Source organism: Equus caballus, chromosome 8, assembly GCF_041296265.1.
Source record: "Equus caballus isolate H_3958 breed thoroughbred chromosome 8, TB-T2T, whole genome shotgun sequence".
Taxonomy (NCBI): Eukaryota; Metazoa; Chordata; class Mammalia; order Perissodactyla; family Equidae; genus Equus; species Equus caballus.
Genome location: NC_091691.1, coordinates 25,303,039 through 25,512,287, shown reverse-complemented (window position 1 = coordinate 25,512,287; position 209,249 = coordinate 25,303,039). Strand labels below are relative to the sequence as shown.

Here is a 209,249-nt window from a genome sequence, read left to right as displayed (position 1 = left end):
TTGTTTTAAGTTTCACCCAATACCTCTTGGTCTCTTTATTTTCCAATTGGAGAGTCAAGATGAAGCTATTTCTCATCCTCTTCCAGTTCCTTCTTGAGGTCAAGGACTAGAACTTCACGCACACCCTCTGGCTACTGTGACTCCTACTACTTCTGATGGCCAGCGAGCATTTTCATTTTTCTTGGCCCAGGTCATATTTGGTGCCTTGGAAAACTCCTTGATGCCTATTTCCTACAAATGTGGTCTGTAACCGATATAGGTACCCGCATCTAAGTTTGGGCTTCAGTTAACTACCTTTGGCTTGTCCACAACATTCCAAAGGCCTTATGAAGCCCGACGCCCGTTGTTCCCCTAGATTTCACTTTACCCCCGAGGAACTTCGTTTTTTACAGCTATTTGAGCGACAATTCCCACGAGTCCACTCGCTCCCTCCCGCGGTGCCCCTGGCTCCGCTGGCACTGTAGCAAAGCCCCCCGGCAGACAAGCCCGGGGGCGTGAGGAGCCGAGGGGGCCTCCCCGCCGAGAGCGCGCCCAGGCCTGTGGGGCTCGGGCTGCGGGCGGGGGCGCAGCAGGCCGGCGGGCCGCCAGCGCGGGAGCCCCGAGTTCGCCAGGTTCTTCCGGCCGAGGCCCCGCGGGCGGCGGGCGGCGGGCTGTGGCGGGCGGGGGCGGCCCCTAACCGGGCCTCGCGCCGCTCCCCGCGTGGCCTGACGGAGGCGCAGGCCGCCGCCGAGTGGGGGAATGCGCGGCGGGCCCGGCGCGCGCGGGCAGCAGCGGCCGCTGGGGCGCGCGGGGCACGGCGGCGCCGCGCCGTAGGGCTGTCAAGCGGGTCGGCGCGCCCCGCGCCCCGGCCGCCGCCTCCCCCGCCCGCGGCCCGCGCTCCAGCGCGCAGAGCGCGGCGGCAGCACGTGCGCCCGCCCGCCCGCCGACGGCCGGGGAGCATGCCCGCGGGGGCCCGGCCGCTCGCCCGGGGCCAGCTGGCGGCGGCGGCGGCGCGCGGAGCCGCGGGGCGCAGGCGGCCGGGCCGGGGCCGCCGGGCGGGCGCCTCCCGGGCGGCGTGAGGCGGCGGCGGCCCAGCGCGGCGGAGAGAACGGAGCCGCGGCCGCGCCGAGCGGGTGAGTGTCTCCGCGGCCCGGGCCGGAAGGCGGCGCGGCCGGCCCCCTCCCCAGGCCCGCGGCGAGCCCCGGCGTGCCGGGCGCGGGCGGGCGGGCGGCCCCGAGAGGCCCGGCGGGAGGGCGGGGGGACCCGGGCCCCGCGCCGGGAGAGGGTGTGGCGCGCGGGGCCCCCAGTCTCAGGAAATCGCCCGAGTCCGGCCGCGGGAGTCGCCAGCCCTCCGGCTTCGGGCCCCAAATGCTCATTTCCGAATTTCCGTCGGTTGCGGCCGGGCGTGGAAGACTCCCCTCCCCCAGTGACAAGTGTCCCCGCGGTCAAGGGGCAGGTGTGCGGTGCTGGGCCTGGCGGTCCCACCCCGCGCTTGAGGATAAAGCGGGGAAGGGGCCGGGAGGAAGCGGTGGGCACAGCCCTAGGTCCAGCCTGCTGCCGCTTCCCACCGCCAGCTGGACGTCCCTCCAGCCCCGGCCGTGGCTGGGTGGGTGTTCGGGGCCCTAGCATGGGGTGCGGCCCTCAGAGAGGGGTCCGGGACTTAGGAAACGGTGCTCCCGGTGTCCTCCGTGGCTGGAGGAAACTCTGGCCCATCCGCATCCCGAGTCTCCCTTTTCTGTTGTAATCTAAGGTGCCAGCCGTGTCTTAGCGCCTGCGGCTTCCTCATCCACCCACCCCTCATCCGTTCTTCTCAGGGGCAGGGCTGATGGGTGACGGGGAGAGGGAAACTTTAGCGTCCGCCTCCCCCATAATGTGCGCTAACTCCCCCCTAAGAAACCCCACATGCACATTCTAAGTAAACACCGTGTGCTGGCTACGCAAATGTCATTTCAAAACAAGTCCTCTGGCTCTGTACCCTTTCAACAGACTTGCTGCCCCTATACAGAAATTCTAGATTCCTCCTCCCACCTTGCTCTCCCTACCTCTGAGATGTGGGCTGGGTCAGTTCTGGAAGCACTGGGGCCTGCCCATCTCCTCCCCTCCAGACTCGGGATTCTTCAAAGGAGACCTCATTTGAGCATCTTTCGGGGTCTACTACCAGCTCTCTTGCCAGCACCCACCGGGAGTCAGAGGAGCTGATAGGATAGACGCCCCCCTTTCTGTGGGGAAGGTTGTTAATGCTCCCCTTCCTTTGAATCCCGTCCACCACCCAGGCCCCCACCTGGACTATCCCTGCTCTGAACTCACCCTGCGCTTTATCTGTCTTTTGTGTGACTCTTATCACCGCCTGCCTGATTTTATAGTGACTTTTGTGCCTGGCTTATCTCCCCTGCTGGAGGACAGGGCTGGAGTTTGATTCATCCCTGATCTACCCCCCCCACCCCCCCCACCCCCCCCCCCCCACCCCCGCGTCAGCTCCCTTTGTGCAGCCAGCGTCTGGGTGGAGTAGGAGCCTCCTCCCTGGCTTGCCTCCGGGACCCTAGCTTGTCTGACTCCTGGACCGTTGCTGTTAAGTTATTTTTCTTCTGTTAAGAGACTGTACGCTGTGATCAGAAGAGATTCCTAGCCCTCACCCTTTGCAGAGAGAAACACAAGGAGTTAAGAAGGGCTATTTTTCTTGTAGGGAGTGACTTGCCAAATGACTAGGACAGTACATGCTCTGCTGTGATGGCCGGGCACAGAGTCTGGGTTCCCTGGGCAGGGAGCGTGGAATGGCCCTTCTCTCTTTGGCCTCCCACAGCTCACTGTGCAAGGGAGGCAGTAGGGTAGAGAATTGGAGGATGGGAGTCAGGGTTCCATGCCCGGCTGTCCCAGAACATCTGTATGAGCTTAACTAAGTCGCTTGGTTTCTCTTGGTCTTGGTTGGTGCTTATGGAATCTGAAAGAAAACTCCTTTGCATATAGGAGGCCCTTCAGGATCTGGGCCCTGCCTCCTCTCCCTTATCAACTCTCCATTGTGGAGACCCAGGCTGGTCTTCACTGGCCTTCCCGGGTAGTCTATCATCTCCACCTTTGGGCCACCCTAATCCGATTTGCCACATGGAATGGCAGTTAAATGTTTACAGGTGCCTCCCCGCTAGACTGAGCTCATGGGAGGTCAGTGCTGAACTGCTTTTCTCTATACCCTCAGTGCCTGGCCCATGGTCGGGTCTCAGGACAGTGTTGGATAAATGGGGAGAAGGTCAGTCTAGATGACTGCTGAGAGCCCTCTCCTCCCAAGGTGACTGCTTGTACACTCTTACAGGAAGCCGACTTTGCCTTCCTCCCTAGCCTATTTTCAAACCAGGCAGATATTCTCCGAACCATCCCATCCGTTTGAGTCTTTCCAGCTTGGTCTCGGAGAAGAGCTAGTCATGGAGAATGTGCTGTCATTTGTGGAGATTAGAAGAGGAAACTTCTGGTGCTTCAAGATCACAGCGCTGCTGCTTTCGGAACAGATGCCGGGGGGCCGTATGCTCTCAGTGGAGGGACAGCGATCTCACTCTTGCCACTTTAGCCGTGGACAGGAGAGGCAGTCAACCTAATACCACGTCTACCAAAGTGAGCGGTCACCTGCTTGCATTCCACTTCTCAGCCTTGCTCACACGAGACCAACGCCTCTGCAGACAGGCATCCTGACGTCTGCTTAACAGAATCCCCTGCCACCGGACACGGATGCAGCCAAGTGGTCTCTACACAGCTTCCCACAGGTCATTCCATTGATGCTTATTAATCTTTTACTGAGTACCTGGTATGTTATTACATAGAGCCGACAAATCCTCCATGCAGTTTGCTCTAAAACCATAATCTGGGGCATTGGCCCTCCTGCTCAAGGCATCTTACCAGGTCTCGTATGAAAATTTTTAGAATTTAGGGCCAGCAAAATTTACCTCCCCCAGGAGAAACTAAAAGCTTCCTCCCTTGATAATGAAAAGGAAGTTGGGGAAGGAAAACATGTATTGTTTGTGTATTCTGTGCACATAGTGTGTGCACGGGGCTTCCCCACCCATCCTGCAGGTGTTACCAAACAGGTTCGTTTTGCCCACCACACGATTATGCCAATCATCAAGATGAGGAGTTTGCCAAGAGGAAGAGTTTAATCACAAGGCAGCCAAGTGAGGAGGTGGGAGAACCAATCTCCTGGAAATGGGGACTTAGGGATATTTGTGAGATAAAGGGGTGGGGTGGTCTGAGTGTGGGAATAGATGATTGCAGGTGCAAGCATTGTCAAGCTCCAAGGCTCTTCCCCGGACGCATGTGCACAAAATGGTGGCGTCACCATGGTCTGAGGTGAACTTCTTAGCTGCCTGACATCAGGGGGGTCATCTACTCAGGCCCAGTTGATGAGTTGGTGGTCACAACTGGCCTGAACTGGACAAGGAGTTGACTCTCGGTTCTTGAAAAACTTAAGCACCCTGTCTGTAACCATGGTGACCCAAGTGTCAGAGATGTTATCTCTAGGGTGGCTTTAGTAATACATTATCTAACTACTTTTGCAAATAGACAACTAGCTGAGTATAGTTAAAGCCAGTTGGCCCCCGGTTGCACAGGTTAGGTGGTCTTCTCCTGTTTTCCCAGAGAAAGAAGTTGAGACACAGGGAAGTCAACTGATTGGCCCAAAGGCTCTCTGGGTTTGTACCTAGTTCTGCCTGAGTCTTGCATGCCACCCACACTGTCTTTCCACTGATTATGGTCACCTCCTCTCCCTGGCATCCAGGATGCTCAGCGCACAACCCCATATTCCATCCGGCAACTGTATTCCGTTATCCTCATAGTCAGCACGCTTATTTCTACTTTGCTTTACTGTCCGTCTACATGTGTGTGTATGTTTATGCGTAAACCTACCTATATTCTTTAGAAGTCATCACAGAAGGTTTCTAGAAAACAGTGGACAGATATGTGAATTGAGTACAATAATAATATTGCACCGAAAACTCAGGCCAACTCCCAGTGTGTTTAGGGAGACGAGCACCACTCGTAACACAGGGTGTGTATGATAAGTGTTGCTTCAACAGCAGGCAGAGTTCAGAGGAGGAGACGCCCTTTCTGGGAAGGCAGTCAGGGTTGACTTCCTGGAAGAGGTGGGATTTGAAAGAAGCTTTGAAGAATGGGTGGAGTTTTGATAGCCATAGCACCTGTAAAGGTGTGTAGGACTTAAGAGTCTAAAAAATGTGGTTAGCACAAAGGCTCCACCAGAACAGGTCTTCTAGTACGAAAGGAGAGGATTGGTCCAGAGGGGAAAGTGAGGAGCCTGGTGATGCCTTTTCAGATCCTCTCTGGCCTTGGTGGAAGGCACGGGGACACTGGAGCTGGGAGGGCTGCAACTCCTTAAGGAAGAGGAGCCGAGGCTGGCAGAAGAGAGGTGACATGCAGGAGCCCCATCCATTAGCCTGGAACCCAGATGACTGATTACCAGTTCAGTGCTGCTCTTTATACCGGCGAGGCTCCCGATGGGCAGCAGCCCTGTGTGTTGGCCCTTTTTTCCTGTAAAATGGGTTCAGCGATGCCTTCCTCATGCCCAGCCTGGCAACCGCCATGACAAACCCCTGCTAAGCCTTTATGGCCAAAGCCGTAAAGATGCCGTTGCAGAGGAGAGCTGGCATTCGCTTAAATTACTCATGTTAACAACTGTCCTTGCCAGAGGACCAAAAGAAAATTAACCAACAGGGAGGATTCCGGTAATAGACAAATCAAAACCCCAAGCAAGAGCCTTGGGGAAAAGCATCTAAAAGGCAGTTTCACACCCTCCTCACTGAAGTCCCGCATCCTTCACAAAGCTTTTCCTCAGTGCCCTGGCCCCCACAGCCCCGGGTCACTATTGTGGGACCGGGGTCAGGAGTCGGTCGTTCAGGGGAAGGGCAGAGAGCTATCAAAGCGGCCACAGGACGCGGGGAACCCTGAGGCTGATTCCCCTGTCAGAGCCATGCGGATAGGTGGGGTGTGGACACGTCAGCCTGCAGCCCTAGGAGCGATGGCCCTGCAGAGCAGAGGACCTCCAAGTGTAACACGTCACCTAACACAGTCAGGCTCGTTATTCGAGGTAGTTCTGTTCTGTAAAGTGACTTGACGCTGAATGAGCGAATATGGAACCACTGCTCCTAGGGGATGTACAGGGTTAGGTTCCTGCCAGCCTCTCGGCACAATGTGTTTGTCCACCCATCAATATATAGCCTTGTTTTATGTGTTTCCGTTTAAAGATGCCTTATTTAATATATATTGTTGATTCGTTACCACTGAACTCAGCCAGCAGCACTGTCACTTGTGCCTGAACCAAGCTCATCTAATGCATATTTTCCCCGTAAGACACATCACAGCATTCCCACGCCCAGGAACCCTAGACAGCGTTCAGCCCTCCGCCCGGGGCCATTTCAGACAGCGGAGTCACCAACAAAAAGCACAAAAGTGTGAATACCATGCTACTAAACAAGCCACAGAAAGGATGCTTGTTTACTCTATGAGCTGAAACGAGAGGCAGAGCGCCTTGTTCCACCTCAGCTGGGAACATGCGCGTTGGGTGACTCAGAGTTTTTCGCCACTCTGCGTCTGTCCACAAATGACCACGAAAGCACCCTGAGCCTTGATTTTGGGGCTACAAATAAATTTTAGCAAGTGGGCGAATTCACGAATACAGAATCTGTAAGTAATGAGGATTGACTGGATATGCAAAGTCCTTCCACGGCTGCGGCGTTTCACTTAGCACCGCAGCGTTCCTGAGGGATGAGGAGGGACCGTTGCCTGCATTTCACAGCAGAGAGGTGTAATAACTTGCTCGAGCTTGCACAGGCAGCTGGGGCAGAGCCAAGACTTGCACTCGCCCATGGTTGACCCCAGGTGCAGCTCTTTCTCCTCAGTTCTCGCCACCCTCACAATCAGATTCCTCCCTCCTCCTGGCGCCCCCAGGATGGGGAGCCCATCTGCCGTCTTTGCCATCCTGTCTGCCCCCTCGGTATCTCCAGCATATAGAACAGGGCATCTTGTTGGTGCTCAGTAAGTACTGGATGAATGCAGGCTGGGGCTGCAGATTCTGCGTTTGTTCCGTCCTAGATGCCAGAGGAAGGAGAGCTATCTGGGCATGGTTTCCCTCCCTCGGCCCTGCTGTGACCCATCTCCCCTTTCCACAAGCCTGCGGGCAGGAGGTCCCAGTGTCGTTGCACGTGGTGGGGGTGGGGTGGCATGGCCTGCTTGTCAACCCCACGCAGGCCCCCCTAGCAGAACTGGTCTTGGCTAGAGGAGCTGAGGGCAGTCCTTTGCCCAAAGGAATGATCCTCTTAAGGAGGCGTTACGGGCCACGTGGGGCTTCCTGGGGCCTCAGCTCCTGGCCTTCTTATTCCTGGGAAGCTTTCCAAAAACGTTTCGCCCTGTGTGCCCCGTGACGTGTTGAGACTAGGTAATGCAGATTGTTGCTCTTTCTTCTCTCTGAGGCTCGCGCTCCCTTTGCAGAGGTGATTCCCAGGGAAGGACGGGATTTTCTCTTTTGGCAGCTGGGGGGCCTTCCCCCCAGGTCTCCTTGGGGTCTGGCTGACTCATCGGCTGGGCTGTGAGCAGGGCGAGCTCTTCCTCCTTGCTGCCCCGCGGGACTGAGTCAGGCCCTGCAGCCTCCTGGCCTCACCTGGCCTTGTTCCATGAAGAAGTCAGGCCCCAGGTAGGGCCCACCAGGCACCAGTTGCCTGCGTGAGGCAGGGGAGGAAGGGCTGACTCAGTGGGTACTTCCAGCTGTCCCCCTGCTGTCTCTTTACTGCCCCTTGAAAAGCCATCTTGAAGGGCTGGGCAGAGGGACAGGGGTGTGTCAGAGTAGAAATAGGTGACCATCCCCGTTTTCAGCAGGGACCAGCTTCCGTCGGCATGAGGTTGACCGGGAACAGGCCTTCCCTGCAGGTCTGGAGGCCGGGTCAAGGCCGGTTTAGCACTGGCATGTCCATGCCCCTCCTCTGTCCTGCCAGAGGGCCCTTTAATTGCTTTTCTTGGCACTTTGTAAGAATTGACATTTCACTTGCTTTTTTTTTTTTTTTTTATAAGAGGAAGAAAAACCAAACATTTTATGCAATTAGAATTTTCCCCTCTTGGGTAATCACAAGGGAAAAAAGCATTTAAGTCCTTTGAAAACCACACATAAGTGAGTCTTACCGAGTGGGAGAACATTCGGTCAGCAGGGACGGCCAGACATGGAGGCCGTTCGGCGTGCTCTCGTGTCAGGAAACAACGATTTCACATTTATTTTGGGTCTGCTTGTTGCGGCATATTTCAATTAGTTTGTCAGTGTTGTGCATCTGACAGGCCACACGTTTATTGTGGTTGAACCATCTGGGAGGTGGGAGGCCTGCAGCCTTCCCCACGGCAGCCAGTCAGTAACTACCAGTTTAAAGAAAATTTGTTTCATGTGTTTAAGAACCCAGCACTAAAACACCATTAATAAGAAAAGCCTCGAGAGTTCTGAAAGCATGCTCACTTGTTTAGCCATCAATCGGCCATGCGTAACCCAAGACCTCATTTTTCCCCCATGTGTATGACACTTTCCAATGCAGTGAGGCGAAGTTCTGAAGTGGCATCTTTAATTGGTCCAGAGCACGATTTGTATTAACCCGGCTCGGAAAGGAGCTCGTTAATTTACACTTGGGTGCAGCGCAGCCTGTGCGTTTGCTGCTGGGAGCAGCGGGGGGGTGGTTAACAGATCCTGGCATTAGTATGCAGCCGAGCTCCTGTCCTGTACTGTGATGGAGAACCCTAGTTTTACTTCAGCTCCTAGCCCTGGGTGACTCACCGTAGCGTCGTGAGTTCACGGTACTGACTGCTGACCAGTGCTATCTGTCCTGCACTCCTTTTACAGCACCCGATTACGCCCATTTTTCTTTTTACCTCTGTTATTTCCCCCCTGGGTAAAAGTTCTCTTTCCTGAGCAATGTTCTGTCTGACTTTCCGGCAGCGGGGAGAAAGGAATCCAGAATCTTACGAATAGGTGAGCTGGAAGGAGCTTTGGCAAAAAGCAAGTCTAATGGTTTGACCTTCCCACGAAAAGAAGTGACTTTCCGTTTCCCTGAAACCTTCTGATCCCAGGGCTGGGCGTGGAGCGGGGTTGAGACTCAAGGACACGGTAGTGCACTGGAGGCCGGCTCATAAATCCGGGGCGTCCAGTTCACTCAAGTTTGTCTTGGTGTCCTGGTAGCTGCAGGACTGGTGTTGGGAGGGTTTAGGCTAATAATAGCATCCATCTGTACCCAACCAGGTGACCCTTGATTATGGACTTTTCTGGGGACTGAGATTCCTGCTCAAGGAGAAGGCAGCTCTTCCCTCTCCACACCACGGGGGTCCCTGGTCTAGCCCAGCTGCTCCACAGGCCGAGGGACCTTGCCTTATTTGTCTCTGAGTCTCTGGTGCCTGGCACAGTGGCCTTCTGGTGATTCGGGGTCTGATGACCATTTCGGGGGAGGCAGTGGCTGCAGGTTCAGAGGTGAAGGGGCCTCTCGTTGATACATCTTTTGTGAAACGCCCTCCAGGGCACAAGGTGCTTTTGCCCGTTCTGCTTCATTTGATGCACGTAAACGCTGCGGTGCCCATTGTACAGGTGAGGGGACGGGCTGGAGAGGTCGTGATTTGGCCCCCAGGACTTTCACCTGTCGCCGTTCACACCTGGGGACACTACAGCTCAGAGACGGCATGGTTTGGGCTGACCACCCGGAAAATGAACTGCTGGTTGGGACTCAACCTAACCCAGGTCCTTAGTTCCTCATGTTCATGTTCACGTTCAGTCATGTCTGTGACACGGCCTGTGCTGCGTTGTCATGTTGTTTTTTAAATCCATCAGTATTTCCTGGTCTGGCTCAGTCTGAACAGTGCACAGTACTTTTCAGTTTGGGTTTGCGTGGGCTTTTGTTTCTTTTCTTTTTTTCAGCGGGGAGAACAGAATTCTTCTTCTGTTTTCTGTAACTTTTGCTTTTCAAAGAGGCCAAAGGGCTCCATGGACTTAGAGCAGACTCCCTAAGACAGGGTTGCATCCTCTGGCTCATGGCTGTCGACATGATTTTTGAGATCCTGTTGTCAAGTCCTCCAGCCACACCCCTGGAGGCTCGTGGTCAAGAGCCGGCACCAGGCTGGGGCTGCTGGGTGTGTGTATCTGAATCTTAGAGGGTGACGTACTTGGGAGGTGGTACCTTTTCCTTCCCTCAGGTATGAGCTGGCCTTTCAGATAAACCTCCTTATGGCTAGTCAAGCAGATCCCCCTACATGGGTGTGGGGCTGGTGGACACCCCCCGCCCCCGTGAGGAAGACTGGCCCTGAGCTAACATCTGTTGCCAATCTTCCTCTTCTTGCTTGAGGAAGATTGTCACTGAGCTAACATCTGTGCCAGTCTTCCTCTACTTTGTATGTGGGATGCCGCTGCAGCCTGGCTTGATGAGCAGTGTAGATCCGCACCCGGGATCTGAACCTGGGAACTGCGGGCCACTGAAGCAAAGCACATGAACTTAGCTCCTACGCTGCTCGGCTGGTCCCATGATCTTTTAATAAGAACACAGTTCAGGGTAAGCCAGGCTTGTCTGCCTGGGCTCTTCCCTTGGGCTGCTCAGCTTGGCCTGTGTCTTTTCCCTCTCCCTGCCCCACTTCTGCCCTTGCCTCCTCTCCAGCTCCTTAGAGAAAGAGCAGGGACCCAGTGGCCTTGGTAGGAGTGCAGCAGGAAGCCAGGTAGGGGAGGAGGAGGCTAACGCACTTTGTCTCCCACCAGCACCACAGTTGTCTGCCACACTTTTTCTCCTGGCTCTTCTGAGCTGGGAAAGCTGAAGGGGCCATGGCTGCTGGGCTGAGAGGTGACAAAGGTCAGGGTCCCTTCACAAGAGTTTTAGGATCTTCTTTTCTCAGGAGGCCTGCAAGGATGTGTCCAGAACAGCTGATTGGGTCCTTGCCCCAGATGGAGACACATCCCTGGAGCTCCTCACACTCTATCAACCACGCCCTGGACGGTGACAGTCTTGGTGTGGCTCCCAGGGTCTGGGAGTCCTGGCCAGCCTGTGGGCCATCAAGGAGTGCCTCACCTGGTTCTGAACTGGGAAGAGGGGTTTAGCAAAATCTCTGAGTAAAAGGGGCTTGGGGAAGGTGGTCTGGCCCACCTGCCCTCTCAGGTGGCTGCTTGCCGGTGTTTTCCTGCTTTCCCTGGAATCCTAACCAGTGCTTGGAATAACCTGGAAGAAGTCCACGCCCCTGGCTGTGCTCAGGCCTCGGCCACGGAGGGAGAATGGAGGTTCCAGCGTGTGCAGCGCGTGGGAATGGCCAGGAAGGGCCTCTGGCTACCCAGCGGAAAAAGGGGGCATCAGGCGAGGCTCTGGATGCAGGAGAGAGGGCTAGAGAATGTGAGATTTTCTTTTCTTTCCTTTTTTTTGAATCGAAGTGAAATTCGCATAACACAAAATTAACCATTTTTAAAGTGTCCAATTCAGTGTCATTTAGCACATTCACAATGCTGTGCAACGCCACCTCTATCTAATTCCAGAACATTCTCACCATCCCAAAGGGAAATCTCACAGCCATTAAGAGTCACTCCCATGTCCCCCTCCCCCCAGCCCTTGGCAACCACCATTCTACTCTCTGTCTCTATAGATTTACCTATTCTGGATGTTTCATATAAGTGGAATGGCACAATGTATGACCTTTTGTGTCTGTCTTCTTTCACATAATGTAATGCTTTCGAGGTTTATCAGTATTGTAGCATGTGACAGTATTCATTCCTTGTGTGCATGGTAAAATACACATAACGTAAAATTTACCATATTTAGCTGTACACTCAGTGGCATTAGGCACATTCATGTTGTTGTGCTGCCGTCATCACCATCCACCTGTAGCACCTTTTCGTCACCCCAGACAGAAACTCTGTACCAATTAAACAACCCCCCATTTCCCCCTGCCCCAGCCCCTGGCACCCACCATTCTACTTTCTGTCTCTATGAATTTGACTCTAGGTCCCTCATATAAGTGGAATCATATAATATTTGTCCCTTTGTGACTGCCTTCTTTCACTTAGCATAATGTCCTCCGGGTTCACCCGTGTTGTAGCCTGTATCAGGATTCCCATCCTTTTTGTGCTGAATGATATCCCATTGTACGTACACACCAAATGTTTATCCACGCATCCATCGATGGACGTTTGGGCTATTTCTGGGCCAGTGCGATTTTGACTTTGCCTTGCCTCTGGATGGGGAACAATGAAAGACAACTGGGCTAGGAGGACCTCAGATTGAGTCGCACCCTGCCAACATGATTGGGCTTTGACGAAAGCACCATTCTGTGCCTTGGTTTCTATGTCCATCCAGTGGGGGTAGTGATGCTCCCTCTCAGGAGTGCTGTGTGGATGCAGCGAGAGACTGGGTGGGAGGGTGGTTTTGTGAACTGGCCGTTGCCCTGCACATGTGGGCCACTGTCTCCCTGGTCAGGGACAGTCCAGGTCTTCATCGGCCATAAGTATGAGGGTTGGTGGCACCAGGCCTTCCACCCACCTGGGACTCACCTGGGACTCCCACTTCCTGGAAGGTTTCCTCCCTCACAGAGCTTCCAGAGCCAGCTCCAGGAGAAGGTTGTGGGCATGTGTCCTGTGCTGCCTCTCGGTGGCCTGAGTGCTCGCTGTTTCTCAGCCATAGCAGTAGGGGAGGCTGGAGACACAGGGCCTCCTGAAGCAGTGTCCCCTGGACCCCTCCCTTGGTGCTTCAGGAAATCGAAGCCAGGAGGATGACATTGGCAGCCTCCCGGGTGGCTGAGTCAGAGCAGAAAGTCGATCTGGAATTCACTAAGTCACACTTGCCTTCATTAGGCTAATTAACTTTTGATGTGAATTAGCCCTGTGAGCTGACTTAGGAAATCCATTATCAGGCCAGGACCAGTGTCGTGTGCAGTGGTGCCTAGGAAGCTGTGCCGTATTTTCCATATCCACCAATTAAGGGTGCTTAATTATTAACTTCGGACTGGGTGACTAATGAGGAGCTGCATTCATCATGCTTTATTTGAAAATTTTAAGGCCGTTTAAAATTAGCCGTAATATTGTTAATACTCGTACGAGGAATCATAAATCGTGATGCATGTTATGGACTACTTGGAAGGTAAGCTGAGGCGAGGATTGATTTGTGGAAGGTCACGTGTGAGCGGGAGGGCGTTCAGTGTGTGTAAAGTGCTGGCTGATGTGGGGAGTTTCCAGCTGACACACTGCTGGCACCACAAAGGCTGCTTCCCATTGGAGTGTCCATTCACTGGTTAGGTTCTCAGGCTGGCCCGCCAACAAAAACACGACCCACCAGGCAGCTGAATGGCTGAGTTCTTGGGGCACTTACTCTGTGCCAGGTCCTCAACAGCCCTCTGCAGTTAACGCCATCGTACAGAGGAGAAATCTGAGGGCTAGAGGGGAAAAGTGACTTCCCCAAGGTCACACGCTGATAGATTCAAAGTCTGGTCTGAAGCTCTCGGGTAAATTGCTACTTTAGACAGTTTACTGTACAACGGGCCCATTTTGAGAGCCCACTAGGAAGCTAAGCCTTCTGTGAAACTTTTGTTTTCTCAAGTGGGAAAATGTGATCCATGGTGCACCTTGGAGAAGAAGGAACACATCTTACTTTCGGGACGTAAGAGGGAGCACCTGCGTGTGCGGGAACAGCTGCGCCCACGGGGCAGGTGCCTTTGCTTGCTGGCACTCGCCCACGTGGAGCCCATTTGTCCATGACCCCATGGGTGTCGACCTTCACTCTCTTCCCAGGGAGCGTGGATGGTGGTTGATTCTGCGTCCTGGGTGTGTTGTCACCTGTTTTCATGGCTTGAGGGCCTTTCTTTGCTGTTTAGGTGTTGGTCACTGAGCGTCACTGAGCTTCGCTGAGCCCCCCTGGCAGCTGGAGTGGAACAGACGGGGGTTCCAGGAGGTAGAGGTTTTATTTTTAGCCCCACAGCCTCTGTGATTCTGTCACTATGGAGATATCAGGCTGGTAGCCCACGAGGCTGCACGCTTTTCCAGCCAGCAAGGAAGTGGGGTCCTGCTTCTCTCCTGGGATGTGGTTCCCCAGGCAGCCTGGGCTTCTCATGAGAGACCTCAGTCAGGGTCTGTCTGTGTGTGTGTGTGAGAGAGAGAGAGAAAGAGAGATGCTGCTGCTGCTGATGATGATTAAGAACTAGCTGCGGGGCTTGGCCCTGTGTGGAGACTGGTGTCCCCAGCCATCTTGTGCTCTGGCTGGCCTGTACTAGGAGTCCAGAGGCCCCATTTAAGCTGTGCTGTGTGACCTTGAGCAGGGTTGCTTCACCTCCCTGGGCCTTCGTTTCCTCACCTGACAAGTTGGGATGATAATTCCTGCCCTGTTGCTTCTCTAGATCTGGCGACAGCTTCGATTTGGGCAAACTTTGAGTCCACACTGAGGTTTGAATGCTGTGCGTGTGCACGTGCACATGTTTCCTGTGCATCTAGTAATTTTTCCATTGCCAAGATTGACCTCAGTAGATCCTCTAGAATTTTTGCCCACTCCTTCTTTGTCTTTTTACTTTCTCCTGTATTTTGGCTTCTTCATTTGAAGGCAGAGAAAGAGGAGGTTGGAGGGAAAACTATTCCAGTCCTTTCCATATATTATCATAGAAGATATATCAAGGAAGGTTGAAGCTGTCCTCCCTTTCCACCACCTGTGTGTCAGCCCATGGAGTTTATGAAGAGACTCTCTTCCATTCCTGTTGTCAGTTCACAGCCCTGCCTCCAGCAGGAGGTGACGCTTGGCACATTAGCTGCATTCCTACAGTGGACATAACTGAGGCCGAGTGGTTTAAGTATCTGTCCAGAGTCGCACAGCCGTAAGCACCAGAGCTGGAACGAAAAGTGAATTCTCTTGACTCTACAACAAGCGTTCTTTCTGTAGCTCTGTACAGAAAGCAGCGTAAGGTGCACAGATGCCAAGGGTTTGCCATGGGGCCTTACCTGGGGTTCCCGTGGCACGTGCCTCTTCCTTCTCTTTAAAATCTCAGGCTTGGCTATTATCCCAAAAAATGGAAAATAATAAGTGTTGATGAGGATGTGGAGAAATGGGAACCCGTGTGCACTGCTGGTGGGAAGGTAAAATGGTACAGATGCTGTGGAAGACAGTCTGTGGTTCCTCAAATAGTTAAACACACTTGCCAGCTGATGAATGGAGAAACAGAAGGTGGACTATCCATACAATGGAATATTACCACCGATTCCACCCCTGGCTTGTTATTCCCCAAAGCATTGAAAGCAGGGACTCAGACAGGTATTTGTACACCTGTGTTCATAGCAGCGTTATTCACAATAGCAGAAAGGTAGACCCAACCCGTGTCCGTCCGCTGATGAATGGATAAATGGAATGTGGTACAGTCACGCTTCGCTTAACGATGGGAATACATTCTGAAGAAATGCGTCGGTAGGCGATTTTGTCATTGTGCGCATATCATAGCGTGTAGTGAAGGGGAACAAAATTTGCCACCCCAAAATGTGTCTCTTTAACATGAGGATTATTTTAGGTTTTTGTTTTTTTTTTTTTTTTTTGAGGAGGAGGATTAGCCCTGAGCTAACGGCTGCCAATGCTCCTCTTTTCACTGAGGAAGACTGGCCCTGAGCTAACATCTGTGCTCATCTTCCTCTACTTTATATGTGGGACACCCACCACAGCATGGTGTGCCAAGCAGTGCCATGTCCGCACCGGGGATCCGAACTGGGGAACCCCGGGCCACCGAAGCAGAACGTGTGCACTTAACTGCTGCACCACCAGGCCAGCCCCTAGGTTGATTATTTTTAAGAAACAAAAGACTCAAGAAGGTTTTCTTATTGCCTCCCCCTTAACTACCTAAAAGAATTCAGATGAAAAAAACCTGTCTCAGGAAGCAAGCTGTCACCTTAGCATCACATGAACTGGGTGGTGGACAGGGAGGAACCTAGAAAAGCCTGTTTGTTGGGCTCCCCTCTGTGTTCTTCTGTTTCTGTGTGGCCACACACTTGTTTTCCAAATGTTTGCCCCTTTTCTCCTACCTGTGAACCTCCTTCCTTTCCTTTGAAGTCGCTGACTCTCCCCACCCCCAACACCTTCTTCGGTCTTTAGCTGGGGTGGTATGTAAGGTGAGAGCTTTGGCCGTCTTGGTGAGTTACTTGGTTTTCTGGGTTTCTCCCATGTGTACACGTATTAAACTTTTGTTTGTTTTTCCCCGTTAATCTGCCTCATGTCGATGTAATTCTTGGGCTAGCCAGAAGAACCTAGAGAGTAGAGGAAGATTTCTTCTTCCTCTATGGTACTTACACAACCCTAGATGGTATAGCCTACTAAATACCTAGGTTCTGTGGTGCTAATTTTATGGGACTGCCATGATATGCGCGCTCTGTCATTGACCAAGACATCCTTATGTGGCACATGACCGTATATCCATGTGGTGGAGTGTTATCTGGCCGTAAAAAGGAGGGACATTCTGACACATGCTATGTGGTTGAACCTCAAGAACATTACGCTGAGTGAAAGAAATCAGACATAAAAGGATGGTATTGTGTGATTCTACTTGTGTGAGGTGCCTAAAATAGGCAAATTCGTAGAGACGGAAAGAAGAATGGTGTTTACCAGGGGCTGGGGGAGGAGGGATGGGGAGTTGCTGTTTAGTGGGTACAGAGCTTCTATTTGGGATGATGAAAATGTTCTGAAAATAGCAATTGTGGTTGCACAGCATTGGGAATATCCTTAATGCCACTGAATTATACACCTAAAAGTGATTAAAATGGTACCAAACCCCCTCAAGCTTATCTTACAACCTCAAATGGGTCTTGAGCCGGTCACTCCGTGCTTCTGCATCTGTGGAGCACGCAGCCTCCCCTGGGCACTGGGAGGGGCGCTCTCACCTCAGCAGGGAGTGTGCACACCAGTCCTTGTGCTCCTGGGGGGGGGCGTTCCTGGCAGTCAGTGGTCCTGCCTGGTTGCTGTGTGTGAACGACACCTGTCTCTATGGAGCACTCATGCACCTGACGTCGGGCATGTCCTTTTATGGCTCTTGCTTGCTCTCGGTGAGTGGAAAGATAAATACCTTTTCAAAGGGCAGATGCCAGCTGCCTGGGGTCCCTGGCGTCCACAGCTGCGAAGCGAGTGGGAGACGGCTCTGCCGAGGGGCAGGTGCTGCAGCCCCGGGTGTGCAAAATCACCCCCCACGCTGCGTGGTCGGGGCCCTGTGAGGACAGCCTGGGCATGGGGCAGGCTCTGCCACGCACCTGCTGTGGGAACTGAGTAGGGCACGTGCTTGTGTGCTCTCTCTCTCTCTCTCTGTCTCTCTCTGAGCTCCTGGTTGCTCACCTACCCCTTGGCTGGTCCTGAGGTTTAAAGGAGAATGTGTGTAAAAGCACCCAGCACGGTACCTGGTGCCCCACCGGGCTTAGGAAGTGCTTGGATTCATCCTCGTGTCTGGCCCGAGGGAAGTGCTGGGGTCCTTGATCCCTTCCAGCGAGAGGTCCCAGGCTGTGAAGTGGTCTGGAAGTGCAGTGGAGACCTGGGTGGCTGGCAGGGCGAGGCCCATTGATTGGCACAGGGGGACGGGCTGATGTGGTTTGAGGGGTTCCAGACCAAACCCAACTTCCCCTCCTCCAGGAGCTCCTGCTCCATGGGCAAGCCCTGGCCGCCTTCTCGAACTTTCTTTGCATCCGTCTCCTGGGACTGCGTAACAGAGCACTATGCACTGGGGAGCTTAAAACGACTGAAATTATCCTCTTACAGTTCGGGAGCCTGGGAGGCCTCATTTAGGGTGTGGGCAGGGCTGTTCCTCCCCGAGGTGCTGGAGAATCTGTTCCATCCCTCTTTCCTGGCTTCTGGTGCTGGCTGGTGATCCTTGGCATTCCTGGACTTGTAGACGCATTACTCCCATCTCTGCCTCTCTCTTCACATGGTTATCTTCCCTCTGTGTGTGTCTGTGTCTCTTCTCCTCTTCTTAGAAGGACACTGGTATTGGATTTGGGGCCCACCCCACTCCAGCATGACCTCACCTTAACTCATTACATCTGCAAAGATCCTATTTCCAAATAAGGTCACATTTTAAGGTTCTAAGAAGGATATGAATTTGGAGGGCATACCCTTTAACCCAGTACAGTCTCCATACTTGTTGAATGAATGAGTGAGTGAAAGGATGGCTATGAAAAGCCATCCTTGTGCGTCTGCTCAGGTGTGTTGATGCAGAAGACCTGGGTGTGCTGCAGTGGCGGCTTCAGGATCTTCCCCTCTTCCCCTCTCACTGCTGGCCTCTAACCCTGAGCCCAGCACTCTGGCTGCCTCCTGGCTCAGCCAACTTTGGAGGTAGAAATGGTAACATTTATTACAGGGAGAGTCACCACACGCAGGGTGTTCTCTGCTTCCTTTCTGCCCAGGATCTCAAAGCTCTCTTTGTTTCTCTCTTCCTCTCCTTGGAGCCAAGAAAGACAGGCGGGATGGCTTGGTGACCTTGGGCAAATCAGCTGCTCTCTTTGAACCTCAGCCTCCGTTGCAAATGAAGACGGCTGAACAGGATGCCTCTGAAGCTTTCTTTCGGTCTATGATTATTTCTGTTTTACTACTGAGAAAATTATGGGCCAGGAAAGTGTGCCCGTGGGCCACATGAGAGGCAGGACTTAAATCCAGGTGCCCTCATTCCCAGCCTATCCCTCAATCCTCTCTGTAGGTGAAGTCCCTCCAGCTCTTGTAGGCAGCCCTCCGTGATTAACCTGACACAGTTATGTGCGTGTGTTGTTTTCGCCCTGTACCTTCCCCCTCCGTTTCTGAATAGGCAGGAGTAGTTGGTTGGTGTCTGTCTCTGTGCTCCCCCAGTACAGCACCCAGCACAGGGCTCATTACACTGGATTGTGGACCAGCCTCAGAAACATAAGCAGATGATTAAATACTAGGAGATCTACTAAAAGTAAAAAAGCGGGGGGGGGGGGAAGCTGAGATGCTTTCACTAGATGCTAGAAAAGCATTTGATAAAGCTCGACATCCATTACTCTTAAACATAGAGACCGAGGGATAGGTGCAGATTTCAACATGATAAAGAACATCTTCAATCAGGAGCGACTTCATCCTTAATAGTGGAACACTCTAGTGGCATTTTCCAAAGGATGTTTGAGGAACACAGAGTGCTACTGGGGATTGTGTCGTAAAGGGATTACGGGGCCAAACAGCATCTCAAGGACACTCCTCTAAGAGACATTCCTTTTAATGGCAGTTGCAAGACAAGCATAACCTCTTTATCACTATTAATCATCGCTCTAAACTGAAGCCAGTGCAATGGGCTAGGAAAGAAGTGGAACAGGACTCTTAGGAAGGAGGTTGCAAAGCTAATGTTTTGAAATGGGTGCAGTGTTCTTAGGTTTGCAAAGCAGACACACTGAGAAATAATTAGAAGTAATGAGATAGTATGGTGGCCAGGTTGCACAATAAATCCAGAACCCCCATCACTTTCCTGTGTGTGTCAGGGGTCACCCGTGGTAAGTGTAACGGGAAGGGGTGGCACCTCTGGCACCTTTTGGCTTGGGTGCCAACAAACCAGGGTCCTTATTTCTGGATAGAAACAAGAGTGACACCTAGGCAGTTTCAGGTGGCTGCCAACATCTCCTTTGCCTCCCTGGAGCCCAGAACCCCGGGAAATGTAGGGACAAGGGTGTAATGCAGAGCATTCCGGATCTCTCCTGGGATTAGGTCAAAGCTGTTTCTTGGGGCTAAGCGTCCCCCTTAGTGTTCCAGTTAAGGAGCTGTGACATGGAGTCAGGAGACCTGTCCTGAGTGTGGGGGTACCACTGTCTGGCTGTGGGGTTTAGCATGAGTTACTTAACCTCCCTGAACCGGAGTTTCCTCATCTGTGAAAGAAGGGCCACAGTGCCTTCCTCGCAGGGTTCTTCTGAGGAATCTCTGAGAATGTTTTGAATCCATTTGTGCACCATTAAGCTCTTGTTACAAAGGCTGGAAATCCATTATTTTAAGCTCAGCACCAATCCTGGATGGTGGATGCAACTAGAGGGGAGATGGCCCTCAGCGCAGTCTCCGAGACGGGCTCTCAGAATCTCCCCTCAGCCTTGTCACAGGTCCCTGCCCTGGCATCCCCAAGGCTGCCATGTTGAGTGGGCACGAGACGCTGGTGAGAAGAGTCTGGGTGTTGGAAGTAAATTGTGAACTCCTGCTGGAGACCAGAGCACGCACAAGTGCGGCCACGTCATTGTCCTACGAGGACACCTCATTAGCCAGCTTCACTGGGACTGAGGTGTTACTTCACATTTCCCCAGTAATGATCCTCATCTTTCTGGAAGGCACTTCTTGCCTCTCTTTCGATAAGCAATGAATGCTAGACATAATTCAGTCTTTTAGGGATCGCTGAGTCATTCAGCTGGCTGGGGCCACCAAGATGAAGTTCCCATGTCACGAACCAGGCTGTCCCTGGAGGCCTTGAAGGGGTGGATGGGGGTGTGTCTGCCAGTCCCTCAGGCTGAACCCACGGGCTCCCCATAATTCCTTTTTAGGTAATCTTCCCTCTTCTCTATTTCTTTTCCGTTTCTCTCCTCGGTGTGGTTTTGCTGCTGTTAATTTTTGGCCTTATTTTTAACCACAGTTGTTTGAATGACCACCCAAGGGGGCTGGGACAACCTTCTGAGGACTGAAGTCCTTGGGCTTTGCGACCGCTTTTCCTTGAAGCCTGGCAGCCTTGCTCTGTTGCCCGGCCCACCTCACCATGGTCAAGTTTGCTGCCAGCTTGCAGGCTGGGTCTGGGGATAACAGGGCAAGAGTTAGAGGTTTAATAGGAAGAGTCCCCAAGCTGGGTATGCACCGATGCCTGGAGAGCTGTTAAAAATTGTAATCAACTCACTGGAGAGTGATGGGGTTTTAGGTCTGCTTTCTGATTCCTTATGAATATGTGTTTCACAGAATTAAAAGGTAAACTGTAATGTGGTTTTAGAAAAAGTATTTTAAAATTATTAATATCCCCCCATTATATTCTTTGCATTCTACTATTTCAAAAGAAACATGAAATTTTGGCTTTTTTTTTTTTTTTTACATAAAATAGTTATTAATATTAAAATTTTAGAAACTCTTGTTCGATTAAACTTTTAGCATCAACTCAACTGCGCTGTCAGCGGTGTGCGTCTTCCTTTGATGTTACCGAGTCTGCTTTTTCTCCCTAGTTGTCAATTATCGGTTTCTGCTTCTACTCAACCTCTTCCTTCCTTAACAACTCAAGGCTCCCAATTTTCTAGTATTCCAAGAATGTTAATTATTTTTCAGATGCTTTTCTTCACTATTCATTCCCTTAATCATTCACTCACTCGTTCTTTCATTTATTCAAAAAGATTACAAAACACCCAAAAAGTTGTGACATTATACCAGACCTTGGTAAAGTTTGAAAGATAAATTAGATACATTCCTTGATTTATGGAACTTATAAGCTCAAAGATTACAATAAAGTAATGCAATAAAATCAATAGTAAAGATCATTTTGATAACATCATTTGGATAAGTCATGCATTGCACTGGGTACCAAATTGCAAAGCGTTGACAGACAAGCATGAGACTTCTTTGCATGCTTGTCTGCAGTCTCCCGGTTCACCCTAGAGGCAGCTACAGTGGCTAGTTTGTGTGTGTGGGGGGGGTCTGTGTACTGTTTCAGAGAGATTCTCTGCATGTATGAATGTGTATTACTTTAAAAAACCCATGCAAATGGCTGCCTGCTGTTGTACACCTGCTTTTTTGGCTTGACAGTTCGTAAATGCTGGAGGTGTCCTCTCTTGCTTTGTTCAGCTTGCCCGGATCTTTTTAATGATGGGCTTAGTGTTCAGCTGATGGGTGTACCATCGTTTGTCAGACCCGTTCCCTGTTCCTGGGGTTCTGGATGATGGCAGCGGAAGACTGGAAGCGACAGTGCTGCACTGAGTCTCCCGGTGCATAGGTTTCATCTCAATATGCCCTCCTGCCTGTGGAATAAATTTCCAGAAGTAGAATTGCTGGGTCAGGGGTGTTTTCCTTTTATTTTCGATAGCTGTGGCTAAATTGCTCTCTGTAAAGGTAGTACCAATTTACACTCCCACTTACAACGTACGAGTGCGAGGCAGCGGTTTTTAACCTCAAAACCTCAGGCAAGGAAGAGCTTTTAAGTAAAATGAAAATCCGGAGAAAACCGTGTGAGAGCTTCTACCGCAAAGGGCAGCTCCAGCAGAGTTCCTGGCACGGCCGGTTGTGAACGAACCCTGGTCCCCATTAAGTGCCTCCTTGCAAACAATGCAGGAGGGGCCTCGATTCCCCAGGCAGGTTGTGGCCTGGAAGATTCCTTCCTGGTGGGGTTGGTGCAGGGCTGCCCTGCTTTTCCTCTGTCAGTTTGTCCTTCATCAAGTATCTGAGAAGCCCCAGGCACTTTCTGGACCCCTGTAGGTCTGATCTGACCAGAGTTCTCAAGTTTGGGGACTTACGTTGGGGCGAAACCCATGTGTTTCCAGGAGGAACCTCAGCAGGCCTGTGGCTTAGATTTCACAGACGTGTAAAATTATAAAACAGTTTTGCCATTAAGAACATAATTTTTAAAGAGCTGCCAATCGTAGATGTTACCAAGTGCTGTGGGGAGGGTGGATGGGGAGTTAGTATTTAAGGGGTACAGAGTTTCTGTCAGGGGTGATGAAAAAGTTCTGGAGATGGATGGTGATGATGGTGGCACAACAGTGTGAATGTCCTTAATGCCACTGAACTGTACGCTTAAAAATGGTTAAAATGGTAAAATACATGTTATGTATATTTAACCATGTGCACAGAAAAGCTACAATTCACTGTAGCCATCCTCTCGAACAAAAGGACACTAAGAAATAGGAAAATTCAAAACTAAGAATAAAAAGAGAATAGATGGGGCTTTTTGAACAGTTTGCCCCGTTAACCATGAGGTTCTCCATTCACCTTAGACTGGCGAGGGCTGGGTAGGGCCTGGTGCTGACCTGCTCACTGGGGTGCAGGAGACCGAGACGGAGACACCCCCTGTCCCCACCCCAGAAGGAACTCGGGCTGGGCCGGCAGGGGGTCTGTGGTCCGGGAAAAGATCCCATCTCTGACCTGGGAGACCCAGGGCTAACCTGCTCCCCATCTGAGGCACTGGGCCCACCCTTGGCTGTCTTGTTTCTTTGTGTTTAAACAAGAGGCCTGTCTCTGGGCTGCTGCTGGGTGCTCTCTGAGCCTGGTGTGAGTGAAACAAACAGTGACTGGGTACCACCTTTGTCATGAATACTCCTGTGTCCCCAGCAGCTCAGAGAATTTTTGCAAAAAGAGCATTTGCTCTGTCTAGAAGCGGGCGAGCAGAGCAGATGTCTGAAACTACTTGGTGGCTCAGAGCAGATGCTCAGAGCGGACATCTCTCCCGGGGCTTGAGGGATCTGACCGGCAAGGAAGAGCTTCCCAGATATGTCACGTGGGCCTCTGCACGGCCACCTGGCCTCCCTGAGGTGCCAGGAGTGTTCCCAGCGAAAATCATCATTCCAAACTGGAACTATTGGCAGAAAACCTGTGTCGCTGATCTCCGCTTGTAGAGGGTGTGGATGTCGACGTGCTCACTCTCTGTCACGCGGGGTTGCCTCTGACAGTGAGGGAGCCTCATGCCGTGTCTGGCCATGAGCTCTGGCTTTCTTCACAGTCCTCTCTCCATGTGTAGGGTCTGTGGTCCTCACCCTACTCGCAGAGAGAGAAGTGCTATCCTAAGAAAGACCAGCGACCCTGGGTTGGTTCTAAGGCCACAGAGAGACCCCTGACCTGCGCCCCAGTGGCCCAGCCACTCTGTGACTAAAGAACCAGCTCGGACTGTGAGGGAAACTGCTTCAAGCCACATGTGTCACCCCTCATTTCACATCCAAAACACAGATTCCAGGAGGTGAGGTGGCCAGGTAGCACTTGCACCCAATCCGTGTGCTACCCAGGCCCTGGACGTGCTGTCTGGGGCATTTTACGTCTTAGAGGGTGTTAGTTATGAGAAGATCTTAAAGCTGTGGGTTCACGGTTGACGGAAACACTGCCCGACCTTCCCTACAGGTGCACCCCTCTGAAAGCCGCTGTCAGGGCGCGAAGCCACCCTGGCGGGCCACGCAGGCACCTGTGACAAGTTTCCATTTGACTCACAGTTGTCAAGAAGGTGACGTGACTTACCAAATTCTCAGGGCGCTATGATTGCTGAGCTGACACAGCTCCTCACGTGGGTGGCAAGCGTGTGCTTCCCATTAAGAAAATTGCTACTTTTGAACAGGCTCCGAATGGAACTTTTTTACCTTTACTAAAATTAAGAAAATAATAATAAAACAACCCGCCCAATACCCCAAATTAAAAAAAAAAAGGAAAAGGAAAAGTTTTAACATCAATGCAAAAAGAAACCCTGTATTCAGCCTGGTAGCAGAACGCGGTGGAGCCAGACGGACAGAAGGAAGAAGAAATTCTCATTTAGGCGAGATTAAAGTCACGGTCCTCCATCCTTCTGGAGCTGTGATACTTAATCCTTGTCCCCGCCTCCCGAGCAAGCGACAAAGCTTAGGTAGAAGCAACTTCGAATGCAAATGGACTGTGCTGAATTTGCCTCTGTGAGTTCCCTGTGGTCCCACGAGATCACTGGAGAACCCCCAGGCGGCTGCGGAACTGGAGCGGCCTTGCCGAGTGACGTGGAACGCTCGAGCCCTGGAGGGGTCCTCGGTGAAGCGAAGTTAGTCTGTTATTGCCGATGCTCAGCCCAGATGGAGCAGAGGGTGGGAGATTGAGAGCTCTGCTCCCAACCTGCAGGGGCCTGAGGCCGTCCGTGGGCACAGTCCGGCAGACACGGGCTGCAGGTGGCCTCTCGGGGTCCCCATGGTGGAGAATATGACGGGGATGGGGCCGGGGGACGCTGCCTGAATCCCCGAGCCTGGCCTCCATCGGTACTAAGGCACAGCGTTTGTGGACCGGCCATGTGTTAGACAATACTTACCGCATCCAGTAGCCAGATGGTCTAAACAACCCGTCAGTGGTACGGTATGTAAATATTTTCCATCATTATCATGGTGCTGCCGTGTTGACAGTAATGAGGCTGAAGAATTAGTCTGAGGAGCTTGCCGTCAAGAGCCAGTCAGGCCATGGGTGGGGCTGCGAAGCTGGCCCTGCACTGTGGAGGGGAGAGCTTTCAGGGCAAGCTTGGCCTCCTCTTTCTGCCTCCTGCCCAGATGCCGATTCCTCTCACACGGCAACCCCAGGGAGCATTCCCTTCTAGCTCTTAGCAAGGACAAGGTTTGTTTCTCATCATGAACCAGTATGTTTTTCACTGTTGATGAGAGCTCTGTGGCCCAGCATATTTCTCTCTTTGCTTTGCCTGCCAGGAAGCACATAGCTAAGATTTTTACTTATTTGCCTCCAGATTGTCCTCAGTTAGGTGTCTCAGTATAGGTTTTCTCCTTTGTGGTTTCTTTCTTTCTTTACTTATCTAGTTTTTTGGGAGGTGAGCCTATGTTGTAAGGTTTTTGGAAGCAGGTAGTATGGGTGGAGCTTGGATAACATGAAGCAGCCCCCATCATGTGTTTAGTGTATGATTGCAGGGTGCAGAGCTGGTCTTGGTCTGATCTCCCTGATTTATCAGCTAGACTGGTGGTGCCAAGAGGGCCAAGATCAGGCCTAGGCCTCATTCTCTTATGTGTCCTTCACACATCTGGCACGTAGTAACAGTTTGGTGAATGTATTAGTTAGAATAAGTAATGGTAGCTGCTGTAACAAACAATCCCGCAGTCTCAGTGGCTTAATACCATAAAGGCTTGTTCTTACTCTTGTCCTGTTTGAATTGGATGCTCTGGGGGTGGCTTCCATGCAGTGAGTTGGGGATCCAGGAACCTTTCCTGTTGTATTTCTGCCATCCCCTGGGGCTCCCTGGGGGTCCTCCAGTGGATCTGGGCAATCAGTTGGCTTATGAGCAAAGAGAGAGAGAGGGCATAGAAGATCACATGGGGCATGTTAGGGGCCAGGCCTGGAAGGGGTCTACTCACAGAACTAGTCACACAGTCCCACCTTGAATCAAGGGGGCTAAAAATGTTATTTAGGAAGAGGAAACTGGACCAAGCCAGACTGCCACAGGGAAACGTGGAATGAGCAAACAAATTCGTGAAAGATGTAGAGTTCCAGGTGCACAGTGGTGAGAATGCCACTGCCTGCCTTGTAAATCTACATGAAGTCACTGAGACTGTTTGGCGTTTCAGGTCGGTTTCAGTGTTCCCTTCTGCCGAAACTGGAGGACTGCATGGAGAGGCCTTTTCGGAGATCAACCTCCTCACTGTACAGATGGGGAAAGAGGGGCCCAGAGAGGGAAACTGACTTAGCCAGTCAGCCAGCTAGAGCTCTGGTCTCAACCCACACGCCTGGGATCACTTCACTGCACACAGGGACTCCCATCGATAGCTCTGTCCACACCGTACAAATCCCTGCTCTGGACAGGACAATTGAAAGTTGAGTAATTAAGTGACAGCTTGAGTCAATGAACCGATGACCTGGTTACTCCGTTGGATCATTGGAGAAATCCCCCAGCCTTGACAGCAGCTGTTTGAAACTCAGCACAAGGCTTGATTTCAGCGTTTATTCCATTGGGATTTGGGGAGTGGAAAATTAGTCTCTTCCTCAGAGTCATTCGAGCACTCACTTCTCTTAGTGACTCAGATGTGAGATGTGAAAGATCTTCATAAGCCTCTCATTAGGAGGAGAAATTTCCCCAAACCCATTAGAGAGCCTGACCACTGTGTCAATTATCTATTGCCGCAACAAAGTACTCCCAAACTCAGTGGCTTAAAACATCAACCATTTTATTTATTTGCTCACCGTGTGGCAATTCGGGCATGGCTTGGTAGGGACAGCTCATCTCTGCTCCACTGGTGTCAACTGGAAAAGCTGGACTGGGGGTGGGAGATCCATTTCCAAGATAGCCCCACTCTCCTGGCTGGCAAGTCCCGGCTGGCACTTGGCTGTATCACCTGGGGCTGTTGGCTGGGGCATTGGTTCCCCTCCACATAACCTTTCCCCATGGCTGGGTTGGGCTTCTCACAGCTCAATGATCTTCAGGTAATTGGACTTCTCACGTGGCGGCTGCTTCCCTCAGAGCACAAACACAGAAGCATCCAGGCCTCCTCCTCCTCTTTTTATCTTAATTAATTTTGATGAGGAAGATTGGCCCTGAGCTAACATCTGTTGCCAATCTTCCTCTTTTTGCTTGAGGAAGATTGTCCCTAAGCTAACATCTGTGCCAGTCTTCCTCTGTCTTATGTGTGGGACACTGCCACAGCATGGCTTTATGAGTGATGTAGGTTCAGTGCCAGGGATCCAAGCCCATGAACCCTGGGCTGCCAAAGTGGAGCGTGCAAACTTAACCACTGTGCCACCAAGTCAGCCCCAGTTTAATTTTTTATCGTAGTAAAATACACATAAGATTTACCACTTTAACCATTTTTAAGTGTACATTTTAGTCACATTGTTGTGCAGACATCACCACCATCCATCTCCAGAACTCTCCTCATCTTGCAAGACAGAAACCCTGTCCGCATTAAACACTAACTCCCTGTTTCCCAACCCCAGCCCCGGGCCCACACTGTTTTACTTTCTGTCTCTCTGAGTTTGACTACAGATGGCCCCTGACTTACGATGGTTCAACTTGTGATTTTTTTACTTTATGATGGTGTGAAAGCAATACGCATTCAGTAGAAACTGTGCTTTGAATTTTGATCATTTCCCGGGCTAGTGACATTTGGAACAATCCTCTTGTGACGCTGGACGGCAGCCGCGAGCCACAGCTCCCAGTCAGCCCCATGATCACAGGGTGAACGTCCAATATATGTACAGTCATTCTGTACCCATCCAACCATTCTATTGTTCACTGTCAATACTCAGTCAATTACATGAGATAGTCAACGCTTTATTATAAAATGGGCTTTGTGTTAGGTGATTTTGCCCAACTGTAGGCTAATGTAAGGGTTCTGAGCAGGTTTACGGTAGGCTAGGCTAAACTATGATGTTTGGTAGGTTAGGAATATTAAATGCATTTTCAACTTATGATATTTTCAATTTATGACGGATTTATTGAAACATAACCCCATCATCGTAAGTCAAGGAAGATCTGTATTCTGAGTACATCATGTGAGTGGAATCATGCAGTATTTATCCTTTGTCACTGGCTTATTTCACTCAACATAATGCCTTCAAGATTCAGCCACGTGACGGAATTTTCTTTCTTTTTAAGGCTGCCTAATATTCCTTTGTATACATACGCCACATTTTGTTTATCCATTCATCCACTGATGGGCACTTGAATTGTTTCCACTTTTTCCTGTTGTGAATAATGCTGCTGTGAACATGGGCGTGCAAATATCTGTTTGCATCTCTGCCTTCAATTCTCAGTCAGGCCTTCCTAAGACTTGGGCCCAAACCTGGCCCAGAGTTCCTTCCACCTCATTCTGTCGGTTAAAATAGGTTACAGACTAGACTCAAAGGGAGGGGACTCCGCAAGGCCGTGGCTCATTGAGGCCACCAGAGTTACTATCTGGGGAAAGATCTTTGCGTAAGAGGCCAGGTGGACCTGCTCACCCAACCCATGCACGCATGGCTCCCCTTTCCGATGCCCCGGGAACGCCTGCATTCCTGGGGCCCAGGCTTCCAGAGGCCAATGTTCCGTGGAGAAGCTCAAGCCAGACCCCACCGGCCCGGAGGAGGCTGCAGCCCTTGCTGTATGTTTTGTGTCGCTGGTGGTTGTGCCTCTTATTACATAATCTGTTATTCTGTGCTGCACCAGGCCCTGGTTACTGTCAAAAGTTTCTAAAAGCCAGCTGTATCAGCTCCAGGCAACTGGGGGTGCTGCCTCTCCCTCATAGTATTAGTCACTCTGTACTTAGCTAAATTTAACTTTTTATCATCCAAATGATATTTTTGTGGGCTTGAAATTTTACATAATGCTACCAACTGCTGCAGGCTAAGAATTTCTCTTTTTTGTTGTGTGTGTGTGTGTGTATGTGTGTGTTGGGTTTTTCCTCCATGAACTTTTGCATACCCAAGGAAGCGTTGTTCAGTTTCTTTTTGTTGTTCTGCCCTCCCAGGCCTGGGTCTGTGCTCCAGGCTCTGCTTTGCCTTTACTGCAGAAAAATCGCTCCTAACATCATTCTAATGGGCCTTGTAATGCTTCCTTTCTCACTTGAGGTCTCTCCACTTTGAAGGTCTCTGAGGGTTTCCCTGCTGCCTCTGATAGTCTGACTACCAAGGTGTGGGGTCCAGGATGCAGACTCTTCCTCTTTGCTTGTGGGAGGGCGGGTGCCGAGACCTCAGCTGTTCCCTCACTGCTGGGAGAACTTGGGGCTGCGGGGGGGCTGGGGGGAGCTGGCATCTCCTTGGGGAGGGGCCTGGAGTGGGAGGTGGGATACGGGGTTGCAGCATAGCCATCCTGACTCTCCTGGAGCACCCGCTGCTCAGAAATGGTGGCACGCGGGCCCTTACCCAGGAGTCCTGTGTGTTCCACACCGTAGCTGTGCGTGGGAGGTGCCCACCTCCGTCTTCCGGTTGGAGAAACAGGGTCAGGTCGGAGGGGTGAAGCCGTGGTAGTAATTACGGCAGCAGCGAATCCTGAGCACTCCCTGTGTGCGGGGCGTGGCTAAGCACTGGCTCTTCGCAATGGTTCTGCGAAGCAGGTATTGGTGTCGGCACTCCTTTGCGAAAAGGAAACTGAGTCCCAGAGAGATTAAGCAGGATAAGTTGCTCGAGGCCAGAGCCAGATGTCAAAACCTGCCTACCTTCCGACCTTCTCCTGTCAGTCACTCAGTCATGTCACCTCTCCTCCCCTAAGCAGCTTCCCAGGGGCATGCCACTGAAGGACGCACAGATGGGACTCGAACTGGGCCCTGTGCTCTTTCCAGAGCCTTGCTAGGTGAGTTCCAGCCTCACCTGGCTGCCAGTTTCCTCGCTGCAAGCTGTTTTTAAAAATGCAGCAGGGGGCGCCAGCCCAGTGGCGCAGGGGTTAGCTTAACACGCTCCCGCTTCCGCAGCCTGGGGTTCGCTGCTTCCCATCCCAGGTGCAGACATGGCACCACTTGTCAAGCCATCCTGTGGCAGGCATCCCACATATAAAGTAGAGGAAGATGGGCATGGATGTTAGCTGAGGGCCAGTCTTCCTCAGCAAGAAAGAGGAGGATTGGTGGCAGATGTTAGCTCAGGACTAATCTTCCTCAAAAAAAACAAAACAAACACATCTGTCACCACAACTAGGATATACAACTATGTGCTGGGGCTTTGGGGAGAGAAAAATAAAACATTTTTAAAAATTGCAGCAGGGCGTGTGTATTTAGGCTATCTCTAGGGGAGTTAACCCAAAACTTGTGTTTCCCCCTGGGGAGAGGAACTGGGTGCCCAGGAACAGGAGCAAGAGAGAAACTCACTCTCACCCTGCACCCTCTTTATCTTTGCAGAAATACAGGTCTATTACTTGTTTTAAATTATTTTATTTTATTAGAAAATTAGGAACTCCTAGGTATATACCCAGAAGAATTAAAAACATACGTCCACACAAAAACTTGTACATTAATGTTCATAGCAGCTCTATTCACAATCCCAAAAAGTGGAAACAGCTCAAATATCCATCGACAGACGAATGGATAAACAAAATGTGTATCCATACAGTGGAACATTATTCAGTCATGTAAAGGAATGAAGTGTTAATCCATGTGACGATGTGGATGAACCTTGAAAACATGATGCTAAGTGAAAGAAGCCAGACACAAAAGGCCACATATTGTACGTTCCCATCTATATGCAATGCCCAGAATAGGCAAATCCATAGAAACATCGGTGTTTACCAGTGACTGGGGGGAGAGGGTATGGAGAATGACTGCTAATGCGTATGAGATTTCTTTTTGGGGACAATGGAAATGTTCTGGAACCAGATAGCAGTGGTGGTTGCACAACTTTGTGAATGTACTAAATGCCACTGAATTGCACACTTTAAAAGGGTGTGCTTTATGGCATGTGGATTCTATCTCAATGAAACAAGACTGAGGAGCATGCCTTCTTTCAGATGGAATCAAAGACCGGCCTGTTGCCAGCAACCTGGACAGTTTGCTTCAGTGCCACTACCGTTTGCGTCTGTCCCTCTCTATCCATTCTTTAGCCACCTGCCTCACGTCTCCATGTCAGCGGGGGCTGCAAACCACAGTGTTTAACTTCAGCCGCACTACCCACTCGTTTGGAACTCATACTTTCAACCAGGGCCAGCTCGAGACATGCGGATGTCTGGGCAAGCTTATAATTTGGCACCCCGTCAAACCAGTATTCTTTAAGTGTTTGTTTGACATTTATTTAGTGGGGATGAGGAGAGACTGATATTCTATTAATAGATATTATATAGAGAAACAGATTCTCTTACTAATTCATGTCCACTGACTGAAACAGTCGGATCCAAAATTTTTCAAGAAAGCAATTTTGTTCATGTCTCCAAAGGTTGGTTTTCTTTTCTTTTTTTTTTCTTTTTTCTTTTCCCCACAATTTCCCAAGTCATTTGAGAGGCATATTAAAGATGTAGATTTAAAACTTAGGGGCTGGCCCCATGGCGGAATGGTTAAGTTCACGCGTTCCGCTTCGGTGGCCCAGGGTTTCGCTTGTTTGGATCCTGGGCGCCGACATGGCACCGCTCATCAGGCCATGCTGAGGCAGCATCCCACATGCCACAAGTAGAAGGACCCACAACTAAAAATATGCAACTATGTACTGGGGGAGGTGGTTGGGGAGAAAAAAGCAGGAAAAAAAAAGATTGGCAACAGTTGTTAGCTCAGGTGCCAATCTTTAAAATAAATAAATAAATAAAACTGAAAGGAGAGGATCCAGTGTTTAACACGATGACTATGGTTGATGACACTGTACTGTATAATTGAAATTCGCTAAGAGTGGAACTTAATGTTCTCACCCTCCCCCCAAAAAAGGTAAACATGTGAGGTGATGGATGTGTTAATTGACTCCGTGGTGGGAATCCTTTCACAAAGTATCAAACCACCACATTGTACACTTTAATATATTATAATTTTATTTGTCAATAAAATACTGAGATATCTCAATAAAACTGGGGAGAGAAACGTAAAGGGATAAAATGTTTTCTTTTGGTCCTGATGTACAGCGGCACGCCCTGTATTGCTCAGTCTCAGGCCCCTGCCCCCAGGACCGCAGCCCGGTGTGCACGGAACACAGTGCAGCAGCCCTCAGCGAGGACTCGTGTCCTGTTGGATTCTCTCTTTCCCTTAGGGCAGTGGGCTGGCCTGCGTCGCGCCTTTGTGTGAGGGTCACAGGAGGAAACTTGAGGTGTCTGGCAGCATCTTCCCACTTCACTCCTGCCATGTTTTGCACCCCTGCCCCTAGAGGCCTGTTCCCAAGTTGTTGCCTCGCTCCTTAAGCTGACCTGGCATTCACTTTTTGGACTTTAAGGGCTGTTTTGTCAGAAAAGTCACCTCCCCGCAGTGCCCCTCCCTGAGGAGCGTGCGTGTTCCCTGGCGGCCCCTGTGGATCTCATTCTGCTGGGTGTGAGTCATAGCTGACCTTCTCTCCCACGGAGGGGCTCGCCACGGAGCAGCCGGGGGCCAGCCTGCAAGATCCGGCTCGCCACAGGCTGCTGTGTTACCATGGCAAACCCCTCACCCTCTCAGCAGTTTCCTTGCCTCTGAAATGGGGGGACTCACATGGCCCTCACAGAGGGGTTGGATGTGTTGCAATGAAAGCTCAGAAACAGAACGGAAAAACCGTGCAGAGGCAGGGCTGGTGTGGAATTCCTTGGAAGGCAGGGAGGGAAGCTGGAGGGGCCGGCATGCCCGGTGGGGTGCTGGGATCTGGGACAGTCTGTCCGATGGGGGTTGAGCATGTGTATTGGGGTGTGGGTGCAGCGTGGAGAGGAGGGGCAGGTGTGAAGCAGAGATGGAGCCCCATCCCCTGCAGGCCCGTCCCGAAGAGGAGTTTGCAGAATTGGCCGTGGCTTCCCTGGGTGTGTGGGACTGCGCTGGGGCAGGTGGCGTGTGAGAAGCCAGTCTCTGTGGCTCGCAGCCACACCTCCCACTGCTGTGCGCGTAGTTATCGCCTTACCTCCCCGGTTAGCATCTCTCCCTCCCCTGAGCGCTTACTGTCTCTGCCCTCATGTGGCAGTTTCTCACTTTTGTTGCCCCGAGCCACCATGGAATACCCCTCGTATTTTGCCTCTGTCAAGACTGCTAGCCCCTTGCAGGCATAGGCAGGGGTCCCCGGAGCCCCCGGTGCCTCAGCTTGGAGTAGGGTTGCTCCACAATTGGGAATCCAATGTTGCCTGCTTCCTGGGCACAGGTACAGGGGCTCACAAGTGTGTCAGACAAACAAGAATGTGTGTGAGCCACAAAATGTTTGCCCTGGGGGCATCTCAGCCCCATGGGAGTCCCTGGTTGGGTGGCGGCCGTAGCGATGCCTCTGAATTTTCTGTCATCTCGTAGGCTGGTTGCACCTGAGACTCCCTGGAAACCCATTTCTCCACCTATTTCATTTTGGCATGAGTGCCCATATCTGGTCTTTGGGTATCTGGTGGAGGTGGGCCTCCAGTCACACACTGCCCACCTGCAGGGACCTGGTGGGAAGAGGAGAGTCATCTGCATCACCCCACGATGCTGACTGGGGCCCTGGGCAGGACATCAGGCTGCTGACCAGAACTATGGGCTGCTGTTTCCCCCACTCTTCCTCCTGCCTCCCCTCTGCAGCCTGAGGTCCTTCCTGCAGTCTTAAAGGTCAATAGGTGAAAAGCCTTAGGTTTGAGGCTGAGAGCTCTGAGCTGGGCTTCTGAGATAAGGAAGCTTCCGGTGCGGGGGATGTGGGTTCTCTTCCTGAGCAGTCTTCCCAAGCAGAGGGAGCCCTGGGCAGTGTCGGTGCCTCAGCCTCATGAAGGCATCCTGGACTGAGTCCCTTTGTCAAAGGGCAACTCCTTCAGCCAGGCGTCCCCTGTCCTGTCCTCTAGGCACATCTGGATTCCCAGTCTCTGGCATTGCCTGGGATGAGGCCTGGCTTGGTCGATTTCCCAGTCAGGTTGGCGTTGAGTGATCAGAGCGGCCAGGTGTCTCACCTCCTCACCCGCTGGACTTCTCCCTGCAGGATGCTGGCACGTGTGTTCTGGTCCCCGACAACCTTCTGTGGACTAGTGAGCCGTCCCTCCTCCCGCCGCAGGACACCCACGGAGCTTTCTCATGCCGATCTGCAGGTAAGGACCGCCCACCGGCGTTGGAGGTTGGAGTTCAGGGGCTCTGTTGCTGCCTCCTTCTTCCTTGAACATCTGACTTTATCTGCTTAGTGCTGGCTGGGTGGTGTTAATCCATCCTGCTTCTTGCACATGTTGACTGCGGTTCACTATGTAGGAAGGACTGGTGTGCCGTCCCTGGCAGCTTTAGATTCCAGATCCCACCAAGCCTCCTCGGCAGCCCTTGCACCTCTGCTCTGTCTGGAACGCCCTGGGCTGCCTCTCCTCTTGTGGCTCCCCTGGCTCAGCCTGGCCCTCCGCACAGGTTGTAATGGCGCCACAGAAACACCTGTGCGTGTGTCTCCACGTAACCATCTCCCTGGATGAGAAACTGAGGTCGGGTTGTGGCGTGCCTGGGGTCCCATGCGAGGTCAGTGGTGGCCTCAGGACCAGGTGCTTAGCTCTTTCTCCCCTTCTGCCCGAGTTAGGAGCAGAGCCCTGGATCCTCCTGGGCTTCTTGTTATCTTGCTCCATTTCGTGTCCCTACGTCTCAGGCACAGGCCTCGTCTTGGCCCCTCTTTGTCACACCAAGGCCTCTGGTGGTAGAGCAGGTCCAGTGATGCTGCCTCTTCCTTTCCTAAACTCTGCTGAACACTTCTCCCTGTGTACTGATTGGCTAGTTTGAGCTTTGAGGGCACGGAGGATAGATTTTCCATTGAGGGAAACTAACCTAGCGGGTGAAGAGGTCGAGAGTGGGGGAGCACCAGTCTGCCTGGTTTCTCTGTGTCTGTCTGGGCTGTGGGCTCTAGATGCACTGGCTCTGCTAAGTGCACAGTAACCTGCACGGGAGCCATTAGGATCCCATTTTACATGAGGAAGCTGAGGCTCAGAGATGGCAAGTATCTGGCTCAAGGTCACACAGCTAGTCAGTGGTGGGCCTGGGACTGCCCCCCATGTCTGGACCCGAAAGCACATGGCATGGTTTCCCAAATATGGCCAGACTTCCCCATGGGATGGGATCCAGGCTCAGCCCTTTCTCATGGCCTGGTGCCAAGTGAGTCCCTTCCTTCCTCTGGGTCTTGTCTTTCCTCAAGAAGAACAGGGCATGACAGACACGGCCTCAGCTGAGTGCCCCCCTCGCTCCTGCATTTCCACATTGGCACCGTGGGCTGCTTTCTTCTCTAATTGCTCATTCTTTTTCAGTGCCATGAAAAGGCCTCCAAGTGCTAGGAAGGGAGGGAGCTATGTTGTATTTTCTGTTTCATTTTAATTCACTCTCCAAGGTGTCTCTGCTGCCGGGGTGGGTGTGGGGAGGGCTGGCATGGAAATCAGCCCTGACTCTCGGCCTGTCTGGGGTTGCTCACTGTCCTGCTGGCGGGCAGGGCCTGGTGAGTGCGTCTCCACCAGGGCCTGAGCTCTGACAGGGGTCACGTTGCTCCGAGGGGCCCTGCTCCCACACACCTTCATTTCCTGTGCCCTTTGCTGCAGGCAGGGGGTTCTTTTCCTTCCTGACAACAGCATCCCCGAGTTCCACGGGGTTAGAATGGTGACTTGCAGCCCACCTTATCTGCAGTCCTCACTTAGAATTCCTCAGCTTCACTGCTTTACCCAGTGAGTATTTACTCAGTACTTGGTATGGGCCAGGTACGATTCCAGGTGCTTGGGACGCAGCTGTGAACAAAACAGATCAAAGCCCCCACCCGCCCGGAGTTATACCCTGGTGTTGGCCCAGCATGCACGCCGCACTCACACCTCTGCACTTTGCATATGCTGTTCCAGCGTGCTGAGGTTCCCTCTGCTTATCTCTACCCTAGACCTGGAAAACGGCCCCGAATGGGGAAGCTCAGGGTCGCCCCCACATGCCTCTGAGCTCCTCCTGGGAGTTTGTGGCCATGAGAGGCGTGGAGACCCCTGGGCCCTGGATGGCAGGAGTTGGGGAAGGAGAGAGGCAGCCCTCCCGGGGCAGGGGGCGGGGTGGCTGAGGATGTGAACCTCCTAGTGCCCTGCGCAGTGGGCTGAGGGAGGAGAGGACTTAAGGAGCAGGGTTTATTTTTAGAGGAGCTCCTTGCTCCAAAGGACCAGAGCCCTTCCTTCCCGAAGGTGGGTGCAGGGCAGGGGGCAGCTGGAGCTGTCATCTCAGCCCAGCCTGGCCGTGGTCTGGAGCTGTCTGTTTGACTCGAGGCGGGGGCCACCCGCAGAAAGGGTCTGCCTCAAAGACGGGTCCCAGCGGGGAGAGCATCTGCCCACAGGCTGCCCTCCCCAGAGTCGAGGATGTTGGCCACTCTGAGCCGGTGAGCAGAGCGTCTAGCATTTGCTGTTACCGTCGGTGTCCTTGGGGTGGGGGCTCAGCAGGGAGGTTCCCGCAGCCAGGCTCAGAGTCCGTCACTTCCTTCCTGACTCCCCAGCTCTCATAGGGAGGGGTGCTTCCTGCCATTGTCTCCGCCGAGGCCTCAGCAAGGTCACTGTCTCCTGGGGAGGAAGAGAGCTGATGACTTGGACAGGACCTCAGACCACAGCGGCAACTGACACACACTTTCCACCCCCTCTGGCCTGTGCTGGCCTCCCTGCCTCCCCTGGGGCCCCTGGATGGAGGCCGAAGGCGGGCCTAGGGGCTTCTCTCCTCCACCTGCGGAAGCTTAACCTTCCTCCCAGGCACTGCAGATGGAAAGTGGCCGCCATTCCCACGCGGTTTAGGTCTGGATAACAGCATGTTGGAACCTGCAGCCTGTGGGGCCGTGCCAGCGAGGGGTGGGAGCCCGCGGCGCGCAGGGAGCTCAGCGGTGCCTTTGCTGTCCCCCACAGCGCCCGGGAGAGGGCTGGGCGGGACCTGACGTGCCCCTCATGCCTGCCCCCCCCCCCCCCCGACTTCTCCCATCGACATTTTATTTCCTAACGAGGTGCCTTGACAGGGAAGACAGCAGAGGGGTTTCCGCTGGAGATCAGAGACCCTCCCCCGCTCTTTGTACGCTCTTGGGCCGCCCTCCTGCCCTGTGCAAACGCCCTGCTGAATTCTGGCCCATCGTTTCTCTGTTCTTCCTCTTCTCAAGAGCCTGAGGTACCCACTTGCTGGGTTTGCCCTGTTGGCTTAGGGGACTCACATCTTCCCGAGAGTGTCCGGGTTTGTGTTCAGCCAGGCGGCAGAAGCTGCCTTTCTCTGGCTTCATTTCTGGCCCCGCACCCAGTCCCTTGTCGGGTTCGCACAGGCTGCGTGGCTTTCACAGAGCCGGGCTCCAAGGCATCCGGCTGGCGCCCACCAGGATTGGCAGGGCCCGGGAGAAGCTGGCCCAGCCTGCGAGGCCATGCGGGCAGCACTGGCAGCCCCCCTCTGGCTGCCTTCTGCTCCCTCCTCCCTTGTCTCTGACTTCCCTTGGTTCTGATGAAGAGCTTGCTGCTTGAGGTTTTGTCCTGTGCTTTCCCCATGACGGTGGCCGTGTTTGTAACTTCCTCTCGCCTGGCAAGGAGGCACCTGGGAGCATTTGCTCATGAATTGACCCTCACACCTCCTGGGACCAGGTCCAGTCAGTGATCTCTGGGTCATTTCCTTGCTTTGTTCCCCTACACACTTCCTGAGCCACGAACCTGCCTAAAACAATCACTTTGATTCCTGGAGACAGTGTCCAGAGCTTGGGATTCTCAGAGGGACTCCTGAGACGATGCTGTTCAGGCTGGAGGGTTGTATGGCCCGAGACTGTTCCTTTTAGCAGCATGAGGGAAACCTACAAATGATGAAAATGTATTCACTCAGCACATATTTAGTGAGTCCCCACTACTCAGGGAGCTGGATATGAAGGAGTGTTGAAACATTTAAAGTTCTGGCCCTCCTGAGGCTTATATTCTAGCGGGGGTGGACATACAAAAACAAATACGCGGATGGCAATCAAAGCTAAATAAACGGGAAAGAGAAGGCCTCTCAAAACGGGGACATTTAAGCAAAGGCCTAAAGGAGGCAAGGGTGAGAGCCAGGAACTTACCTCAGGGAGGACATCCAGGCGGAGGAGACAACCTGTGCAAAGGCTCTGAGGCAGGAGCTTGTCTGGGGTGTTGAAGAAACTGGGGTGAGTGAGTGAGGGGAAGAGTAGTGAGGAGGAGGCTGAGGAGTAATGCCAGCCCACCTCCAGCAGAGCCCTGAAGGTCTTGTGGGGACTTTGACCTTGACTCTGAGTGAGATGTGGAGGTGCTGAAGTGTTTGAGCAGAGGAGGGCTGGGATTCGACTGGTGCTTTAGAAGGATGGCTTCCGGCTCCTGTGTGGAGAACAGACTGGAAGGGTGAAAGGAGGAAGCAAGGAGACCAGTGGGGAGACCATTGCGATGGTGAGAGGCGGTGGGCGCTGGACCAGGGTGGCAGCAGTGGAGGTGGTGAGGGAGTTGGGCTCTGGGTGTGTTTTAGCAGTCCATAGCCTTAATCACTTGGCCACCTTGTCCCCTACCAGCTGTGTTTTAAAGGTAGAGCCTAAAGGAATTGCTGAGGCGATCCCTGTTGTGTGGTCTTTTAAAAGGATGGCTCTTGCAAACTTGGAGGGACCCAAGAGATCATCTGGCCCAGCCTTTTCTCTTAACCTGCAGGGAAACTGAGGCCCAGTAAGGGAAGTTACTTGTCCCATGTCACATGGCAAGCTGGGTAGTGGCAGAGCCAAGACTCGGGCTTCTGACTCCAAGTGCGGTGTTTTTGCAGCAGAACTGATGGACAGCTCTGGGGAGGAGAGCTGCAGAGGTTTGCAGACCTGAGGGAGGAAGGGCTGGCCCCGGACACTACAGCTGAGCGTGGGGTCCCTGCAGACTCCACTGCTGGGCAGGAACCTGCGGCTTTGTAAGCTGCCAATTCTGGTTCTCCCTGGGCCAGTGTTTTAACCTCAGTTGGGCAGGGGTCTTGATGGCCGTGTCTGAGCTCTTGGGCAGATCAGAGTCAGTGCTTATTTCATTTAACGTACATGTTATTGAAGTGCCAGGCCAGAGACAAGATGTTCTTGCTCTCAAGGAGCTCACAGTTCAGGGGAAGCAGACAAGGGAACAAGGATGCCCCTGTGGTGGGGGTAATAAGGCCCAGTTTTAAGGCAGGTAGGGGGAGCTGTCCGTGCTCAGATCTCTCTCCAAGGACGAGCACTGCACGGCTTCTGCAGTCGCCAGGTGCCCCTGTGAACACACGCCCCTGTACCCCAAGGTGGTCTGTTGAAACCCGTAGTTAATCTTTTGTAATAAGGGAGCCAAGTGGGGTCGGAGGGCCCGGGTCTCACTGCCCGGCAGCTGTGTTACCGAGAACAGGTTTCACTTAACCTGTGAGCACCAGCTGCACCCTGACTAGCTCCCACTCACTGGGGGCCCCCTTGCATTTCATTCCTGGGTGCGCCTTTGTGAAGGTGGAATGGGCTGGTAACTTTGTGTTTAGTGTGCAAAGCTGCTCTAATTACCGGCATTAAGGTGACTTGTGGCCTGCGGAATATAGAACGAGGCCTGTGAAGTTCCCAGCTCGGCGTGGAAAGGTCTGGGCATCGTCTTTAGACTCCTTGGCACGAGGATTGCCTGGGAAGGTGAAGAGATTTTGCTTTCGTTGTCTTTGGAGAAGTTGAATCTGTAGGCCAAAGCAGGGAAAATCCAGTGTGAGTTTTCTCTCAACCTTTTAACTTGATCTGTCTCCATCACAATAAATGTCCAGTTGGAGAATGACAACTTGGAAATTGCTTCCATTGAGTGAGTCACGGGCTGTCTCCTGAAACCGTTCTCAGAGCCCTTTGCCCTGGTTAGCACCCATGTGACCACAGGTGATCAGGGACAGGGATAAACAGAATGTGGTGCCCAGAGGTGGGAGATCCGGACGGACCACTGAAGTCAGGCCTGCAGCCTGGCAGGCTGGGTGTCGGCCAGCCCCTTCCTTTAGTTGGCGTCTTCCTCTGAGGCTAGAGGAGGTGGGGGGACATGAGGCCATATCTTTGCTCCAGGGCACAAGCCGCCCAGTCCCCTCTTTCCCCACTGTGGGCTCCAGCCCCCCTTGCTCGCTCCGACATGCCTTGCCGGGGACTTCCTAGCACTCCTGTGTGGCTCTCAGGTGTAGACCCATTCTCTAGGACTACTGAGGTCAGGTGCTATGCCCAGATTGTGTCCACAGATTGGTGGCAAGTTTCAAGATTCACACATCTGCTCCTGGCATCAGGCTCCCTGAGAAAAGGGAGGTAGTTGACTTGTCCCCGGGGAGTGGGCTTTCTCGGAGGCGAGTTCCCAGGTGGGAAGATGATCACCTTACTAACATGTTAAGCACCTTCTATGTGCCTGAGCTGTGCTGTGCGCTGGAGGTAGAAAGAAGCCAGAGCTGTGCTTTGAGGGGCTCGGAAGGAGAGCCGTCCCTCCACTGTCCCTCCCTCAGTCACTCCTTCCTCTAGTCAAGCAGTGCCCTTTTTCTAGTTCTCATTCAAGTTATAAATACTCTTGGGAAATTTGTCACACGCACTCTCTGGCACTTTGCCATGAATAAGTTCATTCAATGGGACCAAGAAGCGGCCACGTCGGCGAGGATGAGACTTGATGGCAGTGGGGAGGTGGCATTGCAGCAGGAGGGACTGCTCCTACATCACGGATTGCCCCAGCACCAGCCCCATCCCCGTGACATGTGCTTTACTCCCACTGCAAGGGACATCTGAGGTCATGGGCGTGTTTTCTTGAACCATTAAAGCCTCTCGCAAAGATGGCCTGGATTTGAAAAGCCGGTGACCAACGGAAAGAGAGCAAATGAGAAGACCAGTTGGAGCAGCTCGCATGGTGTCTGGCGCTTAGGAGGAGCTCAATAAATAAACGTTCTTCCCTAACACAAACCAACCAACTGGTCAGTGCTGGCTGTGGCTCCCAGGGCTGGCAGCTGCCTGGGGACGGTAGCTGTGCCCCCAGCTGAGAGGGCTCTCTGAATGACATCTGTGTGGGGTGCCAGGCACGCGAGCGAATGGTTCCTTCCATCTGTGAAGTCAGGAGAGCTTCTGGAGCTGGGGACCTTGGAGCTGTGGCAGCACAGTGTGAAGGCAGCTGTTTGAGGATGTGCTTGCCCCAGGTGAGGCGGCCTGGGCCCCAGTCTTCTCCCGCACAGAAGAATTGCCAGTGCTGCGCCAGCTCCTCAGTCCTGTGTCTGACACAGGAAGCAGGGGACAGGCCAGAAGTGGAAAGCTAGGGGAATGCCACAGTGTGGTGACCATGTCTGCTCGGTCTGCCCCTCCCTCGGGCAGAAGGGACTCCCCTGCAGTGTGTCCCCGGCACAGGGGACTGGCACGCCTTTGCTTTTGTAGAGTTGTTGTTTTTTTCTAACGGCTTGGTGGAGAGGTAATTCCCATAGCATATTCTTCCATTTAAAGTGTACAATTTAATAGTGTTTCATATAGTCACAGACTTGTGCAACCAGTACCACAGTCAATTTTAGAACATTCTCATCCTTCCCAAAAGAAACCCTGCACCTCTTAGCTATCACTTCCCTCCCCCAGCCTCTGGCAACCAGCAATCTGCTTTCTGTCTCTATGGACATTTCATATAAATGGAATCATACAATATGAGGCCTTTAGTGACTGACTTCTTTCAGTCATCATAATGTTTTCAGGGTGCATCTTTGTAGTAGCCTGAATCAGCATTTTGTTCATTTTTATAGCTGAGTTAACATCCATCGTAGGGATGGACCTGTATTCATTTATCATTCGTCAGTCGATGGACGTTGCATTTTTTTCACCTTTTGATTATTGTGAATAATGGTGCTGTGAACATTTGTGTTTGAGTTTTTGTGTGGACCTATGTTTCATTTCTCTTGAGTGTGTACCTAGAAGTGAAATTTCTGGGTCATGTGGTAACTCTATGTTTAAATTTTGAGGAACCGCCAACTTTCCCAAAGCCGCTGTCCCATTTTCAGTGCACATTGTTTTATAACGATCAGCGTGGAAGATTGTATAGTGTGGCGGTTAATGCAGGCTCCAGAACCAAGCTGCCTGGGTTGAGATCCTGACTGGGGGCCTTGGGCAGGTCTCTTCACCTCTCTGAGTCTCAGTTTCCTCATCTTTGAAATGGCACCAATATTAGTGCTTGCTGCGTGTTGTCATGAGGATTAAGCGAGTGAATATCGGTGAAGCGCTTGGTAAGGGCTGTGTCTGTTAGTGGTTGTGAGTGTTTCCCTGTAGGCCACAGGTGCTGGGCACACAGTAGGGGCTCTCCCCATGATGTTTTAAAGGGTGCAGCGTTTGCTTTCTGGGGCACCCCCTTTTTCAGTGCTTTTGATTCTTCCGCTCACCCCTGGGAAAAGCCGCTGAGGCTGTCGGTGTCTTGCACCCTAAGAATCTCTTTCCTCACTTGGAGGGGCTGCCCAAGGGCACCTCACAGCTATAGGGCTCTGCTAGGTTGGGCATGGGCCCTGGAATGGCTCCAGCTCTGAGAATGAGGCATTAAACCTTAAACCCAGGGACACAGGGAGCACCCGGAGCCAGGCCTCTGGATTCGGGAGCGGTTCGGGTAATTCAAAAGCTGCAGCACTGGGGAGGCAAGACCCAACTCCACGACAGTGGCCCCGTCCCTCCCTGCACCCCGGCTCCTGCTCTGTGATCGGCTGCTGGGAAGGAGACTGCGTCCCTGCCAGGAGTCCCGCAGACAGGCAGCCAGCCATTGGAAAGCTTCTTCGGATGCCCAACACTGCAGATGTGGCCCACAGCCCTGGGGCCTTGCCACCCCCTTGCACAAAGACGAGCCTGCTCCCTCACTAGGGGTGGTCCTGCCTCGGAGCCCTGGCAGGGTCGCGGCTGCCCAAGCTGGCAGCATGGGGTGTTCTCCCTGGACGAGGAGAGCCTGGCAGCCTGCATGCCGCCCAGATGGGGAGAGATTCAGACAGCACCCGGACTTGTCTCTGGCCCTGACTGCTGAAGGGAGTCCTGGTGTGGGGTTCCATTCTTTAAAAAAATTTCTTGTAGTGGGCAAAAATGATGGCTCTAGGTGGGCGTGAAGGAGGGAATCAGTTCACTCTCATCTGGCAGATGTTTACTGTGCCTACTAGGCAGTGGGACACAGTGAGGAAAAGGAACTCGCCATCTAGGATCAAACACATATTAGAGCACATAGTATGTTAATAGAGTGAGGCACAGAGTTCAGCTGGAGCAGAGAGAAGGCAACAGCTGACTGTCTGATGGGGAAGATTTCACAGAAAAAGAGGCCTTTCGGTTGGGCTTTGAAGGATGCACAGGAGTTTACCAGGACAGTAGGAGGAAAGACAAAGGGAACAGCACGAGCCAATGCCTTTAGTACTCAGAGTACATGGTATATTTGGGGAATGACAGGAAGTCCAGCTCCCTTCCCAGCCTGATCACCCTCTCACCACCCTTGATCCTGCACTTCAGCCACCTGGGACTTCTGCCATTCCCCTAACATACCATGCACTCTGAGTACTAAAGGCGTTGGCTCGTGCTATTCCCTCTGCCTTTCTCCCTACTGTCCTGGTAAACTCCTGTGCATCCTTCAAAACCCAACTGAAGTGCCCCCTTTTCTGTGAAATCTTCCCCATCAGGCAGTCAGCTGCTCCAGCTGCACTCTCTCTGCTCCAGCCACGCCCTGTGCCTTCCTCTATTAACGTACTATGTGCTCTAATTTGTGTCTGTCCACCATCCCAGATGGTGAGTTTTTCCAGGATGCCGAAGCTGAGGAGCAGGAGCAGGGCCCCTGGTTCCCCTAAGATCCCTGCTGCTTCTTCCCTGACCAGCAGGTCGTCTCTGACCTTTCAGGAGTGGGGAAGAGGCTGGGGAAGCAGGAGACAGTGTGCACGCTTCCAAGGTGAGCCTTGTGCTTGCAGCCAGGTGCAAGGGACGAGCCAGTAGGGTGGCTCCCTGCAACCCTGGGGCCCAGGTGACCTGCTTTTTGTGAGCGTGTACCCAGGAATCGGCAAGCTCTCGTGCCTGCTGCCTCTGAGTCTCCCTTTTGAGCTGGACAGTCTGCTCTGATTAGCATGCTGCCATCCATCAGGAGCCCGAGTCACCTTTGGTCTCCCTGCAGCCCGGCGGCTATGATGTATCCTTTTGGATTTGTCTGCGCATCACTACAGAGGACCACGGCCAGCGAGGAAAGAGGGATTATGTTGTTCCCATCTGGCTTCAGCCGCCTTCCCGGCCCCATCCAGCTGATCCCTGATCCTCACTGCCAGGCGGCAGATGTGGGGGGCAAGGTCAGCCCAGGAGCTGGGGACCCACCCCTCATCTTCACGTGAATGTCTTCAAGGCTATTTCTGGCCTCGCCATTATCCCAGCGGCTTGGGGGGATAAATATAGACCCGGATTGAGAAGCCCCGGTGGCAGGCAGGCAGGCAGCGCTGGAGAGTGTGTGGACGGGCTGCTTGGCTATAAATAAGTCTGCTAGAACACCTCCCCAGCCACACTGCGCTGAGCCGTGTGCGGAGAGACAGATTTCCTCGCGAACTCCCTCCCAAAGCCCACTCGTGCCCAGGGCTGGGCAGTAGAGGCTGCGGGGAGAGGGAGAGTCTGCGAAGAGGAGGGAAGCAGGATGCTGGCCTGTGGGGACCTTGCACGGAGGACGGGCTGTGGGAGTAGTTCTCTCTTAGTGCTGTTAGTAGCTTACAGAGAACGGCAGGTGGACCCAGCGGGGGTCCTGGGGCAGCTACGTGAAGGGACAGTATGTTGTGCTAAGAGCGGTGGGGCTGGGCCAGCATCCTTGGTCCCAGCTCCCCCAGGCCTGGGCGCTGTTGCAGAGCAGCCAGCAGACAAGGACTGGGTTGAGGTGGTTCTGGGGCCTGGGGCCAGCGGGTCTGTGGGGTGGCTCTGAGTCTTTCTCGAGCCACGTGTCTGTCTCCTTTTTCTGCGTCCTCCCTGCCCGGATGCACCCTTCTGACAGAGCAGAGCTTCATTGTCTTCTGGTCTCCAGTCCTCACTGCTCAGCTGAGGCCGGCCCTTAGTGACCCTTGTTCAGGCTGGAGTCGCAGGGCGGGGCATCCAGAGGCTCTGTGGCCCTTGACCCTCCTCACGCCTGCCTTCCTCCACCTTCCTTCCTGCGATCCTTCGATGTCCCTCCCCCAGGTCCCACCCCTCATTTCTGGCTGCCTCCTCCTAGGCAGGAGCCGATACCTGGGGCTGGCATTGAGCGAGGAGCAGGACACGTGCCCAAGAGACACTTTCCATGGAAGAGGATAGCAGTCGGTAAGCTGGCAAGAATGCTGTGAACTCCTTGTGAATACAATATTGTTGCTGTGCACTCACCAGTCATGGGAAGTGACTTCTTGCGAGCCCGTTCCCCATCTGCGGCCTCATTGAACAAAGACGGTGAGCTGGAGTGTGCAAGTGGGGCCTGGTGCACAGAGAAGTGACATGTATTAATATTGCTACATGAACGCCGCCCCGGGCGTGCTTGCTGTCTGCAGATGGGGAGTGGGCGGCTGTGGCGTGGGTGCCCTGCTGGTCCGCGGAGGTGGGCCTGGTCCTCTGCCCCATGGTTGTTCCTAGTGCTTTAGGGCTGTGAGGACTAAAGGAAGCCCAGGGCCACCTTGGCTCCTGGAGCAGGCTGTATATGTGCAGATCCGCGTTTCAGCCCCTAGTGTGGGCGTGGAGCAGAGGGCCCAGAGGTGAGTTGGGCCTGGCTCCGCTCTCAGGAGCTGTTCAGCCATCAGAGGGGACAGAGTCAGTAGGCAGTTGTGGTGCCTGTGAGATGTGCCCGTGGGCATGGGGGTGTCAGGGGTGTCTACTCTTGGGGTGAAGAGCCCATGGAGGAAGTTCTCAGGCCCTGACACTTGAGCTGGATCCCGTAGAATGCCAAGTTTACCCAGCATGAGAGGTGGGGTTGGCATTAGGCAGAGGAGAGCCTTGCAGGCAGAGTGAACAGCCTGCGCAAAGGCACAGAGGCAAGAGGAGGCACTGTGGGTTCCCGTCTGCAAGTCTGGTTGGGGGATGTGCTGGGAGGACAAGCTGAGTTGAGGAGCCAGAGGGGTGGGGTGGCATGCGCTCTGGTTAAGGAGTGTAGATGTCGTTTTGAAAGCCGAGGGGGAGCATAGAGGGGCTGTAATCAGAGAATGTCACACTCTGATGTGTGTATTAGAAAAGGCTTCATCTGACTTCATGTGCATGACACGTCGGAGGCGGTGGGGAGTCGGGGGCAGGCTGGTGGCAGCATCACGATGTCTTGCTTTGTTGAGTACCTGAAAGATTTTTTTGTTTTCAGCTGAGCCTGTAAAATCGGGATCTACGCATGTGGGTACATGCCTGAAAACTAGGATTTCTAAAGATGGCAGCGCTCAGCCGTTGCAACTTGCTCAGTTCCCCTTGTCACCAGAGGAGTGACTCTGTCCGGCAAGCTTGGCCACTGCCTATAGCCCAGGTCTGGAGTGAGATAGCTGACTCTCAAAGGACTTAGCCTGTGGCCTGGTTCCATCTCCAAGCTCGCACCCCAAATCAGCTGGCTGTGAAAGGATGTTGGTGTGTGGCTCTCAGCATCCCCACCCCCAGCCTGCTCCTTTTCCCTCCTCCCTTCCGGGCTGATGCTGTGCTGTGAGTTCCAGCACCCCAAAAAAGAAGTGACTTAGAAAGTGTTGTGTGACGGAAAGATAAACATGTTTGCTTAAGTGAACCATGGAACCCAGAAGTTAATCTGGTCATGTAAATATTTCCATGTGTTTATGATTCTGCGGGTGTATATTGATAAATAGAGAGAAGAAAGGAGAGATTGTGTGGCCTTGATCTTGCCTCCAGGGAAAGTGTGATATTTGGTAAGAACTGTGTGAGTCAGAAGTCCACCGCTGCTCTGATGTCCCCACACCTGCATAGACCGAGAAGGTCAGGGCTGGGAGCCTCCAAAAGGCCATTCAAGTCCAAGTCCTTCGTTTCTTGGGTGGAGAGTAAAGGAAAACTGTTTCTTGACTCAACACTTCTGACACCTAATGTGTAGGTTTCCACTCCAAGCAATTCTCCAGTTCTCTGCGGACACCAACTGGGTGTCCCAAAGTCAATTCAATTCTGACACTAATTCCTGGAGTTGGCGCAGACCCCACAGGTGAAGAGCTCAGTCCCACAAGACTGCCCCCCACCCACTTCAGATGCCAGTTGCAAGTAGTGGGTCCAGGGTTACCCACACTTCTGTTTGATTTGGCTACAAATCGGGGGTTCCCACATTCCTCCAACCCTAGCCTCAGGTTCGATAATTTGCTAGAATGGTTCACAGAACTCAGAAACCTTTACTTCATTATAAAGGATGTGATAAAGGATGCAGATGAACAGCCAGATGAAGACATACGAAGGATACGTAGGGCTCTGGAAGGGTCCTGAGCACGGGAGCTCCTGACCCCGTGGGGTCGAGGTGCGCCACCCTCCCAGATGGAGTCATCAACTTGGAAGCTCTCCGAAGCCCATCGTTGAGGGTTTTTATGGAGACTTCATAGGCACAGATGATGAAATCATTGGCTGCTTGCTGGTGATTAACTCCATCTCCAGCCCCTCTCCCCTCCTGGAGGTTTGGGCAGGAGGGGTGAGGCTGAAAGTTCTGACCCTCTAATCATGCCTCGTCTCGCCTCACCTCATATTTCTGGCCGCCAGCCCCCATCCTGAAGTTATCTGGGGAGCTCAGCCTCTAGTCACCTCATTAGCATACAAAAAGATGCTCTTATCACTCAGGAAATTACAAGGGTTTTAGGAGCTCTGTGCCAGGAACCAGGAGATGAAGACCAAATATATATTGCTTCTTATATGACAAGATCATAGGGAAACTGATCCCCGTGGAGGCTGGGTGAGGGGACACGTGTCCAGGGGCACATAAGGGACTCAGGGGCAGATCCTGGTCTTACCCCAGGGCTGTGCCTGGCTTCCCCTCGGCCCCCTTGAGGTCTGTCCTGGCACCCAAGGAAGTTACTTCCCTGCCCAGGCAGGTGGACAGCTGACTGTGGGGACCCCCAGAGGCCCTGCACCCAGAGGGGACCCGCTGTATCCTCTCTGTCCTGCCTTGTCCCTTCCCCACTGGTGGACACACCTTGCTAGCCTTGGTTCCTCACCCACTGCTTCCACTCATGCCTCTTGAGTGGAGTGGGACAGGTGGTCTGTGCCCCAGTGAGCATGTGACCTGGAAGGCAGGTTCACATCCTGAGCCTTCAGAGTCAATGGATTTGGGCTCTGCCAGGTGTGCCAGGTACCAGGTCTGAGGCCTCAGACGAGTGCCGTCACCCCTCCGAGCCTCATCAGTCACACTCTGCAACATGGGAATGCTAAAGTGTCGGCCTCGTGGGCTTGGTGTGAGGAGGAAATAAAGCAAGCGCAGCAGGCAGGTTCCCCGAGTTGTCTTACTTGCCCATCTCGGCTGCCCGCTGAAGGAGGAAGGCTGTGACGGGTGAGGGTCACAGACTGTGACTTCCGTTGTTCTTTAAGAGCAGTGGTGCCTCTCTCCTGCCCTGCGGGGGGGGCGGGGGGGGGGTGCTGCTGCAGGCACTGAAGGTGATGGAGGGGTCTCTGGTCAGAGGTCAGGTTCTAGCCCGATGACCTTGAGCAAGCCACCCTGGGCCCCAGTGTCTTTGTCTGCCCAAACCCTTGAGCACGCAGTCCAGGACAGCATTTACCGGGTGTCTAATGGCTGGTGTTGTGTTGGCACCAGGAGGTTTGGGGAGATTTTTAGGAGCCTTCCATTTCTTCATCATGTCTTTCCTGTGGTCCACAGGCCCCTAGCCCAGGCTTACGAAAGACCCCTCCGCCTCTCTGGAGTGGAAGGAGGAGGCGCCTGCCACTCTGGGTGCTCACCCAGGTTTGGATGAATGTGTGGCCACCTCCCCTGCAAACTGGCTGTCCTGTCACCCCACCCCCACTCCCTCCACCCTGTCTGGAAGGGCCTTTGGAAGCTAGCCCGATGATCCCACACCACCAACTGAGTGTGGTTTTGGAGAGCAAGCATCCAGCCTTTGATGTGTCTGTGCAGAGGGCAGCCAGTGATTTATGGTCCTGTGGGGGAGGGGAGAGCTCCAATTACCAGTTTCCCAAATTCGTTGTTTTATGGCTGGAGTTGGAGGTAGTGGCTTGGATATAACGTCCCCAGAGGGCTCTGCTAGCTTTCCAGGCGCAGAGCAGATAGCAGAGGCCTCAGTGCCGTTGCCTGTGAGCCAGATGCAACAGAGAACAAGCTCGGGGTTGAAGCGAGCCTCATGAGGGCACGGGGGCTTTTCTGGGGTCAGCCAGTGTCACTGTCCCTGGGAAGCTGCCTCTGAGTTCTCAGAGGAGGCAGACCAGCTTCTCTGTGCTCCTGGCCCCCATGTGCCCCGTCAGCTCCATTCCCCTGACTGGTCACCTCAGTCAGGATTGCCCCTTTGAAATGTATGGTCAGCCCTGGGTTGGTGAGGCTCAAATAAGACAAGTACTTCTGAAATAACCACCTGGCTCAGTAGAAAGCTTGTGATCCATAATGTGGGCAGAAGCAGCTGCCCCATGTGGCCTGGTGAAATCTGGCCTGTATGACAATGCTTTGCTGTCCACTTGGCCCCTGATCGGGCCTTTCATGTAGTCTTCACTGTGCCAGCTGCAGCCTCAGACCCTGGCCCACCACAGTGGTCTCTTGCTTGTGTCCTGGGCTTCGTCCCTGAGACGACAGGGATGCCTCTGCCCAGAGGGTGCTCGTCCCTCACCGCTGACCCTGGTCTTCTCTGACCCCCGTCGCTGAGCCCATGGGAGTCTCTGCTGCCCGGTGCTGCAGGGGGGAGGGTTGGCTAGGATGCAGCTGGGACCTGCCCAGGAATAATAAACACTGTTGGCTCCTCTCTGCCCCAGTGTTATTGTTGTTTGTTTGTTCCTCTCTGCTGTTGTTTCAGCAGAGATGCAATGGCACTGCCATTTGTGGTTCCTGTTTTTCCGCAAACCAGCTGGAGGTTTCCGCCTCAGGGTTGGAGGGTTGAAAGATGTGGAGCAGCAGTTTCTGCCCAGGCTGTCACCTGTCTTCTGGGTCCTCTGGCTGCATAGCTCTGGTTCAGGAGGGGGCTGAGTTGGGGCTCCGGGGATCAGCTGTGCCAGCGTCTGGGAGGGGAAGGGAGGCGGGACGGGGCAGCAGAGGGAGACTCCGCTGCAGAACCTTCTTCAGCGGCCTTAGTTGTTTACAAATGGTTGTTTGAGTTTTTTTTTATTTTGCATTTTTTTTACAAAGCTTTTTTGAGATATAATTCACTCATTTAAAATGTACAGTTCAATAGCTTTTACTATATTCATAGAGTTGGGCAATCACCACCACAGTCAGTTTTAGAATGTTTTCGTCACTCCAAAAAGGAACCCCAGACATCACCCCGCATTGCTTGCTGAACCCCCTGCCCCTGGCCACCACTGTCTGTTTCCTGACTCTCTGGATCTGCCTGTTTGGGGTTTGTTGTATAAATGGAGCCATGCAGTATGTGGCCTTTTGTGTCAGCTTCTTTCACTTAGCGTGACATTTTCAAGTTCATTCATGTTGTAGCGTGGATCGGAACTCCGTTCCTTTGTATGGCTGAATCATATGTCGTTGTATGGATAGGCTATATTTTTTTTCCCCGTTCATTGGTTGATGGCGAGTGTGTTTTTAAAGAGTGATTTTATGGGGGCCGGTCTGGTGGCGCAGCGGTTAAATTCTCACGTTCGCTTTGGTGGCTCAGGGTTCGCCTGTTCAAATCCCAGGTGCGGACACGGCACCGCTTGGCAAGCCATGCTGTGGTAGGCGTCCCATGTATAAAGTAGAGGAAGATGGGCACGGATGTTAGCTCAGGGCCAGTCTTGCTCAGCAAAAAGAGGAGGATTGGCAAGAGTTGGCTCAGGGCTAATCTTCCTCAAAAAAAAAAAAACAAAAAAACGAATGATTTTACAGTTTCTGAGGTGGTGACGGGATCAGGGAACAATTCCATAGAGAATGAAAACAGTGTCAACAGTAGCTTCCAAGAGAGGCTCCCGGGGTGGAGCAAGGATGTCCTTTCTCTGAGCAGCCAAGCGAGAGGGGGAAGGAAGAGTTGAAGAGCCCAGAAAGGGGAAGGTCTGTTTCAGGGGTCCTGGTAATTTTTCTTTTCTCTTTCCATGAGCTGGGGAGATACTGAGCTGGCAGATGAGAGTGCCAAGCATCAACGATGGCTGAGGTCTCTCTGAAGGAGGCCCGGGTCCAACAGCTGGCGCGGTGGAGAGTGTGTGTCCCGAGGCCCTGCTTTGAGGTGACATCTAAGGCCTCAAGGAGCCTTGCAGGCAAATGCAGAATGAACTCAGACTGGAGCCTGCCTGACTGATCACCACTCGGGGATTAGGGCCCGGCAGTTAAGCCTTTGTTTAATCTTGTTCTAATTGTCTCAGTCTTTTCAAACAGAGTGACTAGTAATCCTGTTTAAGGCTGCTGTGGGGCAGTGCCTTCTGGAGAACAGAGTCTGTCACTGAGAGGCAACGTGCCTCTCAGCTCTCCGCAGGCCACACCTGAGCCGCGGTTGGTTCTTAGGTCGGGGGCCGCAGCCAGGGGTCGCAGGAAAGATTCTGCAGCATCCAGACGAGGCCGGTGTCACCCACCCCAAAGTGTAAGTGCAGAACCGTGGTTGGGGGATTTCTCTGCTGAGCCACCTTACTGCAGGGACCCCTCGGGTTCCAGAACTAAGCGAGAGGATGAGGAGGCAGGGAGAAGCGGCTCCTGCCTCGACTCCCTGGAGGCAGGCGCCTGCTGGAGGCTCCATGCACTTTATTTAATTTCGCCCCGCATCAGCCCCGCGTAGTGGGTGTGAGACGGGACACAGCGGTTCCCAGAGGTCTCAGCTTGTGAGTAGATCGGGCAGCTCTAACCCTCCACGGCCGCCGTCTTCCCTCCGTGAGGGGGTGGCCCAGAGAGGAGGGCCAATCTCCGTAGAAACTTCAGGCTGGTGGAGATGGGGTCTCCAGGACAGTGTGGGGATACGCCTCTCTGGGTTTGACACCCACGCTCCTGGAGGCTCTGGATGAGGACAGGAAAGTGTCTGAATCGGTGTAGCCTGCCTGGGGATTGTCATGTCACTGCCTTTTAAAATCTATCAGCGAAGTGGACCCCTGTGCTTGTTTTGCAGGGGGCACTGCTTGCATCTGGGCCTCAGGCTGTATGGCTTCTGCTCCTCTGCCCCCAACCACCTGTCGAGGCCTGTGCAGGGGAGGAGTAGCCGTCAACCTTATGTGGAGAAGTGAGATTTATGGACTTAATAACATTTTCCCCTGTCTGTGGTGGTGAGAATGAAGTGGGGAAAATTGATAAGCCTCTGTTGTTTTACCGTAAGATGGAAGGTGGCTCTTGAAGCTGGAGGGACTGCTGCGTTTATCACCTGTGTCCTCCTGCCTCTGAGCAGCTGTAAATCGCATGGCCACACGTCACTTGGGTGCCTCTCGAAGTCGGCCTCCTGATGAAGCGGCTGCAGGACAGCAATCCTGCTGTGAGTCAGGCACCTCAGAGAGGGCGAGGTGGCAGGAACGAGAGGGGAGACACTCCTTGCCGTTTCTGCAAGGCCACTGGTGGCTGGTGGCCTGGCCCTGCCATCGAGGGCGTGCCCGTGTGAGTGGCCATGCTGCTTCTCCAAGCCCACCTTTCCTGGACATCCACGGCCACCTCCTCCCTTCATAGCTGCCAGCGTGTCCTCCCTGCAAGGAGGCAGGGCCAGCCGGCCAGCGCCTCGCCCGCTGACACACCGGTTTCATGAAACGTTTGGACAGCTGCCGATGTTTACCGAGTGTCCGCTCTGCACCGGGCCTGTGCTGGATGCTTCTCTTACGTTCTCTCCTTTCATCTTTGCGACACTCCCGTGAAGTCAGTGCTGTTGTTAACCGTATTTTATGAGTGAGGAAATGTGGAGAGATTAGGTAACTTGGCTGGGCCGTGCCAGCCTGGCTTTTGACTCCTTGCAGCGGCCTGAGGAGCCAAGATAGTGGTCATTGCGAGCTGGACAGGCAGGACAGCGTGCTGACCTGTCCGTAACGACTGGCGGGACTTGCAGCAATGACCCTCCCAGAGCTTCACTGTCTCCTTCTGTAAGATGAGGATAGAAGGCCCTGCCTCTGAGGACTGTCATGAGGATAAAAGGAGCGGGTTGAGGGTTAGGACCTTTCAAGATGCCCCAGCGCTCCTGCCTCCTGCTAGTCGCGGCCCCGTGCTGTCCCTGCCCACCCTGGACAGGGCCGACCCACGTAACCCATGGATGTTGTGGAAATGACGGAGTGTGACTGCCAAGGCCTGGTTATAAAAGGCAGTGTGGCTTTTGCTGTCCTCTCTCTTGGATCACTCGCTCTGGGAAGCCAGCCGTCATGTCATGAGGATACTCAAGCAGCTTTCTGGAGAGATCTGAAGACGTGATGAGGAACTGAGACTTCTTGCCTACAACCAGCACTAACTCATCAGTCACGTAAGTTACCTCAGAAGCAGCCGTTCCAGACCTGGTCAGGCTTCTGATGACCGCAGGCCTGGTCCACATCTTGACTGTGACCCCATGAGAGACCTGGAGCCAGAACCACCCGGCTGAGCCACTGTCTGATCTTGAGGCACAGAAACAGCATAAAATTAGAAACATTTATTGCCTTAAGCCACAAAGTTTTGGGGTAATTTGTTACGCAGTCATAGGTAACTAATATGAGAGCCATAAATGTTCATTTTCTTTCTGCTGCTCGCGAGTCATCTCTGTTCATGGGGCAAGTCCCATTGTCTCTCCCCTGGTGTTGGCTGTCCCTCGTAATTGCAGGTCTTGATGGCTCAGGCCTTTACGCAGAGACTGTGGTTTCTCAAATCCAGAACTCAGAAGGTCACGTCTGCTTTGTGCTCCTGGAACCTTCCATGAGGCGGGTGGACCCACAGCTTGTCGTGTGCAACTACAGCCAATCTAGGGTTTCCCTGGCTTTGTCTGCATGAGTGGTTTCCGTTGGAGGTGAGGCATGGATGTTTGGGAACTTCTCTGCCTGAGGTTAGGAGAAAACTTTGTGTTCTCTTTCTCCTCTGCTCTCTTCGTCTCTCTCTTCCTTTGGCTCAGCTTTACAGACCACTGGAGACTTTAGAACTGGTTTCCTTTTCTGGATGAGTCTGCAGAGAGCAAGTTCTGGGACCCATAAAAGAACCAAGGTTAGGAGGGCTGGCCTCGGCAGCCTAGTGGTTAAGTTCAGCGTGCTCTGCTTCGGTGGCCCAGGCATGGACCTACACCGCTCTGTTAGTAGCCATACTGTGCAGGCAGCCTACATACTAGAAAATAGAGAAAGATTGGCACGGATGTTAGCTCAGGGCAAATCTTCCTCAACAACAACAAAAAAAACCAAAAAACCCTAAGGTCAGCTGGCTGGTCTTCACAGGAGAGGGCTTTGGGCCTGTGGTGAGGGTGGTAGGGTTCCCTTTGGATCCAGGCCACACATGCAGAAGGCAGTAGGAGGAAGGCAGGGAAGGTGTGGGCCAAGCAGCCAGGCCTGGGCACAGTCGGTCTCCCTTGAGGGAGCCGGACTGGCTGGTCAGAAGAGCTGACCAGTCAGAACTGTCCTGGCCTGACAGCAGCGTGTGGTTACAGCCTCTGCCAGTGATGCCCCTGCTGCTGACACAAACTCGCACACTGACGTCGTTGGCCAGTCTCAAGAAAGCACTTTCAGACCAATGGCTTAATCTCTGATGCCCACGGTGGGGGCGGGGTTTACAAGCTCAAGCTCCTCCAAGTTTGCACAAAGGGCCCTAGATGCTCCCTGTGAGATGCCTCACTGAAGTCCTTGTGACTACCGTGTGCCAAGGGACCTGTCCCTTGACTTCTCATTCCTCCCTGGAAAGTACGCTGGCTTTGTGTGGTACGTGGAGAGAGGGCACTGTGTTAATTTAGTTCCGTCTGCTCTGCTGGTACGAGGGGTCTTGTTAAATCTGTACACCCTTTTAAAAAACTTTGTTGTACATCTTTCATTGTCTAGTTATCTGTCAGTCATTCTACCTACCTTTTTAAATTTTTAAACTCTTTATTAACTGTAACAAACGTGCAGAAATGTATAAATATTAAGTATACTGCTGATGACTTTGTGCAAACTGACCATCCAGATCAATTAACAGGACATCACCAGTCCTCAGAAGCTGCCCCGCTTCCAGTCACTCTTCCACCAACCATCCACTCTTCTAAAGCGATCAACAGAGTTTTTGAACACTACTCATGCGCCAGGCAGTGTGTTAAGCACTGGGGATACAGCAGTGAACCAGATGAAGTCCCTTCCTACGATATACTGTTTGGTGGTGCTAAATGCCAGGAAGGAAAATGAGCAAAGGAATAGAATAAGAGAGTGAAGGGGTAGGGAGTTTTAGATGGCATGGTCAGAGAGGACCTCTCTGTAGAAACCTGAATAAACTTAGGAAGCAAGTCATGTAATATCTGGGGAAGTGAGAACAGCAGGTGCAAAGGCCCTGAAGTAGAAGCATGCTTGGCAAGTTGGAGGAACAGCGGGGAGGCCGGTGTGGCCAGGACTGAATGAGAAAGGAAAGATGGTGAGAGACGGTAGAGTCAGGGGCTCCATCTTGGAGGACTTGTAAGTCGTGGTAAAGACTTTGACCTTGGTCCTAGTGTGAAGGGAGTCCCTGGAGAGTTTTGAGGTAGAGGAGTGCATATCCTTCTTTGCGTTTACATTTTCAAATGCTCACTTTGGCCGCCCTGTGGAGCCTGGAGTGGAAGCAGGGAGACCAGTAAGAAATTCTGTATCGCGGTAGCCTAAGAGAGTTGTTAATTAAGAGGTTTGTAGATATTTTCTAGAAAGTCGCATAGAGGGAAGTAATTGCCTTTGGGAACGAGTTAGAAGCAGCTTGCCCTTTAGCCGTGTGCAGAATCCCCAGCACTGTGCAGGGCCCCTGTGTCTGGCCCCTGGAAGGGCGTGGGCCTGCAGGTGTCCCCTGGGTTGCTGGGAAGGCATCGTGAGGCGGAGCCAGGACGCACCCTGGGCCGTGCTCTGAGGGAGGTAATTGCACTTGGGTGCCGGCCAACATAGCTCGGCCGAGATGAACCGAGTGTGATGAGCTTGGAGACCTTCAAGAGGGACCGGCCAGGCCAACCATGCTGTGGGCCTCCCCAAACGACCTGCTCTGAGACCTTTCCCTCCAGCTTCCAGAGGTTCATGTAGCCCGGATGTCAGAGCTGCGGAAGCTGGCCAGGGATCTGCCTCAGGCCCGGGAGCCACATGACCAGGGTTTGAATCCAGGTTCTACCACTTCCAGGCTATGTGGCCTGGGGCAAATCACAAACCAGTCTGTGCTTCAGTTTCTTCATGTGCAAAATGGGAACAGAAAAGATTAAATCAGTTAATTCCTGTTCAGCACAGGTTAAGCCTCCAGGCCCCATCCTCTGCCCCCAGGGTCACTGACCTCCTGGGCAGCCTCGACAGCAGTCAGCCTTGTGTGTCGTTTGAGCTTTCTGGAGCCGTTGCCCTGGGCCCTCTCTGAAGGAGTGTGCCTGCGAGTTGGGAGGTTATAATTACAATCGTTGCATTTATCAACCTTTGGCGGCGTCCCAGCCATATGCTAACACTGTGCACACATCCTCTCACACAGTCCTCGGAGGAGCCTGTTTTCATCTCCACTTTGTAGAAGAGAAAACTGAGGCTTAGAAGGATGAAGGGCCTTGCCAAGGCCCTCTAGCTGGTAATGATGGAGCCAGGATCTGACTGCCTTCCCACCAGCTGCTTCTCTCCAGCCAGGAACAGCACGAAGGTGCTGGCTCGCTATGGATGCACAGGGCCATTGGTTTTCTGTTCTTGCTCAGGGCCACCCTACCTGGCCCTGTTGACCTTCCATGCATCTTTCTGACTATAGGATGGTCAGAGAGAACCTCTCTGTAGAAACTTAAATAACTTAGGATGTGAGTCATGTAATACTTGGGGAAACGCTTTCCAGGCAGAGAGCACAGCAGTGCAAAGGCCCTGAGGTACCTTCTGGGGAGAGCATCCCGTGGGCCTTCTTCTTGGCCGCTGCCTGTTCTTTGGCATCTGGTGGGCCATCAGGGACACAGGGAATCCTGACTCAGTGACACTGGCTAACATGAGGAGCCTTTCTCTGAATGTCCCTGGCGTTCCTACGTGACTGGAGGCGCCTGTGAGCTCCAGAGCTGTACCTTAGGAATTGAAGTCTGGCTAGGGGCAGACCACAGACGGTGCTGCCGGAGTCACTACACAGTTGTTAGCCCCTCCTGTATCTTTAGATAGCATTTTGGAAAGTTAACATTTTTTTTTTATTGTGGTAAAATACACATACAATTTGCCACTTTAGCCATTTTTAAGTGTACAGTTTGGTGGCATTAAGTACAATCAAGTTGTTGTGCAGCCGTCCCCACCATGCATCTCCAGAACTCTTCTTTCCCCATATAGAAACTCTGTCCCCACTGAACACTAACTCCCCCTCCTCCCTCCCCCCTCCCCCAGCCCTGGTAACCTCTGTTCTATTTTCTGTCTCTGAATTTGCCTATTTTAGGCACCTCATCTAAGTGGAATCATACGGCAGTTGTCCTTTTGTGCTGCCTTCCTTCACTTAGCATAGTGCTTTCACGGTTCGTCCGTGCTGGTGGGGGTGGGCTTTTTAGAAACAAACAGGATGTTAGCACTGTGTGCCTGCCCCGTCCTGGGAGCTGCGAAGGCACCACAGAGGCTGAAGTCACGCACATCGTCCCTGCGCCTGAAGGCTTGGGCTCCTCCACCGCTGGCTTCACTGGTTTGCGTTTCTCCAGGCAGGCACCCTCGAAACCAAGGCCCCCATCCCACATCACGTCTTCTGCCACGGGGCATGTCACAACTCTAGGTTCATCCTGGGTCCTGGGCCATGTGGTTATGCCCTTCCAACCTCAGCCTCGTTTTTCTCATCTTTGAAGTGGATCCTGTGCACTGACTGTCAGGTTATCTCTGGCCACATGAAGCTGGCCTCCCACAGCCAGCCTGGAGCTGACCCTTGTGTGCCGGACAGACTGGGGGCAGGTGGAGGGGGGGGAGTGCCTCTTAGACTACGACTTTTTTATTTATTAAAAATTAATTAAGGGGCGTTGATGTATCAGGACCTAAGAGGAGTTGACAGGTCACATGGTCTCTGAAAGCACAGGGCTGGTAATCCATTTAAAAAAACATTTTCTTCTTCTTCTTTTTAATTTAATGGAGGAAATCATTAGTGGGGAAATTGGTAGAACTGATTTATTCCTGTTTTGGGGAGGGGGAGTGGAAGAGAAAAATCTGCTCTAATTGCTGCTTGTTCTAGAAATATGTCAGCAAAATATTCCCATTAGCCGGGCCTGGCATGGGCGGAGACAGCGCATCGAGCGTTCTTCCCTCAGATCTTGCTCTGGGCGGGGCAGGGGGGCTCCTTCTGGACACAGGTGGGTGGCTGGTGATGTCAGCAGCGGCACGTCTTCTTAAACATCCCAGCAGTCTGCCTCGGCTCCCTGCTGGGGGACCCTGTTGCCCAAGAGCCCCTGGGACTTCAGACTCAAGCCCTCATTCCCAGGACACAGGACCAGGACCCCCATCTGGGAAAAAGGACTACGTGCCTCTTGGGCTTCATCCGGTTCCAAGGGGAGGCAACCGGGTTCACCCTAAAAATAACCAAATATGCAAACAACTTCGACATGCAAACGTTTTTCTTATCTGTGGGCCAAATAATTTAAAGGTACAGCTGTTTTCCACGGTCCCTATCTGTTTATTTTCCTGGAGCGGGGAGGAGCTCTGGGGTGATCTGGGCTGTTCTGAGGTCACCATCTTCCTGCACCCCTGCTGGAGGTCTGGCTGGGCGCTGAGGCCTGGCCGTGGGTGCTCAGCTGCTGCCCTGTCCTCGGGTGCCTCCTGCCCTGGGGCACCCTGAGTCTGGCAAGGGGTGAGTCACCTGAGAGTCAGGAGGCCCCGAGTGCCCCCGACTTGGGCAGGGTGGCGCTGGCTGGAGCGCTGTCGCCCCTTCAGGCTCACTGCATCTGCAGAGGGAGGGGTCCATCTTACTTTGATTTTCCAAGTGCGTCTGGCCCAGAAACACGGGTAAATGAGTTCTCGGAGCCAAGGCGGCTATAAATAGCCAGGTAGGATGTAGAGGAGGTGAAAGGTGAGGGGCTGCCAAGTTTGGAAGGCCCACTACTTCCCGAGCAGTGGCTGCGTCCTGGCTCGATCCGGCCCTGCAGAGCCTGTGGGATCCAGGCCCTGCATCACCTCGTGTCCTCACTGCCACACGCTGCACGGGGCCACTGTGAGGCTCCAGGACACATTGTCATGTCCACAGCTGGGGACTCTATCTGTGTAATAATCTTCCCATAGACGTACCACGTCTGAGGGGAAAGCCCACCATCAAGTGGGGGGTCCTGTGGCACTGAGTGTGAGGGGTAGGGGTCTAAAGCTGTGGGGCGGGGCCACCATCCCCACTGTCACAGGGAGTTCATCCACAGTGCGGGGAGGGGCAGGCCCAGACTGGTGGGCTGCTAACCTCTACAAAGTCTTTGTTCATTTATTCAGTCATCCACAAGTTCATTCATTCCTTCATTCAAAAGATTCATTCAGCGCCTGCTGCGTGCCGGGTACTCTTCAGGCCCTGGGGATAGAGAGATGAGTACAACCAACCAAAATCCCAGCCCTCATGGAACCTGCATTCCAGCAGAAGAGACAACAAAAAAAGAACGTGCTATGCCACGCACGAACGTGGAGGGCTTTTTTTCTTTTTTTTAGTGCTGTTGAGTAGATTCCAACTCCTAGCGCCCCTGTGTGAGCAGAGTGGAACCCTGCCCAGTCCTTTTGCACCATCCCCTCCCCTTCCAGTCCTATATCAGACGATGCTCCACTGCCATTCACAGGGTTTTCATGGCCAGTTTCTTGAGAAGTCAGTGGCCAGGTCCTTCTTCCTAGTCTGTCTGAGTCTGGAAGCTCTGCTGAAACCTGTCCACTGTGGGTGACCTGCTAGTGTTTGACATACTCGTGGCATAGCTTTCAGCATCACAGCGACACACAGCTGCCACAGTATGACAACCCACAGATGGGTGGTAGGGCTCTTTGACCAGGAAACAAACCTGGGCCGTGGTGATGAGAGCACCGAATCTTAACTGCTAGCCCACCAGGGCTGGCCTTGAGGATGTTATGCTAAGTGAAATAAGCCAGACACAAAAGGACAAATTCTGTATGAATCTACTTAAATGAGGTACCTAAAGTAGTCAAATTCATAGAGACAGAAAGGAGAATGGTGGGTGCCAGGGGCTGGGGGAGGAGATAGGGTTAGTGTTTAATGGGGACAGAGTCTCAGTTTCACAGATGAAAAGAGCTCTAGAGATAGATAGTGGTGATAGTTGCACGACAACGTGAATGTACTTAATTCCCCTGAACTGTACACTTAAAAAGGGTTAAAATGGTAAATTTTATGTTATGTGTTTTACACCATAATTTTAAAACTAAAAAAAGAAGAGAGAAAAGTACACAGTAAATAAGATGAGGATCAAGACCATGAAGAAAATGAGAAAGAGACAGGAGAGTGCTGGGTTTGAGGTAAGATTTAAATAAGGCAGCCTTAGTGAGCAGGTTCCAGACAGAGGCTGCAGGTGGAGTGGCACTGGGCAGAGGGGAGCAGGTGCAGAGGCCCCAGGGCAGGCAGGGAGGGCCTGCAGGCCTCCACCCTGAGTGGGGTGAGACCAGGCCACTTCGGGGCATAGTTTGAAGGGGACCCCCCTGGCTGTTCTGTTAAGGAAGGAGGGGCACTTGGGAAGCTAAGAGAAGGTTTATGGGGTGGGGGGACAGGCTGGGGCTCCCCGTCCTCTGTAGCAGGTCCCAGCCCTAGGTGACCAGTGCCTGATCTTGGGCTCAGAGCACAACAGGAGTTAGGGTTCTTTGTGGTTGTGTTTAAAGTTTTCCTATTTTACTGGAGTCCACCGCTGCCCCTCTCCAGATGTCGCTTCTCCCTCTCCCGCTTGGGCGGGTTAGAGTAGGTGAGGACAGGGGCGTGATGGCATGGCCAGGTTTCAGTTCCTGCCTTTCAGGCTTTGAAGCCACACAGCTCCTTAGAAGTACACAGCCATCCCCTGGCCCTTGGCCTGCCCTGGTGTGGGGGTTGAGTGCTGGTGGCGCCCCTCTTACCCAAGCCTGTCCCACAGTTGCCTCTCGGGAGGCCTGTGCAGGAGCAGACCAGAAGTTGGGGGCCTGGGCTTCAGCCCCACCTCTGCTTTGCTTTGCCATGTGTTCCTCCAGCTGAGTCTGGGTTTCTGCATCTGCAAAGTGAGAATGTCAGACTAGAATCTGGTCTGGATTCTGGTCCACTCGCTGTGCCAGGGGAGCGAGCTTGTGAGAGCAGCTTTGTGCACGTGGGGAGGTCTTCCTGAGCACCCAGCTCCACGGCCCAGTCTAGAACCAAGGATGCCCTGCACACCCCACCCCCGCCGGGTCTCTGCTGCACTCTAAGAAGGGGGGAGGGTCTGTTCCAGTCCTATAGCTCCCACCCAGACATTCCAGGGATGACCTCAGGAGTTGCTGAGGGAAACAGCCGGACACGGGGTTCTAGAACGGGGGTCTGAGACCAATAGAGGCAGGAGGAGAGGTCAGCCGGTTCAGGAACGCATGTCATTATGGAGTCCGCCGAGCATGCTCCCCAGCTGGTACCCGTTTTGTTCCCTGAGAGCCAGACCACCCACCCTCTGTCCTTTTGGAGGGGGACCTCGGGGGCCAGGCTGCAGACGGAAGCCTGCTTCATCTCCCAGACACTGTGGGGTAAGTAGGGAGAAGAAGGGATGAAGGAAGTGGACCGAGGAGCTAGGTGCTTGGCCTGGGCCGGGCGTCCTGCGTTCCCATCTCATCGAGTCCTCAGAGCTGCTCTTTCCAGGGCAATCACCACTAGCCCCATGCGACTATTTAGTTTTAATTTTAAAATAAAGCAAAATGAAATTAAAAACTTTGTTTCCCAGGCACACTAGTCACATTTCAGGAGCTCAGTGGCTGCGAGGGCTGGCGGCAGCCGTATCGGACAGGGCAGACATAGAGCGTGACCATCACCACAGAAAGTTCTATCAGGCGGTGCTGGTCTTGTCTCTACAGCAACCCCAAGACGCAGAGACTACCGCCCCCACTTCACAGATGAGGAAGCTGAGGCTCAGAGAGGAGAAATGACCTGCTGGTCAGGCAGCCAGCCAGTGCCAGAGAGTTCTATAACCCAGGTCTGTGAGGTCTCAAAGTGTGGACGTGGGGTTGGTGTGCACATGTGTCCTTCTGCTCAGAGAGCTACTTCTTGGGGGACAGAAGACAAAGGCTCACATGTCAGCCACACACACACACATGCACACCCTGGGACCTCCGCTTCCAGCCCCGGGGCCAGGCAAGGCCTCCTGTTCTTGCTCCTCCAGTGGAGAGGGATGCCTTAATGAAAAGGCAAAGCAGGGATTCACAAGCAGTTTGGGGCCTCCGGGGCCTGCACCTTTGAGACCCAGTTCCTTAGGAGGGGCTCCGGGAAACTTCACTGGGCTCCGCGAAACTCATCTTAAAAGGGAGAGAACAACAGGCAAAAGGTGGAAACAATCCACTCCTGCATAGATAGATGAATGCGTGTGGCATATCCATCCAGTGGAATGTGATTCAGCCATAAAAAGGAACAGAGCACTGACACCAGCTACAAAGTGGATGAACCTTGAAAACATGATACCGAGTGAGAGAAGCCAGATACAGTAGGCCACATCCTGTATGCTCCCATCTATGTGAAATGTCCAGAATCGGCAAATGCGTAGAGACAGAAAGCAGACTGGTGGTTGGAGGGGCTGGGGGGAGGGGGAGTGGGGAGTGAGTGCCTATCAGGTTTTGGGGTGATGAACATGTTCTGGAACTAGATAGAAGTGACAGTTGCACAGCATTGTAAATGTACTAAATGCTGCTGAATTGTATACTTTAAAATGGTATTTTTTATGTTATGTGTATTTTACCACACTTAAAAAAAAGCAAGAGGAAATGGTAGCGTCTAGGTGGGGCCTGTGTGGATGTTCATTATAAAGTGTCTCGATTTTGCCGTACGTTTGAACATTTTCATAGTAAAGTGTGGAGGGGAAGTGAGAGGAGGACTGAAGGGACGATGTCTCCAGGGCCGCCCCTAGGTCTTGTGCTTCAGAGCAGCAAGACCTCAGCCTCTGTCCTGGTGTGTGGGGCAAGGAGAGGTGGGACGTTGGGTGGTGCTGCTCGCTGTACTTCTGTCCCGCTAAGGAGACACCAGTTCCTGAGGTGTCCACACCCCTTAGTCATCCCCAGATGTTTCAGTGTCACCGTACCTGCAAGTGCAGACAGCAGGTTGTCCTCGCTTGTGCTGAGGATGCCAGTGGGCCAGTGGCAAAGTCCTGGAGCTGGGGTCAGGGACAGAAGCAGCAGCAAGCTGGCAGCAGGTGCGGGGAGACCCACAGGGAGCCATGCTGGATGGTAACTTGGGTGGCCTGGTGCACCCAGGAGATCGCACTCCATCCTTCTCTTTCTGCGTAGGTGGCTCTGGGCATCGCAGCCCTCTCATGGGTGGGCATCCTCTTGTTCTCGAGGGTGGGAAATGTGCCTGACATTCCTGGGGAAATGTGACTCGAGGTTTGGCAACTCTAATTTCTAGAAATGAGGAGGCAGGTGGGGATCAGAAGTGCTTCCCCAAACCCCAGGCCCCTTGTGTGCCCCGGCCATCGGGTGGGGCTCTGGTCTCATTAGTCCCCCGTGGGTCTGGCCTGAGATGAGGGGCACAGCTCTTGCTGAGGGTGACAGAGCTCAGTGAGCCAGATGAGAAAGCCCTGAGGTCCTTTCCTGCCCCTCACCTCCCTTCTCGCCCCAGTGGCAGAGAGCTGCTATTGGCCCCACTGGGTCAGGCCAGTTCCCCTCCCAGCCTGGCCGCCGTGGGCCCAGAAGGCCTGGTTTAGGGGAGGCTGCGCCAGGAGAAGGGTGGGGATTGGTTCTCCGCGGATGCCTTTCCTCTGGCATATGGCTCCTCCACCCGCCTCGGGCTCTGCCAGCGGCTCCCCTTTCTCCATGGCAACTTAGCTCAGTGGTCCCAGTGGAGGAGAGAGAATCAATTCTCCCTCTTCCCTCCCTCCCTCTCCTCTCCCCACCCCTTCCTCTCAGCCTCCCTTCCTCCTTGGTCCGTGCTAGGGCTCTCAGCTCCTCCATCCGTCCTCTATCCGTCCATCCCGAGGACCTCCGTGCTTCGAGGCCAGCTCCTGTCTCCAGTCATGGGTTGCTTGCAGAGCTGCGTGCTGGGGGCGGCTCCCTGAGGCTGGCATCATGGGGAGCACGGGAGACCTCCGCAGACACGGGGGCGCTGCTGGATGCACCCAGGCCTGGCTCCGCGGTGTGTGGCTCCCTGCTCTAACACTTGGTCCCCTCTCTTCCCCCTCCTTACATTTTCTTCCTGAAAGGTAATTTCCTGCTAAAACTGTCACAGCCTTAGGACGGGTTTGTTAGCAAGGAAGGTTCTGTCCTGGTCACGTGGGCTGCTTGTTTTCTCTCAGTAGCTGGGATGGAGGGAGAGAGGGAGGGAGAGGCTTGGCCTGACTCGGAGCTCAGAGGGGACAGGGTGGCTTTGGGCGTGTGGGGTCTCATCCAGGGCTTCCGTGAGTAGCCCGGCTCCTGCCTCCTGATGCTTGGATCCACTGCTGTCTGTTGCACTTCCATTTTCCAATGTAATTGCTACACAGCATGGACAATCTGCTTTCCTGGGCCATGGTCTGACCAGGGGGACAAGGAGGAAATTTAGAGGCATCCACATGTACCCCATGTGGGGCAGGGCTCTGGATTGGGGGACACTGGGGACAGGTCTCTCTGTCTAATCCTTTCTCACCTGAAAATGGAGGTCAATAGGGGAATGTTTTGTCCCCGTAACCAAGAATTTCCAAGAAGATGGTGTAACGAGAGTCATCTGCTGACTGGTTCCAGGCAGAGCGGTCCTGGCAGCATGGCTGTCCTGGGCACTACTGCCATCTGTTTGGGACAGTCCCTCAGCAGAGTTTGGTTCAGATGGGATTTTAAGACCGCTGCCGGGTGGGTCGACATTCTCCATCGCATCTTCCCCATCTGCCGCCCTGGCGTTGAGGATGGCTTCTGAATGGCTTTCCTGGAGGCAACTGATGAGGTTAATCTGTCGGCTGCCCATCCCAGGGGTGTTCTCTGCATCTGGGCCCAGTGGCAGGCAGCCCACTCTCCCATACCTCTGCCTCCCGTGCAGCGGACAACGGAAAAATGAACCCCTCATTGCCAACCAGACATCTCCTCTGTTGATGGAAAGTGAGGCCCAGAGCGAACGGATTTAGCACCCAGTTCTTAGAAGCCACGGGTTTGCATGGTGTCTGAGAGGAAGCCCTGTGTGATCTTTAAATAGAAAGCGAACACCAAGTGGCCCCGTCTGACTCACAGGGAAGTTTGGTGCAGGTATCAGGGAAACAAGTCAATTTTGAACGTGGTGCCCATCATGAGGGCTGAGACGGCAGGGGCGTCTGGACGTTCAGGTATGTGTAGGGTCGGGCTCAGGGCGTCGGATTGGATTATCTGCTTTGTTTGAGCGTTATCTCTGACAGATCGCTTTAATAACAGAATCCTCCGTGAAGGCGGCCCCAGGCAGGGCTCCCGTCTGTTTCTATGCTCCAGCCTCTTTAAACTGCATTTGCTCATCTCCCAAACCCCTGTCTCTCTAAAGCTGCCTTCAACCCTGAATTCTTGGAGCTTCCTTTTGATAATCAGATGGGTTCCTGTTGGGCAGGATGAGAAGAATGCTTTTGTGTCTCCAGATGTCTGTGCGATGTCTTGCTTTTCGTTTGCTTTGAGGCTGGAGTCTGTCACTGAGACCTTCCTGGCATCTGGACTCTGTGCAGGCTTCTTAATGACATTACCCGCGTCTGGATTCTGGTTGGTTTGCTGTAAATTCTGATGGGTTTACAAGTTGTGTGAGGGGTGGGGAGGCTGTGTGCTGGTTTGGTCTGGTTTGGTTTTGGTTTGCTGGTGAACGGAAACTCTGATGTGACACGTGAAAGGTCAGCCCTGAGAGTGGCAGTGCTGTGTTCTCATCTGAGTGCTCAGCCCCAATGGGAGGCTGGCCCAGCGCTGCTGCTGCTGGGGTGACTCTGCCCTGGGGTCTTCCGTGTGTGCCCAGGGTGAGGGTTGCTTTGGTGATGCAAGTGTGTGTTCACTCAGCAAGCCCAGAGTCAGAAGGACAGCGGAGCAGGGCTGGTGTTGGAGGAGGGGAGGCACGGCTCCGCCAACCCGCCTGCTTTCATCCGGAGTGAATCCTGAGTGCTCCGTGCCAGCCTCCCCCTCCCTCTCACATCCTCCGGCACAAGGAGCCTGCCTCCTTTCTTAGTGTAATTTCACGTAGTGGTGTCTTACTTGAAAGCATCCTAAGGAGCTGCTGCGGGTGTGAGAGCAGGTCGGAGAGGTGGGAGCCCTGGCTGCTGATGGCTCCTGCCAGTGGAACCATGGAAAGCTCATTCCAGGAAAAGTGGAATGAACACTGCGTTGGCTGGCTTTCAGGCGGTGAGTGGTTCTCTCTTCTTTAAGTCCACGGGAGTGCTGGGATTCAGGGAAAGGCTCGGTGGGAAGCCCGGCTGTTCAGATAGCCCTCACAAAGCCCACGAAGCTCCGAGGGGAAAGTTTGACTTATTTTCCTCTGGCCTGGCTTGCAGTATGCTGGTCCACCACCCAGGCTGTGCCGGGCAGGACAGGCAGTGCTGGCTCGGCGTCAGGGATTCTAGGACTCAGGACCGAGTCTGCCCGGGAGGCCAAGCTTGTGTCCCAGCCCAGCCTCATACCCAGCTTTGAGAAAATCTGTTGGTAGTGACTCTTCATCTTCGTTACACAAATGCCTTAACAAACTGCAGGAGAAAAGAAGCTCATGAACATTGAATTCTCCCCCATCTGTCTTGTGATGTCCCCAAACACACATATACACGCACTTACACAAACATGCTCACAGGCATGCACATACCCACATGCTTGCACACACGTGCACACTCACATCCCACATGCACACAGGCATGCAGGTACACGCCTGTGCACTCTCACACACGCACACACAGATTCGTTTTCTCTTCTGCCATCGGGGGTACATGTACCAATTGGCATTCTGCTCTTGATAACACGATCTCCTATAAATTTACAGTTCCCGGGATTGATAAGATCATATGGCTATCCTTTTTATGTGGTGCTTTTCTGCTCAGTGTCTCACCTGAGTGAGACTGACCATTCCTGTCTAATTCCAGAAAGAGCTGCCTCCCTCTTGTACTGTTCCTCCTTACCATGCCCCCCGGGCTCTGCTGTGTTGTCAGGTGTGGGACAGAGATTGGCACGTTCATGTCTACAGGGGAGGCCCCTGGCTGCCACCTTTCCATCCTAGGCTTCTGAGCCTCTCAAGTCCAAAGGAACAGGAGTTGTCAGAGAAAGACCCCTTAGCTCAAGATGTGCTGAGCTGTGAGGCCCTGCATGTGTGTGCATGCAGGTATGTGTGTGTGCTCTCTCCACATTGTTCATATTTTGGCATCTTTAGCTTTCCTTCCCATTTCTCCCCATTTTCTGGTTCATTTCCCAGAGCACAGCTCAGCAAACTCTCAACTGGGATCTTAATACCCATCTCAGAGGTACCTTTACAAATCTCATCTAATTTAACAATTTGCAACCACCCTAGAAGTACTTGGTGTTGTCCCATTTTACATGTGAGCAAACTGAGTCTCAGAGCAGTTGACCAGCCTACTCTGGGAGGGCAGAGCCAGAGCTCAGATTGCTGGCTCATTCATTCATTCATTCATTTACTCATTCATTCTTTCATTGATCAGTTACACATGGAACCTGCTCTGCATTGAGCTCCATGCCACTGGGCTTTGGGACAAAGAGAAGACTCAGCCCTTGCCCTTCAGGGAGGAGTCAATCCATCCCAGTTGTCTGAGGAGAGAAAAGGAAAGAAGCAGAGAGCGGGCCCGGAAGGAGGAGGCAGCTGGGACCTGAGTGGGGAGCCCCTCACTGCCCACCCAGCCCACTGCTCCTGCCTGGAGTGGGGTAGTCCATGCTGCGCTGTGGAGAATCTTGGTGCTCTGGGTCCTGATCTGCTCTTTATTCTGCTACAGGGCAGCCTGGCTCTTTCTTTTAAGAAGAGTTACAACGTCAGCAGGAAGGCAGTCTGCAGAGCGGGGGCCTGTCTGTTTTATGCAGAGCACTCAGGTGTGGGTGGTTGGTGTAGTAGGAGGGGCACTGTGCACCAGGAGACCGTGCCTCGGTTTCTTCATCTGTAACCTGGAGGTAGCACCACCTCGTTCACACACCTCAGCAAGGAGGCAGGTGTGAGGGTGCTTGGCATTGCACCCCATGAATTGGGTGGTAGGATTGTTATCATGGATCAGACATTCTGGTACTTACTCTCCGACGGTTCAGAAGAAACTGTATGCGTGTTGATTGTATAAATAGGTTCTGTGCATGTAGATATCCACAGAGAGAGGGAGAATACAAATGGTAAAGCAAATGATTTAAACAGGGATTCTAGGTAGGGTGTACCTGAGAGTTCTTCTGTTATTTCTGCAACTTTTCTGTGAGTTAGAGATTATGTGAAAAAGAAAAACAGACTTAGGCTTGTGAGGGCTTTTCCCCAAAGGTGGACAGGATAGTAACACAATTTAAGGGCCTCGCAAGAAGCCACATGGATAAACCCTGGAGGGAAAGGGAGTCGCAGAGGTGGGATCTTTTAGGCCATTGGCCAGACACTCTCAAGGAGGACTCTCCCTCGACACGAGGGCCTCTGAGGCCAAGCTCCTTCCCAGCTCCCTCCCTGGGCTCAGTGACAGGGGACCAGGCTGGGATGCCTTCCCCAGGGCCCCTGCCTGGTAGCCTGCGACTCTTCTTCTGGAGAACAGAGCCTGCCGCCTGCACCGGGCCCAGAGAAAGTTGTTTGTATCTCGTGATGGTTTCTTATTTCTTCTTAATTTTATGAGGAAGATTGGCCCTGAGCTAACATCTGTGCCAACCTTCCTCTACTTTGTATATGGGACGCTGCCACAGGATGGCTTGGTGAGCAGTGTGTAAGTCCGCATCTGGGATCTGAACCGGTGAACCCTGGGCCACCGAAGTGGAGCACGTGAACTTAACCACTATGCTACTGGGCTGGCCCCACATGATGGTTTCTTGACCGAGCGCTGGTTTTGCTTTGGTCCAACTGCAGTTGCGTGTCCTCCCGTTACATCAGCCTTGAGGCCCACTGCTGTTGCGCGGGCTCCTGGAGCCCCTTTCGGTAGATGGTCACCCTCCAAACCGTGAGCAGCTGTTGAGAGGGAATGCCAGACCTAGAGTCCAGCTCTGCTCCCGGTGGACCTCCCCGAGCCTCCATTGTCTCCTTGACCAAGCCAGGCTTGGTGGGAATGAGTGAACCAGGCACCTGAACATGCTCTGTCTGATCTGTCCGACCTTGCGGGAGCTGCCTGCTCTGTGCCTCTGTTCCCTCACTTTGTTGCCATAGCGAGAACTTTCCTCAACAGGTCCCCATCGCCTCTCCGAAAGCAGGGCGGTGCTCAGAGGCTAGTGGGGAGGCAGCAGAGTGTTAGGAGCGTTCAGGGCTGTCTCTAGCTGTCTCACAGCCTTGGGTACTCCCCAGCTCGCCAGGGGAGAGCAGAGGGCAAAGCAGGTCAGAAGAGGTTGTCCTAATGCCTGCTCTGCCATTAGCCTGGTATGAGACCATGAGGAAGTCCCTGATCTCTCTGAGCCTCAGTTTCCTAGTCAGCACGACAGGGTTACTGATGGGAGCCCTCGGGAGACTGGGAAGGACAAAAGGGACATGTGCAGAGCGCTGTGTCCCATGCCCGTGCCCTCACTCTGCCTGTCGCCCATGCCCTTGTAAAGCACTTCACAGCTTTCTAGGCGTGGGCACAGCATTATCACAGCCTGTGGCTGTGAACGGGCTTTGTCAGGGCTGCAGCAGGCTGCGCAGATAGGGGACCGGGACCAGTTAATTTTAAAACACTTGCTGCCTGATTTCATTTGCCTGCTGGGCCCCTGCTAATTCACAGCTGAAGGCCTTTCTCCAGGACTTTGGTCTCTTGGGATGGAGAGATTGGGAGGTAGGGCTCCTCTGGGGTGGCAGGAGAGCAAGGCTTGGTAGCCACGTGGTCCTGGGTTTGAGCCCTGTCTGTGCAGCCTGTAGAAATCACTTAATCCCCTGAGCCTCTGTTTCCTTCTGCACAGAACAAGGGCCAACCTCCCGCTGCAGGGCTTTGGGTGAGAATGCAGGACTGCCTCCTTGCCTGGCCCGTAGAAGAAGCAAGATGAAGGAGGTGATGTTTTATAGGGCTCTCCTCCAGTGTAGGACTTTAAAAAAAGGATTGGTTTCAAACGGCCACTCTCTACCAAAGGTCACCCTAGGATGGGACCAGGCCGGCTGCTGCTTTTCATGCTCCCAAATGTTTGGTGAGCCCATGCCATGTCTTGGCCAACAGGACCTTCTGTCAGGAGATGTGGTCACTAAACTGCCTGTGACCTGGAATATGAAAAGCTGTGCTCCGCCATCCACCTGAGGACATGTGACACAGCAGCTGTGCTGATGGAGAAACGAAGGCACAGGGGTGTGTCTCACTGCTGGAGCTGGGTGTGGCCACAGTGCCAAGGAGGGGCCTCTCCTGAACCCTAACAGAGAGGAAGGGCCAGAATTTATGCCTGAATCACCACCCAGCAGCTTTGGCCTGGAGGAGAGGAGCTGGCACGATTGTTGCCTAGAGCCCTCTGCCCTCCCCACGGGAGAGTTGAGCCCGCTCATGCCTGTCGCTCCCGGGCAGCAGTCGACGTGCTAGACTTCCAGGTCAGGCCTGGCAGATGGGGAAACCGACGCAGAGACCCAGAGGAACTTTCCTGTTTCACCCAGAGCCACACTGGGCGGGGCTGGCGGGGCTGGCGGGGCTGGCTCATGGAGGCAGCACGGAGTCCAGCTTCCTCTGCTCTACTATGCCCCCCATTTGCAGCTGTGGAGGGGCCTTGCTAGTGATGTGGTGATGTCCCTTCCGTACAGCGCTGGCATGAATCACAGCATTCTTGGGGCTGGCTCTTGCCCCATAAATGATCTGGGTTGGGCCGATGCAGGAAGGGGCATGTCAATGCTGGGCCCTTAGGGGTGTCCCCCCCTCAACTAGCCTGGGCTGAAGAACTGGTTGGTCCCTGTGAGGTAATTTAGAAGGGAGGGTTCTGAGTGGAAGCCTGTGTATAGCTTGAGGAAGAGGCATTGTCCAGCACTCCTTGGAGAAGAGCATTCCATCCTATGGGCAGCTCTGCTCCTCTCTGCCTACTTGGCAATCTGCATGAACTTGCATATAGCAGCCAGCTCCTGCCTTGGCCTAAACAAGTGTCACATTCCTCTGAGCTGCCCAGCCTGGGCACTCTAGGAGACCGGGGTGGGGAGGGACACCAGTGAGTGCCTTACCCCCACACACACCCTCACCCCCGGGTACACAGAGCCATTGCCAGTCCCTAACTCAAACCCCTCCACTATAGCTGGGAAATTGAGGCCCACGGAGGGCCAGGGACCGACCTACTCTAGCTCCCAGGGCCTTGGTAGCACTACATAACATGACCTGCTATCTGCACGCCTGATAGCTGTCAGGGCCTGGGCCCATCCCCATGAGGGTGGGGACTAGGGCAGGATTTATGCCCCTGAGAGCAGTGAGCTGTGCCGGGGAGGAGGCGGGCAGAGCCTCTGGAATCCACCTGCCTCCTGGACCCTCTTCTGTTGCCCCAATCTACCAGCAGAGTCTCTGGCTGCATCTCATGCCCTGGACTCAGCTCATTTCCAGTCAATTAGTGCAAACTTGATGGTTGTGTTAACAGCAGTGTGCAGAGCTCATGCTTGGATGCAGCTTTGCAGTTTCCAAAGCACGTTGCATCGGGTTTATCAGTTGATTCTCACTGTGGCCTTGTGAAATGGTCAAGGCAGGCGACCAAGACCTTTTCTATGCAGGGGCAGAGAAGCCGAGTGAACTGCCCAAGGTCAGACAGCTGCTCTGGGATAGAGTTTGGACTTCAAATCAATTAGCTAATAAATATTTGCCAGGCACCTGCCTTTATTTTGCAACTGCTCTGGCCAGGCCCTGGGGAAGCAGCTGTGAACCAGACGCAGGGCCTGAGCTGGAAGGCACACATGCAGTGACATTACATTCTAAGAAAGGCCAGGAGAGAAGTCAGTGTCAGGTGCCCAGGGAGCTGACCAGGCCCTCAGGGAAGCCTTACCTGGGAACTCAGGGGGCTCAGTCACCTGATTCCAGGACCAGAGGGGCACTGCTCCCCCTCAGCACCCCCCCCCCTCCCCGCCCCAGCCAGGCCCAGGAGACATAGATTCTAGTCCCAGCTCTGCTATGTGACCTGACAAGCCCTGTCCTGTCTGCTCTCTCCACCTGCACGAGGAGGTTGAACCAGGCCACTTGTTCTCATCTCTGGTGGGCCCCCCAGTCTCCTTGGGGAATGTGTTTAAAATACAGGGTCCTGGGCCTCTCACACAGAGGTTCTGTCTCAGTAGCTCTGGGAGGGAGTGCCAGGAATCTGCATGTTGAACAGGCTCACTGGATGCTTCTAAAGCAGCTCATCCCCGTCCCTCAGTTTGAGAAATGCTGGACCAGCCACCTGGGAGCCCTTTGAACTCCTGACGTCATCAGCCATATGGTGGTCCTAAGCCTGTCCCTTGGTATGGCAGTGCCTGTGGAGCTGGGATGGTGGAGTGCCAGGGGTTTGCAGATGCTGAACTCTCTGAGCTCCCAGACGTTGTAGGAACCCAGGGAAACCCTAATCTTAGTCCTGAAGCTTCCAGAAGCCTTGGCCAGCTCCCCACCCCCTGTGAGAGGTCTTCCAAAAATGGAGACAGGTAGGGGATGCTGAGGCAAAGGTTTCTCATCACAGAAACCTGCAGTCCCTGGTTAGGACTTCACCCAAGGAGTGCTTCAGGCCACTTGCTTAGGGCTGGTGTGCCCAAGGACTCTGGCCGGGCTGGGCTGGCCTGACTAGGCATGGGTGCCCAGGAGAGGCTGTCCAGGGCTGGTGTGGGGAACAGGGAGAGTGGGGAGGCTGGGCAGCTCCATGTTTGGGAACCACTTCCCCTCTAGCGTCTTCAGAGTGGACAAAAAATGGCTTCTCACTGGCTCCTCAAGTGCCCTGAGCTAATTGGACTGCAGCCCTGGTGACAGCCTTGCTCAGTCCTGCCAGGGCACCAGTGTCACCCTCCCAACCAGGACGCCATTGGCTCTTCTGCTGAAGGCGCCCAGAGCAGGGGGACACTGGCTAATGTCCATGTGGTCAGCTCAGGCTATGGCCTGCTTTCTAGTGCTGCAAACCCAGTGCACTAGTTTCCTGGGGCTCCCGGAACAAGTGACCACAAACTGGGTGACTTAGAGCAAGAGCACCTTATTGTCTGACAGTTCTGGGGGACAGAAATCTGAAATCAAGGTCTCTCCAGGTCCTTGCTCCCCATGAAGACTCTAGGGGTGAATCCTTCCTTGCCTCTTACAGCTCCTGGTGGCGCCAGGAGTCCCTTGGCTCATGGCTGCATCACTCTGATTTCTCCCTCCGTCTCCACATGGCTGTCCCTCTGTGTGTGTCTCTCTGTGTCCTCTCTTCTTCTTGTAAGGATTCCTGTCACTGGATTTTGGGCCCATCCTAAATTCAAGATGATTTCATCTTGAGATCCTTAATAATTACCTCTGCGAGACCCTGTTTCCAAATAAGTCACGTTCTGAGGTTCCAGGTGGACGTGAATTTTGGGGACACCATTCCACCCACTACCCCCAGCAGGCAGAATGTTGCAGGTAAACGGCAGGTCTGCTGCAATGGCTGGGGGAGCAGTTGGCTGGCGGCTGGTCCCAGGAAATGGATCTGGGACTTTGAGTAGCCTGAGGCTCTTGTCAGCGAGGGCAGCTTTGCCTCTATTAGTAGAATCAGAGAGCCTAGAGCAAGGAGGTGGTGGTTGAGGGGGCAGCTACCCTGGAGAGGGTGTGCCATTTGGACACCTAAATTAAGGTGCCCTGGACAAGAAAAGCTGAACGTGGCTCTGAAGAGCCAACCAAGACCCTAGGTTGAGTCCCAGGGAGGCAAAATGCTCCCTGGGACTTTGCCCCTTAAGAACTTTGCAGCAGTGCCTTATAGGTGGTGAGCATCCCATCCTGGGAGGAAGTCTAGTGGCCCTCACAGGGTAGGGATTGCAGAGAGCATTCCCATCCCCCAGAACTCTAAGTCTATGCTTGTCTCAGTTAAGGACAGCCCCATCCAAGAGCCGTGCGTGAGCTCAGGGGCTCCCCCAAGGGCAGCCAAGGAGATGTGGCAGAGCCAGCCCCAGACCCCTAGCCTCTCCCTCTAGATGGCCCCTGGGTTTGCAAGCCAAGGGAGAGTGGTCCCAGTGCCCCAGGCTGCCAACTCCTCTGCAAAGCCTGACCCCCTCCCTCTCCCACCCCCACCCCATCTGCTTCCACAGCTGGGTCTCCCCTACTTCGCTCCATCTTATAGCTCAGCATCCTGTCTGCCTCACCCAGGAACCTTGTCCAGGGGCCAGCTGAGCACTCCACACAAGCTCTGCCCTGCCTCTCTCTGAGCGCGTAGCCCTCACTGGACACTTCACCCCGGGGCACATTGTGGAGTTCTCATCTCGATGCTTGGCACCTGCAAGAGCCTTCATTTCTGTGTGTCCAGGGCCCATCCCAGACGAGACACACTGAACACATCTCAGCAGCGAGGGTGACGTTGAACTCCACACAATTACACGCACACCAGGCTGGAGGATATCGGAGGGCACACGGCTCAGCCCCACCATGACCTGCTGCAGACCTTGGGCAAGTCCCTGCCCCTCAAAGGGCCCTGTGTCCCCATCAGCTAAGGAAAGACGGGCCCTACTGCTCTGTGAAAACCTTCCTGTGTCTGACTTCTAGAAGCCCCTGATGTCCAGGGGTGGTGGAGGGTGACTCTGACACAGTGCCCGAGGTCTATGCACTCCCCATTGCCAGGACCAGAAGCCCCGTGGCTGCTGGCACCTCGGCCATCTGTCTCTGTCCCTTCCCATGCCCATAACTGTCCCTTAGACCCTCCTGCTTGGAGAGAACTAATAGGCTCCTCCTGGTGATGGAGTCCCCTCTGGTTCCCAGGCCCACCCAGGATGCCTGTTGGCTGGAGCTGCCTACTTCACGCCCAGGGGCTTTAAATTTTTTTTATTGAGGTGAAATTCACATAACATAAAATTAACCATTTTAAAGTAAACAGTTCAGTGGCGTTTATGACATTCTCAACATTGTGCAATCATCACCTCTGTCTAGTTCCAAAACATTTTCATTACCCCAAAAGGGGACCACACGCCCAGCTCTGGGGCTTTTTTCTTTTCTGTCTTTTTTTAATTGTGGTAAAATACACATAACAGAATTTATCATTTTAACCATTCCTAAGTGTACAGTTCAATAAAATTAAGTCCATACACATTGTTGTTCAACCATCACCATGATCCATCTCCAGAACTCTTTTCTTTCCCCAAACTGAGACTCTGTCCCCATTAAACACTAACGCCCTGTCCCCCTTGCCCCCAGCCCCTGGAACCCACCATTCTACTTTGTGTCTCTATCAGTGTGACTCCTCTGGGTGCCTTGTATAAGTGGAATCATACAGTATGTGATCTTTTGTAGCTGGCTTCCTTCACTTAGCGTGATATCTTTAAGGTTCATCCACGTTGTAGCCTTTGTCAGAATTTCCTTCCTTTTTAAGGCTGAATAATATTCCATTGTATGGACAGACCATATTTGTTTATCAGTTCCTCCATCAGTGGACACTTGGGCTGCTTCCGTCTTTTGGCTATTGTGAATCCAACCCTGGGACTTTCAGAGAGTCTGGTGAAAAAAGTACAGGGTCAGGAGTCAGCTGGGCTCATCAGATTCCCACTACATGCTCTGGCCCCCCTTAATCTGTAATTAGCTCCAGGCCCCAGTGGGAAGATGATCATTCCAGAACGCCCTACCTCACACGTACCCTCCTCTCCGAGCCACGCTGCCTTAGCTGCTCATGGGCCCCCATTTTCTCCTCCAGGAAGACAAGGACACACCATGCTGAGAAGCTCAGCCCTCACTGGAGCCTACTGGCCCCCTGCGAGGTCTGACTTGTGAATGACCTTGGGCATGTGGCTTCCCTTCTCTGAGCCTCTCATCTGTCAGAAAGACATAATGATCTGAGACGAACCACTCCTGTGGTGGTCTGTGTCAGCTTCTCACCTGGTGCCTGGCTCCTCGGAAATGCCCCTAGATGGCTATTCTCCTGCCAGCCCTGTTCCCCGGTCCGTTCCATCCACAGGTGTTTGCTGAGTACCTGCTCTTAGAGGGCACGAGGCACCTGCAGGACAGGGCTGTAGGGGGCTGCTGGCAGAGGTGGCTTCGTGCAGCGTCTGCGGGATGACTGGACGCATCAGGCAAAGGGAGAGAGTTTGCTTTGGGAAGGGGAGCAGGGGTCACCCTTCCTGTACGTGCCCGGTGCCTCAGTGTTGGCTCATTTAATCCCACCCATCCCTGTGAGGTGGACGGTCGGGTGCAAGGAGGTCTGGAGTGGTTAACTGACTTGCTTGAAGACCAGGCTTGAACCTGAACTGAGGTCCGTCTGGTTCCACAGCTAGTCTTTCCCTCTGCGTCCTGCCGCCTCCAACTAGTTTTGCTTGTTTGTTTCCGGCCGCCTTGTTTTGCAGGGTGGGGGGATTGTGCTTGCTCCCGCCGCCCCGACTTCCCCGTTCCTGCTGTTCAGTCCGGGGCTGTTCAGCGCCTCCCCACTTCCCACCCTGTTGACACGGGCTGTTGCTGGGCTGGTTTTGTTTTTGACCCAGTCAGCCTGGCAGGGAAGTGGCGGGCTGTGTGCAGAGCTTCCCAAAATAGCCCCAGGCTCCCTGCCAAAGATAGAAGAGCCAGACTGTGTGCGATGGGCTTGGACCAGTTGAAGATGACTCAGTTCCCTGCGCCCCAGCCACCCCCTCTTTTTGCCCTCCCCTCAAGCTCTCCTGCCCTGCCCACCCCCCACCCCTCCAGCCCAGGCCACTGGATGCCCCTTCACACACCTGTGCCCCCTCAGGTGGCCTTACTCCTGGGAATGCTGAGAGGCTGCACAGGCCGCCAGCCTCGGGGCGTGGCTGCGAGGGGTTTGGTGGAGTCCCAGGCTCAGAATCGGGGGTACTTTTTCCCTCCCCCGACTGACTTGCCCAATGGCCTTGACCAAGTCCCTGTTGCTCTCTTGGCTTCAGTTTTCCAATTGGAAGTGGGGAGAATGAGTCTGTCGACCTGTCTTGTGTTATTGTGGGGCAGAGGTCTCAACAGGCGGCGGGAAGGTTGCTAATAATCCTATCAGTGAGTTATTTCTCCTGATCCTGACTGTTCTAGGTGTGAGGATACAGTTCACAGAGAGGCCCTGCATCGGCAGCGCTGTCCCCGTGTCGTTGTCATCGCTGTTCTAACAGTGCAGCCGCTGCCATTTCTCAGGCATTGTGTGCTGGGCACTTCACGTTCATTGTCTTTATTTATCCCCCCGACTACCCTATGGAGTGTATGTGGGTTGGACCTACTTTCGTAAGTGTGAACTGAGGCTCAGAGAGTCTGAGCAACTTGCCAAGACCAAGTGAAGGGTGGAGCCGCCATGGGAACCCTGTTCTAGCTTCAAAGCTGCGTGCCTTCTTTGAAGTCCTACCCCTCCTCCAGGGTCAGCCTGTCCCTGCTCGAGGCTTATCCCTCCAGACCCCTATCCTAGTCTCTGGTGGGCTGCCTGTGGTAGCCAGAGCAGCCAGGAGGTTCTGTCTACGTTTACATGGGACCCTGGTGTAGGACACACCGACGAAGTGCTTACCTCAACAGAGAGCCTTGGGGGCGGGAAGGGCACTTCTGGAGCTGAAGGGGCCGCCTCTTTATACCGTACACTGAGGCAACTTCGCAGAACAGTCAGCAAGCTTCTCAAGCACCAGGCCCCAGGGCGCCTTCACGCTCCTCGCAAAACCCCGTGAGGCCCAATTATTCAGACTTCGCAGGTGAAGAGATACAGCTCAGTGAGGAGGTCAGGCCACCTGTCCAAGGCTGCCCGCTGCTAAGTGGCAGTGCCAGGACTAGATCCCAGTCTGCCCGGCGCTCTTCCTGCCCCTCAGGGTCCAGGGATCAGGAAGTCCTTGGCCGCCAAGCTCCAGCGCAGTCCTCATTCTTGCCCCCTCCTCCCCTCATCCAGACAGGGCCTCGAGACGCGCAGGGCTCCTCAGGGTGGGCAGGCGTTGGCTTGGGCAGGGTATCTGTGGCCACTGGGGACTGCCCAGGGCTAGGTTCCATCCGCAGAGCTGGGCTTCTGACGTTGTTTGCCTCTGTGCCTGCGGCTGGTGCAATTAATATATTTATACGAATTGCTGTGTGCGTGTGTGTATGTGTGTGAGTGTGTTTGCTTTGTGATTGATCTCCTTGCGCTGTGTCCGTCAGGTCAGAGCCTGGCGAGTCTTTGGGGCAGGACGCACGTGACCCTCATCTGGACTGCATCGGCTGTGGGATGAACAGGACTGACGCATGTTTGTGTCCCTGGTATGTGGTGAAAAGCATTGAAGTGCAGAGCCACAGTTCCTTATCTTCAATTCCCAAATCCGGCAAGCTCTGAAAACCAAACGCTTTTTCATAACTCGTTTGGCAGCAAAATCCTGCCTGAACTGAGGTGAGGCTATTTATAGTCCGAGTAAGGCTATTTATAGCCTTTATGCATTTTGCATTCACGTATTTCCTGCAGAAATGTCAACTTATTTGATTACTGGATGCTGCTGAAATACGCAGCATTACCATCTAAAGTCCAGGGAGTTCTGAATTCTTAAATACATCTGGCCCAAGGGTAAGACCTCTACTTTTGTACCAGCTACAAATAGCCTCTGCCCCCAGCCCCCTACAGTATCCCTCCCCTGGGATTCCTGGAGCTACAGGGGATGATGCCATCTGTGGGGTCTCCAGGACCTCACCCAATCCCACAGCCAACGCCGCTGATAGTACCTAGAGGTTAGATATTTTTAATATCACCATGGGTGATAGAACACATCCTTATCACTAGGCATGGTGTGGGGTGCTCTCCACACTTATGTCTGATCCCTCATTGGATGTATTACCACCCCCCTTTGCAGATGAGTAAACTGAGGCTCAGAGTTTTAAGTACCATATCTAAGGACAGGTGAGAAGGGCAGGTGCTGGGCTCCAACTTGTCTTCCGTCTTGCCGCCTCTCTAGGAGGGAATGTGAGGCCCCAGCAATGTGCCTCCCTGGATTTACAGCCAAAGCATGTTGAAATTGGGAGGGAGCAAGCCTGTGGGGACCCAGGTGCACATGGAGGGGAGCAGACAGATGCGAGCCAGGCCCCTCCCTCAGCAGGGAGGAGAGGAGGCAGCAGGAGCCCTCTGCAGCCACAGGGCCTCCCTTGGGACCCCTCGCCCACCTCCCGCCACCACAGCTCCTGCTTCTCAGATGTCCCTTTTGTACGAGCACCTGTGCCACTCCCCCGCCTTGTCTTTTCCCAGCGGCTGGTGGCAATAGTGGTCGTAGCGGCTTGGCCCTTGGATCTTTTCTACAGTACCCTCCGAAGCCACAGGCACACTGCATGGCTTTGCCCAAAGCCCATCTGTCTGCTGTTCTTGGGGACCACCTCCCCCACTACCTTCAGGAGCTCCCTTGTGTCCAGGTGCTTCGGCAGGCTCTAAAATCCTCGAGCGTCCATGCTCCCCAGTGTGCAAGCTCTTTTCCATCATCTCCCATCATCCTGTGACAGCCCAAGGACCCCGCACCTCCTGGCATGGCAGTCCTGCCTCGGAGCATTCGCTCAGCTTCTTGCCCACTGGGAACCCTCCTGCCCCCGACATGAGCCACACCTGCCCTGCCATGCCATAGTGCAGAGAGAGAGCGTGCTCTTGGCCATCAGAGGGATCCTGTGATGGCTGCAGTTTCCTCATCTGCAGAGTGGGCTCGGGGACGGCTGCCCTGACAGAGCTGTCAGTGAACTGGCTTTAGGGCAGGTGCCTGATGTAGTACATACCTTGGCATGATCCCCCTAGCTGGACTTTCTTCTTGCCTACCCTTACAGGGTCAGAAAGTTTCTCAGGGCTGCCATGGGCTTAAAGAAGTTAACTGTGGCCCATGGTGGAGAGCTTGGAGTTGAGAGGCTGGGCTCTGGGCTCCAGTTCCAGCACTGCCCTGGCTCCCTAGATGGAGGGGAGGGAGAGGTAGATGCATGGATGGATGCATGCGTGCATCTGTGCATGCACAATTGATGGATACATGGGTGTATGTGTGGATAGATGGATGGATGAATGGATGCATTGATGGATAGATGAACAGATCAACTCTCTGGGCCTTAATTTCCCATCTATGTAGTGGTGGGGTTAGGTGACAAGTTCCCCTTCAGTTTCTGAGTTCTGTGATCCCATCTGTGTCAACCTAACACCCTTAAGGACCCCTGCCCCACCCTAGGCACCAGAGTACCACACCTGTGTCCAGGGGCTCTGGAACCTTCTCTTGGCTCCACTTTCCACCCCCCATTGGGCATTCCCTCTGCTGGCCTTGCAACCCTAGCCTTGCCCCTCTGCCCATGGGTGCGCTGTCCTGAGTCTGTGTCCACTCATCCCTTCCCACGGGAGGCTCAGTTGTTTCTTTTGACTTTTTTTGATAGAACCATTTGTCTGTGGTAGAGCGATTGTATGTCCCTTCAGGATGAACCACTGAGTGAGCAGCGGGTGGGAGCATTGTTATGTGGAAGGGAATGGCGCCCTCTGGAGTTGGGCAGCCCTGCAGTGGTATCGGGCCCTGGGGATCCAGAGGAGATGACGCATGGCCCCTGGTCCTTGGAGAACTCACAGTTTTGTGAAGGAAATAAGATCCCAAAGCAGTGCAGGTGTGAAGAAGCATTCTCCGCAGTAACAGACCCCCTTCGTGCACTGGGAGCTCAGCGGAGGGAAGGCAGGTATGGCTGAGGAGGCTATGGGCCAGGCACAGGGCTGTGGGCAACTTTAACCACAAGGCAGGTCTTGGCGGGGCTCAGCTCAGTAGGCAGGGTGTCCCTGGGGAGGTGGGGACCCAGATGATGGCACGAAGTACAAGCAGCCAGCACGGCTGGGGATCTCCACGCATGAGGTTGTCCCGTCACCAGCTCATGAATGACCTTGAGTGCCAGGATAAGGAGCCTAGGTGTTCTTTGTTGAATAAAGGTGAATTCTTGAAGGTTTTTAAGCAGAAGAGTGACCCAGTCAATTCCCCTTTCTTACAGTATGTTGGGGGTTGACTTGGAAAACTCACCCATGATTGGTGCTCTGAGCCTTCGAGGCCTAATGGTTGATGTGAGGAGCTGGGATGCTGGCTCACCAAGAAAGGGGCAGCTGCCAGGACTTGTTGGATAAAGAAAGGAAACTGACACCTGGAGTTTTGCCTGACCTTTTTTTCCCTGGAAAAAAATCTTTTTGGAATTGAAATTCACATAATATAAAACTCACCACGTTAAGGTGAACAATTCAGGTTCATCTCACATCAGTGGAATCACACGTACATCAGGTGCTTGGGGCCTTTCGGCCTGACTTCGGTTCTGCCTTGCCCGCTGTGCCCTAAGCTCACCCCGTACCTGCTGCTTTGGGGCCCTCAGGCCAGCCCTGTGTCCAGCCTGCTGTAGCTCCCAGTCTCCCACTGGTCCAAGAGAGAAGTTCAGATAGATTCTATGAAGGATGAGCCAGTAAGCATCAAGCTGGACCTGTGGGAGGGGCATTACTTGCATGTGTGGCTGTGAGACTGGGACAGTGCCCCCGACACAGGGGAGCACAGACCCAGCCCAGGAGTCACAGTGCCACAGGTCACGTCTGGGGCCTAGGCAGGTTCCTTCTTGGCCTTCACTGGGCCCACTGCTCCATCTTGTAGACCCTTTACCAGGACTCAGGCCAAGTGGCCAGTGCCACCATGTATGGGGATAGGGGCTGACCCAGTGGGAGGTGGTCCCTCGAGTCGCCCCCCTCCAGACTGTGCTCTGGAAGACCCCTGGAAATGGCCCAAAGCCTCTGAGTGCTTTCTCTCTGACTGGTGGGAACCCAGGAAACCCAAGGGCTCTTTGTGCCCTGCCATGTGCCTCAGGTGGTCTTCTCCCCTCCCCAATTTGCCCACCCCCAGCGCCCCTGCAGCTGAGGATTCCTGAATGTTTGTGGAGGTCTGCAGAGCACCTCGCGGTGTGCTCCCCACTGAAGACACAGAGATGAACCAGACACAGGCACTGCCCTTGAGCCTCACAGTTTAGGGACAGATAGTGGGAAGGGTGAGAATGTGGTAAGAGCCGGAGGCAAGGTGCTTTCAGGGGCCCCTGGCACCCAGCTTCGCCTGGAGTGGTCTGGGAGGGCTCAAGCAGCAAGTGCTGGTTAAGCTGTCTTAAAGGACACTTTGGAAGTTTGCCAGGTAGACCAGGTGGGGAAGGGCTTTTTCCAACAGAAGGAACAGCAAGTGTGAATCTCAGCAAACACTCAGGCAACAGTGAGGGAGCCCCTGCCGCGCGCCAACACTGGGGACTGTGTAGACGTGAGCGCTGCCCTTGAGGCTTCAAAGCTGGGGCCCAGGGTGCACAGCTGCCTGCAGCCTGGCTTCAGCCAGCAGTGAGAAGGGTGGGTAGAGCGGGAGAATCTAAATGGCCTCGGTGGGAGGACCCAAGGGGTCGTGGAGCTGAGCATGAGGGCCTTGAGTGACGTCTGGGAGCGGGCCTCTGATCCTGGAGGGAGCTGCCCAACGCAGTCAGATGCACTCTGACAGCTTCTAGAAGGAGGATTTGGGGGGGACCCAAACTAGAAGCATGGGAGTCAATTAGGAAGCTGTTTTGCCCCCCACAGGGAGAGCTGACAGGGCCCGGATGGAGGCCAGGTGGAATAGGGACAACAGGTGGGGCAAATTAGAGAGAGATTTCCACTTCTGCCTAGGGGATGTGGGAACCACAAGGAGGGACTTGGGATGGTGCTTCGGGACCTGGCAGCCATGAGACTTTGGGTGAACTGCGTGATCTCTCCCAGCCTGAGTTTACTCTTCTGCAAAATGCACAGAAGGGAGGAACGAGGAGCGTTGGTTCATCCCTACGTTGAAGAGTGAAGCTCAGGGAGTGAGGTGTGGTTTGTTTTTGCTGGGCTCAGGGCCCTGCTGCTGTCGAAGGTCACACTTGAACCTCTGGATTCCTTGGGTCTGTGCAGCCAAGGGGTCCTAGTCCCCCTCCCTGCCTCCAGGGGCAGCCGCACCTGATCGCCTCCTTGGCTGACCCTGACTGCACCTCCTCCTCCATGGTTAATAATTCAGGACCAGCCAGATGGCACTGCTTTCTCCCCCTCCTGCTCTTCCCTAGCCTCCTGGGGTTTGTTCTGCAGCTTGGGGTAGGCATGGGGAGTGGGGAGCCCGAGAGGCTCGCTGCAATTAGCCAGGTGTCCAGGTGTCTGAGCTTTCACCCCAGCGCCCTTGGCCTCCGTGGGCCCTGGGGAGCCCCAGCTTCAGAGTCTGTAGGCCCATTGCCTGTGGTAGTGGAGAGAATCCTCAGAAACCGCTGCTCCTGTCTTCTGCCCATCCCTGATTTCACAGGGGGTCTATCTAGGGCACTTCGTAAATATTTATAAGATGAAGAGACCGATGGTGCCATTTGCACTCTTAGGAACATTCCTTCCTTTGCTCTTCCCAACGTTCCTGTTAGGAAGAGAGTCACACGCACACACACATTCACATCTCCCGCATTCAGGATCTGAAGCTTCACAGTGCCCTGACTTGCCCAAAGTTGAGCAGTGACTTGAGTCCACACCTGCTTGGTCCCCGTTCAAGGCCAAGGGCTGGACCTCAGTGAACCGTGAACTCCTGGGACTGCGAAGCCCTGTAGGGAAAACTTTAAGGCATGTTACACTCTCTAGTTGTTGGCCTCATTCTTAATGTAATTCTGTGGGGCAGCCAAATGCCGTGACCCCCTACTTTTGCTGAATGTGGAGAGAGCACATGCTGAGGCTCAGGTTGTGGGCAGTTACCCCAGCTCCTGGCCCAGTGCCGGGAGGACAGGGACAGTGTCCAGTGTCATACAGGGCTGGGAGAGAACAAAAGACTATAAGCCTTTCTCCATTAACTTAGGAAGACTTGTTGGAAGAGGAGGGCAGGGCAGTTCTATTCTTTCATGCTTCAGGCCCTGATCCTGGGCCTCCTGGCTTTGGTAAGAGCTGCTGACAGAGAAACCTACCCAGGCCCGTGAAGGTGCCCTCCAGGGTGAGCAGCCCAGGTGCACTGTCCCCATGTCTGTCTGCTCATGTGAAGCCTTCACGGTGAGAAGCTGGCACAGAACACTCTGGGGCAGCTCTAAATAGGTGTGTGTTTCCCAGGCAACGTGAATGTGTGCTATCAGCCTACACTCCGCTTGGGTGCCTAGCGCTGCCTAAGAGCTCTGGCAAAGTTCACGCGATAGTTTTCCTTCCCAGACAAGTAAACTGTGGCCCAGGTTATGTTTCCAGTGACCTTCCACCACTTCCCTGACCTCAGGGCCAGGGTCTGGGACCCAGGGACTCTCAGGGCTAACTCAAGGAAGCTTGAACTGCCTTGGGACCGGGCAGTGTTCCAGTAGCCAGGTGGACCTGGGGGGAGAGGTGGAGAGAGGTTGACAGCACAGAGAATAACCCCAGAGGGAGGCGGGGCCCCTTGACGATGGCTGGTGGGGGTGTGAACACATAACAAAAAGGTGCCACTCTCTTAACTACCTTCTCTCCATTTCTTTTAATCTTGCTTTCACACAGCTTCCACTAACATCTTACAAGCATGTGTCTGTCTGTCTGTCTGTCTGTCTTAAAATCATCATATTAGTGTATTGGAAACACTTTTGTAGATGAGGCTCATGGGGAGCCCCTGGCATGGGTTCCCCCTGCCCTGGACGTCTCGTATGTTTCTGCAGGGGAGGGGAGCAAGTGGGTGGCCTAGGAGTCTGGCAAGGAGGATCCCCATCTAGGATCTGTTGTAAGGATGGGCCTGGTTTTGAAGTTGATCAGAGGATCCCGTGGCCCAAGCTGCCCTCAGAGTGGTCCAGAAACATGTGAATGTAAGCAAAGTCTACTGATGTGTGATTAATTTACAAATAGGCGTGCAGAGCGGGACAGTGTGTACATGGGAGCCTGCTGTTCCTGCAAAGCTGCGTCAAGATGTCACCGAGCTGGGTTTTATTTTAGTCCCAAGCATTGTGTCTGTTTAGCACCAAGCCCGCATGGTGCTGTGTGCACACTGGGTGGGCAGAGCTGGTGGTGTTACCACCTCCTGGCGGGGAGAAGCCTTTGTGGTAGTTCCAGGCCCCGTGCAGGTGGGCCTAGACTTGTTAGAAGCCCAGGGCAACTCTCCAGATTCACAGAAAGTGCCCATATTTTACGGATAAAGTCTTTGCATAATGAAAGAGTGGTGAATGTCGGAACACCAGACTGCAGGTCACCTGGCATCTGCCCTCTACCCCCAACCAGCTGTGTCCTTCCCCCTACCAGATCAACTCCCCACGACTTACGTGGACTCAGAAGGCAGACTGTGAGATTTCAGAATGATTACACAGAGAAAAAACAACTTAGCTGATTTTGAATTTTCAATCATTTTTTGACCTTGGCGTAGAGTGAAATGTATCTTTATGCCCTTTAGGAGGAAAAAGTTTTCTGAGCAAGTGGATAACATGCAGAAGGTCAGCAGAAGAGCATCATCCTACTATTAGTCAGGACTTTTCTGGTTGTGAAAAACAGAAGTCCAATTTGAGGTAGCTCTGGTGGAAAAGGGACCTGCCACTACAGGATGAAGGCCGGGGGCAGCCAGCCTCAGCAGCGGCTGGAGTCACAGATCCGAATGTCACCAAGACTTTGCTTGTATTCAGCTCTATTGAGGCCCATTCCATTGTGGGCGCTGGTTCCATTGTCCCAGACAGGCTACGTGGAGGGACACGGCTGCTGACAGCCTCCCTGCATTTGCTACCAGCAAAAGACCAACTCATGTTCTCTTTGATCTCATGTTTTGAAAAAAATCCCTGGAAGTTTAAGCAGGGGCAAGATTACAGTTTCCAGATGGAGGGCAGACCACAGCCACCTTCGTGCTCCAAATCCCTCAATATGATAGAACAAATATTATTAAATATCCATGTGGGCAAAGAGATGCCTTTAGTGGTAAGAAACCATGAGGAATTTCCAAAAGATGGAGTGAAAATGGGTTTATACTGAAAATAGAAACAGTGGCCAAAAGTGTACCCAGGAGGTAGAGAGGTTCCTAGGTGTGCTCCAAGCCTAGATGCGACATGAGGAGGCAGGATGGGGTTCTGGAGTGAGCTACACAGTTTTGGAGGATAAATGAGGAAGTGGAATGAACTGTTAAGTTTCTTTCATTGGGGAAGGAAAGATAGATCCTTGTTAAATCTGGGCACTGTAGAGAATTATACATTTAATTGTGTGTGTTTAAATATTTAAAGATTATCACTGTAACAAGAGTCAGCAAACCATGGCCTTTAGGTCAGATCTGGCCCAACATCTGTTTGTGTAAATAAAGTTTTATTAGAACACTGCCACAACCATTAGTTCATGTATTTTCTGTGGCTGCTTTCATGCTGTAGTGGCACAGCTGAGTAGTTGCAACCGAGACTGCATGGCCCACATAGCCTGAAAGTTTTACTATGTGGCCTTTACGGAAAAAATTTTCTGACCCCTGCTCTAGAAAAAATGAAAATAAAACATAGCGTCCAATCTATTATAGAAAAAAAGGTGTATCTAACAAAGCAAAATGAATCCAATAAAGGGCAAAGAAGGTGAAAGAAAATAAATATGGTAAATAGAAAATGACAGGAATTGGTCTAAACATCAGTAAGCACAAAAAAAAATGCAAACAAGTTAAATTCACTAATTAAAGATAGTCTCTCAAAATAAGTTAAAAAAATTTTTAATGAGACTGAAAAAAAATACAACAGCTTAAGAAGTATGAAAATAAAAGGATGAGGAATGAAATCCCTAACAAACACAGCAAAGAAAGCAAATATAGCAATATTAATATCAGAGAAAAGAGAACTAAAAGTAAAAAATATTTTAGGTGTAAAGGAATTGTTCAAACTGATAAAAGGAATATTCTACTTTTCAAAAGGTAAAAGGTAAAAGTCATGGACTTTCTGTACTTAACAGTGTAGCTTCAAATACATTAAATAAAAATTGATGATATTGTGAGTGAAAAAATGGCAAACATAGAGTGACAATAGAGGGCCTTTAAAATCTCCAAAGTTACTCTTGTGGTGTATACATAGATGTGTACAAGTGATCAAATTGTATAGAACTTAAGACATACACACACCACACACACAAATAAGGACAAGTGAAAGTGGGGAAATCTGATTAAAATCTGTGGATTACATCACTATCAATGTCCTGGTTGTGATATTCCAGTTTTGTAAAATGTTACCGTTGGGGAAACTGGATAGTGTGCAAGAGATCTCTCTGTTATTTCTTACACCTGCATGTGATTTACAATGATCTCAATAAAATTTTCAATAGAAAAATCTCGAAGAACAATGCATTATATACAAAAGCTAAATAACTCTTAGGTTAAATGAGGAAGTCAAAGTGAACATTTTAAACAACAGTATTTGAAATGAATGGCAGCAAAGCACTGAATGTAAAAACCTATGGGATGAAGCCAAATCCATATTCAAAGGAAAATTCATAGCCCTAAGTTCATTTATGAAGTGATACATAAGACTAAAAGTTATTGAACTTAGCTTTCAATTCAAGAAGCTAGAAAAATACGCTCAAAGAAGGTAAAAAGAAATAATTAAAAATGAAGTCAGAAAGTGGAGTAGAATTCATCAGTAATTCCAAAAACATCTTCTTTGAAAAGGCTAATAAAAGAGAAAAATCTTTGGCAAGTCTGATTAGAAAAAAAAAAAGAAGACACAAACAAAAAAGAGAATACAACTACAGAGAGATTTTAAAAAGAAAAGAATATTATATGCAACTTTTGGCCAATTAATTAGAAAATCTAAGTGAAGTATATGATTTTCTAAGTAAATAAAAACTACCAAAATTGGCTCATCAAGAAAATAAATTTGTCCCTAAAATAAGGATAAAAATCTCCCAATTGTTCAAGGAATAGATAATTCTTGTATTACGTTAACTATTTCAGAGCATGCAAAAAGATATTACAGGTCATTTTACAAGGAACCCTGGTGTCAAAATCAGAGGGTAACTCAGCACAACTACAGGCCACTCTCACTTTTGAATGACACCTAAATTCTTTTAGAAAAAAAACCTAAATAAAATATTAGCAAATTCAATTCAGCCAAGTAGTAAAAGAATAATACAGCGTGACCAAGTAGGATTTATCCCAAGAATGGAAAGAAGATTCACTATTAGAAAAAAATTTAATGTAATTTAGTATATTAACTGTTTGCTTTTTTTTTTAGTAGTAGTTGTTCAAAATTAAGATTGTTCTCATCGTAGAACAGACAAATGGATGCCATTTGCCTGCAGCCGAGGGAGAACTTTGTCATGCTGTCCTTCTACATAACATCCCTGAGTGTATTTCACAGGTGAGGCTGCAGTGGGCCAGGTCCCCGTTATTGGGGTGATAGAAGGAAGACCCTGTGCTGGGGTGACAGAAGGAAGGCAGTGTGCTGTGGTGGGTAGAGCAAAATTTTTAAAGCCAGGCCAGACTGAAAGAAAACATAGAGATTGTAAGGTCCAAGCTGCCCAGAGAGGGTACAACTTGATGGAAAGAGTGTGGTTTGAATTGTGTCCTCCTAAAAGATATGTCAAAGTCCTGACCCCTGGGACCTGTAAGTATGACCTTATCTGGAAATAGTCTTTGCAGACGTGATCACGTTAAGATATGGTCTTGCTGGAGTAGGCAGGCCCTTAGTCCAGTGACTGGTGTCCTTATAAGAGCGCCATGTGAAGACACAGAGACCCAGCGCCACACAGGGAGACGACCACGTGACAACAGAGGCAGAGATTAGAATGATGCAGCTGCAAGCCAAGGAGCACTGAGGATGGCCAGCAACTTCCAGAAGCTGAGAGAGAGGCAAGGAACAAGGAACCAGCCCTCCTGACACCTGAATTTCAGACTTCTGGCCTCCAGAACTGTGAGGGCATAGACTTTTGTTGTTTAAAGCCACCAGTTTGTGGCTTTGGGACAGCACCCCAGGAAACAAACACCCTTTCTGTCTGTCCTGGAGTAGGAAGAGAGCAGAAGCATGTGAAGGGTGAACCCAAACTTCCTGGCAGATCAGAATGACCTCCAGCTGGAAGTTCCAGGTGAGCTCGGGTGGGTAAGAACCCAGGCATTTGGTGAAGCAAATGTAAATCCTCTGAGGAAAATCAGACCCTTGTCCTAAGTCTCAAAGGATTTCTACAGGGGCCGGCCTGGTGGTGCAGCGGTTAAGTTTGCACGTTCTGCTTCTTGGGGGCCTGGGGTTTGCCAGTTTGGATCCTGGGTGTGGACATGGCACCACTTGGCAAAAAGCCATGCTGTGGTAGGCATCCCACATATAAAGTAGAGGAAGATGGGCATGGATGTTAGCTTAGGGCCAGGCTTCCTCAGCAAAAAGAGGAGGATTGGCAGTAGTTAGCTCAGGGCTGATCTTCCTCAAAAAAAAAAAAAACCGAAGCAAAACAAAAAAGATTTCTACAGATAACCTCCACAGAAAATGAGCAGCTCATAGTCAAAAATAACCAAGCACGATAGTGAGGAGCCACTGTGAGCCAGCCAGAGCCAGCACCACTAATTTACAGCAGAGACAGACCCTCAGGACTTCAGATACAGCAGTGTTTACACACAGTGGATGAAATAACTATGCATTCAAATAAATAAAAGACATCATTGAACATGTGTGCAGAAAATAGAAAAGTGTAAAAAATGATCAAGCAGATTGGAAAAAGAACCAAACAGAACTTGAATAAGAGAGTAGTCATAAGTGAAGAAAAGGATTAGCACCTGGAAGCCAGATGTGAAGAAATCACCCAAATGCAACATTGGAAAGAAGAGGAAGCTGAAGGGAAGATGAAGCACATGCAGAAGGAGAAGGCCTAACACTCATCTAATCAGAGGTTAGAAAGAGAAGAGAAAAATAAGCCAGGGGCCACGTTTGAAGAGAGAATCGCTGAGAGTTTTCCAGAATTGATGAAAGAGGCGGAAATGGAGACTAGTTTGGAGAGAAGGTTGAGAATGCTGGAGAAATAAATGAAATTCAGCTCATAAACGATGGCTAGTTCTTCTCTCAAGTCCTGAGCTTAGAGCTAGATTCCAGCCCAGCCCCCAGAATGACTCAGAGACACCAAACCCTTCACCTTGACTCCCTTTCAACCTTGGTCAGTTCCTCCTACCCACAGGTTACGGATGGGCAGTTCCTGAGAACTGAGGGGTCTTCATTCTAGGACAAGGTGGAGAGCACCTTGAGACTATTGAGAACATTGCCCCAAATCAAGCAGAACCCTTTCCCTACACTACTCATCTCAAGGCAGTGCCGATCTTATTGTAGTCCATGAGAATGTTACTGCTTGGTGTTGGGCAGTGCACAGACTGTGCAGCTAAACTGGGCAACCCAGCGACCTCTGATGCCTTCTATTCCCAAGTTATGGGCCCATGGAGCTTTCCAAATTTGACCAGTGGTGTTTTTCCTTTGTGTTTTCCTTCCTCCCTCTCTCCCTCCCCAGAGAGGGATGGCATCCATCATTGGCGGGAGGATTTTATGGGGTGATAAAGGGAAGCTAATAACTCTGTAAAGTAGGACCAGTTACCTGGGAAACTTTCCAAGCATGTCATGTTCCCTGACAGCCTTGGGAGGCCTGGCTGTAAGGCCACACCACTCAGTGAGATGGAGCTAGGCCTGGGCAAAATTGTACAGACATGTGAATTCATGTGTGCACACCTACCCCTGGGGACACTGGCTGGGCCTCTGGGTCCAGGATCCAGCCCGGCCTGCTCACTCCCTTCTGAGTTGAGCATTTAGACCCAGTTGCTGGTGGCCTGAGGCACCTGAGCCTTGCTTACCTGGGGGCGCAGTAGACCAAGCCCCGATCCATCGCAGGCAGGACATGTGGATCCCGGTGCCCTTCTGCCCTTGACTCACTGTGGGGCCTCTCCAAATGGCTCAGCCCCCCTGGGTTTTTGTCTTCCTGCCTTGCCCTGGCTGCTTCTGAGCATTGACTTTGAGTGTGGTAAACTGTGAGGCACTGTGCACATCTGAGAGCAGGTGGCAGCCACTCTTGGGTCATTTGGGCCACCTGGCACTGGTGTATCTCATTCAGGGCCACACTCATCTCCCAAACCTAACCCACAGGAAGGGCCTGAGAAGGCCAGACGCCCCCCACACCCTGCCATGGCTAACAGCATCCGACCTTCTGTCTGCCTGCCTGTCTGAGCTTTGTGCCCCTGCACGCACTCCTGGGGGGAGGCAAGTCTGGCTCCATGAACAGTCTGAGTCATAGACGCTGTCAAGAAACCGGGTTTGTTACTCCAGGGACGTGGCAGGGAGAGTGCGCTATTCTTGGAGAATCTTGTGGATGCTCTGAGGAGCAGCTAACAGAGCAGTTTGTAATTAGCACTTTGGCTGCTTAGTGGCATTATCTGCCTGTAGAGGGGTTTCAGGAACATGTGCCAAGCAAGCCTTTCTGAATACCTACTCAGTGCCAGGCCCCTGCCCCCTAGCACGTGCTGAGAATGCAAAGACGAATCAGACACGTTTGCTCTCATTTCCTCTGCCCGGGCCCTCTTCTTGCCACAAGCAAGACAGGCGAGGTGTCTGGCCTGGGGTTACCCACGCTGTGGGGAAGGGAGGCAGTATGAGTAAATCGGATCACTCCAGAGCGTGGTGAGCCAGAGGCTCGAGCAGGGCAGGAGGGGGCTCCTCCTCCACAGGGTCGGGCAGCAGCCCAGAATCGGGAACTAGCCTGGCAGATTCCAAGCAGAGGAGGCAGCCCGGGTGGCTGGAGCACTGCAAGACAGGCAGGCTGGCAGGGGCCGGGGGTCAGAATTTCCTTCCTTTTGAAGGCTGAGTAATATTCCTCGTCAGGTCTTTCATGACTCACGTCTTCCCCAGTAGCCAGGAGAGTCCCTAAGGGCTCTATCTTGGTCCCCTCGACTCCCAGCAGCCAGCACAGTCTGACTTCTGGCTTAGTCAACACTGCTGGATGCTTGAAGTTCAGAGGGGCCCCAGCATAAGATTTCTTGCTGAGAGGGGAGGATGGAGGGGTTTGTTGAGACTAGAGTTTAAGGATCTTATTTGCTAGGTTACAGAGTGGAGATTTTAACTTCCAGGCAAACTTTCCTATTCTTATAAGCCACCACGGGAATTTGTTAAAAATACGTATTCCCAGGTCCCTCCCTTGGCAATGCAGCAGATTTGAGCTGGAACCAAGAAGTCTATATTTTGAAAGAAATATTGACCTTTATTTCCCAGATGAGTCAAAAACATTAAAATAGGGGGCCGGCCCAGCAGTGCAGCAGTTAAATTTGCACGTTCTGCTTTGGCAGCCCGGGGTCCACCGGTTCAGATCCTGGGTATGGACATGGCACTGCTTGTCAAGCCATGCTGTGGTAGGTGTCCCACATATAAAGTAGAGGAAGATGGGCACGGATGTTAGCTCAGGGCCAGTCTTCCTCAGCAAAAAGAGGAGGATTGGCAGCAGATGTTAGCTCAGGGCTAATCTTCCTCAAAAAAATAAATAAAACCTTAAAATAAAATCAAGTGATTGTTCTTAGATGGAGTTTATGGGGTACTGTCCCTCAGCTCCACCAAGGTTTGCAGTCACTATAATCCGAAGGAAAAAACCAAAAATTATTTCTCTAAATCACACGTCTTTGTAAAAAAATTAAAACTGTCCTGTTCTCTCCCATTATATCCAGATTCGGATTCAGCCACCATTAATCCATCAATAAATGTCTCTAGCCTTGAATATACCACTTAAAGTTTTGATTCCTTCCAAAAATGGGGCACACTTGCCTTTTCCACCTGGGAGGATTGACCTGAGAAAGCAAGCATGCAAAGCTAAGAACACTTGTAAGCCATAAGATGCTATTGTTCATGCTAGGGGTATGTATTTCTATAAACTGATATAAATTTAGACAACAGTTGTTCGATTCTTAAGCTATTTCTATCCTGGCTGCACAGAAGGATAACCCTGAGTCCACCACTGACTGAGTGACAAGGGGACGAGGTACCTTATAATGACACTGAGCCATGGCATCCTACCTGTAAAAATGGGTGTGCTAGCCATGCAGTCGAATATTATTCAGCCGCAAAAAGGAAGCAGGTACTGACACATGCTACAGCATGGACAAACCTTGAATACATGATGCTGAGTGAAAGAAACCAGATACAAAAGGCCACACATTGCTTGATTCCATTTAAATAAAATATCAAGAATAGGCAAATCCATAGAGACAGGTGGAAGATTAATGCATGCCGGGGGTGGGGGTAGGGGGATGGAGATTGAGTGCTAATGGGTACGGCGTTTCCTTTTGGAGTGAGGAAATGTTCCTGGAATTAGATAGTGGTGATGGTTGCACAACTCTGTAAATCTACTAAAAACCACTGAATTGTATACTTTAAGAGGGTGAATTGTATGGTATGTGAATTATATTTCAATAAAACAAGTAGATAAATGGGGGTAATAGATCTAACTCATGGCCGTCGTGAGGATTAAGTAACTCATAACTTGTTCGTGTAGCCTGAGAGTATAAAATGACTGAAGGGCTTTCTAAGCCAGGGAACCAAGAGAAAGTCTGGTGATGCTCATGGCTAGGTGTAGGGCGTGACGAGCCCCTGGTAGGGCCTTCAGGAGAGTCAGAACTGGGCGCACTGTATGTTTTCTCTTGCATCCACATGGTGTGTACGAAGAACTGGGTGCGGGGAGAGGGTGGGGCTAAGGCTCTGAGCCTTCAGTTGCTCCAGAATCTGGATCTTTAAAGAGCACTGCAGTTGGCTACTGGATCCATCAAGCTTGGGAAACACGGTTTTAGGCACTATGGGGACCTGTGGGCAGTTTCTTGGAGCTAAAGGGCTTTGTTGCTTCCCTGGGCCTGCACCCCATTGAGCTGTAGCTATTGCAGAAGGAGCAGTGAGGGCTCAGAGCTGCGGGGCACCACGAGTAGGGTAGGCTGAAGGGGCAGGGACACCGGCTCCTAAAACGCCAACGTGGGGTTTGGTTTGGGCCCCTCTGGACTGGGTCAGCCCCTCAGGGCTACTTGCAGCCTGCACAACACCAGCTGCTTTTTTGGAACAAGGAAAAAAATCATAATTTGCAGCTGATGGCTGTTAGGCTCGGAACAAACTGGAATCCGCACGTAGTGGGCTCCGAGCAGACGTTTGTGTGAGTGTATTGGCCCAGGAGAACCTTGTCCAGCCAGGAATCTGTTCAAGGGCTGTGCTGCCTGCCTACAGTCCATACACACTCCGTCACTGTGTGTTAAATGCAGGAACTAACCAAGGGCTGGAGACGCTGAGGGCTGAGAATTGGCCACTGGCTTAGCCCTGCGGGCGTCACTGATGGCCTTGACCAGTGCAGTTTCAGTGGAGTGGTGGGGTAAAGTGGTTTGAAAAGAGATTGGGAGGTGAGAAAGTGGACCACAAATATACCTAACTCTTACAAGGATTTTTACAATAAAGAGAGAAGGAAGTGGAGTTAAGAGAGCTGTGGGGTTCTTGTAAATGTGGGAGCTATTACTTGCATGTTTCCATGCTGATGGGGTGGGGGCTCCAATAGAGAGGCGAAAACTGATGGGGGGCAGTTAACTGCGAGAGAAGGTTCTCCAGTGACAAGAGTGGGACCCAGTGCACAAGAGGCAGCAGGTCGGCCTCCAGTGGGAACCAGAGACGTTCCTCCGTTGTCCCAGGAGCTGCAGGTGCAGGCAGGTTAGTGGATTTGATGGTGGGAATTTGAGGAAATAAGAAAGATCAGGAGAAGATGTGTAACAGCCAATGGAAAGTGCAGGAATGGAGTCTGTGTGGCAGGATCGCTGGGGGCTGGGACCCCGAGGTGTCCAGGCAAAACCTGGAGCCTGGGCTGGCCTGAGAAGTGAGCACTCAGCACTGTTGGCTGCAATTGTCACCATATTTACATTATCATTATCACATCCTCGTTATCATAACAAGGGGTCATCAGCTTTGGTGAAAATCCCAGCCCTGCCTCTTATTCACTGGGGTGCCCTAAAGCTTCAGTTTCTCTATGGGGTAACAAGCAGAGGTGCTTTGGGGCCCGGCCTGCGGCAGAGCCAACACTGCCAACGAGCCCAGCCCCATGCTGGATGGAGCTTAAACAGAGCCCTTCTGCCTGGAGGTGCTCCTGCCTCCAAGCATCTGGCGGGGGGGGGGGGGGGGGGGGGGGGGGGGGGGTTCTCCCTCCCTCTGCCCCGGTAGCTGGGGGGCATTCTCCCCTAAAGGCGTGCTTGTTTCTAAGGCCAGCATGCTCCTGGAATGCCCAGACGCAGGACCTTAGGTGAGCGGACTCGTGCACTACTGACAGGAGAAGGATCTGGGTACTGCTGCTGCTGAAGTAGCAGTGCCACGGGGAGGTGACCAGGAACGGGAAACGGGGGCCCCTGAGCAAACCCTTGCAACCACTGCGTGAGCCTCAGCTGGGAACCAGATTGTCTGTGGAGGTCTCTCTGGGTTTGCGTTTCCATTGTCATATCTGAGCATCCAGTGGCATTCTGCTTGAACGAGCCAGCTTTATTTGAGCTATACTCAGTGCTAGCTGTGGGGAGCACCTCTCAGAGGCCATCATGGCGATGTTCCCTGGGGCAGAGACCAGCAGGGTCCCCAAATGGACCTGGCCCCTCGTGCTCATCTTGCAAGATCTGGGTCTCAGTTTTCATTTCCTCCCATACAGATCTCCTCTCCCCTTTTCCGTACAAGTGAGGTTGCAGCTGGCAGGCCCAGCAAGGAAGTAGGAGATGTAAAATCGGGGTACAAATTGCCCTTGGCTTGCGGCTGTCCTTGAGCAGGGTGCCAGCCCTCTCTGGGCCTGCCCTGCTGTCTGCACCATGGCGATAAAAAGCCCTCCCCGCTGAGCCCCTTGGCTGCTGCTTGGGTTGGGGTGTTACAGATGAAATGTTCCAAAATCCTCAAGCATTTTTCAAGGTCCCCCCCAACCCCCACCACACATCCCCAGCCCTGCAGAGCACTGCACACTCTGTGGTGCCCCCACGTGGCCACTGTCTCGTGGGGTCTGATGACAGAGTCCCGCAGTGACTTGGCAGTCATCCCCAGCTTGGCACCCTGGGCATACAACGATGAGATTTATGGCCTTCCCTGGGATGTCGGTGACTGCAGAGGTGCCCCGGGCTTTGGTGCTCCATGGGGCCCCCTTCAATGCTCAGGCCAGGGGCATGGAGAGAGGCTTGGTCCTCTCTCAAAGGGGTCTGCGACAGTGGGGGAAGGCTGTGTCCTCCAGCTCTTGACACCTGTGAGATCCAAGCGTCAGTCTCCTCATTTATAAAGTGATGGTTGGACTGGAGTAGAGGTCCTCTACTGTTTCTTCCAAAGAAATCTGGTGAAAGTCCAGTGTCTAACAGATAGAGATGAAACTACTCCAGCAGCTAGGATTGGACGCCCCAGCCAGCTCCTTCCAGCTCAGACTTTTCTGGGGGATGTGCTGGTTCCTGCTTTTACCCCCAGGGGACAGAGAGGCAGCTGATTGGTGGTCACTTCATCTACAAGCTCCCTCACCCTACCCTAGGCCAGAGCTGGTCCCTGGGGCACAAAGAACTGCCCCCTTCCTCTCCACCCCCTCCCGTGGCCCTGTCGCCCCCTCCCATTCATCTGGAGCCTGCCTTCCCTAGATAGAGATGGTAGGGGGAGAGTATGGGGGAGAGCTGCCCGCATGGGGGCAGGTGATGTTCTTTTAACGTTACCTACTTTGGCCCCTACTGGGGGTCCCCAGGTTTGGGAAGCAGAGAGTAGGAGAGGAAGCTTTCCTAGAGACAGACCCAAGGGAGCCAGAAGGGATGTTCCAGACACACCAGAGTCCTTGAGTCCCAGGGCCCCAGAAACTGCTCGCAGCACCCCTGTCCCCGCCAGCCACCCTCCCCACTGTTGCAAACGTCTAAGCCGGCTCTGCTGGCCTGGCTTGGAGTAGCTTCCAGACCTAATGGCCAGAATGCAGCTGAATTGCCGCTGGACAGATTCCATCCTCTGTAGTCTCTGCACAGCCTCACTCCTAAATTCCATCTGTGACGTCAACCCCCAGCTAATCGTGGAAAAACAGATTAGGTTCTGTAAACTCAATTCTCTTGCTTCCCCTCCCGGTCAGGGTGTCTCGCCAGGGCCTCTGCTAGAGGAGTTGTCTTGCATTCCTACCTGCTCTGTCCGCCCACCCTTCTGAGCCAAACCCTAATAACCCACCAGTCTTCACCACAGGCTGTCGAGCCTGGCCCCTCTGCCCTTGGAGCCGAAGCTGTTTCTGTCGCTTGGCAACGGCTTTCTACTCCTAGAAGGTCCCTGAGATCTCTAGGCCCCCAGCCGCGGAGGCCCCAACAGGCACCCTACCCTCGATTTCTCGGTGGACTCAGGTGTTCACTGTCACCCTCAAGCCCTCTTCTGTCTTCCCCATGTGGGTTCTGGAGGGACAGGCTGCCTGAAGCAGAGTAGGGTGACATCCCTTCGCCATCTGCTGTGGCCAGAGCCTTGGTCTGCACCTTATCCAAGGCAGGTCTCATCCCCCCACCCCCCGCCGCGGTGGCCTCCCTGATGTCCATGCCAAGTGGCCCCCACTCTGACATCGTCTGGCCCTGCTTTTTCCTCAAAGGCACTGTGACATGGGGACTGGGGGTCCTTTGTAGGGTCGTGAATACAGGGGTTCTGAAAACCCATGGCTTTTCTAGAGACCAGGGGCCAAGTGCCATGTTTGAGGCCCACTGCAGGGTCCGTCCTGTCCTCCCGGGTGGGGGCCTGGGTGGATGTGCATGTGGGTGGGTTTCATGCGCGGTGGTTGCCCAGGCTCCTAGCCTGGCTTCCCTCGCTGAAGGGCCTCTCGAGACTTGTGTTTTTCTTTCTTCCCTCTCGCTGTGCCAGGCCCTGAAAGCTGCCCTGTGGAAAGCAGTAAAATATAATTCTGTCTAACCCATCATGACTCCAGCGGGACCAGAGATGAAATGTGTGTCTGACCAGGCAGCCAGTGTGGGTGTAATGAGATTGTCTGAGGGTTCAGCTGCTGGGGGAGGGGGGCTCAGGGGACAGGCAGAAGCACAAGTCATACTGCCTTCTCTCATTGTGGGACTGGAGTCTGCTGTCCCCCTTGCCTCGGGCTCATCCAGAATAAAGCAAGGGGGACCCTGTCATGCCCCCACAGGTCCACATTCTGGCTGCAGAGCCAGCCAGGACCTGCCAAGGGGCCATTTGTCCTTTGGACACCGTGCTCTGGGCACTGGGCTGTCTTTCTTTCCCCCATGGCAGTGGGTTTCGTGTCTGCACCTGGGGTAGGCAGCCCAGCCAGGAAGCCCACAGGCCCCATTCCCCAGGCACCTGCCTTCCAGACCCCGCGCAGTGCAGTGGCACCTCCTAATTGCTAGCTGAGTGCTGGATGGAACTGGACTAAGCATTTTATGTGAATTATCTCATTTAATCCACAAGACAGCCCAACGTTGTCGGTGCTGTTCTCACCCCTATTTTGTAGAAGATAAAATGGAAGATCAAAGAGATTAAGCTATTTGCCCACGGTCACAGCTGGGAGGTATTGGAAGGTCTGGCTGACTCAAAGCCTGTAATTTTAACAACTACACTGCTGGTCCTTCTCTAGCTGGTTATACACATACTGTTCAAACTCTGCTGCTGCTGCCTTGTGAAAAGTTGAGTAACATAGAAAAGGGCAAGTAAAAGTTGCCCCAAATTCCATCAATCTGAGATAACCCTCACCAGCAGCATCCAGTGAACGTTATTGCAGACTCTTTATACAAACAGACAGGTACAATCAGAGTAGTAATAACTTTTTAAAAAAATGAATCATACTTTACATGCATTTTTAAAATATCAAATTTAATTTTACTTGAATTTAACCGAAGATGTCACCTATTTGCATGTATTTAAAATGAAACAGAAGGGAATTGCTAAATTTCAAAAAAACATTTCTTTAACTTAAGTGACAATAGTTCTTAAAGTTAAGGGGGGAAAAGAAAAACTTTTTTAACAGCTTTATGGAGATGTAATTCCTATACCATACAATTCACTCATTTAAAGTGTACAATTCAATGGGTTTTGGTATGTTACATTAATTTTTTAAAGTTGTGGTAAATATATATGATATAAAATTTGCCATTTTAACCATTTTTAAGTGTACAATTCCATGGCATTAGTTCCTTTACAATGTTGTGCACCTGTCAGCACTACAATTTCCAAAATATTTTCATCTTCCGAATAGAAACTCTGTACCCACTAAACAGTGACTCCCCATTCCCCTGTCTCTCTAGCCCCTCATAACCTCTAATCTGCTTTCCAAGAGAAAAACTTTTAAAAGTTTGGAGTGATTAATTTTTTTAATTAATAAGCTTTATTTTTTAGAGCAGTTTTAAGTTCACAGTAAGATCAAGAGAATGGTACAGAGATTTTCCATGTACTCCCTGCCCCCACACATGCACAGCCTCCCCCATTATCAACATCCCCCCCAGATGGTACTTTAGTTACAACTGACGAACCTCCATGGACACATCCTTATCACCCAAGGTCTGTAGTGTGCATTAGGGTTCACTCTTGGTCTTGTACACTCTATGGGCTTTGATAAACCTGTAATGACATGTATCCACCATTGTAGTATCATACAGAATAGTTTCACTGCCCTGAAAATTCCTGTGCTCTTACTATTCATTCCTCATTAATTTTTTAACCTACATAATGAACCAAAGAAATTATCATCCACCTCTGTTCTTCCACTCACAATTTTTGTTAGTTACGTTATTTGTGTACGTTGTCAAGGTTTTCTGTATTCTATTCAATAACCATAATTGCCCCAATTTCAAAAATATTAATTCAGTATTCACCAGGATTTCTCCGTTGATGAACTTATTTTGATTTATCTTTTGGTTGGTTGGATTTCAGCATCAGGTAATTTTTTTAAAGACATTATGAATGTCTAAACCCTTAAATTCATGTTTCAGAAGGTCTATTAACTTTACACTCAAAGGATAGTTTTGCTAGGTATAAAATCCTGGTTCATAATTTCTTTCTCTTAGAACTCTGTAGACATTGCTCCACTTTCTGAAATTGTGTTGCTGTGGGGGATCCTGATTCTCCTCAACCCTTTGCCCTGTGCCCCTTAGTTATGTGATTCTTTTTTTGTCCTTTAAGCTCTGTAACTTTTTTAGGATGTCTCAGTGTTCATTACATCATCAAGTTTTCCTGGGCCACAGAATGACAGTTAATCTGCAGGGTCAAGTCTTCTTTATTTCAGAGGATTTTTCTATTACAATCATGCACCCCATAGCAACCTTTAGGTCAATGATGGACTGCATATACAATGTCAGTCCCATAAGATTAGTACTGTATGGCCTAGGTTGTAGTAGGCTATACCATCTAGGTTTGTGTAAGTAAATCTATGATGTTCACACAACGATGAATTTGCCTAATGACCCATTTCTCAGAATGTATCCCTGTCATTAAGCAACACATGACTGTATATGTTTGAATATTCTTTCCCCCTGTTCTATTATTCTGTTTTCAAGAATCACAGCAATTATGTATAGGTTGGATTTCGTTTTGCCTTCTGTATCTATCATTCTGTCTTATTAGTCTTTTCCGTTTAATCTTGTGTGGTTTCCTCAAGGCCGCCCACCATGTCTAGTTGTTCACACTGTGCTTTGTCTATTTTTTCATTGCTTATAATATGGCTTTTAAAAAAGATCTATGATGTATTTATTTTTCTTTCTCATTTTTCCCCTGAGCTCTGCTAACTCACCTCTCAGCTTTTATCTCTTTTTGTTGTCAAATAATTCTTTTTTAACGTCTGTGTCTCCTTTCTTCCACCTCTCTGCCCCCACCAGTTTTTAAGAGATTACATCTGTAGCTCCTCTGAGTCTGTGGAGAACTCCTTTTCTAAAGTCTTCCTCTGTTTCTCCAGATGATTCCTCTTGTGATCTCTCTTCTTCATTTGCCCCCCACTCTTAATGTGTAGGACCCACGTGGGTTCCTTTCTAATTATTCTTCTTTACCTGCTTTCTCAATAGCAGTGTGTGAAAAATGTGGGGAGTGATCTGGTGCAGTCTGAAGCTGCCTTTTGGGCTGATTTATTGTCTGGAAGATTCTCTTCCGAGAGCTGTTACGTATCCTGCGCCCAGGGATTCCATCTCCCTCGGGTTTCAGGGTTCCTGCGGTCATCGTGGCTCACAGCAAAGCTCTTGAGCTCTTTGACTCTCTGTATTAGCACCAGGGCCTCACTGCCCCTTCTCCTTCCCGAGCCCCACTTCACTCCTGGCATCTCCCTTCCCTGGAAAACTAGGTTCTGTCATAGAAATGGCATGTTGGCGTGAGTTTCCCATCAGCTCTCACTCTTCTTCCATTCCACAATGTAAAATGACATCTCTGCATGTACTCAGTTGTTCACAGCCCCAAACTGGAAATTACCCAAATGCCCATCAACAGTGGAAAGGCTAAGTCGATCATGGTACATTCACCCAGTGAAATACTAGACAGCGATGAGAATGAGCAGTCCTCAACTATGTGCCGCACCCTGGACAGATCAACAACTGTGAGCATGATGTTGGTCAAGAGGAGCCAGGATCGCAAGAGCATGTGCCCTGTGATTCCACGTGAGAGGCTCATTCTGTAGCTCACGGATAGTGGATATTGGCAGTTCATGGGCTTCAAGTACAGAAGAGGCAAAAGGCAGGGCAGCGCTTGTCCATGGCTGGGGACTTGTGACTAGAAGGGGGCACAAGGGGGGCTTCTGGAGTTGTTAATTTTCTGTTTCTGGATCTGGATGCTGGTCCAATGGGTGTGGTCAGTTTGTGAAAATATATCTAGACTTATGATATGTGCACTTTTTTGTATGTTTGTAATACTTCAATAAAAAGTGGGGGGGGAAAACCAGAAAGATGCCTGTCCTCTCCTGGGGGCATCCACCGCCCGAGATCTCACCATGCTAGTGGGAAGACTGTGGCCTGCCTCACCTTCCAGGAGGTGATACTTATTTGGGGTCCAAGGTGGCTCATGTTAGCTCTCAACGGGCTCCCTCCTCCCAGCTCAGACTTCGTGGCCTCTGGCTAGTGTCCCTCATGGATGAAGGTTTGAAGATATAGCCACTCCCTCATATCATCAGCGGTGGTGAATTCTCCCCCTTTAGTAGTTTCAAGTTGTTTTGGAGGGAGGAAGGTAGAATGGAAATGCTCCGACTCCACTATCTTCAACAGGAAGTCAGGGCAGATTTCTGAACCGACTACTGTAGGGGTCACTAGAAAGAAACAGGCCTGACTTTCTTTCTTAACTAAATAAAATGCTAGTACTTGACAGACGAGAGGCTGTCGGCCTTGAAGGACAGCACCCAAAGTGGCCAGCGCTCAGCGATCACCCTTGTCCGTCCCCAAGTTCTGCAGGACTGGCCTGAGGGGAGCAGAGCTCTGAAGGCTTCCCAGAGGGGTGCCCTGGCGGCGGGGGTGGCCGCATGCCTTCCATGGGGGCTGCTTAGATGATGACATTTGCTTCTGTGTGGAAGTGCTGGTTGTGAAACTTATGCTTTATAGTCACGCCTTGTCTGGGGAGTGCGTCTTTTCTCCCCCGAGAGACAAAACCCTCCTGGAAGCAAGTGACCATCTCTTGTCAGCCTGCTCCTGTCCCACCCCTAACACCGAACTCCATGGGCATGTGGGTGGGCTGTCACGCTGGGCTGCAGGGAATGGCCTCATCTCAGCCTTGAGCATGTCTTGCCCTGTGGCCAGTGGCTGCAGGGTGACCTCAGTGTTTCCACCCCAGCCCCAGCCCCTCAGGGCATAGCATCGTGATGCTGGGGGCATACCAGTGGGAGGTCACTCCAATGGCTCTGGACATTCCTGCCTCAGGGCCTTTGCTCATGCTATTCATTCTCCTGGAGCATGTCCTTCTAATTAGTGAGCAGGATCTCACTAATCCTGAAACAGCCTGCTCACGTCATTTGAAAGTTCCACCTTCCATGAAGCATTTCTCCAGTCCCCTCTGGCCTGAGTGATGGACACCACTCCTGGCAGGTGCACTTTTGTCATCTCTGTGATACTCATGGTAACTCTGGACAGCAGGTGGTGGTATCCCCATTTTATACATGGAGAGACTGAGGCTCAGCAGGCACAGAAACTTGTCCTGAGGGGGTCACATGGCTAGTAAAGGCCTTGTCAGGCTTTCAACTCGCATCCCGAAGAGAGGCTGCACCTGTGACCTCCTCTCCCGTTTGTGTCGCTCTTAGAGCCCTGATTCCTCTCTCCTATTTAATTAGCCACCTGTGCACTTACCGGTAACTATACAGAACGCTTTATTTTGTTCTTCTAGTTGTGGAAGGAAGTTCTGTCCTAGTTGTGTACCTACCTCTGTACCTCTCTAGCTCCTCATGGGCAGAAGCGCAGCCGCCTTCCTCTAACTCAGCCGCAGATGCAACTTCAGCCGAAGCATTCACGCCGTCTGGCAGTCTCCAGACCTTGGTCGGCTCTGAGCCTTGCCTGCCAGCCCAGCTCTCCTGGTGCTGGAGCTGCCGAAGGGCCTCTGGAACCTCTGGGGTTGTGTCCCCCCTCTGTCTCTGTGCCCTCTGCCTGCACATGGAGATGTGGACACCGCCTGCGTGATGACAGCTCACCGGGCAGCTGGTCTTTGGGAGGAGAAAGCCGAGACCTAAGGCGGAGGTGATGGTCACTGTGTACCTGTTCCAGACGTGTTCACAGAGCTCCGAAATCCCAGGATCAAGCCAGCGTCTGGGTGCTAGCTCCTGCTTTGGGAGCTCATCCCTGGCTTTAAAATGGGGGGAAGCTGGGGGTTGTCAGGAGGAGATGGGGCTTCTGAGGAATGTATGTAGCCCAGCCCCATCCTGCCCCCTCCCCTGAGTGCCTGGCAACAGCGCCTGGTGGGCTGGAAGAAGCCCCTGGATGGACTTGGTTGGGCTTGTGTTTGGGGAGAGCGGGCAGGTCATTTACCATGAGCTGTTGAGACCCCAAAAGGGCAGATTGCTCAGACTTCTAGAGTTTCTCAAGAACGTTTAGAGATTGTGGCTAACCTCTGTTACTTAGATGAGGAAATGAGACTTGCCCAAGGGGTCTCTGGGTCATTGAATTTGTTCCCCCCAGCAGAAGGAGCACACAAAACGATGTGGAAAAGCTTCAGAAACACGACCTTCATTGAATCTTGGTTTTCCCTTCCCTGTCTCCAGTCCTCATTTCATCCAGCTTCTCCCAAGCATGTGGTTCTCTCTCCTTTGAGTCCAGAGGTTCCCAAATCGAGCGCCTCCCCTACCCTCTGGCCAGTTGGAAGTCCATCCAGGTGTCAGCTTGGATGCCTTGCTGCCTCGGCTGAGCACAGGCTCTTGTTTCCTACCCTCTCCTGGAAGGAGGTGATGCTGTGGGGGCTCAAGGGCCATCACTCCTCTCTCCTGTGGCCTCAGCTTCCAGCCAGACTTGAGCATAGACCTGTGGGCCTTGGGGCAGGCAGGTCTCAGAGCCAAGTAGGGGCAGCCTACACCTTTGCTTTCTCCTCCTCCTGGACAATTTCAGCTCGGGCCCTGAATCCGCATGACCTCTCAGCTGTGGGCTGGACCCACCTACCTTGGAGGAAGGTTAGCAGTGATCTGTTTGCACTTGAGCATCGCCTTGGAGAGTTCAACCCCTCCCCTCTGTGGTAATCTCCTGGGTTCGGGGTTGATGGGGAAGAGCCAGGACCAGGAGGGGCAGTAATGACGAGCTTTACTAGGTGGTGCTCAGACAGGTTGCTCCAGTGGGAGAGTCCCTCCTAGCAAGAGGCCTTCCAGATGCAGCGATGTGGGCCCACCACCCAGAGGGGACAGGGGCGTGGGACTAGGGGCTCACCTATCTAGGTGACGTCGTTCAGAAACATGATGGGGGGCCTCTGGGTCGCAGACCTCCCTCATTTTGAGTCTTTATGGCCCCGGGGTTAATGTTATCTGTGGCTAGCAGATGTTGGGTATATAAAGGAGATACTCTCTGACTGGCTAAAAAGATGTTTATCTGGACTGTATTTAAAGCAATTGGATGTGTGAGGATTTGAGTGTGGTGCTGGGGCTTTGAGCTAACAGTTCTTCCTGCTATAAAGAAGTAAATAACATGGGGGTCATTTTAGGCTGATAACACAGGGACCATCTCTGGCCCATTTATATAATACCCCCAACCCTCTGTCTCTCTCCCTCCGTGGTTTATTAAAGAATTTCTTTCAGCCCTGTGTACTGATTGTCCTGAGAGTTCTGGTATATACACTTTGCCCAGTCTCATTAGAGATCCAGTAATGCGTTAGTGCCTGGAGATGCTCAGGCCTCATTCAGATGGTGCCCCAGGGAAGCTGCCTGCCTGGTCAGGCCGTCGCTCTTATCACTCAGCTGGTGCCCTGCCACCAGTCACTGTGAATCTTCACCGACTGCTGTCCCTGGTGTGGTCCTTCCAAAATGCTATCCTGATTCTGCCACTATCTATATTGGAAACGTTCACTCAGCTTCCAGTTAATAGCATGTAATCTAAGGGTAACCAGATGCATTGACAGCAAAGCCCCCACCATCTAGGGCATGAATTATGATGGGTGACTTCATTTTCCAGATAACTGAGAGAATGCTTCCTTCAAGCATTAAGGTTTTTTAAAAATTTGATTGTTTTAGGTGCAAGTCTTCATCAAATATATTGTCATCTTAAATAGAACCTACTATGAGTGCTTTGCTTATTTTTTTAAATAGCTTTATTGAGATATAATTCACATGCTATACTAGCCACCCATTTATCGTATTTATCTCTTCTACCTCCAAGACCTAGCCCAAGGTTAGCGATAGAATAGGTGTCAATAAATAGTTGCATTGGGGGCCAGCCTGGTGACGCAACGGTTAAGTTTGCACATTCCGCTTCGGTGGCCCGGGGTTCACCGGTTCGGATTCCGGGTGCAGACATGGCACCACTTGGCAAGCCACACTGTGGTAGGCGTCCCACATATAAAGTAGAGGAAGATGGGCACAGATGTTAGCTCAGGGCCAGTCTGTCTCAGCAAAAAAGAAGAAGATTGGCAGCAGATGTTAGCTCAGGGCTAATCTGCCTCAAAAAAATAGCTAACTAAATAAATAAATAAATAGTTGTGTTGGACTGAAGTGAAACCACGCTTAAGATCACCCCTTTTGGGTAACTCAGGACCTTCTGCCAGGAAGCAGCAATGCCATCTGTGTCTGGTGACACAAACAGAGCTGATGGCCCCGACACTGAAGGGTCCCAGACCACTGGTTTTTTAATTTCTCGCATCCGTTTTTCGCATAGTTTTGTTCATTCTGCCGTCTTTCCAACAGCCAGCCATCGTCAGTTGCTGCCGTCCCAGCGCCTGGCTCCGGCTCCTCCAGAGGCCTGGGGACTGAAGCTGCAGCTTGTTAGAACTGCACGTAAAACAGGAGTGTGGTGCTCTCTGCTCTTCGGGATGCGGCACCCTCCCACTGCCCGGCCCCCACCTGTAGGATGGCAACCCTTTATTTTCCCGTGGTTGGTCAGAGCATACACATCTTCTACAAGATTGTTTAGCAAACAAGGAGAATGGAGGCTAGGGAGGTGAGAGAACTTGCACAAGGTCACACGGTGGGCTCATGGTGAAGTCGAGACAGAACTGTAGCCTCGGGTCTAGACCAGGCCTGAGCTGTGCTGTTATGGCCACCAGCCTCTACAGAAAGTGACTCTTCTGTCCCTTCTTTCCCTTTCAGGGGTCCTTGGTGAATTTTGTCATGGTTATTTAAGGACCCTGGCCTAGAAGTCCCAACGCGCAGTTCCCCATCGACGGGAAGGCTTGGACTCCAAGATGATCATAAAGGAATACCGGATTCCTCTGCCAATGACTGTGGAGGAGTACCGCATCGCCCAGCTGTACATGATACAGGTGGGTCATGGGGCCGGGGTGGCGGCACTGGGCGCACAGCAGCTCTCAACACCCACGTGTTGAGACACACACTGTGAGAGACAACACCCACGTGATAGACACAGCACCGTGTCTCCAGGTGGGCTCCTGGTAAACATCTGAGTTGCATGGAGTCCTGGCTTCCAAGCACGATGCCAGGCACACAGTGGCACGCTGTGGGTGTTAGCAGCTGGATTGTCTCGCCAGCACTGATGATACTAACGCTCCTTGCATTTAACACCTGTCATCGCACTGGTCCAGAAATGGTCCTCCTGTTCAGTCAGCTCGGGCCACCTTAACAGAATACCACAGACTTGGCGGTGTAACCAAAAGACCTTTGCTTATCACAGTTCTGGAGCCTGGAAGTCCGAGATCAAGGGGCTGGCTGATTTAGCTCCCCCATGAGGACCCTCTTTCTGGCTTGCACACGGCCACCTTCTCACTGTGTCTACAACATGGTGGAAGGGGTGCAGGAGCTCAGTGGCGTCTTTTCCTAAAAAAGCACTGATCCTGTCCTGAAGCCCCACTCTCATGATGTGATCACCTCCCAAAGGCCCCACCTCCAACACCATCACATAGCGGGTTAGGGCTTCAATGTGTGAATTTGGAGGGAAGCAAACATCCTGTCCATAACACCCCACTTGACAGACGGGAAGGTGCGAGGCCCAGAGAAGTTAAATGACTTGCCCAAGAGCATCGCGTCTCTCCCGACTCTCAGGTCCACACTTTCCTCACTACCCTAGGCTGCCTGGGAAACGGCAGCGTCAGCTTTGGGGCTGATTTACAGAGTCACGAATGAGTTTGAGGATGACAGATTCCTGTGACAAGCCTCCCTACTCAGTGCCTGACGAACCTGGAACACGGGATCAGGAGCCCTAGGATCTGGCTGTTTGTGGCCCAGACATGACCACAGCCCCCACTCACTGGGGTCCTGCTCTGTGGAAGTCCCCCTCCCAGCTTCCCTGCCAGCCTCTGGCTCATCCTTGGTGCCCCAGCCCTGTGCCCGGCCCGCAGCTTTCCTCTCAGTTGAGGGGCTGATTAGGAACCTGCTCTTGGCCTGGTTCTGGCTCCTCTGGGCATATGGATGCCTCAGTCCAGCCTCTGGCCGTGCAGCCCCCTGACGACAGCAGCGTCACACGCAGCCCTCAGGGCAGGGAGAGCCCAGCCAGCAGGGCCTCCACCTGCATCCCTGGGTTTGCTTGGTGCGCCCTTCAACCTGGGTCCGGGAAGTTAGGTATGAGCTCCCCACAGAGCCCGGGCCCCCAGCTCTCTTCTGGGTGGAGCTCGATGAAGCTTACTAGAGTTTAACCAGGCCCCAGCATGGGAAGCTTGACTGAGAAGATAACAGAGGCAAACGCAGCCTCTCTGGGGGGCTGTTGGCTCCAAGCTGCTTCAGAAGCAGCACTCAATTCCCTCTTGAACCACTTATCCCTTAATTATTCCTAGAGAGCAGGGAGAGAGGAGAGACTTGCATCAGCCCCCCAGTCTGAGCACTCTGGAAATTGCTCAGCCTGCTCAGGGACCAGGCTGATCTGCCAAAGCTGCTGTTTGTCCTGCAGCTTCTTAATTCCCACCCAAGCCAGGGAGCCCAGACCGTAGCAGGCTGCCTCTCAGCTTCGCCTCGCCTGCTAGGCTGGGTGGTGTTGAGATCCTGGGGGACTGACTTTCAGCTTTAGGATATTCATAGCTTTTTTGAACATTTAATCTCCTCTGACTCTGGGCTCCTCAAAAACACCTGCCATCTTCACACCTTTTTTTTTTTTTTTTTTTACTGTGGTAACATTGGTTTTATAGTACTATATAAATTTCAGGTGTGTGTCATTATATTTCGATTTCTGTGTAGATTACATCATGTTCACCACCCAAAGACTAATTTCAATCCATCACCTCACACAGGTGCCTAATCACCCCTTTCACCCTCCTCCCTTCCCCCCTTCTCTGGTAACCACCAATCCAATCTCTGTCTCTATGTATTTGTTTGTTGTTGCTGTTATCTTCTATTTATGAGTGAGATCATATGGTATTTGACTTTCTCCCTCTGACTTACTTCACTTACCATAATACCCTCAAGATCCATCGATGTTGTCACAAATGGCCAGATGTCATCGTTTCTTATGGCTGAGTAGTATTCCATTGTGTAAATATACCACATCTTCCTTATCTATTCGTCCCTTGATGGACACCTAGGTTGCTTCCAAGTCTTGGCTATTGTGTATAATGCTGCATTGAACATAGGGGTGCATATATCTTTACGCATTCGTGTTTTCATGTTCTTTGGATAAGTACCCAGTAGTCGGGTAGCTCAATAGTATGGTAGTTCTAGTCTTAATTTTTGAGTAGTCTCCATAGTGTTTTCCACAATGGCTGCACCAGTTTGCACTCCCACCAGCAGTGTACAAGGATTCCCTTCTCTCCACATCCTCTCCAAAACTTGTTGTTTCCTGTCTTGTTAATTATAGCCATTCTGACGGGTATGAAGTGCTATCTCATTGTAGTTTTGATTTGCATTTCCCTGATAATTAGGGATGTTGATGTTGAACGTCTTTTCATGTGCCTGTTGGCCATCTGTATATCTTCTTTGGAGAAATGTCTGTTCAGATCTTTGGCCCATTTTGTATTTGGGTTGTTAGTTTTTTGGTTGTTGAGATGTATGAGTTCTTTATATATTTTGGATATTAACCCCTTCTCAGATATATGGTTTGGTATGGGAGAAGAATATCTTCTCCCAATTGTTAGGTTGCCTTGTCGTTTTGTTGATGATTTCCTTTGCTGTGCAGAAGCTTTTTAGTTTGATGTAGTCCCATTTGTTTATTTTTTCTATTGTTTCCCTTGCCCGGTCAGACATGGTACTTGAAAATGTGCTGCTAAGACTGATGTTGAAGAGCATACTGCCTGTGTTTTGTCCTAGAAGCTTCATGGTTTCAGGTCTTACATTCAAGTCTTTAATCCATTTCGAGTTAATTTTTGTGTATGGTGTAAGATAATGGTCTACTCTCATTCCTTTGCATGTGGCTCTCCAGTTTTCCCAACACCATTTGTTGAAGAGACTTTCCTTTCTCCATTGTATGTTCTTGGCTCCCTTGTCGAAAATTGGCTGTCCATAGATGGGTGGGTTTATTTCTGGGCTCTCGATTCTGTTCCTTTGATCTGTGTGTCTGTTTTTGTGCCAGTACCATGCTGTTTGGATTATTATAGCTTTGTAATATATTTTGAAGTCAGGGAGCGTGATACCTCCAGCTTTGTTCTTTTTTCTCAGGATGCCTTTGGCTATTTGGGGTCTTTTGTTTCTCCATATAAAGTTTAGGATTCTTTGTTCTATTTCTGTGGACGCTGTATTTGGAGCTTTGGTCAGGATTGCATTGAATCTGTAGATTGCTTTAGGAAGTATGGACATCTTAACTATGTTAGTTCTTCCAATCCAGGAGCATGGAATATCTTTCCATTTCTTTATATCTTCTATTTCTTTCAACAGTGTTTTATAGTTTTCAGTGTACAGGTCTTTCACCTATTCACCCCCCTTTTTGAGATTTTTTATTTTTAACATCTATCCTTATGCCTCCAATTAATGCAAAACACCTCATGGGCTTGTACATAATGCCTCCTGCAGGCCCAGGGCTGCTGGGCATGCTGGCTCCTCCGAGCCCCACCGGCATCTGCCTGCCCCTTGGGGCCAACCTCTCTGCTCCCACTGTGGCATTTGTCTTCCCTGCCTCTGGCCCCAGGTTTCTGGGGGCTCCATCCACCATGGGGGTGATGACAAGCGCATTATCTCCATTGTGTGACGTCTCACAGAGGTGAACATAGGTCAAAGCTCGCCAGCTGTACCTTCACATAAACACGGTTTGTCGCATGTCAGTCAGACCTCAATAAGGCTGTTAAAAAACTGAGTTATATTCACCAGACTTTTCTGTGCCTGCTCTGGGCTGAGGACTAGGTACAGAGATGAATGAAAAATGGTTGCTGCTCTCCAGGGGTGCCTCGGGAAGATGGATGCCTACACAGCCCACTGAATGGAGCCTGGAGCAGCGATCCGGCAGCCAGGGAGCCAGATGTTCGCAGGGCTTTGGGCTAATGCTCCAGGAGTGCATCGCTCTGAACTGGGCTGTACGAGATGGATAGGCCTTTAAGGAAGCAGCTGCGTTTTTAGGGGGGAGAAGAGCAAGACCTTAGTTAATTTCCCACTAGTCCTGCTTACCAGCAGAGGTGGCAGCTCAGAAAGGGCCTGCCTCCTGAACTAGCTGCCTCCTCCCGAGGCTGTGAACAAGATGGGAATAGCTCACATGTCCAAGCGCCTCGCCAAAAAAACAAAGCTGGCCTGGTCAGGAGAGAGCCTTCTAACCCAGGAGGGGCCCAGCAAATGCTTGCCCCGGAGTGAGCCATCAGAGGTGGCTTGGCCAGGACCCTGGACAGCTCTGAAAACTGCTGCTTTCAGGGGTTTCTTGGTCTTTGCCTCCTCTTCCCCTTCCCCTTCATCTGCCCCAGGGCTGCGGCAGAGCTGCTCCTCCACACACCCACCCCAGGAGCCTCCTGTTTCTGAAGGGTCCTGGCGTCATTGGGTCTGAGCTTTCTCTGCACCAGGCCCGTGGTGACTCAGGCCCCTCCTCTGCAGTCCCCAGGCCCCAGGGAGGGGGAGGAAGAGAGGGAGAAGGGAAGATTCCCTACCCAGCCTGTGTGGGCAAAGTAGGCTGAGTCACCAGTCAGGCCTCGCCCTGGGCATGTGTGGCCCTGGGGAGCTGGGCGTGTCTCTGCTGCCCGTCCACCATCTCCACGGGAGGCACCACAGCGCTGCTTACAGGAATGGTTGGCAGGGAGAGGGTGGCTCCTGGTGTGGGCAGAGAAGGTCAGCGCAATTCAGGAAGAGCTTTCTCCTAAGTGGCATGACTGAGTGCCAGTCTGTGCCGGGGAGGCTCGCCCCATTTGGATCCATCACTGGAAGGGAGCCAGGCGTCCACCCTTTGGGATGCCAACTCCAAAGCTGAGGGAGAGGCCCAGACTTGGAACTAGCGACAGTTGGGAGCAGAATCCATTTATTCATTTGACCAATCTATATTGAGCCCTACTGCGCAGACGTACTCAAGTGCTGTGTGAGGAGGACAGGCTGAGCCAGTCTGGGTCCCGGTGGCTCTGCCACTGCTAACTGGGGCCCTTGCAACCCTGAGCAGACTACTGTATCCATCTCCTGTGAGTGACTGTAGCCATTGCCCCCCAAGCGATGATGGCGGCCTGGGTGCCAAGAGGCTGACATAACATCACCTGCTTTAATCCTCACCGCACCTGTAGAGGTGGTGATATTTGTACCCATCTTACAGATGAGAGGTTGAGGCTCAGAGATGTCAAGGAACTTGCCCAAGGATACATAGCTGGCCCAGTGCAGCCAGGCTTTGTCTGCAGGCAGGGTTGGCCATCTCTTCCATGGTGTGTGGAGATGTCCTCATCCACCCAGCTCTTACCTTCTCTGATGTTGCAGCTGTTGAGGGTTGGAGTAGAGATGCCCCTGCCCCGTCTGCCTCTAAAGCCTATGCCCTTCCCTAGCACAGCTCTACCCCCATGCTCGCCTCACATGCACACATCTGCACCTGGGGGACGGCCAGGCCGGGGTCGGTGTGGTCAGCCTTAGGAGTCAGCCACACACTGGGGAATGTGCTGGTTCCAGAAGGCTTCTGTGGCCAAGGGCTTGGCTTCATGGGGGGGCACTGGGTGGGAGGCAGCGAGGGGCTCACCTGTCAGGCACGTCTGGGACAGCATGAGGGTGCTGTCTCTGTTTTCCCACAAGCAGGCTGAAGCTCACTCACCAGAGGTGATGGTGGGCGCTCGCCCAGCTGGTTGACTAGTGTCCCCCCAAAATTCGTGTCCACCCAGAACCTCAGATTGTGACCTTATTTGGAAATAGGGTCTTTGCAGATGTAATCAGTTCAGAATCTTAGGATGAGATCATCCTGGATTTAGAGGCCCAAGTTGAATGACTATTGTCCCAGTAAGAAGAGGAGAGGACAGAGAGAGACAGAGGGAAGGTCATGTGATGCTGGAGGCAGAGATTGGAGTGGTACAGCCACAGACCAAGGAATGCCTGGGGCCAGTGGAAGCTGGAGGAGGCAGGAAGGATCCTCCCCTGGAACCTCCAGAGGGAGCTTCTGGGATGGGCACATTGCTCTCCCAGAGTGGGGCATCTGAGGCTGACTCAGGCCCCGCTCACCTGAGTGGGCATGGGACTTCTATGCAGCTCACTGAGGCCAGGTGGGAGGGACCCTCCCCACCCTAGCTCCCTCTCCAGACTTCCCTGTCCCTTCTCCACCCTTGGCTCCCTGGCTGGCTGGGCACCCCACCTCACCCTCAGAGACTGCACAGCCCTGGCCCCTCTGACCTGCTCATCCTCTTCTTGCCGAGCTGCCTGGCACCCCAGATGTATTAGTTTTCTGGGGCTGCCGTGACAAAGTCACAGAAATATCTTCTTTCACAGTTCTGGAGGCCAGCAGTCTGAAATCCAGGTGTCGGCAGGACCGTGCTCCCTCTGAGCGCTCTAGGGAGGATCCTGCCTTGCCTCTTCGACCTTCTAGTGGAGACTGGCTTCCTTGGCATCCTTGGCATGTGGCTGCATCGCTGCAATCACTGCCTCCATCTTCACCTGGCCTTCTCTTCTGTGCATGTCTGTCTCTCTGTTTTCTCTTCTTATAAGGACCCAGGGCCCACTCTAATCCAGTATGATGTCTCCTTAACTAATTACATCAGCAAAGACCCTATTTCTAAATAAGGTCACATTCTGAGGTTCTAGGTGGATGTGAATTTTGGGGGGCCCTTCAACCCACTACACCAGGGCTTGGGCAGATATCTAGCCCCATGTCCACTTATAGTTTTAGAAACTGAGACGAGGGAGAAGTGACTTCTCCAGAAAGAGAGGGAGCTGGTCACAGAGTTGGGACTAGAATCCGCTGATTTGTTCAACATGTATCTATCAAGCCCTACCTTGTGCCACAGTGTTTTCCTGAAGGGGCTCCTGCTGTGGGCGAGCAGCCCCAGAATCCAGCAGGTCTCAGTTCCGGTCCCAGCTCGGCCATTTGGTAACCAAGTAACCTTGGACAAGTCCTTCCACCTCTCTTATCCTCCACCTTTCCATCTGCAGATTGGGAATAGCAGCAGTGCTGCACCTGTCCCAGGGGTAGTGGCAGTAACTAAAGGAGAAAGAACGTGCAGAGCACATAGCACAACCGCCCATAAATGGAGCTCCTGTCAGAGGTGGGAGCTGAGAAAGCATCCAGGAGGAAGTGGTCGCTGTTTTCATCACGGAATTGCAGCCATGTTCCAGCAGCTCCTTTAAAGAGCGAGGGATGGTGCACCCCTACTCTGACCCCATCTTTGACCGCAATCAGGGTCTTTTCTTTTTTTCTGAAGACTAGTCACTTTGGGCCATGGAGATATAGCACATCTTTATACCCCAGAGTGGGTCATGCCCCAGGGGTGAGGCAGTGCCATTGGGAGTACTTGTGTGCCTGTCTGTGTGTGTGTGCACGTGCACACCTGCTGTTCAGGAAGCTAACTGAAGATGGCCTTGGCAATGCCATCATGTTACCATGGAAACAGGTGCTGGGCTTAAAGTCATGAGCACTTCGACCACAAGCTTTCTGCATAAGCAGAAACCTGAGCTTTTGGACACTGGGAAGGACAGTCATAGCAGAGACACTTAGAGGTGACCCAGGCGTCATATCTCACAGGCGCTGCCACCGGGGCCTGTTCCCACTTCCCACATCTGAGCTCTCTGAAGTCTTAGTGAGTACAGGAGGCAGCACTGGGTTTTGTTCATTTGGGGTTTTTTTGCAGGTACTATCTATTTATTTAAGTCTGATTTACATATAGCAAAATGCGCAAAACAGAAAATCATGTAAACCACACCCGTCAAGACAATGGAACATTTCCGTGACCCCAGAAAGTTCCCTCTGCCCGTTCCCATCAATCCCCCATCATCCACCCCAACCACTGTTTCCGTTTGTCACCAGGAATTCGTTTTGCCAGTTCTAAAGCTTCAGATAAATAGAGGAGCACGACATACACCCTTCTGTGCAAGGCATCTTTCACCCAGGAGGATGTGTTTGAAATTCATCCATGTCGTGTGTGTCCGTACTTCATTCCTTTGTTATTGCTGAGATGCATTTCATTGTGTGACTGTGCCACAATTTGTTTATCCGTTCACCTGTTGTTGAACCTTTTGGTTGTTTCCCATGTCTGGCTATTATAAATAAAGCTGCTATGAATGTTTTACTTAGAAGTCTTTGTGTGGGCATGTTTTCAGTTCATTTGTGTAAATATCTAGGAGTATAATTGCTGGCTCATAGAGTAGATATGTGTTTAACTTTATAAGCAACTGGAAGCACTTTACCCAAGTAGATACAACTATTTTATACTCCCACCAGCAATGTGTGAGAGTTCTGTATCTTTGCTAACATTTGTTATTGTCCACCTTTTGAAGTTTAGCCATCCTATGTGATGTGTAGTGATATTTCATTGTGGTTTTAATTTTTGTTTCCCTAACTGTTGATATCAAACATCGTTTCATGTGTTTATTTGCCATTTCTATATCTTTCTTTTAACTGTCTGTTCAAATCTTTTGCCTTTTTTTAATTTAAAAAATTGGCTTTTTTATCATCTTACTGAATTCTAGAAATTCTTTATATATTCTAGATATAAGTCCTCATATATATATATAAAATAAGTATTTGCTCTCAGTCTATGGTTTGTCTTTTCATTTTCTTTTCTTTTTTTTTTTTGAGAAAGAGTAGCCCTGAGCTAACATCTGCTGCCAATCCTCCTTCTTTTTTTTTATTTTTCTGAGGAAGACTGGCCCTGACCTAACATCTGTGTCCATCTTCCTCTATTTTATATGTGGGACGCCGGCCACAGCATGGCTTGACAAGCGATGCATAGGTCTGCACCTGGGATCTGAACTGGTGAACCCCAGGCTGCCGAAGCAGACCGTGCAAACTTAACCACTGTGCCACCCAGCCGGCCCCCTGTCTTTTCATTTTCTGAATGGTGTTGTTCAAAGAGCAGAAGTTTTAAATTTTGATGAAGTCCAGTGTATCAATATTTTCTTTTATGATTAGTGCCTTCTGTGTCTATTTTTTTAAAAATCTTTTCCTACCCCAAGGTCATGAAGATAGTCTCCTTGTCATTCCAGAAACTTTATTGTTTTAGTTTTTACATTTAGGTCTCTCATCTACATCAAATTAATTCTTGTATATGGTATGAGGTAGGGGTTGAGGTTCGTTATTTCCCATTTAGATGTCCACTTGTTTAGCACTATTTGTTGAAAATAAAATTTGATCAAAATTTCCTTTCCCTATTGAATTGCTTTGCTGTCATGTTAGATTAACTGACCGTATGTGTGTGGTTCTATTTCTGGACTCTTCTGTGTTGTTGGTTTCTCTTTATGTCGGTTCACACTGTCTTGATGCTGCAGCTTTACAATAACTCCTCCGTCTCTGGACTTCTCTTTCAGTGTCGCTTTGGCCGTTAGAGGTCCTTTGCATTTCTGCATATGTCTGAGAACAAGCTTGTCAATTTCTAAGAAAAATCCTGCTGGGGTTTTGATTGGGTTTGAGTTAATCTATAAATCATAAATCAACTGGGGAGAATTGATATCTTAACAATATTGGGTCTTTGATCCGTGAATGTGGCATCTCTTTCCATTTATTTAGATTTTCTTTAATCGTTCTGAACATGTTTTATAGTTTTCAATGTGGAGGGCTTAAAAATCCTTTATTAACTGTATCTCTAAGTACTTTATATTTTTTATGCTGTTGTAAACGGCATTCTTTAAATGTTTAATTTCTAGTCATTTGTGGCAAGTATGTAGAAATACAAGACTTTTTATGTATTGATTTTGTATCATGTGACTTTATTGGTTTTTTTGGAGATTCCTTAGGCTCTGTTATGTATACAATTGTGTTGTCTATGAGTCACGACAGTTTTCTTTCTTCCTTTCCAGTGTTTGTTCCTTTTTCTTGGTACATTGCAGTGGCTAGGACTTGAGCTCAATTTTAAATAGAAGTGGTCAGAATTGACATCTTTGCCTTGTTCTTGATCTCAAGGGAAAAGCATTCAATCTGTCACCATTAGGTATGATGTTAGGTGTAGGTTTTGGTAGATACCTTTTATCAGGTTGAGGAAGCTTCCTTCTATTCCTAGTTTGCTGAGAGTTTTTATCAGGAATGGGATTGAATTTTGTCAAATACTTTTTCTGCATCTATGGTTGTTTGTTTGTTTTGTTTTGTACCAGCTTTATTGAGATGTAAGTCACACACCACACAATTCATACTTTTAAAGTGTATAGTTTGTCGTTTTTATGCATTCACAGGGTTATGGAACCATCACCACAATCAATTTTAGAACATTTTCATCTCCTCAAAAAGAAGTCATTCTCCATTTTCCCCACATCCCTAGACAACCAGTAATCTACTTTCTGACCCTACGCATTTCCCTGTTCTGGACATCTCATACCAGTGGAATCATACAGTATGTGGCCTGTTGTGTCTGGCTGCTTTCACTTAGCACAGTCCTTGCGAGGTTCATCCAGGTTGTAGCAGGTGTCAGTGCTTCATCCCTTTTTATGGCTGAATCATACTCCACTGTGTGGATGTCATTTGTTTATCCATTTCTCAGTTCATGGACATTTAGGTTGTTTCCACCTTTTGGCTATTGTGAATAATGCTGCTATGAACATTCATGTACAAGTTTCTGTGTTTACATATGTTTTCATTTTCTTGGATCTGTACCTAGGAGTAGAATTGCTGAGTCATATGGTAACTCTATGTTCCACTTTTTGAAGAACTGCCAAACTGTTTTCCACAGCGACTGCACCATTTTACATTCCCACCAGCAATGTATGAGGGTTCTAATTTCTCCGCATCCTCGCCAACACTTGTTATTGTCCATCTCTTTGCCATCCTAGTGGGTGTAAAGTGGTATCTCATTATAGTTTTGATTTTCATTTCCCTAATAACTAGGGATGTTGAGCATCTTTCCATATGCTAATTTGCCATTTGTATATCTTCTTTGGAGAAATGTCTATTCAAGTCCTTTGCCCGTTTTTCAATTGGGTTGTTTCTTTGTTGTTGAGTTGTAAGAGTTGTTTATATATTCTGGATACAAGCCCCTTATCAGATATATTATTTACAAGAATTTTCTCCCATTCAGTGGGTTGTCCTTTGATGCACTAAAGTTTTTAAATTTTTATTAAGTCCAATTTATTAGTTTTTTCTTTGTTTGCTTGTGCTTTTGGTACTGTATTTAAGAAACCGTTCTCCTGGGGCCAGCCCCGTGGCTGAGTAGTTAAGTTTGCGCCTGCACTTTATCGGCCCATGGCTTTACTTCTTCAGATCCCGGGTGCGGACATGACACTGCTCATCAGGCCACGCTGAGGCGGCATCCCACATGCCACAACTAGAAGGACCCACAATTAAAATATACAACTATGTACTGGGGGGCTTTGGGGAGAAAAAGGAGAAGGAAAAGAAAAAAAATATTGTGAAATTCAAGATCATGAAGATTTACCCCTATGTTTTCTTCTAAGAGTTTTATAGTTTAAGCTCTTACATTTAGGTCTTTGATCCATTTTGAGTTAATCTTTGTATATGGTGTGAGGTGGGGGTCCAACCTCTTTCTTTTGCACGTGGATATCTAGTTGTCCCAGCAGCATTTGTTGAAAAGACTACTCTTTCCCCCATTCATGGTGTTGGCCCCCTTGTTGAAAATCAGTATATGCAATATATTGATCTATTGGTTTAGTTCTAGACTCTCGAGTCTGTTGCGTAGATCTTTCTATCCTAGGCTAGTACTACACTCTTTTGATTATTGTAGTTTTATAGTAAGTTTTTATATGGGAAAGTGCGGGTACTCCAACTTTGTTTTGTTTTGAAGATTGTTTTGGCTATTTGAGGTCTCTCATAATTCCATATGAATTTTAGGATTGGTTTTTCCATTTCTACCAAAAAGTCCATTGGGATTTTGCTAGGATTGCATTGGATCTGAAGACTGGGGGAACGTTGACACCCTAACAATATTAAGTCTCCCACTGCATGAACATGGATGTCTTTCCATTTATTTAGGTCTTTGATTTCTTCCCACATTGTTTTGTAGTTTCAACATACAAGTCTTTCACCACCTTGGTTAAATTTATCCCTAAGTATTTTATCCTTTTGGATGCTATTTTAAATGGAAATAATTTCCTAGTTTCCTTTCTGCATTGTTTGTTTTCATGTGTTGATTTTGTATCCCGCACTTTTCTGAATTCATTTATTTTGTCTAACAGGTTTTAGGGGAATTCTTTAAGATGTTCTGTATATAAGATTATGTCATCAGCAAATTGAGAGAGTTTTACTTCTTCCTTTCTAATTTGGATGCCTCTTATAATTTCTTTTTCTTGCCTAGTTTCTTCAGCTAGAACCTCCAGTGCAATGTGGAATAGAAGCAAGAAAGCAGGCATCCTCATCTTGTTCCTGCCTTTGGGGATGCTTTTAGTCCTGGGACAGACGGGAATCAGAGTGGAGGAGTTCACACATGCAGTGCTGGGGCTTGGAGGGAACTTGTGGCCTGTTCGGTCTCCTGTAGGAGCTCTGGGGCACGTGGAGCCTGGGTCTGGATTAGAGGTTCTGAGTGACACAGGAGGAACCAGCCTGGTTGGCTAAGGCCTCTCCTCCTTTCAGCAGCCCCAGGCCTGGTCTTCCCTTCTGCAGAGTGCTCCGGCCCCCACACATCACGGGTGCTTTTGTCCCCACAGAAGAAGAGCCGTAACGAGACGTATGGCGAAGGCAGTGGCGTGGAGATCCTGGAGAACCGGCCCTACACGGACGGCCCCGGCGGCTCCGGGCAGTACACACACAAGGTGTACCACGTGGGCATGCATATCCCCGGCTGGTTCCGCTCCATCTTGCCCAAGGCGGCCCTACGGGTGGTGGAGGAGTCCTGGAATGCCTACCCCTACACCCGAACCAGGTGAGCCTGTCCCCACACCTCTGCCATCTTGGGGGAAGCAGCCCTGCGGCATAGATCCCAGGGTGGCCCTTCAGGTAGACTCAACCCGTGCACACCAAGGAGCCCAGTCTCCGGGGGGACTGAGCCTCTGTTCTGGATGGCCTGCATTCCAAGAGCCTTCGTCCTCAGGAAACAGGCAGGAGAGGGATGGATGCACCCCTGGATGCCTCCCAGCCTGCCCAGGACAGGAGGCCAGGAAGGCATGAGTCAATCAAGGGCTGTCTGAGACCCCTTTGCCACCTGGGAAGGCTTAGGGAGTACAAACTCACTTTAATGTTTGCCTGAGAATGCAGGACCGTCACCCACTGGGAAGAAACGCAAACTGAGGGTAGACCAGATGGCCCAGAGATTCCCTCCAACCCTGAGACCTTCAGCTACTATGACGATGTGTCATTACATCGCATGTTGAGCAGGGCTTTCCTTTGTGTCCCCCCTGGTAGGCGGTTCTTTACTCTGTGCCCGCCCCCCCAACCCACCCTGTGTAGCTGAGCACTGCTAGGTTAGAACAGATGGGGGGCCACCCCCAGCTGGCTGCCCACTTGCTGCACAGGTGAGGTCCCCAGAAGTCTCTTGGGGCTTCCTTCCCCACACTTGGTGAGGGCCTGGAGCTTGGCAGAGGATCCCCTGAGGTTATTCTTCTTCCAAACAGTGCTTTCCTCCTCTGAGCTCCTCTCCAGCCGAGAGAGGGGCTGATCCCCTGTTGCCAGACCTGGCTCCTTGGAGAATGACGGGGGTGAGCGATGGCATGTCACACAGAGTGCTGGTCCAGATTCAGCCTGCTTAGCAGTACACCAACATAGCTGTGCTTGTGGCGCATCTGTGTGTGCCTGAGTCTGCACGGTGCCTTGCACATGTGGACCATGGACACAGGGCTTCCAGCAGCTTCCTGCAACATCTCCCTCTTCTGCCCAAACCCATTCCTACCCCTAGCCTGGCCTTGACTATCCTTGGGACAAGCTGCAGGTCCAGGAGGTGGATGGGACAGACAAGTCTCAGCCCCCGCTCCAGCTCTCCTTCTCCTCCCCCCTGGGCCCCACGTGGGTCCCTTCTCTCCTGCCCAGCAGGGTCCAGCAGGCCCTGGCCCAGACACCCCATGCCCACCCCCTCCAACCGCGGGGCCTGATGGATGCTTTCCTTCCCCACAGGTTCACTTGCCCTTTTGTGGAGAAATTCTCCATCGACATCGAAACCTTTTATAAAACTGATGCTGGAGAAAACCCCAACGTGTTCAGCCTGTCTCCTGTGGAAAAGAACCAGCTGACAATCGGTAACCACCCACCACGAGGCTGCCCCCCAAGGAAGGGCAGGAGCCCTACAGAGCCGTGTTCTGGCTTTCCCTGCCCATGGGCCCCTGGTTCTGCCCTTGGTTTCCTGGCCTGGCAGGCTCCGGACTGGCTCCTGTCCTAGGCGAGGAGGCCAGAGTCCCAACAAGCCTGAGGGGGTATCTGGGAAGGCTGCACTGGCCTCCTAGGCCCCATTTTCCTGAGATTCACATCCAGGCTAAGTGCTTTTCCCACCCCAGGCGCTTCCCTCCATCCTGCCAAGGGGTCCCCATCCCCAGAAGAACACGTGTGTGCTCAGGGGCCATCTCAGGCTGAGAGCCATGCGTGAGTGCAGTGGGCCCAGCGGGACCTGTGTACCCTTGACGGCGGGTGGCCTCGGCTCCACTCCCCTCCAGCTGACTCTGCCATGCAGGAGATGGGCCCCATTTGTTAAATCTTTTTTAAGAGAGGCCAGAAATAATGATTTTCATGTGAAATCTCCCAATTCCTGAGTGTTGGAAACTAATTAAAAATCGTTGCAAATAAACTTACACTGGCCACATGAAACACATCTGTGGGCCAACTGCAGCTCAACAGCCACCAGCCTGCAGCCTCTCGGTTCCAGGCCCAAAGGAGCGAGCCACTATGGAGGTGCCTGAGGCAGGGGCACAGCTGGTGCTGGAGAGGTGGCCCAGGAGCCTATGCCCAGGAGCCTCTGATGGGCGTGGAGGGCTTTTCCCTGTGACGCCCCAGCTCCCTCCCTCTGGCTGGAGTTTTCAGGCCCCGCTGGAGTTTGGGAGCTGTATTAGCTTGCTTGGGCTGCCCGAACAAAGTACCACAGACCTGGGGGCTTAAACACAGAAGTGGATCATCTCAGTTCTGGAGGCCAGAAGTCTGAGATCAAGGTGTTGCTGGGTGGCTCCTTCTGGGGTCACTGAGGGAGAATCTGTTCCGTGCCCCTCTCTAGCTTCTGGTGGCTGCTGGCCATCCTTGGCGTTCCTTGGCTCGTAAACATCACCCCAACCTTGGCCTCCATCTTCACATTGCATTCTCCCTGTGTGTGTGTCTGTGTCCAAATGTCCTCGTTTATAAGCACACTAGTCATATTGGATTAGGGCCCACCCTAATGACCTCATTTTAATTTGATTGCTTCTTTAAAGACCCTCTCTCCAAATATGGTCACCTTCCGAGGTTCTGGGGATCAGGACTCCAACACGTGAATTTAAGGGAGACGCATTCTACCCATAACAGGATGGGAGGACTCAGCATGAACCAGGCCCTCTGGCAGCTCTGTCTGTCCAGGCTCAGACACTACCTGAGCTCCCCCCAGAGGCCACCTGTCACAGTTCCTAAGTCCTAGCCTTCCCCTTGGTGGCCCTTGCTTGCCCCAGCAGGGTGGGCATGTGGTCAGCTCCAGACAGGATGTCCATCCCTCACCAAGTGCCACTGCCCTGCGGTGACTTCTGACCCCTCACTGGTTTCAGTGGAGCTGATGACTGTGTCTGCAAACCACAGACCAGACTTGGTGCTGGCTGGCAAACCAGGATGATGAGACAGCTAGGGCCTGGCTGGGACAGAACTCCCCAAGTGTCATTGTCTCCACACATCCGAAAGAAGAGCTCTCTGAGCCACAAACGCTGTCCTAGGTGCCTTCTCACTGAGTGTGTCCCCAGCCCTGTCTAACACACCCATGCCTCGGGAGTGAGCATAGCAGGGTGGTTTTGACTTTAGGGAGGAGGCATGTGACAAGAGGTGGCATTCCTCTTGTCACCCCCGCCAGGTCCTACCAGCCCCCCGTCCTGTTTCCTGTATGCCCAACTCTGTGACATCTGCTGCCCGCTCTCATCCTGGACCAACTCAGGCCCAATACCCCACACCAGGCCCCTTCAACCTTCTCTTCCTATCTCGTCCCTTCTGATCTGTCTAGAAGGGGCTTGCTAGCAGGCCAGCCTGCCTCGACCCGTTTATAGTGCCACTTCCCTCTCAGGGCACTGGAAAGACACAGGCCCTGTGGTCAGGGGAGCTCGGGGTCAGCATGACCCAGAGCAGCATCTTCAACCCCATATCGGGGTCTGTGGCCCCTCAAGGCCCAGACTCTGTGAGGATTTGGGGTGGCAGGGACATGGGGAGGAGATGGACAGGGAGGGGTGGGGTGGAGACAGGGCAGAGGTGGCCACTCACAAGGTCTCCCCACAGACTTCATCGACATCGTCAAGGACCCCGTGCCCCCCAGTGAGTATCGGACTGAGGAGGACCCCAAGCTGTTCCACTCAATGAAGACCCAGCGGGGGCCCCTGACCGACAACTGGATCGAGGAGTACAAGCAGCGGGTCTTCCCCATCATGTGCGCCTACAAGCTGTGCAAGGTGGAGTTCCGCTACTGGGGCATGCAGTCCAAGATCGAGAGGTTCATCCACGACACGGGTGAGCACGTGGGGCGCCCAGTCCGTCTGCGCCCCTTGCTGCCCACCCCCTCGCACCGCAGCTGCCTGTGATTCTGTGTTTCTGTCTCACTCCTGAAAGGCATCCCCAAGGCCCACGTGCAGTTTCCCACCTGGTTATCTTGAGCACCCATAATGCTTGCTGAGCCCCCACAGGCGACAGACAGCATATGTTGTCCCTTTCCGCAGCCCCAGGCCCTGCCCGCAGATGCTGCTGGCTGGTTTGTGTTTATAACACGTGGTGCTCACCCCCCAGGGGGAACAGCCCCAGAGGACAGCTTCTTTGCTGCTTACCTACACCTCTCAGAGTCGCCCGGGGCCCCAGACCCCAGGTGCTGCCTCCCTCATTGGGCTGGAAGTTCCGGGGGCAGAGGGTCTTGGACATCATAGTGTCCTTGCACCACGCCATCCTGGCCTAGAGCAGGTGCCCAGGGAACAGGTGGACTAACAGATGACCTGGGGTTCCTGGCCCAGGTGGTGCTGACCAGGCTCCTCCCTCCCCTATAGCTGTCAGTGCCAAGGGCTTGGTCCCAGCCCTGAGGCTCCTGATCCAGGAGCAGCCTCTGGGCAGTCACCTTTTGACTCCAGGAGCGCAGGGACTTTGTTTAGACATGTCTAACGAGCCACACAATTGACAGCATACCACACACTTGTCATATCAGCTCACAATGGCCTGTGAGGGTTGCCACTGTCACCCCCATTTGTAGAGGAAGAAGCAGAGACCCAGCGCTAGAGCTGAACCCAGACCTCCCGTCCCAGCCGCCCTTGATCTGAACTAACATTCTCGTGCCTGTGGTGGGGGGCACATCCCATCGGACAGTCTGTTCAGTGTGGGTGCTGGCTGACCCCAGGGGTGGCGTGTCTGAGACCATGGCCCAGGGCCGGGGGGATGCAGACGGTCCTGGCTGAAGGAGGGCACCCTCCCAGGAGCAGGGCCAAGAAGGTTTCCTCCAGGCGGACCTTTAGGAATGCAGGGATTTAGAAAGGACGGCGTGAGGCAGAGTGGCCTGAGCGAGGCTGGGAGTGGGAAACAGGAGGTGAGCAGGGAGGAGGGGTCACCACTGACCAGCCTGGGAACGTGAAACGACTGACCACTTGGAAAGCTGCTCAGCTTTCCCTAGGAAAGCGGAAGGTATGTGTCAGGAGACCCAGTGACGTCCCTCCCTGGTTTGCATCCTGGAGAAACTCCGGCACGTTCCGGAATGTTCAGAGCAGCAGGTTTGTCAAAGCAAAACGGACAAACAGTGAAAGTGAGCCAAAAGCCCATTGGCAGGAGAAGGAATAAATAAAATGTGGTATTTCAAACAAATAAATACCATACAGCAGCAAACCTGAAAGTCACCCAAAAAAGCAAGTGGCAGAGAAATGCATGCAGTGTGACACATACATGTAAATGTCAACAGCATGCAAACCAACCCAGCATATTGTGGAGAAAAACACATCCGGGTGCTAAAACCAGAAAGAAAAGCAAACAATAAACAGAGAAATCGTGTGTTATTTTTCTGGGGCAAGAGGAAGATGAGCCCCACGTCACTGGTCATGTCTGCTCCCATGCTGGGTGGGGTGCATGGGAATCTTTATTTCTTCTTAATGTTTTCTTAACCAGCTTTATTGAGGCCTAATTTTACATACCATCCGCTTCACCTGTTTTAAGAGGACAGTTCCATAAGTTTTGGTATATTCAGAGTCATGCACACAGTTCTAGAACATTCCGTCACCCCAGTCTTTTGTTCACGGTCACTCCCACCCCAACCCAAGGCAATCCTCATCTGATTTCTATCCCTGTAGTTCTCGTATTAGGCTTTGTACCTTAAAAGCTGTCATATCTTATTTTGTATTTATGATATATTCTTATATATCTTACTTTGTTTTATTTTTATATATATTCTACTAAAAAATGAGAAGGACTAGCCCACTTTGAACTTTAACTTGATTTTCCATGGGAAATTCAACAGGAAAAGTATACTAGACATTGAGACAGGAGACTCAGGAAGTCCTCCAGCCTCCTCCAGGGCAGGAATTCCTCCCAAAATTCAGCGTGGCTTCTGAGCAGACTCATTACCTTGGGAGACCCCTCTACTCTAGTTATAGAACCACTGTGAGCTTCTGAGGCCATCTGTGAGCCAGACCCTTCATTTACAGATGGGGAAACTGGGGCACGGGCAAGCAGTGATTTACCCAAGGCCACACAGTGAGTGCGGGTCAGAGCCTGGCCTGCAATGTCGGGGTACACTCCAGCCCCACGCCCGGCCACAGGAGCCTCTGGGGCCGCTCTCATGCTGCCTCTCTCTTTCCCTTCCCCGGGCCCGTGCAGGCCTACGAAAGGTGATGGTCAGGGCCCACCGGCAGGCCTGGTGCTGGCAGGACGAGTGGTACGGGCTGAACATGGAGAACATCCGGGAGCTGGAGAAGGAGGCTCAGCTCATGCTTTCCCGCAAGATGGCCCAGTTCAGCGAGGATGAGGAGGAGGCCTCAGAGCTCTCCAAGGACGAAGCCACCCAGGACCAGACCTCTAGGGAGCCCCCTGAGCCCAGCAGCAGCGGCGGGGAGCCCCTGGCAGGCCGGGGCCTGAAGAAGCAGTGGTCCACGTCCTCCAAGTCATCGCGGTCATCCAAGCGCGGAGGTGGGTTGCAGTTCTGCCTCTCTCCACTTGGGGTCCTTGCCCTCTCCTCGTCCACCCCAGTGACAGCCTTCACCCTCTCCCGAGGCACCCTGTGTCACTGCCAGATCATTCTAACTTTGAAAACGGACTCTTGCTTTCAGACACCATGAGCCACCTCCTCCTTGTAGCCGTCCACCTCTGAGAGAAGCCCAGGGTGCCCCCACCCCCAGCAGGTTGCCCCAGACTCACCTGCACAGCCCACGGGAGATGGACAGGCTGGCCGTGTGGGAATCCTGCTCCCAACCTCTCCCAGGACCCAGCTGGCTGCAGCTCTGACAAGCCAGGGTTCCCAGGAGGAGGGGCGTCTGGGTGGGCTCCACCCAGCACACCCAGGAGGGGCCTCTGCTCCTGAGGCGGGAGCCAGGCTCAGGGAGCCGGAAAGCCCTCAGATCCTGAGAAAGGCCTCTCTTTGGAACTTTTGTGGACATGCTGTGGCTGTTGGGGAAAAAACAGGATATCCCCTGTAAGGCCAGGAGTCCCCTCTGCAAATCGAGTCCCCTCTGCAAATCCGGCTTTTCCCATACCAGGCTTGTCTGTCCTGTGCTGAAGGGACCCGTGGAAATATGTGCATCAGTACCTTCTATCTCACTCACGGCCCCGCACTGCCCTGCATCCCCATCTGTCGGCAGCAGAGCGTAAGGGGCTCACTCCTGGGCAGACCCAGGTCAAAGGCACGGGAGTGGACCCAGGACTGCACGTCCTGACCTTCTCCAGATACCCTCCCACCTCCACATCCTCCCCAGGACACGACTGCACTGTGCCAGGTGGGCTGGGAGGGGACCATCTTGAAAGTTTCAGGAGCTGCCACAGAGATGAGCCAGGGCCCCTCTGCCCCTCATTTCTCCACTTCATTCTCTTCTAAGCCCTCCTGGCCCTTGCTTTGGCCACGTCCACCAAGGGGGCTGCGTCTGGTTCCCATGGCAGCGTGGACAGTGCCCCTTTGGGGCCTACAGGTCTTCTTCACATCTCCCTGCCTTCTGCCCACTCAGCTCTGCCGCTCAGCCCAGTCCAGCTGGGTGGTCGGTCAGTCTGGGGTTTTGCCTTCCAGCGAGTCCTTCCCGCCACAGCATCTCGGAGTGGAGGATGCAGAGCATCGCTCGGGACTCTGATGAGAGCTCAGACGACGAGTTCTTCGATGCTCACGGTAGGCGGGCTCCTGGAGCGCCCTGAGGGCCTTCCTGGGAGAGGTAGTGGCGGGGTCAGGGAGAGTCAGGGGCAGGGGTGTGGGCTGAGGTGGGAATTAGCTGTGGGAAGTCCTGGTGAACAGCATGGCACGGGGCAGAGGATGAAATGAAGTCACCCAGAGTTCTGGGGTCTCAGGCTCGCCCTAACCACATGTGCAGTGGGCCTGGTGGGTGGGGACCATTCTCTCAAACGCCCCCAAAATGGATTTACAATCAGATGGCAACTTTTTTCCATATATGAATTTATTTCCATAAGAAACTTTACAAAAGCATTTTAAGTTCTTATAATTTTCCAATTTTTTATAATTACCTGATTTTTTCTTGATTAAATTAATGTAAATCTAATGTAGAGACTTTAGAAAATGCAAACAAGCAGAAAATATATGAAGTGCCCATTTTCCCACTCATCCTACCAGACTCAGCCTGATGAACCACCACCTGTGCCAGGAAGACGCGAGTACAAAACGCTCGCTTCCTGCCTTGCCCGTTCCTCCCAGGGGAGTCAGAGGGCTGCAGGCAGGTGCGGGAGACACGTTTCCGGTTTGGAGTTTATAGGAAAGGACACAGGCTCAGAAAGGGACAGGGACATGCCCATAGACACACAGCAGGGCACAGGCAGAGCCAGAGCCATCTCCTGCTGCCTCCGTGGCTTGGAACAGGCAGAGGAGTCACCTCATTGTAGCATCTTAGGTGACTGGCTGGCCCTCAAGGGAGAGAACTTGGACAGTCAGTGTCCAGGCAAATGGGAGGTGCCTGGTTTGGCCCTGGGGCGGGGCCTGGAACAGGTGGTATGGTTCCTGAGCCACCCTCTGCGCCTGGGACCTCCCTGAGGGTAGGGAAGGGTATTTTGAGCCTCCCATCCCCCCACAAGCCAAGAAGCTAAGCCCCTCCTGGCTCTGTGTCTCTGACATGAGGAAAATACAGAGCTAATGTAGAAACTTTAGAAAACTAGAAGAGAAGAGACAGCATAGCAGGAGATGTCAGAGCTGCAGTGTCCTCAGGAAACTGGCCCTGTGACCCATTGCGTGGCTGGAGGAAGGACCAGCACATGCTAGAGCCCAGACAGCTGCCTCTGAGCCAGTGGTGACAGGTAGCAGTTCTCAGAAAGCAGAAACAAGAGTCATGAATGGACTTGTTCCCAGCAGCCTTGTCTCTAAACTGTTCTTTTGTGGCCATTGAAAATGGTCAGGAACATCAGCTGATGAGTGGAGAAACAGAATGTGGTCCCTCCATACCATGGAATGTGGTTCAGGCATAAAGAGGAAGGAAGGAGTGACACATGGGTGAACCTCAGAACACCCTGCTGAGTGGAAGGCGCCAGGCACAAAAGACCACATATCGGATGATCCCATTTATAGAAAATGTCCAGAAGAGGCAAATCCACAGGGACAGAAGGCGTATGGGTGGTTCCCTAGGGGCTGGGGAGTGACTGCTGATAGGGACGGGGTTTCCCTTTGGAGATGGAAATGTTCTGGAACTAGATAGAAGTGGTGCTTTCAGAGCATTGTGAATGTAATAAATGTTACTTTAAAATGGATAAAATGGTGAATTTTATGTTATGTGAATGTGACTACCGTTTTTTAAAAAGGTCAGGCAGAAGCCCCGTGGCTTTGTGGCCCCATGTCCGTCTTGTTAAGGAAGGGAGAGCAGAACTGAGCATGGAGGGGCACGCAGGCCAGAGAAGCATGGGAGCCCCCAGAACAGCCATCCTGGGCCCTCCGCCTCTGGATGCCAGGCCTCTCAGCGCTGCCCCCAGTCCCTGCCCTACACTGGGGTGCTGAAGCTCCTCTCTCTCCTCTCCAGAGGACCTGTCTGATTCAGAGGAAATGTTCGCCAAGGACATCACCAAGTGGAACTCCAACGACCTCATGGACAAAATCGAAAGCCCTGAGCCAGAGGACACACAGGGTAACCAGCCCGGAGGCTGCAGGGCCCCGGGGAGTCGGGGTGGCTGGTGGGCCCAAGCCCCTCCTCTCTAACCCAGCTCCTGCTCAGTGCTGAGCGTGGAGAGGGCGTAACACACCAGGGAGGGGGAGGGCCCCACTTGTCACAGTCACAGCCTCTGCCCTTTGGGCCCAGGGCTGCCTGCTGGTCCTCTGCTCATAGCGCCCACCACTTCTGTGTTACAGACAGTCTGTACCGCCAGAGTGCCCCCGAGTTCCGAGTAGCCTCCAGTGTGGAGCAACTGAACATCATGGAGGTGGGTGCCCAGGTGGCAGAGGGCCAGGGGCTGTGCTGCTGAGGCCCCAGGGCTGCCCGGGGAGGGGGCAGGTCCTGTGGGGGCTGTGGAGGCAGCACCTCACACCCAGAGCCTCACATCCACACTGGCCTGGGCACCATCAAAAAAGCCTGGGGCCCACCCCCTCGGGTGTCCCTGAGAACCAGCAGGGCCTGCAGCCAGCCCCCGAGGCAGGCCTTGGCCCAGCGCCACCCGTGGAAAGTAAAACGAGAAACTTGTAAATTCCAGATCAAAAGTAAGATCTTCACCTTGTGCCCAGCCTGCCTGCAGTCCCTGAAGAAAAAAGGATGGAAGGGGAGGAAGCGAAAGCCATCTAGGCAGAAGTGATGTGGCCGGCGGTGGCCGCCCCGCTGGGGCAGGCAGAGCTCTCAGTGTCCAATAAAGCTGTCGTGGTGGAGTGCCTGTATCCGCTTCGGGGGTTCTTTGCACAGAGCTCACGCCCCTTCTCCTCCTCCACCTGTGGGCGGTCAGAGCTGTTTGCACTGGGGGCAGGAGCTAGGGCTGAGCGGGGCTGTCAAACGATGTGGTCACTGCTCTGGCCTCAAGCTGCCCAAGGTGGAGATGGCACCCCTGGGGACTCGGGGCCCTTGGGGAGTTTGGACTGGGTTGGGGAGCATCCACACCACCCTCCCCCTCTTGGGGTTTTCTTTAAGGTCTGAGGTCCAAACGGGCTTCTCTAGAACGGTAGCTAGGATGAGGGGAGTTCATTTCCAATTGCCGGTTAATGGTGATAAAGCAAATGGAGCCCCCTCCCCACCTATGGCGCACACAGCTCTGACGGCCCCCCGGGGAGGGGCAGAAGGGGCCTCGGGCTCTAGATCTGCCTCAGGATGTGCCTTCGGACCCAGCACGGATTCTGGGGCGCTGCCATCCAGAGCCAGATCCCTTTGCTTGTAACAGCCCCCAAACCGGAGCCTCCTCTCCTAGCCTTGGAAGGAGGGCAGCTTTATGGAGACACTGACGGGAGCCCCCGGCTCTCCAGAACCCGCTCCCTGGCCTGCCGAGTCGCCTTGCCTCCCATGGCTCTGTTCCCATGGAGGTCTGAGTCTCAGGCAGGGTGTGCCCCTGTAGAAAGCAGGCTGAATGGGAGGAAAGTCATGTCTTAGACTGGCCTCCAGGGTCCCTGAACGGTCTGCAGCCTCCAGTGCTGGGTCCCACAGTCAGGATTCTCTCAGCCCCCAGGCCCAGCCCTGCCTGTCCCCATGACTAAGGGCTGCTGGACTCCGCCTCCCTGTCCACGTGATGGAGAGGCTCTGTAAGACATTTCTTTCATGAGCCCCTCAGCCCTCAGGGCCATTTGGCAGTCTGTCCTGGCCTGTGGTCTGGGCAGCTGGTAGCCCCAGCCTGCCCTGGGCCATGAGTTCATTTCTGCCCAGGCCGCCTGGCGATGGGCAATCCTCATAGGAGGACGGGAGTCGGTCCCCAGCTTTGCTGGGCGTGCATTCCAGCCCGTGCCCTGTGGTCCACGACTGGCCAATGACCAGCCCCATCTCGGGGAAGAGGCAGCCCAGCCTTGCCTCTGCTCCATGCCCAGTGTGGACGACCAGCCTTCCTCCCTTCTGTGCTCACCCAAAGCCCTCTGCTGGAGCCCTCAGTGGCTCCCAGCCCGGCCCATTCCTGGTGGCCTCACCAGCCCCTGGGTCCAGTGCTCAGACTGCTCACCCTTCTCCTAGACTCTGCATTGACACTTGGGTCCTGCTGCTGCCCCACTTCCCGTCATCCAGTGGCTCAGTTCAGGGCCAGTTGCCCCCACACAGGTCCCCCCCAGTGGCTTTAGCCCTTTGGTCTGCCCTCCCGGTTCCTTGGGGACAGACCCCTCTCTTCAGCTCCCTTCCCCACCCCTACACCCCCTGGCGTAATATGGACACAGCAAGTACTCACCAGTGGTCCCTCTTGGGCCCTCGCCTCCCCCAGTTACCCACCAGAAGCTTGGGGTGGGGAGAAGCCCCTGGGGATGGGGCCATAGCCTGGGTTGGCAGGAGAGCACTGAGCTGGTGGCAAGAGCTCTGGGTTCCAGTCCAGCTTGGCATTGATGTACTGTGTGACGTTAGACAAGTCCCTTGACCTCTCTGGGCCACCACCACCTTGTCTCTAAACAGGACAGTTCCATACCCCGTGGGATGTGTACAAGTCTCACGTCCCGCTTGGACCTCACAAGCAGGCCTGAGCAGCAGGAGGTGGGGTCGTTACCCCTCACAAGTGAGGGGCTTCAGATAGACACACCTGCGCTGCCCTCCCTGCTCTGAGATGCTGGGGCTCTGCCACCGCTGTGACATCTCTGCTCCTGGTCTAAGAGTCCAGGAATGGCAGGGCCTGGGGACAGGCGACAGGGGAGGAGACCCTGTGCAGATGGAGGGAGCGCTCAGAGCTGCAGGCGGAACGGCCAGGCCTAGGCCCTGACCTCAGCCCCTCTTAAGTGACCCCGTGACCTTGAGCCAGCTGTGGCCCTGCCTGCTCGGGCTGAGACAGACCTATGCCTGGACACAGACACAGGGAGGCAGCTAGGCCCCCAAGGCCTGGACAGGGCTGAGCCCCTGCCTCCTCCCCAAGGCCCGAAGTCCCAGAAGCCCCCGCAGGGAAGTGGAATTTGTGCTTTTGTCCGTGTCCTCTGTGCTCTGGCCAGGCTGGCAGACAAGAGCAGGGCTGCATGGAGAGGAGGAAAAGGACCAGGTCAGCCTCCCGGGGAAGGGGTTGCGGCAGCCGACACCAGGCCCTATAGCTGAGGAACTGAAATCAGGGGAGCAACTGGGCCTTGACAGGCTCCCTCCAGGGTGACAGGGGCCTCAGCAAGGAGCTGAGTTCCCAGGAAGTTGACGCCCGCCCTCCGCCCGCATAGGACGAGGTCAGCCCGCCACTGGCTGCACCACCCTCCAAGATCCACGTGCTACTGCTGGTGCTGCATGGGGGCACCATCCTGGATACGGGCGCCGGGGACCCCAGCTCCAAGCAGGGTGACACGAACACTATCGCCAACGTGTTTGACACTGTCATGCGCGTGCACTACCCCAGCGCCCTGGGCCACCTTGCCATCCGCCTGGTGCCCTGCCCACCCGTCTGCTCCGATGCCTTCGCCCTCGTCTCCAAGTGAGTGTACCAGTCTGCTGCCACCCCGACTCCCACCCCCAGCCCTGAGGGTCAGGCGACTCTCCCAGTGTCTGGACCCCCCTGTCCAGACATCAAGACCTGCCATCCAGCCTGTTTGGCCCGGAGGCGGCAAAACCTATGCAGATGGCTGAGCTTAGAGTCGGGAGGGGCCGGCGCCCAAAGCTGAGCCTCAGTTTCTGCCTCTGTGATGTGGGGATGCTGGCTCGCCTCCGAGATGCAGGGCCTTACTCCCAGACTCTGTTCCTCAAGCCTGCCCAGGCCTGGCCCAGAGGTGTCCCCACGGGGTTTGCTGAGGCTGTCAGGGTAGCAGGAGGCTCCTGCCCTGCTGCTCAGGTCAGGGGAGACAGGGCCCTTGGGCTGAGCTAAGGCCGCCTACTCTCTCCTGACCGGGCCCCCTCCCACAGCCTCAGCCCCTACAGCCACGACGAAGGCTGTCTGTCCAGCAGCCAGGACCACATCCCCCTGGCTGCCCTGCCCCTGCTGGCCACCTCCTCACCCCACTACCAGGAGGCAGTTGCCACAGTGATTCAGCGGGCCAACCTCGCCTATGGGGACTTCATCAAGTCCCAGGAGGGCATGACCTTCAATGGGCAGGTGAGTCATGGGGTGGGAGAAGGGAAGATAGAAGGCCCTGCAGGGTGGGCTGGCCTGGACTTCCAGCCCTCCCCGGGGCAGGGGGTGATGGGGTTTTCCCCAGCCCGCGGCCCAGCAAGCAGGGCAGGCACTCAGGCCTCTGGGCCTATCCCCGTCCAGGTCTGCCTGATTGGGGACTGTGTCGGGGGCCTCCTGGCATTCGACGCCTTATGCTCCAGCAGCCAGCCGGTGTCTGAGAGTCAGAGCAGCAGCCGCAGGGGCAGCGTGGTCAGTGTGCAGGTACAAGTTTCCCACGGCCCCTGGACCAGGGGACCTCCAGGATGGGGCCTGCATTGCACTTTGGCCCCAACATCCCCAAGGCCTGCCATAAAAGCAAGGGAAGAACAGAGGTTGGCAGCACAGGTGCCCGGAGGCAGCGGGGCCAGTGCACAGGGCGGGTGGACAGCTGTAGCGAGGCCGAGCCAGGAGCACATGTGGCTTCAGCAGGCAACGAAGCAGGGTCTGCACAGTGGGGAGTGGGCGCTGGTCCTGGGAGGTGCGGTGGGTGGACTCTCGGAGCTGCCCAGCAGGAGAAAGGATCCGAGGTCCCTCTCGTGCAGAGCGGCAAGTTGCCTGGGTGGGCTGGGCAAGGTAGTGAGATCAGCAGAGATCACCAAGGTTCAGGTGGCTGGACCAGGAATGAAAGCTGTGAGGACTTGGCCAGTGGGCTGGGCGGGGGGGGGGGAAGGGGGGGGCAGTGGGGGCACAGAGGGACAGGGCTTTCCTTCTGGCTTGGCTGAGAGGCTGGTTGGGCAGTGGCCACAGAGCCTCGAGTCAGGAGGAAGGACGCCACTTCCAGGACACTGAAGAGGGGCCAGGCCAGCAGCCACCTGGCAGTGAGCCTGCATGGGGCCATTCCAGGACACTGATATGCTGTCCCCTGGCATCCCGGTGAATGTGGCACATGGCGGTGGTGGCGGCAGCAACCTGGAGAGCAGTCGGCACCTGAGCCGCAGCAACATCGACATCCCCCGCAGCAACGGCACTGAGGACCCCAAAAAGCAGCTACCCCGCAAGAGAAGTGACTCATCCACCTACGAGCTGGACACCATCCAGCAGCACCAGGCCTTCCTGTCCAGGTGGGCGGGGCTGGGGGGCCAGGGGAGCAGACCGTGAGGCCCACTCCATGGTCTGACAGGGAAGCCCAGACTGGGCCCACGGCTCTTCAGTCAGGAGTAAGTGGCTTGTTGGGTGAGGTAGTTGTCTTATACACGCCGAAGGCCATCTTGAGCCAGAAGGAGCAGGTTGTCTAGAAGTGGAGTGCGGTGGGGAGTTACAGCAGGGTGGCCCTGGTCAGGGCTGTCCTGAAGGTGGTGGGCTCCCTAGAGAGGTCATCAGAGGTGTCCCTGCAGGCGCTGGGCAGCTGTACTGGCAGGACAGCACAGGGGACAAACCTCATTTGGGCCTGATGAGCCCCAAGGGGTCTCCTTTGGGAGGCTGAGGGGAGGCCAGCCCTAAGAAGAGCTGTGGTGTCACCTCGAGCATCCCCTGTCTACAGCCTCCATGCCAGCGTGCTGAGGAACGAGCCCAGCTCCCGCCGCTCAAGCAGCTCCACCATGCTGGACGGTGCAGGGGCCCTGGGCAAGTTCGACTTTGAGATCGCTGACCTCTTCCTCTTTGGGTGCCCACTGGGGCTGGTCCTGGCCTTGAGGAAGACCGTCATCCCTGCCCTGGATGGTGAGCACCCTGCAGGGGTGGGGCAGGGGGTACCTGAGCTGGGTAGAGGGTCTCAATGGACCAGTCACAAGTCCATGGCTGCATCCCAGCCCCCTTCCTATGTTGGTCTCATTTCTGCCCTCTCCACCAAGGACCCATGGCTCTCCCATGCTCCTGCATCAGCCGCTCAGTCTCTGGCCCCCATTCCCCAACACCTGCTGTTTCATGTCGTCTACAAGGCACCCCGGGAGCTGAAGTCCAGAGAAGGAAGGGGCTACCCCAGGATCAGATGGGGACTGACCCAGTCTCCTGTGCCCAGGGTCTTCCCATAAGGAAGAGATGCAAAGCCAGACCCCCCTGAAGTCTCCTAGGTGCTATGGCCTCCCAGACCCAGAGGGGCCACGGCCACACTGCTCCAGGGGTAGTCCTCTCAGCTTCGCAGACAGGGAGGCGGGACGTGTGAGCTGAGCAGCCCATCAGAGCAGTCATCTCTGCCTGGTGCCCCTGGATCAGCCAGTGTGGCCCAGGGAGCCCTGGCATCCTCACTGTGCAGGCCCCATGTTATGTCCCCAGGTTACAAAGGGAGAAAATGAGGCTCAGAGAGGTACAGACACTTGCCCAAGAGCAAGTGAGTGGTGGCTTACATACAAGTGCACAAGAACTTAGGGACTGATATTATGGCAACGGCATCTGTACTCGTGAAAAAACCAGAACCAACGTTAACATCCATCTATGGGAAGGGGGGCTGGTTAAATAAAGTCTGACACAGCCATACAGTGGAATACCCCACCACAGGTAAAAAGAATGAGGCCCAACTAAGAGTGCTGACATGAAAGACTCCAACATTCTTTGTGTTAAATGGGAAAAAAAGCAAAATTCAAAAAGTATAGCATATGTTCCTATTTGTGTGGTTTTTAAAGTGAGATGTATACTACTGATGGTTTATACTTGCCTCCACGTGATCTGCCTAACAACTGCGAAGGGGCTGGGACAGCAGCCGCATCCCACAGCCTAGTGCACAGTTCAGGTCCTGGCGGGCGCCACTCTGCTCAGTCTGCGCATGCCCGAGCTCCCAAAAGAAGCCCCCAGGGGCCTCCAGCCTTATGAGTCTGGGGTGGAAGGGAGCCTTTCACGTCTTTTATCATATACTCTTCTGTACTTAAAAAAAATTTTTTTTACCACAGTCATAACTGTCTCAATTTAAAAAAATTGTTTAATAAAGGGACAGTGGCCCAAGCAGACCGCAAATTGATAGACACACTTTCGGGTTTTTCCGTGGTCCCCACTGGCCCGCCCTAGGCCCCGCCTCCTTGGGCCGGAGCTAGCTCCGGGCTCTGCGACCCCCACCCCTGTCTCCCGCAGTGTTCCAGCTGCGGCCCGCCTGCCAGCAGGTCTACAACCTCTTCCACCCCGCTGACCCGTCGGCGTCGCGCCTGGAGCCGCTGCTGGAGCGGCGATTCCACGCCCTGCCGCCCTTCAGCATCCCCCGCTACCAGCGCTACCCGCTGGGGGACGGCTGCTCCACGCTGCTGGGTGAGCGCCGCCCGCCGGCCCGGGGAGGGGGCAGTGGGCGGCGCCGCGGGGTGCCCCGGGCCCGGGTGGGTGGCCGGGCTGCGCGGGGAGGGCGGCCTGCACTGAGCACTTCGAGAAGCTGGACACCTGGTGTAGGTGCGGTGACGACACAGCCTCACAGGTCCGGGCCTCACCCCAGGTGTGAGGGGGCAAACTGGGACCAGGATCCCTGCCCTCTGCTAGGCCCAGGCAGAGCTGAGACCCCCAGAACACTAGCTGATTCCGGGGCATTATCCCACCCGGTGCTGAAGCCCCTGGGTCACCTGGTCTGGAGATGGGGTGCAGGATGGGGGTCAGGGAGCACGTTTGAGGGCTGCTTGTCATCTGCTCACGGCCCTCACCCACTGGCCTGTCCCACCTGCCCCGGTGTGTCCCCCAGCGTCTTGTCACGTCCTAGTCCTCGTGGAACCGCGCGTGTCTGTGTCAGAGCGTGTCTGTGTCCACACAGCCCACACGAGTGTCTGTTCTTGTCCTCTCTGTTCTCTCCTTTTCTACTTCCAGTGGAGACCATGCAGAGAAACCCTGAGCTGGTCCTGGAGGGCGGCCCCCTGGCCCCTCTCCCGCCCGGGGACAGCTTCCTGGAAACCAGTATCCCTGTGCCCGCGCTCACCTGGCAAGATGGGCCCCGCCTGAGCCCGGGCTCGGCTGAGTGTGTGTAACCCCGCCTGCTCGTGGTGGTGTCCGCTTCACTGGCTGACCGCTGGTCCTCAGGGACCCCCATGCCCTCCTTGGCCACTTGGAGTTTGTGGGACTGTGGTGGCGAGTAACAGAGACTGGGCAGGATAGGTCCTGGGGAGCTGACCTTCTCACCTGCTCTCTGCACACTGGGGCAGAGCTGGGAGGGGACCCAAAGCAAAGGGGGTCTAAGAGTGGCTGTCTCAGGGTCACCTAGCATGGGTGCCAGGTCAAGGGCTCTGTCCCTCCTTTGTGAGGCTGGCAGGGGCAGCCAGGAGATGAGATGAGGCCTTGAGCCCACCGGGACCCACCTGCTCCCCCAGGAGAAGGCTTTTGTCCTGGCCAGGGGTTGGATTCTCAGGGTCCCTCCCACCCCTTCCCTCTCTGAGGAGGTCCGGACACCTCCTGCACCCCGTCCAGAGGGAGTCCTCTAGCTCAGCCCCATTCCCCCTGTTCTGCCCTGCCCTGCCCTCAGCCTGGGCCCAGGTGAGCCTGGCTCAAGGCCCTGGCCCCTGCCTTTGTCAGTGTGGCCCGTGTGTAAGGGCCGCCCAGGGTGTTGCCTCGTCCTCAGGCTTCAGCGTAGGGCATCTCCAGAGGCTGCCCCAGGCCCCTGTGGCTGGCATGCCTCAAACCCAGCTGCTGTGGGTCAGGCCGGGTTAGGCTGGGCCCCGGAGGCTGAGAAGGCCAGACTAGCTCGGGAGACCAGATCAGGAGCCATGTAGGGGAAGAAGGGTGGCCAGGGGGAGTGTGAGCCTGGCCACCTTGCCTCCCTGCCCACTGTGTCTGTGTCAGTCCGTCTGTCCACCCCTGCCCCAGCCCTCCCTCTCTCCTGCCTTGGCCCTGCCCTGCCCGTTCACCCTGAGCAGACAGGCCCTGGCACGTTTGGGCCCATCCTCACTGCCAGCTGTGCTCAGATGCCACCGCTCATTTGCAGCTGGAGGTGTCAGCCTTGCCTGGCACAGCCACCACTCTGGCCTGCCCCAGCCCAGGAGCACACTGAGCCCTCTCTCCCACTGCTCGGGGCCAGGGAGCCAGGCTGGGCAGGGCCTCTCTTACCCCTGGGTCTCTGGTCTCCTTCATCTGCAGCAGACGCCCTCCAGACCCATAACACGGTCTTCCAAGAGCACGCGGCCCCCTCCTCGCCCGGTGCGGCCCCCACCACCCGAGGCTTCCGCCGAGCCAGCGAGATCAGCATCGCCAGCCAGGTGTCCGGCATGGCTGAGAGCTACACGGCATCCAGCATTGCCCAGAGTGAGTGCAGCAGTGTCCAGGCTGGCCCTCCCTGCACCCTCCCTGTCATGGCAGGGGCCATTGTGGCCCTGGGGATAGTTGCTAGTGTCTGGAGACAACTGGGGAGGGGCACTACTGGCATCTGGTGGGCAGAGACCAGGGATGCCACTCAACACCCCACAGTGCACAGGACGGCCCCCCAGCGAAGAGTGATCAGGCCCCACATGTCCATTGAGGACTCTGGAGGAAGGAGCCTTGGAAGGCGGGACCAGGTCCAGGTGTACAAGATGGCAGCATCGTCTCCCAGACAGCTGGAGGCGATAGGCCTGGGAGGAGGGGTCCTAGTCCCAGGGGCCAGTGCTCCCTGAGGGAGAAAGCCGTGTGTCTGTTTCTGGACAAGCTGGAGGGGTGGCTGAAGGGAGACAAGAAGGTGAGGTCTCACTGAGGCCACCGGCTGTGACCAGCCCTCCTGCTGCCTCATGGGGCAGAGGACCCCATGGCCTTCTTCACTCCTTGGCTCTTGCCCACTTCAGAAGCTGCTCAGCAGCTGGAAGTGGAGACTGGGTCACCCCCCTCACTCCCCTGGGGCCAGCTGCCCCCTCCCACCCTCCCTGCCGGCCTGGCAGGTTCTCAGGCTGCCTGTGAGAGCAGGTGATGCTGGGGCCAAGGCTGGCATGGGTGTCTTTCTGTGAGGAGGACTGAGGGGGCCTGGCACTCTTCCCAGAGTGCTTCCTGGCCTATAGTGGCAGCATGGTGGTAGTGGTGGCAGCATAGTGGCAGTGTGGTTGCAGCTGTGGCCCCAGTGTGGCTGAGCCTTCCCCGTTGTTCTTGCTTCTCAGAGGCCCCAGTGGCACTCAGCCACACCCCCAGCGTCAGGCGCCTGTCCCTGCTCGCCCTGCCCCCCCCTCCCCCTACACCCCCAGGCCCCCGCCTGCAGGCCAAGCGGGTGAGCCCCAGCCTGGAGAGGGTCCCCCGCCTCCCTGACTTGGACATCAGAGAAGGTACTGGGTGTCATGTGCCCCCCACCCACACACGCCCTTCTCGTCTAACTGCGGTTACTCACTGTTCCCAGGCCCATCTCACCACCAGGCCCTGTCTACCATGCCCCACTGAAGCCTAACCAGGGAGCTGGAGGCTTGGGCTGGCAGCACTCACACATCCAGGGAGGAGGCAGGAGCAGTTGGAGTGGGCTGAGGGCAGGGGGACTCCAGGAGCTAGAATGGGACCAAGTGAGGCCCAAGGTTGCCTGTCAGGTAGGCTGTGGGCAGAGGATGGAAGAGCCCCGGCCCATGGTCAGGCACCATTTACTGAGCACCTCCGCCGCGCAACCACCAGGGAGGCGCCTTAAAAGCCGTATCTGGAGCTCGGGTGGGAGCTGGGATTCACACCCAGACCTGTCTGACCTGAAGGCCCAGACTTCACACTCGGCCTGCTGAGCCCCAGGCTCCCAGGTACTAGGAGGACAGAAAGCCTTGCCTTGGGGTTCAGGAGTTATAACTCCACCTCTGCAAAGTCCTTCATGGTCTTGAGGCCTGGGGGCCAGACAGGGGGTCCAGGAGAGGCCCGGAGAGGGCAGTGATAGAGCCCAAGGCAGGGGGTCACCAGGATCAGTGACAGGACCAGGGACAGCGACTCCTGCCTCCAAACTGGGCTTGTCCGCCTCCCCCCTAACTCCACATCCTCACCGCTGAGTACCTCCCACCTTGGGGTGTCCTGGCTGCTTGCATGCTGTCCTGGTGTTCTGTCCCTTCTCTCCTGCTCCCCTCTGTCACCCAGTCTGGGAGGTGGAAACTGGCCTTGCCCGTGGCCCTTTTTCCCTAGTCGGAGGAGGGTCTAGTCTTTGGGTTGAGCCAGGTGACCCCCTGGAGTCCCAGCACAGTCACCACCCTTCCTCCTGGCAGTTGCTGCAAAGTGGTGGGGCCAGAAGCGGATTGACTATGCCCTGTACTGCCCCGATGCCCTGACGGCCTTCCCCACCGTGGCCCTGCCCCACCTCTTCCACGCCAGCTACTGGGAGTCAACGGATGTGGTCTCCTTCCTACTGAGACAGGTACCTGGTCCCACTGCCAGGCACACCTGCGCCTCACCGGAGGGCCCTAAGTGACAATACCACTGACACGGCCTCATTCCATAGAGGAGGATGGTGGGGGACCCCACCCTCTGACCCCCATCAGGCCATACAGCAAGCAGGATGGAGGAGCCCTTGGGGATGCTGAGATGGGGTGAATGTATTTGCACATTCATGGGACAGATGTGAATTTTGAGTGGCCAGAGTGTGGGCTGTAGTGGGTTGAATAATGTCTCCCTAAATCCTCACAGGTTCCTATTTCTGGCTCCTAGGGCCGCTGGCCTCTCCCTCCTGAACAGGAAACCCCAGGCTTCAATCTGCCCCATAGCCTGCCTCTGTTCCCCTCCCAGGTCATGAGGCACGACAATTCCAGCATCTTGGAGCTGGATGGCAAGGAGGTGTCAGTGTTTACCCCGTCAAAGCCAAGAGAGAAGTGGCAGCGCAGGAGGACCCATGTGAAGCTGCGGGTGAGGGGTCCTATGGGTGCCCAAACCCCACAGCTATCATCCTGTTGAATCCACAGGAAGACCCCTCTCAGGGATGAGGAGACTGAGCTGCTATTAAGAAGCATGCTATTTAATTCTCACAGTCTGCAAGGTTGGAGTTATTACCCCATTTACAGATGGGGAAGTGCACCAAGGCCATGTAGCTCAGTGGTCAAGCTGGACTTGAACCTGGGCCATCTGGCCTTAAGCCCATGCTCACCCCCAGGGCCCACAGGAGGCTTGGGCTGAGCCCAAGAGACCCAAGCTGCCCCTCCATCCCCAACCCTGACCCAGCCTTGCTCTTCCTCTCCCCAGAATGTGACAGCTAACCACCGGATCAATGATGCAGTCGCCAATGAGGATGGCCCACAGGTTCTGTCGGGCCGGTTCATGTATGGGCCCCTGGACATGGTCACCCTGACCGGGGAGAAGGTAAGGACACAGCGAGTTAGCTGGAGCCCCCTGCCTCACCTCCCTCTGGCTAGTGTATGGGAAGTGGGCAGGCCAGGGGCACAGCCCCCTCGTGACCAGCCTGCGCGGGCTCCCAGGTGGACGTGCACATCATGATGCAGCCGCCCTCAGGCGAGTGGCTGTACCTGGACACGCTGGTGACCAACAGCAGCGGGCGTGTCTCCTATACTATTCCCGAGACTCACCGCTTGGGCGTGGGCGTCTACCCTGTCAAGATGGTGGTCAGGTACGTGCCTCCGGGGTGCGAGCAGGCCAGGCCGGCCTCCTCTGGGGCAGGAGGAAGGGGCTCTGGTGGGTTCTGATCTACTGCCCCCACTCCCAGGGGAGATCACACGTTTGCTGACAGCTACATCAGCGTGCTGCCCAAGGGCACGGAGTTTGTGGTCTTCAGCATCGACGGCTCCTTTGCTGCCAGCGTGTCCATCATGGGCAGCGACCCCAAAGTGCGGGCCGGAGCCGTGGACGTGGTGCGGTGAGTGGCCCAGAGGGGCACGGTGTGCGGGCTCAGAGGCAGAAGCTCCTGGAGGCCAGAGCAGGGGACATTTGGCAGGGAACCTGGGACTTGAGGAGCCGGCACCACCACTTACTAGCTGTGACCTCTTGACACTGATGCCTCAGTTCCCTCATATGGGAAGTGGGGCTACGAACCTAACAAGCAGGTACACCTGCTGCAGGAGCATCTGTGGGCATCGTATGACCTATGCCATGTGTGTCATACAAGGGCTGTCGCCATTGTGGTTGCTACTGTTATTGTTGGAGCCTCATCAGAGATGCGCTCTTCAATGGCCCAAGTGGGGACTGGCTGGGCAAGGAGACAGGGCGGCCCAGGAGGGAGGAGGGGGTGGCTGTGGGACACCCAGGCCTGCCCCTCGCCCCCAGACACTGGCAGGACCTGGGCTACCTCATCATCTATGTGACGGGCCGGCCCGACATGCAGAAGCAGCGGGTGGTGGCATGGCTGGCCCAGCACAACTTCCCCCATGGTGTGGTGTCCTTCTGTGACGGCCTCGTGCACGACCCGCTGCGGCACAAGGCCAACTTCCTGAAGCTGCTCATCTCCGAGGTGGGTCCCGGGGGGGAAGGGATCAGGGCAGAGGGTGGGGTGGAAGGGCCATACCTGTGCCCACACTGGTCTTGCCTGCAGCTGCATCTGCGAGTGCACGCAGCCTACGGCTCCACCAAGGACGTGGCAGTCTACAGCTCCATCAGCCTGTCGCCCATGCAGATCTACATTGTGGGCCGGCCCACCAAGAAGCTTCAGCAGCAGTGCCAGGTGAGTGGGCAGATGGTGGTGGGTGGCACAGGTGGGCAGCCCCGGGAGCCTGGCCCCTGGACAGCCGTCCTCCTCACTGCCCCTCCCCTGCAGTTCATCACAGACGGCTACGCGGCCCACCTGGCACAACTCAAGTACAGTCACCGGGCACGGCCAGCCCGCAACACAGCCACGCGCATGGCACTGCGGAAGGGCAGCTTCGGCCTGCCTGGCCAGGGCGACTTCCTGCGCTCCCGGAACCACCTGCTCCGCACCATCTCAGCCCAGCCCAGCGGGCCCGGCCACCGGCATGAGCGGACACAGAGCCAGGCGGACGGCGAGCAGCGGGGCCAGCGCAGCATGAGCATGGCAGCCGGCTGCTGGGGCCGCACCATGGCTGGTCGGCTGGAGCCAGGACCAGCCGCAGGCCCCAAGTAGGGCACCATCAGTGAGGCGCTGTGGTCTCCATGGTGCTAGGCCAGGGTGGCCAGCCCCACCAGGAGGCCTAGCCAGGGCACACACACTTGGCTGGGGACCAGCTTGTCCCAGGGCCTGGCAGAGGACATGGGCCGTGCCACACACAGCCCTCCCAGCCCTGCCTCATTATCCTAGGGTCTGAGGAGTTCCAGCTTGTTGTGGAAGGTGGCAGGATGACCAGTCCCAGGATGATGGAAGGACCAGGACCCCCCATGTGGACCGGCCTGGAAGGCACTCCTGGACGTTTGCCCTGCCTTGACCTCCCAGCATCCTGACACCTGCTCACTCTGCCCCCAAAGTCCCCTCCCACTTGGTAGCAGCTCCAATGGGGGACAGCCTGCTTCTTGTTAACTCGAGTTACTCAACTGTTCAACCTCACTGGTTTTGCACTGATTCTTGAGAGCGGAGACCCATTACCATCTTCTCTGGCTACAGACTCGTTGACATGCATGAACATTCAGTGTATGCTGATCCAGGACCTGTTGCTACACAGAAGGCTCCAGGGCAGCAAATCCTTGTGCAAGCAGGAAAGAAAGGCCATATCTTAATTTCTGCAGCTCCTCCTGGCCCGCCAGCACCCTGGCAGCCCCGGACCCCTACCCATCTGTCCTGCCCCTCCTGGAGCCCAGTCTGGATGGGCCTGGCATCATCTCCAGCCCTGGACATAGCCCAGGCAGCGAGGCAGTGAAGCCCAGAGCCAGCTCCCACCTGAGAAGTCCGGCCTTGGGCTGCGGGGCCTGGACAGGCGACAGGCCTGGCCTCCTCTTCTGCTCACCTGCCATCAGTCAAGGCCCCATGCCTCAGCCCCTCCCGCGTTTCTACACCTTTCTACTTCTTCGATCTGATTTCTATGAGGTTTTTTTAAATGAGCGATCCTTGGCTGCTTCCTTTTCTTAACTCTTTCAGTACCAAGCGCAGCCCCTCGACATGAAAACACCCAGCACTGTGACGGAGTCCAGCCTGGTTCTGGGTCCCGGGGCCCTGCCTCCTGCCCATGCAGGGGGCGCATGGGCTCCCTGCCTCACCTGACCCGTTAATTCCACTGAATTTCTACTCTGGGGTGGGTGGGGCACACACTTAGGTTTTTTTAATGCCAATTCCGTTTTGATGCCGAATCTAAGAAGCCACAACTTGCTTCGTTAGCTTAGGGGCAGGCAGCCACGACTTCATTTCCCACCTGATAAGGACCATGCTGTCCTGCACGCTGGGTCTGAGCATCAGCCCTCCCTCCCCAGAACCGACCACAGTCTGAGCTCTGGCACTCGGTCCACGTGGCCCTCTGCTGCTCCTGCACCTTCTCTGAGGCGGGGGAGCCTGCCTGGCCTCAGCCAGCCGTGCAGCAACCAGGCTCCTTCTGTGAGAAGCTGCTGCCAACCTGGATACGGCCTCAGGGCCTCGTGGGCCGGGACAGGGAGGCGCACAGATCGATGTTAACGTTTTCCCATGTGTAGATATGTACAGCCAAAGGGTTGTGTAAATGGTCTGCCAAAGTGGGTCTATACAGAGTGAAAGCTATTTATTTTGTGCAGAGAAAAATATCTGGAAGGACAGGACCTTCAGGGTTTATTCATATTTAAGACGTAGCTGTTTGTTGTTTCAGGCATTATGTATAAAGCGAAGATTACTTTATGGACCAAGTTTTCCTGTAACTGTTGCAGTGGAAGTGCAATATCTGACCCCCTGCTCCCCAGCGGGAAATCACTCGGCCCGACAATCACGGCCCCAGCAAGGGGCCCCTGTGGCCAGTGCCTCCTCCTCTCTCGGTCCCACCTGACCTTGTCTTGCCTACTACCTGGGTGACCAGCCATCCGGAGAAGCACCTGGAAGAGTCTCGGGCCCGCCTGCAATAAAGACCAGGAGGCCTCCTGGCCTGGGGAGGCCGTGTGGGCAGTGGGCTCAGCCTCTCTCAGCGGGCAGCTCCCCCATGGCTCCACGCTGCCCGCCCGCCTGCCCAGCCGCCAGCCATGCCAAGGACAACAGCAATAGTCCCCCGGGCCTCTCCCAGCGGCCCTTAGCCATAGATGGTGAGATGGGCAGCCCACCCTTCCCGCTGACGTCTCTCTTCTATATCCAGGTCTGCTTCCTGCCTCCCTTAGATTCCTTTCAGCACACTCTCCTCTTGAGGAAGCACTAGTTTCTCAGAAACTGAGAGAGGAAGGGCAGAGTCCTTTAAAAATACCAAAAATGTTTACAGCGTTGGGTGCTGAGCTGCAGGGCTCAGGCCTGACCAGTCGCAACCAAAGGGTGAGGCAGGCCTTGCTGACTGCCACCCCCACCCCAGGCCTGTTGGAATAGAAGCCTTAGTCCCACCCCACCCCACCCCAGGACTGAGCCTCAGCCCACCACCCCCAGATCCGACCACCTGCCTTCTCTTTGATTTCTAAAGAGGGATTCAGCAGAGACCCCCCCCCCCACCTTTCCCAGCCCGGTCTGAGCTGCCTGCCTGCCCACCACGTCACAGTCTTCACGTCTCGGCCCCCTCCTGTCCGTCTGTCTGGGCCATGTGTGAGCAGTGTTCTGACGCGCCCGGCCCACCCTTGCTGTCCCTGCACCACCAGGCCTGAGTGTGCTCTGTATGCAGTGTCGTCGTCTGTACACCAATTAAAGCAGCAGGAAGGCTTCCTTCTGGGTCTCGTTACTGCACTGGCGACCAGAGCAGCGGCCGGGGGTGGGGTCTGGCGTGGGGGCACAGCCTGTTCTGCGGTGGGAGAGGCCATCCTTCCCAGGACACAAGGCCCGCTGCACCCACTGCCGGACCAATACATTCACGTGGACCTTACCCTGTGCCAAGCCCCCTTCCAGCCCCTTCCCGGCATGAACTCGGTTTGTCCTCACAGCAGCTCATTGAGGTGGGTACTCTTAGCCTCTCTGCTTCACAGAGGACACAGCTAGTAAGCTGGGCCAAGATTCCCCCACGGCCCCAGCGCCGAGACTCTCAACTGTTGTCACCTGCAGGATAAACACAGCAAGGGCAGCAGCCTCCCTCCCAGCCTGAGGGAATCAGATCTAAGAGCCAAGTCCCTGGGTTTGGGATTCAACTAGGGCTGGGGGTTGGGTCCAGTCCAGGCAGGCTGATCTGAGGATGCACAGGGCACAGGTGGCCAGTGTGGCCTGTGTGCACAACCGCCGGGGTACACCCCAGCTTTCCCCAGTCCTGTTTTTCCAGAGAGTCAAGTAGCAGCCTTCCCTCCCCCTCTGCACAAAAACCAACAGAACAGAGGAATTCTCCAAGCAGGGGACATTTAATATTTGGGGAGCTGTGCTCTTCCAGGAGAGGGGAGAACTGATTAGGCCAGTGACCCCGTCCTCCACCCCTGCCTCTGAGAGGAGGCTGGACCGGAGGCTGGTCCCCAGGAGAAAAAGCAAACAGCACCCATTGGGCTTGCTGCTCTCCACCCTGAGGCCAGCCTCCAGACCAAGCCACCAGCACGTCCACAGGCCTTGGCCAACAGGGCCCTCAAGGCAGCAGCCCCGCTCGCAACTGGAAGGCCAGGCCATCCCCTCGGGTGGCTTGCTGGGGAAGAAAGCACAGGAGGGGGAACATAAGAAACAGAGCTGAGGGTGGGCCCTGGGCAAAGGGGGGACACCCACCTTGTTGATCTCTCTGTGTCGTTCCTTGGTTACGATTTCCTCTAAAACCTCACCGTCTCCCTTAATGAGCCTGGGGGAGGAGGCGGGGCAGGCTGAGCCTCTAATGCCAGAGCAATGGGAACCGGAACTGCCCGGTGCCAGTAGAGGGTGTCAGGCCTCAGGCTCCCGGTCCCTCCCTCTCTCCCACCCTTGGGACAAGGATAAAGGCGGCCAGCAGCAGCTCCTACAATTGCTTACTCTAGGCAATGGGGAGGAACGGCCTAAGAAGTCCCAGCAACAAGAGACTACTTTCTACCCCGTCACCGGCCCCTCCTCCTGAGAGTGTCCATCTGAGGCCAGCACTCCCAGATGCAGCAGTATGGGGCCAGGCTTTGCCAAGCGCTCCCCACCTGGTGCGTCCTGTCTCTGGGTCCACCACCTTGCGGATGACACTCTGCCGGGCATCCCACTCCTCCTTGGTCATGGGCTTCATGGCCTGGATGCGGGTCTTCTGCTCATCCGTCAGGACTGGAAGGGGAAATGGTAGGCAGGTGGTGGTCGGGCCACGAGGAGAGGACCCTCCCCCTCCTGCACACAAGGTGGCATGGTACCTGGGCCATGTTCTTCCTCCTCGGCTGCTCTGTGCCACTGGTCCAGGGAGGGTCCCGGCAGAGCCTCAGCCTGCTGCACCTTGGCCTTCTCTTTGCCTTTCTTTTTCAGCCTCTTCTTCCTTTTCTTTTTCTTCTTCCTCTTTTTGTCCTTGTGCTTCCCCCGCTTCTTCCGGCCATCGCTGGAGGAAGAGGAGGAGGAGGAGGAAGAGGAGCTGGAAGAACTGGAAGAAGAGGAGGAGGAGCTGGATCGTGGTCTCCTCCGGGCCTTGTGCTTGCTTCTCTCAGTGATGCAGGGAGAAGGTGAGGCTGGAAGGCCAGGAGGGGAAGAAGTAAACCTTCGTCCCCTTGCTCTGGCCTGTGGCAGGCTCAAGCGGACTCAGAGGGGTGAGACCTCCTGACAGGGCTTGCCAGAGCAGGGGTCAGCACTCTCTGGGCTCCACGCAGTCACTGTGTGCCCGGGAGCAGGGCGGCCAACCCCGACATCCCAGGCCCAGCTGCACAGAAAGCATAAGTGCTCCTTTCAATCCATACTCAGTGAGTCCGCCCAGCCCCTGGATTCTGAGGGTCTTTCAATCCAGATATCCAGGTTCTATGCTCTGCACCCTTGACCGTTTATTGCTCACTGCGACTTCCCCACAGCCAGTCCTGGGAAGCCGGCGTGCAGCTCCCTCCATGAAGCTCCCTCATCCCTTTTCCCAAATCCTTGGTCCTCACCCTCCGCCCCAGGGGAGACGGTGCTGGCCTTGCGGCCTTGGGATCTAGAAGCCGAGCAGCTCCTCGGGGCGTCCTTACTGCTCTTCTTCCTTCTCTTTTCCGACCCTCGCTCCCGGGTCCCGCTGCGACTCCTCGAGCCCTTGCGAGAGCCGACATGAGCCATAGCGCCAAGGGCTGCAGAAGGGAAGACGCGCCGAAACGGAGGCTCTCAGGGCGGCTCTACTCTGGGCCTGGTCCTCGGGGGCCCAGGGCCCATCCCCGCCCCAGGCAGTGGTGTGAGGGGGTCCGGGCAACCGCACGGTCCTCACCCACCCCAACCCTTGGGGACTCCGCCCACAGCTTCTCGGCCGACCCCCGGAACCTCCGCCGCGGTCCCTTTAAGGGCCCGCCCCCCGCCCGGAGCTCCACGCCTGCGCACACGGCTCAGGCGCCCTTAAGAACGGCCGCAATCCTCAGCTTGCCCCGTGCGTCCTGAATCCCATCCCGCGCGCTCCTACCCTCCACCCCCGCGCCCTCCGCGGCCTCGCCGCTTTAACGAAAGTCCCTGGAGCTGCTCCGCTCCCTCTTCAGCCGCCCATCGGGCCGGACAGGGCGCCCTGCACCACGCCTTCGCGTGAGGAAGCGGCGGCAAGGTGACTTCCGGCTCGGGTGGTGCTGAGTCCGGCCGTCCGGCTGCGAAGCGAGACGCTGCTGCCTTCAGTTCCGAAGCCCCAGGTTCCGTCTCTGAGGCAGCCCAAGAAACGGAGCGTGCAGCACCCACCTCCCGCGGAGGCGAGCTGGGCATCCGGGCTTCCGCCTCCAGGCTGGTGCGAGGCCTTGCCTGCGCCCGCAGCTCCCGGCCGAGGGACGTGCTTCCCAGCCTGGCGCCAGTCCCCGCTCGCAGGCCCTTCGCCGCAGCTCTGCCCTCCTCCAGGGCTGCCTTCCCGGCGGGCCCCTGCAGTCCGGCCTCCCCGAGGCCCCGGGGGGAAGGCGGCCCTGCTGCGCGCCGCTCCCCGCCCTGCGTTGTCCGCGGACTTGTCCACTCCACCAGGCCGTGAGCTCCGGGGCTGAGACACCCTGGTCTTTCCTACGTCCCCACCCAGTAATGCAGAGGTCGCAAGCTCAAATGTCCATAAGCGGCCGGAGAGATCGTGGCAGTGACCGAGGGAGGGGCCCGTGAGACGGAGCGGGCAGCTGAGGCTCTGCTCCGGCTGATTTCTGCGATGTGGAGTAGGGCCTGCTGTTTCCAGATCTTCCCGCCTTCCCAGGGAAGCCAAAACTCAAGATTTCAACATGGAAATCTCTGGTTTTCAGATGTCAACCCACAAACAGCACAGCTGCACGCCTTATCCAATTTTGGGGCCATCAAGTTGCAAACTCTTCAACAACAATAGCAGCAAACACAGGGCTCTTATAAAGCACTTTATAAACGTTAAGTCATTTGGTTCTCACAACAGCTCTAGGAGACAGGCACCTCTAGAGAGGGAACTAAGGCACAGAGACGTCAGTGGCTTACCCACGGGGAGAATCAGAGTTCAAAGTTAGGCAGTCTGGGTCCAGAGTCCCCGCTCTTCACCCCTCCTCAGTAAGCCCTCAACACTGTCTAGAAGATGCTATTGGTGGCCCACCCAAATCCCCTTCATAGGCAGGTGCACTCACCCCCAGCTGTGATGTCCACTGCTCACAGCTCCCCGGAAGATTCCCTTGGCCCCTGGGAGCCATCTTGCCTTGGAGATCCATGTCTGGGAAGTTACTCACCCCTCCCCGCCCCGGGCCGACACACCTATAACTGATGCTGGGGGCAAATTGTACAACTGATGCTCCAGAGCTCCCCGTGGGGTCCACTGAGACTGGATTCCACTTGACACCACATCATGGCCCAGCTCCTTCCTGCCCCATCCTTCTTCCCTCACTTTCCCCTGAGGGTGTTTCCTCAACAAACCACTTGCACAGGAATCCCCACCGCAGGCTCTGCTTCTAACAAAGCCAACCTGAGCCAGCCTGTCTGCTGAAAGAATGACCCAGAAGCCTGCATGTCCTCTTGAGCCCAGAAGTACTGAGGGATGCACAAAGTTTATTTCTGCCTTGCCCAGCCCAAGGTGGCAGAGCCCTCTGCACGGTGCCACCCCCCCTCCCCCGACTGGGCCCTACCAGGCTCAAGTCAGTGCACACACATCCACTGTGGTGGGCTCCTCTCGGGTGAAGCCGTCGCCGAAGCCCTCGTCGTCCACCAGGTCAGGCTTGCGGCAGCACATGGGGCAGAGGCGGTTTCGCACAGCAGAGGCCCGGAGCCAGACAACGAGGTTCCAGCGCTCTCCAGTGCCCAGGGGCCGGGCCCCGTGCAGCTGGCTGCCCCGGTGCAGAACGCCCTGGCCCACCATGTGCTCCACCTCCAGGGGCTCGGCCAGGGCTGAAGGCGCCTGCAGACAGTGGGGCTCAGGCCTGGGCACTCCCGGCTGCCCCAGGCCCTTTCCCACAGGTCACACACTAACCTGGAAGAGGCCCCCGAAGTACAGGGCGCCCCCCGTGAAGGTCTTGCCCAGGGCCACATTGAGGGTGAGCTCAGCGTTATCGTAGTGGCAGCCCAGCTCACGGTCCTGGCCCAGTGCGTATTTCACCACAAAGGCGCGGTGGCTGTCAAGCCAGCCTCCACCACAGTCTGGGTACAGCAGGGCCGTTAGCGGCTGCAGGAAGCGCTCCCGCAGTGGCGTCACCAGCGGCTCATCCAGGCCTAGCTCGTGCAGCAGCACCTGGGAGGGAGATCCGGGGTTGGTGGGGAGACTGGTGGGCCTCACCCTGGTGCCCTGGGGGAGTTCCTTCCTAAGGACAGTGCTATGTGCTTTGCAAACATCAATTCGTCTAACTTCATAATAATCCTACCGTGATCCCATTTTACAGACAGGGAGACCGAGGCCCAGAGAGGGTCACACAGCTCGTCTGCAGCACTGCAGCTACGTCTCCCCAGACCCCAGATGTCTCTGCCTCCTCGGGCCCACCAGGCGGAGCCTCACCCACCCCATAGTTGTTCATGGTGTTGGGTCTTCCCTTGGGCATGTCCGACTGCTCGAAGTGCTCCAGCTCCTCCAGCAGGGCCTGGCAGAACGGTGCTGTGAACACCGGCAGCCGGTAGATGCGCTTCTCCTCTGCAGAGGGCGGGACAGTCTGTCGGCCAGGCGCTCCAGTGTGGGGTTGCACAGGCCTGAGTTCAATCTCCCCAAGAGCAGTGTAAGCCTGGGCATGTCTTTTCACTTCCCCCAGCCTCAGTTTCCTCATCTGTGCAATGGGGATGATGAGGGTACACCCCTCCCCCCCGCCAGGGCTGTGTGATGAGTAAATGATGTAACGTGTGTACAGCAAGGGGAGCTCTATTCTCAGGCCCCCCCACTGCTCCCTGGAGCCTCTCATCCTGCCTCCAGAGTGCCCTCAGTTCTAGCCTCCAGACTCAGATGCGGGTCCTGATGAGGCCCAGAGACAGGAAGGGACAAGCCCAAGGACACCCAGCAGGCCAGCGATGGAGCCAGTCCAGGACCACAGAGCCAGCCTCAGCTTCTTTTCACCCCCAACCCCTCATGAGCCACCAAAGTCTGCACCTCAACTCAAGAATCTCTTGGAGCCTCTGTCCCCCAGAGGCCAAGAGGGGCTGCTCTTTCTTGCGGGGCCCTGGTGGGGAAAGGCCAGGCTCAGAACAAAAATGTAAAGTCTTGGCAGATGCACCAGCACCCAAGAGGTATAGGGCTTGTGTGCCCTACCACACACACCACCTCTGACCAACTCACAGCCCAGCCCCAGCCCCACCGAACCAGCCTCCACAATCTCCACTGCTGGGGAGTGGATGGCAAGGAGGGGTCCCCCTGAGCCTGGGAAGGGGGCCTTCATTGCACATTCCACCCTCTGCCCCCCAACAGAGCACAGGCTTCATGAGGGGAGCAACTTTACATCTGTCTCCCCACAGGACCCCGCAGACCTAGGATGACAGTAATTCTAAGTCTAGGAACCACCTTCCAAAACTTATCCGTGCTGAGCCTTTTATGCACATTCCCTCACTTAGTTATCACAACACCTCCAGATGGGTATTACTGCTCCCATTTCACAGATGAGGAAACCAAGGCAGAGAAATTAAGGAACTTGCAAGGGCTCCCTGGCCTGGAACTTCCTGCTAGGTTTAGCCAATGGGAGTCCCGGGCAGGAGAATGGGCCATTTCTGAGTTGGCGCAGCTGTGTGCCTCTGCTCAGGGCCACAGTGGCTGTCCGGCAGCCCCTCTCCCATGGCTCCAGGTCGTGGCAGGTTCACTCTTGCCCACTCCTTCAGGTATAGGGGTGGACCTGCTCCTCCTGCACCGCCCGCATTGCTAGCCCTGGAGAGTCCTTCACCATCCCTTGCTGATCCCTTAACCCAGCCCACACCTGTCTCAGTTGTTCCTGTGTTAAGCTCTTCATCTGAATGTGCCAGCTGGCTCAGGCCTGATACGAGGCTCTGAAGAACTTTGCTGGGTGAGTGAGTGAGTGAATGAATACAGACACCCTGTTCCTGGCAGGTTGGTTCCACCAGCTCTTCCAGCTCCTGCTGGTTTGGTTTTTGGAGGCACACACGGTGGGTGGGGGGAGCCAGTCTCCCACCCCCCAGTCTGCCAGATCACAGGGCCGAGACCTCACCCGACACTGTCTCCAGACGCTGGAGGAGGCCCTCGAGGCCCGCGCCCGGTGACGTGCTGTACTCAGTCGCAGCCAGAAACTCGGGAGCCAGAGCCGCATCCTAGGGGCAGAACACACCAGCCGTGGGGCAGGCAGCCCCAGGCCCGGATGCCTCCACCTCCTTCCAGTAACCTGCCCCCTGCCAGGTACCTGCAGTGACTTGTAGAGCTCGGGTCGCGCCGGGTGGTAGGAGCTTGCGATGAGGGCTTTCCTGGCAGCTGACTCCGGCCCCAGCAGCCGCCGCCTCTCCACCTCCTGTTCAAGCTGGGGTGGCAAAGGGCCCCGTTACCAGGATGGGGCCTCCCATCCCTTCTGAGGCCATTGTACGGATAAGGAAACTGAGGCTCAAGAGGGCCAGAGCAGGGCCCAGGCTGGAAGCCAAGTCTCCCTAAACTCCTGACTCTGCCAGAGTCGACTGCAGATGCCAAGCTATTAGCTGAAGGGGACTCCTTCTAGAAGGGGGCCCATCTAACTCTGGGCTGCACCAGCATGAGCGTGGCTGGGATGAGAGCCCCTTGATGCACCTCAACCAGCTGGACCCACACAGGGAGGGAAACAGAGTCCCGGCCAAGCCTTTTGTTCCACGGGCTGCAAAGGGCTCTCCTGGGAAGCTTCCACCACTAACCCCCCGTGAGGGAGGAGGTGGGACAGAGCAGCAGCAGCGGTCTTGGAACCAGCCCAAGGGGAGTCGGGGAAGGGATGAAGACCAGGAGCCTGGTGGCCCTGGGAGAGATCTCAGCTCCACCCGCTGTGAAGTCCTGGGCAAGAACTCCCCTCTCTGAGGCCAAGTTTCTCATGTCAAAATGGCATGAGGTAGACAACCTGGCATTCCCTGCGTTCTCTTTTTCTGGTGACAGGACCCAAGTGCTGTGGTAAGTAGGGACAGGGAGCAGGAAACGTAAGGTCTAAGGAGCCCTGCAGACATCTGGGACTGGCAGGCCTTAGGATGGAAGACCCTTCAAACTACTGATCTAAAAAGCAGGGGCCAGGCTGGATGTGTAGGGGAAGGGGGCGGGGGGGAAGGGCGTGTTACCTCTCCTAACAGCTGCTGGAAGTCCTTGGGGCTGATACAGCCTCGGCTGCGCAGGATCTGGGAGCAGAAAGGCCAGTGAGCACGACTGTGTGACCTTGGGCAAGTCACTGAACATCTCTGAGCCTCAGTTTCCCCTCCTAAAATGGAGACGAGAGCCCCGACCTCCCAGGATCGCTGTGAGGCTGAAATGCGATAAGACAAGGGAGGGTTCTCCGCTGCTCTCACAACCACACCGACGGCGCGCTGAGCCGGGCCCTGCCCGGAGCACGTCACGGATGTGTTTGTTCATTCGTCTTTCACGACCACCTCACTAACGAGACACTGTTATCCCCATTTAAAGTGAGAAAAGGAAGGCACCGAGAGGTTGTCATTTCTGTTGTCACATCTGAGCACGCGCTGCGCGCCGCGGGCACAGCCGCAGACCTCGGGGACAAAGGTCCTCCCCGCCCACATCCCCGCGGAGCCAACAGAGGCCACTCACCGGGCCGTAGTCCTGGCGCAGCTGCTGCTCGTCCCGGAAGCGCACGTGCAGCCCGTAGCGCGCCACGTACAAGTTCTCGGAGCAGAAGCAGGCGCAGCGGCAGAAGCGCCGCGGGGCGCCCGCCGTCGCCATGGTGAAGAGCGGCGCGCGGCCCCGCCGGCTTCCGTACGAGCACTTCCGGGCACGCCCCCAGCCGGGAGGGTGTGGAACCAGAGGCCCAGGGACCGTTCTAAATTCCCAAGCGCAGAAAAGAACGAAGACGCCCCGTCCCAGGAAACGGTGCGCGACGGAGAAAGATGCTCCCGGGCCGCGGTGGGGTCGGCGGCCTCGGCTGAGAGCACGCGGCCTTGCCGTCCCGCCTCACATTTTCCCCATCCACGAGGCAGGGATTAATCGCCCCACTTTACAAATAAGTGAACTGAGTCGCATCCTCACAGGACATGGAGAGGTAGGGACTCGAAATCCCAAGACGTTTTGTTTAAACGCCGCCTCCCTTTTCTGCTCGGAGCTTTGAAGAACCAGCCAAGCCCACGAGGACAGTTAGAGGAGCTCTGGGGTCCGATCTCTTTCCTTCCAACCGCTATGACCCATCCAGTTCTGTGCGTGTGAGCTTGGGTTTAGCATTTACCCCGAGTCCCTGCCTGGCACTAGGGCGCCTCCGCCGCAGTATTTTAGGATTCCAAGCAGTTTGCCCCTGTGAGTGTCTCGCGCAAACGCTCCGGCCGGCGTGACTTCCGGTGGCGCTCCGGGTGGATTCAGATGTGGGCGGGCGACAGGGCGTGGTCCGCCGGCGGCCACACCCCGCACAGCCAGGGTCAAGTTCTGCCCAGCCGCTGCGTGAGATGAGTATGTTTCCTATACGGCGTGCGCCCCACCCTCGGGGGGACCCATCACAGCGCACATACCCTGCCTGGGGACCCTATCATTGTCTGCCGTGCACCCCGCAGGCTCAGGCTGCAAAGCCGCGTGAAGACGCTTGGATGGCAAAGCCATTGCTCAGATGAGAGAACTAAGGCGCCAAGCAGGGAGAAGTCGTGTCCCCTGGAACTGACCCCTGACCCCTGCCCTATAGTTCCTTCCCTCAGCGTAGTGCGCGGATGGGGGTAGGGTGGACTCTGGGGCTTCAAAACTCCAGCCCTTATCCCAGATAAACAAGTGACTACAAGTGACGATTCCTGTTGGCGGAGCCAGCCTCTCTACCGGGACCTGCACTAAGGGCTCTACCGCCCACCTTGTCCCCTTTCATTCCTACAGCAAACCTTTGAGCTAGGTGCCATTATATCATCATGTGACAGATGGGGAAACTGAGGCTCAGGGAGGTGCAGTGACCTGCCCCAGGTCACTCACCAGTAGGGGACAAATACAGAGTTTGAACCCGACTGAGTTCCCTGTTCACCAGGACGGGGTTCTCTGAGTGATGGGAATATGAGGCATTTTGAATTTTCTCTCCGTGCTTGTTGGCATTTCCTTGATGACTCTGCTTTCCTTTCCTCCTTGTGTGTACACAGCTTCACACTCACACATTCGCATACACTGACACTCAGTGGTGCATACACACGCTCACACATGCTAACATACATTCACCCACAAGCACACATGCGCTCACATCCTCACACAGACCATCAACATATGAGTGTTCATATTCACACACCCAAATCACATGCTCACACTCATGCACACCCTCACACACATACTCACCCACACTCACAGGCACACCCCACACAGTCACACATACACTCAGCACGAACACTCACACACTCAGGCAGCACAGCCCTGGTTCCTTTCTTCTCTATGGCAAGTTGAGCTCCAAGGCCCACAGGTTGCTCCTCCAGAAGCCCAGGGCCCCAGAAGGAGAGGGGAGACCCTCACATCCTTTGATTCAGTGCCAAGCCGTCCTCCCAAGCCATCTCCCTCAGCACATTTGGGGGTCAAGACTCCCACCTACAAAGTCTCCCCGCCTCGCCCCAGTACCACGCGGGACCAGGAGAGGGTCCCCACTCTCCGGGCAAAGCCCACACCAACAGCCTGATTGGTTTTCACACTGTCTGGGTTGGGGCAGCAAGACCCTCCTGAGTGTGTGTCTGTGAGTATGGGAGGTGTGTGTATGAGCATGTGGAAGTGTGTTTTGAGTGACACAGGTCCCTGCCCTTCTGAAGCTCTCAGTCAAGTGGGGGAGACAGGAGTAAGCAAGGAAACAGTTACGTGACCAAGTTATTCTCATTCAGTGTGAGAGAAAGGGAGACACAGTGTGGGGTGTGATGACAGTGCCTGGAGGTGGCTGCTTTAGATGCGGTGGCCAGGGGACACCTCCTGAAGAGGGACATTTCAGCCGAGCTCTAACTGCTGCAGCAAGATCAGGCAGGAAAGGGTTCTAGGCAGGGGAATGGAAAGTGCAAGGGCCCAGTGGAGGGATGAACTTGGTGTGCTGGAAGGCCAGCGAGAAGCACAAGGGCCCGTCCTAGGGAGCGAGGCCAGGGTGGTATTGGGCGCCAAATCTTTGGGCAGAGGAGGCCACGGTTAACATTCTGCAAAGGGAAGCTGTTTAATCCCCACAACAAATGCAAAAGATAGGCACTATCCCCATTTTACAGATGTGGGAAATGAGAATCAGAGAGGTTGAATGACCCACCCAAGGTCACACAGCTCGTAAGTGCTGGAGTTCGGAGTGGAACCCAAGTCTGACTGTGCTGGGTTGTTCCTAAAGGTGCAGCCAGGTCTCCATCGGTGCCCGCTCTCCTCCTCAGGTATGAAATCTAGGTCACTGGGCCATGGGAACCCTGGCACCCAGCCCAAGTCTCCTGAAGCTACCAGGCTTCCCCAAGGAGAAGAATGGCCTTTGGGGGCCTGCTTCCCCCACTCAGGACCCAGCTCCCCAGCCCAGAGCTCTGTGACCTGAGAAGGTGTTTAAAGTTTTAGAGGTGTCTTGATAGCCCAGCGATAGGGAAGGGACCTACTATCCAGGAAAGGATCCATTTCCCCAGCTTGATGGTCACTACCCGCCTTGAACTGTCTTCCTCCACCGGGGAGGCCCAGGGCAGCTGGCTCTGCAGCCAGCCACCACACAGGCCTGGCACCTACAGCCTCCCCCCAGCTCACCCGGGTGGAGTTCTCCCTTTGCAGTGGTTTACAAGGTGAGCATGGTCTGCTTTCAGCTTACGCTGGCTCTCCCCGTGGCCCCATCCTCCTTGGAAACAGTGTCCCTGTCCCCACCCTGCCCCAGCCTGGGCTCAGTCACCGCAGCAAACAGCAGCAAGAAGAATATTAATAGTAAGCACCAAATTAATGTGTGCTCCCAGCCAGCCATGACATGTGTGAGGTGTTATCATCTCCATTCTACAGACGAGGAAACTGAGGCTCAGTGAAGTGCAGGGGCCTGTCTAGGGTCGTAAACCTAGTGAGTGGCAGAGCCAGAATTAGAACACCCATCCTCCTATCTGATTCCAGAGGGGCGTGTGTGCGTGTATATTATCTGTAATATGCATGTATATATGTATATATACATATGTGTAGATGTGTCTATATACATTCTTTTCAATTAACATGGAGCACATATCCAGAAAAGGGCACAAAAGTGTACAGTTTGGCAAATTTTCACAAGCTAGACACACCCATGTAACCAGCACCAGATCCCAAACAGCACTCCCGCAATGTTCCCGCTCAGTCACTACCCATCTCCCAAGGGTCTTAAGAGCAAAGATCCCTCTTGCCTGTTCTTGAATTGGATACAAATAAAATCGTATAGTATCACTATTTTGCATACTGCTCCTTTCACTCAGCAGTATGTTCTTGGGATTCATCTGTGTGGTTGTGTGTGTGGCAGCAGTTCGTTTTTTCCTGGCTGCCCAGTATTCCACTGGGTGCCCATCCACCAGGCATTGAGCCATTCTTCAGCTGACGGACATGAGCATTGTTTCCAGTTTGGAGATGTCATGAATGAAGCTTCTATGAACATTCTTCTTTTTTTTAAGAATTGCAGTAAAATATACATAACATAAAATTTAACATTAAAACCATTTCAATAGACTTCATTTTTTAGAGCAGTTTTAGATTCACAGCAATATTGAGTCGAAAATACAGAAATTTCTCATACATTCCCTGCCCCCCCCAACACACAGAGCCTCCCCCACTATCAAAATTACATTAGGGTTGGGAGTTGTATATTCTATGGGTTTTGACGATGTTTAATGACGAGTATCTATCATGACAGTATCATATAGAACAGTTTCTCTGCCCTGAAAATCCTCTGTGCTCCGCATCTTCATCCCTCTCTCCTCCCTAACCCCTTGAAGCCACTGATCTTTTTACTGTCTCTGTAGTATGTAGCCTTTTCAGATTGGCTTTTTTCATTTACTAATATGCATTTAAGTTTCCTCCGTATCTTTTCATGGCTTGATAGCTCATTTCTTTTTAGTGCTGTATAATATTCCATTGTCTGGATGGACCACAGTTTATTCATCCATTCCCCGACTGAAGGACATCTTGGTTGCTTCCAAGTTTTCGCAATTATGAATAAAGCTGCTATAAACATCCACGTGGAGGTTTTTGTGTGGACAGAAGTTTTCAGCTCATTTAGGTCAATGCCAAAGAGCACGATTCCTGGATTGCATGGTAAGAATATGTTTAGTTTCCTAAGAAACTGCCAAACTGTCTTCCAAAATAACTGTCCCATTTTGCATTCCCAGCGGCAATGGATGAGAGTTCCTGCTGCTCCACCTCCTCGCCAGCATTTGGTGTTGTCAGTATTTTGGATTTTAGTGCGTCTATTAGGTATGTAATGGCATCTCATTGCTGTTTTAATTTGCAGTTTCCTAATGACATATGATATTGAGCATCTTTTCATATGTTTATTTGCCATCTGTATATCTTGTTTGGTGAAGTGTTTGTTCAGGTCTTTTGCCTCTTTTTTAATCGGGTTATTTGTTTTCTTATGAGTTTTAAGAGTTCTTTGTATATTTTGGATAAGTCCTTTATCGGATATATCTTTTGCGAGTTTTTTTCCCCAGTCTGTGGCTTGTCTTCTCATTCTCTGGACACTGTCTTTCACAGAGCAGAAGTTTGTAGTGAAGTCCACCTTATCAGTTCTTTCTTTCATGGGTCTGCCTTTGGTGTTGTATCTAAAAATCATCTCCATACCCAAGAAAATCTAGATTTTCTCCTATGTTATCTTCTAGGAGTTTTATAGTTTTGCATTTTACATTTAGGTCTATGATCTATTTTGAGTCAGTTTTTGTCTAGATTCCTTTTTTTTTTTTTTTTTGCATGTGGATGTCCAGTTGTTCCAGCACCATTTGTTGGAAAGACTGTCTTTGCTCCATTGTACTGCCGTTGCTCCTTTGTCAGAGATCAGTCGACTATATTTACATGGGTCTATTTTTGGGCTCTCTATTCTGTTCCCCTGATCTATGTGTCTGTTCTTTAATCAGTACCACACTGTCTTGATTACTGTAGCTTTAGACTAAGTCTTGAAGTCAGCGAATGTCAGACCTCTGACTTTGTTTTTCTGCTTCAATGTTGTGTTGGCTATTTTCACACAGCAAACATGATAGAGCCTGGATGTGGACTCAGCTCTGAGTCAGTCTAACTTTTGGATACATCCAAGATATTCTCTGCAAGTACAATCATATGTGTGTGTACATAGTTTTTATTTATTTATTTATTTATTTATTTTTGGTGAGGAAGATTGGCCCTCAGCTAACATCTGTTGCCAATCTTCCTCTATTTTGTATGTGGACTGCCGCCACAGCATGGCTTGATGAGCAGTATGTATGTCCGCACCCAGAATCTGAACCCTCGAACCCTGGGCTGCTGAAGCAGAGCACGAACTTAACCGCTATGCCACCAGGCCGGCCCCTGCAAGTACAATCATGTATTTGCTTTTGTTTTTGCACAGACAGTAGCACACTTCAAACTTCTTCTGTCCCATGTTTTTACTCAATGCATTTAGGAGGTCATTCCATACCTTTATATAACTTTTGTATATACACAGATACATAGATTTTTTTTCCCTGCTACAGGGTATTCTGTTGAGCAATGTTCTGTAATTATTTGGCCAGTTCCCTATGGAAGGGTATTTAGGTTATTTCCAGACTTGTACTTCAGTAACTATCTGCAGACTATTATCTTTGCTTCTCTCCACAAGTCTATGTATAGAAGAAACTCATACTGGGTCAAAAAAAAAGGTGCGTTTTAAATTCTGAACTCTGCTCATGTAAGCAGCAGAGGCTGTCTTAAATTCAGAGAGCGCTTGAAGCTTCTGACTGAAGGAGGGGATGGGGGATGTTTTGCCCCACCGGCTGCCCCCCTGGGCCTTGACCTGCTCTCCCCAGTGTGGTTCAGGCCACACTGGTCCCTTTCTGTCCCTCCAATGGCCAGGTGAGTTGCCACCTCAGAGCCTTTCAGCTTGCAGTCCCCTCCCCTAGAATGCTCTTCCCCCAGACCTCTCCGTGGCCCTGTCCTTCTCACCGTTCGCCTTTGACCGTTCTCAGAGAGCCCTTCCCAGATGAAGTAGCCCCATGGCACCTTCCGTTGCCTCAACCGGTTCTATTTCCATACAGCACTTAGCACTGCCTGAGATTATCTTATGTCTTTACCTGTTGATTTTCTGTCTTCCCCACGCCAGGCTTCCCCACGCCGGGGGAGGAGGAGAATTTTCTCTTTTTTTCACATACAGCTGTGTGCTGAGCACCTAGCACCTAGCACCCACTCAGTACATATCGCTGCCTCCCCTCTCCCAGTGCCCACTATCCTGCTCTCTTGTTCTGTATAAAATGTGCTCCCTTCCAACAGATACAATTTCCTTAGTCACTCTCTGTATTGCCTGACTCCCTCACTGGAATGTCAGCTCCAGAAGTTCGCAAGCTTGTCTTGTTCACCGCTGCCTCTCGGACGCTTAGAATGGTGCGCGGCACATAGTGGGTGCTGGACAAATATTTGTTGAGAGAATGACAGAGTGAATGAGGATCATAAGCCCCGCCCTGCAGGGCGGGCAGGCTGTCCCTCCAGAGGAAAAGGCCAGCGAAGGAGTAGGCACCCCCAGCAGGTGAGGCCACGTCCCTCTGCTCAGGACCGGCCGCCTGCCTCCAGGGCAGCAGCGCAGAGCTGGAGGGCACCGCGGGGCAGATGGGGGTGGGGGCTGGCCGCAGGTGGGCGGGGCTGGCTCTGGCCCCGCCCCGGAGGCCCCGCCCCCCGGAGGCCCCGCCCCGCCCGTCAGCTGGCCTGGGCGCCGGCCCCGCTCCGCTCCGACCTTGCCGCGGCGCAGCCCCGGCGGAGGGCTGGGAGGAGGAAGCGGCGGGAGGAGCGGAGCGAGCGCGGCGCCGGGCGCGGTCTCCAGGGAGCGTCTCCAGTGAAGACCCGAGCCCGCTGCGCCCCCTCCCCACGGCTCACCTGGGGCCAGGTAAGGTGACAGGTAAGAGCGCTGCGCCCGGGACCCCCGCCTCAGGTCCTTCCCACGCAAGGGTACCAAGCCGGGCACAGGCGGGGGCGTCTGTGTCCCCCTGTCCCGAGGGTGGAGTAGGCATCTCGTTGAAGGTGGGAGCCTTCCTGGCCCTCGCCCCTGTACATCGGCGCCCGCAGCGGCAGGTCCCAGCCCCCCATCCCTGCAGCATCCTTTCCACACCCGCAGGGCGAATGTTGCATTTATTTTAACTCCTCAGGCGCCGCTGCCTCTTGGAAAATGGTGGGGGTGCCTTTTAGGGAGGATCCTGGGACGGCGGTCCTTTCCCCAGGATCAGACTGGCGCGTCTTCCCACGGCGGGGCCTGCCCTCAGATCCTGAGCGCCTAGCTGTGGCAGAAGACTGGGGGCCTGCCGAGCCTGGCAAACCCCTTCCCCTCAGTCTGCCCAGCTGGCCCATGGGCTGGTGCTGTTCACACATCCACCCTGGCAGTTAGGCCTGTAGGTTCCCAGGGTCCCCTCCCTTATTTCTGGGACTCTGTTAAAACAGGGTGCTCCTTCCCCAGGCCTGACATTAACTAAAACAGCTTTAAGCTGGTCTGACAGGATTCCCGGCCGTCTGCACACTGTCCTACCCCCCACAGATAGGCTGGCCTCCATTCCCCTCCTTGCGATGGGGCAGGTGCCAGGTGACAAGAGGAGGGTGTGAGAAGGCCGCCGAGCTCTCCAGTTTGCCTGCCCAGAGTCACAGTTACCTGAGACAACTTTCCCGAGTGCCAGAGTGCGGGCCAGACCCAGTGTGGGATGTGGTGGGCTCAGCAAGGTGGGAGTCAGGATCCAACAGCGTGGACCCAGCCCAGTCCTGGCCCTGTCTCCGGAGACCCCATGGTGACACCATCCCACAGAACCAGCCTAAGTCAGCCAGGGTTTGCTGAGCAATGAATGGGCCTTTCCCTGCTGGGTGATGACCACTGTGGGATGAAAAGTCCATCAAGTCAGGGGTTGAATTGAAACCGAGCTGCTTGGGCTGCCCAGGTTCCTCAGGACCCTTTTCTCGCCGTCCCCAGATGGCCTGGGCAAGGGCACCCCAGACAGTGTAGTGTTGGGTTTCAGTCCTGCCTTCCCGTATCCTCTGCATGTGCTTAACTTCCCCAAGCCTCCGTTTCTCCATCTGTGAGAAGGAATGAGAGCTGCGAGGACCTCCCAGGGTGGCCGTGAGGACCCACAGAGATGGGAGGCGCCAGGTCCTTAGCACCTTGTCCAGGACTTAGTAACACTTTGTAAACGGTGGCTGTTGTGGTTGTAGTGATGATTGTTATTTATCATCTCCTGGCTGTTCCAGCCTTTCCTTTTGTGCAGCTGACAGCTGGAGATGCCCCAACCATCATTTTTTCTACTGGGAAGAAAAGCCTTTGACAGGATCCCTCGTAGGGATGGGGCCACTTGCTAATCCTGTGCCATTCCTTAGCATTTGGGGTCAAGGAGAGTTGCCTCTGCCCTCCTGGGCCGTATCAGGCCCCAGGCAGTGTCTGCTCTGGCCTCTGGCCACAACCTTGTCCCTGTCCCTCAAGCCACACACGTCACCCATGTGCCCACAATTTGCCCTCCAGCTCCACCTGGCCAAGCCCGGCTGCATCCTCCAGGTGAGTCAGAGGGAGGGCAGGGACATTCCTCTAAGCAGCCCTGTGGTCCCCATTCTCTCCTCCTCACAGTCTTGGCTGGTGGTCTTGTCTTCTTCATCCTCCTACTCAGTAACTTTAAAAATAACAGAGGAGCCTGTCCCCACCAAGGGCTGTAACCCGACCCGAGTTGCATTCTGCTCCATCAGACCTGGAGTAGGAGGACTCAGCACTGGGGAGCTGGGGGACCCTGGTGCTATTGCTGCTCAGCCCCCAGCTCACTAGGTGACCCTAGACAAGCCTTGCCCCCTCCCTTTCTGGAACTCAGTTTCCCCTTCTGTAAAACATGGTTCAGACAGACTGTCATGCTGGTATGCGAAATTTTGTTTATTCCAGTAAAGATAAACATCTGGGGCCCCAGGAGGGGGGGTGCGGGGAGTGGCTGTCAAATGGGGTTGACATTACCCGAGCGGAGCAGAGGGGAGTCAGGAAGGAGCTCCCTCAGTGACTGGAGGGTGGGTGGGGGACGGGAGAGGCAGCCAAGCCCCTGGGCTGGTCTCTGGCAGATCTGCCTTCTGTCCCATTTCTGAACGCCAGCTCCTTTCTGGGGACTGAGGAACTCCTCGTGCTCACCAAGAGGTGAGCAGCAGCCAAGGTGGCTGGCAGGGCCTGGGCAGCCAGCAGTCACTTGGCCAGGAGGCCTGGTGTGGCACCAGGCCAAGAGCATCCCTCTCTGGGCTCCGACTCGCGCTCACCCACTCGCTGGCTCCTCGAGGCTTCTGCATTGCAGCAGACAGGAGCCCTGCGCTGGCAGCCCTGCCGAGGCTGGGAATGCAGCAAGGGCTTGGGCAAGGGGTGTCTGTCCTCCCATCCCGGCCCCGCTCCCTCCCCTGCCCTTGATCCCACTCACGGGAGGGGCAGCTGCTGACAAGGCAGCCGTCTTCTCTGGGACAGACTTGAGTCTGCCTGGAAGTGCTGGGGTGAGGGCAAAGCCCAGGCTTGGGGACCGTCATACCTCTCAGTCCTCTCTGCATATCAGACCCCTTCTGAGTGTCATTAGGGGGCTTGGCTACCCCTGGAGAGGCTGGTTTTGAAGGATTAGGACTTTGGAGTTAAGAGCATAGACTTTGGAACCCGACAGCCTGGGTTCACATCCCAGCTCTGCCACTTCGTAGCTGTGTGACCTGGGGCAGGCCACTTAACCTCTCTGTGCCTCAACTTTCTCAACTGTAAAATGGGTATAATAATAGAACCTACCTCATAGGACTCTTGAGTATGAATGCATGTAAATCACCTAGAACAGTGTCAGGCACACCTTAACATCAATAAGTGTCAGCTGGTTTTACTGTTGTTGCTGTCAGTGTCACTGTGATCATGGTCATCTGCTCTGCTTCTTGGCTTCTGGGGGCTTAAGCATCATGCATCGCTTACAAAGAGCTGAGTTCTCAGAAATGCGTCACTAGGCGATGTTGTCGTTATGCAAACATCATCGCGTGTGCTTACACACACCTAGATGGCACAGCCTACCACACATCTAGGCTCTATGGCACTGGTCTTCTGGGACCACCGTGGTACATGCTCTGTCCTTGACCACAGCGTCCTTGTATGGCACATGACTGTAGACTCTCTTTTCCTTAGCTGAACGCTCCCTGTTGGCTCTTGTTGTATTGACAGGCGTCTTAGCTTAGCAGTTGGAGCCTAGATTCTGGAGCCAGACAGCTCTGAGTTCAAATCTCAGCTCTGCTGCTCACGAGCTTCAGGATTTGGGGCAAGTTATTAACTTCTCTGAGCCTCAGTTTCTCCATCTGCTAAATGGGGATGAAGATAGTGCAAATCTCACAAAGTTGTTGTGAGGATTAAATAAGTGAACACATATAAAGCTCACGGGCATGTAACGGGCGGGCTCAGAGGAAGGGCTGTGCTGTGTAACTTGTAGCTTGTAGTTCTTGGGCACCTGGCGTGTGTACATACAGGCATGCGGTTCAGAGGGTGAGAGGCAGGTGCTGGGATCCCTCACATACTGGCTCGAGTCCTGGCTTGGGCCTTTGTTAGCGGGGTGATATGGCATGTGCTTTTCCCCCTCTGTGCCTCAGTTTCCCCGAATGTAGATAGGAATGTGGAACCAGCCTCATGGGGTTGTGTGGGGTTTCTGTCACTCCAGAACATGAGGTCCATCACCTTGGTTTTGGCACCAGAGCTGTGCGGGAGAGGGTGTCTCGGGCTGGCCCCCCTTCCTGCACTACTCAGAGTCACCCCTCCTGTTGTTCCATGCCTCCACCCTCCGCTTGGGGACTCCAGAGCTTTGCCCATTTTCCAGGTGGGACAAAAAAGACCCCAAGAGAGAAAGGGACAGAATGAAGTCAAGAGGTAGCACTTGGAGGCATGCCCTAGCTCGGTCCCACTTCTGCCCTGGACAAGCCCCACTCCCAAACTCAGGCCACCAGGCCCACATCCCACGGTGGCCCTGCAGCTCCTGGGGTCTCCCAGGCCCCGGCTGAGTCCCGAGGAGCCCCATGTGGGGGACGCTTTGGACAAAGCAGACATTAGGCTCCAGAAAACCAAAAGGTCCTAGGGCTGGGGGTGAGGGCCAACCTGGGCTACAGGAAAAGATTCTGGAAACTTCCAGGCAGATGTGAAAGTCCCTGAATCACTCTAGAGCCTGCAGTCCCCTCTTTATCTAAGAGTACAAAGGTTTACTTGGGGAGAGAGAAGTGAACAAACATTTATTAAGCACCCACTGTATATGGGGGTAACAATCAGCAGTAATTATTATGTACGAGGCACTGTGCCAGAACTGATGTTCACGCGCTAAACCTCACGCTGACGTTTTACAAGTGAGGAAACAGGTTCAGAGAAATTAGTAGTAATTGTAGCAGCAGTAGCAGTAAAAACAGCGACCATTTATTGCACACTTTGCTTATCTCAGCTTCACCGACAAAGTCCTCCAGACCCCTGCCCCCTGCCGACCTCTTGGGGCCTCCTTGCCTCCCTCAAGCACGTCGGCACACTCCTACCTCAGGTCTCTGGCACTGTCTCTTCCACTCGTCCAAAATGCTTTTCCCCCAGATATCCACATGGCAGACTCCCTCACCTCTTTCAGTCTGGCCCAAGTGTGGCCTTCACTGCAAGGTCTTCCGTGGCCCCCCTATTTAAAATTGCCCTTAGACTGACTCGTAGCTACAGAGAACAAATTAGTGGTTGTCAGAAGGGAGGGGTGTAGGGGGAAGGGTAAAACAGGTGGAGGAGATAAGAGGTGCAAACATCCAGTCATAAGTAAGTCGTGGGGCTGTCACGTACCGCATAGGGAAGATAGTCGACAATATCGTAGTAACTTTGTGTGATGGCAGACGGCAACTAGTCTTATCAGAGTGATCATTCTGTAATGTAAATAAATGTCAAATCACTATTTTGTCCACCTGAAACTAATGCAATATCCTATGTCAACTCTACTTCCGTAAAAATAAATAAATACAAATTAAAAAATAAAATTGCCCTCACCCCCCCATTGCCCCCATCCTCTACACCGCACTCTTTTTTCCCCCACCCCTTACCTCCTAACATACTATATCATTTACTTATGTTTATCATCTGTTTCTGACACGAGTGTGTCAGCTTCGCAAGAGCAGGGGTCTTTGTTCCTTTTGCTCATTGTTAAATCCCCAACACAAAGAACAGTCTGGCCCCCAGCAGGCGCTCAGTGGAGATTCCTTGGATGAATGGAGTCTTCACAGCACCCCTATGAAATCAGTACTCTTGGCGGTGCCATTTTACAGATGAGGAAACTGACGCTCACGGCTGTCAGGTGACTTGCTTGAGGTTCCACAGCCAGCAAGTAGCAAACCTGAACCCCTTGCCCTGTCGCCCCCACAGGTCTGACCTCACCCTGCAAACAATGGCCTTGCCCCCGTGAGCCAGAGCCTGCCCATTGGCGCCTGCCCACTGCCAGCCAGCAGGATGCAGCTGTGGAAGGCGGTGGTGGTGACCCTGGCCTTCATGAGCTTGGACATTGGCATGACCACAGCCATCTACGTTCTCAGCCACGTGGACCGCAGCCTGCTGGAGGACATCCGCCACTTCAACATCTTTGACTCGGTGCTGGACCTCTGGGCGGCCTGCCTGTACCGCAGCTGCCTGCTGCTGGGGGCCACCATCGGCGTGGCCAAGAACAGTGCCCTGGGGCCCCGGCGGCTGCGGGCTTCCTGGACGGTCATTGCCCTCGTGTGCCTCTTCGCGGGCATCTACACCATGGTGAAGCTGCTGCTCTTCTCCGAGGTGCGCAAGCCCGTCCGGGACCCGTGGTTCTGGGCCCTCTTCGTGTGGACTTACATCTCACTCGCTGCCTCCTTCCTGCTCTGGTGGCTGCTGTCCACAGTGCAACCAGACGCCAAGGCCCTGGAGCCAGGGACAGGTGCTGAGGCCGAGGCCGAGGGCTTCCCTGCGGAGGACCAGTCGCCACCTGAGCAGGCATCGGGGGCCACGCTGCAGAAGCTGCTGTCCTACACCAAGCCCGACGTGGCCTTCCTCATGGCAGCTTCCTTCTTCCTCATCGTGGCAGCTCTGGGTAAGTGAGGACCCACAGGACCTGGTGGGCACCCAGGAAATCAGTGTAGCAGATATAACCCCCTGTTCTTTCCTCTGAAATTTTTAACATTTTACCTACATGGTTCAAACATCAAGTTGCTATGAAAAGGTAAACATTGAGAGTTTCACTTTTAATTCTGCCCCTGGCTACCCTGATCCCCCTGCCCAGAGCCAACTACAGGAAAAGGTTCCAGAAACTTCCAAGCGGGCAGGAAACCACGTTTATTCATTTCTTGTATGTGTTTCCAGTGTTTCCTGGTAACAGCTACATGCACATATGAACACGTTACTCTCCCCACCTCATACACTTTGTTTAGGGTCCTGCTTTTTTCACTTAACTATATATTCTGGAATTTTCCCATGCGGTACCTCATTCTTTTCTTGGGCTGCATGATATTCCATAGATTGATTGTGTGTGTACTAACTGTGCAGTACTTTATTTATTTATTGGTTTTTTATTGCGGTAACATTGGCTTATAAGATTACATAAATTTTGGGTGTATATCATTATATTTCGATTTCTACGTAGATTACATCATGTTCACCACCCAAAGACTAATTCCAATCCATCACCACACACAGGTGCCTAATGACCCCTTTCACCCTCCCCCCTCCCCCCTTCCCCTCTGGTAACCACCAGTCCAATCTCTGTCTCTGTGATGGCTCTTCTCCTTATGAGTGAGATCAGACGGTATTTGACTTTCTCCCTCTGACTTATTTCACTCAGCATAATACCCTCAAGGTCCATCCATGTTGTCACAAATGGCTGGATGTCATCATTTCTTATGGCTGAGTAGTATTCCATTGTGTATATATACCACATCTTCTTAATCCATTTGTCCCTTGATGGGCACCTAGGTTGCTTCTAAGTCTTGGCTATTGTGAATAATGCTGTGAAGAACATAGGGGTGCATGTATGTTTATGCATTTGTGTTTTCAAGTTCTTTGGATAAATACCCAGCAGTGGAATAGCTGGATCATATAGTAGTTCTATTCTTAATTTTTTGGGGAGTCTCCATACTGCTTTCCACAGTGGCTGCGCCAGTTTCCACTCCCCCCAGCAGTGTACGAGGGTTCCCTTCTCGCCACATCCTCTCCAAAACTTGTTGTTTCCTGTCTTGTTAATTATAGCCATTGTGACTGGAGTGAGATGATATCTCATTATAGTTTTGATTTGCATTTCCCTAATACTTAGTGATGTTGAGCATCTTTTCATGTGCCTGTTGGCCATCTGTATATCTTCTTTGGAGAAATGTCTGTTCAGATCTTTGGCCCATTTTGTAGTTAGGTTGTAGTTTTTTTGGTTGTTGAGATGTATGAGTTCTTTATATATTTTGGATATTAACCCCTTCTCAGATATATGGTTTGCAAATATCTTCTCCCATTTGTTAGGTTGTCTTTTCGTTTTGTTGATGGTTTCTTTTGTTGTGCAGAAGCTTTTTAGTTTGATGTAGTCCCATTTGTTTATTTTTTCTACTGTTTCCCTTGCCTGGTCAGACATGGTACCTGAAAATATGCTGCTAAGACCGATGTTGAAGAGCATACTGCCTATGTTTTCTTCTAGACGTTTCATGGTTTCAGGTCTTACGTTCAAGCCTTTAATCCATTTTGTGTTAATTTTTGTGTAATGGTGTAGGATAATGGTCTACTCTCATTGTTTTGCATGTGGCTGTCCAGTTTTCCCAAAACCATTTGTTGAAGAGACTTTCCTTTCTCCATTGTTCTTGGCTCCCTTGTCGAATATTAGCTGTCCGTAGATGTGTGGGTTTATTTCTGGGCTCTCAGTTCTGTTCCATTGATCTGTGTGTCTGTTTTTGTGCCAGTACCATGCTGTTTTGATTACTATAGCTTTGTAGTATGTTTTGAAATCAGGGAGCGTGATACCTCCAGCTTTGTTCTTTTTTCTCAGGATTCCTTTGGCTATTTGGGGTCTTTTATTGTTCCATATAAATTTTAGGATTCTGTGTTCTATATCTGTGAAAAATGTTGTTGGAAGTTTGAAAGGGATTGCATTGAATCCATAGATTGCTTTAGAAAATAGGGATATCTTAGCTATGTTAATTCTTCTAATCCATGAGCGTGGAATATCTTTCCATTTCTTTGTGTCTTTTTTAATTTAGTCCAACTGACAGTTTTCAGTGTACAGATCTTTCACCTCTTTGGTTAAGTTTATTCCTAGGTATTTTATTCTTTTTGTTGCAATTGTAAATGGGATTGTATTCTTAATTTCTCTTTCTGCTGCTTCATTGTTAGTGTATAGAAATGCGGCTGATTTTTGTATGTTGATTTTGTATCCTGCAATTTTACTGTATTCATTTATTATTTCTAAAAGTTTTTTAGTGGATTCTTTAGGGTTTTCTATATATAAAATCATGTCAACTGCAAATAGCGACAGTTTCTCTTTTTCCTTTCCAATTTAGATCACTTTTATTTCTTTTTCTTGCCTGATTGCTCTGGCTACGACCTCTGATACAATGTTAGATAAGAGTGGGAAAGTGAGCATCCTCGTCTGGTTCCATAGATTATTTAGTCAGTCTTCTGTTGTTGGACTCGTGGGTTATTTTGAGTCTTTTTCTTACAATAAATACATTTCATATGCATGTGGGTATATCTGTAGGATAATTCCCGGAAGTGGGATTGCTGGGTCAAAGCATTTTTTGTAATGAAGCAGAAGAAATTAGAGACCATCAGAGTACATTGTCTGTGGAAAGATGAAGTATAGTTTTGTGAAACTTTGAGTTACATGCGCCTGTGTGTTAAGTGTGACCTGGTTTGTGATGTAAAATGTATTTGTCACTATGGGTCTGGTCCAGGTGGGTTGAAAGCACCACTCCAGCACCGAGGGTAGGATGGCAGCATTGCAGGGTGGACACTCCACGGGAGCTGGGGCAACGAGGCCTAGGTGGAAATCCCATTCTGCTCCCTCCCTGGCTGTGTGACCGTGGGCAGGTTCTCGAACCTTCCAGAGCCTCACTTCCTTGTCTGTGAGACTGGGATTGGTAGTATCCTTACGCCATGAGGTTGTGAAGCTTGAATAAAGCAGATGGGAGACAGGCATGTGCAGAGCTTAGTGCAACAGGTGAGTACTCAGGAGTGTCAGCGATCACGAGTGGTTCCATGTTTCACTCACGGGGACAGAGTCTGGGAGTGGCCACAAAGCCAGAGTGTTCTCGAAGAGGACAGGCGAAGCCCAGAACTGGCCCCAGTTCCGCAGCCCCTTTCTCTGACTGTCCACCTTCTGCCCTCTCAGTCCTGGCCCCTTAACCGCTGTGTGATTTTAGGCAAGTTGCTTAACCTTTCAAAGTCTCAGGCTCCTCAGCCATAAAATGGACATAATAATGTGACCCATCATGTTGGGGCTCTGAAGCTCAGTGAGTTAAGACAAGGAAGACACCCGGACACTCCTGGCACATAGAGAGCTCCCGATAACTTTTGGTGGCTGTGAATATTGGGGTGATCCTTTCTGTTTAACCAGCTAGTTCTCCTACTCATGCTTCAAGGCCCAGATGTCCCCTCCTCAGGGAAGCCTCCTTGGATTCCACCGACAGCGGCCCTTTGTCTGCACCTCAGTTACAGTGTTGGTGACATGAAAAGCATACATCCACCCTCCTGCCTGCACTACCAGGCTGAGCCCCTCAGAGGTGGGGGCCGAGTCCGACTCTCCCTGCTCCCCTGATACCTGGCACAGAGGGAGGCTCACGGGATGAGTGAACGAATGAATGAGCGAACAGATGACTGTCCTGCCTGTGTGGGCAGATGGTGCCCCACGACCTCGCTTCCTGCCAGGTTCCTGCTGTCAGCCGGGGCGCACTCAGAGAATGCAGATGTCCTGAAACACACCTGGGCAGCTTCTGCTGGGTCGAAGTTGCTGCCTCCGACTTGGGCTCAGGCCCCCGACGTCACTGATACTTCACGCAAGTTTACTGATCCCAGCCAAGCTCCAGTTTCTCATCCTGAAATGGGCACTTCCTTGGGCTCTTGTGAGAATTAAGTGAGATGAAGCACGGTGCCCAGCAGAAATCAGTTTTTCATGAAAGTTAGGTGCTGTGATTATTAATAATTGTTTTTCAATCAACAAGCATCCAGTAGGGCCCAGCTTTTACTAACATCTCATAATCTGAAAGAAAAACTGCAGATTAGGAAGAAAGGTCAGTTTTAGGTTTGAGTATCTCCTATTAAATTGAGATTCTTTTTTTTATTTTTTAAGATTTTATTTTTCCTTTTTCTCCCCAAAGCCTCCCGGTACCTAGTTGTGTATTTTTAGTTGTGGGTCCTTCTAGTTGTGGCATGTGGGATGCCACCTCAGCATGGCTTGGTGAACGGTGCCATGTCCGCGCCTAGGATTCAAACTGGCGAAACCCTGGGCTGCGAAAGCAGAGCGTGCAAACTCAACCACTCAGCCGTGGGGCCGGCCCCCTAAATTGAGATTCTTTAATATGGATTTCATGGCAACCCAACTACATAAACTTGGGCAAGTGACTTAACCTCTCTGAGCTTCAGTTTTCTCATCTGTAAAATGGGAAGAATAATAATACCATACCTATATGGGAGGGAGGCATTTGAGATTTGAAAGAGATGAGGGAGCAGATATCTAGGGTAACAGTGCTCCCAGCAGAGGGAACAGCCCATGCAAAGGTCCTGAGGCTGGAAAGTGCCTGGTTGTAAGGAATAGCAAAGAGGCCAGCAGAGCTGGAACAGGGTGAGTGGGGGTAGGGTAGAAGATGAAGTCACGTCAGTCACAGGGGCCCGATTGTGCAGGATGCCGTTGGCCACTGTAAGGACTTTGACTTTTACCCTGGCTGCGATGGGAGCCATTGGACTGTTTTGGGCTCAGGTACGACAAGATCTGATTTCAGTGTCACAAGACCCTGCTGTCAACTGAGTGGAGAATAGGCTGACGGGGACAAGGGCAGGGAGAGCCAGGAGCTGGTTACTGAGATAGTCTAGGCAAGATGGGCGGCTTGGACCCAGGTGGGCAGTGGAGGCAGTGAAAGTGATCGGGTTCTGGAAATATTTTGAAGGTGAAGCCTCAGGATCTGCTGACAGATTGGAGAGTTTCATGTGGCTCTTGTGCAGATTCAACCCCAGAGTTGGCATATGTGCGTGGCCCAGCACCTGCACCCAGAAAGGGCTCGAGAAACGTCTGCTGTGGTTAATATCGTCGGTGCCTGCTGGAATCAAAATGCTTTTGGAGCTCGCTGATGCCCTTTTCTCCCCTGTGGGTAAACTGAGGCAGAGCTTCCGCTCACGTGGAACTCCACAGTGGTGGCTGGAGACCCCATCTGGCCGAGGACTGTAGGGACTGAGGATCCCTAGGTTGCCATCTTGTGGTCCCTGTGCCAAGACCAGCAGAGGGCACCAGAACCCCACAGAAGCCCTCATTGTCCCCACTGGGCCAGTCATGTAGAGCTGGCCAAGGAGGGGCTGGCCAGATCTGCCCAGGATTCATTCACTGACCTTTATTGAGTGCCGACTGTGTGCCCAGCCCCAGGCCAAGCTGTGCCTGTGGCAAGAGCTGCAGTGAAACGGGACAGAGCCTGGGCTGACCGCGTTTCATTCCCTGTCTATCATTTCCATGAGACGAGTGGGCATCCCGGATTATCGGGAAGGAAGGGACAAGGAAGGAGCCCCCAAATTGGAAGCCGGTTTGGGTTTGAGTACTGGCCCTGCCTCTTAACTACTGTGTGACTTCAGGCAAATTACTCCACCTCTCTGAGTCTCCCATTCCACCTCTGTGAGATGGGGGTGACATCCCTTCTCAACCCCCTCTCCCCACCCCTGCCCAGGATTGTGGTGAAGATTCACTAAGACAAACGGGTAGGAAATAACCTGGCAAATTGTGTAGCGCCCACCAGGAGGGCCGCGGTGGCAATTTCCAGCACTGCTCGGAGCCAGAATATCCACATCTGAGGTTCTAGAATTTGGACTCTGAACCCTCCGTCAATGAGAAGAAGGATGTGAACTTGGCGTCATCAGCCCCTATTGCTGTGTGGCCTGGGCGAGGGTCACCTCATCCTTTCAGTGTCGCTTTCCTCCTCTGTAAAGTGGTGTGATGACAGGACCAACTCGAGTCTGCATGCAGAGAGGATGAACCTCCGCCCGGAGTCCCGTGCTCTGAGTGCTGGGGGCCTGGTGGCTGTTATATACCCCCGACCCCGGCTGGGTAGATGGAATAACCCATATGTCCTGTGTTCCTGCTCCCTGAAAAGAGAGCGTTGAGCAGCGGCCCCCACCCTGCTCCCGCCGTGGGGAGAGGCTGGAGATTGCCCAGAGAGAAACGCCCCCAGTGGAGCGAGCAGAGGGGTGGCCTGTGGGCTTCTGGGAGCAGGGGTGCGGGCTCCCCTGGCTGCAGACGCCCCCTGAGCCCACCCTGTCTCCGGCAGGAGAGACCTTCCTCCCCTACTACACGGGCCGGGCCATCGACGGCATCATCATCCAGAAGAGCATGGAGCAGTTCAGCACAGCCGTCATTGTCATGTGTCTGCTGGCCCTCGGCAGGTAGTCGGCGCTCGACCCCACTCCCTCCCCCGAGGCCCGCAGCTGGTGGGGGGAGAGCAGCTCCTCAGGGGAAAATGGGCCAGAGGGGTGCAAGAAATGTCCCTGGTGGGCCTGTCCCTTAGCTGGTCACCGTGGTAACCAACAAACAGGGCTTAGCACCCATGTCCATGTGGTTCAGCCACACCCTAGAGCCATACTCGCTTGTCCCTAAAAATGGCTGCAGTCCTTAAGGGTTCCCTTTTCACCCTCCCTGGCTGTTTTCCAAGTGGAAGACGAGGACCAGCCCTGTCTGCACTGTTCTGGAAGGGAGAGGGATCTGGCTGGCAAAGTCGGGTCCCTCACCGACCCGTAGACACAGTCCCCCTTTGCCCTCACCTTGGGAGCTCCAGCTGGGGGACAAGGGAGACCTCGGGGTGGTGCCAGCCCTGGAGAGTGGGCTCAAGGTTGAGGTCCATCCCGTCTCCGCCCCGCAAGTGGCCGATGCCTGCCAGCAGCGGGAGGGGACAGCCAGGTAGCAGCTGTTGGTTGTCAGAAGGACGTCGTGCTCTATGTAACATCTCTTATCTGCAATTAGCTCATTTGCCGCAGGTATTCGGGGCGGCATCTTTACCCTCGTATTTGCCAGACTGAACATCCGCCTTCGAAACCGTCTCTTCCGCTCGCTGGTGTCTCAGGAGATGAGCTTCTTTGACGAGAATCGCACAGGTTGGTCCCCCGGGGCCTGGGGTGACCTGGGGCTGGGCCCGGCGGGGTGGGCTTGCCTCGCATTGAGGAATTAAGTGGGCACGTTCGTGGTCTCAGCCACGCTGGCCCCTCCATCCAGTTCAGGAGGGAAACCCCCAGCAGGCTGGCTGGCCCCTGGCCCTGCCCGAGCCCTGGGGAGCTGGCCTGCTGGCTGAGGTTTGGGTGTGAGCTGTGGCTGCCCTGGGACCCTGGCCAGGCCACCCGAGGTCCCTGCAGGAGCCAAGGCCTCGCCTCCCACTGCCCTCTGGAAATCGTGAGGGCCAGGACTGCCCAAGCCTGTGGCCTGAGAGGCCCAGCACCTATGGGGGTGAGTGGGGTGGGGGTACAGGGTGAGCCAGACAGACAGTGTCATCTCTGGCCAGGCTCCCAGGCTCAGACAGAGCAGCCTGGGTCTGAGGCCTGGTCGTACCACTCACTAACTTCACCTCCCTGAGCCTCTGTTTCTTCATCTCACGAAGAACAATAGATGGGAACAATCACAGCAGCCACCCCATAGGGTTGCTCTTAGCCCGGGATCCAGGGGTTGGTAAAAGAGTATCTGCCTTTTCTCCTCCTCCGGCCCAGACGGCCATTTCTCTGTGAGGCAAGAGAGGAGTTCATCCCTCTGCCAGGGCAGGCAGGAGACGTGGCTTTGATTCTGGCTCAGCCGCCGGCAAGCTGTGTGGCACTGAGCGAGCCTCTTCCCATTCTGAGCCCCGGCCGCCATCTCTGTGCTGTGGGATGTGCTGAAGCTGAGGCATGAGGCTGGTGTCAAGGGCTGGGCTCAGAGCGGCCCTCGAGGGGCATCTCTTCCTCCCTCCCCACCCCGCCCGGAAGGTGGGGGAGGTCCGCCCTGTCCCACGCTTGTCTTGGAAGCCCCCTAGCCCCCCGCCTCGAGTCCCCTGCCCTGCCCGCAGTGGCCTCGTTGCTGCAGCGGGAGCTGAGCTGCCTGTGTTCCAGGGGACCTCATTTCCCGCCTCACCTCGGACACCACCATGGTCAGCGACCTGGTCTCCCAGAACATCAACATCTTCTTGCGGAACACGGTCAAGGTCACAGGCGTGGTGGCCTTCATGTTCAGCCTCTCGTGGCAGCTCTCCTTGGTCACCTTCATGGGCTTCCCCATCATCATGATGGTGTCCGACATCTACGGCAGGTACTACAAGGTAGGCCCGCCTGGTCCCTCCCTGGGTCTAGGAGCGTGGTGGCTCCCAGGCGTCCCCTCAGAAGGGGCTTGGGGGCCGCAGGGGCTAGCAAAGGACCCATCTTGAGGCTGTGTTTGCATTCATTCACTTGTTCCTTCAGTCATTCAATCAATACTTATTGAGCACCCACTACATCCCGAGCACCAGGATCCATCAATGAAACAGACAAGGGCCCTGCCCACAGGGAGCTTATATTCTGGTGGGAAAGACAGACAATGAGTAACAACAATATTAATGATGAGAATATATAATACAGTAAAACGTGCTAAGTGCTGGGAGAAAAATGAAGGGAGGGAAAGAGATTAGGAGCATGCGGGTGGGTGCGATTTTAAATAGGTCTTTCTGAGAGGGCGACATTTGAGTCAAGAGGTGTTCCAAGTGGAGGAGGGCACAACCGGTGCAAAGGCCCTGAGGTGGGCACGTGCCTGGTGTGTCTCAGGAGCCTCAGGGAGGCCAGGGAGGCTGGAGCGGTGCGGGGGGATGGGAAATGAGGGCAGGGAGGCAGCAGGGCCCCAGGCGCGCATCTCTGCAGACCTTCTGTGGCACTGGAGGGGCCGTGTGCCCCCTTTCTGTAGAGTGTGCGTTCCTGCGGGGCTGGCTCGGGCCCATGATGCAGTGTGGACAGGCCGCTGTCCCCCAGCCCCTCCTTGGCACTGCGTCTGCCGGGAAGGCCAGCCCGTGAGCTGGGCCCCCGCCACACCCGCCTGCTTCCTGCTTGGTGGTGCCCCGCCCCTACCGAACCAAGGCCGGGTTCGGGCAGGGGCAGTGGCAGGCCCCAGGGATCTGGGCCTGGGGGGCAGGGTTCTCCCGAGCACGGGGCTTAGACCCTGATGGGCTCAGCGTCCCCAGCTCAGTGGGAGCCCTGGGAGCCTTTGACCTGAGGCCAGGCCCAAAGGACCCGGTTCCCCGCAGCCGCTGTGTCACCTTCTGGCAGAGCCTGCCGCCCGGACGGCCTCTCCCTGCGCCTCGGGGTCACAGGCCGTGCTGTCTTCCGTCCTCAGCAGAAAAAGTACATCTGCGAGTTAGAGCCCCACGGGTCCCCTTCCTCTGCTCCCCACCCCGCTCTTCCTCCCTCCCTGCAGGCCCCGGGAGCGGGAGCGGGGCAGGAAACCCCGCCGCTCCTCATCGGCCCTCCTCCTGCGCACCTTGGCCGGCCCTGGGCCGAGTGGGCGAAACCCCTAGGCCCCCCTGCTCCGGTCTGCAGCCTGCAGGCGTTAGTGCGGCACCGGGTCAAGTTGGCAGCCGCCGATGGCTGCGCGGGACTTGCAGGTCCTGGGACGTGTCTGGGCAGGACCCCGCCCAGGAACCCCTGGCGGCCTTCCAGGCTCGTTGGAGACTCTGAGTGTGGTGACTCTTGCAAAACCTGAGCAGCTCTGCCCAGACACTGCTTCCAGAACTCTGAGGGGCAGCAGCCTGCTGGTCACACTCTTGGAACCGCTTCTCAACCATCTTTCCCCAGTTATACACACCATGCAGGCGGATATAACCCATGGCCTCTGCCAACATCTAGAACTTGGCTAGGTATTCTGTAATCTCTGTGCCGACCCTCAGGCCCTCACATAATTTAATGTAACGTTGATGATGTAAATGATGTCCCCGTAATAGTTGGTGTTTCTTGTATAGTGTAGAACCTGAACAACCATCCAGGACATCCCTGCTCTGATGCCAGTACAAAAACAGGTTTTGAGGCTCCTTTTCTGAAAGGATTACCAAAAACTGTACGGTCATGAGTAACTTCCTTTGACTACTGGAGATGACTTAACGGTCAGCCTCCCATCCTTCAGGAGCTAGAACCTTGGGATGTCACCCCTAGAATCCAGCTGGAATCTATTCTCTAAGTCTGTCAAGTGGAGCCAAAAGATGGGGGAGAAAGGAGAGCTGGGTCTTATCCTTTCGTCCTTGGGACTCCCCGCATGGAGCTGGCAGCAACGAAGGGTAGAAAGACCCAGAGAGGCCTGGGGCTCAGCTGGAAACTGAGACTGTCTGTTTTGGTGTCCCCTCTTTCTTGTCCCCCCTCCTGCCCACAGAGGCTCTCCAAAGATGTGCAGAGCGCCCTGGCCAGAGCCAGCAACACGGCGGAGGAGACCATCAGCGCCATGAAGACGGTCCGCAGCTTTGCCAACGAGGAGGAGGAGGCAGAGGTGTACTCGCGGAAGCTGCAGCAGGTGTACAAGCTGAACAGGAAGGAGGCAGCGGCCTACACCTACTACGTCTGGGGCAGCGGGGTACGTGGCCCTCGCCCCCAGCAGGGCTGACGGTGGGGACAGCACCAAGGATGGCAGAGCCCTTGATCAGGACCGTAGCCCGGGTCCCTGTGTGTCGGTGTCAGGCCGCTTGCACCTGACTGCACTCAGTGGCAGCTTTCTGCTTGTCCGGGAGAATCTTTCTGGAAAAGCCTGCGTCCTCACAGAGGACCCCCCTCCCGTCCTGCCGGGGCCTGGGCAGCGGGCTGAGAGCTGGCTTTTCTCAGCTGGGGAGGCATTCCTGCCGGGGAGGGGCGTCACCCGGAGGCCAGGCCACTTTCCCACATATCCAGGGTCACAACCTCACCTGCCCCCTAGAGTGTCTGCTGACTCTCTGAGGAGTGTCGCAGCCCCTCCCTGGAGGATGGGGAGGGCTCAGGTCCTGTCGCTGCCACATCTGGGAGGTGGGCACATAGGGGGTCAGCTGGGGCAGGAATGAGGAGGGATTGGAATTTAGAGGGAAGAACATGCTGCTGGTCTACAGGGGGTCCAAGGGACAGGGACTGTCTGGGTCCCCCCTGGGCAGGCCGCCCCTCAGAAGTGCCGAGCCAGGGAGGAGAAGGGGCGGAAATCCAGCTCAGCTCGCGGGCCCCTTTGCAGTCGGTGCCCCACAGGGGCGCCTTTGTTGCTTGCACAAGGACACTTGGGGTCTAGCCAGGACCTAATTATGGGGCCTGCAGTGGGAGGGGCAAATAGGGACCCTGACTGGTCCCTCTCCTCTCCCAGACACACCCCAGGCTCGGGAGGGTGGGGTGTACCCTGGACAAGCTCTCCCTCGTGGAGCCTTGTGGGCGAGGAAACAGACGGCATCGTCCTGCTCTGCCCAGCTCATGGTGTGCCCAGCGGACTTGACCTCTCTGAGCCTCGCTCTTCCCAACGAGGAGGAGGCCTAAGAACTCCTTCTTGGCCTAGCCGGGGCACTTGGGGGTTGCATGTGTGTGCCAGGGCCTTACAAAGGAAGCCTTGTTCTCAGCCAGGCCCATGGCCCACTCCAGCTGGAGGCCTTTGCCAGGAAAAACTCCACGGCGGGGGCGGGGGAGGATGTGAGGGACAGATAGCACCAGCACGTGGGAGGACATCCCCGAGGCTGGCGGGAGTTTCAGTTTGTGGCTGGGAGGGCACAGCCCACAGCTGCTCTCACGTCCCCTTGCAGCCTGGGGGACAGGAATGGGGGCCATAGGGGGCCGATCTGACCCAAATCCCTTGTTGCCTCTGCCCCCAGCTCACACTCCTGGTGGTCCAGGTCAGTATCCTCTACTACGGGGGCCACCTTATCATCTCAGGGCAGATGACCAGCGGCAACCTCATCTCCTTCATTATCTACGAGTTTGTCCTGGGCGACTGTATGGAGGTGAGGGGCTGGCTGGGGGAGGGGTCCTGGGAGAAGGGAGGGGTGTGTGAGGGAGAGGGATCCAAATCAGGGGGTGCTCCATGGTCCAGGGGTGTGGTACTCTTTCTAAGGTAGGTAAGGAGAGAATGTGATAATGCCAATAATGATGATAATACCGACAGGTGGCAGTGACAGTTATTTCAGAAAATGCTCCTAAGAGCTCCAGGGAGGCCTCCGTGCTAGGCAGATTCCCATTTCTCAGAAAAAGCTGAGGCTCAGTGATGTTAAGTGACTTGCCCTCCGCGTCTGTGTGGGAACTGGGTTCAAAGCCAGAGGGGCCCGGCGTTATTTTAACCCACTTTAAAGAGCAGTGCCATGGAAAACACAGTGGTGGTTTTAGAGCACGTCTTCACCTGGGCTCTCCCTCCAGCAGACCTGGCCTTTATTTCCCACAGTGATGAAGCCCAAGGACGTGTCTGTGGGGGCATCTGCTGCAGGTGGCACTTTGCATGGGACACTGTCACACATGCAGTGTCATTTGTCTCAGCACTTCTCCCTCCAGGGCCCCGTGCCTCAGAAGTACCCACACCAGGGGCAGAGGTGCTTGTCCCGGGATGTTCGGTGCAGCAGTGTTTGTAACAGGGAAGAGCTGAAACAACCCCAGGGGCCCACCGACCAGGGCTTGGGTAAATACGGTAGGGCTTGGGTAAATACGGCACATCGGGATTCCGGAAACAGTCCACCTGTCCTGTAAAACCAGGCAGAGCTGCAGAACTGAGGTGGGTCTGTGTGCCCCGGCGTGGAAAGAGCCCGAAGCTTTATCACAGTGAAAAAGCTGATCCCTTAGCAATAGGGATAGTCTGATCCCATTTGTGTTTTTTCAGATCTCAAACTTTTTAATCATATACGTGCATATGTTTATAAATGCTCAGAGAAAGGGCTGGAAAGATCCAGTACATGGATAACCGGGGCCGCCTCTGGGATGAGGCATGAAGGACAGCGTGCACGCACACTTGTACCTGAATATGCATAGTAATATCTTGATATTAATGATAGCAGTCATCACGGTGGTGTGGTGGAGCACTGTCTTCACAAAACCGTGACACTGGAACTAATGTCACCCCCACGTCACCAACTGGGACACTGAGTCACAGCACTCAGATGCCGGGCATGCCTGGGTTCAAGTCCTGGCTGTGGCACTTCCCAGCTGTGTGACCTGGGGAAAGTTACTTGCGCTCTCTGTGCCTCAGTTTCCTCATCAGCAAAGAGGAGATGATGATAGAACCTACCCGTTAACATAAACAAAGTGCTCAATAACATGAGTCCTCATTATTCACATTTATATTGTGTATATTTTTACCCAAGGAGAACGTAGAGTATAAATTAAGAGCCATTTTTACAAGTGAAATTTTTTAAATGCTGTGGCAGCTGAAGGAGGAAGGGCGGATTCCTGTTCGGCCGCCTTGTGGCTGGTTCGTGTGACTTCCCTGTGCTTCCGTTTCCCCCTCTGGGGGTCAGTGACACCTCCCCTGCTGGGCGGGGGCAGATTTAGGTGTGGTGACTGCCACGTGCCGGCTCCCCATGTATTCTGGGAAGGGTGCTGGCATTTGTGCGGCTGTCCTCAGTTTCTCCTTAGCGTCACTGGCTGCTGCACTAGCAGGTGGGCGCCAGCAGCCTCCGGTGCCCCCAGAGCTGCTCTGTGTCCTTGCTCTCTCTGCACCCCGTTCATCCCTCTGGCACAAGGGGGGGGGCCCAGGGATGGCCTGTCGGTGGGGCAGGAACGCATCTCCTCCCCCGCAGTCCATGGGCTCCGTCTACAGTGGCCTGATGCAGGGAGTGGGGGCCGCCGAGAAGGTCTTCGAGTTCATTGACCGGCAGCCAACCATGGTGCACGATGGGAAGTTGGCCCCTGACCACCTGGTGGGCCGAGTGGACTTTGAGAACGTGACCTTCACCTACCGCACTCGGCCCCACACCCAAGTCCTGCAGGTGAGAGGGGCTCGAGGCCTGCCCAGGTCTTCCTTTCCCTCATCCCATCCCTCTGCACCTAATCCAGGCCAGGCCCTGGCGGTGTGGCCAGGAACACGGAAGGCCAGTCCCTGCCCTGGGGCAGTTTGGGCTCCAGTTGGGATAAGTGCTAGGAAGGCAATAGATCAGGGTGGCGTGACAGGGGCAGTCTGCAGAGATGGTGTTAACAGTCAAGGAGGGCTTCTCGGAGGAGGTGACATTTGAGCTTAGACCTGAACGAGGAGCAGATGCCACACCAGCTGGCTCTTTAAGGAAAGAACGTTCCAGGCAGAGGAAATAAGTATAAAAGTGCTGCCAAATCCGAGAAAGGAGAGCATCCTGGGGGACCAGCAGTGCCCAACCATGGCATAGGAGCACAGGGCGGGCTGGGAAGGGCACCTACCCGTGTCTGAGGCCAGAGCATCTAAGCCGGTGGCCCCAACCGTGTCTGCCTGTTCCTTGCAGAATGTCTCCTTCAGCCTGTCCCCAGGGAAGGTGACTGCGCTCGTGGGGCCCTCGGGCAGTGGGAAGAGTTCCTGCGTCAACATCCTGGAGAACTTCTACCCCCTGGAGGGGGGCCGCGTGCTGCTGGACGGGCAGCCCATCGGCGCCTATGACCACAAGTACTTGCACCGAGCGGTATGTGAGGGGCCCTGCTGCCCTCCTCCGCCCCTCTCTGTCTCACCTTCTGTTTGGTGAGCTGTAATGCAGATGCAGAGAGCAGCCCAAGGAAGGTCTGAATCATCATCACCTGTGTAGCGCCACCCAGGTCAAGAGAGAGAACATTCCGGCACTCCAGAAGGCCCGCATGGGTCCCTCTCTTCCCCCCACAAGCAGTGTCTCGCCTGGCTTTTATGATCCTAATTTCCCTGCTTTTCTGTTTTCTCGCCGTCTCCGTGTGCCTCCCCAGGCAGCGCAGCTGTGTTTGGCTGGGTTTGCACTTCATCTGCCTGGAATCACAGAGCGTGCATTCGTGTGCATCCTGCTGCTTCTACCCAACATTATTTGCGAGTCCTGCAGGTTGCGGCTGTGGTTGTGGTTCCTTCATTTTCGTTACTGGATGCTGATCTACTGTGTACACTTGTCACAATCTATGCATTCTGCTCCTCATGGATATTTGGGTTGTCTGCTGTTTTTTCCTATGACCAACAATACCGATATGGTCAATTTTGTCCATATTTCCTGGTGTGCATGGTTATGTTCTCCCAGACTGGATGTGTATCCCCAACTTTAGTAGCTACTGTCATTAAGGTGATCATACCACTTTACATTCCCACTCACAGTGGGTGAGAGTTCCAGTTGTTCCACAGTCAAGTCATCGCCAGTACATAAAGGAGGCTATTCATGACCATACAGTTTTTGGTAATCCTTTCAGAAAAGGAGCCTCAACACTTGATCCTGTTCTGGCATAAGAACAGGGATGCCCCAGATTGTTGTTCAGGTTGTACACTATACAAGAAACGCCAACTTTGAAGGAGGCACCATGTACATCATCAACATACATTAAATTATGTGAGAGCCTGAGGGTTGCCACAGATATTCCAGGACCCCCAACCAAATTCTGTATGGTGGAGAGGCCACAGATTGATAAATCTGCCCATGCATGTTCATGTAACCAGGGATAGGTGGCTACAAGTGGTTCCAGGTGTTCGACCCCCAGGGGTCTGGAAGTGGCGCCTAATAGTTAATATGCCCAGACACCTAACATTCTCAGACAGCTGCTATCATCAGTCCCCGATTTCTGCCAGGTGGTGAGTGCATGGAGTCGCTCCTTGACATCTTCTGCATTGTCCTGACGACTAAAGATATTACATACTTTTTCGTATGGTTATTCACCACTTGCATTTCCTTTGTGAATACCTTCTCTGTAATTTAAATTAAAAATTTTAATTTTCATAAACCTCAAACAGTAAGAGGCAACAATCTAACCATATTCCCATATATTCAGAGAATTTTCTACCTAAGACGTGAGAGTTCCCCTCCACCTCACCTTTCAGATTCCACCCTGTGGAGGTGACCGGTGTTAACTGGGAGCAAATAGCCCTCTCAGCCTGTTTCCTATCTTACATAAATAGATCAGTCTGTAAAGGCACTTATATAGTTTCTTAACAAAAATAGAATTGCACTGTGTGTGTGTGTATATATATATTGCAATTTGATTTTATGGATGCACTGTAATTATTTAACCAATCCCCAATTTATGGACAACTAGATTGTTCCTTTTTCTTTTCTTTTTTTTTTTTTTTTTGCTATTTTTTCTTTTGCTATTTATGCCATTGCAGTGATAGCCTCCATACTATCGTTTTTGTAGGCCAAATTCCTAAACCTGGGACCATGGGACAATAGCTCCTTTAAATTTAGAAGGGAGGGCCAACAGTCGGGAGGTCTTTGTGGCTGGGGGGCCTGCTGTGGCCTCGCCTCCTGCCCTGGACAGACCCACTCAGAGAGCTACCCTCCACGTTGTTCTCGTTCTCTTTTTGCCAGGACAGGGCAGACAGCGCGCCCTCTCGGCGGTCCGGGAAGCAGGCTTAGCCCAGAGCGGTGGGCCGAGCGGTCCCCACAGTGTTGGTCAGGGGAGGCTCGTGCAGAAAGTGGACTCCTCTGTTGGGAAAGAAAAGAGGCAGCTGAGTGCAGCAGCCGCGCACAGGCCCTGATCAGATGTCAGACCTGAGACCCCTGGCGTCAGCCAGGCCCGGGGCTGGCGACGTTCCTGGCGACAGCTGGACGGAGGCGTCCCTGGCTTCTCATGCCCCATCCTTCCTCCTCCACAGATCTCCCTGGTGAGCCAGGAGCCAGTGCTGTTTGCCCGCTCCATCACAGACAACATCTCCTATGGCCTGCCCTCCGTGCCCTTCGAGACGGTGGTGGAGGCTGCGCAGAAGGCAAATGCCCACGGCTTCATCATGGAGCTCCAGGACGGCTACAACACAGGTACAGAGCCCAGGAGCATCCTCCACCGGGCCTGAAGGTCCACCCTCAGGGATGTGACCCGAAATTCACATAACATGAACTTAACCATTTTAAACGCACAATTCAGTGGCATTTAGTACCTTCACAATACTGTACAACCACCAATTCTATTTAGTTCCGAAACATTATTACTTTTAAATAACATGTGTGTATTGTATTTATTACAATTATTTACTATTATATTAATAAATTAACATTTTAATTTAATAAATTTAACAATATGTTCATTCATATTATATATTTCATTATATTTAATATACTTTACAATTTTAACTCTTGAAAAGGAGTTATTCACATGGTTCAAAACTAAAAAATATATAAAATGGTATACAGTGAAAAGTTTATTCCATCCATTTCTCCACCCCCCGTTTCCTCCTGCCCCCACCAAAACCTCTTTCACTTGTTTCTTACGCGTCCTTTTGGAGTTTCTTTATGCAAATATGAATATGTATTTTTATTCCCTCCCACCCTTTACAGAAAAACCAGCACCTTATATTCTGCCCCTGGCTTTTTTAACTGAACAGAATATCTTGCAGCCTCTGCAGATTGAGACCGAGACAGCTGCCATGGTCTTTTTTTAACAGCTACATAGTGTTCCAGTGTATGGGCTTTATAATAATTTACTTGGTAAACAATTTATTTGTTCAGTTTCCTACCGATGGACATTTGGGTAGGTTTGTTTTTGCAGTAACAGTGCTGTGAGCCACACACAGCACGTGTACCTCGCTGCACACGGGAAAGTTGGTCTGTAGGGAAAACTCATCGTGGTGGGTTTGCTGTGCAAGGGGTGTGCATCTGTAATTGTGATCCGCGACTTGCGCATTACAAACCCCTGGGCACAGAGGTGTGTAGCTGCAGCCCCGTCATTACCAGCCATGGGGACTGCACGAGCTACACTGGCCCAGGAAGAGAGGGGGCTTGTCTCCCCACAGCCACACCAGCACAGTGGATTATCAAACATTTGGATGTTTGCCGAATTAATGAGTAAAATTTGGAATCTTGGTGCCAACTGCGTGCAGTCGTAATTGGCATGCATATTATGAACGCAGAGGAACAGCATCCTTTCATGGAGTTTGAGAGCTGTGGGTAGGCCCAGCCGCTGGTGCTTTTGGCCACACCTTTTCCCTAAAGCTCGGCTCCCCCTGCGGCAGGGAAAGCAGGGAAAGGTGGAGGAGGGGCGTCTCGCTCTTCCCTAGGCTGCCCCGGCCTCGCCTCCCGCTCACCTGCTCCTGTGCCTCCGCCACGCAGAGACCGGGGAGAAGGGCGCCCAGCTGTCAGGTGGCCAGAAGCAGCGGGTGGCCCTGGCGCGGGCTCTGGTGCGGAACCCACCCCTCCTCATCCTGGACGAAGCCACCAGCGCGCTGGATGCCGAGAGCGAGTACCTGGTGAGTGGCCAGGTGGCGGGGTGGTGCCGGAACAGGGAGCAGCTCCAGTGGTCCAGTCCCCCCTCCACCCGGCAGACAGGTGCTGGGAAGGGGTCTCCCAGGCCGCCAGCTTCCGGGACTGGGGTGTCCCAGTCGAGGTGGGGAGCCGGGGAGAGGAGCCCGGGGCCTGGACTGCAGCTGTGCGAGAGGGTCGTGCAGGAGCGTGGGCCAGGAGCTCCGCCCTGCCACGCAGAACATGAGCAGGTCTCTTCCCCTCTCTGAGTCCCACTTCCCTGGGAAGGAGCGTCTGGCAATGATTTGTAGCTGACCAGCTACCTCAGTCTCTCCCCGATGGACCCACTTATTACGCAGGTAGGTATTCTCTGCGCTTCTCTGGTACCAGGCACGTCCCAGGCGCTGGGGTCCCAGTGGCGGCTGACCAGACAGACAGAGCCCTGCCCGCTTGGCGTTTCCAGTCCAGGGGGAAGACAGATGATGAACGAGGAGACAAGCAGGAGTTCGGCCTGTGGCCTATGCTCCACAGAAAATGAAACCGTCATGTGATAGAGATTGAGGGGCCACCACTGTCAAAGGGAAACAGAACCGGACATTAGTTACAGCTGGAAAAACAGCTTTTATGCAGTAACTCTGGCAGATGGGGAAAGAGCTGAGTTCCATTCTGATTTGTGCAGAGGTGACAGTGGTGAGGGGCGTTGTAAAGGGAGAATGAGGGCGTTGGGAGCGGGACAGAGCAGGGGCTCAAGGGAGAGCTGACAAAGGGTTGGTCAGCGTGAAGGCGATTAGTCCAGTGGGGTCGCTAGCTGGCAGCCGTTGAAGATAGGATCCCACCCTCCCGTAGAGGCTGGGAGGCCAGACCCTGTCCTTCCTCATGACCGTGTTTCAAAGGAGTGGCCCTCAGGTCCTTGAGGAAGACTCCTGAGTTGTAGGAGATTCTTGTATATAGCCCAAAGGGACAGAGGAAGGATCTGCAATTTTAAGCCCTTTTTGGTAAATGCTGTAAGAAAGGGAGGTCAGGCACCTACCACCAGGTGTTGGCTGGAACAGTCGATTCTCCTGGCCGCACTGAGCACTAGGGGTCCAGGGCTCATCCCTGGACAAGGCCTCGTGCTGGAGTGGGGAGTCTCAGTGCACGGTGTGGAGGGGCTTATCTGTGCCGAGAGTCTGCAGTTCACGCGATAGAACCAGGGTCATCAGGTACCATTTGAGCTGAGACCCGAAAGGGAAGGAGCCAGCCATGGGGAGTTCTGGGGTAAGGGCAGAGGGTGAAAGGCCTGGAGCAAGTTCACAGCCAAGCCCGAAGGTCAGACGGGTGGGAGTCAAAGAGAGCGAGGTGCGAATAGAGTCAAAGGGAGAGAAGCTCCCCAGGCCCTGGTAACGAGTTGGAGGGATTTTTTTTTTTTTATTAATAGATTTTATTTTTTTAGACCAGTTTTCAGTTTAGAGAAAACAGCACAAAGTATGGAGAGTTCCCTTATATCCCTTTATCCGGCCCCCGTTTCCCTTATTATTAACGTCCTGCATGGGTGTGGTCCATTTGTTACGACTGAAGGACCAATATTAGTGCATTGTTACTAACTCAGGTGCGTAGTTCCATTAGGGGTCACTCTCTGTGCTGTCCGGTCTGTGGTTTTGACAAATGCAGAACGTCACTTGTCCACCATCGGAGATACAGAATAATTTCACAGCCCTAAACTCTCCCAGGAGTCTGGGTGTTATCCTAAGTGGGACGAGAAGTTGTTGGATGGCTTGGAGTAGGAATTCAACAAAAACTGATTAAACATTTAAATCCGTGTGGGGAGTGGAAAAGGGAGCAGGGCAGGAGAGTTGCCAGCATCCAGATGAGAAGCAGTGGTGGACGCAGAAAGAGGGGACAGAGCGAGAGAAACTGGGGAGACAGGATCTGCAGGGTTTGCTAATGGGTTGGATTTGGGCAATAATGGAAGGATGAGGAATTGGGGCCGACGGTGAGACCATCACTCAAGGCCAAGGTTAGAGGAAGGAGCAGCAGGACCAGAAGACGACCAGCTTGGGGCCCATGTGTCACTCACGAGCCTTGCCTCCTGTGGGCACTGAGCTCTGTCCCCAGGAACGGAACCCAGAGAGCAGGTCATGTGCAAGCCCTCGCTTTACAGATGAGGAACTGAGCCTCAGAGAGGTTAAGCATCACTAGGAAGTGGTGGAGCTGGGCTCCAAGCAGGACTGGGCCGGGTTGTGGGTGGCTGAGGCGGCGCCCACGTGAGCCAGCCCCTCCTGTTTCCGCAGATCCAGCAGGCCATCCACGGCAACCTGCAGAAGCACACGGTGCTCATCATCGCGCACCGGCTGAGCACGGTGGAGCGGGCACACCTCATCGTGGTGCTGGACAAGGGCCACGTGGTGCAGCAGGGCACACACCAGCAGCTGCTGGCCCAGGGCGGCCTCTACGCCAAGCTAGTGCAGCGGCAGATGCTGGGGCTCGAGCCCTCCTCAGACTACACAGCTATCCACCAGGAGCCGCCGGGCAATGGCAGTAACAAGGCCTGACCATCAGCCCTGCCTCTCCTGTGGGGCAGAGGCCCTGGTGCCCGCGTGGCAGGCGTACCCGTTGGGGCCCCCCGGCAGCCCCCGGCAGCCCCCGGCAGCCCCCGGCTGCCCTCCAAGCCCAGGCCCACAGCACTGGAGGCGACCTGCCGTATCCCACATGTCACTGCTTCCTGCATCTTGCCCCTAGTTCCCACCCTGTTCCCTGGGCCACCACCAGCCCCTTGCTGCCATGAGCCACCCCCTCCAGTCTGGGCAGTGGGGACACCGCTGGTCTCTCCATCTGGTCTCCCCAGGCTTCTAAGCAAAGGTAGAGCCACCTTTTTAAACCAAGATCTTACCAGGTTTTTACTGCTAGGTTCCATGGGACCCAGTCAACTCCTAGATTTCAAAAACATTTTTATAATTGGGAGTAATGGTGGGCAAGTTCACTGAGGTATTCTAGAAACTTCTGAACCAGGAGTGAGTAACCCTTCCTAATAGCCTGTGGGACATCAGAGAGAACTAGGCCCTTCCCCTTTGTCCCGTGAGAGAAGGGGCTTCCCTGTCCCAGTGGGAGGACACAGGGAGGGGACTTTCTGTCTCTCCTTCTTCCCAGCTTCGTGAGTCAGGCGAGGGGCTGGCCGGGAGAGTGGCAGGCGCCTGTCTGCCTGTCACCCCTGCCACCCTGCCGAATCCAAGCCAGTCTCACTGTGAACCACTGCAAACCTCAACTGGGGGAGTGAAGGGCTGGCCAGGCCTGGCGGAGCCTCGGGGCGTCCCGGCCCAGCACCCAGCTTTAGCCCCTGGCCCTGCCTCCTCCCTCCCCCCTCCCCTGCCTGGCTGGCACCCCACCACCACCACCACCACGTCCACCTGCTGCTCTGCTCTTTGAGGCCCTTTGGATGTCTGGGAGACACATTCTCCTCCAGTTCCGTGGATGGGATGGTGGCAAAGCCTGGGGTCTGGCTTTGTAGGGGAGGTTGTAAGATGTTGGGAGAACCTGGTCAATAAAGTGTACTACCTCTGATCCTTGACCTCTGACCCCTTCCTGGGCCCTCTGCCTCATCACCTGGTTAGATTTTTCCATCAGATCCAGCTCTCCTCCTGCCTGGTGTAATTGTAGAAAGACCTTGGGTGGTCTAGGGCCTCTCCCAGGTCTGGGAGCCTCCCGTCTGTGCTCTTCGTGTCCCCAGGATCTCCAGTGCAGACGTTCGTGTCTGTCTGTCTGTCTCCAGGGGGCTTGTGCAGGGTGATAGAGACCTGTCTCCTCTACATCCCTGGCCACCCGTGCCTCTTGGGAAAGCCGAGGCCCAGCGAATGCCACCTGTTCCTTTCTGTCGGGGACCAGGCACCCCGCGCCCGCTCCAGCCCGTGGAGCTAAGCAGTGTGACAACAGAACGGCTCCATCAGAAGGAGGCTGGGCTGGACACAGGAGGGCCTCCATGGTGGTTATTACTGGCTGGTTGTGCTGAAGTCTGGGTCCTAGGAGAGGGGCTGGGGCAATGGCTTTTTACCAACTGGTAGAGAAGTATTTCAGTGTATTAACTACTGGTCCTTATGTCATACTGCATAGACCAACTCAGTGTCAGCCATGTACCTATTTTCCTGCCAAATAAACCGAGGCCTAGAACCCAGACTGTGGCCAGCTGGGTCCCCTGCTTGTCCTCAGAGGCTTGGACCTGTCTTGAGCATCTTATCTATCCAGGACCCTCTGACTCCTTCCTGAAGAAGCCATTATGAGCCCTAGAACTGTGTTCCACAGCAAGAATGTGCTCGGGCCCAGGCCGGGGTTCCAGGTGGAATCTGAGAGACATTAGTATGTAGTGTCCATTCCCATTTAAGCCTCACAACAACCAATTTTCTCCCCATTTTAGAATTGAGGAATCCAAAGCTCAGAGAGGTTAATTGATTTACTCTATACCACACAGCCAAGACCCTATAAGCCACGCCCACAAAAGTACGGAATGAAAAAGTTATGGGGCATCATATTATCTGGACTCTAACTGTGCTTGGATCCTTCCATAATAAAAATAAATAAAAAATTTTTAAATGCTGTGAAAACCCAACAAAATACGTAGGTGAACTAAATTCAGTTAGGAGGAAAACTGAGACAGCTGTAAGTGACTTCCCTACTTATCTTCCCCTCCCTGGGCCTCAGTGTTCTCACCTGTCAAAGAGGAGGTGTTGCAAAGATGGAAGAAGAGAGGGAACTCCTGCCTGGGGAGCTGGGGCTCCTGGGGAGGAGGGGGTGTTAGTTTCCCGGGCCTGCCATAACAAATTACTGCAAACTTGTGGCTTAGAACAACAGAAACTCCCTCTCTCACAGTTCTGGAGCCTGAAGTCCAACGTCAAGGGGCCAGCAGGGCCACACTCCCCCCCGAAGGCTCTAGGGCAGCCTCCTGCCTGCCTCTTCCAGCTGCTGGTGGCTCCCGGCCTCCCTTGGCTTGTGGCTGCATCACTCCCATCTCTGCCTCCGTCGTCACATGACCTCCTCTGTGTGTCTCAAATCTCCCTCTGCCTTTCTCTTATAAGGACATTTTTGGTTCGATTTAGGGCCCATGTGGATAATCCAGGATGATCTCATCTTGACAGCCTGAATCACATCTGCAAAGACTTTTTCCAATAAGGTCACGTTCACAGGATCCAGGGATCTCACACGGATCTCTTCTGGGGGAGCGGGGGAGGGGCACTGGCAGCCTTCATCCAAGTGGCTTTGCATCCCTTGCTCCACCCCTCCTCAGGGACCGCTGCCCTGGCGCAGGGCCACCTCAAGACTTCCTGTTTGGTTTGGGGGCGGGGGATTAAATGCTCAGAGGGCAAACAGGGCCAGGCTTGGGTCAGCTGTTGTGAAGGGGGCTGTGGAACGGACAGTAGAGGCTCTGGGCTGGCCTGGCCTGCTGCCAGGTTCATTTGTTCCTTTGTCAATCAGATTCTGTCCTTTGGCTGCTGCAAACCCTCCCACGGAGTCTCGGTGCCCCAAATCCCAACAGCTCCGCGTGGCTACAGGCCCCCTGCCTCCCTTTCGGCCTCCAATGTGACCCTCAGTTGCTCTGTTCTAGCCACACTGGCCTTCTTCCTCCTGGTGCTTGAGGAAGCCAAGCTCATTCTTGCCTCTGAAACTTTATACTGGCTGTTCCTTCTGCCTGACACACTGTTCCTTCCACTCAGTTCCCAGCTGATTCCTTCTCATTCCTCTCTCAGCTCACATGTCCCCTCCTCCACAACAAGTCCTGAATGTTGGGTTTCTCCCAGTCTCCCTGATCTGTTATCATCACGGTACTTGTCACCTTCTGAAATTTTCTCTGCCTTGTTTGTTCTATTTCAGGCACAGGTCTACATGCTTCGCATGAGCTAGTCACTTATCCTCAGAAAACCCCTAAAAGGCAGGTACAATGTCATGCCCATTTACAGATAAGGAAACCGAGGCACAGAGAGGTTAAGTGACTTTCCCAAGACCACCCAGCTAGTAAGGGGCAGAACCAGGATTCACACCCAAGAAGCATGTGTATGTTTGACCCAACCACAGCACACCTGTGCGAGTGAAGATTTCAGGGCATGGGTTGGGAAGGGTATATTGACATTGCAGCAAGGGCTGCAGATCAAATATTAGACTTGAGTTCTCAAATAGAAGTGCTTCCAACAACCAGGCAGGTATCATAAGGGAGCAAAGCTGTCTATGTGTAGGAAAAATGACAACCTCCTTGGTTTCTCTTTCGCTTGTTCACTTTGACATGGTGCAGAGAAATCCTTCTGGTCCATTAAAAACAGAATATGAGGCACGCTTGAGGATAAATGGCACCAAGGCTCTGTCAGTAATCAGTGACAATAGGGGGTGGTGGGACTATGGCAAACAGGAGAGCTTTACCAGTTTCAAACGGAGGGCTGGGATCTGGCTCCAGCCCCTTGGGGCCATGCAGGAAGGCGGCCGTGAGTTAGCAGATCTTCAGATGTTTCCAGAGAAGTTGGAAATTCCAATTTTAATGTGAGATTGACTGCTTTTTGTAGATTGGCTCAAATTATTTTTATAAAACCAAGGGTCAATAAAACACGTCTCCAGCCTAAGGGTCACCAGTTCGCAGCCTCTATGTCGGACATTCCAGTTCTCCAACGTCCCTGGAGCTTCCCCATCAAGGAGTTTTAACCTGCCACGGAGGGCCCCCCGCCCCCCCCCACACCCAGGCCCATTCCAGCCCAAGCTCCTCTCTCGCCCATCCCCCCACCCATCTCTTCCCCTCATGCCTCCCCTCCCACGCTGGGAACTCCAGCTTCTTCCTCCTCTCCCATGTCTGAGAGTCAGCTCCAGCTCCCCAACTTGCAAACTCAAACCCCAAAGTGGGCCCCAGGCAGACAAAAGAGCCTTCCGGAGAACAAGTTGACTTCTCTTTAGAAGGCAGTTATGATTTTTTTTTTAAGATTTTATTGTTTTCCTTTTTCTCCCCAAAGCCCCCGGTACATAGTTGTATATTCTTCGTTGTGGGTCCTTCTAGTTGCGGCATGCGGGACGCTGCCTCAGTGTGGTATGATGAGCAGTGCCACGTCCGCGCCCAGAATTCGAACCAACGAAACACTGGGCCGCCTGCAGCGGAGCGCATGAGCTTAACCACTCAGCCACGGGGCCAGCCCCCAGATATGATTGTTTAAAATAAATATTTTATTTTGGAATTATTTTAGATTTACAGGAAAGTGGCAACGATCATAGAGGAAGTTCCCATATATCCCTCGGCCGGTTTCCCTTCTATTAACATCTCACTCGATCGTGGTACATTTGTCACAACTGAGAAACCAGCACTGGCAATCGCTGACAATGAAACTCCAAGCTTTTTTTTGTCTTTCACCAGTTTTTCCACTAAGGTCCTCTTTCTCTTCCAGGATGCAATTCAGGGTACCACATTGCATTTAAAGATTTAAAGGGTTTTTTTAATTGTTTTTATTGTGGTAAAATACACAGAACATAAGTTTACCATTAATGACATTTAGCATACTCACAACGTGGTGCAACCATCACCTTTATCTAGTTCCAGGACATTTTCATCCTCCTCCCAAAGAACCCTGTGCTCGTTAACAGTCTCCCTCCATGGTCTCAGCCCACAGCCCCTGGCAACCACGCATCTGCTTTCTGTCTCTACAGATTTGACTATTCTGGATATTTTATATCAACAGAATCATATGCCATGTGGCCTTTTGTGTCTGGCTTCTCTCACTCAGCATCAGGTTCTCAAGGTTCCTCCACGTTGTAGCAGGTGTCAGTGCTTCCTCCTTTTTATTGCTGAGTCATAATCCATTGTACGGAGGGACCACATTTTGTTTATCCATTCACCCACTGATGGACGTTTGGGTTGTCTCCACCTCTTGGCTGTTTGAACAGTCACGTTTTATATGGACATATGCGTTCCGTTCTCTTGGGTGCGTGCCTGGGAGGGGAACTGCTGGGTCAGACGGTAACTCTGCGTTTAACACTTTGAGGACCTACTGAACTGTTTCCCACAGCGGTGGCACCATCTTCCCTTCCCACCAGCAGACGACTAGGGCTCCAATTTCTCCGCATCCTCACCAATGCTTGTTATTTTCTGTCTTTATTTATTTATTTCAATTATAGCCATCCTAGTGGGTATAAAGTGGAGAGCCACGATTTTTTAAACTGATTTGTTCTCTGTTACAATTAATTTAGCAAATATGGCTGCCTTCCTCTGTCCCGGGCACTGCGATGGGCAGTCAGGGGAAATCGGTCCGGTCGCCCCTCAGGGAATGCCCGGGACCGGGAAACAGACAAGGAAACAAAGAAAGACGAGACAGAATGGCGATGAGCACGGGGAGTGGGAGGACCCAGAGCAGGCGTAATCCTGGCGGGAGGATCGAGGGGCAGGGAGAGGACAGAGGCAGGGCCGCTTCCTAGGCACGCGACCCGTGCAGTCACGCAGGGCCCCGCAAGCAGAAGGGCCCCACACCTGGTTTAATGCTCTGCAGCCGCCCTCTTGAAAGTCTGAATAATTTTTGAACAAGGGGGCTCTGATTTTCATTTTGCAAATTATGTAGCTGGTCCTGGGTCGTTGTCCTAGCTGGAGGCAGGGGTTTGGGGAAGCCCCTCCCCACAGCTGCATCTTTGGCATCTGGGGGAGGGGACGCAGGAAATTCTATAAGCAGGACTCTGCTCTGCACCCCTCCCCTCCCGCTGCCTCCTCCATCTTCCAAGCTGGTCCCTTGAAGGTGAATTAGCGCATTAGGCAGCAGATGGGTTTTTCCAAATGGCTGGTCTGGGCAGATTCTGACCCAGAGCATGTGTGTTGGGAGGAGGCTGTTAATCTGATTTGGGGTCACAGTCAGAGCTGACAGCTCCAGGGACAGAAACCCAGGACCTCAAGATGCTGCTCATCAGCTGCAGAGCTGGAAAGGATGCTGAAGGTGGGCTCTTTGGGGCTGAGCATCCTCACGAGGGTGGCAGGAATGATGGTCTCTCCACAGCGTGTCCCCTGTTCATTGCATGGTGGCTGTGCCAGGGCTCTTCCTCACCTTCCCCTCAGGCTCTCAAATCTGCTTTTCTCCTCAAGTCTGGCTGAGACCTCCCCTACCTCAGGAAACGTCCATAGCTAATGGGTTTGGAAATCTATCTGTCTTCCTTTTCTTCAGGGTGGCTTGGTACAGTTTTGCAGGTTGTGGCCTGCACAAGGGTGCTCAGTTGTAAGGGTGAGCCCCCATTCACAGCCTATAGAGCTCAAAACTTTACACCAGGGGCAGGTGCCCTCAAAGGTGTGCATGGGCCAGGGGCGGGAGAGGGACACGACATAAGCGAGTAAACGGGACCAGCTGTAAGACATTAGGGAGCAGTGGGGACTGTAGTGAACTGGAGACCTCATTCGCCCTTTAAATGGGGCTCCTGCTGCTCAGCTCTGCCACGTGTCACCACAAGGAAACGTGTGCTAACCTGGTCTTCCTATTTCTCAAGGGAAGTTGGCAAACCACATTTTGCGCTTTCCCAGTTTAACTGTAGGCGTCTAATTCGAACTTTTAAAAATACAAACAGGTCAAACAAAACAAGTCTTTGGGCCCCTAGACTGTGACCTCTGGCTTATAGCCACAATTTAGCTCTGAATCATTCCCTCGATTATTTTTCTCTTGGGTATGAAGCATTGGTGTGGATGTAGGGAGAGAGAAGTTCTCATTCAGTGCTGTGACAGTGCAAACTGGAGAGCAGCTTGTCTCGTCTAGTAAAAAAGTCGAGATGAGCAAACTCTATAACCTATGATTCTGCTCTTAATATACCTTAGAGGAGTGGCTTGTTTACTTTTAATCTAGGTAAAAGTCACAGAACATAAAATCCACCATTTAAACCATTTTAAAATATAGAATTCAGTTGCTTTTACTACATTCATACTGTTGTGAAACTATCATTACTATCTAGTTCCAGAACATTCTCTTTATCCCAAAAGGAAACCCATATCCATTAAGCAGGCACTCCCCATTCTCCCCTCCCCCCAGTCCCTGGCAACCACTAATCTGCTTTCTGTCTCTATGGATTTGTCTATTCTGGACATTTCATACAAATGGAATCATGCAATATGCGGTCTTTTGGGTCTGACCTCTAAGCATACTGTTGTCAAGGTTCATCTATGTTGGAGCAAGTGTCAGTATTTTTTTCTTTATTATGGCGGGATGATATTCCATTGTATGGCTAGACCACATTTTGTTTATCCATTCATCAGCTGATAGACATTTTGGCTGTTCTCACCCTTGGCTACTGTGAATAGAGCTTCTGTGAACATTTTGCACCAGTTTTTGTGTGGATATACGTTTTCAATTCTCTTGGGTAAAACTATTGGGAGAGGAATGTTTTCTCAACCTTTTTTTTTTTGAGGAAGATTAGCCTTGAGCTAACATGTGTGCCCATCTTCCTCTACCACAGCATGGCTTGACAAGCGGTGCGTAGGTCCACACCTGGGATCTGAACCAGTGAACCCCGGGCCGTCGAAGCAGAACATGCAAACTTAACCAGCACCACCGGGCCGGCCCCTCAACCCTGTTTTTATTGCAATCTTCAATAAGAGAAATATTTTACCTTCCTACCAAGTACACACATACATACACACACAAAACAAAAGTTTCACAAAAGAATCTTAAAGTATTTATTACAAATTATTCTGGCATGTCATTTAAGAAAAAAATGACCTATTAATGCCTCAGGCAGTTTGAAAAACACCAATTAGCCCAAAGATGTTTATAGCAGCCTGGTTTGCATTTGCAAGCACTAGAAACAACTGCTATGTGTTTCATTTGGTTAGAAAAACAAAGTGTGCTACAGGACATATGGTGGAATACTATGTGGGAGGATAAAGGGATATATTGGATCCACACATATTAGCTTAGATCGATGTCCTAAACATAAAGATGAGCAGAGGGGCCGGCCCAGTGGCGCTGCGGTTAAGTGTGCACCTTCCGCTTCAGCAGTCCAGGGTTCGCTGGTTCGGGTCCTGGGTATGGACATGGCACCGCTTGGCAAGCCATGATGTGGAAGGCGTCCCACATATAAAGTACGGGAAGATGGGCATGGATGTTAGCTCAGGGCCAGTCTTCCTCAGCAAAAAGAGAGGGATTGGCGGCAGATGTTAGCTCACGGCTAATCTTCCTCAAAAAAGTAAATAAATAAATAAATGAAAATTTTAAAAAAAAAGATGAGCAGGAAAGCATGCTGCAGAATGATAGTATATTATGATACAGTTAATTTATCGATGATAATTAATATACACAAGACAACATCAAATATATTTCTTGGATATATAAATATGCGTGTATAGTTTAAAAATAGGCTGGGAGGCTACCTGCTCAGTTCATGTCAGAGTTTGGCGACTGGAGGCAGAGGGGCAGTGCTTTACTCTTTGGTTAAGAATAACAGTAGATACACAGCAAATAGAGGAAAATGTTAACAACTGTGTTCTGAGGGCGCAGGCACATGGGTGTCGGTTATATTGTTACATTGTATATACTGTGTGTTGGTTATATTGTTCCATGTACATTTCTGAATATGAGAACTTTCCCAAGCAGTTGGGGGAATAGAACACTCAGAACAGACTGAACCCTTGCTCGGTGATAAGAGCTCACCTGGCCCGGGAAGACTTCCGGAGAGGAGGTAGAAAGAGCTGTTCTGATTTCTGTTTACTGAAAACAGAAGTTGTTGAAAAGTCCAAGAGCGAGCCAGCACGTCCAGCCAGGAAGTTCTCCCAAACCTGAGCGGCCCCTGTGGCATCTCCTCCCTCCTCTCTCTCTCAGAACCTCCACTCTATAATCCTGCCCTCCTCCTGGGCCTGAAATTCTAGACAATTCCACAGAGCAGGGACTCTGGCATCCAGCACCCAGCCATTACTGCTCAGGTAAGTTATTTCTGGCCCCAGGTAGGAGAGCTGTTATGATTTCAAATAATAATACAGAAGAATTCTTTTTTTTAAAGATTGGCACCTGAGCTAACATCTGTTGCCAATCTTCCGTTTTTTTCTTCTTCTCCCCAAAGCGCCTCGGTACATAGTTGTACATTCTAGTTGTGGGTCCTTCTGGTTGTGCTATGTGGGACGCCGTCTCAGCATGGCCTGATGAGCAGTGCCATGTCTATGTCCGGGATCCGAACCAGTGAAACCCTGGGTCACCAAAGCAGAGCGTGTGAACTTAACCACCCAGCCACAGGGCCGGCCCCAGAAAAATTCTTTAACTTTTTTTTTCGGCAGGGGGCTCAGAAAGAGGTTAATTGTTTAATGTTTACTTTTTTTTATTGTGGTAAAATACATATAAAATTGATCATTTTAACCATTTTAAATTGTACCACCCAAAGGCATTAAGCGTACTCAGAATTTTCCTTTAACTTTTCAAAAGCACTGTTTTACCTCCTTTCATCTGAATGCCCAGCCTGCAGATATGGGTAGGGAGATGGATAGATGATGATGATGATGATGACTATTCCAGCAGAAAGCATTTTCAATGCGCTGAGCACTAGTCTAAGCGTGTTATATAATATTAACTCTTTTAATCCTCACAACAAGCCTATGAGGCAGCTATTAACCCTGTTTTTCCAAAAAAGAAAAAATGAGATTAAGGAGCCTACAAAAAATCATACAGCTATGTGACAAAGCTGGGATCTGAACTCCTGACTCCCACGCTGGAGCCCTTACCCATTGCACTAGGCTGACTACAGGCTTACACATATATCCAATTCCCCACCCAAATTCTTCACCTTTTTTTTCCCTTTGCAATAAGTCGCTAAGGGTCACCTGTTCCAGCCCCAGGACTGGGGATCGCTGAAGAGATGTCTGTGCTGACTCACCAACAGGGAAGGATGGAGAAACAGAAGATCACCAGTGATTTCCTCTAATGCTGTTTGTTCTTTCCTCAGGGCAAAAGGAAATTATCTGTTTAAATAGCTGAGTCACCCCTGGGCGGTCCCAATGGCGACCTAAGATGACAAAGACATGCCTCATGTTATTGAGAGAGGAGCGCTATTGGAGCTTGGCTGATCTGAGGAGGTGACATCTGAGCTGAGGGCTGAATGAGAAGTGGGACCAGCCATGGGTAGCTGGGGGAAAGAATGAGCCAGATGGCAGTCTGATGGTGCCTCAAAAAGTTGAACCAGGGCCGGCCCCGTGGCCCAGCGGTTAAGTTTGCACGTTCCACTTCTCGGCAGCCCGGGGTGCACCAGTTAGGATCCTGGGTGCAGACATGGCACTGCTTGGCAAAAGCCATGCTGTGGTAGGCATCCCACATATAAAGTAGAGGAAGATGGGCATGGATGTTAACTCAGGGCCAGTCTTACTCAGCAAAAAGAGGAGGATTGGCAGTAGTTAGCTCAGGGCTAATCTTCCTCAAAAAAAAAAAAAAAAGAAGTTGAACCATAAGAGCCAGCAATTCCACTCCTTGGTACAGACCCAAAAGAAATGAAAACATATCTTCACACAGAAACTTGTACATGAATGTTCATAACAGCTCTATTCACTACAGCCAAAAGGTGGGAACCACCCAAATGTCCATCAGCTAACGAATGGGTAAATAAACTGGTATGTGCAGACAGCGGAATATTATTCCACCATAAAAAGAAAAATTCTGACACCTGCTACAATGTAGATGAACCTTGAAAACATTATGCTAATGAAAGCAGCCAGTCACAAAAGGCCACACACTGCATGATTCCTTTTGTACGGTATATTCAGAAGAGGCAAATCTACAGACCAAAAGCAGATTAGAGGCTACCAGGGCATGGAGGAGGGAGGGATGGGCGGTGACGGCTTTAACGGGTGTGAGCTGTTTTTATGGGGTGATGAGAAAGTTTTGAAAAGTGGGAGACTTTGTGGTTGCCTAACGTTGGAAATACGCTAATATCAATGAGTCTGTATGCTATAAAATGGTCAATTGCATGTTATGTGAATTTCACCTCATTAAAAGGAAAAAAGATGGGAGTGGAAAAAGATTATCAGGGCAAAGGAGTAGTAAGTATAAATACAGCCCAGGAGGCGGGCAGAAGCTTGGACTTGGTGGAGCAGGAAATGGGCAGTGGGACGGAAGCCTGGAGACGGTAAGGGAGGGAGGAGGGAGAGGATGGAGATGGGTGGTGTGGCTTCTTGGGGACATGTTCGACTTATTCTGAGAAGACTGGAGAGCATTGTTGGGTGTTGATCAGGGGTGACATGATTGATCCTTCTGGCTCTGTGTGGAGAACGTTCTAGACTGGATGGGGACAAGAGAGGCAGCAGGCAACCCCCCACCCTCCAACTCCCCACCCCGAGGCAGCCGGGGTGGTGGGGGGGCAGCAATTGTGTCATCCCTGGGCCTTCCGCAATCCTTATTCAGGATGTCCTGCCGTTATTTACAACTGGAGGGGCCATGTGAGTTGACCGTGCTTTGAAAAACACTTCAAGGGATTTTCTGCTCTGCATCGGACAAAAAGGGGCCAGTCAGCAAGGACCCTGGCGCAGCTATAGAAGCCCCAAATAGATCCTCAGTTGAGGCCCTTCACCTTTCCTGGCCCAGATCAATCCTGCACACGCCCAGAGGCAATTAGAGACTCGATAGCTCCAAGCACTGACTCTGCTCAAGGCCAGAGTTGACAAAGTCTGGTCAGCTGCCAGATGTGAATTCCCTGACCTCTGACCCTCAATTATCTGGCTTTTCTGGACATCAGCCGGGAGAGAGGGAAGGCTTTTTCCAAACGGGAGCCAGCTGGAAGCCAGGACTCATGTACACTGGTTAAGGACGGGCTTTTCCAGAATAGGAAGATGGCTGATTTCGGGACATCCAAATTGAACATCCTTTGTGTCCCACTGCCTCCAGGCAGTCTCTCCTGATTTCCCATTACCCCTGCTGATCTTCTCCATCCTCATTTATTTGACCTGTCAAGGCTTCCCTGGTATGTTGCTTGCTCTTCGAGAAGCTAGAAGCTTCTTAAAGGTAGGACCTGTGCCTTTCACACCTGGGTTCCACACATAGTGGGTGTGCTCCTTGCTGGAAGTAGGTTCTCTAACCATAACCTCCAGATGAGTTCATACATCTCCCTACCTACTCGATATCTCCTTCCTCATGTCCCAAAGGCACCTCAGACTCATCATGGCGGAAGTGCAGCCTCTGGAGATTTTCCTCCCAAACCTGTTTTTCTTACAGTCAAGTCCATCTTTGTTAATGCCACTGTCTGCCGGTTGCTCAAGCCCGAATATCTGGCCGTCATACTTGACTCCTCCCTTTCTTTGTCCCCTATGGTTCATCTCTTGGCAAGATGAGTCAGACTGTCCGCTCAGCCTGCTGGGTTGGATTCTATTTCTCCGTCTCCTTTGTCCCTCCAGACCGAAGCTGCATCTCCCCTGCAGGGCTGCCATAATAATCTTGTCTCGGCTCCCCTCCTGCCCCACCCTTATAATCCATTCTCCACACTGCAGCCAGCCAAATCTTTTTTTTAACTAGACTTTATTTTTTAGAACAGTTTTAGATTTACGGGAATATTGCAAAGATAGTACAGATTTCCCATAACCTCCTCACCCCATTTCCCCTGCTATTAACATCTTATATTAGTACAGTCTATATGCCCCAATCAATGAAATGAACCAATACTGATATGTTATTATTAATTAAAGTCTATTCTTTATTTAGATTTCCTTAGTTTTTCCCCTGATGTCTGTCTTGTGTCCCGGGACCCCATCCAGGAGACCACGTTACACGGAGTTGTCCTGTCTTCTTAGGCTTCTCTGGGCTGTGACCCTTTCTCAGACTTTTTCCCTCGTTTTTGGTGACCTGGACACTGTCTAAGAGGACTGGTCAGGGGTTTTGTAGGTTGTCCTCTAGTGGAATTTGCCTGATGTTTTTCTCATGATTAGACTAGGGTTGTGGGTTTGCGGAGGAAGGCCACAGAGGCAAAGTGCCACTGTTATCACATCATGTCAAAGGTACATACCATCTCCCTGACTTATCGCTGCTGACGTTGACCTTGATCACTGCTGAGGTATGTTTGTAGGTGTCTCCACTGTGAAGTGACTCCTTCTCCCCCTTTCCACACTGTCCCCTTTGGAAGGAAGAATGCTTGTATTCGCAGCCCACACCTTAAGGAGTGGGGAATCATCGAGATCATTAAAACTGTAAATCAGATCTTCTCACTCCTCTGGTTCAAACCCTGTGACAACATCTCCTGCCTTTGGAATAAAGCTGACCCCCCCAGCCCTGGGTGGCCTGGCCCTGCGCCCCCCCACCTCGTCCCTGCCATTTGCCCTCCCTCACCACATTCCAGCCACACCAGCCTGTGTCTTTTCCTCAAACATGCCAACTTTGTCCCCACCTGCCCCCTGTGCAAGGCTCCTCCCTCCGCCTGCAGCCCCTTTCCCCCAGTCCTCTCCTGCTCAGCTCCTTCTCCTCATGCTCCTTCTCCTCACGCAGGTCTCTCTCAGCTCACATGCCACCTACCCTGGGGGATCCAGGACAAATCCTGGGGGAAACCCTGAACGCCATGAGGGTTCACCAAAGCCTTTTTTGTCCTAAGGGCATTGGTCACCCCACATGCTCAGACTGCAGTGGCCTTGTAGAGAGAGCAGCCAAGACAAACCAGAAAGAAGCTGGTGACATGCTGGAGCTGGCCCGTGTAGACTCGTGAGGGCCCATTGGGCTCCTATGTCTTCCAAACTCCACGGTCATGACTTCATGCTGGCAGCTTGAAATCAACCTGGTGGGAGTATTTACACCCCAGAAAGTGACGAGTGCTATGAATCAGGGCTTTTTTTTGCCCTGGTAGCTGATCACTAAACATTTCCCCAGACCCCACTGAGGGATGGACAGACACCAACCCCAGGGGCTGGTAGAGAAGTTTGTCTCGATGCTGAGCAAACCAGAAGAAGAAAAGGAACAGGGAGAGAAACTAATTCCTGAGAAGTTGTCACAGGTCTGCCCGCCCACAATACACATCAGCCGGGTGCACAGGGAGCTGAGTCTTAGGAGCTTGATTTGAGGTGGCCCCGGCTGGTAGTTCCCTAAGAGCCTGGCAGAAGCAAACACAAATCTTCTTCAGAGGATAGCTCACTCATTCTAGACCTCAGAGAATGCCCGCAAATCATTTCCCACGGGCAATGAACTACATGCAGTTGAAGAAAACCTGGCCCACAAGGAAACAGAGAACTATGGGCAAGAACCGACAGACAGAGACCCACACAGACCTCAGATTCTGGAATTATCCAACACAGATTTGAAAACAGTTATGCTTGCCCTGTTTAAGGAAATCATCGTCGGGCTTGAAAATGTTTACAAGGAGCAGAAGGCTATAAAAAATGACAGCAGATTTGATAAAGAACAAAACAGAACTTCTAGAAATTATAGTAATAATAATGATAAACTCAATTGTTGCATTTGGCAGTTCAGACACAGCAGAAGAATTAGTGAGATATCAGAAGAAATGATCCAGAATACAACACAGAGAGACAAAAGATAGAAAATGCCCAAGAGAGAAAATGAGAATGTGAAGATTCCATGAGATATTTTAAGTTTGCTTGGAGTTTCAGACAGAGCGGCGAGAGAGAGTGGAGAGGAAGAAAGATTTTAAGAAATAATGGCTGGGAGTTACCCAGAACTGATGAAAAGATGTCAGGCTACAGATTTGAAGAGCCCAAATATTTGTTGACTAAGTGAATGAAAGATTCCTTGATAAGTGTGCCCTGTGCCCCCGCCCCCACGTGTGGGCTGCAGTGGGTAGAAACCCCCCACGTTCTCCTCCCAGGCTTTGCACACGGTGGGAGCCAGTCCACGTAATTGAAAGCCTGTCAGCCTGCTGCCAGCTTTTCGTGCCAGATGTCCTTCACCCACTGCTCAGCCTTTGTTGTCTTGCCTCGCCTCCCTAGTTATCTGTGTGGTTTAAAATAGACAGGCAGGGAGAGGAATGTTGCCCAGCTACTGAGCCGAAACAAGCCCAGCTTGCAAGCCCAGAGATTCTCCAAAACTCTGCCCTCAGGGAGGAGGGATATTTAAACCCGCTTAGCAGTCTTTCTCTCCTGGAACAAAGGGAAACATTTCCAACCCAGAGGAACAACCCGAGTGCCCCTCCAGCTGAGAGGGAAGGAGGACAGAGGCTCAGAAAGAGTTGGTGTAGTTTTCATTCCAAAAGTCTGTTGAGTCCCTACCCGGCGTCCGGGGAACCACACACCACCCAGACCAGGCTGTCGGGGCTGACTTGTCAAGGAGGCGTGATGTGCCCCATGCGTGCTTTTCTATAAATCTAACGCCTTGTTTTCATAGTGAGCTGAGACAGGAAGTAGTCCCATTTTCCAAATGGGAAAACTGAGGTACAGGAAGCAAAGTAATTGGCTCCTCCTCTCAATTGCCAGGACCCAGGTTCTCTGGTTACTCAGGCGATTTCTTCTCACTGAAACTGCATATCATCACTTACTACCAAGAATCAAGTTCCAGTCATGTACAAAGTGTGCCACCTGACTCTGTTGGGGACCGTTGTCTGGTTTTCCTGACCCTGGAGTTTACAGTTAATTGGCCAGATCAAACAAACCCAGGTGGCAAAGGTTTCAGAGGGCTTACAAGGGAGAATACAAACAAGTACAGGTCGATAGATTTGCAAATGGTAGACGTGGCTTGCCAGAGGAAGCTCTGGCACCTGCTACAACGTGGAGGAACCTTGAACATTAGGCGAAGTGAAAGAAGCCAGACACGAAAGCACAAATATTGTATGACTCTACTTACATGAACTATCTAGAACACGAAAGTTCACAGAGACAGAAAGTAGAATAGAGGTGGGGCTGGGGGTTGGGGGGAAATGGGGGCTGTTGTTTGATGGGGACAGAGTTTCAGTTTACGATGAAGAAAATATTCTGGAGCCAGATGGTGGTGATGGTTGCACAACAATGTGAATGTACCTAATGCCACCGAACTGCAGATTTGAAAATGCTTAAAATGGTAAATTTTATGTTATGCTTATTTTACTATGACACAAATATTTTTAAAAAGTGGTAGCTGAACTAGTTCTATATATATTAATAGAGATGAACCTCAAAGCAGAGAAAGAAGAATGTTGCATAATATGATACCATTTGAGTTTTGTTTACCAAAAAAATACCAAAAACAATACTAAATAAATGTGCTATGTATCTACATGTACATATTTTAAAGAACAAAAATGGTCTGGAAAAATGCACCCCACGTAGAGTTAATAGAGTCAATAGCGGGAGAAAGGATGGAGACTAGAGTCAGGGGGTCAAAGGCGATCTTAGGCTCTAACTTATTTTTAAAGGAGGATGGTGTGGCAGGCTGAGTAATAATCCCCCAAGTAAATCCACATCCTAATCCTCAGCACCTGTTACTGTTGCCTTATTTGAAAAGGGGCTTTGCGGGTGTGATGAAGTTAAGGCTTCTGAGATAGAGTCTCCTGTGTTAACCCGGTGGACTCAATCTAATCACAAGGGTCCTTATAAAAAGGAGGCAGGTGGGTCAGAATCACAGGGGGAAATGTGACAACAGGATTGGGGCTCTGAGTGGTGCACTTTGAAAATGCAAGGAAGCCACCAGCCAAAGAATGTGAGAGCCCTCTCGAAGCTGCCAGAAAGTCAAGGAAGCAGACTCTCTCCTCCCAGCCTCCAGAAGGTACTAGTTCTGCCGACACCTTCACTTTAGGACTTCTTAACTTCAGACTCCTGATGTCCAGAATGGTAAGAGAATAAATTTGTGTTAAGTTGGTGGCGGTTTGTTAAAGCAGCCCTAGGGAATTAATACAGATGGGTTCATATATTACTTGTGCAACTAAACATTATGAAAATTATATAAATAAAGGATGAGAGACTTGGGAGGAGGGAGCAGATTTAGGGTAGCTCAGATAAGACAGCCCCTGTTGAAAGCAGAGCGTGAACCAGGTGGGCTTCTGGAAATACTAAAGCTAAGAATATGAGGTGGGGAGGTGGGAGGAGACTGAAGTGTGGGATGATGGAAGGCGATGAGCATGTGCAGAGCCACTTCAAGAACCGCAAGGTGTTAGCGAAATAAACTCGCATCTTCACACATTTTCTGCCTAAGATGAGACATGCAAAATTTCACAGTGATTAGAATGTTCCAGATTTAGTGCCTGAATTAACACCTTCTGCCGGGAAGAATCTTTACTTAAAAAAAAAAAAAAGCCTGCATGGAATTAAAAGAAGAAAAACCACTCAAACTATTTTCAGTCCTTATGGAGGAAACGGAAACTTGGGCAGTCTGCTGAGGGAGCTTCAAGTGCTTTAGGAACTATCCGTGGGTCGATACTGTTATTAAGGAGTCACATTGATTTATCTTCTTTAGCAACATGATTTCAGAATGACGGATTCCATCTCAGCTGAATAGGATCCCAGTCGCTTTAAAGAAGCAAGGGAGCGGGTGGGAGGGTGGAGGTGAACAGGTAGCTTGAACATGCATTGAAAAAACTTCCGGTAAGGAAACATTGTTAACAATGGTTTTTGCTTTATTCCCCTTCACTACTGTTTGAATTTGATTTTATACCATTTTATGACTTTAAAAAATTAGAAAGTGAGGGGAGCATAACTCCCACCCCTTAGGTGTGGGCTGTGCCTAGCGACTTCCTTCCAAAGAGGACAGTGTGGAAAAGGAGAAAAAGAGCCGCTTTGCAGTGGAGAAACTGGACGAACTCCACCTGCACAGCGCCAACGGTGATAAGCCATGTTTGGTAGCATATACTCTTGATATGATGTGATGACAATGGCACTTGGCCTCTGTGGCCTTCTTCCCTAAAACCCATAAGCCCGGTCTAATCATGAGAAAAACATCAGACCAATTCCAAGAGAAGACAACCTACAAACTCGCTGTGTGTGATCCTCAAAACCGTCCAGGTCATCAAAAACAAGGGGAGTCTGAGAATCCGCCACAGCCAACAGGAGCCTAAGGAGACGTGAGGACTGAAGGTACCATGGTGTCCTGGATGGGATCCTAGGACAGAAAAAGGACATTAGGTAAAAACTAAGAACATCTATAGCATGGACTTTAGTCAACAATAAAGACTCAATATTGGTTCATTAATTGTGGCAAAGGTACCATACTAATGTAAGATGTTAATAACGGGAAACTGGATGAGGGAGTATGTGGGAACTTTCTGAACTATCTTCTTGACTTTTCTGTAAACCTAAAACTTTTAAAAAATAAAATCTATTAAGTTAAAAAATGGTTCAATTCAATTTCGAGGAAATTATTCTACATATCTGCTCACAGAAGTACACAAAGATGCATATACATGAGTGTTCATTGCATCATTCTGTATGGACAGCTAGAAATCTAAATGCCCACAATGGTCATTCTGGGATACTATATGGCAGTTAAAAAGAACGTGGTGTAGCTTAAAATACTGAATGCCAGTTGCCGAGTGGTAAGATCCTACTTCTGCTGCATGAAAGGTTACATATGTGCATGTGTATCTAGATGTAGAAAAATTCTGAGAAGAGGAACACAAAAGTGTTGATTGTGGTTACTTCTGGAATATGAGATCAATAGCTTTATTTTTAACATTTCAGTTTACATACTTTACTGTCTGGACAGTTTACAGTAAACAAATATTTTAAGTATTTGAATGTTAATTGGTATATTTTATTATGAAACATTTCAGATTTGCCAAAACAGATAGAGAATAACATAATAAACCCACCACCCAGTTAAGAAATGAAAGATGCAAATTACTTTTATAACTTAAAAAAGCCCCAAACACCCAAACCCTATAAAGGTTCTTCTTTAAATACCATCTTGAGAAAGTTTCAGTTTCTCCCTAGAGAGTTGGCAAGCACAGTGCCTGGAAATCATCTCTACCTAAGTGTAAATCTACTCAAATGTCAAAACCACTGCTCATATGTTAGGTTTTCAAATCTTGTCAGGGCTGGAAAAAAAATTTAGAGTTGAATTAATTTCTTGGTGCATGAACTTAATCTTCTTGAAGTTGTCAGGCTTACTGAGATGTATATACGCACAGAACAGACAGTTCAGGGCCTCGGTGGTTGATCCTCGGGGTTGAGGCAAAACAGGGCAAAATATTGAAGCATCTCTTTCCTAACGGCATTTTGGTGAGGAAAAACAAAGTCCCAGGATTTGAAAACATTTGGGGTCCTCTCCAGGGCCGGCCAGTGAAGCTGCTCTTCAGGGAAGCAAAAGGTAAGTAATTCTACAGGTGGCCTTCTCTGTGAAATGGGATTGGCTGACCAAGAGAAGAGGTGAAAATAGCTTTATTACCTCTTGCTCTTATTTGAAAGAAGGGTGCATAACAGAAACGCTTTTGGTGAGAGAGACAGAAAGCAATGCAAACATTTAAACAGTTATCAAGACCCCTCTCCCTTTAATTAGTGAGAAAAGTAAAATTGCAGCAAAACTGAAGTCGGAAGTTGAAAGGCAATCAGGCTGGGGAAATCTGTAGTCCTCTGTTTCATGGCATATGATCCAACAAATTTTTATTTATTGTAGGTTTATTCAAATTTCGCTTTGGGGGTGTTCACTAAATTTTTTTTTTGGTGACCTTTTTGGTCTTTCCACTGACGCTCAATAAAATCTTTCCTGAGGTCATCAGCAACTGCTAAAACAAATCTATATTAGATCTTTTTCCTTTTAGGTAAAAAGTAAAAACAAAAAACTTTAATCTACAAGCATCATTGTAGCCTTAACATAACTCAAAAGAAGATCTTATCTACTGCCCGTCCATCAACAACTTAAAGACTTTGTCTCTCTCTAGTCTTTGTTCACACACAAACATGACTTGTTCGTGTTATAATAGTATACGCACGTTTGTATTTTG

The 209,249-nt window shown here is 52.9% G+C and overlaps 4 protein-coding genes and 2 long non-coding RNA genes across 62 annotated transcripts; 2 read left to right on the top strand and 4 right to left on the bottom strand.

Moving 5' to 3' along the window:
* Positions 1 to 885: 885 nt before the first annotated feature.
* On the top strand, positions 886 to 146,089 carry PITPNM2 (phosphatidylinositol transfer protein membrane associated 2). Of its 50 annotated transcripts, XM_023647257.2 has the most exons (28): positions 975 to 1,112; positions 34,086 to 34,191; positions 45,223 to 45,308; positions 106,845 to 107,017; positions 119,802 to 120,016; positions 121,201 to 121,322; positions 123,514 to 123,741; positions 126,073 to 126,381; positions 127,469 to 127,564; positions 129,408 to 129,512; positions 129,734 to 129,804; positions 132,680 to 132,927; positions 133,353 to 133,542; positions 133,702 to 133,821; positions 134,443 to 134,660; positions 135,080 to 135,258; positions 136,600 to 136,770; positions 137,311 to 137,460; positions 138,571 to 138,735; positions 139,554 to 139,715; positions 140,616 to 140,764; positions 141,133 to 141,249; positions 141,583 to 141,699; positions 141,816 to 141,964; positions 142,061 to 142,210; positions 142,618 to 142,801; positions 142,883 to 143,011; positions 143,105 to 146,089. In XM_023647257.2, exons 4-28 carry the CDS (start codon positions 106,940 to 106,942, stop codon positions 143,426 to 143,428), a joined length of 4,146 nt encoding a protein of 1,381 aa, XP_023503025.1. In that variant the 5' UTR covers positions 975 to 1,112; positions 34,086 to 34,191; positions 45,223 to 45,308; positions 106,845 to 106,939; the 3' UTR covers positions 143,429 to 146,089. The 50 variants fall into 50 exon arrangements, 45 of the variants coding, with proteins under 45 accessions (XP_070076460.1, XP_023503025.1, XP_023503029.1 ...); XR_002809769.2 differs by lacking the exon at positions 45,223 to 45,308 and having other exon boundaries at positions 142,676 to 142,801; XM_023647261.2 differs by lacking the exon at positions 45,223 to 45,308 and having other exon boundaries at positions 138,574 to 138,735.
* LOC138915221 (uncharacterized) lies at positions 31,996 to 37,883 on the bottom strand. The gene is made up of 2 exons (XR_011420861.1): positions 37,266 to 37,883; positions 31,996 to 36,636 (listed from the first exon to the last, which is right to left on the bottom strand). It is a non-coding gene; the product is annotated as an uncharacterized lncRNA (long non-coding RNA).
* Positions 75,176 to 78,674, bottom strand: LOC111774668 (uncharacterized). The gene is made up of 2 exons (XR_002809772.2): positions 77,841 to 78,674; positions 75,176 to 75,856 (listed from the first exon to the last, which is right to left on the bottom strand). It is a non-coding gene; the product is annotated as an uncharacterized lncRNA (long non-coding RNA).
* ARL6IP4 (ADP ribosylation factor like GTPase 6 interacting protein 4) lies at positions 144,959 to 149,084 on the bottom strand. 4 transcript variants are annotated; one of them, XM_023647271.2, is made up of 6 exons: positions 148,860 to 149,084; positions 148,363 to 148,536; positions 147,649 to 147,954; positions 147,448 to 147,565; positions 147,059 to 147,128; positions 146,691 to 146,981 (listed from the first exon to the last, which is right to left on the bottom strand). In XM_023647271.2, exons 2-6 carry the CDS (start codon positions 148,523 to 148,525, stop codon positions 146,925 to 146,927), a joined length of 714 nt encoding a protein of 237 aa, XP_023503039.1. In that variant the 5' UTR covers positions 148,526 to 148,536; positions 148,860 to 149,084; the 3' UTR covers positions 146,691 to 146,924. The 4 variants fall into 4 exon arrangements, with proteins under 4 accessions (XP_070076495.1, XP_023503038.1, XP_023503039.1 ...); XM_070220394.1 differs by having other exon boundaries at positions 144,959 to 147,128; positions 148,860 to 149,028; XM_023647270.2 differs by lacking the exon at positions 147,059 to 147,128 and having other exon boundaries at positions 146,459 to 146,981; positions 148,860 to 149,028.
* A 666-nt stretch (positions 149,085 to 149,750) lies between these two features.
* Positions 149,751 to 154,792, bottom strand: OGFOD2 (2-oxoglutarate and iron dependent oxygenase domain containing 2). Of its 2 annotated transcripts, none has more exons than XM_070220396.1 (7): positions 154,548 to 154,792; positions 154,067 to 154,248; positions 153,184 to 153,297; positions 152,995 to 153,094; positions 151,357 to 151,484; positions 150,834 to 151,091; positions 149,751 to 150,761 (listed from the first exon to the last, which is right to left on the bottom strand). In XM_070220396.1, exons 5-7 carry the CDS (start codon positions 151,393 to 151,395, stop codon positions 150,498 to 150,500), a joined length of 561 nt encoding a protein of 186 aa, XP_070076497.1. In that variant the 5' UTR covers positions 151,396 to 151,484; positions 152,995 to 153,094; positions 153,184 to 153,297; positions 154,067 to 154,248; positions 154,548 to 154,792; the 3' UTR covers positions 149,751 to 150,497. The 2 variants fall into 2 exon arrangements, with proteins under 2 accessions (XP_070076497.1, XP_023503040.1); XM_023647272.2 differs by having other exon boundaries at positions 154,067 to 154,123.
* ABCB9 (ATP binding cassette subfamily B member 9) lies at positions 154,787 to 190,028 on the top strand. Of its 4 annotated transcripts, none has more exons than XM_014727565.3 (12): positions 154,787 to 154,995; positions 167,428 to 168,118; positions 174,522 to 174,636; positions 175,211 to 175,341; positions 176,320 to 176,525; positions 178,592 to 178,789; positions 180,030 to 180,158; positions 181,938 to 182,126; positions 182,610 to 182,783; positions 184,916 to 185,075; positions 186,363 to 186,499; positions 188,762 to 190,028. In XM_014727565.3, exons 2-12 carry the CDS (start codon positions 167,512 to 167,514, stop codon positions 189,020 to 189,022), a joined length of 2,307 nt encoding a protein of 768 aa, XP_014583051.2. In that variant the 5' UTR covers positions 154,787 to 154,995; positions 167,428 to 167,511; the 3' UTR covers positions 189,023 to 190,028. The 4 variants fall into 4 exon arrangements, with proteins under 4 accessions (XP_014583051.2, XP_023503036.1, XP_023503034.1 ...); XM_023647268.2 differs by lacking the exon at positions 154,787 to 154,995 and adding an exon at positions 155,233 to 155,393; XM_023647266.2 differs by lacking the exon at positions 154,787 to 154,995 and adding an exon at positions 161,741 to 161,952.
* The last annotated feature ends 19,221 nt before the right edge of the window (positions 190,029 to 209,249 follow it).

Coding starts and splice junctions, on each gene's coding strand:
- OGFOD2 (XM_023647272.2), bottom strand. CDS start 154,679: ATGGCGACGGCGGGCGCCCCGCGGCGCTTCTGCCGCTGCGCCTGCTTC. Junction 151,485..152,994: donor GCGTCTGGAGACAGTGTCGG/GTGAGGTCTCGG, acceptor CGCCCTCTGCAG/AGGAGAAGCGCATCTACCGG. Junction 151,092..151,356: donor ACACCATGAACAACTATGGG/GTGGGTGAGGCT, acceptor TCTCCCTCCCAG/GTGCTGCTGCACGAGCTAGG.
- PITPNM2 (XM_023647256.2), top strand. CDS start 106,940: ATGATCATAAAGGAATACCGGATTCCTCTGCCAATGACTGTGGAGGAG. Junction 129,513..129,733: donor TGAGCCAGAGGACACACAGG/GTAACCAGCCCG, acceptor TCTGTGTTACAG/ACAGTCTGTACCGCCAGAGT. Junction 134,661..135,079: donor CACCAGGCCTTCCTGTCCAG/GTGGGCGGGGCT, acceptor CCCTGTCTACAG/CCTCCATGCCAGCGTGCTGA.
- ARL6IP4 (XM_070220394.1), bottom strand. CDS start 148,525: ATGGCTCATGTCGGCTCTCGCAAGGGCTCGAGGAGTCGCAGCGGGACC. Junction 147,566..147,648: donor GGAGGAAGAACATGGCCCAG/GTACCATGCCAC, acceptor TTCCCCTTCCAG/TCCTGACGGATGAGCAGAAG. Junction 147,129..147,447: donor CCAGAGACAGGACGCACCAG/GTGGGGAGCGCT, acceptor CTCCTCCCCCAG/GCTCATTAAGGGAGACGGTG.
- ABCB9 (XM_014727565.3), top strand. CDS start 167,512: ATGCAGCTGTGGAAGGCGGTGGTGGTGACCCTGGCCTTCATGAGCTTG. Junction 180,159..181,937: donor TCCTGGGCGACTGTATGGAG/GTGAGGGGCTGG, acceptor CCTCCCCCGCAG/TCCATGGGCTCCGTCTACAG. Junction 185,076..186,362: donor CCAGGACGGCTACAACACAG/GTACAGAGCCCA, acceptor TCCGCCACGCAG/AGACCGGGGAGAAGGGCGCC.